The sequence below is a fragment of the Lissotriton helveticus genome, chromosome 6 (assembly GCF_964261635.1).
Source record: "Lissotriton helveticus chromosome 6, aLisHel1.1, whole genome shotgun sequence".
NCBI lineage: Eukaryota > Metazoa > Chordata > Amphibia > Caudata > Salamandridae > Lissotriton > Lissotriton helveticus.
In genome coordinates, this window is record NC_136067.1 from 1,731,129,354 (window position 1) to 1,731,417,711 (window position 288,358).

Genomic DNA, 288,358 nt, shown 5'->3' on the forward strand with positions numbered 1-288,358 from the left:
TGTGTGGATCAACAAATTTCCACCTACCCAGCGTGCCCCCAGGTCTCCCCAAAAAAATGGTACCTCACTTGCGTGGGTAGGCATAGTGGCTGCGACATGAAACAGCGCAAAACGCAGCATGGTCGCACCTCAATTTCCCAGTGAAATTTAGCACGTTTTGGACAAAAAGACTACCTTTTCTTTTTGTGCCGTAGCTCTGCCAGCACCTAGGGAAACCTAGCAAACCTATACATTTTTGAAAACTAGACACCCAGGGGAATTCAGGATGGGGTGACTCGTCTGCCTACCCCCAGGTTTTGTTACCCAGAATCCCTTGCAAATATAAAAATTTGACTAAAAAAACACATTTTCCTCACATTTCTGTGGTGGAAAGTTCTGGAATCTGCGTGGATCAACACATTTCCACCCACCCAGCGTGCCCCTAGGTCTCCCGAAAAAAATGGTACCTCACTTGCGTGAGTAGGCATAGTGGCTGCGACATGAAACAGCGCAAAACGCAGCATGGTCGCACCTCAATTTCCCAGTGAAATTTAGCACGTTTTAGACAAAAAGACTACCTTTTGTTTTTGCGCCGTAGCTTTGCCAGCACCTAGGGAAACCTAGCAAACCTATACATTTTTGAAAACTAGACACCCAGGGGAATTCAGGATGGGATGACTCGTCTGCCTACCCCCAGGTTTTGTTACCCAGAATCCCTTGCAAACATAAAAGTTTGATAAAAAACACATTTTCCTCACATTTCTGTGGTGGAAAGTTCTGGAATCTGCGTGGATCCACAAAATTCCACCCACCCAGCGTGCCGCCAGGTCTCCTGAAAAAATGGTACCTCACTTGCGTGGATAGACATAGTGGCTGCAACAGGAAACGGTTCAAATCTTACGGTGGTGAATTTACATTACCTTATTGCAAAACTACCTTGATTTTGGGGGGGGCATCTGAGTTTGTGGCCCGGGGCTCGGTGGTATTCTTTGCAAAGTAGCAAACCCAAACAGTTCAGAAAACTAGACACCCGGATGAGTCCAGGGAGGTATGGCATGCGTGGGTCCCCCATTGTTTTCTTACCCAGAACTCCTTGCAAACCTTAAAATTAGGTAAAAATAGCACTTTTCCAAACTTTTTGGCGTGGGATCGCCGTGCCGGCAAAAAAGTCTTACCACCCTGCGTTTCCCTTGTTCTCCCGAGTAAAAGGATACCTCACTTGTGTGGGTGCCCCAAAGCAGAACACGCCAAAAATGAATTTTGAAAAAAGTAGTTTTTAGTCATATTTAAGTTTTACAAATTAAGCCCCCCAGCCTGAGTTACATGCCTTTGGCCCACCCACACAAGTGAGGTATCATTTTACTCGGGAGAACAAGGGAAACGCTGGGTGGTAGGACATTTGTGCCGGCAGCGAGATCCCACCCAAAAAAGTACGGAAAAGTGGGTTTTTTGACCAAAATTTAAGGTTTGCAGGGGTTTCTGGGTAGGAAAACATTGGGGAACCCACGCATGCCATACCTCCCTGGACTCCCCCGGGTGTCTAGTTTTCAGAACTGTTTGGGTTTGGTAGTTTCCAAAGATGCCTGCCAAGCCCCGGGCCAAAAGCTCAGGTGACCCCCTCAAAAAATTAAGATTATTTGGCTAAAGGTAATTTTTTGGTCTCCACAGTATGAATTGGGCCTTTTCCTAAAGCAGCCACTATGCCTACCCACGCAAGTGAGGTACCATTTTTATCGGGAGACCTTGGGGAACGCTGGGTGGGTGGTAATTTGTGTGAGCCCAGTGATGCCACGCTTTCCCACACTAAATCGTGTGAAAAAACTGATTTTTTCCAATCAAAAAATGAGGTTTGCAAGGGATTCTGGGTGAAGGAACGTTGGAGGATCCACGCAAGCCATACCTCCTTGGAAGCCCCCGGGTGTCTACTTTTCAGAAATGTGTGGGTTTGGTAGGTTTCCCTAGATGGCTGTCTCGCACGGGGCCAAAAACCCAGGTAACCCCTCTTGCAAAAGCTGGTGGACTTGACATTGTCACCATTGTTAAAGGAGGTATGGCTTGCGTGGATCCTCCAACGTTCCTTTACCCAGAATCCCTTGCAAACCTCAATTTTAGCAGAAAAAAATCAATTTTTTCACACGTTGTAGTCTGGGAAAGCGTGGCATCACTGGGCTCACACAAATTACCTCCCACCTAGCGTTCCCCCAGGTCTCCCGATAAAAACGGTACCTCACTTGCGTGGGTAGCCATAGTGGCTGCAACAGGAAAAGGTCCAAATCGTACGGTGGGGAATTTAAAATACCCTGAAGCAATATAACTTTGATTTTGGGGGGGGCACCTGAGTTTTTGGCCCGGGGCTGGGTGGTATTCTTTGGAAAGTAGAAAACCCAAACAGTTCTGAAAACTAGACACCCGGGAGAGTTCAGGGAGGTATGGCATGCGTGGGTCCCCCAATGTTTTCCTACCCAGAACTCCTTGCAAACCTTAAAATTAGGTAAAAATAGCACTTTTCCAAACTTTTTGGCGTGGGATCGCCGTGCCGACAAAAATGTCCTACCACCCTGCGTTCCCCTTGTTCTCCCGAGTAAAAGGATACCACACCTTAACAGAGTTACTCAAAAGTCAAACATTCAAGCACGGCTATCTATTCCTCAAAGACACACACATACAGGTTGGATTTGGCACGAGGGCGAGTGATGGTTCAGTACATAAAATTTTATTAACAAGATATTTCAAAAAAATGAAATGCTCTGTCAATAAATAAATGCATAAAAACCGAACCAGTGACTCGCAACTCGTGAGCTGTAAAGCCACGACAAGGCACCAACCGTTTTACAGGCCATTCACGCACCTTTCATACCTGATACAAACCAGACCATTGACACCATCCGAATGGAAAAGCAACACATTACAACAATCACAATAAGGGACAAGGTACACCCTACTGCAGAAAGAAAAAAAAAACAATTATTACTGCACACCCATCTAATCCGCAAGCACACACACATACTGGTTGGATTTGGCACGAGGGTGAGTGATGATTCAGTACATACAATTGGATACGCAAGTAATTTCATCAAAAATGAAATACACTGCGTATATTGAAAGTATGATAAACAGAACCACTGACTCACAGCTCGTGAGCTGTAGAGCCACGTCAAGGCACCAACCTCTTTACAGGCCATTCATACACCTTTTGTACGCGTGACACATACAAAACATTCACACCGCCAGCCGCGGACCCATCACATTTCAACACTCACACCAGCAAACAGCGCCATTCAAGGGCCCATCACTTTCACACGCCCACATTTCTGACACTGCAACTACACAAAATGATGGACTGTGTGGAGTGTCACTCAACTAGCAGTGTGTGTAGTAACTACTCAAACACCGCCTGCCGAGCGCCAGTCCACCCACACCACCATCCAAGCACCAGACCATGCACACCGCCAGCCAAACACCACTCAGCGCACACCGACAGCCAAGTACCACTCCACACACACCACCAGCCAAGCATTACTCCACACACACCACCAGCCAAGCGCCACTCCACAAACACAACACCAGCCAAGCACCACTCCACACACACCGCCAGCCAAGCACCACTCCACACACACCGCCAGCCAAGCACCACTCCACTCACACCGCCAGCCAAGCACCTAACCATGCACTCCGCCAGCCAAGCAAAAATCCACTCACCCCCCCAGCACAACTCCAATTCATGCACTATGCCAGCCAAGCACCAGACCATGCACACCACCAGCCAAGCGCCAGTCCACGCATACCAACAATCCAAGCACAATCCTGCACACACCACCATTGAAATTAGAATTTTTTAAAGAAATACCACAAATCAAATGAAGAAACCTACAAATCTGCTAACACAAAATAAAAAACTAAATGCTTTGCACTAATGCAAACCTTAAAGCAGACTAAAAAATATTACAGAATACAGACCAGACAGTACACTTACAAGCTCAATGAAACTCCCAAAACTTCCTTTGTGTGTGGTACGATTTAAAACAAGCTGGCACACACAATCCAGGATTTGAAGGACAGTCAGGGCAGTACATACGAGACTCCCTCCGCACTTCTCTTCGCCAACAGACTCTACATCTTTTAGTGGGATGGTCTTTTGCAGTTGTGGGAGGAATGTATTCTGGAAAGTGGCGATCTTTCAGTCTAGCCACTTCCTCCACCACTCCAAATCTTGGCACACTTGCCTGTTCCACTAGTACAAGGCTGCCTATTATAGTCTCCTGAAACTTAACAAAAGGCATCTTTGACTCAGGGCAAGATTTCTGGAAAACAACAAAAGCATTAAAGGATGCCAAGTGGAAAAGATGGATAGCCAACTTCTTGTACCAAACGTAAGCCTTTCGAAGAGCAGCATAAGGTTCCAACCTCTGATCTACTCTGTCAACACCACCCATGTACTTATTGTACTGTAAAATGCACACAGGTTTACGCACTTCAGCACTCTCACCCCGAACAGGCAGAGCTTCAGTGCTTTCGTCATGGATAGTAGTCAGCAAGTACACATCTCTCCTGTAGGAAAACTTCACAGCTAGAAGCTTCCCACATCGCAATGCAGTAGACTGTCCCCGCACAAGCCTTTTGCAAACAAGTTCTATTGGGAAACCTTTCCGGTTACTGCGCATCGTGCCACAAGCAACAGTGCCCACTTTGGCCAATTCCTTGAACAAACGCACATTAGTGTAGAAGTTATCTACATATAAATGGTGGCCTTTATTAAATAATCGTCTACCTAGTTCCCACACACTTTTTCTCAGTCACTCCAAAAGTGGACGGACAAGCAGAAGTGTTAATGCTGGAATCCTTACCGGTGTACACTCTGAAATTATAAACATATCCAGTATCACTGTCACACAGCATATACAGTTTGATTCCATAGCGTGCCCTCTTACTAGGAATGTATTGCCTAAAAACCAAGCGGCCCTTGAACAATACCAAAGACTCGTTCCCAGCTATTTCTTTTCCAGGAGCAAAGATCTCAGGAAAACGATCAACAAAGTGATCAAGGACAGGCCGAATCTTAAAAAGACGGTCACAATCAGGGTGATCCCGTGGCATCGCTAAATCATTATCAACAAAATGCATCATGCGAAGAAGAAGCATATATCGATCACGAGACATAACTGCTGAAAATATAGATGTTGCCATCAAGGGACTAGTGGACCAATAAGAAGACATTGATGGCTTCCTTAGCAAGCCCATCAAAAAAGTTAATCCCAAAAACTTCTTCATCTCTTCAACATATGTGGGAGACCAATGGGTAGCTCTAGAATGGGGCTTAAGGCTGGCACTGTGGTCCCTCAAATACTGCTCTGCATACAAATTAGTTTGCTCCACAATCTCTTGCAAAAACTCATCGTCAAAAAACAACTGAAAAAATTGAATTGGCAAAAAATTATCAGTATTCACTCTACACCCTGGAACACCAGTGAAGTCTGGCAATTCCGGCTGCACCATGCCAGGGGCAACCCAGACGTCATCACTAACATCGGGAGAAGAAGCCACCCTAGCCTGCAGCCCAGATGCCTCTTGCTGCACTACATCAACGGGAACACTAGCATCCCCAGATGCCTCTTGCATCACTACACCAACAGGAATACTAGCATCCCCAGATACATTTTGCATCTCTACACCAACAGGAGAACTCACATCCCCAGCTGCCTCTTGCATCTCAACATCAACAGAAAAACTCGCATCCCCAGATGCCACTTGCTGCTCAACAACAACAGAAAGACTAGCAGCACCAGATGCCTCATGCTGCTCTACAACAGGAAGACTAGCAGCACCAGATAACCCTTGGCGCACCACAGCAATGTGAAACCTTTTGGGCGCAGCCTTTACCACACTTGCCTCTTCCCAACGAGAAAAAAAGGGAAACCTTGAGGACCTAGGCTGCCGCTCAGATGGCTCTTGCCTCTCTACCGGCACAGCAATGTCCCTCTCTACCCCAGGCACTTCATCAGCACCAGAAGAAGAATCATCATCCGATGATACCATGCGAAGAGAAAACTCACTGCCTGAATCTTCTGCACCTACCTCATGCTCCGAATCGGAGTCTGTGTCTGGACCATGGTCAGAGGAAGACTCAAAAAGCAAACTAACAACCTGCTTAGCAGTCATCCTGCGAGCAGCCATTATCCTTACAAAGCAAGAAGACTGCACACACAAGTGAACAACAACCTACACTGTGCAAAGTAAGAAGTAAACAAGGTAGAGTCTTCACACAAAAATCAATACACTCAAAAACAATTCAAATCTAACCAAATATAAGAACACTCACCAGCACCTACTCTGCTGAAACACAGCAAAAAGAAAGGAAATCCCACTAGAAAGAAAAAAAGTATAGATTAGACAAAGTACACATCAAGCAGCAATACAAAAAAAAGTTAACAATCAAGAAACACAAAGCCACACAAACAGCAATAACTACACTTTTCATAAAAACACATTCATCTAGGGAAAGTAGTACAAAAAACATTTACTTACCAAGCACATGCAACTACACAAGCAGCAAAACCAGCATTAACTGAACCACAACCTACACCAATACAAACAGCAAAAGCCTGGATCAAAAACAAAGAAGAAAAAAAAATTTAATACTACATTTCACAAACAACATAACAAATAAATAAACAACACACAAATTTACCCCCAAAATCACATCCACACAGATGGGCCATCAAAAAGGGCAAAACGGACAAAAGTACGGGTTGATTTGCCCACCGGGGGGGCAGAAAATCTAAATTTAAAATCCGACCCACCTGGAAGCAACCCTTGCCCAAGGGCTCACTTCCTACAATCTAAAATAAAATCCCTGGTGCTAGTGGGGGCATTTCCACCGCACAATCGCAATGCTGTGCGCGGCCGTGAGGCAGAAATGCCCTGCAAAGAGACATCAGGAGAGAGGAAATTCACTTGCCTCTCCCCTGATGCCTCTTTGCAGCCCCAAACCCCCCCCAAAAATCTCAAAACCAACCTAACACCTCCAGGCGCAGGAAGCAAATGGCTTCCCGACCGCCTGGGAATCCCTGAAGATGTTGGCGCGTGCTGTGCGCGCTGACGTCATCAGGGATTCTCATGGGGAGGGGGGCAGCAGAATTACTGTGGTTAACTGTGATGCTGGACAGAGGCACTTGCATCCTTGATTTTCACAAGCGCAATCCAAAAACAGTTCCTATGACCAGGAGCTTCTTTCCCCCCATCTGCTGCTCTCATCAGTCTCTGACCATTTATACACATAAGAGGCATGTGAACTCACACAGAAGACCCCCGTTTGGCCACGCCCACCAACTAGCGGAGTGCACCATCTTTCCTAAATTTACCCACTATGATGGACAGCTCACTCAAGGGACCTGTGCACACATCGGTGCGATGGCATAGTAACACACACGGTCACTGGAGACAAAGCAAGCGCTGGAGTTGCAGCACAAATTCAGGAAAACATTCATCAGCCCAAAAACATTTGTGACCTTCCCACTATGATGGACAGCTCACACAAGGGACCCCTGCGCACATCTGTGCGATTGCATAGTAACGCACACATGGACACTGGAGACAAAGATGGCGCTTGAGTTGCAGCACAAATTCAGGAAAACAATCATCAGCCCAAAAACATTTGTGAGCTTCCCACTATGATGGACAGCTCACTCAAGGGACCCCTGCGCACATCGGTGCAATGGCATAATAACACACACAAAGGTCACTACAGACAAAGCAGGTGATCGAGTTGCAGCACAAATTCAGGAAAACATTCATCAGCCCAAAAACATTTGTGACCTTTCCACTATGATGGACAGCTCACACAAGGGACCCCTGCGCACATCTGTGCGATTGCATAGTAACGCACACATGGTCACTGGAGACAAAGATGGCGCTCGAGTTGCAGCACAAATTCAGGAAAACAATCATCAGCCCAAAAACATTTGTGAGCTTCCCACTATGATGGACAGCTCACTCAAGGGACCCCTTCGCTCATTGCTGCGATGGCATAGTAACACACACATGGTCACTGGAGACAAAGCATGTGTTCGAATTGCAGCACAAATACAAAAAAACATTCATCAGCCCAAAAACACTAGTGAGCTTTGCCTAGGCAGGACAGGTGTGTTTTTTAGCCACTTCAGATAAACACAAAGTAAAAGTAATGAAGGACAGAGGCACTTGCATCCTTGATTAAAATGAGCACTATAATTATAATTTCAAAATGACCCCCATCAGCATTTTTTTTTTAAAAACGGCCATTTATAAACATAAGAGGCACGAAAACACTTCAAAGTTACTGTTCCCCCAAAAAGGGGAGCGACCCTTCCCCAAGGGGCCGCTCCCCGAACAACGAAATTGGAAAATAAAAAAAATAAAATTTAAATCCCTAGCATTCCAGCTGCACGATCGCACGATCGTGCAGCAGGAATGCTCTAAAGTTGCATCGAGGGAAAGGAAAAGCCTTTCCTTTCCCTCGATGCAAGTTTCAAAACAATCCCCCCCGCCCCAGCCGCAAAACGAACCTCTTTCTCCAACGACGCGCAGGAAGCAAATGGCTTCCCTGCGCGTCGGTAAACAAAGGGAACCTCCAGTGACGTCAGCACGCCTCGCGCGCTGACGTCATTGATGACGCAGGCGGGGAGGGCGGGGGGAGGCAGGGGAAGGTCCTCCCCTGCCATCCCCGCAGAAAAGAAGAAAATAGGGCAGACTCGGGGGGAGCGCTGGCGCTTCCCCCCGAGGGTGGGGCTCATGACGAGCTGGGCTCGTCATCAGCGTGCGAGCGCCCTCCTTCATGACGAGCCCAGCTCGTCATCAGCCCCGAAGGGGTTAAAATCTAAAGGTGATGGGACAGCCTGTCATGTTCTTATTACTTCTTGTTTTTCGTTATGCTTGAACATATGTATTATCTGTTATTTGTAGAGTTCCCCTGATGAAAGGACTTCCTGAAATGCATTGGGAACACAGCATTGGACATTCTAAGATGGTCATTTGATTGTAATGCAATGTGACCAGAAGAATGTAACACGATCATTATATTAGACATATTTATGATATTGATGATCAGTTGTTTCTTGTAAATAATTTAAGATAATTATTGCGAACAAAAAATGAAATAATTGCAACAAAATTGTACAATTAATTGGCTATAATAAGTTTACTTTATTATTGAACCATAGGGGCATGAGTTGTGCACCTTGATGTGTGTGACAGGGTTTGTACACACCATTTAAGAGTTAGTCATCCTGACAGGAGCAGGTCAGGTTTTAGGGTCAACAGGCAGAATGTGTTAACTTATTGATTAATTGGATTAAACAGACTATACACGCAGGTGTGCAGGCTTTATCCATTGTTAAAAAAACTCTCAGAGCTATCAATACATTTGCATGGGTATGCCCATTCTTCCACCCCCTTGAATAGGAGTTACAAGTGCTGAGTCCTGTACACAAATAAATCTTCTTACGTGGCAATCCCTTTGTGAATTTGTAGCATGCTTCATTAAGGTACATTGGGTCATAAATGTATATCTACAACCACATTTACCTTTGTGAGTAGCGCTCTAAGGGGCAGATTTACAAAACCCTCGCAACACTTTTGCGCCACCGTTACGTCACTTTTGTGACACAGCTGCAGCATAAAAAATGCGGCCAATTTACAATGTGACGCCTCTAGGGCGATGTGTCACATTGTAAAGCCCTGCTTCACATTATACCTGTGTCAAATATAATGTATGCAGGGTGGCGCGTTCCTACACTGGAAAGCCTCGTAAAAGTGACACAGTGAAAACTACAAGATTTCACTGCGTCACTTTAGGACACCACTGCGTCAAATCCTCACGCCTGCTTGAGGCATAAGAAGTGATGCAGTGTAGTGGGAATAGGCCTCAAAATGCATTGCTGGAATTGCGTCGTGCTTGCAACACGACTCCAAAAATGCGTGAACATTGTCCCAACGGATGCATCAGAATTTCTGATGTATCTGTCAGTTCTTGCGCCGTGGTGCACCGTATTGTAAATACGGTGCATCCGTGGTGGCACAAGGGTTTCTCAGGGTGGCGCAGGGAAAGTGACTTATCTCTTTAGTCTTGTAAATCTGCCCCAATATATATATATATGCATCAGCACCCCTCTAGGATAATGCAACAACTGGAGAAGATCATATATTGAACTGCTCTCATAGTAAGAAATGACACGTAACTTTTGGGAAGAAACTTCTTCTCAAGTAACTCATTCACTCATTTGGTCTTGTTAGCTCTATATAAAACTACAAAATAAATCAATAAATACAACATATACGTCCGTCACATACATTTCCTACAGGTTTTCCTGCCATGTGAATCAATCCTTATTGCAAAGCGCTCTGACTCTCTAGTGCTCTACAAACACTATATAATAAAACCCACAACAAGCATGATCTATGCATACTACTAACAGTCCGCAAAATACATTATTCCCATGCATGAAAAGTCGTTGTGAGAGAGAATCCTTTCACCGGTGTAAAACCATCTTTTGTATTCATTTTAAAGTGGTTTCAGCTAAAAAAAAAAAAAAAAAAAAAGGCTACTTGCTGGCGTAATGCAAAGCTAGATGTACAAATAGCTTTGTGAAATGGGCTCATAAACCAAGGTAATTGTTCTTATAAATTGACTTTGCATGTTAAAATGGTTTAATAGGTGACACCCAAAGGATCTTTCTTATAAGTTGAGCTTGCATGTTAAAATGGCATAATACGTCACAACCAAAGGGTCTGCATTTTTAATCAGTGTGCGTGGCCACAATTATGAATAACTTGAATAGTAGAGATTTGGCTTTGTTTGGCTTCCCTTGAAAGGTTACTAGGTAGCATGTGAGAAAATTAATTTTCATGTCTACAAGAATAATACGCTGCTTTTGGAACAAATTCAGTTACACTCGCATTTAAGCTCCTTTACATGAGCTAGATTCCTCATTGTCACACAACATCTGCGTGACACATCAAAGAACATCATGTTCTCTAAATTGATGCTGTAATTCACACATTTTTGTCCAAGAATAGAAGGACTCCAAAGGCTAGCAATTCATGCTTTACTAAATTAACAGAATTCTGGAGTGCTGTAAACATTCGCTGGTTTATTTCCATATTAGGTCAGAAAAAATATTCTAATAATTGCAAGTTCATGTAAAATATCCTGTATTAAACTTTATCGGATTGTATTTTCTCCGTGAAATGTTCGTTTCCTAGTACATTCTAAACAAGGAAGGTTAGCATTTAAATGTAATTGGTATGCACGCTTGAACCACATATATATATATATTCTAACAGCAGTTTAAGGGTTTGTGTGTGGTCGTTGATTAGAGCTTAGATGGCATGTTGGAAAAGTATAATTTTCTGTTGGATATGCGCATAACTACCATTTTAACAAAAACCTTTAATTAAGCCTGGTAAGTGACACTACAAAATACATTTTTAGATTCCAGCCATCTTCAACGAATTTTAATCAACCTCTGTGTTCCTGAACTCACTATACACGGCCTTTGGTAATGGGAATCTGGCTCTAGGACGAAAGCATGCGTTGTGGTCTGTTCTGTGGCAACCATGGGTCTTGAATTGATAGATGCATAGTTGTGTTAAAGAAACAGGTACAAATTCCCTTTTTGACAAGTGACAGCAAATCTGAGCAATCTGTCAAACGTCTGGCCCACACAGATCTGGCCACCGCAGTTGAGGGCACAGCTCATATTTGGATCACATCCTACCTGCATAATATACATACCTCCCCATTCTCTTCTAAACCATAAAACATTAAAGAAGGAGCCCTGCTAGGGTCAATTATTTCACCCAAGCTTTTCAATATCTGCATAAAATCATTACCAGATCTGATCAATGGGTTTAATATCACCTGCTATAAGAACACAGATGACACACAGATACTTCTGAAATTGTAATCCCCAAATTATATTAAAACTTCTAAACTGTTCGATTGCCTCCAGGCAGTTGACCACTAGATGTCATGGAACCATCTCTAATTGAATGTCTCCAAAATACATATACTCACTTATGGCGCCTGGAAAATCTTCGACCCTCTGTGTGTCTGCCCGATGATCTAAGACCACCTTCAAAAATATTTAAGAAGGTAAAAAAAACTTGAACCATGGACGCCAAACTGTTATTGAATCCACAAGTAGATGAAGCAGACAAATCAAGCTTTCTCACAATGAAAAGCCAGCAACACATTATCCTGCACCTAGGGTTCCCACACAAGTTTAAAACTACCATCTTTCTTGTCCTATCAGAACTGGACTGCACTTCGAAAAAATTGCATTCAACAAACACGTGTCAGCTGTATTCATCTTTGATCTTGCTCATCTGTGGACTACTATCCTGATAGCTCATCCTTGAAAATTAAAAGCATTTGCAAATTCAGACAAAGGACTTTCTGTTGCTTGGACTGTGATGATCTTTTGCATAATTCTTGTTGTCTGTGTGTGTCAGCTGCCACATGGACCTTTTTTTTCCAACAGACTAAGACTGTGAAATTGTAGTGGTGCTTTGGGATAAACTAATATGTATTAAGTATTGGATTTTGCTATTCCTGTTCGACTGGTGTAGTGTGACTAATCCCTGTACAGCGCACATGTTCCTTTAACTGATTTTGTTGTTCACTACCACCCAATCTTGATTACTCATATATGTATTACCTACTGGCGGTCGCCAGTATGTATATATAGTTAGGATTTTTTCCCTATGGGATTTTTGAAAATTCTATGTCTAATAACTTTGGTGTTTGTGGACGGAATTGGCTGAAATTTTCTGGAAAATGGAACATTTTGTTTCTGAGCAGCCCTTGAAAATTTGGGGGGGGTTCGTCAAGGGGGGGCCGAGAAAAAAGGGGGGTCCCAAAACGTGTTTTTAACATTGAGTTTTCCATAGGGCGGTTGGCCTCACTTTTAGCCCGAACGGCTGAATGGATTTGCACGAAACTTGGCAAAATTGTAGGGACTGGTAGCCCGATGTGCCTTTTGTAGGTCTCAATATATGTGCTCCAGTGGATTTTGAGAAATTAACGTTTAAAAAAAGATATATATCTGTAAGCGCGCTCCGGTCCGCGCCCCGGTTCGCGGACCGGGGCGCGTACCGGAACTTCGCGTAGCGAAGCTGATTGGCTCTCCGGTGTCTGTCAACATTCTAAACAGTCCGTAGCGGCCGCCATCTTGTCTCTCGGTAGGATTGAGAGACAAGAGGAGGCCAAAACAAAGGGGGAAATGACCATAAGGGGGCATAGTAGATCCTCCCTGACCCCCTAGGTTTAATGTGGAGGCTTTAAAAGGGCCCCGCGGGGCAAAAAAAAAAAAAAAAAATTTTGTTTTTTCTGCGTGGGTAGCACCCGGTACGCGAACCGGGAAGCGTTCTGGGCAGCGTACTACAATGAAAAAAGAATGAGAGACTTTTCAAATGCAGTATGTTAATTGATTGTTGGTTTTGTTGATTATTTTTTATTTTCTTTATTTTTTAAGCATTTTTTTTTTATTGTGATTGTGTTTCATAATTTATTAAACTTTCTAACATTTCATTGTCAGAAATTTCATAATTATCATGGAATATACATTGTAGTCTCTGAGGGTGTAAAATGTCCTCATTTGCAAGGAGGTTATCTACTGCTTGTACACATTGCAGTAGTTCATTGTCCCAAGTTTCATCGAAAAATTCAATGTCAATTTGATCAATTGTATCAATCAATTCTTGGCTGCTCTCTTGCAGGTCCATTTCAAAAGAAACTTGGTTTTCGCCTTCCATTTTGCCTGAAATTTGGATTAAAAAAATATATATTAGTAGAGATAGGGCAATGTTGGGAATAATTTTAGATAGGCATTTTTTATCAGTGAATTTATCTTTGGGCAGTGTATAGTATCAGAGTGGAAGTAGGAATTTAAAAAAGTGTATGTGATTTAACGTAAGTAAATTCATAATTATACAAGAGAAGCCTAACTCCATCCATAACTATAACAGAGAAGTCTCTCTAAATCTATAACTACTACAGAGGGATAGTATATATCTATCAGAACAAGTTTACCATATTAACTTATAGTGCACAATATACTTCAGTTTTAAAAATAAAAACTTACCTTTAGAAAGAAGTTGAAGGAATTAGTGAAAATACTATTGAAATGTACAGCAAGAAGTAGTAGTCAAAATGGCTGTGTTTTCTTCTCTTCCTTTATATATATTCAGGTATATAACCAATGAAATGTCAGGTAAAAAAAGTAGAAAATGAAAGTAACATTTTAATTGGTTGTCAATTCCAACACTTCAGATGTGTTTTGTGAAGTAATTTACCTCAGGGTATTTAGAGAGGTCTACAGGCTAAATGACTAAATGGAATTCCAATCAATTTTGTGAAAATGGTAGGGATTGGTATGCAGTATGAGCTAATCTATATTTGGTGAAATTGTCTCCAGTGGCTTTTCTGTGAACTACTTTCCCACCTTTTTTGATGGTGCGCTTCCCAGGGAGCGACCCGGTACGCGAACCGTTGAGCGCCCCGGTACGCGAACCTTAAGCGTTACGGGATTCCACCATTTTGTGTTTCGGTCGAATTAAGATACAAAATGGAGGGCAAATAATGTTCAGAATGGGTAGAAGGGGGCACGGTAGACTTATCTTGACACCCTAGGTTTTGTGAGGGTGGCTGAGGAGGCTTATATGTGCGGAAAAAACCCATTTTTTAAAAACATTTCGCGAGGTTAGCTCCCGGTTCGCGTACCGGGTAGCGCCCCGGGGAGCGTACTTTGTTGAAAATTAGTGAAAAATGTTAGAGTAAAATAATAATTGTGAGTGATTAGATGTAGGGTAGCTCTGAGAAGAGCTTTTGGGTTTATGGTACATTTAGGTACTTATAAGTAGGTACCAATGCACATTCTTAAATTCAGAGTGAAAACTCTGTTGCCCTCATCTGAGAAGTGAACTCCATCTCCTCTGTAGATATCTTGCATGTAGTAACGCAAGTTATTGTTGTACAGGGAGCCCATTCCATGGTCTCTCATGTAAGCTGAAACAGATTTGTTTACATGCTTCCTCGACTTCTCAATTTGTGGACAAAATTGGTTTGACCACCTCCATTTCTGTCTTTGGCATATATTTGAATATACCAAGGCAGTCTGAGGAAAAAGTGCCATCAATTGCTCAAAGGTGTCCTTTAAAAGCATTTCCAGACCTACCCCAGTCAAAGTGCCCAAGTCATTACCTCCACAGTGCACAATTAACAGGTCAGGTTTGGGCAAATGCATAAAGGTTTTCACCAATGGTATCAATTGGTGACATTTTAATCCTCTGTGGCCAAACCACTTAATTTCCACATCTTGTAAATTGAGGTTAGGTAAATTCCTGTTTTCAACGTACCTTTGAGCCCAGTGAATATAACTATGTCCAACAATCCAGACAGAAAACATGGTGAGAGAAGGTTCTCCTGCAGTCAGATGAAGTGTGGCAATGAAATGGCAGTTGAAAAAATGAGAGTTTAAAATGAAAAAAACTGTGGAGTTTCTGTGTTCATGAAGCAGTAACAGTGATTGGTGGATTTTGATTGCTGAAAACAGAAAGTTAGGGTGCACGGATGTGTTCTTTGAAAGATGTATTTTGAATGGTCAATAAAAAATCATTAAATGAAAGAATGCACTGGATATGCAGGTGCACTGAGAGTTCAGAGTTCAATTGCAACAAAGTTGTGTGAACTTGCAAACACCAGAAGTCTTCCAATGAGGTGGTTGCCATGCAGAAAAGGCATGAAATGGCAGAGGGGGGAAGGGTTTTCATTTGAAAAAAAGTGAGGGAAGAGTTTTGATTGGGTGACATGAGAGATATGTGTGAAGATTTACAGCATTTCTGTGCTTTTGATAGCTGCAGACTCTGAAGTGCATACCTTTTGCTCTGCTGAAGACAAATTGGTGTGTTTCTGAGACTGTTTTCAAACTCAAAGTATTTGCTAAGGTGAGAAAATATTTCTTTAATTTAGATAGAGAATAGTGTGCTTTAAGGAGAAAATTATGAATTATGTGGCGCAAATTGCTTGTAAATATGATCCCACATGTGCATGGAAAATTTAGATTTTGAATGTTTGTGTTACATAGCCATGTTAAAAGTGATACAAACATGCTGCAAAGGCAATCAAAAAACGCTTTTATGTGTCTTAAGGACATTTTAAGTAATTTTCTCATGTGCAGTGTTTTGAAATTATGATTTGAAAATCGTTTTTGGGGAAAAGGAATTGTTTTTAAATTTATGACAAGGACATAATGGTGTATGCTTCTTTATACGGCAATTGACTGTCCCTGATGTTATTTTTCCCATTTTAATGTAAGACCTTTCTCTGTGGCGCAAGTTGCTTGTAAATATGCTCCGACCTGTGCATGGGAAATTTAGATTTTAAATGTTTGTGTTACATAGCCATGTTAAAAGTGACCCAACCATGCTGGAAAGGCAATAAAAAAACACTTTCATGTGTCTTAAGGACATTTTAAGTAATTTCCCTGTGGGCAGTGTTTTCAAATTATGAATTGAAAATCGTTTTTGAGGTAAAGGAATGTTGTTAAAATTTATGTGCGCCATATGCCCACAAATTTCGTTTTCAGGGGTGCAGCAGGGTGTTCTTGAGACACCCCTGCACCTTTGGAAAAATTCCTAATTTGCGATGAGCTAATTGCTAATCGCAAATTGCACCTTCATTCCTATGGGCCTCCTGCTCCATGGAAATGAATGGGTAATTTGCAATTAGCAATTTGCTCATCGCACATTAGGAATGGTAAAGAATCGCTATTTATTCCTTAAAATTCGCTATTTTGGAAATGCAAAATAGTTATATGATACATATGGCGGTTGATGTCTAACAAGATAAGAAGCTTAGGGATACATTTATGATGACTGGCGCAATGAAGTGGACATCACTTACTTCATTGGTAGAGCTTTACATGTATTATGTCCTCTGTATTCTTCATCAAGCGTAACTTTAATCTGCAATCCTGAGTAGGCCTCACCTTAAACAAACCTCTGGATAGGCCACACCTTATCGTCATCCTGAATTAATCATTTAAAATGCTAGGGACAGATTTATGATAGGTGTATGCCTCTTTTGCGCCACTTACAAAACACTGTCCACGGGGAAATGACTTAAAATGTCCTTAAGACACATGAATGTGTTTTTTTAAAGCGTTTGCAATTTTTTGGGGTGACTTTTAACATGGCTATGTGACTCAAACAGTCAAAATCTAAATTCACCATGCACAGGTGGGAGCATATTTACAAGGAATGTGCTCTATGGGGAAAGGTCTTATAATGTAATATGGGAAAAATGACATCAGAGACACTGAAATGCCTTATAGAGAAGCATACACCATTATGTCCTTGTCATAAATTGCAAACCATTACTTTTCCCCAAAAACGATTTTCAAATTATAATTTGAAAACACTGCACATGTGGAAATTACTTAAAATGTCCTTAATTCTTAAATTTGCTATTCCTTATTTTGCGATTGCACTGAAGGATTTGCAAATTTTGCGATTCCTTAAATGCAATGTATCAAACAAAAAATATGTAAAAAATGATATTAAGGATTTGGAAACTACCACCAACTTCTAGTTTGTGGTAATTTGCGAATTCTTTTCAAAAAGCATTTTTTTTCCAAAAAACAAAAGGTGCCATATGACGCCTATACATGTCCTTAGGGCATGTATGTGTGCCATATGCCCCCAAATTTCTTTTTCAGGGGTGTAGCAGGGTGTTCTTGAGATACCCCTGCACGCTTGAAAAAATTCCTATTTTGTGATGAGCTAATTGCTAATCGCAAATTGCAACCTTCATTCCTATGAGCCTCCTAGCCCATGGAAGTGAATGGGTAACTTGCAATTAGCAATTTGCTCATTGCAAATTAGGAATGGTAAAGAATTGCTATTTATTCCTTAAAATTCGCTATTTAGGAAATGCAAAATAGTTTGATGGTACATATGGTGGTTCATCTGTAACAAGATAAGAAGCTTAGGGATACATTTATGATGACTGGCGCAATAAAGTGGACATTACTTACTTCATTGGTAGGCCTTTACATGTATTATCTCCTCTGTATTCTTCATCAAGCGTAACTTTAATCTGCAATCCTGAGTAGGCCTCACCTTAAACAAACCTTTGGATAGGCCACACCTTATTGTCATCCTGGATTAATCATTTAAGATGCTAGGGACAGATTTATGATAGGTGTATGCCTCTTTTGTGCCACTGTGCGTCACTTTTATGATGCAGCGGCGGTGCTAATTTGCAATTAGCAATTTGCTCATTGCAAATTAGAAATGGTAAAGAATTGCTATTTATTCCTTAAAATTTGCTATTTAGGAAATGCAAAATAGTTTGATGGTACATATGGTGGTTCATCTGTAACAAGATAAGAAGCTTAGGGATACATTTATGATGACTGGCGCAATAAAGTGCACATTACTTACTTCATTGGTAGGCCTTTACATGTATTATCTCCTCTGTATTCTTCATCAAGCGTAACTTTAATCTGCAATCCTGAGTAGGCCTCACCTTAAACAAACCTTTGGATAGGCCACACCTTATTGTCATCCTGGATTAATCATTTAAAATGCTAGGGACAGATTTATGATAGGTGTATGCCTCTTTTGTGCCACTGTGCGTCACTTTTATGATGCAGCGGCGGTGCTAATTTGCAATTAGCAATTTGCTCATTGCAAATTAGGAATGGTAAAGAATTGCTATTTATTCCTTAAAATTCGCTATTTAGGAAATGCAAAATAGTTTCATGCTACATATGGCGGTTCATCTGTAACAAGATAAGAAGCTTAGGGATAGATTTATGATGACTGGTGCATCACCAGGGATGTGTCAGTCATCCTGCGCCGCTGTTCCGCCACCCATGGTGTGCTGCATTTAGAATGCGGGGCACCATGGGGCAAAAATGGCACAGATGCGTGACGTATCTGTGCTGTAAAGGTAGTGATTGCTGGAGTTGTATCGCAAGTGCGATGCAGCTCAAGCAAGGCTCAGGGGTGCCCCATCTCCACAATGTTGCGTCAAGACCTATGACTGCTTAAAGCAGGCGAAGGGTTTTGACGAAGCTTTCTCCTATCTGATTGTAAATACGGCACACCATGGGTGGCAGAGTAGTGGTGCACGTTAACTGGTGCATGCCTGGGGATGTGCCATTTAACATAAATCTGCCCCTTTACATTTAAGTATGTGCAGGACACACAGAGTCGGTGAGGCTTATCCAAGGTTAAGAAGAGATGAGTCCTGTTCACTGAAAATTTAGACATAGTCTTCACCTGCTCAGCATTGCTGGACATGGCTAAATAATAGCTGCAAAATATTACTCTTGTTAAACAATTTTACTATTATAATCTCTGAGATTTGTCTCTTACTCTGCAACATCTCATTGTTGTTATCTTTCTTTAAAGATAAAGACAACCTCAACATGAGCGACAATCTGCAATCAGTTGATTTTGACCTCATCATTGAACTTGTAATTGAAACATCAGTGGATGTTGATCCCTTGGATGATTTAAATCCTGAGTATGAAGAAGAGCGTGATGAGGATGCAGATTTGTCCGAATTATATGACATAGGATGGGAAGCTGACCTGCTTGAGTCTATGGAAATATAAACATTTATTTTTAAAATTTATAATTAATAAAAAGTAAAAAGGTAAACCGTTTAATTTAAAAATAAAGACACCTTCAAAAGCAGGTTATGTGTAGTGTCTTCAATAAAATATTAAAATATGCTCATAAAATTAGATCAGATTCACATATAAAATAGCACAGGTAACATAAATATAAATGTCATTTCTTTTCTGCTATTTCTGTATTGTAAATTTGCAAGGACTAAAAAATCTTCTATTTAAAATGTCAAGTAGTGTGTTAAGTTTTTGATTACTGTTATTGTTTTACTGTTTGGTAATAATGGTTAATAACATTTTTTATTATATTTTACCACAGATTCAACTGCAGATCATTTCAAGATTTCACCATGCCAACAATAGAAAGACAGAGAAAGGCTGCAAAACGTCAAAGACAGCAGGTGAAACAAAATAAGCAGCAGTCCTCTAACAAAAAGATTTGTCAAGTCACGAAGAATGCACCGGGTAAGAGCACAAAATATTTCATAAGAAATATGTGTAGTAAAAAAAATATTACTACAGAAAATGTTTCAGTCCATAAAACGAGAAGGAATTCAAATGGAAAGGAAAGGCCAATGAAAAATGTTACTGCTAGAGCAAGAGATAACTCTGTGCATGATAGTAGAAGGAAACAACAGTTTAGGGAGATTCGTAAACGAATGTTCCGCAACAGGATAATTGGCAATTTGTTAAAAAATATTAAGAAAGGTCAACAGAAACTGGTTTTTTATAAGAGAAAAAAAAAGTTGAGAAAGTTATTGATCAGGCATTTGAAATTAAACGTAAGTTATTTATTTTGATAATCAATAGAATTAGGAAGCTAAACAAGGCAATTTATGATTTCAAAAGAAATAGTAGATGGAAGAGAATAGTTAATCGTAGTAATTTTTGTGAAGTTTTTTCTGGAGAATGGATGCATAGTTCAAGCTGTGAGGCATTTTTTAATGAGGAGAGTTATTTCCAGGATAATGATTTGGTGCATGCAGTTGACACCAGTGGTCGTGCTTATGAAGTGAAAGATGGTTGTCCAGTTGAAAAAGAAAAACTTGTGACAACAGAGGCAGAAGAGGTGTTAGGTAATGAGGTTTTAGGAAGACGTGCTAAGGGTCCTGTGTACACCTGGAAGTGTAGTAGTATTTGCAGTGTGCGACAGGATTCCATCAATTTGCTTTGTGATTTTGTACGGTCATTTAATAAGAAAAGTTTGAAGCAGAAAATGATGTTGTTGCAAGAATTAGATCCTTGCAGAATGAGAGAAGTGACAGGTTTGCATGGTCATTCACTGGCTTGTCTTTCCAGGAGAGTATGCCAGAGTGTTTTTCATCATTTCAGGATGCTAGCAGTGCATCATAATAAAGTGAGGAAAATAGTTAGAATGTTGTATTATGCTAAGAGTCCAGCAATTATGCTTAAACAATTATGCGCTGCTCTTTTGCATGGTTCTGAAATAGATGTGAAGAATATATGTGAAGAAATTGAGTTTTGTTACTTTGGAAGTAAAGAGGAGAATGTTGAAATTGACCAAGAAGAAGCGGGTAATGTGGAAGATAGTGTAGAGGTTTCCAGTACAGATAATTTTCAGAGGGAAATTGCGACGTTTCAGGTCAAATCAAGTGGGAGGCCAAATTTCACTTGTGTGTGTTGTCGACGCACTTATTATAAGAATCAGACTAAGTTAGTGGATTTATATGCAAAAAGTGAAAGGGAAAATAATAGTGAATGGAAGGATTTCGCAACATACTTGATGGTAGAAAATTGTTTTGATTTGGGATTGGATCAACGTGTGTGTACTTATTGTTGTAACAAATTAAATCAAAACCAGATGCCTGCTAGAGCAGTACATAATAATCTGGAATTGATTGAGATTCCTTCTGAATTGAAGGATTTAAATACTTATTAATCTATTTTGATTCAAAGTATCCATCCCTTTCAGGGTATTGTAAGAATGGAGCCAAAGACAGGGAAATTGCCTCCATCAGATTTACAGAGAGGATTAAAGGGAAGAGTTGTTTATTTGCCTCTAGATTTGAAGAAAAACATTAACACAATTGGAGTAGAAAAAGTGGAAGAGGAACCTCTGGTTATCTTAGTTAATGGGGTTCCGACAAAGAATAAGAAAATATGGCAAGATTTAGTAGATGTTAGGAAAGTTAAAAAGGCAACATTGTATTTGAAAAAAAATAATAAATACTATAAGAATGTATATGTTGCAGAAGAGGAAGTAAGTGAGGAAGAGGATAGCGATTTGTGTGCTGGTCAAATTGAGAAAGTAGAACCCTCTACTAGTGAAGAAATATATGAACATTATAGTGTTCATCCTTTGCATTCCAAGGAAGTCATGGGGAATGCTATTGAGTTGTTTCAAATGAAACAAGCCAAAGGGAGTCCCATTAGTGTTTGGGAGGAAAGTTTGGAAGCTCGGTGTTTCCCACAGCTTTTTCCAACAGGTCAGGGAGGAAGATATGATGAGCGACCTCATCAAATTCCTGCTTCTGAATACCGGACTTTGCGATTGTATGCAGGAGATGCTAGGTTTCGACAATGCATTCCCTATTTGTTTCATCTCCTGTTTGAAAGCGATCTGTCTGGACTGTCATATGCAGTGAACCACATCTTGAAAAGTGGTATACACATGCAAAACATCTCGGCAAGTGACTTTATGGATAAAGTCAATTTCCAAGACAGTATTTTGGATTCTCACCTGATTAATCTCATGGCGTGTCAGCGTGGTACTAATGAGTACTGGTACCGTCGTCATGGTGATTTAAAATGTATGTTGAGGAACTTAGGTACTCCCACATGGTTCCTCACTCTGAGCTGTGCCGAGTATGGCTGGGAAGACTTACTTGAATTTCTACGAGAGGCAAATGCTAACGTAGATAACATCGAATTCAAGACACCCGGAGAACTGTGCTCTTTGGATCCAGTCAATGTATGTAGGTACTTCAATCATAGATTTGAAGCTATGATGTCTTTCATCATGAATAAGAAGAATCCACCTCTTGGAGAGGTGTTGGATTTCTTCTGGAGAAAGGAGTACCAAGCAAGAGGTGCTCCTCATATACATATGTTGCTGTGGATCAAGGATGCACCTAAATTTGGAACGGATCCAGAAGACTCAGTGATGAGTTTCATCCAACAGTATTCTACGTGTGCTGTTCCAAACGCAAAGGAGAAGAAAAGCCTAAGAGAAAAAGTTCTGCGTTTCCAAAGCCATCGATGTGGAAAGTACTGCCGTCGTAAATTCCGAAACAAGGACAAGTTCTACACTAAATGTCGTTTCGGCTTTCCACGACCGGTGATTTCTAAAGGAAGAGTAAACAGTTTGATGTCTTCGCTGCGACACAATGTCATGAAGAAATCACCTAAAAACACTTACAATTTGAAGAGGAACGAAGAGTCCAAGTACATCAACGACTACAACCCGGTGATTTTGTCCATGTGGAATGCTAACATGGATATACAGTTTGTGGCTGATAACTGTATGGCTGTGGCTCGGTATGTGACGTCTTACATCACCAAAAAAGAGAAGACAGAATTGAAGGATATGTGGGAGGACATTTCCCATGAAAAGAGCCTCAGCAAGAAGTTGTACAGTTTCAGTCTGAAGATGTTGTCGCATCGAGAAATCGGAGCGTACGAATGTTCTGACCGGTTGTCTTCAGCAAGTCTCTATGCCAAGTCCAGGAGTATCGTTTGGGCGAGTCTTGGTCTTGCAGCAACGCGTAATCGAGTTCTCAAACCTGTGCGGGAAATTGAGTATTTGGCGGAAAAGGAGCCAAACAGTACCGACATTTTGAAGACAAACATGTTGGATACATATTATCCAAATCGAAGCAGTCACCTCGAGAATGTTTGTCTGTATGAGGTTCTGCAAAATTACATATTCAAGAGGAACATCAAAGAAGATACTGAGAAAAGAGTGTATGCTGTAATAGGATGTGAGGGATGTCTGGTCAAGCAAAGAAAATGCCACTTGGTAAACCATCGAAAATTGAGTGGCGAATCTCCTGAAAAAAAGGAGTTTTTCTATTTAGCACTTTTGCAACTTTTCAAGCCTTGGCGTGCAGAAGAGGAACTGCTTGGAGATTTCCTCTGTTACGAAGACTCTTTCAATGCCGCCAAGGAGACCATAGAATGTCCTGCTTTTCCCAAATATGTAGAAATGTTGAATGCGGAAATTGAGCAGGAAGCAACGATTGCAGCCGAGATTGCCAGAGACAGTTCTCAGGACAGTCAGAGTTCTGCTTCATTGAGTCAGGATCCACTAGGAGGACCTGTTATTGAAAATGAAGCTGCCACTGCTATGAATGAAGTGGAAAGAGCCATGGCACATGCTCAAGAGGATGCGGTTAACTTAGAAGAGTTGGAAAGACAACTCAACGTTGAGCAGAGGAAAATATATGACGAAGTTACCATGCAAATTGATCATGGATTAAGTCATGATAAGAAAGAGTGCTCATGTACGTCGTTGAAGCCTGTCCGACTGTACGTGAGTGGAGAAGCGGGAACTGGAAAAAGTTTCCTCATTAAAGCAATTTCATGCTATTTGCAGGAAAGGACAGAGTCATCGCTGTCTTGTGTTGTCACTGCTCCAACTGGACTGGCAGCACATAATATTAAAGGGATTACTTTACATCGTTTACTGATGCTGCCAGTGGAGCATGACAACAAATTACAATATCACAAGCTATCTGGAGATGCTTGTTTTGAAGTTTCAAGAATCTTGAGGAAAATGAAACTTCTTATCATTGACGAAGTAAGCATGGTTTCCAATGTCATGCTTGCCTTTGTGCATTTGAGGATGCAAGAAGTTCTCAAAACAGAGTATGATGTGTTATTTGGTGGCAAACACATCATTGTTTTCGGAGATCTTCTGCAGCTGACACCAGTGAAAGGGCAACCTGTGTTCAAAATGCTCACGCATGAAGATACCAGGAAGTGCCTAGGCAGCATTGGCAACGTCAATATATGGTTAAACTTCAATTATGCTGAACTGCATGAAAATATGCGTCAGGCGAAGGATGAAGTTTACAAGACTATTCTACAAGATGTTAGAATTGGAAAAGTGACCGAGCATGGGAAAGAAGCTTTACATGCACGATTACTGTCAAATTTTTGTCCAGAACAAGATGTTGTGCCTGAGAATATTTTTCAGAAAATTACTGAGAAGAAATCTGGAATATGTTTGATGCCAACTCTTGCAGAATGTGCCAAATTTAACAACAAAATGTTGCATTTAGAAAAGCAAGAGATTGTGAAACTGGAAGCTATTGATAGAGTAGAGCATATGGGATCAACAATTATTTTGTCTGAGAATCTGAAAACAAAATTGGATTCATTAGAGAAGAGTATATCTAAAACTGCAGGTTTTGAAAAGACTCTGAATGTGTGCTTGAACTGCCGTATAATTTTAAGAAGGAATTTACATGTTGAAAGAGGTCTGGTAAATGGATCAATGGGTAATGTTGTTGATTTTGTGAAATACAGAAATAGAGATGGAATTGAATTTTTAAAAATTAAATTTGATGGCATTGAGGAAGTACAGCTAATTGCTCGTTGTTCTGCTAGATTTTTGCTTGTAAAAGACTTATATGTTCGCCGTAAGCAGTTTCCTGTTTGCTTGGCATATGCGGTGACAATTCATAAATCGCAAGGTTTAAGTGTAGACAGTGCATTGGTGAATATTGGCAGTTCTGTGTTCAAGGAGGGTATGGCATATGTGGCATTGTCACGAGTTAGAACTTTATCGGGATTGTACTTGATTGAGTGTGATGTCACAAACATTTGTGCGGATCTAGATTGTGTTAAGGAATACAATAGGTTAAGAAGAGAGTATGCGCCACATTTGCCTCAGTATCCTTTGTTTGAGAAACGTGTGGTAGGCCGGAAACGAAGAAATGAGAACAATACTGGGGAGGTTGTAGCAAAAAGACAAAAAGTCAATGAACCTAAAATTACAAGCAGAAACAAAAAGGATTCTGTTGAAGATGTTGTTGGTTTTCAGTTTGAAAACAGTTCTGGTGTCAACTGCTATGCTAATGTAGTGGTTAATGTTTTGTTTTCTCTAAAAAATGTAAAAGAAGAGATTGTGGTCAATTCTGATCAAAGATTTTGCAGTTTGTTAAATTCTGTGTTAGAGAAATGTACCACTGATAGAAGAAACATAGAAAGTGTGTCTGAAATTCGAAATCTGTTAGACAGATGTTCAGGCCAAACACAATTCTCTCAAAATATTCAGCAAGATTGTCAGGAGTTTTTAATGTATATGCTTGATGTATTACATGCTGAAGGTGTAGATGTAGATCAGCTGTTTGGGCTTTCTTATCAATGGCAGCATGACTGCGAGAACTGTATGGTATCAAGTACTACTAGTGTAGACTCAGAAAGATTTATATATTTAACTTTGCCAGACAGTAAATCAGTTTCCTTTAATAAGCTAGTAAAAGCAGCTGATCACAACATGGAGTGTAGCCAATGTAAATCTGAAATGATGTCCACATTATTTATACGAACATATGGCCAGTATGTCATTTTAATGTTCCAACGATGTAGGCCTGATGGAACAAAATTGACAACTTTAATTAAAAATTTTGTAGCTTCGCAGTTGTCAATATCAGGAAGGACTTTTGTAACTGCAGCAATTATATATCATGATGGCCCTTCAATAACATCAGGACATTACACAGCTTATTTAAAGTCTAGAAATGGCTGGTCATTCTGCAATGATTCTGTTTTAATTTTCAAAAAAAAATTGCCGTATGACCTTAAAAACTCTTACCTGGTGTTTTTAAAACCAACATTTTAGGGAAATAATCTCGGGATGTGCTCTGTGGAATTTCAAGAAGTTCTAATGGCTCCTACACAATTTGGCCTTGAGGATAAGTGTATTTCAGAGACATAACTTCTAACCATAGGACTGGACATCATGGAGAAATATGTGCACTTTGAATGAGTTCAGAAAAACTGTTTCTTTTTATAAGCTAATTGAAGCAGCCAATCAAAACATGGAGTAGAGGGAATGTAAGTCTGCAATGCTGTCTACTGTTTTACATTGCTTTGTGATTAAAAGTGATGTAGAGAATTAAATAATTGTAGTAGTCATAGAGGTAGTGTAAGTCTGCTTCATAGTAAGCAGTATCAGTGTCATAGGAAATGTAGAACATGACTGAGCAAGAAGGGGAAGATATTACTATTCCAGGATTGTGAAAATGATCTTCAACATTTTAATTCTGAAAGTTGCGGAAATGCCAAATGACGGGATTGGCTTACAAGAAATCCAAGAGTTATAAATGGCTCTGACCAGATTTGGCCTTGTGGAAAATTGTGGTAGAGAGCAAGAACTCATTTATTGCATGTAACGTGTTTTTAAAAACGATGGAGATTTTCTTTCAGAAAGTGGCGGGCTGAAAGTAATAACAGCACAAAAGAGTGTAAGCGTTCATAGGACATCCTTGGATGTCATGGAAAGTAAGTTAACTTTAAGGAGTTCTGAATTTTGATTTCTGATGTTGTATGGGTTTTTTAAACACAATCATTTTGATTGTGTTTTTTTTCCCCGCTGTTACATGATGAATACCTTCAAGTCACTGTTTTTAGTGAAATTTGATACATTCTGAGAACAGCAAAAATAAACCATTTAACATGTATAATTAATTCTGTACTGTTTGCATTTATGATGTACATGTAGAACTGTGTAGGAGGCATGGAGAAGGTGAGGCTTCTGTAAGTGTCAAAGGTGTTGCATACAGTGCTGCACTTCTGCGTATTCTTTCATATGCTAGACTACATCTGCACAATGAGATACCTAAGCAAAGGAAACACAAGTGATGTGATTGTGAAATGAGCAAAATAAATTGCACGTATTTCAATTACATCACCTGTGTTTCCTATCATTACGAATCACATTGTGCAGATCAAGTTTAGGTCTGTCCAGGGAAACATAGGAGGTTTGTACTTTGTTGAAGAGTGCAGTGGACATGACTCACTTCATTGGTAGACTTTCACAGATATGATCTCCTCTGTACACTTCAACAAGTGTAAATCTCATCTTGAACTCTGAGTAGGCCTCACCTCAAACAAACCTCTGGATAGGAGACATGTTATTGGCATCCTGAAGCGACACTTTTCTGAAACAAGAGCAATGCAAAAGATGCACCATGTTTTAAGATAGGCCTCACTTCATCTGCATCAAGATACTGTTAGTTTAAAATGTATATCTTTAGGACTGTGTAGGGGGCCTGGAGAACCAGAAGCTTCTGTCAGTGTCAAAGTTGTTGAAAAACTATTTGTCCTTCAATCTTTTCCCTTGTCTTTTGTAATTTTTAAATACATGTTTTAATATTTTTCAAATGTTGGTTCTCTCTTTCACAGATTGAAAGTATAAAAACAAAAAGTGAGTAATTTAAAGGCAATTATAAGGTAAATATTTTGTACTCTTTTCGTTACATTTCTATCACATTCACCTACTATTAGTTCCACTGCTTCATTTCTTTAACCCTCAGTTTCCTGCCTTTGCTACTTTCCTCATTCCTTTCTCTATTACCTACTTACTCAACTCCTTCCACTCTTTTTCTCAGTCCCTCTCTTCTCATAGTTCCTCAGTCTTGTTCACTCACTCCGTCTCTATTACTCTTAGTGTCTGTGAATTACTTTCCCACCTTTTTTTTTGGACCGCTTCCCGGGAAGCGGCCCGGTTCGCAAACCAGCAGCGTTACGGGAGTCCACCATTTTGTGTTTCGGTCGAATCAAGATACAAGATGGAGGGCAAATAATGTTCAGAATGGGTAGAAGGGGGCACGGTAGATGTATCTTGACCCCCTTGGTTTTCTGAGGGTGGCTGAGGAGGACCATAGTTCTTCACTCTTGTTCACTCTCTCTGTTTCTATTAATGTCACTGTTTCTGACTGATCAAAAAAAAATTTAAAAAAAAGAACAGTAACTATAAGGGAAGGAAACAGACAGTTATGTTAAAAGAAAGACAGCTATAGGGAGTAAACTAAGGATACTGTTACCCGCAATCCACTGCTGATGATGTTACTGACCATGTCATGAATGATGTAATATGTGACATCATCAGCAGTGGATTGTGGGTAACAGTATCTCTTGTTTACTCCCTAGAGCTGTCTTTCTTTTCACATAACTGTCTGTTTCCTTCCCTTATACTTACTGTTCTTTTTTAAAAAAATAATTTTTTTGGTTAGCTTCCGGTTCGCGTACCGGGTAGCGCTCCGGGGAGCGAACTAAAAGAAATAGAGGTTGGCAGAGTTCCAAATATTCTACCAATTTTTTTATAACGGGGAGGTAGTTCTGAAAAGAACTTTTTTTAAATTTTTTTTGTTGTTTTATATTTTTTTTAGTATTTTTTTAACATGTTTTTTACTTTTTTTGTATTTTCTGAACGTTTTTATATTTTTTTTGGTTTTTTTTTGGGGGGGGGAAACGAAAACGATCCATTGTAAAGGGCTCAACAGGAGCAACAAAAAAAAAAGAATTTATTTTTTGGGGCGTTTCGGGCAAACAGGATTTTCAATAGCTCTCATAATCAAAATGATGCTACTTTCCCTGTAGCAAATGAATTGGTTGCAGTGCACGCACACTTGCTTCACTTCCCCAAACAACATTTGAATGTTTGGGATCATCTCCCTCGCCTCTGGTCCCGACACTTCTGGAACAACCGATCTTCTTGCCATCGCAGGGGGATTTTGTTGCTCATCACGTAGCTGGGCAGCACTATAATTATTAGGATGCCACCTACTCATATGCCGATGCATAGTGAAATTGCCGTAACTGTATTTTTTTTCAGTCCCCCTTGACAGTCTATCACCGCATATACGGCAAAACACGTAGCGTGCATTTACTTTTTTTTGCCCCTCAGGAAATTTAAAGAATTGCCAAATGTAGTTCTCTTTTCGATTAAACCTCCTGGGCTCCTCTGGCAAAAACCTTGGCTCTTCCTCCTCTTCCTCCTCTTCCTGTTCTTCCTCTTCTTGTTGTAAAATTACTTCAGCAGGTGGTCCTCTCTTCTTTGGATTTGGTGGAGGTGGTGGGTTAGAACCAGCTGAAGCTAATAATGAAGCCATGTCACAATGTAAATAAAGGGTCTTTCTCTCACCAAGATGAAAGTCAGAGTGAGGAAAGAAGGAGGGGTTTTCATCATTTGGGAGAAGCAAAAGTTCTAAACCAATGAAAAGTGTTAATTTTAGATCACATGACCTAGTATTACATCATTAGGATACCAAAAGTGAAATGAACCAATGAAAAGTGTTATTACCGAGTCACATGACCTGCTGTGTTTACATTACGCGGTCCGCGCCGCGCCGCGGATCGCTTCCGGTTCGCGTACCGGTGCGCTTCCGGGTACGCTAACGTAGCACGTCATATGACGTATCACGCGAAAACGCGAAACGTCATGCTGACGCGACGCGTCACGATGTTGTTTTCTAACGCGACAGTTGCGCAAACGGAACGTTTACCGGTTCGCGGACCGGGTCGCGGCTCCGAATTGAGCTAACGGGAAGCTAACCGGTTCGCGTACCGGGAGCGAAACAATAAAAATAATAAAAAAAAATTGTATTAAAAACATGTAAAAAATATTTTTCGATTTAAAGAAGAATACATTGTAAAGGATTTGATATTTGCTATTAAAAAACCATTGAAATTCACTGAAAAAACCATAGGTTATAGACCATATATAGTTAGGAATTAGCATTTACAAAACCTTGAAAATTCACTGAAAAAACCATAGGTTATAGACCATATATAGTTAGGGATTAGCATTTACAAAACCTTATTTTACTCACACAAAACCATTGAAATTCCATATATAGTTAGTTGTACTAACTATATATCGCACACCCGCAATCCACTGCTGATCATGTCACATATTACATCATTCATGACATGGTCAGTGACATCACTGATGACATCACTGATGACATCTCAAATGACATCACTGATGACATCACTGATGACATCTCAATGACATGACTGATGACATCACTGATGACATCTCAAATGACATCACTGATGACATCTCAAATGACATGACTGATGACATCACTGATGACATCTCATTTGACATTACTGATGACATCACTGATGACATCTCAAATGACATCACTGATGACATCACTGATGACATCTCAAATGACATCACTGATGACATCACTGATGACATCTCAATGACATCACTGATGACATCACTGATGACATCTCAAATGACATCACTGATGACATCTCAAATGACATGACTGATGACATCACTGATGACATCTCATTTGACATTACTGATGACATCACTGATGACATCATTCATGTGATAATACGATGAACTTCTTCAGACTCTAAAATAACCTTAGATACACTCAGTGTAAACAGACACTCACAGACTGTCACTCATCCATGGAGTTACTCACACACCTACTCAGTCATGCAAAGAATCAATTACACCTCCATTTCCTCAACTATACAGTTATACATACCTTACTTATTCAAACATATACTAACACATATTTACTCTCTTTTACAATCCCTGATACAAGTTCACAATGATCAATACAGCCACTCACACATTCACTGGCTCTTATGCACAGTTATTTATATATGTCAACTCTCACATGTACTGTGTTTTACATATGTTCTTACTTTGACATGTAGCACTCAGATATCCATTCACTCACCAATGCACTCAGTCAACCGCCCATACACCTGTTTCCACATGCACTTTTGAATCCATATATCTAGTGAATCAACTGCTTACACATCTATGCACAGAGTCATACACCTCCCAGCCACCCACACACACACTCAGTCTCCCATACAAATACTTGGGCAACCAATCAATAACCCATATACTTACTCATATAGCTACTGATCAACACATGCAGCAGTTTACAGAACAACAGACATAATGATGCACAAATTAAGACAGTTTACTCACTAACCCATGCACTCAGTGACACACATTTAATCACTCACTCATACAGTCAGTCACGCACCTACTAAATCCTTCATCCAGACACTTATACATCCACTCATTCTTCAATATGTAAGACATTTGAGATGTCATCAGTGATGTCATTTGAGATGTCATCAGTGATGTCATCAGTCATGTCATTGAGATGACATCAGTGATGTCATCAGTGATGTCATTTGAGATGTCATCAGTGATGTCATCAGTGATGTCACTGACCATGTCATGAATGATGTAATATGTGACATGATCAGCAGTGGATTGCGGGTGCGCGATATATAGTTAGTACAACTAACTATATATGGAATTTCAATGGTTTTGTGTGAGTAAAATAAGGTTTTGTAAATGCTAATCCCTAACTATATATGGTCTATAACCTATGGTTTTTTCAGTGAATATATATATATATATATATATATATATATATATATATATATATATATATATATATATATTACCTACTGGCGGTCGCCAGTAGGTATATATAGTTAGGATTTTTTCTCTATGGGTTTTTTGAAAATTCTATGTCTAATAACTTTGGCGTTTGTGGACGGAATCGGCTGAAATTTTCAGGAAAATGGCACATTTTGTTTCTGAGCAGCCCTTGAAAATTTGGGGGGGGTTCGTCCAGTGGGGGCCGAGAAAAAAGGGGGGTCCCAAAACGTGTTTTTAACATTGAGTTTTCCATAGGGCGGTTGGCCTCACTTTTAGCCCGAACGGCTGAATGGATTTGCACGAAACTTGGCAAAATTGTAGGGACTGGTAGCCCGATGTGCCTTTTGTAGGTCTCAATATATGTGCTCCAGTGGATTTTGAGAAATTAACGTTTAAAAAAAGATATATATCTGTAACAGCGGACCGGTTAGCGCTCTGGTTCGCGGACTTTTCGCGCAACGGAGCTTTGTGAAGCGAAGCTGATTGGTTCTCCGGCGTCTGTCAACATTCCAAACAGTCCGTAGCGGCCGCCATCTTGTCTCTCGGTAGGATCGAGAGACAAGAGGAGGTCAAAACAAAGGGGGAAATAACTATAAGGGGGCATAGTAGATCCTCGCTGACCCCCTAGGTTTGATGTGGAGGTTTTAAAAGGGCCCCGCGGGGCAAAAAAAAAACAAAATAATAATAATCGAACGGCTGAATGGATTTGCACGAAACTTGGCAAAATATTAGGGACTGGTAGCCCGATGTGCCTTTGCTAGGTCTCAATATATGTGCTCCAGTGGATTTTGAGAAATTAACGTTGAAAAAAAGATATATATCTGTAACAGCGCTCCGCTTCGCGTACTTTTCGCGTTACGGAGCTTTGCGAAGCTGATTGGTTCTCCGGCGTCTGTCAACATTCCAAACAGTCCGTAGCGGCCGCCATCTTGTCCCTCGGTAGGATTGAGAGACAAGAGGAGGCCAAAGCGAAGGGGGAAATGACCATAAGGGGGCATAGTAGATCCTTCCTGACCTCTTAGGTTTGATGTACCATTTTGCCAAGTTTGGTGTAATTCCGTTCAGCCATTCAGGCTGTAGACGTATGTAAATGTCCTATGGAAAATTGCATGGGGAAAACACATTTGAAAGTGTTGAAATTTAGAACCAATTAAAATGTTACTTTGGTTTTGTATTTGTGTGTGATGAAAGTTAATTGGTTATGTATATATGTCAAATGAGAGGAAACCACAGCCATTTTGTGATACTACTGTCTGAGGTACATTTGTGAGGAATTTTTGGTGGTGAATTTCTGGTGTTTGATTTACACAGTACTAACACTTCTGCTACTTTTAAAAAGGTGAGTTGTTAATTTGTAAGGGGAACTATGTTGTACACTTGAAGATAATTTGAAAAATGTTTTCTGTTATTTATTTGCAGTCCTTCTCTTATACTAAATACTTGATGAAGTTAGTTTTATATTATGTATTACTAAAAACGATAAATGAAAGTGATTATTTTTTTCTGCAATTTACAGCAAGCAATTTCAAAATAAAATGGCTCACAATGAAGAGACCGTGGCAATTTCTTTTGAATTGTCCACTACATTGATTGAAATTGAGAGCACCAATAATGAAATATTGTCACAAGGAGGACATGACTTGTATGATTCCATTAGATTGATTGAAATGGACAGCACCAAGAATGAAATATTGTCACAAGGAGATGACTTGAATGATTCCACTACATTGATTGAAATTGAGAGCACCAATAATGAAATATTGTCACAAGGAGGAGATGGCTTGTATGATTCCATTAGATTGATTGAAATGGACAGCACCAATAATGAAATATTGTCACAAGGAGGAGATGACTTGAATGATTCCACTACATTGATTGAAATTGAGAGCACCAATAATGAAATATTGTCACGAGGAGATGACTTGAATGATTCCACTACATTGATTGAAATGGACAGCACCAATAATGAAATATTGTCAGAAGGAGGAGATGACTTGAATGATTTTTTTGATCAATCTCTTGATGGCGAATTTATCGAGTGTTTGGAGACCATAGAGTTACAAGAATCATCATTGCAGACTTTTAATGAGGAGATTCCAGATGAGATGATTGAAGAGGAAATTACTGATGAGGACATGTTACTAGTTGTTTCAAATTTAGAAAATTCTGAAGAATAAATTTATATTTAGAAATCAAAAATTGTTTGAGACATTATTTATTTTTATTTTTAATTTATGAGGTTGTAGCGAAGTGATTGTAGTATAAAATGAGACTTATAGTATAGAGTGCAACATTTTTATGTTACATGGTAAGTTTACTCATATTTACTTCCCTTCTGCCACTATATTATCTCCAATGTGTATTTGACATGTCTTCTTCATCTCCGGCCTCCTTTCTCTCACTGTGTGTCTCCGATGCATCTTATCGCTGGTATTTTGTGTAATTACAGAAGAGAGTAAAATAAAATAGTTCGGAACGTGAAAAGGGGGCAAAGTAGAGTACTCCTCACCCCCTAGGCCTTTTTAGGCGGTCCCAAAAGGATCAGTTTCTGCTTTCCTGAGAGATTATGGTATGAGTTCCATATACCACAATAACTTGCATTACAACATGCAAGATATCTATCTCCTATTACCAACTTTTGGAGATATTCGCGCTAAGCGCGAATATCTCCAAAAAGTAACACCTGCCCTGAGCAGTTCTTAGCCATGTTATCCAATGGGAGGTGGATAACATGGCTAAGAGTATTAGCTCGGTAATGCATGAATATCGCTGAGTTTTTAGCGATATTCATGCATTGCGGCCGTTTATTATCGCATTTGCGATAAACCTTGATAATAGTAAGGTTTATCTTCGATAATTTCTGACGATGCTTAGTGGTAAAAAATTGGTTGGTAAGCATCGTTAGCGATAAATATCGCTTAACTTTGGTAATATGCCCCAACGTCTGTTAACGTTCGATTCGAAGGAAATGAGGAAGTGTTGAAAAACATTGTCTGCGCCATCTTGCCTTTTTTGAAATGCCACACTTTTGTCGTGCACGGCAGCCATTTTAGATGTCTTGACCAGACCCACTCTCTGCACGCTGTCGATTCGTAGCATGGCTCCTCACCCTCGTAAGCAGCTCCCCCAGGCACTGGTCACCACCGCTCTCTGTCTTATGCATGGGCAATAAACCTTCCCCCATCTGCGCTGCTCTTCCCTGAGAATCACACTCTGTGCCCGCCCGACACCTCCCTTTCGCCCTATTCACTACCGCACCCTCTGACACTCCTCTTCCTCTGTGTCCGAATGTCCAGGCCGGTCCTAGGCTATCAGCTAGCCCTGCAGATGTAGTTTATGGCCCCAGCTGTAAAGAATCACCCCTCTTCAAAGGAGTTATAGTAGATCAAGGCCCACACCCGATGTGATCCGTCACAGCACACGCGTTCCTACTATCTGAAAACCATCCTGTATTGTGATTGGGGAGGGGACCGAGCCTGAAGCGGAAGATTCCAGGAATGACTCTTTGTACATCAAAGTTTTTACAATTATGTGTCACATTAAAAATATATAGCACTCCAACAAAGTAGTAGGAATATAAAACTTTAATAACATATAAATATATACAACAAAACAAAAACAGTAAAAACATTTAAACAACGAAGAGACCGTGGCAATTTCTTTTTAATTATCCAATAGATTTATTGAAATTGACAGCACCAATAATGAAATATTCTTGTCAGTAGCGGTCTGTTGTGCGAATAGTTCCAAGGCAGCAGAACGCGCTGAAATCTAGATGGCACGAAAGTGATGTCTAGTAAGTTGCCGCCCAGCAAAAAACGGCGTGGGGCGCCGCGGGGGTGAGTGAGTCCAGTAGGCACCACAGCTATTCTTACCGGCATTGCAGAATTACTGCTGGGGACAATGCCTGTGCTGTAGCAGGGTCACAGCAGAAACAAAAAGGATTCTGTTGAAGATGTTGTTGGTTTTCAATTTGAAAACAGTTCTGGTGTCAACTGCTATGCTAATGTAGTGGTTAATGTTTTGTTTTCTCTAGAAAATGTAAAAGAGGGGGAGGCAGTCCAAAGTTCCGTTAAAAGGGCAAAGGAAAGGATCGGTGGTTTGAACTATCAGTCAAAAAGGGGAGGGGGTGCAATAATTTTTCCTACCGGGTCACACTGTGCTTTCACCGGAAGTGAGGTCTGCAGGATTGTAGTAATTCAAAGTGAGGCTGGCGCCAGCATGGGAGCGCCGACGTCCCGCGGATACAGTTTCGTCACTCCACGGGCGATCATGGCAGTCATTCCCCATCGGGGGTCGGAGACTCCCGCGGCTCCTCTAGAATCTTCAAGGTCGTGGAGGACTACGGTGGTGGAGTCAACCAGTGACCGGGCCATTTCTTTATGTTGGGCCCGCTCTTGCCAGGTCGACCGCCATTTTGAGAGTTCGGCAGCTACCGGCGATCGCGGGGTCACATGAGCGGACGGGCTCCACCCTGCCGGGCGAGACGTTGCAGCATGGCCACAGTGGAAGAACCGTTATCTAGGTCGTTCCGAAACTGTGCAGCACTGTAGTTGTTAGGATGCCACCGCCTGGAGCGCTGAGGGTGCAGCTGGGAAGCCTCCACCTGGGGAGGCGGGAGAGGCCTGTTCGCACCGTCTCTCCCTCCCAGTGCACCCCACGGCGTCTCGCTTGAGATTTGTTATGGCCGGACCAGGCGATGAGGACGAGGGGGGGGTCGGAGGCATGTGCAAGACATCCCCCTCCAGTGTTGTCGCAGCCATTATAAAAGAAAGAAGTGTCCCGTCCGTCTTCGGGCCGGGCTTCCGGTGGATGTCGGCCGGACGCCCCTGGCTCTGGCCCCATGAACGGGTTTCTTGGTTTATCGGCTGCAGCCGGATCCCGTCGGCCTCGGCCCCCCGACCGTTGGTGGTCGGACCGGAAGAGCATGTGGCGGGACTACCTGCAACTCTCAAGGGCCACCGCGGCCGGACTGGGAGAGAGAGGGGAGGGTCGAGGAGACATTCCCCCCCCCTGCAACTGTTCAGCGTTGTAAAGGCAATCCCCTGGCCGGGTCCCGCTGGTCTCGGCCTCTCCTCCGGCTACACCCTACGTTAGGATCTCCTGGCCGAGGCGTGGCAGCAGGACCTGCCTTATATGGGCTGCTCCCGGCTGGGCGTAGCCGGAACCCTGCCCCACCTTGGAAGTTTCCAGAGTGGGGGTGGATGTTCTACTGACTTGCATTTTCCCTAGTCTATCGATTTTTTTGGCGTGGCAGGCGGTGGGACAGCGAGGGGTGATTTGGTTTCTCTTACTGTTTTTCTGGTCTCTCACCACTGGCATATTTTAACGTTTTCTTGTTTCTAGGACATTAATAGGTTTTATCATTACGTTATGTTATCGTTTCTTTGTTCGTTGTTTAATAAAAGTTCATGTTCATCAGTGGCCTACTGATTTTCGTTTTCCTATTTTTTTCTTTCCAGGTTGTTTCATGGTAAAGTTTCTGTTAACAGGATACAGTGATCACTTCGTTATTATTGCATATGTCCTTTTCACTAGGGGTGCTCTCTGGTCGGGCCAGATGACGTATCTCTAGTAAATGGTCCGGGTGAAAAAGGTGCATCAATCAGTGGGGAGTAGATAGGCATGACAGATTACAACGGGGGAGAACGGTCCGCATTACGTACCCTTTCACTACTTGCAAAGATTTTCCTACGTTTATTTGCAAACAGGGAATACCTCCAAAAAGAACTAATTCCCAAACAGTCAATGTTCGGACAATCAATCAATCAATGAGGAATGAAATAGGTACGACGTGTTAAAGGCTTGCGTTACCTACCCTTCACTATCTGCAAAGGGAGATAGAATATTCCTATTCTTCCTCGTTTGCAGGTAGAGAAGATCGTTAAGAGAATTAACTTCGAACAATTCAATGCTCGATTGAAACAATCAACAAGGGGTACTGTGAACACAAATGAACGCCGCTTATATACATACGCATTGCTATTTTCAACAGGTTGTTCCTAATGTTTCTATTTTAGCGAGGTCAAAAGAGATCCCATTAGTGGCCTACTGATTTTGCTCGATTCCTTTTGTTTTTTTACACGATTTTTCGCTATCTGCAAAGACTAAACAGAGTATTGCGACTCTGTGCTTGTTTGTAAATAGAGAATGAACCAAAGAGAACAATCAATCAAATGGAGAGAGAAGCAGGCACGACGGATTACAAAGGGGGAAAGGGCTGCGTTAACTACCCTTCACTATCTGCAAAGAGAGAGTACTCCTAATAGAAATGAGGGGTGGGGGGCAGCAATCAAAGCAGATCAGTGTGCATAAACACGAAAAAAAAAATTCTTACCACGTACTTGACATTCGACAGCTTATGATATTTGCTATTAAAAAACCATTGAAATTCACTGAAAAAACCATAGGTTATAGACCATATATAGTTAGGAATTAGCATTTACAAAACCTTGAAAATTCACTGAAAAAACCATAGGTTATAGACCATATATAGTTAGGAATTAGCATTTAAAAAACCTTATTTTACTCACACAAAACCATTGAAATTCCATATATAGTTAGTTGCACTAACTATATATTGCGCACCCGCAATCCACTGCTGATGATGTCACATATTACATCATTCATGACATGGTCAGTGACATCACTGATGACATCACTGATGACATCTCAAATGACATCACTGATGACATCTCACTTGACATCAATGATCACATCACTGATGATATCATTCATGTGACAATACAATGCATCTCCTCACATTTTAATATAACCTCTGTTTCACCCAGTGTTAAAAACAGAGTATAATTTTGGAAACCATTGACACACCAATACTAGTTACTACATACGTACTCACTGATTCCTACGTCTACACACACATTCACTCATTCACCCATACAATCATTCATACATACAATCACTCATGTTTACAACACAATCATATGCACTCATACACCTATACAGACACTCACACTCTGCCACTCATCCATGGAGTTACTCACACACCTAGTCAGTCCTGTAAAGAATCAATCACACTTCCATTTTCTACTCTATACAGTTAAACATAGAGCACCTTACGTTTTCAACCATATACTAACACATACTTACTCTCTTATACAATCATTGATACAAGTACACATTGATCTGTACAGAGTCACACACCTCCCATCCAGCCACACACACACTCAGTCTCCCATGCAAATACTTGGGCAATCAATCAATAACCCATATAGTTACTCATATAGCTACTGATCAACACATGCAGCAGTTTACAGAACAACAGACATAATGATGCACAAATTAAGACAGTTTAGTCACTAACCCATGCACTCAGTGAGACACATTTAATCACTCACTCATACATTCAGTCATGCACCTACTAAATCCTTCGTCCAGACACTTATACATCCACTCATTCTTCAATATGTAAGACATATTTTAACTTTACAGAAACATAGTCACTGGATGTTGTCATCAGTGATGTCATCAGTGATGTCATTTGAGATGTCATCAGTGATGTCATCAGTGATGTCACTGACCATGTCATGAATGATGTAATATGTGACACCATCAGCAGTGGATTGCGGGTGCGCAATATATAGTTAGTGCAACTAACTATATATGGAATTTCAATGGTTTTGTGTGAGTAAAATAAGGTTTTTTAAATGCTAATTCCTAACTATATATGGTCTATAACCTATGGTTTTTTCAGTGAATTTTCAAGGTTTTGTAAATGCTAATTCCTAACTATATATGGTCTATAACCTATGGTTTTTTCAGTGAATATATATATATATATTCAAAAATATACACACACACACATATATATGAGAAGAAGTGAAGCTGAGTCTTTCATTAGACAATTAAATGCCAACACAGTCAATTTGCACTTCAGTGGCAATATAAGTGATACCGAGGTAGAATTTTTAGATCTAAAAGTCTTCATCATGGAAGGCAAAATCTGCACTTCCCTATACCGAAAAATCACTGCAGGGAATTTGATCTTGGAAGCTAGCAGTTGTCACCCTAAATCCTTAAAGAATAGCATTCCGTATGGGGAGTTGCTACATCTTAAACGAAACTGCACATTAGCCAATGATTTTGAAACCGCAGCCTATGAGTCAATGTCAAGGTTTAGAGTAAGGGGATACTCTGACCAGATTTTAGAACAAGCATATGAAAAAGTCCAAAAAATCCCTAGAATCAATCTCCTTAGAGATAAGGGAAGACAAAGCAGTGAGGATGAAAAGACACCACGCTTTATAACAACCTTCTCTAATGATTCTATGGAAATCCACCAAACTGGAACACGTAATTGGCATATCCTTAAGGCAGACAGCATTATTGGAAAAGATATTTCGAATTACCCCAAATAACATATAGAAAGAACCAATCACTGAGAGACCTCTTAGTACACAGCCACTATGACTCAATCCCACGGACACCAAGACTAGGCAATTTGACTGGATTTTTTCCATGTAAAAATTGTAAAGCATGTAAGGCAAGCACTAAGCAATTGAACTAAGAAATTCCGGGGACATCGGTGATAAGGAAAATTAACAAATTCCTCACATGTACAACCCCCTTCAGGGTATACTGCCTAGTGTGTCCTTGTAAATTGTATTACATCGGGAGCACGATCCACCCATCAAAAAAGAGGATACTTGAACAAGCTAGAGCTATCCTGCATAATGACCCAAACTATCACTTTGCTAAAGAACACAAGAGTGATCGCAATCTCTTGCGTTTTTGTTTGCTTAGACAATGTGCCCATCAAGGAAAGGGGAGGAGACCGAGAACTTCTGTTACGTCGTTTGGAGTCGAGATTTATTATCGATCTCAAAACGAGAAACCCATCTGGTCTGAATACAGAGGAGGAATTAGCCATTTATTTGGGCAAGTAGTTCTCTGATACCCTGTACCCCCGAGATTATGGAAAGTAGTTGCAACACTGAGCACACTTAACATTTTGTATTTAATTTATATATTGGGGAATTGTTTAATTTGTCAACAATTGAGTAAGACACATGGCGCCCATTCAGGGCTTAATGTTTGCTTTATAATTACTATGATGACCAATCTCACAATCAATGTGCAATTTTGAATTGATTACTTTGATTTGTCTGATCATGTGCCCATACAGGGCTTAATTCATTTATTTATTTTTGGGTTGCGAGAGCCATAGGTCTTAGATGTATTATTGGTTACATTTAACATATTCTAAGATGGCCGCACCTTAAGACATGAATTGTGAGTGCATCGTCTATTGTAATGAAATGGTGGAAATGACGTAATTTCCGGCTCCTACGTGAAACTGTATTTAAAAAACAAATTAACTGTTGTGCGGTAACAGCTGGAGGAAGGCGCGAAGCCGAAACGCGTCCTGTTATGCTGCAATTTGATTAATAAAGAACCTGTGATAACGTGAGCTACCGAGTGCGGTCCGTTCCTTTGCTTTGCGGAGGTAAACTGAGCATTGATATATATGTATATAAATATATGTATATATATATATATATATATATATATATATATATATATATATTCACTGAAAAAACCATAGGTTATAGACCATATATAGTTAGGAATTAGCATTTAAAAAACCTTATTTTACTCACACAAAACCATTGAAATTCCATATATAGTTAGTTGCACTAACTATATATTGCGCACCCGCAATCCACTGCTGATGATGTCACATATTACATCATTCATGACATGGTCAGTGACATCACTGATGACATCACTGATGACATCTCAAATGACATCACTGATGACATCTCACTTGACATCAATGATCACATCACTGATGATATCATTCATGTGACAATACAATGCATCTCCTCACATTTTAATATAACCTCTGTTTCACCCAGTGTTAAAAACAGAGTATAATTTTTGAAACCATTGACACACCAATACTAGTTACTACATACGTACTCACTGATTCCTACGTCTACACACACATTCACTCATTCACCCATACAATCATTCATACATACAATCACTCATGTTTACAACACAATCATATGCACTCATACACCTATACAGACACTCACACTCTGCCACTCATCCATGGAGTTACTCACACACCTAGTCAGTCCTGTAAAGAATCAATCACACTTCCATTTTCTACTCTATACAGTTAAACATACAGCACCTTACGTTTTCAACCATATACTAACACATACTTACTCTCTTATACAATCATTGATACAAGTACACATTGATCTGTACAGAGTCACACACCTCCCATCCAGCCACACACACACTCAGTCTCCCATGCAAATACTTGGGCAATCAATCAATAACCCATATAGTTACTCATATAACTACTGATCAACACATGCAGCAGTTTACAGAACAACAGACATAATGATGCACAAATTAAGACAGTTTAGTCACTAACCCATGCACTCAGTGAGACACATTTAATCACTCACTCATACATTCAGTCATGCACCTACTAAATCCTTCGTCCAGACACTTATACATCCACTCATTCTTCAATATGTAAGACATATTTTAACTTTACAGAAACATAGTCACTGGATGTTGTCATCAGTGATGTCACTGACCATGTCATGAATGATGTAATATGTGACATCATCAGCAGTGGATTGCGGGTGCGCAATATATAGTTAGTGCAACTAACTATATATGGAATTTCAATGGTTTTGTGTGAGTAAAATAAGGTTTTTTAAATGCTAATTCCTAACTATATATGGTCTATAACCTATGGTTTTTTCAGTGAATTTCATTGGTTTTTTAATAGCTAATATCAAAACCTTTACAATGTATTATTCTTTAAAAAGAAAAATATTTTTTACATGTTTTTTATACAATTTTTTTTTTATTTTTTTTTGTTTCGCTCCCAGTACGCGTACCGGTTAGCTTCCCGTTAGCTCAATCCGGAGGCGCGACCCGGTACGCGAACTGGTAAACGTTCCTTTAGCGCACCTCTCGCGTTACAAAACAACATCGTGACGCGTCGCGTCAGCATGACGTTTCGCGTTCTCGCGTAATACGTCATATTACGTGCTACGTTAGCGTACCCGGAAGCGCACCGGTACGCGAACCGGAAGCGATCCGCGGCGCGGCGCCGACCGCGTAATGTAAACATAGCAGGTCATGTGACTCGATAATAACACTTTTCATTGGTTCATTTCACTTTTGGTTTCCTAATGATGTAATACAAGGTCATGTGATCTAAAATGGACACTTGTCATTGGTTTAGAACTTTTGTTTTTCCCAAATGATGAAAACCCCTCCTTCTTTCATCACTCTGACTTTCATCTTGGTGAGAGAAAGACCCTTTATTGAGACTTTGTGATGGCTTCATTAGTAGCTTCAGCTGGTGCTAGCCCACCACCTCCACCAAATCCAAGAAAGAGAGGACCACCTGCAGAAGTAATTCTGCAAGAAGAGGAAGAACAGGAAGAGGAGGAAGAGGAGGAAGAGCATGAGTTTTTGCCAGAGGAGCCCAGGAGGTACAATCGACAGGAGAATTATATCTGGCAATTCTACAGAATTCCTGAGGGGCAAAAGAAAGTGAATGCTCGTTACGTGTTTTGCCGCATATGCGGTGACAGATTGTCAAGGGGCACCGATAAAAAATATAGTTATGGGAATCATACTATGCATCGGCATATGAGTAGGTGGCACCCAAATAACTATAGTGCTGCCCAGCTACGTGACCAACAACAACATCCCCTCCAAATGGCAAGAAGATCGGTGGTTCCAGAGGTGTCGGGACCAGAGGCGAGGGAGGTGATTGCAAACATCCAAATGTTGTTTGGTCACGTAAAACAAGTGTGCGTGGAATGTGGCGCTTTCATCTGCTACAGAGAAAGTAGCATCACTTTGATTTTGCGAGCAATTCAAAATCATATTAATGTTTGCACAAAACGCACCAAAAAATAAATTCATTTTTTTTTTTTGCTCCTGTTGAGCCCTTTATAATGGATCGTTTTTGTTTCCCCCCCCCCCAAAAAAACCAAAAAAATTTTAAAAACGTTCAGAAAATACAAAAAAAGTAAAAAAATGTTCAAAAAATACTAAAAAAAATATAAAACAACAAAAACATAAAAAAAAAAGTTCTTTTCAGAACTAACTCCCCATTATAAAAAAATTGGTAGAAAATTTGGAACTCTGCCAACCTGTATTTCTCTTAGTTCGCTCCCGGAGCGCTACCCGGTACGCGTACCGGAAGCTAACCAAAAAAATATTTTTTAAAAAAGAACAGTAACTATAAGGGAAGGAAATACACAGTTATGTTAAAAGAAAGACAGCTCTAGGGAGTAAAATAAGGATACTGTTACCTACAATCCACTGTTGATGATTTCACATATTACATCATTCATGACATGGTCAGTAACATCAACAGCAGTGGATTGTAGGTAACAGTATCGTTAGTTTACTCCCTTTAGCTGTCTTTCTTTTAACATAACTGTCTATTTCCTTCCCTTATAGTTACTGTTCTTTTTTAAAAAACATTTTTTTGATCAGTCATAAACAGTGACATTAATAGAAACAGAGAGAGTGAACAAGAGTGAAGAACTATGGTCCTCCTGAGCCACCCTCAGAAAACCAAGGGGGTCAAGATACATCTACCGTGCCCCCTTCTACCTATTCTGAACATTATTTGCCCTCCATCTTGTATCTTGATTCGAACGAAACACAAAATGGTGGACTGCCATAACGCTGCTGGTTTGCGAACCGGGCAACTTCCCAGGAAGCGGTCCCCAAAAAAAAAAAGTTGGGAAAGTAATTCACAGACACTAAGAGTAATAGAGATGGAGTGAGTGAACAAGACTGAGGAACTATGAGAACAGAGGGACTGAGAAAAAGAGTGGAAGGAGTTGAGTAAATAGGTAATAGAGAAAGGAATGAGGAAAGTAGCAAAGGCAGGAAACTGAGGATTAAAGAAGTGAAGCAGTGGATCTAATAGTAGGTGAATGTGATAGAAATGTAACGAAAAGAGTACAACTATTTACCTTGTAATTGCCGTTAAATTAATCACATTTTATTTCTATACTTTCAATCTGTGAAAGAGAGAACCAACATTTAAAAAAAAATTAAAATATGTATTTAAAAATTACAAAAGACAAGGGAAAATATTGAAGGACAAATAGTTTTTCAACAACTTTGACACTGACAGAAGCTTCTGCTTCTCCAGGTCCTCTACACAATGCTAAAGATATACATTTTAAACTAACAGTATCTTGATGCAGATGAAGTGAGGACTATCTTAAAACATGGTGCATCTTTTGCATTGCTCTTGTTTCAGAAAAGTGTCGCTTCAGTATGCCAATAACATGTCTCCTATCCAGAGATTTGTTTGAGGTGAGGCCTACTCAGAGTTCAAGATGAGATTTACACTTGTTGAAGTGTACAGAGGAGATAATATCTGTGAAAGTCTACTAATGAAGTGAGTCATGTCCACTGCACTCTTCAACAAAGTAGAAACCTCCTATGTTTCCCTGGACAGACCTAAACTTGATCTGCACAATGTGATTCGTAATGATAGGAAACTCAAGTGATGTAATTGAAATATGTGCAATTTATTTTGCTCATTTCACAATCACATCACTTGTGTTTCCTTTGCTTAGGTATCTCATTGTGCAGATGTAGTCCAGCATATGAAAGATTACGTAGAAGTGCAGCACTGCATACAATAAATTTAACACTTACAGAAAACTCACCTTCTCCATGCCTCCTACACAGTTCTACATATACATCATAAATGCAAACAGTACAGAATTAATTATACATGTTAAATGGTTTATTTTTGCTGTTCTCAGAATGTATCAAAATTCACTAAAAACAGTGACTTGAAGGTATTCATCATGTAACAGCGGGGAAAAAAAAACACAATCAAAATGATTGTGTTTAAAAAACCCATACAACATCAGAAAATAAAATTCAGAACTCCTTAAAGTTAACTTACTTTCCATGACGTCCAAGGATGTCCTATGAACAGCTTACACTCTTTTGTGCTGTTATTACTTTCAGCCCGCCACTTTCTGAAAGAAAACCTCCATCGTTTTTAAAAACATGTTACATGCAATAAATGACTTCTTGCTCTCTACCACTATTTTCCACAAGGCCAAATCTAGTCAGAGATATTTATAACTCTTGGATTTCTTGTAAGCCAATCCCATCATTTGGCATTTCCGCAACTTTCAGAATTAAAATGTTGAAGATCATTTTCACAATCCTGGAATAGTAATATCTTCCCCTTCTTGGTCAGTCATGTTCTACATTTCCTATGACACTGATACTGCTTAATATGAAGCAGACTTACACTACCTCTATGAGTACTACAATTATTTAATTCTCTACATCACTTTTAATCACAAAGCAATGTAAAACAGTAGACAGCATTGCAGACTTACATTCCCTCTACTCCATGTTTTGATTGGCTGCTTCAATTAGCTTATGAAAAGAAACAATTTTTCTGAACTCATTTAAAGTGCACATACATCTCCATGATGTCCAATCCTTTGATTAGAAGTTATGTCTCTGAACTACACTTATCCTCAAGGCCAAATTGTGTAGGAGCCATTAGAACTTCTTGAAATTCCACAGATCATATCCCGAGATTATTTTCCTAAAATTTTGGTTTTAAAAACACCAGGTAAGAGTTTTTAAGGTCATACGGCAATTTTTTTTTGAAAATTAAAACAGAATCATTGCAGAATGACCAGCCATTTCTAGACTTTAAATAAGCTGTGTAATGTCCTGATGATATTGAAGGGCCGTCATGATATATAATTGCTGTAGTTACAAAAGTCCTTCCTGATATTGACAACTGCGAAGCTACAAAATTTTTTATTAAAGTTGTCAATTTTGTTCCATCAGGCCTACATCGTTGGAACATTAAAATGACGTACTGGCCATATTTTCGTATAAATAATGTGGACATCATTTCAGATTTACATTGGCTACACTCCATGCTGTGATTAGCAGCTTTTACTAGCTTATTAAAGGAGACTGATTTACTGTCTGGCAAAGTTAAATATATAAATCTTTCTGAGTCTACACTAGTAGTACTTGATACCATACAGTTCTCGCAGTCATGCTGCCATTGATAAGAAAGCCCAAACAGCTGATCTACATCTACACCTTCAGCATGTAATACATCAAGCATATACATTAAAAACTCCTGACAATCTTGCTGAATATTTTGAGAGAATTGTATTTGCCCTGAACATCTGTCTAACAGGTTTCGAATTTCAGACACACTTTCTATTTTTGTTCTATCTGTGCTACATTTCTCTAACACAGAATTCAACAAACTGCAAAATCTTTGATCAGAATTGACCACAATCTCTTCTTTTACATTTTTTAGAGAAAACAAAACATTCATTACTACATTAGCATAGCAGTTGACACCAGAACTGTTTTCAAACTGAAAACCAACAACATCTTCAACAGAATCCTCTTTGTTTCTGCTTGTAATTTTAGGTTCATTCACTTTTTGTCTTTTTGCTACAACCTCCCCAGTATTGTTCTCATTTCTTCGTTTCCGGCCTACCAGACGTTTCTCAAACAAAGGAAACTGAGGCAAATGTGGCGCATACTCTCTTCTTAACCTATTGTATTCCTTAACACAATCTAGATCTGCACATATGTTTCTGACATCACACTCAATCAAGTACAATCCCGATAAAGTTCTAACTCGTGACAATGCCACATATGCCATACCCTCCTTGAACACAGAACTGCCAATATTCACCAATGCAGTGTCTACACTTGAACCTTGCGATTTATGAATTGTCACCGCATATGCCAAGCAAACAGGGAACTGCTTACGGCGAACATATAAGTCTTTTACAAGCAAAAATCTAGCAGAACAACGAGCAATTAGCTGTACTTCCTCAATGCCATCAAATTTAATTTTTAAAAATTCAATTCCATCTCTATTTCTGTATTTCACAAAATCAACAACATTACCCATTGATCCATTTACCAGACCTCTTTCAACATGTAAATTCCTTCTTAAAATTATACGGCAGTTCAAGCACACATTCAGAGTCTTTTCAAAACCTGCAGTTTTAGATATAGTCTTCTCTAATGAATCCAATTTTGATTTCAGATTCTCAGACAAAATAATTGTTGATCCCATATGCTCTACTCTATCAATAGCTTCCACTTTCACAATCTCTTGCTTTTCTAAATGCAACATTTTGTTGTTAAATTTGGCACATTCTGCAAGAGTTGGCATCAAACATATTCCAGATTTCTTATCAGTAATTTTCTGAAAAATATTCTCAGGCACAACATCTTGTTCTGGATATAAATTTGACAGTAATCGTGCATGTAAAGCTTCTTTTCCATGCTCGGTCACTTTTCCAATTCTAACATCTTGTAGAATAGTCTTGTAAACTTCATCCTTTGCCTGACGCATATTTTCATGCAGTTCAGCATAATTGAAGTTTAACCATATATTGACGTTGCCAATGCTGCCTAGGCACTTCCTGGTATCTTCATGCGTGAGCATTTTGAACACAGGTTGCCCTTTCACTGGTGTCAGCTGCAGAAGATCTCCGAAAACAATGATGTGTTTGCCACCAAATAACACATCATACTCTGTTTTGAGAACTTCTTGCATCCTCAAATGCACAAAGGCAAGCATGACATTGGAAACCATGCTTACTTCGTCAATGATAAGAAGTTTCATTTTCCTCAAGATTCTTGAAACTTCAAAACAAGCATCTCCAGATAGCTTGTGATATTCTAATTTGTTGTCATGCTCCACTGGCAGCATCAGTAAACGATGTAAAGTAATCCCTTTAATATTATGTGCTGCCAGTCCAGTTGGAGCAGTGACAACACAAGACAGCGATGACTCTGTCCTTTCCTGCAAATAGCATGAAATTGCTTTAATGAGGAAACTTTTTCCAGTTCCCGCTTCTCCACTCACGTACAGTCGGACAGGCTTCAACGACGTACATGAGCACTCTTTCTTATCATGACTTAATCCATGATCAATTTGCATGGTAACTTCGTCATATATTTTCCTCTGCTCAACGTTGAGTTGCCTTTCCAACTCTTCTAAGTTAACCACATCCTCTTGAGCATGTGCCATGGCTCTTTCCACCTCATTCATAGCAGTGGCAGCTTCATTTTCAATAAGAGGTCCTCCTAGTGGATCCTGACTCAATGAAGCAGAACTCTGACTGTCCTGAGAACTGTCTCTGGCAATCTCGGCTGCAATTGTTGCTTCCTGCTCAATTTCCGCATTCAACATTTCTACATATTTGGGAAAAGCAGGACATTCTATGGTCTCCTTGGCGGCATTGAAAGAGTCTTCATAACAGAGGAAATCTCCAAGCAGTTCCTCTTCTGCACGCCAAGGCTTGAAAAGTTGCAAAAGTGCTAAATAGAAAAACTCCTTTTTTTCAGGAGATTCGCCACTCAATTTTCGATGGTTTATCAAGTGGCATTTTCTTTGCTTCACCAGACATCCCTCACTTCCTATTACAGCATACACTCCTTTCTCAGTATCTTCTTTGATGTTCCTCTTGAACATGTAATTTTGCAGAACCTCATACAGACAAACATTCTCTAGGTGACTGCTTCGATTTGGATAATATGTATCCAACATGTTTGTCTTCAAAATGTCGGTACTGTTTGGCTCCTTTTCCGCCAAATACTCAATTTCCCGCACAGGTTTGAGAACTCGATTACGCGTTGCAGCAAGACCAAGACTCGCCCAAACGATACTCCTGGACTTGGCATAGAGACTTGCTGAAGACAACCGGTCAGAACATTCGTACGCTCCGATTTCTCGATGCGACAACATCTTCAGACTGAAACTGTACAACTTCTTGCTGAGGCTCTTTTCATGGGAAATGTCCTCCCACATATCCTTCAATTCTGTCTTCTCTTTTTTGGTGATGTAAGACGTCACATACCGAGCCACAGCCATACAGTTATCAGCCACAAACTGTATATCCATGTTAGCATTCCACATGGACAAAATCACCGGGTTGTAGTCGTTGATGTACTTGGACTCTTCGTTCCTCTTCAAATTGTAAGTGTTTTTAGGTGATTTCTTCATGACATTGTGTCGCAGCGAAGACATCAAACTGTTTACTCTTCCTTTAGAAATCACCGGTCGTGGATAGCCGAAACGACATTTAGTGTAGAACTTGTCCTTGTTTCGGAATTTACGACGGCAGTACTTTCCACATCGATGGCTTTGGAAACGCAGAACTTTTTCTCTTAGGCTTTTCTTCTCCTTTGCGTTTGGAACAGCACACGTAGAATACTGTTGGATGAAACTCATCACTGAGTCATCTGGATCCGTTCCAAATTTAGGTGCATCCTTGATCCACAGCAACATATGTATATGAGGAGCACCTCTTGCTTGGTACTCCTTTCTCCAGAAGAAATCCAACACCTCTCCAAGAGGTGGATTCTTCTTATTCATGATGAAAGACATCATAGCTTCAAATCTATGATTGAAGTACCTACATACATTGACTGGATCCAAAGAGCACAGTTCTCCGGGTGTCTTGAATTCGATGTTTTCTACGTTAGCATTTGCCTCTCGTAGAAATTCAAGTAAGTCTTCCCAGCCATACTCGGCACAGCTCAGAGTGAGGAACCATGTGGGAGTACCTAAGTTCCTCAGCATACATTTTAAATCACCATGACGACGGTACCAGTACTCATTAGTACCACGCTGACACGCCATGAGATTAATCAGGTGAGAATCCAAAATACTATCTTGGACATTCACTTTATCCATAAAATCACTTGCCGAGATGTTTTGCATGTGTATACCACTTTTCAAGATGTGGTTCACTGCATATGACAGTCCAGACAGATCGCTTTCAAACAGGAGATGAAACAAATATGGAATGCATTGTCGAAACCTAGCATCTCCTGCATACAATCGCAAAGTCCGGTATTCAGAAGCAGGAATTTGATGAGGTCGCTCATCATATCTTCCTCCCTGACCTGTTGGAAAAAGCTGTGGGAAACACCGAGCTTCCAAACTTTGCTCCCAAACACTAATGGGACTCCCTTTGGCTTGTTTCATTTGAAACAACTCAATAGCATTCCCCATGACTTCCTTTGAATGCAAAGGATGAACACTATAATGTTCATATATTTCCTCACTAGTAGAGGGTTCTACTTTCTCAATTTGACCAGCACACAAATCGCTATCCTCTTCCTCACTTACTTCCTCTTCTTCAACATATACATTCTTATAGTATTTATTATTTTTTTTCAAATACAATGTTGCCTTTTTAACTTTCCTAACATCTACTAAATCTTGCCATATTTTCTTATTCTTTGTCGGAACCCCATTAACTAAGATAACCAGAGGTTCCTCTTCCACTTTTTCTACTCCAATTGTGTTAATGTTTTTCTTCAAATCTAGAGGCAAATAAACAACTCTTCCCTTTAATCCTCTCTGTAAATCTGATGGAGGCAATTTCCCTGTCTTTGGCTCCATTCTTACAATAGCCTGAAAGGGATGGATACTTTGAATCAAAATAGATTCATAAGTATTTAAATCCTTCAATTCAGAAGGAATCTCAACCAATTCCAGATTATTATGAACTGCTCTAGCAGGCATCTGGTTTTGTTTTAATTTGTTACAACAATAAGTACACACACGTTGATCCAATCCCAAATCAAAACAATTTTCTACCATCAAGTATGTTGCAAAATCCTTCCATTCACTATTATTTTCCCTTTCACTTTTTGCATATAAATCCACTAACTTAGTCTGATTCTTATAATAAGTGCGTCGACAACACACACAAGTGAAATTAGGCCTCTCACTTGATTTCATGTCAAACGTCGCAATTTCCCTCTGGAAATTATCTGTACTGGAAACATGTACAGTATCTTCCAAATGACCCTCTATTTCTTGCTCAATTTCAACATTCTCCTCTTTACTTCCAAAGTAACAAAACTCAATTTCTTCACATATATTCCTCACATCTATTTCAGAACCATGCAGAAGAGCAGCACATAATTGTTTCAGCATAATTGCTGGACTCTTAGCATAATACAACAGTCTAACTAACTTCCTCACTTTGTTATGATGCACTGCTAGCATCCTGAAATGATGAAAAACACTCTGGCATACTCTCCTGGAAAGACAAGCCAGTGAATGACCATGCAAACCTGTCACTTCTCTCACTCTGCAAGGATCTAATTCTTGCAACAACCTCATTTTCTGCTTCAAACTTTTCTTGTTAAATGACCGTACAAAATCACAAAGCAAATTGATAGAATCCTGTCGCACACTGCAAATACTACTACACTTCCAGGTGTACACAGGACCCTTAGCACGTCTTCCTAAAACCTCATTACCTAACAACTCTTCTGCCTCTGTTGTCACAAGTTTTTCTTTTTCAACTGGACAACCATCTTTCACTTCATAAGCACGACCACTGATGTCAACTGCATGCACCAAATCATTATCCTGGAAATAACTCTCTTCATTAAAAAATGCCTCACAGCTTGAACTATGTATCCATTCTCCAGAAAAAACTTCACAAAAATTACTACGATTAACTATTCTCTTCCATCTACTATTTCTTTTGAAATCAAAAATTGCCTTGTTTAGCTTCCTAATTCTATTGATTATCAAAATAAATAACTTACGTTTAATTTCAAAAGCCTGATCAATAACTTTCTCAACTTTTTTTTTTCTCCTATAAAAAACTAATTTCTGTTGACCTTTCTTAATATTTTTTAACAAATTGCCAATTATCCTGTTACGGAACATTCGTTTACGAATCTCCGTAAACTGTTGTTTCCTTCTACTATCATGCACAGATTTATCTCTTGCTCTAGCAGTAACATTTTCATTTGTCCTTTTCTTTCCATTTGATTTACTTGTGTTGTTATGGATTGAAACATTTTCTGTACTAATATTTTTTTTATTTGAAATATTTTTTATGAAATATTTAGAGCTCTTACCCGGTGCTTTCTTCATCGCTTGAGAAATCTTTTTGTTAGAGGACTGCTGCATTTTTTTTTTCTCCTGCTGTCTTTGACGTTTTGCAGCCTTCATCTCTCTTATTTTTGTAGGCATAGTTGAATCTGAGGAAAAATATAATAAAAATGTTAATAAAAAAATATTATCAAACAGTAAATCAGTAATAGTGATCAAAAACATAACACACTACTTGACATTTTAAATAGAAGATTTTTTAGTCCTTGCAAATTTACAATACAGAAGTAGCAGAAAAGAAATGAGATTTATATTTATGTTACCTATGCTATTTTATATGTGAATCTGATCTAATTTTATGAGCATATTTTAATATTTTATTGAAGACACTACACATAACCTGTTTTTGAAGGTGTCTTTATTTTTAAATTAAACGGTTTACCTTTTTACTTTTTATTGATTATAAATTTTAAAAATAAATGTTTATAATTCCAAAGGCTCAAGCAGGTCATCTTCCCATCCTATATCATATAATTCGGACAAATCTGCATCCTCATCACGCTCTTCTTCATCCTCAGGATTTAAATCATCCAATGGATCAACATCCACTGATGTTTCAATTACAAGTTCAATGATGAAGTCAAAATCAACTGATTGCAGATTGTCGCTCATGTTGAGGTTGTCTTTATCTTTAAAGAAAGACAACAACAATGAGATGTTGCAGAGTAAGAGACAAATCTCACAGATTATAATAGTAAAATTATTTAACAAGAGTAACATTTTGCAGCTATTATTTAGCCATGTCCAGCGATGCTGAGCAGGTGAAGCCTATGTCTAATTTTTCACTGGACAGGACTCATCTGTTCTTAACCTTGGATAAGCCTCAACGACTCTGTGTCCCCTGCACATACTCAAATGTTAAAGTGCAGATTTATATTAAATGGCACATCCCCAGGCATGCACCAGTTAATGTGCACCACTGCTTTACCACCCATGGTGTGCCGCATTTACAATCAGATAGGAGAAAGCTGCTTCAAAACCCTGCACCTGCTTGAAGCTGGCATAGGTCTTGACGCAGCATTGTATAGATGGGGCACCCCTGATCCTTGCTGGAGCTGCATCGCACTTACGATACAACTCCAGCAATGCGCCACCTTTACAGCACAGATGCGTCACACATCTGTGCCTTTTTTGCCCCATGCTGCGCCGCATTGTAAATGCAGCACACCATGGGTGGCGGAACAGTGGCGCAGGATGACTGTCACATCCCTGGGGATGCGCCACTCATCATAAATCTATCCCTAAGCTTCTTATCTTGTTACAGATGAACTGCCATATGTATCATCAAAATATTTTACATATTATAAATAGCAAATTTTAAGGAATAAATAGCGATTCTTTACTATTCCTAATTTGCAATGAGCAAATTGCTAATTGCAAATTACCCATTCATTTCCATAGGCTAGGAGGCTCATAGGAATTAATGTTGCAAGTTGTGATTAGCAATTAGCTCATCACAAAATAGGATTTTTTTCAAGCGTGCAGGGGTATCTCAAGAACAACCTGCTGCACCCCTGAAAAAGAAATTTGGGAGCACATGGCACACCTACATGCCCTAATGGCATGTATGGGCGTCATATGGGACCTTTTTTTTTTTAAAAAAAAAATTCTTTTTGAAAAGAATTCGCAAATTACCACAAACTACAAGTTGGTGGTAGTTTCCAAATCCTTAATATCATTTTTTACATATTTTTTTTTATACATTGCATTTAAGGAATCACAATTTTTGAATTATTGACATTTTAAGTAATTTCCACATGTGCACTGTTTTCTAAATATAATTTGAAAATCGTTTTTGGGGAAAAGTAATGGTTTGCAAATTTATGACAAGGACATAATGGTGTATGCTTCTCTATAAGGCATTTCAGTATCTCTAATGTCATTTTTCCCATATTACATTATAAGACCTTTCCCCATGAAGCACATTCCTTGTAAATATGCTCCCACCAGTGCATTGCAAATTTAGATTTTGACTGTTTCAGACACATAGCCATGTTGAAAGTGACCCAAAAAAATTGCAAACGTTTCAAAAAAACACATTCATGTGTCTTAATGACATTTTAATTCATTTCCCCATGGACAATGTTTTCTAAGTGGCACAAAAGAGGTATACACCTATCATAAATCTGTCCCTAGAATTATAAATGATTAAATCAGGATGACAATAAGATGTGGCCTATCCAGAGGTTTGTTTAAGGTGAGGCCTACTCAGGATTGCAGATTAAAGTTATGCTTGATGAAGAATACAGAGGAGATAATTTATTGTAAAGGCCTACCAATGAAGTAAGTGATTTCTACTTCATTGCACCAGTCATCATAAATGTATCCATAAGCTTCTTATCTTGTTAGACATCAACCGCCATATGTATCATATAACTATTTTGCATTTCCAAAAAAGCGAATTTTAAGGAATAAATAGCGATTCTTTACCATTCCAAATTTGCGATGAGAAAATTGCTAATTGCAAATTACCCATTCATTTCCATGGGCTAGGAGGCTCATATAAATGAAGGTGCAATTTGCGATTAACAATTTGCTCATCACAAATTAGGAATTTATTCCAAAAGTGCAGGGGTGTCTCAAGAGCACCCTGCTGCAACCCTGAGAAAGAAATTTGGGGGCATATGGCGAACATAAATTTTAACAACATTCCTTTACCTCAAAAACGATTTTCAAATCATAACTTCAAAACACTACACATGGGAAAATTACTTAAATTGTCCTTAAGACACATAAAAGCGTATTTTGATTGGCTTTCCTGCATGGTAGGGTCACTTTAAACATGGCTATGTAACATAAACATTCAAAATCAAAATTTTCAATGTACAGGTGGGAGCATATTTACAAGCAATTTGCGCCACAAAGAAAGGTCTGACATTAAAATGGGAAAAATAACATCAGGGACAGTCAATTGCCTTATAAAGAACCATACACCATTATGTCCTTCTCTTGAATTTAAAAACAATTCCTTTTTCCCAAAAACGATTTTCAGATCATAATTTCAAAAAACTGCACATGAGAAAATGACTTAAAATGTCATTGAAACACATGAAAGCGTTTTTTTATTGGCTTTCCTGCATGGTTGGTTCACTTTTATCATGGCTATGTAACACAAACATTGATAATTAAAATTTTCATGCACATGTAAGAGCATATTTACAAGCAATTTGCGCCACAGAGAAAGGTCTTACAATAAAATGAGAAAAATAACATCAAGGACAGTCAATTGCCTTATAAATAACCATACACCATTATTTCCTTGTCATGATTTTAAAAACAATTCCTTTTCCACAAAAACGATTTTCAAATCATAATTTCTAAACACTGCACATCAGAAAATGACTTAAAATGTCATTAAAATACATGAAATCATTTTTTGATTGACTTTCCAGCATGGTTGAGTCACTTTTAACATGGCTATATAACAGAAACATTCAAAATCAAAAATTTCCATGCACATGTGAGAGCATATTTACTAGCAAATTGCGCCACATAAATCATAATTTTCTCCTTAAAGCACACTATTCTCTATCTAAAGTAAAGAAATATTTTCTCACCTTAGCAAATACTTTGAGTTTGAAAACAGTCTCAGAAACACACCAATTTGTCTTCAGCAGAGCAAAAGGTATGCACTCCAGAGTCTGCAGCTATCAAAAGCACAGAAATGGTGTAATTCTTCACACATATTTCTCATGTCACCCAATCAAAACTCTTCCCTCACTTTTTTTCAAATGAAAACCCTTCCCCCTCTGCCCTTTCTGCCTATTTTCCATAGCAACCACCTCTTGGAGAAACTCTGGTGTTTGCAAATTCACACAACAATGTTGCAATTGAACTCTGAACTCTCAGTGCACCTGCATATCCAGTGCTTTCTTTCATTTAATGATTTTTTATTGACCACTCAAAATACATCTTTCAAAGAACACATCTCTACACCCTAACTTTCTGTTTTCATCAATCAAAATCCACCAATCACTGTTACTACTTCATGAACACAGAAACTCCACAGTTTTTTTCATTTCAAACTCACATTTTTTCAACTGCCATTTCATTGCCACACTTCATCTGACTGCAGGAGAACCTTCTCTCACCATGTTTTCTGTCTGGATTGTTGGTCATAGTTATATTCACTGGGCTCAAAGGTACGTTGAAAGCAGGAATTTACCTAACCTCAATTTACAAGATGTGGAAATTAAGTGGTTTGGCCAGAGAGGATTAAAATGTCACCAATTGATACCATTGGTGAAAACCTTTATGCATTTGCCAAAACCTGACCTCTTAATTGTGCACTGTGGAGGTAATGACTTGGGCACTTTGACTGGTGTAGGTCTGGAAATGCTTTTAAAGGACACCTTTGAGCAATTAATGGCACTTTTTCCTCAGACTGCCTTGGTATATTCAAATATATGCCAAAGACAGAAATGGAGGTGGTCAAACCAATTTTGTCCACAAATTGAGAAGTCGAGGAAGCATGTAAACAAATCTGTTTCAGCTTACATGAGAGACCATGGAATGGGCTCCCTGTACAACAATAACTTGCGTTACTACATGCAAGATATCTACAGAGGAGATGGAGTTCACTTCTCAGATGAGGGCAACAGAGTTTTCACTCTGAATTTAAAAATGTGCATTGGTACCTACTTATAAGTACCTAAATGTACCATAAACCCAAAAGCTCTTCTCAGAGCTACCCTACATCTAATCACTCACAATTATTTTTTTACTCTAACTATTTTCACTAATTTTCAACAAAATACGCTCCCTGGTGCGCTACCCGGTACGCGTACCGGGAGCTAACCTCGCGAAATTTTTAAAAAAAATGTTTTTTTTTCCGCACATATGGGCCTCCTCAGCCACCCTCACAAAACCTAGTGGGTCAAGATAAGTCTACCGTGCCCCCTTCTACCCATTCTGAACATTATTTGCCCTCCATCTTGTATCTTAATTCGACCGAAACACAAAATGGTGGACTCCCGGAACGCTTAAGGTACGCGAACCGGGGCGCTCAACGGTTCGCGTACCGGGTCGCTCCCTGGGAAGCGCACCATCAAAAAAGGTGGGAAAGTAGTTCACAGAAAAGCCACTGGAGACAATTTCACCAAATATAGAATAGCTCATACTACATACCAATCCCTACCATTTTCACAAATTTGATTGGAATTCCATTTAGCCATTTAGCCTGTAGTCCTCTCTAAATACCGTGAGGTAAATTACTTCACAAAACACATCTGAAGTGTTGGAATTGACAACCAATTAAAATGTTACTTTCATTTTCTACTTTTTTTACATGATATTTGATTGGTTATGTACCCGAATATATATAAAGGAAGAGAAGGAAACACAGCCATTTTGACTACTACTTCCTGGTGTACATTTCATTTGGATTTTCATTAATAACTTCAACTTCTTTTTAAAGGTAAGTTGTTATTTTTAAAACTGAAGTATATTGTGCACTTTAAGTTAATATGGCAAACTTTTTCTGTTAGTTATATACTATCCCTCTGTAGTACTTATAAATTTAGATACACTTTTTTATATTCCTACTTCCACTCTGATACTATACACTGCCCAAAGATAAATTCTCTGATAAAAACTGCCTATCTAAAATTAATCCCAACAGTGCCCTACCTCTACTAATATATATTTTTTTTATGCAAATTTCAGGAAAAATGGAAAGTGAACAAAACATTTCATTTGAAATTGTCCTTCCAGAGTCCAACACAGAAATCATTGATCCAAATGAGATTGAATTTATGGATGAAACATGGGACCAAGAACTACTGCAATGTGTGCAAGCAGTAGATAACCTCCTTGCAAATGAGGACATTTTACAACCTCAGAGACTACAATCTATATTCCATGATTATGAAATTTCTGACAATGAAATGTTAGAAAGTTTAATGAATTATGAAACACAATAAAAAAAGTTTAAAAAAAAAAAAATAATCAACAAAACCAACAATCAATTAACATACAGCATTTGAAAAGTCTATCATTCATTTTTTATTGTGATACGCTCCCCAGAACGCTTCCCGGTTCGCGTACCGGGCGCTAACCACGAAAAAAAACAAAAAAATTTTTTTTTTTTTTTTGCTTAGCGGGGCCCCTTTAAAGCCTCCACATCAAACCTAGGGGGTCAGGGAGTATCTACTATGCCCCCTTAAGGTCATTTGCCCCTTCGCTTTTGACCTCCTCTTGTCTCTCGATCCTACCGAGAGACAAGATGGCGGCCGCTCCGGACTGTTTAGAATGTTGACAGACACCGGAGAGCCAATCAACTTCGCTACGCGAAGTTCCGTTACGCGTCAAGTACGCGTACCGGGGCGCTGCCTGGTCCGCGCTTACAGATATATATCTTTTTTTGAACGTTATTTTCTCAAAATCCACTGCAGCACATATATTGAGACCTACAAAAGGCACATCGGGCTACCAGTCCCTACAAATTTGCCAAGTTTCGTGCAAATCCATTCAGCCGTTCGGGCTAAAAGTGAGGCTAACCGCCCTATGGAAAACTCAATGTTAAAAACACGTTTTGGGACCCCCCTTTTTTCTCGGCCCCCCCTGGACCAACTCCCCCCAAATTTCCAGTGGCTGCTCAGAAACAAAATGTTCCATTTTCCAGAAAATTTCAGCCAATTCCGTCCACAAACGCCAAAGTTATTAGACATAGAATTTTCAAAAAACCCATAGAGAAAAAATCCTAACTATATATACCTACTGGCGACCGCCAGTAGGTAATATATATATATATATATATATATATATATATATATATATATATATATATATATATTCTCACAACAATTCCGTATACCTCCAACGAAATCAGACAGCACTCCGGTCGTATTTCAAAGTTCGTCTACTGGCAGACCCCCTGCCCCCTTCAAAAAAAAAAAAAATATATATATATATATATAAAGATATATATATATATATATATATTCACTGAAAAACCATAGGTTTCAGGCCTTATATAGTTAGGAATTAGCATTTAAAAAACCTTTAAAATTCACTCAAAAAACTATAAGTTTTAGGGGTGTTATAGTTAGCTGGACATTTCATTCATACAAAACCATTGAAATTGCTCCTATATAGTTAGTTGTACTAACTATATTTCACGCACCCGCAATTCACTGCTGATGATGTCACATATTACATCATTCATGACATGGTCAGTGACATCACTGATGACATCTCAAATGACATCACTGATGATATCATCCAGTGAATGTGGTTTGCTTTGTTATTTAAATATGCTTTATATATATAGCAATTTGCATTGAAGAATGGGTGGATATATAAAAATAAATATTTGGATGGAGGATTTAGTAGCAGTGTAATTGACTGTTTACTTGACCAATTTATAGTGTCTCACTAAATATAGTGGATAGTGACTAAACTGTTTGAATATCTGTATCACTTTGTCAGTTGTTGTGTAAACTGGTTCTCAAGTTGGTTACTAGCTATGTGAAAGTCTGTATTAGTTATTGATTAGTTAACTGAGTATTTGTATGGGAGAGTGAATGTGTGTGTGGTTCGGTGGGGGGTGTGTGACTGCCCAAAGATGTGTGAATTGTTGATTCACTAGATATATGAAGTTAAAACTACATGTTCTAACAGTTGTTTGGGTGAGTGAATATCTTTATGGGTGTGGTGATGAGCAAATATATTTCTCAATGGTACATGTCCAACAAACTAGAAAAATAAAAGGCAGTGTATGTGTCAGTTGTTGTATATTAATAAGTATACATAAGACTCAATGATTGTGTGAGTGACTGTATGGATAACTTTATACTTGTAATAATGATTTTATAATTCACTAAGTATGACTTACTATCTAAATGAATAGATGAAGTTGTGTTTGTATAAGTGTGTAGCTAAGTAAATATGTAAGTATGATCCATTGTTTGCATAAGTGAGTAGGATGACTTCATATGTGAATATGATGTGTGCTGGTGTGTAATGTCGATTTAGGTGTATAAGTATTTTTAATAGTGTTCTATTGTTCATTGACAGCATGTATGAGTGAATCTACAGGTAAGTGATTAGATGTGTGTATACATCTAAAATCACTGAGTGGGTTTTTAGATACTTGTATTGCTGTAACAATGGATTCAAATATGATGCTCTTTATTTTACAAAGAGTGATGAAAGATTTTACTAGTGTATGAAAAGGTGTATGTGATTGTCACGTGGATGATGTCATCAGTGATGTCATCAGTGATGTCATTTGAGATGTCATCAGTGATGTCACTGACCATGTCATGAATGATGTAATATGTGACATCATCAGCAGTGGATTGCGGGTGCGCGAAATATAGTTAGTACAACTAACTATATAGGAGCAATTTCAATGGTTTTGTATGAGTGAAATGTCCAGCTAACTATAACACCCCTAAAACTTATAGTTTTTTGAGTGAATTTTAAAGGTTTTTTAAATGCTAATTCCTAACTATATCAGGCCTGAAACCTATGGTTTTTTCAGTGAATTTCAAAGGTTTTTTAAATGCTAATTCCTAACTATATAAGGCCTGAAACCTATGTTTTTTTCAGTGAATTTGCAAGGTTTTTTAAATACTAATTCCTAACTATATAAGGCCTGAAGCCTATGTTTTTTTCAGCGAATTTCAAAGGTTTTTTTAATGATATTTCCTAACTATATAAGACCTGAAAGCCCACCAGGAATCTCCAGTATGCGCCTGGGGACTGCATTGCAGAGAGGTGTAATGAAGCCACGCCCCTTTTTACACCTCTCTGCAAAGCAGCCCCCGTGCATGTTTGAAGAGGGGGAACTAATTCCCCTTGCATACATACTGGGGGCCCCTGGGGGCCAACTAGCCCACCTTGAACCTCCAGTATGCGCCAGGGGGCTGCATTGCAGAGGTGTAATGAGGCTATGACCCTTGTTACACCTCTCTGCAACGCAGCCCCCTGGCGCGTTTGCAGAGGGGGAACTGATTCCCCTTGCATACTGGGGGTCCCTCGGGGCCAACTAGCCCACCAGGAGCCTCCAGTATGTGCCAGGGAGCTGCATTGCATAGAGGTGTAATGAAGCTATGCCTCTTTTTACACCTCTCTTCAATGCAGACCACTGGCCCGTTTGCAGAGGGGGACTAATTCCCCTTGTATACTGGGGATCCCTGGGTCATATCTGCCCAAATTCCGAACGATTGAAAACGACTTTTCTTGAGAAACATTTGGATTTGGATTATCATGTCCTATACTTTGGAATTTTTGAAAGACTGACTTTGAGGATGCTATAAATTACTCAAGTCTGCCCGAATAGTGTGGGTAAAATTGATACCTAGTCACTTTGAATAAGAATGTACTTACGTCTCGTCTAACATTTGGAAGAAATATCTAGTTATATGACAACAGGATACTGACATAACTTGAAGGAAATAAGAACGCCCTAAAGAAGTTCTGTTGTACAGAACGAAACGCGTCAGCTGGCTGTGGTACATACACTTAAGGAAAATAAAAGCATTTGAATATACACCAAGATTCAGCCCTTCAATAAGGACTCTAAGTGATATGATTTGATTGGACTTATTGTGCAAGTGGTGCTGTGCCAAACGTTGGAATATTCTCCACTACTCTCTACTACTCCACTACTCTCTAATACTTACTCTCTACTACTCATTCTCTACTACTCTACTACTCTCTAATACTCTCTCTCTACTACTCACTCCCTACTTCTCACTATCTACTACTCTCTACTACTCACTCTCTACTACTCTCTACTCTCTACTACTCACTCTCTACTACTCACTCTCTACTACTCACTCTCTACTACTCTCTACTACTCACTCTCTACTACTCTCTACTACTCACTCTCTACTACTCTCTCTCTACTACTCTCTACTACTCACTCTACTACTCACTCTCTACTACTCTCTACTATTCTCTCTCTCTGCTACTCACTCTCTACTACTCTCTACTACTCACTCTTTACTACTCTCTACTACTCACTCTCTACTGCTCCCTACTACTCACTCTACTACTTACTCTCTACTACTCTCTACTACTCACTCTCTACTACTCACTCTCTACTACTCTCTACTACTCACTTTACTATTCACTCTACTACTCTCTACTACTCACTCTCTGCTACTCTCTCTACTGCTCTCTACTACTCTCTACTACTCACTCTCTACTCTATTACTCACTCTCTTCTCTCTACCTCTCTACCTCTCTCTACTTCTCTCTCTACTAGTCTCTACCTATCTACCTCTACCTCCCTACCTCTACACCTCTACCCCTCTACCTCTCTCTACACGCACACATATACACATATATATATATGCATATATATGCATATGCATTTATGTATGTGTATATATATATATATATATACATACATATATAAACATATATAATCTGCATATCTATATAAATACAAATATAAATGCATGCATACATATACATATATGCATACATATGCATGTTATTTACATGAAAGTTTTAAAAACACTAATAAAAGCAAAGCTGAAAAGCCACCTCATTACAAACAGAATGGCTTTAACTTAAACGAGGGCGAGATCTATTGCATTTTCAATGCTTATTTACTTTGGTTCTATCAAGAAGTCATTCAGATGTGTCACACATTTGCCATAAATTCTGAATGTTAGCACTCTAGTTGCTCATTAGATCACTGTAGTAAAGCTACTGCTCACCAGGAAAGTCTGCTGCTAATCATACTTTCTATGGCAAAATGAACCCCCTCATTTTGTTCCATTTCAAATTAAATGTTTTCAGACTTACCACTTCATTCCAATCAAGATGGCTTCTGGTGAGGGGGGCGGAGCTAGCCGCGCTTGTAAATGGGCGCGCCGTAGGCGAGCTCTCCCAATCAAGCCACAATCCTGCAGTAAATCCTGGGGTTCATCGTGCCACATCCACCCAAAAACGCCTGCCTGCCGAGCGGACTGTCTCTGCTGCCGTTTGCTGCCACCCTTGTGAAAAACTGCCGACATTGACGCGACGGCACCGACGCGACCCGGGAGTGCAGAGGCGCCCTCCCTGACTGTACGTGACCACGTTCGGGCTACGCGAGCCCGCGGCTGCACTGGTGTGCTGTAGGCCGCGTCGGCCCGAGAAAGCGGCGGCGGCTTGCAGCCGGCCTACACCTGGCGCCACCTGATGGGTCGGTCTACGATCCTGTGATGCTCCCGCGAGGCGTGGGTTTATGCTGACGGCACCAAGACTGAGGTGAGGGTGCGCTACAGCACCTGCCATCCCTACCTCTACCGTCTCTCCCTGATAATACGGGTGGCGGCTGGAATCCGCTTCTGCTACATCCTTGGCTATCCTGCATCTCCTCTTGCCGTGGGGCCACGTTGGGGACTACGTACCCCCCTTCCACAGAGAGGGTCATCTGCTTTGCCCACTGCCTACCAGCGTGTTCTTCTGTGCAGGCCTTGCCGATCTGGCTGCAGCTGGTTGAGGTCCTTTCCCGGATTTGCCCTTCATTTCTGACGCCGGGGCCTTGCTGTGGGGGCGCTCCGTTCCCTGCCCACGCCAACGTTGGTTACTGACCGAGGCACGTCGACCCGAGGCATATCCACCTAGGGCTATCCCCCCTAGCAGGCCGCGGCCTTGCTTTTGGAACACGTGGATCTGGGCTGGAAGGTTGAAACCAGCGCTATCACCATGGGCAAACCGGAGAAGACACAAACAAAAATTCAGTTTGAGAACCAGCGGAAACTGCCCATGCCATCCACAGACCGCCAAATGCCACCCCGTGATTCTTCACCCTCTTCCACGGCTCAGACAACACTGGACGTGCAAGCTATGTTCACCGCCATTCAATCTACCCTGACCAACATAGATGGAAGGATTGATACGCTCACTTATCGGGTGGACCGCATATCGGAGCGTCTAGATAAGCAGACGGAACGCATGGACATGGCGGAACGCCAAATATCGGACACCGAGGACGCCACACAACAGCTTGAACTGAAACAAAAGAAGGCGGACACTCTCCTGCAAAGCCTTGCGGCTAAGACGGAAGATTTAGAAGCACGCTCGCGCCGCTGCAACCTGCGAATTTTGGGCATCGCAGAGACGACTCATATCAATAACATGGAAGCGTATGTCCAGACTCTCCTAATTACCATTTTGGGTAAGGACACTTTCTCAGCGGTATTCATCGTGGAGCGGGCACATCGCACATTGGCGCAAAAAACGGCGGTTGGAGCTAAACCGCGCCCTATCATCGCCAAACTGCTGAACTATAGGGATAGGGACGCCGCGCTCCGGAAAGCCTGCGAGCTTGGGTCTCTCACACATGAGGGCATGCAAATCTCAATCTACCCGGTCTTCACCTCTCAAGTGCAGGAGGCCAGGAAGCAATATATGGACATCAAACGGAAGCTGAGAGAAAACAATGTTCGATATGCAATGCTCTACCCGGCGCGTCTGAAGGTAACTCTAGATGGAAAAGGCGTTATATGCAACACACCACGTGAGGTAGTTAAATATTTGCAAGCCAACCATCCGCATGTACTGAAACGTAAATCACCACGTGGTCAACAACACGACCAGGACCATCCTTCGGATGTGGAATAACTGATATGCGACACGCCTGCTATGCGGAGAAGCACCTCCTAATATACAGTTGGTAGATTGGCTATGCGTAATACCTTTGCTGCAGCGTTTACAGGACCCTTTTTGAGATGTTAATTCTTTCTGATTGTAGATGTTGGCTCGAAATCATGACTTAACTGCACGAGGTAAGCACTGGAACCCAACGGTCACTGACTCTCGCTACTGCGAGTGGCTTGATCACCCGGCATATGCATGCTGGGCTACTGGTGGGCTGCGACCCTTCCCCCCTGTGTAATCCACACTATCTGCCCTGTTTAGGTGTCTAAGTTCGAGGGCACCCTGATGTTATGGATGCCTATTTGCTGTTGTTTTTGTTCCGGGCTGATTACTTTGGGTATAGGCTTTGTCATGATTGGGATGGCGAAGTGGGTGGTGGGTGGTGGGGGGGGGTTCGATGATGGATAATGTTGTCACAATTAGCTTCTGTCACAACGGTGTTCCTGGTTCCTGGAACGCTTACTTCAGGTTAAATGACACAGTACACTTGCATGTAAAGTGGAAATGCTCGAATGGCTATGGGTAGACACTTAAAGTTGTTAACGTGGAATGTCAGGGGCCTCAACAGCCCTAAGAAAATCAGGCAGATCTTTGCGTACTTAGACCGTCACGCTATAGATTTGGCACTCCTACAAGAAACCCACCTCCTCCCCGGTAAGGCTAAGACACTGGGCTACCGCTGGGCTGAACACTCTATCTCTGCCACGTACTCCTCTTATGCCCGTGGGGTGTCGGTCTTGGTGCGTCGTGGGGTTCAGTTCCGCTTAGAGCGCACAGATATAGACCTCAATGGTAGATTTGTCATTGTTACAGGTACATTGTGTGGCACTAGAGTGGGTATTGTTAATATATATGGACCAAATGTTGATGACCCTGATTTCTATTTCTCTCTATTTACCAAATTGCGCGACTATCCCCCGTTAGACTGGATCTGGGGTGGTGGTCTCAATGTTGCACTTGATTCTGCTCTGGATAGATCACAAGATACTTCTGAACACCATAAACGCGCAGCGGAAGCTCTCCTCCATGGCATTGGCAAATTTAGTCTGCGTGACGTATGGAGAGACCGTCACCCTGCCCAGTGCGAAAGCACGCATTCCTCTGCAGCACACGCCAGCTGGTCACAACTTGATTATTGGCTGCTTTCAGAGTGGGCTTCTACTTGGGCCACTGATGTCACACATCTCCCTAAAACATTATCAGACCACAACCCGGTGGTCCTGTCCCTGGCTGTCCCCACATACACCCCCCCCCCATTTACTTGGCGCTTCAATGCCATAGCACTCCTCGACCCCTTATATAAAGAAACACTGCACAAGGCGATAGAGGAATTCTTTGCGGTCAATAGCAAATATGTAGATAGTGCTGGCATGCTCTGGGAGGCTTTTAAGGTGACACTTCGTGGGGTGTCACAGAAGACCTGTATCATTTTCTTTAGGGTTGTCCTATCCTGTATATATAATTATTTTCTGTAACCCGCTATGACCGAATGATCCGTTTCAACATTTTTCAGTAGAATCCGCTTTTTTGAAATTACATCTGTTTTCCTCGCCCTGAGGTTATTTCCTTTGCTGTTTAATTCTTTATATTTTTTGTCTTTCACTCTAATTATTTTTCATTTTTGGACTTAAAGTGAGTGTAGATAGTAAATTCATCACTAGTCTACATTCAGAAAAAATGTATAAATAAAAACTTTTTTTATCTCATTTATTAATATAGATGTTGGGGTCACATATAGAAAAATGGAGATCAAGTACCAGATGTAGGCTATATTTTTTGAGATCAGAGGGGTTGCCATCATGTTTAGATGTCCCCTTAGTATCATCACCAGTAGGGGTTGCCATCAATTGTAGATGTCCCCACAAGATTGTAAATAACATATATGGTTTTAAATATACAGTATTTATTGGCATTTTTTGCACACAATATAATGTTTACATTGCATAGGATTGCACATTTATACAGGTTAAGTGTTTAGAGTAATAATCCTTTTGATATATCAAGTGTTTTTAAGTATTTATTGCATACTTTTTAACCGAATTGTTTTTGTGCATGAAATTCAATATTTACGAACTGTGATGATTGTTATTTTGACAACATTTTAAGCGTATATTACTGTATTTTGAACCATATCTTAAGCATTTATGCAGCAACAATCTTGTTATTATACATGAATTTATTCAGTTAACAATTGGTGTTTGGGAGACATAACCATTGAAATTTGATTTACACCCATCTGTATTCTCGAATATGCCATTGGTACGTAGTAGTACTTTCTCCATGTCTATTGTAATCACATGGTGTGCACTAGCATTTTAAAAGTTCAGGCATGATGGGTAAAACATTTGACTGTGATAAAGGGCATCCGCCCGAAACACGTCAGTTTTCGCTTTTGCTGTTCAGTTTTGCCAATTAATTCTTAAACTGCCTTATATCGGAGTCGTTTAGTCTTCTGTGTGTCCTGGGGGTCTGGGGCCACAGTTTGGCTTCTGTTTCGAGCATCACTCATCACTCTCATCACTGACGAAGGCCGAGTGCCGAAAGCGCTTTGTGAGAGAATAAACTTATTTTGTGTAACCTGCCTTTGGAGTGCTGCCTCCTGGTTCCCGTGGATTGCGGGGAGGGATTGTTGGAGCAGATATTTGAGTCGGGTGCACCCCCGACTGGCAGGCACCCGCCTTTGTGTGCGACAGGCTGGTGCGAGTGGAGCTGCAATATATATATATATATATATATATATATATATATATATATATATATATATACATATACATATATATATATCATCCAAAAAGCTCAGAGCTTTAAGGCAGCACTCCACAAGGGTAAGTTTAGCAAAACCTTTTATTTTTGAAAGCGGCGTGGATGACCCAATCGATCTTTCTCCCTGACGCGTTTCAATGCTACAAGCATCTTAATCATAGGGTGGCAGTTAGTAAAACATGGAACGGACCTCCACATTTTTTTCCCGTTTGGCACTCACTTTCCAGTAAGTAATGTGCCGGGAGTAGAAGTCCAGATTCTTCTGTTCAGGTACAGCCAATAGTTTACCAACGTTGTTTTTCTGCCGATTTCAGTTAATTATTTCACAGCCCTTCAGTGGGCCTCAGGTTATGCCCTCCGCTTTCCATTTTATCTCGCCCTCGTGCTGAAAAGGCAGCAGTTAGATAACCAGCCTTGCAGACCTTGTCCAATTTAAATGGTGGCACTTGATGTCATTTTTATAAGCAATTAGTTGGATCTTTATTTTGACCCTGAGATTGTCGATTTTTCTTTATCTTCAAAGGCCATTATCTGTGCCTCAATATCATTAAATTCAGTTAGTAATATGGCTCTATCACTTTTGGCATATCTCACCAAGATTTCTACCACGCCTTTGGCTGAGGCCGTGGTGAAATCATCCCCTTCCTTCAATAGGTGCAGGTTTTCATAGGAGTGGACAGTATAAATCCTAAGATCCCTCGGTATTCTATCCACGTCCAAGTACCGCTGTAAGGAAGTGGCCCCCCACCACTTCCTTATTTCTTTCTCGTAGGTCCGTTCTAGTTTCACAAACCACCCTTTCAGACTGTCGGGTCCTTTGCTGGTGGCCCCTCCATCCGTTTTTGAATCGGTTGTAATGCCGTTAAACACCTAGTCTGCAACCTCCATTCTTTTAGCATCGCTGAACATTGTAAATTCCTGAAGTGGCACTTGCCGTACTATTAATTAATGTCACTAGTTTGAGTCGATCTTGAAACACAACGTGCTTGCTGTCAATTACACCCAAATGTTAACGAGGCGCCACAGTGGGAAAGACTCAACGGGGCAGTCGTTGCACCAGCATGGTGCTGGCTTCTGCACTCGCCTCTGCTTCGGCTGCGTCTCAGCATGTCTCCTCCTCCGCTCTGGATCCTCTCAGTCCCGCTTTGGACTGCAAATCAACAGTGGCAGCGGAGCGAGCAAAAATCCAAATCATCCAAAAACGTGAACTGCCCAGTGATTTGCCACTCTCATCAGCACAGCTGCAGCAGCTCGCGGAGGTGGCTCCATGCCATGTTTCTAGAAACTATTGTCCAAGGACACATAAGGCTGCGCACTCGGGTTCATACAAGGAAATTGACTTGATTCCACCGTGCTCCAGGAAAAAGAGGTAACACAAACGCGTTTTGGCCAATTGGCCTTAGTCAATATTAGCTACCATGATTGTAAGTCACTCTTAAATAACAAAGCATTTCATTTGTTACTTAGATTTCATCATAAAGATAAACAAAGGACTTAACCAAGAGTGGTTGTTTTGAACTTTTCTGTGTCGGCCATCTTAGCCTTTTCGAGCAGCAGGATAGGTCAAATTATAACATACTGACTTTTCACTAGTTAATACAAATTCTGCCATTTCCTCATTTTCCACAATAATATAAACCATCAGGTATAATTATCCGAATGGTACAATGGATCAACTATTGTCATACAAATATTGTGCTCTGAATGGGGTACCCAAAAAGTTATATATATATATATATATATATATATATATATATATATATATATATATATATATATATATTCACTGAAAAAACCATAGGTTATAGACCATATATAGTTAGGGATTAGCATTTACAAAACCTTATTTTACTCACACAAAACCATTGAAATTCCATATATAGTTAGTTGTACTAACTATATATCGCGCACCCGCAATCCACTGCTGATCATGTCACATATTACATCATTCATGACATGGTCAGTGACATCACTGATGACATCACTGATGACATCTCAAATGACATCACTGATGACATCACTGATGACAACATCCAGTGACTGTATTTTTCTGTAAAGTTAAAATATGTCTTGAGTGGATGTATAAGTGTCTGGATGAAGGATTTAGTAGGTGCATGACTGACTGTATGAGTGAGTGATTAAATGTGTCTCACTGAGTGCATGGGTTAGTGACTAAACTGTCTTAATTTGTGCATCATTATGTCTGTTGTTCTGTAAACTGCTGCATGTGTTGATCAGTAGCTATATTAGTAACTATATGGGTTATTGATTGGTTGCCTAAGTATTTGTATGGGCGACTGAGTGTGTGTGTGGGTGGCTGGGAGGTGTATGACTCTGTGCATAGATATGTAAGCAGTTGATTCACTAGATGTATGGGTTCAAAAGTGCATGTGGAAACAGCTGTATGAGCGGTTGACTGTGTGCATGAGTGTATTGGTGAGTGAATGGATGGCTCAGGGGTTAGAGGCAGCAGACCCGGAAGCTGAGATCGGTCCTGGACCAGGGTTCAATTCCCCGCCTCGGCGGGTCTTGGGCTAAAAATTCCACGGACTCGATAATTCTCGCCCCGGTGCCTCCTCGACTCACGGGTTCACACTCTGCGACTCTGGGCAATAGCTTGCTTAATCTCCACAACGGCCCCTCGCGGCGGGGTGGCCTGACTTTCACCTTGTGGATACCCTGCTATCTCACAGGGGAATACCAGGACGGGTTCCCTAAGCAAGCGCCGGGAAACCCACTGCGGGTAGCTGTGCGCTATATAAGCTCAACTACATTTACATTTACATTTTATGGATATCTCAGTGTTACATGTTAAAGTAAGTACATATGTAAAACACTGTACATGTGAGAGTTGACATATATAAATAACTGTGCATAAGAGCCAGTGAATGTGTGAGTGGCTGTATGGATCATTGTGAACTTGTATCAGGGATTGTATAAGAGAGTAAATATGTTTTAGTATATATTTGAATAAGTAAGGTGTGTATAACTGTATAGTTGAGAAAATGGAGGTATGATTGATTTTTGCATAAATGACTAGGTGTGTGAGTAACTCCATGGATGAGTGACAGTCTGTGAGTGTCTGTTTACACTGAGTGTATCTAAGGTTATATTAGAGTCTGAAGAGGTTAATTGTATTATCACATGAATGATGTCATCAGTGATGTGATCAGTAATGTCAAATGAGATGTCATCAGTGATGTCATCAGTGATGTCATTTGAGATGTCATCAGTGATGTCATTAGTGATGTCATTTGAGATGTCATCAGTGATGTCATCAGTGATGTCACTGACCATGTCATGAATGATGTAATATGTGACATGATCAGCAGTGGATTGCGGGTGCGCGATATATAGTTAGTACAACTAACTATATATGGAATTTCAATGGTTTTGTGTGAGTAAAATAAGGTTTTGTAAATGCTAATCCCTAACTATATATGGTCTATAACCTATGGTTTTTTCAGTGAATTTTCAAGGTTTTGTAAATGCTAATTCCTAACTATATATGGTCTATAACCTATGGTTTTTTCAGTGAATTTCATTGGTTTTTTAACAGCTAATATCAAAACCTTTACAATGTATTCTTCTTTAAATAGAAAAATATTTTTTACATGTTTTTAATACAATTTTTTTTAAATTATTTTTATTGTTTCGCTCCCGGTACGCGAACCGGTTAGCTTCCCGTTAGCTCAATTCGGAGGCGCGACCCGGTCCGCGAACCGGTAAACGTTCCTTTTGCGCACCTCTCGCATTAGAAAACAACATCGTGACGCGTCGCGTCAGCATGACGTTTCGCGTTCTCGCGTAATACGTCATATTACGTGTTACGTTAGCGTACCCGGAAGCGTAGCGGTACGCGAACCGGAAGCGATCCGCGGCGCGGCGCCGACCGCGTAACGTAAACACAGCAGGTCATGTGACTCGGTAATAACACTTTTCATTGGTTCATTTCACTTTTGGTTTCCTAATGATGTAATACTAGGTCATGTGATCTAAAATGAACACTTTTCATTGGTTTAGAACTTTTGCTTTTCCCAAATGATGAAAACCCCTCCTTCTTTCCTCACTCTGACTTTCATCTTGGTGAGAGAAAGACCCTTTATTTACACTTTGACATGGCTTCATTAGTAGCTTCAGCTGGTGCTAACCCACCACCTCCACCAAATCCAAGAAAGAGAGGACCACCTGCTGAAGTAATTTTGCAAGAAGAGGAAGAACAGGAAGAGGAGGAAGAGGAGGAAGAGCCAAGGTTTTTGCCAGAGGAGCCCAGGAGGTACAATCGAAAAGAGAATTACATTTGGCAATTCTATAGAATTCCTGAGGGGCAAAAAAAAGTGAATGCACGCTACGTGTTTTGCCGTATATGCGGTGATAGATTGTCAAGGGGAACTGAAAAAAAATACAGTTACGGCAATCACACTATGCATCGGCATATGAGTAGGTGGCACCCAAATAATTATAGTGCTGCCCAGCTACGTGATGAGCAACAAAATCCCCTCCCAAAGGCAAGAAGATCGGTTGTTCCAGAGGTGTCGGGACCAGAGGCGAGGGAGATGATCCCAAACATTCAAATGTTGTTTGGGCACGTGAAGCAAGTGTGCGTGCACTGCGGTGATTTCATCTGCTACAGGGAAAGTAGCATCATTTTGATTATGAGAGCTATTCAGAATCATGTTAATGTTTGTCCGAGACGCCCCAAAGAATAAATTATTTTTTTTTTGTTGCTCCTGTTGAGCCCTTTCCAATGGATCGTTTTTGTTTCCCCCCCAAAAAAAAACCCCAAAAAAATATAAAAACGTTCAGAAAATACAAAAAAAGTAAAAAAATGTTTAAAAAATACTAAAAAAAATATAAAACAACAAAAACATTAAAAAAAAGTTATTTTCAGAACTACCTCCCCATTATAAAAAAATTGGTAGAATATTTGGAACTCTGCCAACCTCTATTTCTCTTAGTTCGCTCCCAGAGCGCTACCCGGTACGCGTACCGGAAGCTAACCAAAAAAAATATTTTTTTTAAAAAAGAACAGTAAGTATAAGGTAAGCAAACAGACAGTTATGTGAAAAGAAAGACAGCTGTAGGGAGTAAACAAGAGATACTGTTACCTACAATCCACTGCTGATGATGTCACATATTACATCATGCATGACATGGTCAGTAACATCAACAGCAGTGGATTGCGGGTAACAGTAACCTTAGTTTACTCCCTATAGCTGTCTTTCTTTTAACATAACTGTCTGTTTCCTTCCCTCATACTTACTGTTCTTTTTTTAAAAAATTTTTTTTGATCAGTCATAAACAGTGACATTAATAGAAACAGAGAGAGTGAACAAGAGTGAAGAACTATGGTCCTCCTCAGCCACCCTCAGAAAACCAAGGGGGTCAAGATACATCTACCGTGCCCCCTTCTACCCATTCTGAACATTATTTGCCCTCCATCTTGTATCTTGATTCGACCGAAACACAAAATGGTGGACTCCCGTAACGCTGCAGGTTTGCGAACCGGGCCACTTCCCGGGAAGCGGTCCAAAAAAAAAGGTGGGAAAGTAATTCACAGACACTAAGAGTAATAGAGACGGAGTGAGTGAACAAGACTGAGGAACTATGAGAACAGAGGGACTGAGAAAAAGAGTGGAAGGAGTTGAGTAAGTAAGAAATAGAGAAAGGAATGAGAAAAGTAGCAAAGGCAGGAAACTGAGGGTTAAAGAAGTGAAGCAGTGGATCTAATAGTAGGTGAATGTGATAGAAATGTAACGAAAAGAGTACAACTATTTACCTTATAATTGCCGTTAAATTAATCACTTTTTATTTTTATACTTTCAATCTGTGAAAGAGAGAACCAACATTTGAAAAATATTAAAACATGTATTTAAAAATTACAAAAGACAAGGGAAAAGATTGAAGGACAAATAGTTTTTCAACAACTTTGACACTGACAGAAGCTTCTGCTTCTCCAGGTCCCCTACACAGTCCTAAAGATATACATTTTAAACTAATAGTATCTTGATGCAGATGAAGTGAGGCCTATCTTAAAACATGGTGCATCTTTTGCATTGCTCTTGTTTCAGAAAAGTGTCGCTTCAGGATGCCAATAACATGTCTCCTATCCAGAGATTTGTTTGAGGTGAGGCCTACTCAGAGTTCAAGATGAGATTTACACTTGTTGAAGTGTACAGAGGAGATAATATCTGTGAAAGTCTACCAATGAAGTGAGTCATGTCCACTGCACTCTTCAACAAAGTAGAAACCTCCTATGTTTCCCTGGACAGACCTAAACTTGATCTGCACAATGTGATTCATAATGATAGGAAACACAGGTGATGTAATTGAAATATGTGCAATTTATTTTGCTCATTTCACAATCACATCACTTGTGTTTCCTTTGCTTAGGTATCTCATTGTGCAGATGTAGTTCAGCATATGAAAGAATACGTAGAAGTGCAGCACTGCATGCAACAACTTTGACACTTACAGAAGCCTCACCTTCTCCATGCCTCCTACACAGTTCTACATATACATCATAAATGCAAACAGTACAGAATTAATTATACATGTTAAATGGTTTATTTTTGCTGTTCTCAGAATGTATCAAAATTCACTAAAAACAGTGACTTGAAGGTATTCATCATGTAACAGCGGGGAAAAAAAAACACAATCAAAATGATTGTGTTTAAAAAACCCATACAACATCAGAAATCAAAATTCAGAACTCCTTAAAGTTAACTTACTTTCCATGACGTCCAAGGATGTCCTATGAACAGCTTACACTCTTTTGTGCTGTTATTACTTTCAGCCCGACACTTTCTGAAAGAAAACCTCCATCGTTTTTAAAAACACGTTACATGCAATAAATGACTTCTTGCTCTCTACCACTATTTTCCACAAGGCCAAATCTAGTCAGAGCCATTTATAACTCTTGGATTTCTTGTAAGCCAATCCCATCATTTGGCATTTCCGCAACTTTCAGAATTAAAATATTGAAGATCATTTTCACAATCCTGGAATAGTAATATCTTCCCCTTCTTGCTCAGTCATGTTCTACATTTCCTATGACACTGATACTGCTTAATATGAAGCAGACTTACACTACCTCTATGACTACTACAATTATTTAATTCTCTACATCACTTTTAATCACAAAGCAATGTAAAACAGTAGACAGCGTTGCAGACTTACATTCCCTCTACTCCATGTTTTGATTGGCTGCTTCAATTAGCTTATAAAAAGAAACAGTTTTTCTGAACTCATTCACAGTGCACATATATCTCCATGATGTCCAGTCCTATGATTAGAAGTTATGTCTCTGAACTACACTTATCCTCAAGGCCAAATTGTGTAGGAGCCATTAGAACTTCTTGAAATTCCACAGAGCACATCCCAAGATTATTTCCCTAAAATTTTGGTTTTAAAAACACCAGGTAAGAGTTTTTAAGGTCATACGGCAATTTTTTTTTGAAAATTAAAACAGAATCATTGCAGAATGACCAGCCATTTCTAGACTTTAAATAAGCTGTGTAATGTCCTGATGTTATTGAAGGGCCGTCATGATATATAATTGCTGTAGTTACAAAAGTCCTTCCTGATATTGACAACTGCGAAGCTACACATTTTTTTATTAAAGTTGTCAATTTTGTTCCATCAGGCCTACATCGTTGGAACATTAAAATGACGTACTGGCCATATGTTCGTATAAATAATGTGGACATCATTTCAGATTTACATTGGCTACACTCCATGTTGTGATTAGCAGCTTTTACTAGCTTATTAAAGGAGACTGATTTACTGTCTGGCAAAGTTAAATATATAAATCTTTCTGAGTCTACACTAGTAGTACTTGATACCATACAGTTCTCGCAGTCATGCTGCCATTGATAAGAAAGCCCAAACAGCTGATCTACATCTACACCTTCAGCATGTAATACATCAAGCATATACATTAAAAACTCCTGACAATCTTGCTGAATATTTTGAGAGAATTGTGTTTGGCCTGAACATCTGTCTAACAGATTTCGAATTTCAGACACACTTTCTATGTTTCTTCTATCAGTGGTACATTTCTCTAACACAGAATTTAACAAACTGCAAAATCTTTGATCAGAATTGACCACAATCTCTTCTTTTACATTTTTTAGAGAAAACAAAACATTAATTACTACATTAGCATAGCAGTTGACACCAGAACTGTTTTCAAACTGAAAACCAACAACATCTTCAACAGAATCCTTTTTGTTTCTGCTTGTAATTTTAGGTTCATTGACTTTTTGTCTTTTTGCTACAACCTCCCCAGTATTGTTCTCATTTCTTCGTTTCCGGCCTACCACACGTTTCTCAAACAAAGTAAACTGAGGCAAATGTGGCGCATACTCTCTTCTTAACCTATTGTATTCCTTAACACAATCTAGATCTGCACAAATGTTTGTGACATCACACTCAATCAAGTACAATCCCGATAAAGTTCTAACTCGTGACAATGCCACATATGCCATACCCTCCTTGAACACAGAACTGCCAATATTCACCAATGCACTGTCTACACTTAAACCTTGCGATTTATGGATTGTCACCGCATATGCCAAGCAAACAGGAAACTGCTTACGGCGAACATATAAGTCTTTTACAAGCAAAAATCTAGCAGAACAACGACCAATTAGCTGTACTTCCTCAATGCCATCAAATTTAATTTTTAAAAATTCAATTCCATCTCTATTTCTGTATTTTACAAAATCAACAACATTACCCATTGATCCATTTACCAGACCTCTTTCAACATGTAAATTCCTTCTTAAAATTATACGGCAGTTCAAGCACACATTCAGAGTCTTTTCAAAACCTGCAGTTTTAGATATACTCTTCTCTAATGAATCCAATTTTGTTTTCAGATTCTCAGACAAAATAATTGTTGATCCCATATGCTCTACTCTATCAATAGCTTCCAGTTTCACAATCTCTTGCTTTTCTAAATGCAACATTTTGTTGTTAAATTTGGCACATTCTGCAAGAGTTGGCATCAAACATATTCCAGATTTCTTATCAGTAATTTTCTGAAAAATATTCTCAGGCACAACATCTTGTTCTGGATATAAATTTGACAGTAATCGTGCATGTAAAACTTCTTTCCCATGCTCGGTCACTTTTCCAATTCTAACATCTTGTAGAATAGTCTTGTAAACTTCATCCTTCGCCTGACGCATATTTTCATGCAGTTCAGCATAATTGAAGTTTAACCATATATTGACATTGCCAATGCTGCCTAGGCACTTCCTGGTATCTTCATGCGTGAGCATTTTGAACACAGGTTGCCCTTTCACTGGTGTCAGCTGCAGAAGATCTCCGAAAACAATGATGTGTTTGCCACCAAATAACACATCATACTCTGTTTTGAGAACTTCTTGCATCCTCAAATGCACAAAGGCAAGCATGACATTGGAAACCATGCTTACTTCGTCAATGATAAGAAGTTTCATTTTCCTCAAGATTCTTGAAACTTCAAAACAAGCATCTCCAGATAGCTTGTGATATTGTAATTTGTTGTCATGCTCCACTGGCAGCATCAGTAAACGATGTAAAGTAATCCCTTTAATATTATGTGCTGCCAGTCCAGTTGGAGCAGTGACAACACAAGACAGCGATGACTCTGTCCTTTCCTGCAAATAGCATGAAATTGCTTTAATGAGGAAACTTTTTCCAGTTCCCGCTTCTCCACTCACGTACAGTCGGACAGGCTTCAACGACGTACATGAGCACTCTTTCTTGTCATGACTTAATCCATGATCAATTTGCATGGTAACTTCGTCATATATTTTCCTCTGCTCAACGTTGAGTTGCCTTTCCAACTCTTCTAAGTTAACCGCATCCTCTTGAGCATGTGCCATGGCTCTTTCCACTTCATTCATAGCAGTGGCAGCTTCATTTTCGATAACAGGTCCTCCTAGTGGATCCTGACTCAATGAAGCAGAACTCTGACTGTCCTGAGAACTGTCTCTGGCAATCTCGGCTGCAATCGTTGCTTCCTGCTCAATTTCCGCATTCAACATTTCTACATATTTGGGAAAAGCAGGACATTCTATGGTCTCCTTGGCGGCATTGAAAGAGTCTTCGTAACAGAGAAAATCTCCAAGCAGTTCCTCTTCTGCACGCCAAGGCTTGAAAAGTTGCAAAAGTGCTAAATAGAAAAACTCCTTTTTTTCAGGAGATTCGCCACTCAATTTTCGATGGTTTACCAAGTGGCATTTTCTTTGCTTGACCAGACATCCCTCACTTCCTATTACAGCATACACTCCTTTCTCAGTATCTTCTTTGATGTTCCTCTTGAATATGTAATTTTGCCGAACCTCATACAGACAAACATTCTCGAGGTGACTGCTTCGATTTGGATAATATGTATCCAACATGTTTGTCTTCAAAATGTCGGTACTGTTTGGCTCCTTTTCCGCCAAATACTCAATTTCCCGCACAGGTTTGAGAACTCGATTACGCGTTGCTGCAAGACCAAGACTCGCCCAAACGATACTCCTGGACTTGGCATAGAGACTTGCTGAAGACAACCGGTCAGAACATTCGTACGCTCCGATTTCTCGATGCGACAACATCTTCAGACTGAAACTGTACAACTTCTTGCTGAGGCTCTTTTCATGGGAAATGTCCTCCCACATATCCTTCAATTCTGTCTTCTCTTTTTTGGTGATGTAAGACGTCACATACCGAGCCACAGCCATACAGTTATCAGCCACAAACTGTATATCCATGTTAGCATTCCACATGGACAAAATCACCGGGTTGTAGTCGTTGATGTACTTGGACTCTTCGTTCCTCTTCAAATTGTAAGTGTTTTTAGGTGATTTCTTCATGACATTGTGTCGCAGCGAAGACATCAAACTGTTTACTCTTCCTTTAGAAATCACCGGTCGTGGAAAGCCGAAACAACATTTAGTGTAGAACTTGTCCTTGTTTCGGAATTTACGACGGCAGTACTTTCCACATCGATGGCTTTGGAAACGCAGAACTTTTTCTCTTAGGCTTTTCTTCTCCTTTGCGTTTGGAACAGCACACGTAGAATACTGTTGGATGAAACTCATCACTGAGTCTTCTGGATCCGTTCCAAATTTAGGTGCATCCTTGATCCACAGCAACATATGTATATGAGGAGCACCTCTTGCTTGGTACTCCTTTCTCCAGAAGAAATCCAACACCTCTCCAAGAGGTGGATTCTTCTTATTCATAATGAAAGACATCATAGCTTCAAATCTATGATTGAAGTACCTACATACATTGACTGGATCCAAAGAGCACAGTTCTCCGGGTGTCTTGAATTCGATGTTATCTACGTTAGCATTTGCCTCTCGTAGAAATTCAAGTAAGTCTTCCCAGCCATACTCGGCACAGCTCAGAGTGAGGAACCATGTGGGAGTACCTAAGTTCCTCAGCATACATTTTAAATCACCATGACGACGGTACCAGTACACATTAGTACCACGCTGACACGCCATGAGATTAATCAGGTGAGAATCCAAAATACTGTCTTGGACATTGACTTTATCCATAAAGTCACTTGCCGAGATGTTTTGCATGTGTATACCACTTTTCAAGATGTGGTTCACTGCATATGACATTCCAGACAGATCGCTTTCAAACAGGAGATGAAACAAATAAGGAATGCATTGTCGAAACCTAGCATCTCCTGCATACAATCGCAAAGTCCGGTATTCAGAAGCAGGAATTTGATGAGGTCGCTCATCATATCTTCCTCCCTGACCTGTTGGAAAAAGCTGTGGGAAACACCGAGCTTCCAAACTTTCCTCCCAAACACTAATGGGACTCCCTTTGGCTTGTTTCATTTGAAACAACTCAATAGCATTCCCCATGACTTCCTTGGAATGCAAAGGATGAACACTATAATGTTCATATATTTCTTCACTAGTAGAGGGTTCTACTTTCTCAATTTGACCAGCACACAAATCGCTATCCTCTTCCTCACTTACTTCCTCTTCTGCAACATATACATTCTTATAGTATTTATTATTTTTTTTCAAATACAATGTTGCCTTTTTAACTTTCCTAACATCTACTAAATCTTGCCATATTTTCTTATTCTTTGTCGGAACCCCATTAACTAAGATAACCAGAGGTTCCTCTTCCACTTTTTCTACTCCAATTGTGTTAATGTTTTTCTTGAAATCTAGAGGCAAATAAACAACTCTTCCCTTTAATCCTCTCTGTAAATCTGATGGAGGCAATTTCCCTGTCTTTGGCTCCATTCTTACAATAGCCTGAAAGGGATGGATACTTTGAATCAAAATAGATTCATAAGTATTTAAGTCCTTCAATTCAGAAGGAATCTCAACCAATTCCAGATTATTATGAACTGCTCTAGCAGGCATCTGGTTTTGTTTTAATTTGTTACAACAATAAGTACACACACGTTGATCCAATCCCAAATCAAAACAATTTTCTACCATCAAGTATGTTGCAAAATCCTTCCATTCACTATTATTTTCCCTTTCACTTTTTGCATATAAATCCACTAACTTAGTCTGATTCTTATAATAAGTGCGTCGACAACACACACAAGTGAAATTAGGCCTCTCACTTGATTTCACGTCAAACGTCGCAATTTCCCTCTGGAAATTATCTGTACTGGAAACCTGTACACTATCTTCCACATGACCCTCTACTTCTTGCTCAATTTCAACATTCTCCTCTTTACTTCCAAAGTAACAAAACTCAATTTCTTCACATATATTCTTCACATCTATTTCAGAACCATGCAAAAGAGCAGCGCATAATTGTTTCAGCATAATTGCTGGACTCTTAGCATAATACAACATTCTAACTAATTTCCTCACTTTGTTATGATGCACTGCTAGCATCCTGAAATGATGAAAAACACTCTGGCATACTCTCCTGGAAAGACAAGCCAGTGAATGACCATGCAAACCTGTCACTTCTCTTACTCTGCAAGGATCTAATTCTTGCAACAACATCATTTTCTGCTTCAAACTTTTTTTGTTAAATGACCGTACAAAATCACAAAGCAAATTGATGGAATCCTGTCGCACACTGCAAATACTACTACACTTCCAGGTGTACACAGGACCCTTAGCACGTCTTCCTAAAACCTCATTAACTAACACCTCTTCTGCCTCTGTTGTCACAAGTTTTTCTTTTTCAACTGGACAACCATCTTTCACTTCATAAGCACGACCACTGGTGTCAACTGCATGCACCAAATCATTATCCTGGAAATAACTCTCCTCATTAAAAAAAGCCTCACAGCTTGAACTATGCATCCATTCTCCAGAAAAAACTTCACAAAAATTACTACGATTAACTATTCTCTTCCATCTACTATTTCTTTTGAAATCAAATATTGCCTTGTTTAGCTTCCTAATTCTATTGATTATCAAAATAAATAACTTACGTTTAATTTCAAATGCCTGATCAATAACTTTCTCAACTTTTATTTTTCTCTTATAAAAAACTAGTTTCTGTTGACCTTTCTTAATATTTTTTAACAAATTGCCAATTATCCTGTTGCGGAACATTCGTTTACGAATCTCCCTAAACTGTTGTTTCCTTCTACTATCATGCACAGATTTATCTCTTGCTCTAGCAGTAACATTTTTCATTGTCCTTTTCTTTCCATTTGATTTCCTTCTCGTTTTATGGACTGAAACATTTTCTGTAGTAATATTTTTTTTATTACAAATATTTCTTATGAAATATTTAGAGCTCTTACCCGGTGCTTTCTTCGTGGCTTGAGAAATCTTTTTGTTAGAGGACTGCTGCGTTTTTTTTTCACCTGCTGTCTTTGACGTTTTGCAGCCTTTATCTGTCTTTCTATTGTAGGCATGCTGAAATCTTGAAATGATCTGCAGTTGAATCTGTGGAAAAATATAATAAAAAATGTTATTAAACATTATTACCAAACAGTAAATCAGTAACAGTGATCAAAAACTTAACACACTACTTGACATTTTAAATAGAAGATTTTTTAGTCCTTGCAAATTTACAATACAGAAATACCAGAAAAGAAATGACATTTATATTTATGTTACCTATGCTATTTTATATGTGAATCTGATCTAATTTTATGAGCATATTTTAATAATTTATTGAAGACACTACACATAACCTGTTTTTGAAGGTGTCTTTATTTTTAAATTAAACGGTTTACCTTTTTACTTTTTATTAATTATAAATTTTAAAAATAAATGTTTATATTTCCAAAGGCTCAAGCAGGTCAGCTTCCCATCCTATATCATATAATTCGGACAAATCTGCATCCTCATCACGCTCTTCTTCATCCTCAGGATTTAAATCATCCAATGGATCAACATCCACTGATGTTTCAATTACAAGTTCAATGATGAGGTCAAAATCAACTGATTGCAGATTGTCGCTCATGTTGAGGTTGTCTTTATCTTTAAAGAAAGATAACAACAATGAGATGTTGCAGAGTAAGAGACAAATCTCAGAGATTATAATAGTAAAATTGTTTAACAAGATTAACATTTTGCAGCTATTATTTAGCCATGTCCAGCAATGCTGAGCAGGTGAAGCCTATGTCTAATTTTTCACTAAACAGGACTCATCTCTTCTTAACCTTGGATAAGCCTCACCGACTTTGTGTCCCCTGCACATACTTAAATGTAAAGGGGCAGATTTATATTAAATGGCACATCCCCAAGCATGCACCAGTTAACGTGCACCACTGCTCTGCCACCCATGGTGTGCCGCATTTATAATCAGATAGGAGAAAGCTGCGTCAAAACCCTGCACCTGCTTGAAGCTGGCATAGGTCTTGACGCAGCATTGTGGAGATGGGGCATCCCTGAGCCTTGCTGGAGCTGCATCGCACTTGTGATACAACTCCAGCAATGCGCCACCTTTACGACACAGATACGTCACGCATCTGTGCCATTTTTGCCCCATGCTGCGCCGCATTGTAAATGCAGCACACCATGGGTGGCGGAACAGCGGCGCAGGATGACTGGCACATCCCTGGTGATGCGCCAGTCATCATAAATCTATCCCTAAGCTTCTTATCTTGTTACAGATGAACCGCCATATGTACCATCAAACTATTTTGCATTTCCAAAATAGCGAATTTTAAGGAATAAATAGCAATTTAGGAATTTTTTCAAGGGTGCAGGGGTGTCTCAAGAACACCCTGCTGCACCCCTGAAAAAGAAATTTGGGGGCATATGGCGCACATACATGCCCTAAGGGCATGTATTGGCGTCATATGGCACCTTTTGTTTTTTGGAAAAAAAGCTTTTTGAAAAGAATTCGCAAATTACCACAAACTAGAAGTTGGTGGTAGTTTCCAAATCCTTAATGTAATTTTTTACATATTTTTTGTTTGATACATTGCATTTAAGGAATCGCAAAATTTGCAAATCCTTCAGTGCAATCGCAAAATAAGGAATAGCAAATATTGCTATTCCTTATTTTGCATCAAACTTGTTTGATACATACCATTTGTCTAATTAGCATTCGCAAAGGCTGAAATTCACAGAATTTTGGCCTTTGCGAATGCTAATTAGCTTGATACATATGGCCCCAAGTGAGGCCTGTCTTGCGACATGGTGCATCTTTTGCATCACTGCTGCTTGGGTTTTATGTGGTACGTTTTTTTTACACCATGACACATCTGCCTAAATGCATCAATTTGTAATTTTGTCGCCTCATAGCAAATCTTTTGCACCGCCACTGCATCAGAAAAGTGACGCACAGTGGCGCAAGAGAGGCATACACCTATCATAAATCTGTCCCTAGCATTTTAAATGATTAATTCAGGATGACAATAAAGTGTGTCCTATCCAGAGGTTTGTTTAAGGTGAGGCCTACTCAGGATTGCAGATTAAAGTTACGCTTGATGAAGAATACAGAGGAGATAATACATGTAAAGGCCTACCAATGAAGTAAGTAATGTGCACTTTATTGCGCCAGTCATCATAAATGTATCCCTAAGCTTCTTATCTTGTTACAGATGAACCACCATATGTACCATCAAACTATTTTGCATTTCCTAAATAGCAAATTTTAAGGAATAAATAGCAATTCTTTACTATTCCTAATTTGCAATGAGCAAATTGCTAATTGCAAATTACCCATTCATTTCCATGGGCTAGGAGGCTCATAGGAATAAAGGTTGCAATTTGTGATTAGCAATTAGCTCATCACAAAATAGGATTTTTTTCAAGCGTGCAGGGGTATCTCAAGAACACCCCGCTGCACCCCTGAAAAAGAAATTTGGGAGCATATGGCACACCTACATGCCCTAAGGGCATGTATGGGCGTCATATGGGACCTTTTGTTTTTTAGAAAAAAATGCTTTTTGAAAAGAATTCGCAAATTACCACAAACTAGAAGTTGGTGGTAGTTTCCAAATCCTTAATATCATTTTTTACAAATTTTTTGTTTGATACATTGCATTTAAGGAATCGCAAATTTTGAATTATTGACATTTTAAGTCATTTCCACATGTGCAGTGTTTTCAAAAAATGATTTGAAAATCGTTTTTGGGGAAACTTTATGACAAGGACATAATGGTGTATGCTTCTCTATAAGGCATTTCAGTGTCTCTGATGTCATTTTTCCCATATTACATTATAAGACCTTTCCCCATGGAGCACATTCCTTGTAAATATGCTCCCACCTGTGCATTGCGAATTTAGATTTTGACTATTTGAGTCACATAGCCATGTTAAAAGTGACCCAAAAAAATTGCAAACGTTTTAAAATAACACATTCATGTGTCTTAAGGACATTTTAAGTCATTTCCCCATGGACAATGTTTTGTAAGTGGCGCAAAAGAGGCATACACCTATCATAAATCTGTCCCTAGCATTTTAAATGATTAATACAGGATAACAATAAGATGTAGCCTATCCAGAGGTTTGTTTAAAGTGAGGCCTACTCAGGATTGCAGATTAAAGTTACGCTTGATGAAGAATACAGAGGAGATAATACATGTAAAGCTCTACCAATGAAGTAACTGATGTCTACTTCATTGAGCCAGTCAGCATAAATGAATCCATAAGCTTCTTATCTTGTTAGACATCAACCGCCATATGTATCATATAACTATTTTGCATTTCCAAAAAAGCGAATTTTAAGGAATAAATAGCGATTCTTTACCATTCCAAATTTGCGATGAGAAAATTGCTAATTGCTATTTCACCCATTCATTTCCATGGGCTAGGAGGCTCATATAAATGAAGGTGCAATTTGCGATTAACAATTTGCTCATCACAAATTAAGAATTTATTCCAAAGGTGCAGGGGTGTCTCAAGAACACCCTGCTGCACCCCTAAAAAAGAAATTTGAGGGCATATGACGCACATAAATTTAAACAACATTCCTTTACCTCAACAACGATTTTCAAATCATAACTTCAAAACACTACACATGAGAAAATTACTTAAATTGTCCTTAAGACACATAAATGCCTTTTTTGATTGGCTTTCCTGCATGGTAGGGTCACTTTTAACATGGCTATGTAACACAAACATTCAAAATCTAAATTTTCCATGCACATGTGGAAGCATATTTACAAGCAATTTGCGCCACAGAGAAAGGTCTTACACTAAAATGAGAAAAATAACATCAGGGACAGTCAATTGCCTTATAAAGAAGCATACACCATTATGTCCTTGTCATGAATTTAAAAACAATTCCTTTTCCCCAAAAACGATTTCCAAATCATAATTTCTAAACACTGCACATGGGAAAATGACTTAAAATGTCATTAAAACACATGAAAGCATTTTTTGATTGCCTTTCCACCATGTTTGGGTCACTTTTAACATGGCTATGTAACACAAACATTCAAAATCAAAATTTTCCATACACATGTGAGAGCATATTTACAAGCAATTTGCGCCACATAAATCATAAATTTCTCCTTAAAGCACACTATTCTCTATCTAAATTAAAGAAATATTTTCAAACCTTAGCAAATACTTTTAGTTTGAAAACAGTCTCAGAAACACACCAATTTGTCTTCAGCAGAGCAAAAGGTATGCACTCCAGAGTCTGCAGCTATCAAAAGCACAGAAATGCTGTAAATCTTCACACATATTTCTCATGTCACCCAATCAAAACTCTTCCCTCACTTTTTTTCAAATGAAAACCCTTCCCCCCTCTGCCCTTTCTGTCTTTTCTGCATGGCAACCACCTCTTGGAAGACTTCTGGTGTTTGCAAGTTCACACAACTTTGTTGCAATTGAACTCTGAACTCTCAGAGCACCTGCATATCCAGTGTATTCTTTCATTTAATGATTTTTTATTGACCACTCAAAATACATCTTTCAAAGAACACATCTGTGCACCCTAACTTTCTGTTTTCATCAATCAAAATCCACCAATCACTGTTACTGCTTCATGAACACAGAAACTCCACAGTTTTTTTTTCATTTTACACTCTCATTTTTTCAACTGCCATTTCATTGCCACACTTCATCTGACTGCAGGAGAACCTTCTCTCACCATGTTTTCTGTCTGGATTGTTGGTCATAGTTATATTCACTGGGCTCAAAGGTACGTTGAAAGCAGGAATTTACCTAACCTCAATTTACAAGATGTGGAAATTAAGTGGTTTGGCCACAGAGGATTAAAATGTCACCAATTGATACCATTGGTGAAAACCTTTATGCATTTGCCAAAACCTGACCTGTTAATTGTGCACTGTGGAGGTAATGACTTGGGCACTTTGACTGGTGTAGGTCTGGAAATGCTTTTAAAGGACACCTTTGAGCAATTAATGGCACTTTTTCCTCAGACTGCCTTGGTATATTCAAATATATGCCAAAGACAGAAATGGAGGTGGTCAAACCAATTTTGTCCACAAATTGAGAAGTCGAGGAAGCATGTAAACAAATCTGTTTCAGCTTACATGAGAGACCATGGAATGGGCTCCCTGTACAACAATAACTTGCGTTACTACATGCAAGATATCTACAGAGGAGATGGAGTTCACTTCTCAGATGAGGGCAACAGAGTTTTCACTCTGAATTTAAAAATGTGCATTGGTACCTACTTATAAGTACCTAAATGTACCATAAACCCAAAAGCTCTTCTCAGAGCTACCCTACATCTGATCACTCACAATTATTATTTTACTCTAACTTTTTTCACTAATTTTCAACAAAGTACGCTCAGGGGCTGCTCAGAAACAAAATGTTCCATTTTCCAGAAAATTTCAGCCAATTCCGTCCACAAACGCCAAAGTTATTAGACATAGAATTTTCAAAAAACCCATAGGGAAAAAATCCTAACTATATATACCTACTGGCGACCGCCAGTAGGTAATATATATATATATATATTACCTACTGGCGGTCGCCAGTAGGTATATATAGTTAGGATTTTTTCTCTATGGGATTTTTGAAAATTCTATGTCTAATAACTTTGGCGTTTGTGGACGGAATTGGCTGAAATTTTCAGGAAAATGGCACATTTTGTTTCTGAGCAGCCCTTGAAAATTTGGGGGGGGTTCGTCAAGGGGGGGCCGAGAAAAAAGGGGGGTCCCAAAACGTGTTTTTAACATTGAGTTTTCCATAGGGCGGTTGGCCTCACTTTTAGCCCGAACGGCTGAATGGATTTGCACGAAACTTGGCAAAATTGTAGGGACTGGTAGCCCGATGTGCCTTTTGTAGGTCTCAATATATGTGCTCCAGTGGATTTTGAGAAATTAACGTTTAAAAAAAGATATATATCTGTAACAGCGGACCTGGCAGCGTCCCAGGACGCGTACTTTTCGCGCAACGGAGCTTTGTGAAGCGAAGCTGATTGGTTCTCCGGCGTCTGTCAACATTCCAAAAAGTCCGTAGCGGCCGCCATCTTGTCTCTCGGTAGGATCGAGAGACAAGAGGAGGTCAAAACAAAGGGGGAAATAACTATAAGGGGGCATAGTAGATCCTCGCTGACCCCCTAGGTTTGATGTGGAGGTTTTAAAAGGGCCCCGCGGGGCAAAAAAAAATAATAATAATAATAATCGAACGGCTGAATGGATTTGCACGAAACTTGGCAAAATATTAGGGACTGGTAGCCCGATGTGCCTTTGCTAGGTCTCAATATATGTGCTCCAGTGGATTTTGAGAAATTAACGTTCAAAAAAAGATATATATCTGTAACAGCGCTCCGCTTCGCGTAACGGAGGTTTGCGAAGCTGATTGGTCATTCTGTCACTGGGCTATAGTTGGGCTACATCTGGCTGATATTTGGGCTACATTTGTTTTTTTGTGTGTCTGGCGGCCAACTTTGGGCTACATTGGGCTACATTGGGCTTCATTGGGCTACATTGGGCTACATTTGGGCTCCAACATATATATAGGCCAATGTAGCCCAATATATATTTTTCAAAGTTAATTTTCGTAAAAACCACTGGAGCATATATCTTGAGACATAGCAAAGGCACATCGGGCTACCAGTCCCTACAATTTTGCCAAGTTTCGTGGAAATCCATTCAGCCGTTCGAGCTAAAAGTGAGTCCAACCGCCCTATGGAAATGAAGGAAATGAATGGGTAATTTGTAATTAGCAAATAGCTAATCGCAAACTAGGAATGGTAAAGAATCGCTATTTATTCCTTAAAGTTCGCTATTTAGGAAATGCAAAAAACTTTGATGATACATATGGCGGTTCATCTCTAACAAGATAAGAAGCATAGGGATACATTTATGATGACTGGCGCATCACCAGGGATGTGTTAGTCATTCTGTGCCGCTGTTCCGTCACCTATGGTGTGCTGCATTTACAATGCGGCGCATCATGGGGCAAAAACAGCACAGATGCGTGATGTATCTGTGCCGTAAAGGTGGCGCATTGCTGGAGTTGTATCGCAAGTGTGATGAAGCTCCAGCAAGGGTCGGGGGTGCCCCTGTCGCAGGGTTTCTGTTCTCACACAGAACTGTGGACAGAGGATTGGAACCTCGGCGAATTAGGGTGTCCCAAAACTCACGTTAGTAATCAAAAACTCCTTAGCAAGCTAGGTACAGTGTCACATTGGATATAACAAACTCTCAATGTTTAGACAATCCAGAATATGAACTTATAGTACCTCAGGATACGTGGAACTCATGAACAGTCGGTCGTTATATATTTCTTAGAAACCAGAACATGGAGTTAAGAAGAACACATGTGTATTTGAAATGTTTATTTACTAATGCCGTCTTCTCAGGCGTAGTATCTTAGATAATACAAGTACACATATTATCAGTAGCAAAATTACCAGCATAGTTACTAGTACATAAAAAGCGAATGGTGATAGTATGTTAACATGCTGTAAATGAATAAGAGTTAGCAACACTTATAAGCAGCCGCGGGCCGTGGAGGGAGTTACGGTGAGGCAGGGAGGCGGGGAGGGGGAGAAGCAGGGTGGAGAATACAAGTACACATATTATCAGTAGCAAAATTACCAGCATAGTTACTAGTACATAAAAAGCGAATGGTGACAGTATGTTAACATGCTGTAAATGAATAAGAGTTAGCAACACTTATAAGCAGCCGCGGGCCGTGGAGGGAGTTACGGTGGGGCAGGGAGGCGGGGAGGGGGAGGGGCAGGGTAGAGAGGGCTCCACCCTGCTTCTCCCCCTCCCCGCCTCCCTGCCTCACCGTAACTCCCTCCACGGCCCGCGGCTGCTTATATCTCACCCTCCCTAATACACATATTATATTATTTGCTAAGAAGGTCTCTTTGTGTTGGTTTAGGGCGTGCCCATACTTTAGTGTCTTAGATTTGAAGGAATCACATCAGCATACACCAGCTCTCTCTTCATGTGAACCGCATCAACTGTTGTGTACGTGTGTTCGGCAAAGCAATATAAAACCCGCCTCATGCCCAGAATTGGCAGAAGTTGCACTTATGTTATGAGTATGAAGTCGTGGAGATCAGACCTCATAACAATTCTGTATCGTGTTGTTCTTGAAACTTTAGCACTCGCTGTACAGATATAGTTTAACAAGCAAAGCAGATAGTAGAGCAATAACATATTATTCTCATGTAAACCACGATGAACTACTAGGTGGAAAGCTAAAGCAACAACTAAGTGTCGTGTGCAGAAGTTGCAAAAAAGGAAAAATGGCGTTTAAACCGGTAATGAGCCCATGCTAACTTAACACGGTGTAAAGATATCCAGGACCTAGATGACACCTCCCCATGATCCGGAAACGAACTGAATAAGATAATAGAAGTGCCATCTCATGAGAGCAGATTGCAAGTTTATATGTGGACGGTTCGCAAGGTAAAGCATTAAAAACTAGGAAAATTTAATGCTAAAGAAAAATAAAACAGCCAAGTACTTTATCGAGTCTTAAGCCAATAGGCAAGGTAAATAATAAAAACTTGACAAATAAGTCAATGAATTGTCAATGAAATGCTAGTACTCAGCATATCAAACATGAAAAAGGTCTATGACATAACTGTGTATGCAAAATAAGCTGCAACAGCCTCCAATAGGAAGTCACCGTTTTCATCCGAAAACAGTTCAGCCATCCAATTTAAAAGCGGAAAAGAACATACGTGCTCTCCCAGCACCGAATCCTCTATCACCATCAGAGGACAGCTCGGTGGGTTTTCAAGAAAGCTCTGTTCCAAGAAAGACTGTGCTGCCGCCAATAAATTCCAGGGACCAATTAGTCCATGCATCAATGCCACAGCCATAATCCTTTCGCCAGGACAAACCAACTCGTGAGAAATGATAGGAGTCATCAGCTGATTAAAGTCGACGTCAGGAGAAACCGGTCCGCAGAGACACAAATCAATGGCCCAATCGAAATCACAGGTCAGGCAGTGAAATACAGGCTGGACACAGGTGAAGTAGGAGAATCGAAAAGATAATCCATATGCCGTGCTTAATATCGCCAACGGCATTGTGCCATAATATTCTAGCATGCGATTGCGGAACAGTGTCAGCAGCTGCAGGGTGGGAGGTTGCATAGGAGGGACATCCATATTTAAAAATGTAAAAAAGCACAAGAGCGTCCGCTGGTAATGCAAGTAAAAATGCCAATCCACGAAGCAGAGTGGAGAAAATAGAATGAAAGAAAGCAGGGATGACTCCAAAGATTTTCTCAAATGAAGTCACGAGACCACTGGTAACAACTTTAAAAAAGTGCGCCAGGGTCTTTGTGGAGGATGCGTTAAAGATAGTCCGAACCATCTTGCTGAAATTGAAAGGCAAATCTGAATTGAAAAGGGTCTGCACCTCTGTACGGGTGTTCGCTATGTGAAGCACAAAAGTTTCACGGGCCGAACTCAAGGCCACCTCTCTCTGAGACAAAAGAGCTCTTATTCTTGCCATGCCGTTGAAATCTCTCCCAAGGTTGGTATTTGTGGCCAGATTGAAAACTCCCTATGTTCATGTGTGGGAGAAAATAGAACATTTCTGCAGCAAATAACCCGTTCACTTACTGTTACGATAAAAGGAATACTTTTAATTAACTCAGAACAATCTTCATTATTGAGCATCAAATAACTACCATTTTCCAACAACTTGAACGTGGGGATGATAGCAGGAACTGGCGTGCCTTGCAACACGCAAGCCATATTTGGTCGGTGTTTGTTGCATGAACCGTGTAACTGTATGTGCCTACACATTAGTGAATGATCTGGCGTCTCAGTGCATTCCTCTCCATTCAGATAAACTTCTTGATCATCTTTGAAACATCTGTATGTGTATGGAAGCGACCAGACCTCATGAAGAAAAGCACTACCTAAAGGTTCATAACGACCTATTGGTATATATTTCATACAATTTGAAAACTTATATAAAGCAAAAGGCAGCGTTATTAAACCGTGGATAAGGCACGTTGCCAAAAAACCCGCAATCCTCTGCTGATGATGTCACTGAGCATGTCATGAATGATGTAATATGTGACATCATCAGCAGTGGATTACGGGTAATAGTATCTCTAGTTTACTCCCCTATAGCTGTCTTTCTTTTAACATAAGTGTCTGTTTCCTTCCCTTATACTTACTGTTTTTGGTTCGCTTCTGGTTCGCGTACCGGCGAGCGAACTGGGAAGCGAACTAAGAGAAATAGAGGTTGGCACAGTTCCAAATATTGTACCAATTTTTTAATAACGGGGAGGTAGTTCTGAAAAGAACTTTTTTTTTTATTGTTTTTGTTGTTTTATATTTTTTTTATTATTTTTCGGAACTTTTTTTACTTTTTTTGAATTTTTCTGAACAGTTTTATATTTTTTTGGGTTTTTCTTGGAGGGGGCAATGAAAACGATTCATTGTAAAGGGCTCAACAGGAGCAACAAAACAAAAAAAGAAGTATTTATTATTTTGGGCGTTTCGTACAAACTTGCATATGATAGTCAATAGCTCTGTTGATCAGAGTGATGCTTCTTTCTCCGTAGGAAATGAATCCATCGCAAAATACGCAGATGTGTTTTACTTCACCAAATTTCATTTGTATATTTGGCACCATCTCCCTGCCCTCTGGTCCCGTTACTTCCGGTACAACAGATCTTCTGGCCATAATAGGGAGATTATCTAGGTCGTTCCGAAACTGTGCAGCACTGTAGTTGTTAGGATGCCACCTAGTCATATGGCGATGCATTGTGTAGTTTCCGAAACTGTATTTTTTCTCGGTTCCTCTGGACAGTCTATCTTGACATATAAGGCAAGTTACGTATCTTGCATTTACTTTTTTCTGACCTTTGGGAATTTTAAAAAATTGCCAAATGAAGTTTTCTTTCCGGTGAGACGTCCTGGGTTGCTCAGGCAAAAACTGCCTCTCTTCGTGCTCGTCGTCCTGTTCCTCTTCTTCCTCTTCTTGTTGAATTATAACTTGAGCAGGTGGTCCACTCTTCCTTGGATGTGGTGGAGGTGGTGGGGAAGCACCAGCTGAAGCTACTAAAGAAGCCATTGCTCAGTGATCACAAAGGGTCTTTCTCTCACAATGATGAAAGTCAGAGTGAGGAAAGAAGGAGGGATTTTCATCATTTGGGAAAAACAAGAGTTCTCAACCAATCAAAAGTGTTCATTTTAGATTATATGACCTAGTCTTACATCATTAGGAAACCAAAAGTGAAATGAACCAATGAAAAGTGTTATTACCAAGTCACATGACTTGCTGTGTTTACGTTAAGCGCTTTGCAGGGCCTCCCGGTTTGCTTTCAGAAACCTGCGCTTTGCGACTCGCTTCGCGTACCAGTTCGCTAACGTAGCACATCATATGACGTATCACGCGACAACGTGAAACGTCATGCGGACGGGAGGCATCACGATGTTGTTTTCTAACGCGGCACTTGCGGTAAAGAAACGTTTACCGGCTCACGGTCTATTTCGCGGCATCAAGGTCAGCTAACGGGAAGCTTCCCGATTCGCGAAGCGGGAACGAAGAAAAAAAAATATAAAAAAAAAAAATTCTTCATAAACATATAAAATATATTTTTGGATTTAAAGAAGAATACATTTTACAGCTACAGATATTAGCTGTTAAAAAACCAATGAAATTCACTGAAAAAACCATAGGTTATAGACCATATATAGTTAGGAATTAGCATTTACAAAACCTTGAAAATTCACTGAAAAAACCATAGGTTATAGACCATATATAGTTAGGAATTAGCATTTAGAAAACCTTATTTTACTCACACAAAACCATTGAAATTCCATATATAGTTAGTTGCACTAACTATATATCGCACACCCGCAATCCACTGCTGATGATGTCACATATTACATCATTCATGACATGGTCAGTGACATCACTGATGACATCACTGATGACATCTCAAATGACATCACTGATGACATCATCTAGTGTCTGTGTGTTTTTGTAAAGTTTAAATACGTTTTACATATTGAAGAATGACTGGATGTATGGAAGACTGAGTGTGTGTGTGGCTGGCTGGGAGGTGTGTGACTCTGTGCATATCAATGTGTACTTGTATCAGTGATTGTATAAGAGAGTAAGTATGTGTTAGTATATGTGTGAAAAGTATGGTGTTCTGTGTTTAACTATAGATGAGGAAATCGAAGTGTGATTGATTCTTCACAGGACTGACTAGGTGTATGAGTGCATATGATAGTGTTCTAATAATAACTGACTGTATGTATGAGTAATTGTATGGGTGAATGAGTGAATGTGTGTGTAGACGTACGAATCAGTGAGTGCGTATGTAGTAACTGGTATTGGTGTGTCATGATGTCATCAGTGATGTCATTTGAGATGTCATCAGTGATGTCATTTCAGATGTCATTAGTGATGTCATCAGTGATGTCACTGAAGTATGGTGTTCTGTGTTTAACTGTATAGATGAAGAAATGGAAGTGTGATTGATTCTTTACAGGACTGACTTGGTGTGTGAGTAACTCCATGGATGAGTGGCAGTGTGTGACTGTCTGCATAGGTGTATGAGTGCATATGATAGTGTTGTAATAATAAGTGACTGTATGTATGAGTTATTGTATGGGTGAATGAGTGAATGTGTGTGTAGACGTAGGAATCAGTGAGTGCGTATGTAGTAACTGGTATTGGTGTGTCATGATGTCATCAGTGATGTCATTTGAGATGTCATCAGTGATGTCATCAGTGATGTCATTTGAGATGTCATCAGTGATGTCATCAGTGATGTCACTGACCATGTCATGAATGATGTAATATGTGACATCATCAGCAGTGGATTGCGGGTGCGCGATATATAGTTAGTGCAACTAACTATATATGGAATTTCAATGGTTTTGTGTGAGTAAAATTAGGTTTTCTAAATGCTAATTCCTAACTATATATGGTCTATAACCTATGGTTTTTTCAGTGAATTTTCAAGGTTTTGTAAATGCTAATTCCTAACTATATATGGTCTATAACCTATGGTTTTTTCAGTGAATATATATATATATATATATATATATATATATATATATATATATATATATTTCAAAGCACAAACGATCCAAGGTGCACTCCTTCTGCAGGGAATCTTTATTTAATGCAGTTAAAACAACTCTGATTATTCACATAAATATTTAAATACCAATACACGTTTGGTTCTTAATCACTGGCCATTTGCTCAAAAACATCACAAACTTACACTAGTGGAAATGTTGCCCCTATAAGGCCTCAAGTGAGCAATGTATGTTGGTATATGAGGTTCAGAAATTACACCCAAGTGAGCTGACAGTATCAAGCATGTTGAATCTCCTTTCACTCAATCCCTTCAGTAGGGCTTGGTAACTGACCGGGGGCATATGTATCAAATACTCTATTTACGATTCTGAAATAGCGATTTTTTGAGAATCACTATTTGAGAATTGCAAACGAGATTTATTTAAAAATTCGCAAATAGTTAGCAATTTCTTGCCATTCCTTAATTGCGATTAGCAAATTGCAAATCACAATCAAGGAATACCTACCCATTCATTCCTATGGGCCAGGCGAAGGCAGTTCGCTCAGATTCCAAGGCATGGAGCAATCAAGGAACCATGACCTAAAATACCTGAGACAGAAAAAATCTGTCCAATGCATGATAACATCATGGGAGAATGTAGCTTGGTACCCATATTTAGAAACTCTGTCAAATCATGGGCTTCGGTGCAAAATCCTGAAGATACGAATTGGTACTAACCCATGGCTAATGGTGGGAAAAATAAAGGCAGAAATGCTATATACCGATGGAACATGCAAATGTGGGCTTGGGACTTAGGGCCAGATGTAGGAGAGGAAATACCGGTTGGTAACGGCCGATTTCGGCCGTTACCGACCGGTATTTAGGATTTGGCATATAGGGGCCATCATTTTACAGAATCGGTAAATTTACCGATTCGGTAAATTTACCGATTCTGTTAAATACCGAATCGGTATTTTTACCAGTTCGGTAAATCCACATGTAGGTGACACTCCTAAGAGTGTCACCGGCCCTTAAGAATCGGTATTTTACCACCCAATCCAATTAGGTGGTAAAATACCGAATTCAGTTGTGCATGCACATCTGTGCATGCACACCTGTGCCATGTGGCACACAGACATGCCCTTAGGGCATGTCTGTGTGCCACATGGCACACATGGCTGTATTTGGGGTGCTAGAGGGTGTCAAAGTGACACCCCCTGCACCCTTGCAGGATTCGGGCTTCAAGGCCCATAGGAATCAATGGGCAATACCGATTCGGTATTTACGGAATCGGTAAATACCGATTCTTACCGATTCGGTAAATTGAAAAATAAATTTACCTACATCTCACTACTTCTATTTTACCGATTCATAAATACCGAATCGGTTAAATGCGGTATTTATGAATCGGTAAAATAGAATTACCTACATCTGGCCCTAAGTCTCAAACCTTGCAAAATATTGTTAGATTGCCTTATAGTTTTAGACTTGAGAAAACTGTTTTTACGCCCAGTATTCTTAAAATACGGAAAAAGGTCACAAGCCCAAGCTATTGTGCTATTGACAGAAATGACAAGTCTTGATATTGCTATTGCACTAGGAAACTATATGAAAGGCATAAATTGTTTAGTAAGGGAAATACAGTGATTTATTTACCCTTAAAATCACCCTACTCTGTGTATATAAACATCTAAGCCCAAAGATAGCTATAGATGAAAGGGTTTTAAACTACTGCTAAGGAGGAATGACGTGGATAAACTACCCCTTTTAAGTTAGGGTCTAATGGTACCATTGTTTAATTATGTTTTTATGCTATTTGAAATTATTTAACTGTGTTTATAAAATTGGAAACATAGCGGCTGCTAGGTGTGAAGGTGGATACGGATTTATTACATATGCATCAAGCTAAGCTGGCCGCAAGGAAATTGCGTGGTTTTATATGCTAATGTGTTTTTTGTATAGTTTTATGTATTTATGAGATCCTTGGAGTTTAAAGACTTTGGTCTAAATAAACAAAGTTCTATCTCTCTCTCGGAACCTGTATCCTCAAGGAATCACCTTGAGACTACCTAAGCACTCTTTCAATCCTCGAGGGAGTATTGATATATTCAGCCACAAATCCATGCATTTAAACATTTTACTGAGGTATATGTAGTCTTTTAGAAGCATCTGGGGAATTATGTATGCAACCTGTCACACACCCTTTGCAAGTACTTGGAAAAATTAGTAAGCTGTATGCTCAGATAGAGATTGAAGTGAAGCTTTTTATATGCACCCCTTCCCAAAATTTCGATCTGATACATTTATAAAGAAAAGTATTAAGATACTAAATACACCAGTGACACAGTGTTAGAGAGGTACACAAGTAGCTCTTATGTTGTGTTTTCTGATCTCCAGTGTTGAGACATTGTATGTACTTCCACACTTGGGGCAAAATTATTAACAAAGTAGTGCAGCCCGGAGCTCCAAGCCATTTCACTGTGCTGCGCTACTCTACATTCAAAGCACAGGGATGTGTAATATTTACAACAATATGACATATCTCTGTGCTCTCCCCTGCGCTGGCGTGCAAAGGGATGCCATGCACCAATGGAGGCACCCTTCTACCATGGTGCCAGTGTTGCAGGGTTGATTATTTTTGGGCATGAAGAGACAACTTCCTGTACAAAAACAATCACAAGAGGTGTTTTCATCATTCTATGCATGCTGCAGATTGCATTACGCATAGAAATAGGAAAAATAGGGGAGAAATAAAAGTATTTCTCCTTGTCTGGCTCCATGCATCACCTCTGGTGAGGTGTAGGATATTGACCCATTCCTAGGTTTACGGAACATTGTAAATCTGGGAAGGTGACAGAATCAATGGGTGTTGCGCTGGAACACCCACAGCAACACCCATGGCATGCTCCTTTCACACAAAGTGCTGCATGAAAAGGGCACATTTTTCCAAGGCCATGAAAAGTCCCGCAGAGTGGCTTTACGTGGCCTTGTAAATATGAATCACCAAATTGCGCCACCGGTGTGTTAAGAAATGCATTGGGCTTGTAAATACGCCCCCTTGGCTTCATGTTCATTTTAAATTAACTACAGAAGGGATACACTGTCCTATCACCATGCGTACGTGAGATGTGGTGCAGCTGTGTTGTAGGACAGGGTGCTAAAATGCCTAAAGGTAATTGATAAATAACTTTTTTTGTTTTGCTTTGGGTTTGGTCTATTGAAGTAAGCAAATGTATTCATATAGCTAGGTACATCTGTAGATTTAAAACTGCAACATAACCTAAATCTGTTATTGTATTATGTGTTAGTCAATAGTAATGTAATTGGTATGTTGACTAGGGTAAAAATGTAAATATAATTGTTTGTTTTTTACAGACCCATATTTACATAAATACACACATTTAAAATGCCTACAAAAGCTCAGAGGAAAAAGCAACAAAAGCAAGTACCTCTTCAGAAATGAGTTACAAAAGAGGCAAAATGCAGAAAAAGTGGTGAAAGAAAAAAGAGCTACTGGTAAGAGGACAAAGTTATTTCTTGAAAATATATGTGGACATTTGTAAAGATTACAAAATAAAGATATTAAAATGATGACTAGGAGAAATGTGTAAGAGTGGACAAAGTGTACATTGCACGAACAGAAAAGATTGTAAAAAAGACGGGCACACCTTAACCAGGAAACAGAAGCAGTTAAAGGACAACAGATCCAGGATGTTTTTGTAGTATAATGGTTGAAAATCTACTGTGAAATTTAAAAAGTATAGAAGAAGAAGAGATGCACTGAAACAGAAAGAACTAGTTGAAAGAGTAGTTGATAATGCCTTTGCTTTGAAGAAGAAGCTTTTCATTTTGATTCTAAATAGAATGAAGACTCTTGGCAAAATGGTGATGGGCATGAGGAGAAAAATCTGAAGAAATGATGAGTGAATAGAAGTAACTTTTGTACAGTTTTTAGTGGAGCGATCATACTGATGTCTAGTACTGATCTTTTCTTTAATAAAAAAATCTATCTCCAGGATAACATATTAGTTCATTCTATTGATGAAACAGGACGATGTTAAGAAATTAAGATTGACAGTCCTATAGCGAATGAGATGAACTATTAAAAACTTAAATAAAATACATCTGTGTAAATACTGGAAGATAAGAAAGTACATTAGAAAGTTTTATTATAAAAAAGGGAAAGAGATGGGGAAATATGAGGACGATAGGGGTAAAAATAGAAAGAGGAAAAAAAAGAAAAAAGAAAAAAGGAGAAATTGAATATTAAGAGGCAATTATGGAGAAGGTGATTTCGATGACAGATAAGTTGTCAATGGTAGCCACAATAAATCTGATTTGATTTGTAGGTGGGTTGAGACATGAGAAATTGAAGCAATTCTACGTTCATCACATATCAAATTCCACCAATGCAAAAGGATAATTTAGAATTGTCTTTTCAGCAAGTTATTATAACCTTAGAAGCAACAATTAATATTTTGGTCAACGTCAGGAGACAGAGTACCTAAAAATACATTGTGGATGTTAAATTGAAGCTTATAAGAAAAAATCAGTAAACATTTTGACCAAATATTTTTCCAAAAAGCAAGAACATTGAAACAGTATAGCAACACCACCATGATGATCAATAGCAGGTGAAAAAAAAATTGATTAACCTATTGGCGTTTGAGTTTCAAAGATTCAACATTATTATAGTGGGTTTCCTGTAAAAAAGCAACTTGAGCTTTAAGATTACATAAATGAGACAATACCTTTTGACGTTTGACAGGATGACCTAGGCCACGTACGTTACACGAGACGACATTAACCATGTAGTTGGTTTAGGGAATATATGAGGAAACAGGAACACAAAACTGAATATTCAGCACAAATGAAACTGTGGAACCAATAAAAAAGAAAAGAAAGACACCACTTAATATGTGATGAAAAAAGGACAAAACAAAAGACAAGACCTGTAATGAACAGTAGAACTCCCAAAAAGGAAGAACAATAGAAATAGGAAAGAAAAAGAAAGGAAGAAGGACAGAAAGATAGGAGAAAGAAACAAGTAGACAGATTAAAGAAAGAAAACAGATCAAGAGGTAGAATCCAGATCAGTAGATCAAGAAATAACTGAAGTTGGAGGAGCATAGTGACGTTGAAGGACATGGACAGCGATAATATTAAAACATAGGAAAGGAGAGCCTCATATATAAGAAAACAGCAATGACTAATTATAGAATTTTAACAAAGTGTAACTTGTAAAAACATGTTAACAGGCATTGAATTAAATGAGCAGTCAAATATTGGCATCCATTTTACGAGAAGTGATATTTTGTAGATAAAGTTTAAGTTTCTCAGGATCATCAAATGAACGTGATCGTCCTTCATGTGTGATTTTGCAAAGGCATGGATGGAGAATCCCATATTGAAAATTAAGCTGTCTTATCTGAGGACGTATGGCAAAAAATGATTTGCGTCGAGCATTTGTTGCGTTGGAGATATCCTGGGATATGAAGATATTATGTCCTGACCAAATGAGCCGATGTTTAAGTCTTACAGCCTTTAGGACATGCAAAAGTTCTGTAAATTCCAAGAAAAGCATTATGATTCCACATGGTTTATTGGAAGTAGGATAGAGACCACCAAGACAATGTGTTCTCTGTATGTTGAGGGGAGAAGCGGCTGGTTGAAGATCCAATATTTCAGGTAGGAGCTTCTGTAGGAAGGAAACCATATCAGAACCTTCAATAGTTTCTGGAAGTCCGTAAAGGCGTAGGTTATTCCTTCGATTAAGATTTTCAAGGTCCTCTGCGTGTAGTTTTAACTTGTGGATTTCTTGTTCCAATATTGGACTTTTTGAAGAAGCATCATGTAAATCACTTACTCTTTGTTCTAGTTCCATAACCTTTCCCTCCATGACAATCCATCTCTCCTGAATTTGTTTTAGCTTTTCGTTGGTAGTGGACATAAAAGGTTGAAGGCCACGTACTTCATCTAATATCGAGTCCAGGATTGGATTTTGTGAAGAGAGAATTGGAGAAGGTGGATAATTTGTATGCCTTTTTGGTTTAGTGCTAGTGTAAGAAGGTCTTACATTATGAAGATTGTTTGCCATGGTGAAACACTGAAAAGAGCGATTTATAAAGCACAGCTTTGGATGAATAAGTCTAAAAAAAATAGTGGAGTAGGATCCGCTCTTGTATAGAAGAGGATGTTATATCAGAGATCCCAACATGTTAAATATTTTATAATAAGAGTAATGAGCAGTAATAGTGAAAGAACCTGAAGTATGAAACATTGAATATCAAAGTAGGTTCCTATTTAGAGATGAATATTTTCTCCCTGCCTCAGAAAATATTGGAATAATGTTCATAGAAGCACTTTTGTAAAAAAGTCGCTTCTCAATCATTCTCAGATATGAATGAAAGAGAGGGAACATTATCTGCAAGCATATAGAACTTAAAGTTAGCAAAGGAGAAAAATATGTATGGCTCAATACAAAATGGTGGGAGCGCTGAGTGATGTTGTTCTCTCTGAGGGGGTGGTGTCCAAGAATTTAAGCTCCGCTTATTTATAGTTGCATCAAATGCCAGGGGTTAATAATGGCGCAGCTTTAATTTGTTCTAAAGGGTACAAAAATAGCATAGTTCTTAACTGAATAAATGTTGGCAGTTGAACATGCTGGGTATTAGAGAAAGAATTGCTCATAAACCTTTGTTTCTAGAGCAAAAAGGGCCCCTCTGCATGCTGTTAACATTTCGCCTATGAGGAAGAAACGGGCCACTATGAGGAAAAAAACGTGAGGCTCGCTCAAAAACAAAATGGCGGGCGTCTGCGATTATATGCGCAGAAACTCCCCACCATGGTAAAAGGGGCTCGAAACTGGTGCTTGATGTATAAAAGTTTGTGGGAATGCTCATCACACCCTCACAGAGCCATTCCTGCGGTCCGCGTTCATGAGTGCAGTCCGACGAGGCTTCAAATCTTCAGTAGAGTCCCGCTTCGGAGCGGAGCTCAAGCAGGCAGTGCCATATTCTTTTGGTGCGTAAGCCACGCCCCCCTACGGATAATAGTTTCGAAGTAGAGATTACAAGATTTAGGACAGTATTTTTTTAAAAGGTTTAGAAGCTCAGTGTTTGTCAGATTGTTTTCCTACAGGAGTAGGTGGCAGGTGTGATGAGCGACCTGTGCAAATACCTTCAGCTAGATGTAGTAAACCCTAGATTTTATCAGTGTATTCTATATATATTTCACCTATTATTTGAGAGTGACTTGTATGGCCTCTCATATGCTGTCAATCATATTCTAAAAACAGGAGTTAGTTTGTAGAATGTATAAGGAAGAGAATTTTTGGAGAAAGTTCAAGGAAAAGATGAGTACTTGGAATACCATTTAATAAATCTAATGGAATGTCAGTGTGGGACTAAAATTAAATTGGTGTCGGCGTCATGGTGAACTCAAGCACATGTTGCTAAACCTTGCAGCATCTACGTCATTCCTGACGTTGAGTTGTGCTGAGTATGGATGGGATGACCTGTTAGTATTCTTGCAGGGGGCAACTTCAAATATAAAAGATATTCACCTGAAGATGCCAGGAGAACTGTGCTCGCTAGGCCCCGAAAATGTTTGCAGATATTTTTCAAGCAATGATGTATTTCATCCTAAACAATACTAAACCTCCTCTAGGTGAAGTGATTGACTTCTTTTGGTGTAAAGAGTACCATGCCAGAGGTGCTGCCCATGTTCACATGCTGTTGTGGATAAAAGATACCCAAAAGTTTGGAAGAGACAATGATGAGTCAGTGTTGTCCTTTATTGATCAGTATGTAACTTGCTCCATCCCAAAGGAGAGTAATGACATCATTTTGAGAAAACAAGTTCCATGATTACACAATACTGGATGTGGAATATACTGTCAGCAAAATTACAGAGTAAAAGGTACATTTTATACAAAGTGTCATTTCGGATTCTCACAACCTGTCTTCTCAGAAGGAAGTATCAACGGATTTTTGTCTGCAGTCAGACATGCATTTACAAGAAAATCACAAAAAATGCATACGATCTAAGAAGAACAGAGGCCTCATTTACATTAATGACTACAACCCTGTGATTCTGAAGATATGGAATACAAACATGGATGTACAGTTTGTTGCAGACAACTCAATTGCTGTTGCTAGGTACTTACATCTTATATGACAAAGTCAGGTAAAACTGAGAAGAAGTAGATGTGGGAGGATAGTTCAGCAGAAAAGAGGCTAATGAAGAAATTGTACAGTTTTAGTTTGAAAAAGGTTTCTCACAGAGAGATAGGCTTCTATGATTGTGTAGATCGGTTCAGCTCAGCTAGTTTGTTTTCTAAATCTATGGGTGAGTTTAGGGCTTACTAATTCTCGTAACACAGTACTGAATTATTTTAGTGAAATTCAATATATTGCAGAATTTGAGCAACACAGTACTGATATTCTGGAGAGTAACATGCTGGCTACGTACTATCCAAGAAGAAGTCCTCACCTGGAAGGGATGTGTTTCTATGAAATACTTCAACATTATATTTTCAGAAGTAATATCAGTAAAAACATAGATGAAGGTAAATTTGCAGTGGCTGGGTATGAAAGATGTTTGGTGTGACATAACAAAGTACATTAATCAATAATGGAAAGTTCAGTTGCTAAAATGCAGACAAAAATGAGTTTTTTTATTTAGCCTTGTTACAGTTGTTTAAGCCATGGCGAAATGGAAGTGAACTACTTGGAGCATTCAACTCTTATGAAGACTCTTTCAACGCTGTGAAAGACAGCATTGAGTGGTCTGTGTTTCCAGTGTATCTTCACATGTTGAGAGATGACATTGAACAAGAAGAAACAAATGCTGCTGACATAGCAAGAAAGAATTCGCAGAGCAATCAAAGTTCAGCACCTGGAAGTCAAGATTCTTTTGGACAGCCAATCATTCAAAGTAAAGCAGTAATAGCCATGAATGAGGTGAAAAATTGAATGGAGCAAGTAAGACAGGAAACCTTGGATTTACAACAATTACTACAGCAATTGAAAACAGATCAGAAAAAACTTTTTGAAGACGTGAAAGGTAAAGTACATGGATTTATGCATGGGAAAATAGAGTGTGCATGTTATAGATATAAACCTGTTCTATTGTACATGCGTGGTCAAGATGGAACTGGAAAAAGTTTCTTTATTAAAGTACTGAAAACATTTCTACAGAAGACAGCAGGTTCCAGTTTGTTGTGTGCAGTTACTGCACATAATGATGAAGGAGTTACCCTTCATCGATTATTATTGCTGCCTGTTGAAAATGACAACTAATTACAATACAACAAATTATCTGGTGATGCTTGTCATGAAGTGGCGAGAGTATTAAAGAAATTAAAGCTGCTAATTATTGATGATATCAGCGTGGTGTCTAATACAATGCTAGCTTTTATACATTTAAGAATGCATTTAATATTAAAAATGTCTACAATGTACTTTTTGGAGGAAAACACTTAATAGTCTTTGGGGACCTGCTACAACTAACTCCCATAAAAGGACAACCTGTTTTTACGAAACTACTACATAATGAAGCAAGGAATTCACTAGGAAGTATTGGAAATGTAAACATTTGGGAAAACGTTCAATACAAAATATGTGCTAAGCATCAGGTACGCATTATGGAGATAAACTAAACGACATAAGAGTGGGAGTCTTCACAAAAGAGGGAAAGAGAGTATTACAAACCTTTCTCAACTAAAGTGTGTTTCCACATAATGTTTTGGCTGTTGTAGTGATGTATTGTTTTGTTATGGAAGAGAAGTCTATTGTTTGTTTGATATAGCAAAAAATGGGGGACCCCCTCTTGTGATGCTTGGGGCCAGGGAAAAGAGGGGAATTACAATCTAAACAATATTGAATATTTCCCTCGTAGCCTATAAATCCTTTTACTTAAACATTGTGTATACTCATTTGAACAGACATCATAATACAACAGTGAAACATGTAATCATATCATTATTCTTTTTATTTATCAAAAGTTATATTTTTTATCTTCTTTTTTTTCAAAAAAGGTTCTTTTCAAAGACATATTGACATAAACATTTCTTATTTTTTCATGGTTATGAATCCATCTTCATTAATAACAATTCAAATAAAAAACAAATACTTTTCTTAAATGCATACAATAACATTACAAAACAAATAATTTTGGAAAAAAGGAAAAACATACACTCACCTTGGTTAGAATTTAATAAATACACCCATACTACAGTCACTCAAATTCAACCACTTTCATACCAGTCACAAACATACAATATCTGTACACAGTTGAGTATAGTGTGTGGCCAGGAAGCTTCCTGCCACCACTAGGGACCACAGTAAACAATACAGGGTTCCATGCAAGGTCGACGCGCGTTTCGGTGTGATAAGGATGTAAAAGACCACCTTCCTCAGGACCTATCCAGATATTTGCTCCAAACTTTCATTGACCAGGGAATCTATAAATACACAAAAAGAACACTGTTGTATCTATACAAAGAAACATGATTGCTTTAGAAAACTAACTTCTTGTTCTATCAGTTTTAAACCGCATTGGACCCACCATAAACCTACATGCCGTGCCATAGGAGGTGTGCACCTAAGCGCTTGGAATTATTCCATAATTCAAAAATAACCTCCTTAAATAATGTCTATAGAATACCCTTACGGATGAACAGGTAGTGTGCCAGTATGAAAGAAGGATGACCAGCACCCCCACATCACAAGAAAAAACACCAAATGTGTGCAAAAGAGGATTGATTTAAGAAAAAAAAAATGGATAAAAGATTGAGTACACATTAGGTGAGGAAAAATAAACAGAAGAGAGGAAGAGACAGAATTTAACATATCCTCATTATGTCAAATTCTACTAACGAGATCAGTAATTTGTATAAAATCCCAACAAAAAGGAGAGATGCATATGTCATGTCCAGTACTGGAGTCCAGCCGGAATACCAGTTATGAATGTTTCAAAATGTCCTGCATATGAAACGTACTGTTAGTGAGGCTAGTATTTATGCACTTCTCGCTAGATACTTGTGTTACTAAAAGCTCACTGTTTCTTACCACCAATATTAGCTGTTATAAGATATAGTATTCAGTAATCATCCATGTATAATTACGATAGCATCATCTCAAAAGTGTGGTGGGGGCAGGCGTACTGGTATTCATCCTGTTATATAACCAAATAAGAGTCCTTACCCATAAAGCAATGCTCTAGAAAAATGGAGTGCTCCAAGAATCTACATAGGATATATAATGTTAAATACTGACCTAAAGGCGATAAAAGGTCTAGTTGTGAAGATCTATTGATTATACTTCGTTTTCATCAGTCCAAAGATCTCAGGAATAAGGTCATTTATTTCATATCTATCCTGCGGGAGACCAAAGGAGACCATATTAAGAAAACGGATATACCTGCTAAGCTTCAAAATCAATAGTAGATCCTAAGTGGGCTTGCCTCTCTCTTGGTTAAATCTGAGAATTGTTTTCCTAAAATAAACGGACATAGAGATTACAAGAAGCAATCATCAAGATAGGGTTGAGTCGAAAAACCTAATCATTTCAAAATGGGTCTGATATACATAATGGAACCCACATACGTTTGCTGACAGCGTACATAATGTATCCTCAAAAACGAGCAAGGTGTATGCATATTGTGCAGTAACTCCCACTCTTATAAGCCAGTATAACAAACTCTGTGACGCTCCAACATAATACAGTCACCAAACCCTGTGTACGAACCTACGACCCACTACTCCCACTGGTCTCTCTGCGAGGGCCACCCCTACTAACAAGAAAGCACAACCTCTATTCTGCACGAAAAATGTGTGTGTCGGAAAATACCTCCCTACTCTCTCTGGAAGGCTACTTACCTTCGTGAGGACATCGCGATATCCCTCTAACAGACTCCGCACGTTACCCCCAGCACAAGGGAGATGTGTTCAATTGCTGACAATAAATAGTCGGTGAAACTAGATACACCTGATCCTAAGGTGTCACGTGAGGCCCCTCAGAAGCGTGTATAGAGAGAGGACTATGTTCCTCACAGAATGATTGTACGCCATATTAGAATTCTCAGTAGATAATAACGAGCAAAAGTAAACGTTTGTCATAATTTCTAAAGATAAGAGAACATCAGTGGCCCCTCAAATTAAATGTACTGTACTATTTAGACAATATCGGCAAATAGGGAATAGTATATATATTTATTCCAGATGTCGGATTTAATCAAAATAGGGTATATAAAGACCACAGCTTATCCTATTTTCTTTCTGTTATCTAATGGGAAGATTGTAAGTAACCAACATTAGTTACATACTTATTGGGATTTAGTGACATACCAGGCTATATCATCATTAAGGTCTTTTCGGATACAATCAAGATAAAAGATCCAAAAGGTCTCACGTTTTGTACGTGTAGTCTCAACTAATTGGCCCATTTTGATTTGAATTTTCTCTATTATGCACCACTTCAGTTCTTTTTCTAGATGTTGTTTGTCAATGAAGTGTTGTACCAGGGGTGCAGAGACTTTTTTAGTCCTAATAGCGGACTTGTGTTCGCTAAATCTCAGCCGAAATTCGCGACCCGTCTCCCCCACATATGCCAATCCACACGAGCAGAAAAGTATGTAAATTATGTTGTTACTCCTACAATTGATAAGGTGTCTCAGTTTTACATTAATGCTATTGTAGCTAAAGGAGTCTGTCACCAAAGCTGCCTCACAGGCATGGCAGGAACCACATCTGTCGTTCCCTAATATCAACGGAAGGCCAGTGACGGTCCTTTGAATTTCAAGGTTTTTATATTTATTCCTAGTATGAACCAACAGATCCCTGAGGTTCCGATTCCTTCGGCAAGCTACCAACAGTAGGGGAAGCTTAGTGTCCTTTTCATCTGTATTCAAAATTCTCCAGTTATTATTAATCACATTTTTGATCTTAATATTAAGTGCTGAATGATTGATGACACAAGTAATTTGAGTTCGCGGTTCACGTTTAGTACCTTGTAATAGAATTGAATGTAATTGAATTGAATGTGTTACTCCTGAGGCGAAAAGCCGGGAGCTGGGACACTGAAATCTTTCTTTTTTAACCATCGTATCTTGTGTTTTTAAAACTGTTTTGTACTTTGCACTGACCCCTGGCACCTTTCCATTCCCGCCGAGCAGCAGATTATAGTGCTGTCTTTGGCTAAAATGCTCGTTTTCTGCCGCCATTGCCTTGCTCGAGGGAGCCACGAGACACGCCCACCTCGTTGGCCACGCCTCCCCCTCACAGGTATAAACAGAGCGCGCTGACTGCTAGCGCTGCTCTTTGAATGTGTTACTCCTGAGGCGAAAAGCCGGGAGCTGGGACACTGAAATCTTTCTTTTTTAACCATCGTATCTTGTGTTTTTAAAACTGTTTTGTACTTTGCACTGACCCCTGGCACCTTTCCATTCCCGCCGAGCAGCAGATTATAGTGCTGTCTTTGGCTAAAACGCTCGTTTTCTGCCGCCATTGCCTTGCTCGAGGGAGCCACGAGACACGCCCACCTCGTTGGCCACACCCCCCCCTCACAGGTATAAACAGAGCGCGCTGACTGCTAGCGCTGCTCTTTGAATGTGTTACTCCTGAGGCGAAAAGCCGGGAGCTGGGACACTGAAATCTTTCTTTTTTAACCATCATATCTTGTGTTTTTTAAACTGTTTTGTACTTTGCACTGACCCCTGGCACCTTTCCATTCCCGCCGAGCAGCAGATTATAGTGCTGTCTTTGGCTAAAACGCTCGTTTTCTGCCGCCATTGCCTTGCTCGAGGGAGCCACGAGACACGCCCACCTCGTTGGCCAGGCCCCCCCTCACAGGTATAAACAGAGCGCGCTGACTGCTAGCGCTGCTCTTTGAATGTGTTACTCCTGAGGGGAAAAGCCGGGAGCTGGGACACTGAAATCTTTCTTTTTTAACCATCGTATCTTGTGTTTTTAAAACTGTTTTGTACTTTGCACTGACCCCTGGCACCTTTCCATTCCCGCCGAGCAGCAGATTATAGTGCTGTCTTTGGCTAAAACGCTCGTTTTCTGCCGCCATTGCCTTGCTCGAGGGAGCCACGAGACACGCCCACCTCGTTGGCCACGCCCCCCCTCTGACGCCCAGAGCATCCACGATAAAGCATGAGCCCATGCCGGAAGCGCAGCGGGCGCGCCGATGGCGCGCCGAAGGCAAGCTCGTCTGCGCTCGTCCGCGACGAGGACGCGCCTAGCGCAGATAACTCTGCTCAAATTGTATCATTGCCCCAGCGCTATACACGTGAAACCCTGCTCAACCTTCGAGAATTTACACACGAAGGTCAGACCACCTTTGTTGACACCGCCTTTCCACTGCATGACTTTGTACATAAAGGTATGCTCTTGGGAGGCCTACTGAATGTCAGGTCTCTACCAAAACATGCTAATGAAATACATCTACTTATCGAAGCCCATCATCTGGATGTCCTTTTCTTAACCGAAACGTGGACCCATGCAGATTGTGATATTGATTTAGCAGGGGCATGCCCTCAGGATTTTAAAATTTTGCACCTTCCCAGACCCAAAGGCCGTGGTGGTGGAGTAGGTATTATTTACAGAGCCTCCTGGCACGTTAACACCATAGACATGGACTCAGTCGCCGGCACGAGATCCTTGGCCTCTCTATAAATTGCCACTCTGGAGGAATATTTACGGCAATTGTTTGCTACCGTCCTCCAGGGACTTTCACTTCCCAACAACAGCAAGCACTACTCACTACCTTCACGAACATGGCAACCTCCCACAATAAACTAATCATTTTAGGAGACTTTAACCTTTGGCCAAACGGTAATCTTGACACTGGTCTAGAAAACCTCCTGCTCTCTTGCGAAAGTGTGGGACTCTACCAACTGGTTAAGCAACCCACCCACTCAGCAGGCCATCTTTTTGACCTCATATTTTCCAGTACTCAACTAGTACATCTGAATGCCGTTCTGCCCATGAGCTGGACGGATCATTCTCTTCTTGAATTCTACATTACTAGCACAAAAACTAGATTAATGAATCACACTGCTCCATCAGAATTTATGTATAGAGACTGGAAAGCTCTGGAAAAATTGAGCTCTACCACCACCGTATTTAACGTGGTAGACAGCTTCTCTCCTACCAACTCGGTCGAAGACAACTACAAAACCTTCTGCACGAGGATATTATCCACTACGGAATCTCTTGCTCCATTAAAAAGATGCAAACCTAATGGCAGAGCATCTGCCCCATGGTTTAATGACTCCCTGAAAACCCTCAAATTAGCATGTAAACAGGCGGAGAGGAAGTGGAGACATGGCTATTGCGACACAAACAAAATTATCTGGAAAAATAAGCTTCTAGAATATAAATCTGCCATCACTGAGAGCAAAGCCACCCACTACTGCTCCACCTCCAGATCCTTGATAACCTCATTCATCCCGATTGTGCCAAAATAACCATCCCCCCTACACAGGCACTCTGTGATAATCTCGCACGTTTTTTTAAGGAAAAAATTGAGACTATCATCAACAAACTAAACACTACCCTCCCGCAAAACAATTCCTATGCTTCCAGGTGTCTGCCGAGTCCAGTACACCTACCTAGGGACTGTTTGCAAGTCTTCCCCTCTATCTCAGAAGCAGACTTTGAGAGAATGGCACATGGAATCACCTCCGGGTCTCCCCTTGACCCGTTGCCTCCAAAAACTTGGAAAGCGTGCAAAACTGAACTCTTTCACACCCTCCGCAGGATCTGCAACCAATCCTTGTGTTGCGGATTCGTCCCTACCCCCTGGAAGCAAGCACTTATCACCCCATTGTTGAAAAAACCTTCACTGAACCCTGAGTGTCTATCCAACTTTCGGCCCATATCGCTCCTACCCTTTCCGGCGTAAGTTGTGGAACGCTGGGTTAGCTCCTGTCTATCGATACATTTGGAACAGAATCACATTCTGGACGATTTCCAGTTTGGATTTCGCCCAGCCCATGGCACCGAGACAGCGGTGCTTACAGCCATGGAAGGACTTCGTATGCGGGCAGACAGGGGCCACGCTGTGGCCTTGATCCTATTGGACCTGTCTGCCGCATTCGATACGGTCAACCATGCGATTCTGTTAAAAAGACTCAAAGAGGCAGGGGTTGACGGCACCGCGTTGCTTTGGTTCCACTCATACCTGCGAGATAGCAAACAGGCGGTGTCCCTCCCCCCTTTTCAATCCGCTTTTTCCCCGGTGCCCCAGGGCTCGTCCATCATCCCGATCCTTTTTAATGTTTATTTGAAACCATTAGTTATTTTGATTAAATCCCACAGTCTAAGAACTGTAAATTATGCGGACGATACCCAGCTCATCCTTTCCTGGGAGGGGGAAGACTCAATCCCCATGGAATCGTTTCACGACTGCCTGAGAGACACAGCCAGCTGGCTGCACAAAAATTCTTTGCAATTCAACTCATCAAAGACTGAGGTACTGTTCTGTGCCGGGAGCTGGATTCCTCATCTATTTCCCACGGAATTCTGGCCCCCGGAAACCTCAGAAAAACCACAGCCGATGACTAGTGTCCGGAATTCGGGCGTCATGCTAAACGACAAACTCAGCATGGAAACGCAAGTAATCAAAACAGTTTCTACCTGCTCGGCCCTACTGCGTTCTCTACGCAAAATTATGCCACTACTTCCCTCACAGGCACGAGCATTAATAGTCAGGTGTACTATTCTTAGTTGCCTTGACTACTGCAATGCACTTCTGCTAGAGTCCCCAGCCGTTCTACTGGACAGACTCCAAAGAGTCCAGTCGGCCGCAGCCAAACTTGCTCTTGGATGGGCCAGAAGATCCTCGGCTACAGCAGCCTTAGCCGAGTTACACTGGCTCCCACTGAAGCAGCGAATAGCTTTTAAAGCACTTTGTCTTGTTTTTAAAGCGCTACACGGAACTGGCCCTAGATCCCTACAAAAAATGTTCTCCTGGTGCACCCCCACCAGAGCGCTCCGATCCGCCTCAGCCTGCCTTGTTGTGGTACCCAGATTCAATAAGGTAAGGATGGGGGGAAGATCCTTCCGAGTGGCGGCCGCTAAGCTCTGGAACAGTCTGCCGGCCGACATCCGCCAAGTTCCACAACTCCTTCCTTTTAGAAAGCGGATTAAAACCTGGCTCTTCCCCTAAAACTCCCTCACCGGTATTCGTTCTAGCACCCCCGTTCATTTCTCATCTCAGGAGTAATCTCTCAGCGCCAGGATACCTGCCAGGTGACAGATGCGCTATATAAATGTTTTAAATTAAATAAAATAAAAATAAATAGTACATCCCTATCATAATATTTCACCCTTTTGAAGGCCTGACGTACTAAGCGATGTGGATAACCACGACTTAAAAGCCTTTTCTTAAGTGCATCTCCATGATAGTGGAATTCATTCATGTTCGTACAATTTCGTCTAATACGAAGAAATTCCCCAAAGGGTATAGAGTCTTTCTGACAGTTCGGATGGAAGCTTCCGAATTCCAATATTGTATTTTTAGCTGTGGGTTTTCTGTAGAGACTAACCTCCAGGTTCCCACTGGTACCATTAATCATGATGTCCAAAAACTCCACATTACTACGGCTGTAGTTTGCTGTAAACTTTAAGTTTTTATCACTGGCATTAAGCCAAAGTATGTATTCCCGCAATTGTTCCAAGCTTGATGCCAACTCTTGTGGAGTGTAGTAAATTCAGTGAACAATTATTGCAAGTGGAAAAATAAGAGATCATCGAAATGAGGTAATGATAAATGGTACATCAAGGAGCTACTGTGCTACTAACAGAAAATCTGAAATTTAATTGGAGTTTAGAAAAGTCTGTGCCGAAAACTGCAGGATTAGAAAAACAGTCATGTATCTGTAAAAATTGTTGTGTAATCTTACGTCATAAAATAAATATTGAAGACGGGATAGCGAATGGTGCAATGAGTAAAGTAGTGACATTTATTAATTATCCAAACATAAATTATGTGGAATACATAGACATAAAATTTGATGAAATTGCTGAAGTTATGCAGATTGGTAGATGTGTTGTACTTTTCCAACTTGTGAAAGATTTGTATGACCATCAAAAGAAATTCCCAGTGTCTTCAGAGTATGCAGATAATATTCACAAATTGTAGTGTAGTTCCTATATTCCCAATAGGCTCTGCGCATTGGAATAACATAAAATATAGTTTAGACGTAGGACTTAGGTCGACTAGGTCCCTATTGAATATGTTAGACTTAATTATGAGTGCCAGCTAGCTCAGAGGTCACTAGAAACTTTCTCGAATTCACAAGAAGGGATTAGTTTCTGACAACTGCATAAACATGACAACTTTGCTCCCCTAGAACAAGGAGTATATCTCCAGAGTCGCGGAAACAATAGATAGCTATTTTACTCAGTCAATCGTGCATGCTTAGTTTCACCAGAAGTGCAGAGAAACAGAGAGACGGGCGTTTTCAATAAAAGTGGTTATTTATTGAGCAGTCTTCTTTCTCATGCAAGAGAAGTGAATTGCTACAAGTGCAATACTTGTCATAAAGTAAAGTGCGTACAGTAACAGGAGTATTATGAAATAATACTGTAAAAGCATTTACATGGTATCTAAGCCATAAGATTTTTAAAACGGATAAAATACATAAAATGATAAAAGTTGATTAAACGTACTCAACTGGTGCTTCTAAAATACGCCTACCCCGGTGTCCCTAACCTAAGCCTAGTACATGGGAAGGAGTAAGTGAGATGTAGTTTGAGTTTAGTTTCTGCCAAGAATCTAAATCAAGAATTCTCTAAGGGTCTAATCAGCTCCGTACCTTGGTTATAGAATGAAGGAGGTCTTGTATCTCTCTCTCAGGACTCGATCTCCCAGCAACCCGCAAGGGTGACAGGGAAACACTGGAGCTGGATTTCTCAGCAGGAAAAAAGACAGCGTCTCTCTCAGTGCGTCAATGGGAGGGTCGGCTTCCTTCGGCACTCGCTACAGCAGGGCATCGGGCAAGTAGATAGCCGATCTGCTCCAAACCACTGTGTGTTTTGCTAGGGCAGATGCTGGTATATTTATACCTGGAAGGTGCCGAGTTTGATGTAAGGTTGGACATAAGACGTCACTAACAACTCGCAGTTCTTTCAGGACTCCAGGAGTTCTAGGACAAATCAATACAGAAGCAGGGGGAATTCCCGGGCTGCTGGAGGCTTGGTTTGTTTAAGAACATGTTGTGCTTTCTAGGAGTCTATGGGAGTAGCCTTGCCGTATTTTGACTGCATTGGCTATGACTTAATATGGGTATGATTCTTATGCCTTTATAAGGATATGATTTGATATAACCACATAAGGGCATAAATCGGGAATATTTAAATAGGGTCCTAGATTTGTCTACAACACCCACTCCACGTATAATGTCCATCATTACTAAATACTAAGCAATTTTAAACATATCTATGCATGTGTTTTCCATCCCACCCCAAAATACATAAAATGTATTTGACATGGTATATACACGAAAAATGAGTATTATACTGTACGTTTTCAAGCAGTGGTATCATTCAGATAATGCATATATTGTACATTGGAATGTTGACTGAATGAATCACGAAAATGACATTTATGAAATGGCTCTTAATACAGAAGAGAAGGTCGAGACCATTTCATCACATATTTATACAAGACTGTACATGTGCTAGAGGCTAAGTCAAACTATTGTCTCTATAGTTTCAAAAATAGAAATCTTGTTCTCTAAGAATAGTTCTACTTTAAGCAGAGTATCGTGTGCCAAAAAGGTAAATATTTTGGGAACGGGGAAAAATAATTTCGTTTTCAGAGAAAAAAAATATTTCCAATTGTCTTTCAGAAGTTCTCTTTATCAAAACTGAAGGCCGAATTCAGAGTTCAGGGAACGCTGTGTGCTCGTGTTTTCAAAATGTATTCTTGTTGTTAGGAGAGAACATTAACTCAGATAGGCTGGCAAAGAATTTGTCTACAACAGTAGGTTGAAAGTAGGACCATGTCCGAAAAAGTAGAAATAGTGCATATGTGAGAAGCGTTGCTGTCATCGGTGTCTAGATCAGCAATGGTCACAGAAGGTTGTACCTGTGTGCCGCTTTCATCTCGTACCTCACCGCCACCTAATCGTAATGGTGAGGTCTCAACGAATGCCGTCATCAGAATAGGTAGCCGCTGGGGACAACACGTTGCATGAGCCGTTACCGAACCAAGCAAAGTATCGATATCCATAGGTACTGCTGATGGGAGTGTGAGACAGACGTCCAACACGCATTCTTCTCCGCAGAGCAGGCATCGTATAACAGGTAGGATGCAATCTTGCCAGATTGGTCTGAATGAAAGAAACCAGGTGGTATTCAGATCTCTTAGCTGAGCCAAGCCGAGGACTTTAGTAATCCAATCTCGGTATCGCATCGCTAGAATCGTTTCTGCCATTGTAGCCTGAGTTTTGTCTGTGACCGGACTTGCCATATCGGAGCAGGAGGAACAAAAATAAAATTCCTGCTATGAGTACCAAAATGAGAGGCAGGTCGCCGAACACAGAGTGCACGAAATTCGGGAAGATGCTCAGGACTGCTTCAAAGGGTGCAAACAGTCCCGAAAAAATTGTCTTAAATACATGTGCGATTCCACTGGTATCTGACATGTTTAAGATTTGACTTAACATTTCTACGAAATGCACGGGCAATTTGTCGATAATAATGCATGTATCTCCGCTGCGGTACTTGCGACTTGCAGATTATACCTTTCTCTGGACGAGGTTAAAGGCACAGTTGTTTGTAAAAGAGTGGACTTCATTCTGCTTAATGTATCAATTCGAATTGAAGAGATATTCAATGAAGGCCATATTGCTGCCTCCTTGTCTGGTTTGCTGTTTGGATACAATACTTGCATACAGCAAGTGACCCTGGATGTAACACTCACGAGATAGGCCGTCCCTGGCACCATGCCACAACAGCTGCAGTCACTTATTATAACGTAACTGCCGTTGGAAAGTTGTCTGAAAAAAGGCTCTATCTTTGTAGCAGGGGTGCCGTGCAGGATGCATGAAAGGTTATTTGATGAACCTTCGCAGGCTCCATGCAAGTTAATGCCTTGACACAGAAGTGTACCGCTTAGAGAATTTTTACAGTTGTTACCACTCAGAAATACCTCTTTTTTCCCCCACTGTAACATCTATGTGTGTAAGGTAAATTCCAGGTTGACTTGATGTACCCTTTACCCAACCTTTCATATACGCCGGCTTGTATGTGCTTTTGGCAATATTGAACTGAAAAGTCGTTATCGGAATTGTAATTGTGCCATTTATTATCCATTCAATAACAGGTCTTTCGGAGATTGTCAATGGTAATCTTTCTAATTTTTCAATGCTCAGCACCGTATAGTCTGCTCCTTTTTGTGCCAAAGAGATTTGTTTATCTGTAAGGTTAAAGATAGAAAAATAATGACGTTGTGTTAATTAGACGACATGGCACGTAGCCTGAACGGAGAGTTTGTAACGTCCAGCCTAACTGGACAATAGAACGTAATTGAGACTGGCCATGTTGTAACATTAGCATATCCTGTTCTATTATATCAATAGCAGATGATAAAATGCTTTCCAGTGAATAAATTCTGGAGGACAGAGTCGTTAACCCATTGTCCACTACAGACAGTGTTTTTACCAAATTGATACGATCAATTTCTCGTATTTTTTCAGCAGTTTCAATTTACGTTACTTTCCAAGCTTCGTTGTAAGCAGCGTATATATCGGCATATATGAAACGTTTTTGACGCTGCTTGCGAGGTCCCAATAAGAAATCTCGCAAGTCAGCACCTTCTTTAAGTAAAGTCAAGTGTTGCTTAATTTCAGATAGTGTGGATTTCTGTAGCCATTCGAGGCATAGTTTTCCTACACTGTATGCTGTTATTATCCCTGGATGTTGTCTCTGGGAATATCTTGGGTCTGGCCTGTTCTATTTGAACCCCTGTGTTTTGTTCAGGAATCTATCTTGACAGTTATTAGTGTCTGTGGGCCAGATCAACCATTTTTTCCAATCAGGATTTGTTCTGTTTTGGTGTAAAATATGGGATACGTCTATTTCCACATCTGATGTTGCTATTACTATCAGGTATGGGCTTTGGTATAGACAGTTTGTTTAAGTCCTTTTTCTTGGCTAGGCCAAGACAGGTTGTTTGTTGAATGGTGTCATTCAGGAACATTATTTGTTCTGGGATCATTCAGGCTCTGAATAATGATTCTTAACCTTGTACCTGCCAGTCTTTTGTACCCCAGACAGTTTTTGTCTCAATGTTGTTTTTCCAAAATTCAAAATCAAATGTAGACATTTTTTCATAAAATTTTGCAGAATAAATCAGTTTAGTATTTGTCAACATGTTTTTCATTCCTGTCTTATTTACAGTTTTAAAATAAAACGTTTCTGGATCAGTGTTATTAAACCCTGGGAAGTATGGGAATTTCTCATAAAATGTTTTCGAGCTGCCTTTTGGCGGTGTCTGACAATGTTCCAATTGATTATAAGAAAAAACATTTCTAGGATCAGCAGATTTATGCAAATAGTAAAGCCCATAATGATTAAAGCAATACATTTCTTCATAATCTGATGAACCTTCTAAATAATCATGTTCTGTAAATGTTGCTGACATTTCTAAATCTGACACCATATCAAAGTCCCAATCATCAGAGAAAGTACTAGGTGATACAAAGTCACTTAAAGAAACCTTGAACTGACGTGGATATTTCAATAGTTCAACCGGGCCATAGATGTCGTAATCAGTTGCGTCCCATGCTACACCACCAGGTATAGGAATGGCTGTGATGTTCACTGATGATAGTTCTCTTTTTTCACTGTGAGAAGAACTGTGAGGCTTTAGAACCAAGTTGATGTTCTGACTTGCTGATTGTACTGTATTTTCCATCAATCATTCTTCCCAAGCTTAAAACCAAAATGAGCCAGAGTAGGAGGAAAAGTACACCTAACACAATCCACAATTCAATCCATGGTGAAATCAGATATGTTTCTCCAAGTTGATGAAAGAGTTCAGTTATTTTTTCTTTGAAAGTTTTATTTGCTGGTTTTTCTTCATGTTCAATTGGATCCTCAGAAAAGTCATTGAAATTGATGAAGTAGCCAGATGCAGTTCTGTCAATTGTTGGAATTGCTTCAGGATTTTCATTAATCTTTGGATTTGTATGGTCAGAGGCTACATCATTGTAGACATGTATTTCTTGACGAACTGTTGCAATTTGGGTTTCAAGAGGCACAAGTTCCATGGCTTTGTTGCAGAGTCCTTCTTTATTCACTGCAGGTTTATCAAATGTGATTAGTCTCTCAGTTTGAACCTCTTCAATTGTAGCAAGGTTTGGTCTTCTGCTACATCTTGGGAGTCCACTGGGCCTACTACTTATTATTGGGCACATGATTGTGGTTTTACCAGGTCGATTGATACAACTCTGTTCTCCTTTTTACCAGCAAGGGGTGGTAGTACTACTGATCTTGTTCCGCTGATTGCCAAGACAGGTACAGCTTTTCTGTATGAAGGCCCAAATTCTTTCTTCACCGCGATCTTTTCTCTGACCAGATCTCCAATCTTTGGAATCCAGACAGGTCTTGCTGGGACAGGTGGTTTTTCTTCAGTGGCCGTTGGCTTTAGCTTTGTGTTACTTAGACTTCTTCTTGTTTCATTTAACTCCTGTAAAACAGCCAAACGATCTTTGATATCAAAGGCTTTTTGCTCCACCACTGAAGTCTGACTATCGAGATCTTCGATTATCATTCTTGTACCAAACAAAAGTTCATACGGAGTGATTCCACCTAGAGAATGTCTTGGCAGATTATTAAGACTACGTTGGACACTTATTAGATGTTTGACCCACCCATCAGCCGAACCTAATACCCTAGCTGTTATAGATTGCTTTATATCACGGTTTTTTCTCTCCACTACCGCATTTCCCTCAGGATGGAATGGACTAGAGTACCGCAATGCAATGCCCAAACTGGCCATGTCCTCCTTGTAAGCTCGAGAGCTAAACGCAGGACCCTGGTCAGAATGTAGCATGCCAATTGCATATGTGCCGATAAAGACTCGCAAATCTTTTATAACAGTTCTGGCGTCAGCCGAGCGCTGGGGCCACATCCAAATGAATCTCGTGCAGGAATCCACTGCGACCATGATATATTTATAGTTGCCATCCCTTTGTAAGGGACCACAGTGGTCCAGGTAAACACATGCTAATGGTTTATGTGAGATTAGAAGGGGCGTCTGTGCAGGTCGTTTCACTGTTGATACCATCATTTTTTGGCATGTTTCACATTCTAGAACATAGTTTCTACTCTGTTTTCTCATGCGTGGCCACCAATATCTCTGTTTTAATAATAATACTGTGGCAGAAACACCAGCATGTGCAGAAGCGAGCCCTTCATGTGCCGCTAAAATTAGTCCTAACCTGTGTTCCATGTTTGGAATTGCCCTATCCTTCACTCCAGGGATTACAGCAAAAGGAACATTATTCGCATCAGTTTTGTATGAGTACTTTACTGGAAAGCCTTTCAGGAGTGTCTTACCACAGTCTTTTACTGAAGCACTGACAGCATGCATTATCTCGCTGTCTATTTTTGTTTTTGACCGGGTAATGGCAGCTACGGAAACCGTTTGCTCAGCTGCCTTTGCGGCCACATCAGCCAATGAATTCCCTGCAACGTGAACGCCATCACATTGATGACTCAGTGTATGTATCACGTGAGTCTTTTGTAGTTCTTTCTGTAAAAGAACTACTTGTTCCCAAAGCATTTTATGCTTGTTTGTGCCACCTTTTGCATCTTTGAAACTGTTTTGAACCCAGTTCTGCAAGTATTCATTGTAAGACTGGACGCAATAATACGAATCGCACACTATTAGTGTGGGGAATTCGCGATCGGTATTTTCAAGTGCCATCTTAAAGTAAAGTAAAGTAAAGTAAAGTACATCTTAAAAGCCTGTAGTTCAGCTCGCTGAGCTGTACAGTCTCCGAGTGATTGAGTTTTAGTGACCAGGTGTCTAAATTTTCCTTCGTGCCACCGACCTTTAACAATCGTGCCCGCAGCACTATATGCTTGTTTACCCCCAACTGCGGGTTGTCCTGAACCGTCTGTATATATTATACAGCCGTAATGTTCCAGAAGCAGGATCTCAGTCGGCAGAGGACATTCATATTTGTATTGGAGAAAATCTTGCATTTTTAAGTTAGGATCAAAGTCGTATACTACGTCTGATGCAGCAAGAGAATTAATCCATTGTATCCATCTCGGATGTAAGGCTTTAGCATTCAGAATGCTGGCTCTTGTTACTGCCTCTAGGGCAGGTACTGGTGTGACGATTAATATACGTTTACCTTGTGCGAGGGCTCTTTCTTTTGCTACAGCAGTTTGGACCGCAGTCAGAATTTTTTCTGTTGAACTGAATTTCATTTCAGCTTGTGTGTACTGTGGTAAATAAATAATTAATTACCGGATCTATTTTTGACTAGATATAATATAAACAGATAGCTCAATAAATAAGAGTCAAAATTCGAGGTAGCTGGAGTTTACAGGATTTAATCAGGCATAAAGGACAGGAACATGACAGCCTGTACGGGAATGGGATGGCAGCTGCCGGGGGCAGGATCTGGGCATAAGTGGGATAACTTTTAATAACAGTGCACAAGTATATATACTTAAAACAAACACATTGCATTCAATACAGTAGGCGTAGCAGTAGGCGGGGTTTGTAGCAGTCGCGAAAGATAAGGCATAAAGTGGGTGTAACAAGAGGTGTGAACAGGGCGTATACATAGACATGTGATGCAAATGTAACAGAATATGTCATAAATGGGGCGGAAACATGGGGGGGGCTACCTGAGGAGCCGGGACCCTTGACCTAGTGGTGCGCGCAAATGGCAATGACGTGTTACCAGGGAGAACTGGGGGCTATGACTTCTGCACTAGAAGAGGAGACTAAAGTCTGGAGGGTCAGAGCGACATGTACCTAGGCATATCTAGTATCTGGTGTTTATAGTACATGTTGATAGAATCCAAAAGTTATCAGGGCAAAGGCTAACAGACTAAGACCGGTGCATGCATAATTCCATATGTATTGTGTGTGCGAGGAATATTCTATGAATATAAATACAGTGTTTCTCTTATATGGAGACATAAAGGCTAGACCATGACGGAAACTATTGATGCGATTCAGTAGCTTAGGAATGCAGAGAAGGAGGGCTGGACTGATAACTAGAATCATAACATACTCTTGGCAGACTGGGAGGCAGAGCCAGGCCGAGCCGGGCACTGCGAGGCATGAAGTAAGTGAAGGGTCAGGGATGCAGGTGGGGGCTGTATCGCTCCTCGGAGAGGGTTCAGGAGACAGGAGCTGAATCTGGTGTCCGGGCCCTTTGAGGCCTAGAAACGAGGACTTTATTCTGAATTAACGTGCACACTGTAAAACGTGGCAACATAGGTTTACATAGGCCTAATACTCGTAGCTTTCACGAGAACTGGAAACTGGCATATTAGAGTTGGACACAACTAGGATTGCGTCTTTAATCGATCATAAGGGAATACATATGCATATTGATCATGCACATATAACATAGGATGGGGAACACGTAGGGACACAGAACATGGCAAAATTTACTTTTCCACATTCCCTCCTTGTCACTACGTTTCCATCAGGAAACATCAATATTCATGATACCATCTATCATTTCATATAGCATCATTTGCTCGTCTCGAATTGTCTTGGTACGGGACTTAGGACTAGGAATACAGGATGTAGCACAAATGCCGCAAATCACAGGGCCACATTGTAAACAGAGGCAGCAACTGAATATGATCATTACTGCTATACCTAGGAATGACAATACTTTCCATCCCCATGCAGAAATTATACTCCAGAGCCAACCGGACCATGTCCAGGTGCCTGGATTCTGGTGTAACTGATGGGCAATTTTATGAAGTCTGGTTATAGCTGAATAAACAGACGGCGCGTTATTAGGAATGAAAATGCAGCAACTAGATCCGATGACTCTACATGCTCCTCCTCTATCGGCCAGTATGACGTCAAGAACGAGACGATTTTGGAGCACAACAAATCTCATAGCAGATTGCTCTTCGGTTAAGTTACCTAGAGCAGAAGTAGTCTCATTCACTACTGCTTCAAGGGTTCTGGTTAACCTACGTATTAACTTACTATTCTGGACAGGGCCTATAAAGAAGAAGAAACCTTTATTGAAGTCTTGATACTGTTCTAGAGTAGTTTCAGTTTGATCGACAATCGGGGACTCGATCTCCCTTCTATGTCTAATGTGTACTAGATGTGTGTTTCTATGATAATCAGATGGGGCTAGAAAAACTGGTGGCAGTAGGAAGGCAATATAACATGTTCCATCCCAGTCGAGGGGCAGACGAACATATGCGGTCTAACCACAAACAAAATAAGAATGACGTGAGGCTTTGAAAATAGATTTCCCACTGCCATTCTTTCTGACACATAATTCGCCTTTGACTGGTAGTACTGAAATAGCAGGCAAATCTGGGGTAGCATCGGACTGAACATTCAGGACCATGAAATTCGAGGAATAATTACCTAAATCATATACTTCATTTTCTAGATCTAACCCTGTTCTATGGGCGAGACCTTGCTTGTCTGGGAAACATGTGCTATTCAGAAGGGACATATCAGTTGAGGATGACGTTAACGTGTACCATGCGCCACACGAACCATTATGTGAAAACGGATAAGGAAAGAGTGGCAGAACTCCCTTCGGTGTCTGAAAAGGGGGGAGTCGACCACACACCCAACAATTAGTGGCATTGCTGGTCTGGTGTGAATAATGTAGCATTCTGATAAAGGTATTATTTCGCATAGCAAGACGATAGGATAACTCGTGAGGAGGCAGATCACTAAATGTGTGCTCTACTGTAGCGTTGGAAAACATATGTACATGTGAAATTGGAAAACATAAATGGAGAGCATAACTTGTGCAGGAAACCATAAGACTCAAAAATAACAGAAAACATAAAATGACGATACATCTTTTAGAGTTTTGACTAACTCTCTCACTGTGTGGGTCTATCTCATACATGTCAGGAACCTGTCTAACCGTTTCACCCGAGAGGGACTTAGACAATTAAACTGGCTGACTTATTTTACTAGACCGGAGCTTCTCTTTATACTCCTGCTGCGGAGTTTTCTCTAACAGGGGAACTTTGAGTTCAGAGTCTGTTTTTAGACACTCTTTCGGAATAAGGCAGTCCTTAGCAAATGTTTTTTCTCGTACTCTATGGAACTTCTTTATATGGCTCAGATGGATCCATCTTTTCTTCCCTCTAGTTTCGCTGCAGTCCTTGTTGTAAGTAAGACCATCCGGGGCTCCTTCCAACGGGGCTCCAGCGGACTTGAACGATCAAAATTTCGGACCAATACCAGGGTTCCTGGAACGATTTCATGCGGTTTCACCTCGGTATTGTCTGGAAATGCAGCAGCAACCTGTGAACGACAAGAGTGTAGGGCAGACATCAAGGAAGCTAGGTAATCTGTCAGCATATTACTGGAAACATCGGTAATCTTTCGGGGTCTAGGTGTACCCCACATATTAGGGGGGCGGCCGAATACGACCTCATACGGGGACAGACCTGATCTGGAATGTGCGACCATGCGCATATAGAATAGAGCAACTGGCAGGGCTACGAGCCAGTCTACACCTTTCTCTTTACATATTTTGGCAATGCGGATTTTCAGGGTCTGATTATGTCTCTCTACGAGACCGGCTGCTTCTGGATGGCGCACACAATGGAACTTCCACTGGTACCCTAACAAAAGGGAAACATGCTTCATTAACTCAGATGAGAATGGTTGGCCGTTATCAGAATACACGACCCTAGGGAGTCCATAGCGGGGGAAGAATTCACGAACCAACTGCTTGGCAGTGGTCGCGGCTGTGTAATCTGGGACTGGATATGCTTCTGTCCACCTGGACAAAGCACATACAACTACGAGGACATACTTGAAACCTCGACATCGCTCCATCTGAATGTAATCCATCTGGAGGACTTCAAAAGGGTGGTCAGGAGGCTGGAATCCCCCTTGTTCCACCGGGACACTTTTACCTGGATTGAACTGGCAACATATCATACAAGTACGGACTTTCTGCTTGGCTGCAGCTCGTAAGTGCTTGTTGAACCAAAGGTTCTGTATACTGTCTAACATAGCTTTTTCTCCTAGATGTGCTGGACTATGTGCGGTATTAATAATGACTTGAACCATGGAGTCGGGGAGAAACCATGTGGCTTTTCCCTTCGTCAACCATCCCTGATCTGTCTGGACCCCTCCTTGTTCAGACCATTTCTTGATTTCTTCGGGAGTAGCATGTAACTGTATGTCTATGACATCTTGTGTAGGGTCCTTAACTGTCATACAAGTAGTCTGTTCTGGAATGGATGTCTGTGTCTTGTTAACTGGAATGTCTGGTGTCTGAGCTGTAAGCTTGGCTGTTCGATCTGCTAGATCGTTACCTTGGGAAATGATATCAGTAACTTTCGTATGTGCCTTGCACTTCATGATAGCGATAGCTGTCGGTAAATGTATTGCATCTAACAGAGCTTGAATGAGGAGACCATGCTGAATCTTGGTTCCATGAGAAGTCATGAAACCTCTCTCCTGCCAGAGCACTCCGAAGTCGTGTACAACTCCGAATGCGTAACGTGAATCTGTATATATGTTTACTTTCAGGCTCTTGGCACGTATGCATGCTTGGGTCAGAGCGACTAGCTCTGCTGCTTGAGCGGACAGGGTGTCAATACGATGTGTTTCTATAACTTCAGTTTCAGTTGTCACTGCATACGCGGCTACTAGTTCTCCTGTACTAGTTCTCATACATGAACCATCCACATAAAGTGTCAGGTCGGGATTAGGTAATGCAATATCTGTCAGGTCTTGTCTTGGCTTAGTCATAGTGTTAACAACTTCCACACAGTCATGTGTGGCAGGATTTGAAGTAACTGACGGTAACAGTGTAGCTGGATTTAGAATGTTGCAGCGTCTGATTTCTATGTGTGGCTGGAACAGTGTCAGTTCATAACCTGTTAAACGTGCAATTGTCAAGTGCTGAGTCTGTGTTCGGTTTAAAAGAACTTCCACGGAGTGTGGAACTTGTACTGTCAGGGAGTGTCCTAATACTATGGAATCACTTTGTCTGATAGCTAGAGCTGTGGCTGCAACTGACTTGAGGCACGCAGGCAGAGCCTGGGCTACTGGATCTAATGTGCTCGAAAAATAAGCACAGGGCTTATACTGTCCTGCTTGATCTTGTGTGAGAACAGATAATGCAGTACCATCACGTTCTGTGACAAAAAGTGTAAAAGGCTTACTGTAGTTCGGTGTAGCTAGAACAGGTGCTTGGCATAAGGCTTTCTTTAATTCATTGAAAACAAGTGTATGTTCCTGGGTCCAAGGGAGGACAGTCGATACGGCTGCCTCCTGTGTCGTTAACTGTATCAGTGGCTTAGCTAGAAATGCATACTGAGGAATCCATTGTCTGCAGTAAGAAGTGAGGCCAATAAAAGCTCGTACCTCCTTCTGTGTCTTGGGCTGTGGAAGACTCGCTATCAACTGGATACGGTCTGGTGTCAACTGCCTACCCCACTTGGACAGTAAGTGGCCTAAGTAGATCACTTGCTGGACACAGAATTGTAATTTGGAAGGGGACACCTTGTGCCCCTGCTCGGCCAGAATATACAGGACTGTAAGTGACGCTCGCTCGCAGTCACGTTCAGAACGGGCTGTGATCAGTAGATCATCAACATACTGGAGCAGGGCAGTGTCAGTTGGCATGTGAATGTTGTCTAGTTGTCTTTTAAGTGCTTGACTGTAAATACTAGGACTTTCTGTGAAACCTTGAGGAGCTCGTGTGAATTTATAGCTCCTTCCATTTAAACAAAAACCAAAAAGGTACTGGCTGTCTGGATGAATGGGAACACTGAAAAATGCATTTTTGAGGTCGATAACAGTGAAAAATGTAGCTTCAGAATCAATAGCTGTTAATAGGGATGAAATATCTGGGACTACTGGATACTGGGGTATGATACATTTATTAAGCTCTCGAAGGTCAATCACTAATCGATATACTGGAGGTGCATTTGGATCAGTACGTTTCATGACTGGAATGATAGGAGAATTACATACATTGGAGTCAGTTTCTACAACCACTCCTTGAGCAATAAGCTCGTCAATAATTTTGGATAAGGCTGCTACAGCCTCAGGTGGCAATCTGTACTGTCTGATTCGTGGCAGGACTATACCTTGCTTGAGAGTCACACGATGGGGTGTGATTTGCATATAACCTACATCAGTTGGACCTTGCGCCCATAAATGCTGTGGTACATTCAATAATCTTGGATCAAAATCACGTAATACATAATGACCTTTAAAATCTCTAAGGAACAAACGAACTCCCTCTGGGGAGCAGCATATAATTGCACCTAATTCTTTTAATGTCTTGATGCCTAATAGATTTTCTGGACATGACTTCGTGAGTAACAAATCTGTAGTTCGGGACAATGGACCTACTTCTAGAGTAACTGGTTTCGAAATTTCATTAACAATTGGTTTTCCTGAAAATCCAAGGGAAACATTTCTAGAGCCTGAGAGCGGAGCCCCTGGAACCTCGTCATGACTGATAGTAGTCCTACTTGCCCCTGTATCAATCAGAAACTTTCTATCTTTCCCTAATACTTGACTGTGTACATAGGGACCCTCTTGATCTACAGGTATCTCGATGAGAGGCAAGCCCACCTCCCTCTCTAGGCTGTTTCATGAATACTGCTGGTACTCTGGATACTCGGACTGTGCATACTGGTACATCTGCTGTGTAACATGCTGTGTTGCAGCTATAGGCTGCGGTACTGTAACTGTCTGTTGTGCATTCTGTGGTGACTGAGAAGTCTGTGAAACTTGTTCTTGTCTAGGCGGACGTGGTCTTTCTTTAGTCTTACCAGTAGCTATGTTGTGTTTCAGAACTGCACACTCGTTTATAAAATGACCTGGCTGTTTACAATAATTGCAGGTCCCTTTAACGGGAACTGCAGGATGACTGGCTTGATTCGTACCCCTCTTCTGACTGTCTTGAGGAACAGATTGTGCAACTAATACTTTCATTTTCGTGTCTTTCATACGTCTCCTTTCGTGTTCTTGCTCTTCCCTGATTCTATTCTGGTGATACTGGAGCATCTGTAACATTTGTGACGGAGTATTAGCTTGCCAGGTACTTTCGACTTTCAGAACTCGATTTTTAACTTGTGGACTTGAATTCTCGACTAGTTTAGTAACAAAAAGATGAGGGTATGACTCGCTACTTGTTTTCAGACCACTGTTAATAATGAAACATTTTTCAAATCTAGAATAGAAATCACTAGTATCTTCGTCTTGTTTCTGTTTACAGGCTGAGATGGCATCCCAGTCTTCCTTTTTCGTGGCTAGTAATCTTGGCAAAACTTGTATCAATAACTCGGGCAATTCTTTACATTTATCTCCAAGACCGGTACCTGGTACTCGGGTATTATCTTCAGCTTCTAGAGCTGTCCAATCTATCTTTTTCTCTCCCACCTCCCATTCTTTTTCTTTGAGTTTTTCATATATGCCCGCAGGCAACAGGACCTTTAACATTTTAATGATATCAGGATATGTGTATTCTCCCATACGGAGCATGTCTTTTAATTCTCGGTGGAACCCTGCTGGATCTTTATCGTGACAGGGAATTAACTTGTTCATCTCTAAGAGTTCCATCTTTGTAATGGGGGTGTAAACAAATACTCGTTCTAGATCACCACCCGTTGTCCTAACTGGGTGTACTTCTCGTAACGGATGCTGTCTGTCTATGTAGAATGATTTACTCTCTGGGGGTGAGACGTGAACAAAATGCGGGTTCAGGAACGTTCGGTATTTGTGGCGCTGTTCTAGAATGACACTAATTAAATCGGTACCTAGACCTTTCCATCTGTACTGGAGTAACTCGTTCAGAACATCATGTAACGGACCTGGATCAGAATGCTGACCCTCATACAGTGTGATGAGGTGCTGGATCATATACATACCCACCAGTCGCTGCTCGGCTGGGGGCAGTTTCAGAAACGATTGTGCCACTATTTCGTCTGGAAAAGTGGTAGAATCAGTAGTCCATCGGACTGCTGATCGGGCTAGTTCTTGTTCATGCATTGTACTGAGCTCACTATAACCTATTCGTGATTTCAGAATGTGATCGGTAGCTTGGAAAACTTGTTCGAGGGAACACTGTTCTGGTACTGGAGTGGGAACAGTTTTCTTGTAGTCTGGACGTGTATGTCTGTCGGGAAGTCTAGTTCTACCTACATACGCTATTCTGGTAGGATTCTCGCTGTCTACCTCTTCCGTAGAAGAGTCATTTTCTTTCTCGGTTGCTTGTATTGCTTCTCGTTTCTCATGTAACTTTATTATTTCCTTACGTATTTTCTTGTACATACTCTCTATACAGTTCTGTGTCTTGTGTCTTCCCTCGGCTATATGGTCACTCCACCTAGTCAGGACTTTCATTTCTTCTGGATCTTTTCCTGGATAATCTTGTTCTCTTATTAAACAATTAATTAGAAACTTTAAAATCATGAGCTGAATCTCGACTTTTCTTTGGACCATGGTGTCGCCAATACTTTCTGGATCTACTCCTGTACGGATGAAACGATATATTCTGTCTAAATATTCCTTCATATTCGGTAGGGTGTCCAAATACTCGGTCACCCGTCTTACACGCAATGAATATATGACCATATTATCATCGCCTGGGACTGGATCATAACGGCATTCGGTAAGAGCTCGTTTGATATCTGCAACGGACTGCTGTTTGGGCGTACGCTGTAACGCACGTTCATGTAACTCAAGTAGTGTCACACGTTTGTGTTGGGGCGGGGTACGAGGAGGATCTCCCCCCGCGGCTCCTAAACTGGAATCGTCGACGGGTACTATTCGTGCTGGGAGAGTGACTGATGTAGCGGGTACTTGTACTGTGGGCTGGACCGGGGGTACCGTAACAGGTGCTGTAACAGGTGCCCCGGTGGCTGGAGGAACAGGAATTACATTATTTACAGGAGCTGGCGGAGCAGGATTTGCATATTCTGGGACTGTGTCGTCCAAATAGGACGAGAGAAAAATATCAGCTGCGGTCGGTTTGTGACGTAGCTTAATCGGAACTAATGGCGGCGGAAAATTACTCGGTGCTTCCGGGGTTGCTTTCGGCAAGCCCTCGGCAAGAAGAGGATACATACCCTTAATAAGGGCATTTCTCTGTCTGTCTGACTGTTCGGCTTTAACTCGTTCACCTATTTCGATTAATTCCCTTTCTTGGGCTCTTTCTGAGGATTCTCTACTTAATTCTGATTTTCTGATTTCTTTTTCGGTTCTTTTATGAGATTCTTTGCGCCATAGCTCGATGGCATCTTTCTGGGACTGTCTGGCTTTCTTTTTCCATAATACTTCTTCTACTCGCATGATGCACTCGGCATCCCACGTACTTGATACGGGCCATCTATATTTCTCTTCTAATTCCTTGGTGTACTCCACCCATAAGTCTAGATATAATATGGCACTTATGCCATGCTTATGATACATAAAATGACCTGGACTGTCCCTAGGCGGGACAGGAACTGTTTCCTCGAGCAGACCTTTTCTAGTTCTTAACTGACGTAATTTCGAGAACAGAGGCATAACTTAAGCTGGACTCTGGACACAATACAATACACGATAAACACAATAATAACTTGAAAGAACAAATCATTCATACCACGACATTGAAAACACATTAAATAACATTTAGAATAACAGTTCAGACAGGATATTACCTGGAATACTGAAAACAGAACACATGAATTTCTCGAGAACAGAACTGACTAGAATGACTAGATGCACTGCTAAAACAGCACGAAACTTACCGGTCCCATAAAGAGACACGTCAGGACCCGCATCCACCTAGGTGGACACTTCGTGTTGGATCTGTGTACCCAAACCCACGGACCAGAGACAAATTAATTGACCCTGTCTAGATACTACCCCAGCAACGGTACTCACCGGGCAGCAAGAACGGAAGGCCTCGGACTGGACTGGACTGCTACGACGACGGACGGACGAACTTCGGACTTCAGTTACAGGTGGGCCTCCGGATACCTCGGACCTTGGACTCTCGGCTTGGGCTCTGGTCGGGACTCGCCGCGTTCCTCCACCGCCTCGTCTGGACGCTGGACCGCAACCTCCGTCTCCTCCGTGGACCTGAGGGATACTTGAAGCAGAAATATCTGCCGGTGCGCAGTAGAGTTCCGTCACGGCTGCAGAGGGTCAGGGGGCTTGCGTGGCTTCACCGGCACGTGGGGAAAGGGCAAGTCCCTATTCGGGCGCCATTATGTGGTAAATAAATAATTAATTACCGGATCTCTTTTTGACTAGATATAATATAAACAGATAGCTCAATAAATAAGAGTCAAAATTCGAGGTAGCTGGAGTTTACAGGCTTTAATCAGGCATAAAGGACAGGAACAGGACAGCCTGTACGGGAATGGGATGGCAGCTGCCGGGGGCAGGATCTGGGCATAAGTGGGATAACTTTTAATAACAGTGCACAAGTATATATACTTAAAACAAACACATTGCATTCAATACAGTAGGCGTAGCAGTAGGCGGGGTTTGTAGCAGTCGCGAAAGATAAGGCATAAAGTGGGTGTAACAAGAGGTGTGAACAGGGCGTATACATAGACATGTGATGCAAACGTAACAGAATATGTCATAAATGGGGCGGAAACATGGGGGGGGCTACCTGAGGAGCCGGGACCCTTGACCTAGTGGTACGCGCAAATGGCAATGACGTGTTACCAGGGAGAACTGGGGGCTATGACTTCTGCACTAGAAGAGGAGACTAAAGTCTGGAGGGTCAGAGCGACATGTACCTAGGCATATCTAGTATCTGGTGTTTATAGTACATGTTGATAGAATCCAAAAGTTATCAGGGCAAAGGCTAACAGACTAAGACCGGTGCATGCATAATTCCATATGTATTGTGTGTGCGAGGAATATTCTATGAATATAAATACAGTGTTTCTCTTATATGGAGACATAAAGGCTAGACCATGACGGAAACTATTGATGCGATTCAGTAGCTTAGGAATGCAGAGAAGGAGGGCTGGACTGATAACTAGAATCATAACATACTCTTGGCAGACTGGGAGGCAGAGCCAGGCCGAGCCGGGCACTGCGAGGCATGAAGTAAGTGAAGGGTCAGGGATGCAGGTGGGGGCTGTATCGCTCCTCGGAGAGGGTTCAGGAGACAGGAGCTGAATCTGGTGTCCGGGCCCTTTTGAGGCCTAGAAACGAGGACTTTATTCTGAATTAACGTGCACACTGTAAAACGTGGCAACATAGGTTTACATAGGCCTAATACTCGTAGCTTTCACGAGAACTGGAAACTGGCATATTAGAGTTGGACACAACTAGGATTGCGTCTTTAATCGATCATAAGGGAATACATATGCATATTGATCATGCACATATAACATAGGATGGGGAACACGTAGGGACACAGAACATGGCAAAATTTACTTTTCCACAGTACAAGTGTGATTTATAAGCTATTGGTATCGTTTCTCCCTCATTAGAGGTCAGGTAGGTAAATCCGCATCTTCCCGGGATGACTCAGATTACAAGGTTGCGTTTGTTTGCGCGTGTTTGCAGTTTTGTTTTAGTTAACATGTCTGTTTGTAATGATTGTACAATTTTGTGTGTTTCTGAGTCCAATTAATTAGTTTGAAATCAGGTTTTATTAATTCAGAGAGAGGTTTAACCGTCTCTGCGTAGTTTAGAATGTAAGTTCTTCCGAAATTCAGGAAACCTAGAATTGATTGTAAGTCCTTCAGCGTTTTTGGAGCTTGGAGTACTGCACACATCTCTAAGAAGTTGTCTGCTAGGCTTTTGCCTTCACTTGATAACTCATATCCTAAAAATAGGACAGTGAGGTGGGCAATTCTTGATTTTTTAAAGTTGAATTTGTACCCTTTAGATGCGAACCCAAGTATAATGGTGTTCACTATTTTCAAGTGTGTCTTCAGGTCATCGCCTGTAAGATAGATATCATCGACATAAGATAATGCCTCATCATCATACATTTGTAGTAACTCTGTTACCCTGGCTGAAAATAATCCTGGGCTGTTCTTGAATCCCTGGGGGAGACAACAAAATGGCCTTTGACCCCCATACTGGAGATAGCGGTCAAATACCTGCTTACTGGTCCAATGTTTGGACAGAAGTAACCATTTGAAATATCTAATGTCCTTTTATATTTTTTGCGCACGATGTTATTCATTAGTGCTGCACTGTGTGAGTTTTGTACTGCAATTGTTTTGCAACAAGAGTTTAGGCGTCTGTAATCCAAAACTAGACGATATGAATCGTCTGGTTTGGAGACAGGAAACAAAGGATTGTTTATTTGTGAGGTGCATGTTTCAATCACCCCCTGGTATTCAAGTTGATCTAAGATCTCACTGACTTGTTTTTTAGCTTCTTGCTTAACAGGATACTGCCTCTGTGCAGTAGAAGGCTGATTTTTTAACTGGATTTTATGGTGAAGAGAATCCTCATCCCATCCTACATGATTTTTATATAATGCAGGGGCTTGGGCCACTGCCCATTTTCTAGCATATGCGTTTTTTTAATGAATTGGAATGTGATTTGAGAAGGCAGGCATAATCATTTCTTCGCCATTTGGGCACTCCCTGACAAACTCTGGTGGTCAGTCTTTTTCTGCTAGCAGGATATCATAGACTCTAGATAGATTCTCCCAAAGTAGGCCTCTTATTTTCATAGTTTTGTCCCCCTCTATACGTAATGTTATTTCATATAATTTATGGGGTATACTAACTCTGGTGTCTGCAGTTTCCACCTGAATGTATTCATTCGTGTCCACTGTCTCCAGAAGATTCATCAGGATCTTGCGAGCTATGGTCACTTCTGCTGCGCTGTCTAGCATTGTCTGGGCCCATTCTCCATTCTTGAGTTGTGTCCTCAGAATCCTCGGCATGTTTTATTTTAATACTAGCTACCTTCTTTTTGGGACTTTTGTAATTTTTTACTTTGATGAGCAGGTTCCTTGTCTTTGGACTTGATGCACTCTTCTTTATCTTCTGACCGTCCTCTTCTTTCCGATTTCTGTGAGGAAGTCTGAAAAGATCGAGAGGGACGTGTATCATTATCTTGATATATGTCAGGTTTTCTCAAATTGTCCCTATTTCTAAGGTTGTATCTTTTTTCAGAGGGCTCCCTTTGTGGAGACCTGTCCCCCCGTCCTGAAGATCTATTTCTCCGTTGGGGAGACCTTCCTCTTGACTGAAACTGTTTTTCTCTGGGAGTGGTTTGTTTATTACCCTCCCACTTCTTTTTTGGAGTAATGATATTATTCTTAAAGAAGTTTTTTTCAGGATTTTCAGTTAGTTGTGGTTTTAGTGGTTTCCCACCCAAACTATCTCTACCTAATTCTTCATAGGATTTTTCAATTATTCTGGCAAGTTCAAAAGGTTGTTCTGCTATATCTGTTTCTTTTACTTTTTGGCGGATTGCCACAGATGCTGCTTCTCCTTTTATGTTGGCTAATAGTATAGCCGAGACTTGCTTAAAGTCTTTCAGTAATTTCATACCTAGATTTAAAGCAGGCTCCGGACCGTATTCATTTTGAATCTGTCTTAGTACGTTTGGTATAACCGCCATAGACGGAACACCATGTGTTTTTGTGTATATTGAAGCAAAGACTGTTCCCCAAGTGTCACAGTCCTCCACATGTGGTGCGATCCCCATTGGTAGACAGATTGTCAGAATTTTGGGTTTTTCAGTAGGTGTACTATCAGGAAATACAGCCTCTATTTGAGTAATTTTCTGAGCTAACCAGAGCGGAATTTGTACCCGTTTTGCGGGTAATTTGCCAATGACTGATTGTATAGTCTGTGGTTTAATTTTATTTGTGTTCCCCTGGTGAGGGGTGTGCTGTGGAATTTTTATTGCTGGTTGGACTGTTAAAGTCCGCATGACATATTGGACTAACTGTCTATGTATTTTAATTAATTGTTTTAGCTGAACTAATAGTTCTCCGCTTGACATTCCTTCAATGTCAGGATGTGGTGTATAGCTGGCTAGAAAAGGCCATGTGGCTCCTGGTCTACCTATTGGACCGAGCCTGGTAATGTGATTTTGATGTTTTAGGGTGCCATTAAACCAGAGCTCATGCTCCTGGTAAGTTAGTGGAATTTCAATGTCCTCGAAAGGAACGTATTCCGTTGGAGGTTCCTCTATTTTGTAGTAGTGGAACTCGCGTGTCACAGCAATTGCTGCTGGAAAATGTATCCATGAATAGAATACCTCTGTCTGCCGATATTCATGTGCCTCTACCACAAATATGACTGTACCGCCTCTTGGTGATACTCCATTTTCTATAAGTTTTATAGTTATGGTTTTTCTTACATTTACCGGGAGAAGTATTGCCTCAGGGTCATTTTGTTGGAGACTAGTGTCTTCCGCTAAAAGTTGAGTTGCCAAAGCATCTCTTTCATCTTCACTTCCCGTCATTTTTGCCAACAGAAAGTTTGCAGAGCAAGTTTCAAGGAAACAAAGATTAGGTGCACAATATTTTGGAACACTGTATCCTTCAACGTTGACTAAACCGAAAACTAATACATAGGAATCTCCTTCTACTAAGTTTTGGCGGATATTACCCTTTTACCCACTCCATACGTTTATTGGAGTTTTTAAGGGGAAAAGGGGTCTCTGTGAAAAGCACGACTGAGTTACTCTAGTATCTAGCGTTAAATTATCGCCTTACCAAACGTTGGGCGCCATGTAGTGTAGTTCCTATATTCCCAATAGGCTCTGCGCATTGGAATTACATAAACGATAGTTTAGACGTAGGACTTAGGTCGACTAGGTCTCTATTGAATATGTTAGACTTAATTAGGAGTGCCAGCTAGCTCAGAGGTCACTAGAAACTTTCTCGAATTCACAAGAAGGGATTAGTTTCTGACAACCGCATAAACATGACAACTTTGCTCCCCTAGAACAAGGAGTATATCTCCAGAGTCGCGGAAACAATAGATAGCTATTTTACTCAGTCAATCGTGCATGCTTAGTTTTACCAGAAGTGCAGAGAAACAGAGAGACAGGCGTTTTCAATAAAAGTGGTTATTTATTGAGCAGTCTTCTTTCTCATGCAAGAGAAGTGAATTGCTACAATTGCAATACTTGTCATAAAGTAAAGTGCGTACAGTAACAGGAGTATTATGAAATAATATTGTAAAAGCATGTATATGGTTTCTAAGCCATAAGATACTTAAAACGGATAAAATACATAAAATGATAAAAGTTGATTAAACGTACTCAACTGGTGCTTCTAAGATACGCCTACCCCGGTGTCCCTAACCTAAGCCTAGTACATGGGAAGGAGTAAGTGAGATGTAGTTTGAGTTTAGATAGATTCTGCCAAGAATCGAAATCAAGAATTCTCTAAGGGTCTAATCAGCTCCGTACGTACCTTGGGTGTAGAATGAAGGAGGTTTTGTATCCCTCTCTCAGGACTCGATCTCCCAGCAACCCGCAAAGGTGTCAGGGAAACACTGGAGCTGGATTTCTCGGCAGGAGAAAAGACAGCGTCTCTCTCAGTGCGTCAATGGGAGGGTCGGCTTCCTTCGGCACTCGCTACAGCAGGGCGTCGGGCAAGTAGATAGCAGATCTGCTCCAAACCACCGTGTTTTTTGCTAGGGCAGATGCTGGTATATTTATACCTAGAAGGTGCCGAGCTTGACATAAGCTTGGACATAAGACGTCACTAAGAACTTGCAAGTCTTTCAGGACCCAGGAGTTCTAGGACATATATGGGAATAAATCGGAAATATTTAAATAGGGTCCTAGATTCGTCTACAACAAAATCACAAGGTTTAAGTGTAGATACAGATCTTGTTAATATTAATAGTAATGTATTCAAAGAAGAATGTCATGTTGCTTTGTCACGAATTAGAACATTGTCTGGGGTATTTTGATGAGAAGAAAGTACGTGCTGATGTGACCTGTGTAATGGAGAATAATCATTTATTATTTGAATATGCTCCTCATTCAGGCCAGTATCCTGTGGCACAAAAAGCAATATTGTGTCTAAAGAGGAAAATATCAAAGGTCTCTACAAGACTTGAAAAGAAAGATAAACAAGAAGAAAACCAAGAAGGAGAAAAGAAAAAAAATTACAGCACAATGAGGAAATATAAGAGAATCATTTTGATAATAAATCTGAAGTGAACTGTTATGCTCATGTAGTGTTAAATGCAGTATACCAATTGCCTCATTTTACAAATTCTATTTAAAAAATGGCTATTAAAAGAATGTCTTCACAACGGAGTAGTTTACTTTAAGAATCAACAAGTGACAGACGTATTATACATTCTGCAACTTGAATAAGAAAACTCACCAATGACTGTATTGGATCAGTAATCTTCTCTCAAAATCTTCAGCAGGATGCTCAAGAATTTCTAATGGTAATGCTAGGACTATTAGACATAAAAGATGTGAATATCAATTAATTATTTGGTTTAACTTACAAAAGGACCCATAACTGTGAAACTGTGAATAAATGTCTAGCACTGAAATCAATTGAGAATGATTCCTTTACTTGACATTGCCAGATTGTAAAGCTGTGCCTAATAATGCCCATCAAGATATGGCCTGTCCAAACTGCAGATCAGAACTTAGGTCAACATTGTTTTTACAAAGGTATGGAAATATGTCATAGTTATGCTACAACAAAGCAGAGTGGGTGGTTCTAAATTGGGAACTGGAATTACAACTTTAAAGATGGACACATTACCATCTCAAAAAGAACTTTCACAACTATAGCAATCATATTTTATGAAGGAATTAATAAAACCTCTGGACACAATGCAATATATTTAAGATGTTAACCAGGATGGACAGAGAACAATGACATACATGTGATATTCAAATCAAGACTACCTAAAAAGTTACAAACTCATATCTGCTATTTCTAGACCCAAAGTTCTAGGGGAATTTAGAATAAGAAGGTATGGTTTTGTGTTGACATATATATGGATGATGTGTTTCTGAGATATTATTTGGCCTATCAGGGTTATTATTTATAACAAGCTGTTAGAAATGAAAGATGGTCGGAAAGGAATTTATAAAAACATTTGATGACTACATTTTGTTACTACAGATGGTGGTACTATAATTCCAGTAGCCTTAAGATGCACGTGAAAAGTCTCTTCACCACTAAGAAAAGTCCCCTTTTGTTTCTCCTACAGCAATTTCTACATAGTACTATGTGTTATGTTTTCCGTACATTGACATAGAACATTTTAGACATCTTTTGGCTTAACAGGATGATGTTCACAAAAGGATATCAAAACATAAAGACGGCTTTATAATTGTTGGGAAGTTTGTACCACATTTGAAATGATCAGAAACAGTTTTAGCATATAGTTGTTTGCATTAGGGTAGTAACCTATCAGCAAGCCAGCATTAAAAAACGTGTAGTGAGAGTAGTGCACAGTGTGACATATTTGAAATGATGTACTGAGCACATTTTCTTTTCTTTACAATCCATTGATTGATTTTTCCCACTGTGTGATGCTTCAGACACAGCACAAGTTTAGGTGAAAAACGTTTGTATGTTGTTTGGTTGAATATTTTTCAAAGTTAAATTCTAACACATTTTTTTCTGTTTATATTCTTTCACAGTGTTTGGAGATCGGGATATATTACGTGTGTCGAATTACTAATCTTATAATGGATCAAGTGACTTCTCATTTACCCATTTCCCAGGTACTACAGTTGCACCCATACAATCAGCCAGTAACTAACAAGACAGTTACCTAATCACTCAAATACTGTACTTTCATTCATTCAAACTCCCAGCCACTACTCAGGCACTCATACAATCACCCAGGTGGTACATATAGAGTCATGTGCTCACTCAGCTACTACTAACAGCATTTCATTCATGCTGGCACTCTACTTGCACTCATGCCTTAATCAAGGCAGTACACTTGCAGTCATCCAATAAACCCAGGCACTACTCGTGCACTAATCCAATCACTCAGTTACTACCCATGCCTTCATCCATTCACTCAGGCACTACTCATACACTCATACATTCACTCAGGCACTACACATGCACTTATCCAATGACTCAGGCACTATCCTTACACTAATCTATTTACTCAGGCACTACTCATTTACTCATCCATTCAGTCAGGCCCTACCCATGTTCTCATCCATTCACTCAGGCACTACTCATGCACCAATCCATTCACTCAGGTACCACCATGCACTGATTCATTTACTCAGGCACTACCCATAAACGTAGCCAATGACCCAAGAAGAAACCCTGCACTAATCCATTCACTCAGGCACTACTCATGCACTCATCAATTCACTCAGGCACTACCCATGTACTCTTAAAATTCACTTATGCACTACTCATGCACTCTTCCAATCACCCAACCGCTACCCATACACTCTCCCAATCACCCAGTCACTACCCATGGACTAATACTTTCTCTCAGACACTGATGATGCATTTATACAATAACCCAAAAAGTACAGTCACACTCCTCCACTCACTCAGGCTCTGGCCACACACTTATCCAATAATGCTGGCAGTACTGTAGCACTAATACATTCCCTCAGGTACTACCCATTATCTCATCCATTCACTCAGGCACTATTATTGCACTAATCTATTTACTAAGGGACTACCCAGGCACTCATCTATTTACTCATGCACTACCCATGCATTCATCTATTCACTCAGGTACCACTCATGCACTTATCCAATAACCCAGGCTCCACAAATGTACTTATCCAATGACCCAGGCACTATCCTTGCCCTCACCTATTCACTCAGGTACTACTCATGTGCTCATTCATTCTCTCAGGCACTACCCATGCGCTCATTCAATCACCCAGGCACTACCCACACACTCATCCAACTGCCCAGCCACTACTCATACACTCATCCAATCACCCAACTATTACCCTTACACTTCTACATTCACTCAGCCACTACTGATGCAATGATCCATTCACTTAGGCACTACGCATGCACTTATCTAATAACACAGGCAGTACCCTTGCACTCATTCAGTCAAGGCACAACTCATGCACTCATCCATTTACTTAGGTCATCCATTCACTCAGGGACTACCCATGCACTCATCCATTCACTCAGGCACTACTCATGCACTAATCTATTCACTCAGGCACTACCCATTCATTCATCCATTCACTCAAGCACTAACCATGCACTTATCCAATGACCCAGGCACTACCCTTGCACTCATCCATTCACTCAAGCACTACTGATACAGTTGTTGAATCATGCAGGCACAACACAGCCAATCATCCAATCACCCAGGCACAACCTATTCAGTCATCCAACAGCCAGCTACTACTCATGTAATCACCCAGCCACTGCCCATACCCTCATCTATTCACTCAGGGACTACACATGCATCCATCCATTTACTCATGCACTACTCATGCACTAATCCATTCACTCAGGCACTACCCTGGTATTCATCCATTCACTCAGGTGCTACCCATGCATTTATCCAATTACCTTAAGCACTACCAATGTACTCATTCACTCACTCAGGCACTACACATACAGGCATCCACCCAACTAGCCCCTACTCATGCACTTATCCCATTGACCCAGGCAGTACACATACACTCATCCATTCACTGATACACTGCTGATGCACTCATCTAATCAACAAGCCACTACCCATGCACTCATCCATTCACTCAGGCACTACTCATACAGTGATCCCTTCAATCAGGAATTATCCGTGTACTTAGCCAATAACCCAGGCATTACCATTGCACTCATACTCTCACTGAGGCAATACTCATGCACTCATACATTTACTCAGGCACTACCCATGCAGGTATCCAATGACCCAGTCAGTACCCTTGCACTAATCCATTCACTGATACACTACCCATGCTCTCATCCACTCACCCAGGCACTACTCATGCACTAATCCATTCACTCAGGCACTACCCATACACTAAACCATTCACTGAGGCACTACTCATCTATGCGTCCAGTCACCCAGCCACCCAACCACTACCCATACACTCATCCATTCACTTAAGCACCACTCATGTAGTGATCCTTCCAGTCAGGCACTATCCATGCACTTCTCCAATAACCCAGGCACTACACATGCACTCATACATTCACTCAGGCACTGCTCATAATAACATCCATTAACTCAGGCAGTACTCATGTAGTCATCCATTCACTGAGGAACTACTCATGCACTCATATAATCACCCAGGCACTACTTATGCACGAATCTGTTCATTCAGGCACCGCACTCACAGTGATTAAATCACTCAGGCACTGTCAATGCACATATCCAATAATCCAGGTAGTACTGTTGCACCCATTCACTCAAGTCAAGTCAAGTCTCACTCACTCAGGCTACCCTACCTGCACCCATACATTCACTCAGGCACTAACCATACACTCATCTAATCACCCAGGCATTACTCCTGCACAAATCCATTCAATCAGCTACTACCCATATACTCGTCCATTCACTCAGGCCCTACTCATATACTCATCTAATCATCCCACTATAACCCAGTAATCTGATCTCCCAGACACTACGCATGCACTCAAACTTAGGCCCTACTCACAGAACTCATTCAATCACCCAGACCCTGCCCTTGCGCTCATCCATTCACCCGGGCATTCATCCATTCACTCAGCCACTATCCATACACAAATTCAATCACCTAGGCATTACTCATGCACTCATCCAATCACCCAGGCACTACCCTTGAACTCATCTATTCATTGATACACTACCATACACTAATCCAATCACCAAGGCACTACTCATGCACTAATCCATTCACTCAGGCACTAGCCATGTATGTATCAATTCACTTAGGTACTACTCATGCAGTCCCCCATTCACTCTGGCACTGCTCATGGACTCATCTATTCACACAGGCACTACTCATGCACTCATTCCATTATCCATGCACCACTCTTGCATTCATTCAATACGCCACGCATCCAGTCATTCACTATTGCACACATTACAGACAAACGTATACACTCATTAGTTCATTCATTAAGTTATTTCTATAGCTGTAAAATAGTTTCTTTTTGGTGAGGTTTTGGGTTTTGTTCGTGATTTTTCAACTTATTATTTTTTTTCTTTTTTGAAGCAAAAAGTAACTGCAACTGGCAGTGGAAAAACTTGAAGGAGCTTTCAAAAACATGAGAATATTGAAAGGACCCAAAGACAAAGTCAAAATTTGTGAGTCTTGCAACAGTTGCGGAACTCTGTTATGCTCTGCTCAGCAGCGCTAATCACAACTGCACATTGCATACAATAAGTTGCCATCCTGCTACATTTAGGTGCAATATATTGAGGCTGGTGTTGTACTCCAGAAGGCACTCTCTTTCCAGGTGTTAATGTACTTGTTAAATATGTAGATGGACGTTCTGCCTCTAGTTGTCTCTTCCCAGCTTTCAATCAGTTGCTGTGGAATGTTTTCAGATGGCAGAGCATTGAAGTTCTACCACGTTCCACAATAATATTTTTTACTTGTACCTCTCAAAAACGTCTCATCACAAATTGTGCTTTCCACAATTTTTGCCTCCGTTTTCGATTTTACAGAAGAAATTGTAAAGAACTCCCATGCGATGCTGCTTTTTTTTCTGTGGAGGCCACTCATCTTCAGAGTTTTCAGAATGTACTTCTTGGACCTCCTGTTCTTCCTGTTGTTGCAGTTCTTCCCCCTCTTGTTGTTCTGTTGTCTGCTTGGCTATTTGTTTAATAAATTTGTCAAAATTACACCATAACATTGCGGACACCTCCTCTCACTGACGTGCTCTCGGAGAATGAAAGGTGTATGGGTATAGTCTTCCCAATGTTATAGTTGAAAAGTGTATCATGCAAATCATATTTCTTTGTATCTAGGTCACATGATCTTCGTCACCATTGGCGTCATCGCAAAGACCAAAAAACAAACAGAATAATATTTTGTTTGAAAATAAGTAGTCAAACATAAATGTTGATTGACAAATATTACACCCCAAATGTACATCATACAATGTAATATATATAAATATGTTTTAAACACTTTACCAAAAACACAAGTACATCATGCTTATCAAAGCCGTTGCAGCTTCCACACAAAATGACAAGGAGAAGGCTTTTACTTGAAAAAGTCTTCCAAAGGTTAGGTTTAAAGAGTAAATCAAAAAACAACTTGTGTCAAATTGTAATAAAAATATGTCTGTGTATGTGTCTCCGAGTTTTAAAAAAACACGTGCACTTAGCAATTACTGATGACACAGTAGTCCACAGAGTTACTGTTAATATAGAAAACACCACATTGAAGAGGTTTTTTCACAAAGCCATCTCACAAACTCAAATATAAACTCTACATTATTAGACAACTAGTGTCTGCTATTAGGTACAATCTGTCTATATACATGTTTAGGACTTCCTCAAATGCATGCACCTTTCGCTACGTCACCACGGGTATAAAGCCATTGTTGCACATAATAAAAATGTAAAGGAATAAAACACAACACTTATTAATAATAATATACTTTTTTAAGTCAAGAGACCATACAAATGCAATTGCAATTTATACAATATAATAAATAAGCATGAAAATAAAACTATAAAAAAACATTGTGATAAACAATAATTAATGGGATGAGTATTGTAGGGGACCTCTGGGCTAGCAAATACCACTATCAACATAAAGTTCCATGATAGCCTACAAATGAGCTAAAATGTGGTCTGCCATGTTGGATAGACGGCCCTCCCTTATCTAGAAAGAATTGCCCCATTCATAAGGTCCATTCATAAAAAGAGCCCTGGTCTTCTATTAAATAGTTTTAAAAAATCACATAAAAAGACAAAGTTAAACTCAATTCATAAGAACAATTTAGACTAATAATAGTGATTGTGAGATGCATAATTTACACAAGCATAGCTGCAATAATGATTACAAGTTCACAGATGTAGAGCTATTCTTACGTATTGGCCAAGCCCCCCATAAAAACCGTGAGACCGCAAATACTAATAACTCATTTGTGTACGTTTTCAATAATTGCAATGCCTCCCAATGACATCTAATGCCCTTCAATTTACATTATGCAATTATCAATCTTTTACCGTAATATAGAGTATCCGCTACAAAAGAGCAGAGAGAGGCACTCTTTTTCAATGGGCAAATAATGGCAATTCTCCAGATCACAATCGATATTACACCATTTCGAGGTGATGGATCTTAAGGGTAGGGTACCAAATCTAAACTGAATGTACACTTGTTTCGCCCCTGCAGGATAAATCATGTCTATATGGGACTCAAAACTTGGCGAACATTTATAGAGCAGAAATTGGCCTATTAGTGAGCCCTCCCTATAATCAACCCAAATTCTGGTCCAATCCAATTCCCAATGGATTTGATTTAGGAGCAATTTATCAGCTTTGATGACTTCATCAGGGATAGCCTACAATTACCTTGGTTAAGCAGTTCAAGCTGCTTTTTGACATGCTTCAACCATGGTGACATACAGCTTTATCACAGTTAATCAGATCCCTAAGTGACTCTCTCTAAATTGTTAGTTCTGGAGTACACCATACCCTCACCCAGTTTAGCAATGGTTTAACGTGGGATACCAAGTCAGTAGGATTAAGGGCTAAGTGGTGATTTGTAGCAGATTGTGGCAGATTGTGAAGTCCTTTAATGCATTTATTTTCCTCAATGGTTAATATAGATGCATCAATATAGCCCCAAATCTCTGCCCCGTAGAGGGCAGTCAACTCTGTAGTGGCTTGATACATTTTAGGGCCCCAGCTCCTCCAACCATAGGCTTATGTTTCCTATTCGTTAAGAGTATGCGCTAATGTAGTCTGACCTTGCTTTTATCTACTTGCAACCCCCATCTTAGAGAGTCTGACATCCTTATGTTCAGATAATCAAATTGAGCGGTCTGCTCTATCAGGGTACTTTCAATTCAACATTTTCCTCTAAAAGACCTATGGAGATTAAGCCCTATAAATTTAGACTGAATAATGAACATGTCCACTAACACTGGCCAGAGAGCCTGATTCATGGAAATGTAGTGAATATGGCAGGATGAAATACCTCTGTTAGTTTGGCATGGGGAACTCAGAACAGGTGTTACCATTAACAATTGTCAGGCCCAATTCAAATACCAGTTCTTCTAGTTGCAGGCAACAGCCACCTGTTTCAGTGCTACTTGATCCCAGAGATCCTCTGAGGTATCTGGGTCCTCAAGCTCTATAAGTCTTGCCATATTCAGCACATCCTGAGAAAGTATAATTTTGAAATCTCCTGCAATTATTTTTAAGGTGCCTAGATTGAATTTGGACAGCATATTCTTGAGCTGTTCTACTATTGGGGATACCAAATTAGGAGGGACTTATCTAATATGTATGCTTGCTATACAAAGTTGTCACTCTCCCTGTGGCTTGTTCACTGGTATTTTCAGACCTAATAGATCCTTACTGTTACTCAGAACCAGTTTGTCTCTTGGAAAGAGTTCCAACCTGAACCAAATTAGCAAGCCCTCTGACGCCCTACCAGATAGCGATGGAACCACATTAACTGAGTAGGTACAACATCTGCTTCTTTATAATGGGTCCACTGTCCAAGTCTCCTGTAGGAGGACAATATGGTGCTGGCCTATAAATGATCCCCATTCAGATTCAGAGAGTTTGGCTGTAATGCCTGCAATATTCCAAGATCAAAAACAAAGAGACGTGTCCCTCTTCTCATCCCCTCCAATAGACCCTGTGGCAGGAATGTGCCAAAGGCTTTGTCAGAGGTGTGTATGAAATGGGCCAAAGGCCTCATCCCCTCTCTGCTAGAGCTCACTACTGTTTTAGGCTTGTTTATGTGGCTGAATTTAAGTGGCTTACTTGAATTTACCATTCTCTGAGGGCAGCCCCCCTTGGGGTGTTTGACATCTATCTGTGAGAGATTAGAAGGCTCAACTGTTGGTGCTAGAGCATGGGGGTACTTTGGTCTTTCACATGGTGTTGGAAATGGGAATGCTGATCGACTATGGGGGATATTACATTTGAGATGTATTAGTGGGTTAGTCTGTGGCCTGAACCTTAGCTCCAATGATTTTGGTTCATCAGCTAAAGTGCTGTACTAAAGTATGAGAACTATACTATCCTACGTTGATTTTTGAGATAGAGGATCCATAAGCACCTTTCAAAAAGTTGGGCACATTGATTGAATAGATGTCAAAAGGCTTAGTAATGGTAGGAGGAGTGATAATCTGTGTTCTTCCAGTAGGGGGTGTTATGTGGAACATCATGCATATGGCCTGGTGCTGTAACTTTGTCAAATAGCGCACTCCTATCGGCCTTACAAGTATCACCATATGCCACCCTAGTCTCCCTAAAGTTACCAAGTAAATTTTGTGTCCTCAAGTGTGGGGTCTTAGGATGAGTATTTGGCGTATCTCTAGAATACATTAAACTACTACTGGGGGCCTATTGCTTGGTTTGTGTCTGAGCTGTTTCTATTTTAATTGCAGTAGCAGCATTCGTTAACCTGGTGACAATATCTGTTAATTTATCAATTTTCTCAACAAGAACCTTAGACAACGTTCCCAACATCCCCCTTAGTATATCAATTTTTCCCCTAAATGAGTGGATTTCATTTAAAGGCACTGCTTTGTACTTATCATTCAACAGTGAGGGATGGGGACATAGTTGGCCAGGGCCCGGCTCTGTTTCCAAATCCATCCAAAACTGCAAATCTGTTTTAGCAGTCAACATTCACTACCGGTGTTGGCACACTGTGTATTTGACTTAAGGAGGGTGCCTGGATTGGTGGTGCAGAATTATTGACTGCTGGCTGCTCCATGTGAGGGGACAGGATGCCACTGGTTTCCCCTTATCTCCTTGGTCTACAGGCACTTGGGTTTCCTAAAGTATAAACCAATGCTCCTTTGGACTTGCCCCTTCTTCCTTTTCCTTGTGTTAACAATTGGGTCAGTTGGGTCAACGCTAATTAATCCACTGAAGAAAATACAAGTTTATGAAAATACACCCTATAGAGCCATTTCAGATAGAAAATACAATTTTAGAAACCTTAAAAATGTTACTAAAAAATCATAGGTTACGTTAACATTATAGTTGGGAAATACAATTTGAAAAACCTTAGAACATCACTGATGATAACAAAGGTTAGAGGGATTATATAGTTAGAAAATAGACTTTAAAAACCATGGAAATTCACTGAAAAAACTAATGTAACAGGTAAAGTTATAGTTAGAAATTAGCATTTAGAAAATCTATTAAATTCACTTGAAAATAACAAAGGTTACAGGGATGTTGTAGTTAGAAATTAGCATTTAAAAAAACCTTAGAACTTCACTTAAAAAAACAAAGGTTACAGACATGTTATAGTTAGACTCAAGTTTCAAACCAGAGAAATTACACTGTTATAGTTAGCAGAGCAATGCACTGCTTATGACCTCACATGTCACATCCCTCATGACATGGTCAGTGACATCACTGATGACATCACTGATGGCATCAACAGTATGGAGAACTACCAAGGGCCAGAAGGATTTGCAGTTCATGTATATATTTCAAACAGACAGAAGGGATGACTAGAAGACTGAGCAACCGAGCTTACAACGAGACAACTCTTAAGCAAGCTAGAACAGAGGTTGCCACACAAGTAACAGTAGATTTGCTTTTTAAAAAACCTGAACAGAAAATTCAAATGGACAATGAGTATGGATTTATCATGACTTACGACAAGTTGCACAGTAAAGTAAGACAAGCTATATGGAGACATTGGCATCTGCTGATGCACAGGCACGTAGAAGGATATGGAGTAAATGTATGGAGCTATCTGATTTGTGGGACCGGTCTTTAGTATGCACCGCAGTTGGATGTGAGGATCTTTAGAGGGTGTCGCCATAGGCCTTTCTGCCTGCTACACTATACATATTCTTAAATTTGTTGAAACTATTTGGCAGTGTGGGTAATAAAGTACTTTTCCTTTTTAGTATTAAATCTTTTTATTGACAAGTCAATTTTCCTTTTTATAAGAAAAGGCACTGATTGGACATCAATTTATCAAGTGCCTTGTATTGTGCTTCTGCATGTTGAGGCTCTAGCCCACAGCACCTCTCCTGTGTAAACCTTAAAATACTCTGCCTCACTACCCCGAGATTGAAGTGCCAAAAAGTAGTGTTTGATTAAAAAAAAGGGTGTCACGGTAATGGAGCCCTAGAACAACACTGTTTTTACAAAAAGGCCCTGTATGTAATGGGCACCTTCAATCTGGATTCCTAAACAAATATATAAAAAAATACACACGTACTAATCTCGTTTCAGTTTTCATTTTCAAGAACAGCAATTTTCATATCATAAAACAGAAAGCTACTAACACATCATGTCACTGCTCTGAATAGATACAAGACTTTAATGGCAGGTTTCTAAGATATCTCCTATAGATTTTAGATTAAAAAAACAGAACTCCCCAGGACCTCTTGACACCGAATTCCCTCTACTCAGTGAGCAGACAGCTCCTCACATCAGCCTAAGACAAATACTACACCAACACCATCAATAAAGCAAACAACATAATTAGAATATTGTTCATGACAATCAAGCACTGTGTCAACTACCTGTCAGAACCACCTGTTTGTCTCTCCACAGAAAAGTGCAATGCTATCAACCTCTTTTTCCATGAAAAAATGCAGAAAATCTGACCGTGCATCAACAAATCTGAGCCTGCTTCAATTCTCATGCCTCTCTTCTATAGAACCCTGCAATGATCAGCCTACAAAGCCATATTTCAACGAAATCTCTCAGACATACTGAACGCAGTCAAAGCCACTTATTATGAAGATCATATCTTACAATTATCCTTCATCAAAGCTCTCCTAGTAGATACTCTTAGCCTCTACTTACCATTGTCAATGCCTCTCTCACTCAAGGCATCTTCCCAGAAGCTCTTAGACAGACCATGTACTTCCACTCCAACTCCTAAAAGAGACTTCACTAGACCCTACTGACCTCAGCAAAAACTGCCCCTCACTCACCTAGCATTCATTGGCAAGATCATTGAAAAAACAGGCAATATTCACCTCCAGGACAACATGAATGCTAACTATCTCCATAATTAATACTAGTCTAGCATCAGATTACTTTTCTTCTCAAAACCTCTACCTTGCTCTTACATGGGGTTTCTAGTTGGCTAGGGTATGCATCTAAGCCAGTCAGAACCAACCACCTTAGTCAGGCAAAGGAGTTACACATCCAAGTTAACCCCTGATCACTCCCTTGGTAGCTTGGCTGAGGCAATGGGTCAAGCATGTGTGCAACAGACACACACACACACCAGTGACACACGAAAAGAGACTCCACAAAAGGTTTTATAAAAGAAATATCCTTTGAATTGTTCAAAACACACTTTAGACCATAATCACATACATTACTGTGCCACTAGGCACTTGCCATGATGTTACGTCGACCATACAATTACTTTGCCAAAGGGCAATTGCCATTACATTACAAGGTAGTGCAATCTCGTAAATACTTGCAGATTGCAGACATCACAAAAACATCATCACACTACACATAAAGGCAGCTTCTTGGAGTAATACTAAGTATCCTGATACTGTAAGGCAAAAGCATCACGTTACATTAGACAGGAATAAGAAACAGTTAGAGTGAGGCACAACACATAAGAAATTCTCCTGTATGTCCACTTTACAATGCACAACAATAAACAACACCCAGCGCAGTACCTGAGCTCCTATTATAGACTACACAATAAATCTGTTCCTTTCCTGTTAGGCTTCTTTGCCACCCGCCTGCCCGCCTATCACACGGAATGTGGTACTTTCTGGGGATTCTTTCCCATTCAGGAATTGGGGGCCCCAAATTGCCAAGTTCCCACAAATGCACCCCAAGGATACGTGCTCACTGGTGGTGCCGCTGCAGCACTTCCCTGTTGCTAAGCTGCATTTTGGAAAGACCAGCATAGGCAGGGTGCCTCAAGTGAGTGCGGTTGTCACTGGTGCACTCCAGCAGTACACCACGTTCTCCCACCGAGCAGAGTACCGGCCTTGTAGAACACGGACAGAAACATACCTTCAACACCATAGGAGATCAGACCTAGGGGCGCACTTCTGTTGGGTTCTCCCCAGAGGCTGGGCCTCACCCACCAGTTGCATCTTTGTTGCTTGGCAAAACATGGGCCGATGGCTCAGGGCTTCCTTCTTTCTTTGGCTCCTTCTGCAGCTTCTGATCACGGCCTCCTGCCCTGCGCTTCCTTGAGGGAGTCAACCAATGCTGGGGTGCTCGCAACACGACTCCCATTGCACGGGCCACAGCTGCAAGATGGCTGAGAGGGGTGGGTGCAGCTTTCTTCGCTGGGCTCCTCCCACTGTAGGATACGAGCATGGATCCTCAGCTCTTCCTGGAGTCGAGCTTCCCTCCCTGTTATAAGAAGAGTTCACCACGCGCTGGTCAATATCAGGAGCTTTTCTCTAGTGCTTTCACTTTTAGACTCTAAAAATGACGAGGGAAGCACTCCACATGTGTTGTCAACATAAACAGGGGGAAATACCCAAAGGAATAAAGCGCTCTCCAGTCGCCCAACGGTTTTGGATTGGTTGACTAATCATTGCTCTCGGATTATCATCCAAAAGCAGAATTTGCATGAAAATACATGTAGTCTTGGGACGTTGAATATGTTTTCTGTTTAAAATTTGTAGTGCAAAATCCATTTCAGCTCACCATGCTGGGTACTGACAAATACAAATTTGACTTATTATTATTAGACATTCATATATGGCTGAACAATCTATAATTAGTTGTCACATTTAGTTACGTTCATGAACAATCTTTAAATGTGTCACAGTAGTAAGAGTGTGCATTAACGTGTCTACAGCAGTGTATCAACGGTTTCTCTAATACTTGGACTTTTTTGGTTTTAATTCTAAGCTTGCTGTTGAATGGATTCTTGTTAATGCTGTTGTGTAATACATCTAAATGGCATGTAATTAATTAAAATCGCATAAGAAATAAAAACATAATGACATTTTTATTAATACTTCAATTTGAAATGGTGTTCTGTAAATAGAATTTCAATGGAACTTAACAAAACTGCAAAAATAAATTAATGGCTTGGGATTAACAGTTAAACCCTTAATTGGTACTTATTAGCCAGCAGCAACACAATTACGGCATGTCTGTTTTGTACCAAAAACCTACTTAATGAATGTTGTCCAAAACAGCAGAGGTACATTTATTCTGAAACTAACAGCAAGTAATTGAAGGGTTGAAGCCTTCTACGTTACCTAGGAAATTCGTATTGCTTTCATTCCATGTATCTATATTACTGACAATTACAACTTTCGGAAATAGAATATCACCTGTACGTGGTCACATTCGAGTTCAGTCAGCAATATTAAATTCCGTGTCACTATGTATCTTGCACGTATCTCATGAAATCAGAATTCTGATGTAACTTAAGTTATATAAGGTCAAATAATGATTTTCTGAAACATATCTCGCAGATTTGGTGAAATGATTAGGCCAAGTCAGGCATTTGAAACTCAGAGGAAACGCACGTCTTGAGGCTGCAAGTACAGCATAATACATTTAATAGAACGAAGTATCTTTCTACATAAATTAAGAATGTGCTTTTTATAAACTTAAATGATGTTCTTTAATAGCATGTCATTGGCTTCTTCTGAAGGTGTTAACCACTGTTAATTGTTCTCCTCACATTTACTGGGCTGAATAGGAGGAAAATCATAAGGAGGAAAAGGGCAATTAATAGGTATTAAATGATAATACATAAGCATGTCATTGCACTTGAATAAATGTGCCATTCGTTTTTAAATGTGTACATTATCAAAATGTTACAGGTTAGTATGCATGTATGTAAAAAGTTGTGCTCTTGTCGTAGAAATTTCAGCTATTCTGTGTTGACACTAATTCAAATTGTTCAAAACACGAGTAACGAGTACCTGACAAAAGTACTTCAGAAGACCAGGGGCTGCTTATATCCATCCACCAATGAAACCTATTGCAGCACAACTAATTCAAGACTTCTTTTAAGTATTCATATCATAATATGCTCAGCTGAAGAAACAAAATCTTGTTCGCTCATTGCTTTTCTGATATCTTTCTTACATTGAGCTAAGCACTACAGTGGTATTTTCTAGTTCAATAAATGAATGTATTTCCAACCGTTAAAACTGAAATTCTTGGCAGAGTAAAATACTAGTATGCTTTGAAGCATTAGGCTGTTTCAAGAAATTGGGGTGCAGATTTACAAGGAACAGACGCATCTGCATAAATGCGTCAGTTTCCTTGCGCCAGTGCCAAATGTCCGTGCGTCACCATGGATGCGCTGTATTTACAATACAGTGCTCCATGGCGCAAGGATTAACAGATGTGTCAGAAATACTGACGCATCTTTTGGCACAAAAGTGAAGCATTGCGGAAGTTTCTCATGCAAGTGACGCAACTCCAGCAATGTGCCACAACAGATAGTTGAGTCCCATACAAAAAGCCCTTCGCATTCCTTACGCCTGGTCTGAGCAGGCATAGGGATTTTGACATGGTGAAGGCGCAGAGTGACACAGGGAACTTTTGTAAATTTCACTGACAGTTCTACAAGGCTTTTAGCGTGGGAACCCCCACCCTGCATACATTATACCTGGCGCAGGTATGATGTAAAGCAGGTCTGTAAAATGTGACGCATCTCCCTAGATGCGTTACATTGTAAATTGGCTGCATTTTTGCATTACTGATTTGTCAGAAAAAGTGACACAGTGGTGGCACAAGGGGCTTTTAAATCTGCCCCTGGATTTTTAAGTTGGGAGGAGGGAAGTCACCCATTCAAAGTAATCCATCAGTGAGTTTCTAGGCATGTTGCGCTATCTGACTGCAAATAACTAACATGGCTTCCTTGAGGTATACTGGGAGCAGCCCTACCTGCCGGAACTGCTGCTTCTCCTGCACCAAAGACGCCGGACCTCCGACCGCGACCACCAAAGACGCCGAACCTCCCACCACGACGGAACCCAACTAGCTCCGCTGCATCCTGCTCCACACCCGCTCCGCACGCAAGCAAGCCGTCAAGCTCTGGGACCTGCTCGACTCCACATCACCTGACATCGCCTTCCTGACCGAGACCTGGATGACCGAAGCCTCCGCCCCAGACATCGCAGTGGCCCTCCCCGACGGATACAAAATCACCCGCAGAGACCGCGCCAACGGAGTCGGCGGGGGGATCGCAATCATCCACAAAAGCACCATCACAATCTCCAGAAGCACCACAGACACCCTCAGCACCGCTGAACACATGCACTTCCAAATTCACACGGACCCCAAGACCACCCTAAGAGGCACCCTCGTCTACAGACCACCGGGACCCCGTCCCCAATTCTGCAACTCCATCGCCGACTTTATCAGCACCCATGCCCTGACCTCCTCCAACTACATCCTCCTCGGCGACCTGAACTACCACCTGGAAAACAACAATGACAGCAACTCATCCACCCTGATCGGCAACCTTACCACCCTGGGACTGACACAGATCATCACGACATCCACCCACATCGCCGGCCACACGCTAGATGCCATCTTCACCCCCAGCCCCCACGTTGCCTTCAGCCACGCCTCCGAACACACCTGGACCGACCACCATTGCGTCCACTTCAGCTTCCAGGAACCCGTCACATCACCGCACCCTACAGATCCCCCGACGTCGCTGGGGCAAGGCCACCAAGGAATTACTACAGGCCCACCTCGCACTCAACCCACCGACCAACCCCACCGACCCCGAGGAGGGGGCCCATGCCCTCAGACACTGGATGGAAGACTGCGCCAACACCTTAGCCCCATTGAGACAACACACCGGCAGGGACACCAGCCAGAGAGCCAGCTGGTTCACCCCAGAGCTCCTAGCCTCCAAGCGTGCCTGTCGGAGACTGGAAAACACCTAGCACAACGACAAAATGCCTGATAGCCGCGCAGCCCTCAAGGACGCCATCCGCAACCACCACCACCTCATCAGAGCCACCAAGAAAGCCTCCTTCAAAGACCACCTCGACAACAACACACACAACAGCAAGGAGCTCTTCAACATTGTGAAGGAACTCTCAAACCCGGGCTCCTGCACCAACGACATCCCACCATCGCAAGCCCTCTGCGCCGCCCTCGCGGCCTTCTTCCACCGCAAGATCACCGACATCCACAACAGCCTCAACCCCCAGACGCCACAATCACCCACCGACCACGACCACCTCACTGCATGGACCAGCGTAACCACCGAAGATACCATCACAACCATGAGCACCATCCACTCCGGTGCCACATCCGACCCTCTTCCCCACCACATCACCAACAAGGCCGACAGCTCCATCGCACCGCACCTGCGGAACATCATCAACCTCTCATTCAAGACCACAAACTTCCCTGCGTGCTGAAAACACGCAGATATCAACGCCCTACTGAAGAAACCCAAGGCGGACCTGAGCGACCTCAAGAACTTCCGGCCCATCTCCCTGCTCCCGTTCCCGGCGAAGGTCATCGAAAGGATCGTCAACACCCAGCTCACCCGGTACCTGAAAGAGAACAAGATTCTCAACCCCTCCCAGTCAGGCTTCCTCAAGAACCACAGCACCGAGACCGCCCTCATCGCCGCCACAGACGACATCAGAGTCCTTCTCGACAACGGCGAGACAGCCGCCCTCATCCTCCTGGACCTCTCCGCTGCCTTCGACACCGTCTGTCATCGCACACTACGCACACGCCTCCACGACGCAGGGATCCGCGAAAGGCCCTGGAATGGATCACCTTCTTCCTCTCCGACAGAACCCAAAGAGTCCGCCTCCCCCGTTCCACTCAGGAATCACCAAGACCATCTGCGGTGTCCCGCAAGGATCATCCCTCAGCCCGACACTCTTCAACATCTACATGGCTCCACTCGCACGCATCGTCAGACTCCACGACCTCAACTTGATCTTGTTTGCCGACGACACCCAGCTGATCCTCTCCCTCACCAAAGACCCCCTCACCGCCAAAGCCAACCTCCACCGGGGTATGAGGGCTGTCGCCAACTGGATGCAAGACAGCCAGCTCAAACTGAATACGGACAAGTCAGAGATCCTCCTCCTTGGAACCAATGCCTCCGCCTGGGATGACTCCTGGTGGCCCATCTCCCTGGGCGCCGCCCCAACACCAACCAACCACCCACACAATCTGGGAGTCATCCTCGACTCGAAACTAACCATGGCCACCAAATCAACGCAGTCTCCTCAACCTGCATTTACACCCTCCGCATGCTCTGAAAGATCTTCAGATGGATCCCTACAGGCACACGGAAAACCGTCACCCACACCCTCATCAGCAGCAGACTCGACTATGGCAACGCCCTCTACGCCGGAGCCCCAGCCAAGTTCATCAGCAGACTTCAAAGAATCCAGAACGCCTCGGCACGCCTGGTCCTCGACGTCCCCTGCTGAGACCACATCACCCCCCACCTGAGAGACCTGCACTGGCTCCCCGTCAACAAAAGAATCACCTTCAAACTCCTGACCCACGCACACAAAGCACTCCACAACACCGGCCCTGAATACCTCAAAAGCCGACTGTCATTCTATGTACCCAACAGAGAACTTCGCTCAGCCGACCTCTCACTGGCCACCGTCCCACGCATCCACAGAACTTCCTCCGGGGAAGATCCTTCTCCCACCTAGCCTCCAAGACATGGATCGCCCTCCCTCTACACCTACGGCAGACAGAGGACCCACAGACCTTCAGGAGACTACTCAAGACCTGGCTCTTCGACCGCTAGCTACAGCCACCCTCCCTAGCGCCTTGAGACCCTCACAGGTATGTAGTGCGCTCTATAAATCCTTGATTGATTGATTGATACTGCTACTTCCTTACTACTACATAAATTAAGCAATAAGGGAATTCAAATGTGATGATGTTTTAAAGGATGCAGTACACATAGATAAAGGTATACTTTGTAACTGACTCGCAATAGGATAAAATTCGTAAACGTTGGTGTAAAATCCCTGTTAAACGATTACTTTCCTAGTGGTTGAAACCATCAGAGGGGCAAGGATTGAAACTGAAGCCTAGATGGAATTCGAAGGTTGAATATTACTTTTTCATTCTCTGCGGTATCATGGAGCTCAAAGTACACAGCTCAGAGGATGAAACGTAGCAACAATTTGTACAGCGGCTTGGCACTTCCTGGCTCCTCATTATTGACTTTCATTTTTTACAAAAAAGTCAGTAAATTTCCAGAAAATAATCTTTTGAAATAGGCTCTATATAATTCCAAATCATGTCCAGGTTAAGAATGTCTATCTAAAATCTGTTTCTGGGATCCCAGTGGGGCAGCACCAACTGCCTGTGTGTGAATTGCCTTCTTCACTCCCAGACACAGCGGATAAGTTTCAAAATGAAATGCAGTGGAACCCTCCAGTTTCAGCTTGCCATTTTTTTCTTCTCTTCCTGGAGGAAATAGCATTGAATAAATCCTGTAATATTTGAACTCTCCAGCTGTAAGAGAGAAGTTCCACGTGGCAAGAAGCCTTCTCGAGCAAGATCTGGATCACCAAAAGCCAAGAATGTGTAGCCCCCAGCTCTGCATTTCAGTCCAGTCAATTCAAGTTAGATCGAAACAAATCTTTCAAAGATGAATGCCAGGTATCAACAAATTCAATGTAGCAATGGAAGCACTTTTCTGTCTTTGGTTCTAGCCAGCTCCACACAGAGGAGAAATCAAACAGAACTTTAAAGAGAAAAAATAAAGAAAGAAGAAGGAGAAATTAGAGAGGATCTAATCAGGGACTAGCCTGAAGTGTACTGAGAATGGAATAAAATAAAGGTAGGGGTATGGAGGGCCGATGGTATAAACTAAATGGGTTTGGAGAGCCAAAAGAACCGCAAATCATTGTCTTGTAAGGAGGACCGTGCATAGTGTGGATAAGTATGATCTACAATAATGCCCAGAAATGAACTACTGATCTTGGAAATGTTCACCCATTTGGCTGATAGCAATCTAATCTTCCCCAATTTCCTCTCCCCAGTTTTCCAGAAATTCCAATTCCTTTCCTATTCGTACTGGATGATCCTGAGATTTATGTGGGGGGTATCAAAGCCATTACCTGACTATTTAGGAGGGGATTAGACTGATCACAACTTAAGCAGATGCTCCAATGACTAGTTCCCTCTTGGACTGAAATCCGGACAAAAGTCCTTTTGCAGCCATATAATTTATGATTTCTACTTTATATCCCTTCTCTCCAGCATCACATATCAGAAAAGGGTTTGACTGTTGACATTGTTTGCTCACAAATTCAGATGACTTACTAAGGTGTCATTTATACACTTAATATTAGAGCAGACCACATACTGTTGTCCATTGTTCAGCAGGGACTAGCTGTTACTGAGGCCTCAATATAAAAAAATTGGGAACATAGCAGAATAATATATTCTCAAAGAGAGCACATAGTATCATGATGACAAATAATTACTCGGCTATTTAGTAAATGCAGAAAAAGGTTTGTGTGTGTGTGTGTGTGAGTGTTTGTGTTTTGAATGGATGTTGTGATGAGGGCCAGTGGAAAGATTTAAGTGGACAACCATAGCTTTACCCATGCAAACACATGAGCATTTATTTGTTGAATTCGGACATGATCTATCGTCTGGTGCATAATTTGCACCTTTAAACAAAATTAACACTTTGTATTTTTCATATGGATAAAAATTTATTACAATTGTTACAAGAAGTGCAGTGCCATTCCAGACACTTCTCAAATTTCAAGTGCTAAACTTCGACTGCTTTAATTAGCCGTTTTTGAAATCTAACTATTTTGCTCAGATAGTGGCTAATTGATTTTGTCTGCAGCAGGAAACACATACCTAAAATGCTGCACTGCAATCCAGAGCGAAAACAATCATTCATACATGGGCCCCATCATGAATCCTTTGGGAATAGTGCATCAGTACCACGAAATCCCACATTTGCCCCAACGGTTCCCTGAGAAATGAGGAGTTACAGGGAGATACAGGAATACCACATCCAAAGTCTGCAGTAATGCTCTTTTTCGATCAAGTCACAATGAGTAGTCTTACCTCTTCTGTTCCGTAGTAGATTACTAAGAAAACCCCTAATTCGTTCAGAAACACCATTCCCATACGAATCTGAAATTACATAGAAATTATGTGACGCATAAAGTCTCAACTTAACTATTTACTACATTCACTCAAAGTCACTTTCACTTCAGACACTGTTCTCAATGGACCAGTTCTTAAAACGGTGCGCTGTGAGTTTAAAAGATTCTCGAACATGTTGTATTTGTTTTTCAGTTGACATGTCTTGAATCCTTAAGCATGTCCCGATCTGTAAGATGTATAATAAATATATAATGGGACAGAAAATTCTACAGACCTTTTAGTGTAATAGAAAGTAGTGTTTCCAAGAGCCCTCTAGGGTAAACCCTAACGAAAGGCCAAATTTAGAACACAAATGGAAGTACTGAACAAATAAGGAACGCTTTTTATTACAAAAGGTAAGCAATGTTGGCTTGTGTTCTATTTAGTGAAATGATCCTTATGTTTTACATAATCCATGGCTGAAGGCTGAAGGAAACTGTGGTGATCTGCAGTTGAGGATGGATTCCATCCTCCCCTGCAGATCACCACAGTGTCCTTCAGCCACCGTCGAGCACGTGCAGCCAGCTGCTAGGTTGCATCTTTTGAGTACAAGGCAGTAGTGTATTAGTTTGATGGTTGAAATGTTTGTGATACAAAACTGTGGGTTTTTGGCTGTTTACATTTTCAGTAGTCCGTCACTACTCTGCCCCCTGAATTCTTCATGCCCTCTAAAATGCTCAACTTGTGATCGAGGAAAATGCAGCCCATTCACAGATTTGGTGACAGAGTAAGTGCACGATTAAAGTGCAGTTATCTTGTTTCTTTCAAACATGACCTGGAATTTTGCAGTATAAACGCCTAACTTGATGTTTGTCAGGGATGTTATACCAGTTATCAGGCTAGTAGCTGGAAAAATGCTCAGACAGACAGAGATTTTCAACATTATGAGTCTGGGTTCTGCTGTGACATTAAGTCAATACTCGTCGTATGCATCTCTTTCTTCTTACTGGTCTAAATGCATCATGTCTAGGTTTTGCTTGGTCCATTGAAACATTAATGGAGCCTGATTGAAGTAGGTATTGCGGTTTTATTTTTCTTCAGTCCAAATATGTTAGACCAGTCAGCACTAGGGGAGTCTTCCCCCAAACATTTTGCCTGCTTATCTCCTCTTTTTGCTGATTGTTTTTGTTGGCCATAGAACTCTGAGCACTTTACTGCTGATGACCAGTGCTAAAATACATCTGCTTCTCCCCTAAACATGGTTACGTTGGTTACATTGGTTTAGACTATCTTTCCACTCTTCCTCATAGTTTGAAAACAGAACCTTTTCTCAAAATAACCCTTACTCACCCAGATTTCCCATGGTGGCATGCTTCCCGTCCCGCTGCTGGACAAGGTGTGCTGCGACCAACGAAGACGTGGGAGCACTTGTAGTCAAATGCTATAAAGAGATGGGTGGCAAAAGAATGGGAGGGTCAAATCTATGGTTAAAAATACCTGGCTAAGTAGGAACAAATATTGTATTCAATCCTCTTGATGGTATCGTTAAAAAGGGGCAAATGAAAGACACTCTTTTATGTGTGTGTATCTCTAGGTCAACATATTTCAAGCCATGACCCCAAGGCTTTTCGTCAGGATGACACCAAAGATCCCTAGTACCAGTCCTGGTTGTGTGCAACACCAAGTAGGTCTCCTTAATAAAAATCAAGGCAAAATATACATTACAATATCCAATCAGTTTTTTTTCTTTTGATATTTGTTATGCCATAATATGCCCTCATGAGCTCAACGGGGGAAGGGGTGCTTGTAGTCAAACATTCATCAAATCTACTCCCTTGCCAATGTAAAGAAGCCAGCCCGCGGCTCCGACGGTTACCTTACCCCGTTGAGCTGACGAGGCCATAATATGGCATAACTAATATCAAAAGAAAAACAAAGATTGGGTATTGCATTTGTTGGTGAGGGTTATTTTTTAAGAAAACTTAAATCAAAGAGGGCAGAGGGACTCTTCTTGGTTGTTACATTAAGCAGAGGAGTCTGAGTCCTCTGTATCCTGGCCTCTATCTCCCCACTTTTTCGTATTTACTTTGGTTTATCTGCAATTGGTATATTTTGTTTATATGTAAGTCCCTAGTAGAATGTACTAACTGTGCCCAGAGCCTGTAAATTAAATGCTACTAGTGGGCCTGCAGCACAAAAGTAGCCCTTTAAATATGTCTCTGGCCGCCACGGCAGAGCCTTTATGTGCAGGTTCCTGCCATGTTGATATGGCATTTAAAACCCCTTGCCAAGTCATACATTCACTTTTATTACACCTCAGTCACCCATGTGGTAGCCGCTTGGTAGCCCATAGGGCAGGGTGCTCTGTAAATAAAAGGTAGGGCATATACTTTTAAGTTTTGCATATCCTGGTAGTGAAAAGCACCAAAGCTCAGTTTTATCCACTGTGAGGCCTACTCTTCTAATAGGTTAGCATTGGACATTCCTTACTACACTTTTAAGCTGTAATTCCTGATTGATAAGTTTTAACGGGGTTAACCCTAAAAACTATCTGACCTGGGTCAGTTAATCAGGTACGTATAAAGGGGTCAGCGTATATTTCTTTTCAAGGCATCAAATGTCACATATAAACATAACGTATCTCAAATCATAGCCAGTCCATTGATATAGTGCATATTTTATTTTAGCACATAGTAGAACGGAAACTTAGCATCAATCAATAAGTTCCGGAAATCCTTAGTCAGAAAAGTTTGTAAAAAACATATAGATCAATTCAATGAATCAAAAAAAACTTGTAGATAAATATCTAGATCAATTAATTGGAAACAAATCATATGTATAACTTGTATCAGTCATGGATTATAACATATTATTTACATAGTTGTATATCAACGCGCTCTCGGTGAAAAAGGAAAGGAGGTAGTTAGGTGGGATAGGTGTGATGGGATAAGTGTGGGGACTGGGTAAAGGTGTTGTGACCATAACACAATCACAGTAATATTCAGTAAAACCTTTACAGTCTGATTTAGATCAGTAGTTCCAAATTGCTCCTTTACATAGGATTAGTTTTATTCCATATATTTTCTCCTATGCGTAGAGAAAAGGTGTGGTCTTGTCTACGTTTCGACCCCTTCTGGTGTAAGGGTTAGTTGAAACCTCATTCTGGGGTCTTCATCAGGACATAGAACAGGAGCGCCTATAAATAATACAATTGAAATGAATGTATTGGTCCATTCTAAAAGATCTACAGTACATATGGACTGGACTGGGATTGAAAACATACTTTACGTCTGGCCATCCAGTGGCCGTTAAGGTAGGACCATCCTAGGTTCCTATGGTAGGGGGTATAACCTGCAATTAATTAAAAGGACTGTTGTTACACAGGGGTACATGGGGAATGATCCCCTGTCTAAAGTTCGATAGACGAGAGTTAACAAGGGGGAAACTTACTGGGACGTAGTAACCATCCAGTCGCGGTTTTTAGTTGTTTTCAAATCTCTTTCTTGTGTGCAAAGACAGCCGTCCGGGTGCACAGGAGGTCACACTACCCCGGTGTTTCTATGGAAATGGGATGGATCAGTACATTAGAAGTCTCCGGTTGGACTTTAGAAGGGGACCCTATCTATCGCTGCGTTCTTTTCGGAAAAATCATCATGCTCCCCTCTCTGCCCTATTGTTGCAGTTGAGGGGCACCCTGTTGGGGCATATGATTGTCTATATTGAGATTAGTCAAAAGCGGCACCACGTGGGTGGAAGCAGTGGGCCCATCGCGTCACCAGCAAAGTTATAGGGATGGCAAGAGCCTGCCGAGTGTTTCTGCAAAAATTGGTCGATCTGGAAAAGTATTCCTTTAACTTAGAGTTAGTTCTAAAACATGCCACGTGTGTTATTTAAATTAATAGTATCGGTGAAGAAGTACTTTCTCGCTGCGGGGGTAAAGCCCTGTGAGACAATTAGACTGCTATGGGCTTGAAGTATGTTGACAGGGTCAGGTCGCTCATATCTTACCTATTTGTCACCAAGTAATGCAGGCAAACATCTCACATGATCAGCTCACTGGCAGTGAATGAGCCGCCTCGCGGTGCAGCCGCTAGGTACTGCTCGGGGGCTCGTCGGCACCCAACCAATCAGGAGACAGTTCTCGGTCTAATCCTAGGGACTGTGGTAAAAGTTCCCTTATTGATAGCCTTGCTGCAGACTCAGGGAGTCTATATTTCATTATGCCCCTATTTTTATTTTTAACGGTGGTTGTGACATGGGGATTGGGGAATGTATTTGTTTGTTCCGCGTATATAGAGAAACCTCGTGTGCGATATTGCGGGTGTCCGCGGTTCCCTCCTGTATGCACACAGTCCCTGGAAGGGCAAAATAACATGCATCACTTATAAGAGCACAGATATTGGTAACAGTTAATCGGAGCGCTCAGCACAATCAAGGTACATGTAATATTTGCAAAGTAAATGTGGTGCTCAGGAAGACAAGAGGGTTGGTTACCACAGCCCCCGAAGATTAACCACAAAGGTACTAAATGATATATGTTCCTCCGAGCACTCATTCAATAGTACAAAGTCTTTGTGTGGTTTTCACTGATCCATTTAATGTCCAAATCTTCACTTGTATTCAAATTATAAATCCACAAATTGATAAGACGCAGCCAACACGTGTTTCGTCAAGTCAGTATGACAAATGACTTCTTCAGGGCTGCAACCCAAAGTATTTACAATAAGTAACAATTTCTGTACATAATCCACAAAGCATATCAAACTCTCCATTTCATTCTCTAAGAGAGAAAAAAGGGATACACCCTCAAACCATCTTCGATATTAAAATATTCTGAAATAAGTGTTGTAAGAAGGAACAAATATACCAAGTTCGTGCTCGTATCAAGAAGTGGCCTGTACATGTCCATAAATTAAAAATATAAAGAACTATCGTTCTGTAATAATCTCAGGTCATGGCTATGGATTACCGGTGATACCACAGACACTCGGCTCACGCTCAACAAGATTAAATTGTGTCACATCTTAACATAATAGCTCACCAATATGATATACATTGGTGTCCTCATAGTTTCTCTAATCCGGTAATTACAAATCTAAAAGTAAAAAAGACCCCCTATGTTGTAAAACACTGTAATTAACCATCATCAACTTATGTATTTGAACCACATAGCCCTCACCTCTAGATGTCCAGATATCCAAAACCGGACTCCAGTCCGTGTCTAAGTACTAGAACTTGTAGTTACCTGTAAATATTAAGCAATAATGTCATGGTATGTATTAAAAACACATGACAGCAAGAATTGGTTGCCTCTCTACATATTAATTGACGATCTCAGGTTAACCACGATATACTCATAGTAATATATCCTCACCTCGTAAGTCGTCTGTAATAATCAGGAATTCGTCGCTCCCAGTATCTAGTCTATATAGTTCTTCTGTATTACACGTGTGCGTGTCTGTAACCCAAGCAAACAATAGTAAAGCGTCTAGCTACTAGTTAATTCTAAAGTAAAGCTCTATTAACTTTCTCACGCTTACCGTTAACATGGTACTCTCGAGGGTAGAGTGGCGTTCAGCGCCAGCGCCATCTTGTAGTGGCTTTTTATAGAGCGCTGGGAGTTACGTTACTCTAACCAAGCGAACAGCTATAATCAAATAATATATAGCTCAGACGCTGTCCAAACATGATCAAAATCGAGATACTCGTTTGGAGAAGGGTATAGGAAATTAAAAGCCCTAGTCTAATAATGCGTCATTTGCGATCGATCTAAAAAGATCACGTAATTGTCAATATTCACGAGTAAATATCATATATCTTGATTTTTTCTCACTATTGTCATCCTACAGGTTTTTAATAATATAGTATCGTATACGAGGTTTAGATATTGTTCGAAATATAAAACTAAAAAAAGTAGTGTCATAACCCGCGCCATCTTAGAACAGTCAAGACGTGTGATTCAGCATAAGTATATATTCATACTTAGTCCACATTAACTAGGTATAACATTATCTTATGTTATAATAAATCAAGGTCCAAACAAATTCTATTCTATCGTCAGTCATGTCCTTATAGTAACAATTAGTCCATTAACTAAAATTCACTAACACTCACTATGCGTGAGAACGGGCATCCGCGGCATCCCCAATCACCCAACCACCAAAACCAATGCTGACAAGTTTTTCAATTACAAAAGGATGTTGACAGGGTCGGCGGTAGGCAAAATCTAATTACAATATTAACCCAAATATTGTTCAAATGGATAGTTCCCAAAAGGTCAGTAAATCCTGATAGGGGAATGAGAGCATAACATACATTCACTAGAGCTGTCTATATTCTGAGGCAAAATAATTATAAATCCTGATACATTATCTTTCCTAAAAAAGGGGGGGGGTGCACAATATACATACATGTCAACATAATCAAACATTTCTGATTGTTGATTTGTTCTTCTAACATATACATATTTCTACTGTCCTAGATAAAACTCAAATTCATGATCAACATTAAGACCACATTCAACGGCTTTCAATTTGATTAGCCATAACACTTCTCTTCTTCTTAGTGTCAAAAATATTTTGGGTTGCAGCCCTGAAGAAGTCATTTGTCATACTGACTTGATGAAACACGTGTTGGCTGCGTCTTATCAATTTGTGGATTTATAATTTGAATACAAGTGAAGATTTGGACATTAAATGGATCAGTGAAAACCACACAAAGACTTTGTACTATTGAATGAGTGCTCGGAGGAACATATATCATCACTTATAAGAGCCCACATTCAAGGAAGCATTAGAAGGCAATTAATATCGCTAAGCATATTCATTTGGCGATGGTACAAGCACATTCAAATTGGCACAATCCTCCTAAAGGGAAGCAAGTAGTGTCGCTAAGCATATTCTTTGGACAATGATCCCTGCACACTCAGATGAACACAAAGGTCCTGCAGGGTTCACATGCATTAATACGTGGGAGCATTGTTAAGCATACAGATTGGGCGAAAATGACAATACATTCAAATGGGAATTATATTCTCAGAGGGTTATCATGCATTTCCCTTATATGGCCAATTGGTCAAGAATGAACACGTGTCATTAGGGCTATAGTTCATTCAGGGTTAATCAAAGCCATCTGGGCAAATGTTGCGTCCAATTCGTTAAGTCCATTCTGGACAGAGTCAAAGGACTGCATCCACTTACATTCTCTTAAATTCATGATGGAATTCATGTCTCCCCCCCGTGGTCCCAAATTAACTTTCTCAATAACTACCCACTAATTGTGATGGTACTGCCCTTGGCAGCACTGATTGAGCAGGAGTAATCCTTTCATGTTGTATATCATTCAGATGGTAATTATAATTCTTCTTTACTGGTAAGGTTGGACTTAACATGACTATTTTAGAATTACCACATTTAGAAAGTTGACATGTCTTTGCTTTTAAAGCTCTGGTGACGTGCGTGGAGAAATCTAGAGCATTGTCTCCATAACCAACGCCTCTCGGCTAGGTGCATCATATTCGGAAGCAGCGAATCATCATCATTCCATGAAGAAAATGTACGCATCACCTGTACTACGGAATCGGAACTAATGGATCGCTCAGGTGCACCCCGCATCTTGCTGTTGCAACTAGGATAAATTAACTTTGTTCAGCGGGCCTTACATGGCTCCTGTATCTGGCCTGCGCTTGATTTCAGTTGGCTTGAACGCTTGACTTTTCCCAAGTGCAGTGTGACCAGATAACGTGCATATGCACTTTTTACATCTAAGTACTATTTTTATGTTAAATCTTTAAAAATTCATATCTCAACTTCTACTTACTGGATGTTTACGTCCTTGCGTCTAACAAATGATTAGTAAGATTTGGCAGTAATATACACATTTCTTGGTGAGTAAACTCTTACGCATATTGACATTACCTTGGGCATTAACGTTAAGACGTTGAATTTCATTTTAATGCCTTTAATTACCTATGATATGAATTCATGTTATTCAGCATTGCATGTAGGCAGTTTGTAAATCTTCAGGGAAAGAGTTAGTGACAATACGTAGAAACCTAAAATACAAAGAACATCTGACTACTTCAGTATTACAGATGGTTATATATATGTTGTTTATGCCTCCATATGGCTCCTTCAAAAACAAACTATTTCAAAATATGAAATTGGAACAATCGTGCAAACGTGTGCATAACAATGCATGTCCACACAGACGGAGAACATTGCACTTGTAGCCTGAAATAAACATGCACTAAATTTAAGCAGAACATTTGATTAGAAAAACAATCCCACATGAACATTTCTCCAAGTCAAATTTAACATCGAAGCTGTTAATGTTTATAATTCCCCAATAATGAATATGCATGTTAGAATTAATTGACAAATCAACACTATGCGAAGCCTATTATCTTGGAAAAGCAAGCATTGGTTGGAAAATAACATTCTCAGTTTAAAGAAAAATACTCAACTGCAGAAACTCATAGAAACAATATGTATAGAGTAAGTAACATCACACATAAAATAACATTATTTTGCAGTTTCAAAAACTTTAGACTTGAAACTTGCATTTGCAGCAGGGTCTAAAGTTTGGTAACACCACACCACCGTCCCACTCCCAACCTACGTTACCACAGTGCACTAGCTTACCTATTTGAATTCAACATTGCACAAAGGAATATTAATTTATCAGTGTATAATATTGTGCTACTTTATGTCTTAAAGCACAAACAGATTATGTCTAGGAATCACTTTCCTTTCTAATGAATTAACCCTATGATGGGACATATTAAAGCTAGAACGGGCACCACCTTGTCAATTGAAAGCATTTCTTTGTAGTCTTAAACCAATCTTTAGTTGAGGTTCATCCAGACATCAACTTGAATTTTTTTTTATAACACAGCATGGCCAGCAATGGAGCAATTTACAACAAGGGGTGGTGATCGACAGAGTCTCTGAATTAAGCAGAGTACTCTCACCCAGTCAAGAGATCAGGGCTAGATCCAACACCGTTTTTTAGCTCATTGCACCATCCCAGTTTCAGAACCTGGCTGTATGCAAATTAGTCTGTCCCTGGCCCAGTGCATCATGGGAACAGGGCAGACCAGACTACAAAAGCCAATTCTTACACTGGGAAGGAAACAAGCTTCCGGGGACCGGTTTCTGCCATTTCAGGCGTCTTCGGCCCGGCTTGCTTGAATCCTGATGGTGCAATGAGCAAGGGACTCACATCTGAGTATGCCCTTCCACGCTTAGGGTGGACAAAATAATTTACAACAAGGGGTGGTGATGGACAGAGTCTCTGAATTAAGCAGAGTACCCTCACCCAGTCAAGAGATCAGGGCTAGATCCAACACCGTTTTTTAGCTCATTGCACCATCCCAGTTTCAGAACCTGGCTGTATGCAAATTAGTCTGTCCCTGGCCCAGTGCATCATGGGAACAGGGCAGACCAGACTACAAAAGCCGATTCTTACACTGGGAAGGAAACAAGCTTCCGGGGACCGGTTTCTGCCATTTCAGGCGTCTTCGGCCCGGCTTGCTTGAATCCTGATGGTGCAATGAGCAAGGGACTCACATCTGGGTATGCCCTTCCACGCTTAGGGTGGACAAAATAATTTACAACAAGGGGTGGTGATGGACAGAGTCTCTGAATTAAGCAGAGTACTCTCACCCAGTCAAGAGATCAGGGCTAGATCCAACACCGTTTTTTAGCTCATTGCACCATCCCAGTTTCAGAACCTGGCTGTATGCAAATTAGTCTGTCCCTGGCCCAGTGCATCATGGGAACAGGGCAGACCAGACTACAAAAGCCAATTCTTACACTGGGAAGGAAACAAGCTTCCGGGGACCGGTTTCTGCCATTCAGGCAACTTCGGCCCGGCTTGCTTGAATCCTGATGGTGCAATGAGCAAGGGACTCAAATCTGAGTATGCCCTTCCACGCTTAGGGTGGACAAAATAATTTACAACAAGGGGTGGTGATGGACAGAGTCTCTGAATTAAGCAGAGTACTCTCACCCAGTCAAGAGATCAGGGCTAGATCCAACACCGTTTTTTAGCTCATTGCACCATCCCAGTTTCAGAACCTGGCTGTATGCAAATTAGTCTATCCCTGGCCCAGTGCATCATGGGAACAGGGCAGACCAGACTACAAAAGCCAATTCTTACACTGGGAAGGAAACAAGCTTCCGGGGACCGGTTTCTGCCATTTCAGGCGTCTTCGGCCCGGCTTGCTTGAATCCTGATGGTGCAATGAGCAAGGGACTCACATCTGAGTATGCCCTTCCACGCTTAGGGTGGACAAAATAATTTACAACAAGGGGTGGTGATGGACAGAGTCTCTGAATTAAGCAGAGTACTCTCACCCAGTCAAGAGATCAGGGCTAGATCCAACACCGTTTTTTAGCTCATTGCACCATCCCAGTTTCAGAACCTGGCTGTATGCAAATTAGTCTGTCCCTGGCCCAGTGCATCATGGGAACAGGGCAGACCAGACTACAAAAGCCAATTCTTACACTGGGAAGGAAACAAGCTTCCGGGGACCGGTTTCTGCCATTTCAGGCGTCTTCGGCCCGGCTTGCTTGAATCCTGATGGTGCAATGAGCAAGGGACTCACATCTGAGTATGCCCTTCCACGCTTAGGGTGAACAAAATAATTTACAACAAGGGGTGGTGATGGACAGAGTCTCTGAATTAAGCAGAGTACTCTCACCCAGTCAAGAGATCAGGGCTAGATCCAACACCGTTTTTTAGCTCATTGCACCATCCCAGTTTCAGAACCTGGCTGTATGCAAATTAGTCTGTCCCTGGCCCAGTGCATCATGGGAACAGGGCAGACCAGACTACAAAAGCCAATTCTTACACTGGGAAGGAAACAAGCTTCCGGGGACCGGTTTCTGCCATTTCAGGCGTCTTCGGCCCGGCTTGCTTGAATCCTGATGGTGCAATGAGCAAGGGACTCACATCTGAGTATGCCCTTCCACGCTTAGGGTGGACAAAATAATTTACAACAAGGGGTGGTGATGGACAGAGTCTCTGAATTAAGCAGAGTACTCTCACCCAGTCAAGAGATCAGGGCTAGATCCAACACCGTTTTTTAGCTCATTGCACCATCCCAGTTTCAGAACCTGGCTGTATGCAAATTAGTCTGTCCCTGGCCCAGTGCATCATGGGAACAGGGCAGACCAGACTACAAAAGCCAATTCTTACACTGGGAAGGAAACAAGCTTCCGGGGACCGGTTTCTGCCATTTCAGGCGTCTTCGGCCCGGCTTGCTTGAATCCTGATGGTGCAATGAGCAAGGGACTCACATCTGAGTATGCCCTTCCACGCTTAGGGTGGACAAAACTCTGTCCCTCGCCACCCCTTGTTGTAAATATTTTTGTCCACCCTAAGCGTGGAAGGGTATACTCAGACATGAGTCCCTTGCTCATTGCACCATCAGGATTCAAGCAAGCCGGGCCGAAGACGGCTGTAATGCCAGAAACCGGTCCCCGGAAGCTTGTTTCCTTCCCAGTGTAAGAATTGGCTTTTGTAGTTTGGTTTGCCCTGTTCCCATCATGCACTGGGACAGGAACAGACTAATTTGCATACAGCCAGGTTCTGAAACTGGGATGGTGCAGTGAGCTAAAAAACGGTGTTGGATCTAGCCCTGATCTCTTGACTGGGTGAGAGTATTCTGCTTAATTCAGAGACTCTGTCCCTCACCACCCCTTGTTGTAAATATTTTTGTCCACCCTAAGCGTGGAAGGGTATACTCAGACATGTGTCCCTTGCTCATTGCACCATCAGGATTCAAGCAAGCCGGGCCGAAGACGGCTGTAATGCCAGAAACCGATCCCCGGAAGCTTGTTTCCTTCCCAGTGTAAGAATTGGCTTTTGTAGTTTGGTTTGCCCTGTTCCCATCATGCACTGGGACAGGAACAGACTAATTTGCATACAGCCAGGTTCTGAAACTGGGATGGTGCAGTGAGCTAAAAAACGGTGTTGGATCTAGCCCTGATCTCTTGACTGGGAGAGAGTATTCTGCTTAATTCAGAGACTCTGTCCCTCACCACCCCTTGTTGTAAATACAGCAATGGAGCAAGCCTCTTTCACATGCCATGAACAAATGTAGGATGTAAAAAAGCCTGCAAATTAATAGGTGTTTTTGACACACTCTAATCTTTTGAGCCAATTCACAAGCTACATTTTGTCGCACCTTTAGTATTACTACAATAGTACTCAGATCCTAAAAAATCCTATTTACAAAACTACTTACAGAGGAGTCTACCAGCACTTAATTTGATTTGGTGATTTCCGGTGTTCGGCACTGGCATTTAATTGTCAAAACTGCGATTTGTAACAGTCTGCCATATGTGGGTGCTGTCTGTATAATTTAAAGAGGAGCACAAAAACAAGTGTTTATTGATTCAAAATACATTAAAAATAATGAATGACTGCCACCCCAGCTTTTCTTATAGTTTTGGGGGCCCGAAATAGACTAAATTGTCATACTTGTTGGTAAGTGATGAATAGTAATTGTGTTGGTACTGCCCTTGGCAGCACTGAGAGCAGCAATGTGTGGTGCAAGCTTCAATGGGCCCCTGACGAGGCCCCTGGCACAAATTAAGCTATGTGTCTACCTCCAACTGGCCTATCTTTTCTGTGCAGAGAGCTCTGTTCTGTCTGTGGAGATCAGCAGACACTTATGGGTGCATTTTTGTAGCAAATGTGGAAGGGATGGGGGCACTGGCTGGAAAATGGGAAATACTTAATCCAAAATGGGAAACGATTTTAGCTGGGGTATATTAAAGGACAAAGACCTATCCAAAAAAGTATAAGATCATCACTATTCATAAACAGCACTTCTAAAGTTATTACTGGCCAAAAGGACATAAAACGTTAGTAAATTTACACCCGTTCAGCCGTAGAGTTAGTCCAGCACCCCACATGGACTCTGGTACTACAAAACACTTCGATAGAACATATTTTAGTTAACATTTAACTTGAGAAATATATTGCAAATGAAAGGTTAATTCTTGTTTCGCATTTTCAAAGGTGTTTATTACCAAAACTTTGTATGAAATCCTGTACAGTTCCTATTTCATCACACAATCTTTTCGTATTTTTCAAAGCAATTACTGTTGAATTGTATAGCAAACTTATTTTTTAGATAATTCTTTATTTAAAAGAAACTCCTGTTGAATATTAATAGAACAATGCTCTTGTTTTCTTTTTTCCTTAAAAGCAAATGCTTAGATGTTGTTGAATTGCATAGCAAGACCTACAACACTTGCAGCACATCCGTTAATAAAAGGAGCAATTATTTCAAACATATCTCCAGCCGAAAGACATTTCAACATGAACTAATCTCTTCTAGGTTGACCACAAAAGAGATAATAAGCTCACGCTCCAAACAACGTTTACTGCCTTCTTTACGAGCATGCTTGTTGTTTTGCCTCTCATTTTAATGGTCAGTTATGTGAGGAAAACAGAAGAGTGCTCTAGATTATCACTATGCCACAGTCACCGGTGGACATGCAATGAGTGGGAAGGGAATGTTATGCCTTTGCTCACTCCCCTCGTGAGGTTGTATTACGAACGGATCTCACAACCTGCTACTATAGTTTCTTCGGTACACCTTTATCAAATTATGACAGTCTGTGCGATGCAAAACCTTCACCCCTCGTTCTGCAGTCGTCCAATGAATGCAATGCAACCCTCTCTTAACCTATTCAATAAGCCCTGGGCATTCAGGTTTCAACGAAACAGCCTTCTAAACAGTTATTGCAATTTACTAACAACCCCCCGTAATTATGCACTGACGTAGCTGATTTCACGTCTAAAGAAGCTACTGCGAGGCTTTCCGCTGTGGTCTCCCATCCAGGTACTAACCTGGGCCGACCCTGCTTCACCTTCTTTTTGAACTACAGTTCAGCACTGACCTACGGCAAAGGCACACCACGCTTATCTAATGTCTAATGCACACACCAGGACGCGCAGCTACCCCGGATTGAACCCAGGACCCTTTGACCTTGTCGGCACCTTTGCAAGCCCTGGACCCCGCTGCCGTGCTGTGTGGCCGTTAAACTGCTTCAGCGGTCTCCCATCCGCCTACCGCCTGGCCCGACCCTGCTTCACCACCTTACTTCTGCACAAATGACCGGAGCTGTATCCTGTGCTCCGCTCCACGATTTATCTCCCCCGCGACTCCGGGCGCCTACTGATGGCCGACTTCACCACGAAATGCAGAAAACTCGATGTCCCCATGTTCGCTCCTGCATGCAACCACGCCGTTAGGGAGATCCACGATCCGCTGGATATCCCGTGTTCTAACGCCGCTCTTATAACCTGTAAAAGAAACAGAAAAAGTTATCGGCCCCACACCGGGGTGAGGAGCGAGCCCGGGCAGCGCGGGTACAAGAGGGCCCTTCCGGAGCTCTGTCTTGTTTTTGTCTGTCAGATTCCTTCTGACAGTGGTGAGTTTTTGGATACCGAGGCAGCAGCCTCATTACTCCACATTCATTTAGAATTTTTTTTTGTCGCTGTTTAGGTTGTCCTATTGATGTGTTACGCTTTGTCACAGTTGAGGTTGTTTCACATGGTCAGCTCAGTGATGGGCCGCGGGTAGCGGTCAATTGAGTTTGCAGAATTGTCAGCATGTTTCCTCAGAGAGTCTTGTCTTTGTCTATCAAGTACCTTCTGATAGTTTTGAGTTTTGGGTGCCTGCCGCGGCGATAATGCCATCAGACAGTGAAAGGGTTTTGGTTGCTTGCCGAGGCGATTATGCCATCAGGCAGCGGTGAGCTTTGCGTATCTGCCGGCGGTTGCCTTCAGGCAGTGATGAGATTTTGGATGCTGCGTTGCTGTTTCAGTTTCGCAATTTTAGAGCTTCAATGGGACGCGGGTATCGGTCAAATGGGTTTGTAGAGATGTCTGCGAGTTTCCTGATCAGTGGGTTTTCCTTTTGATCTAATCCTTTGTAGAATTTCCTGTTGAGTTTGAGGAGATGGTCGTCGAACATCTCAATGCCCAGGTCTCTGTGGAGGTCTGCTGTTCGTGTGAACATAGGTGCACCTGCTGCAATCCGTAAGGCCTTGCTCTGTAGTCTCTGTAGGTCTTCCCGAAGCTGCGGGCGGCAGCCACTCCAAACTGGTGAAGCGTATGTCATAGTTGGTCAAATTATCCCGCGCCCCACAGGTCTTTTAAACCCTCATGGTCCCGCCCCTTGACCCGGAAGCACTCACATCGCTTCCGGGTCAACGGCGAGACCCATCAATCAAAGGGGTAGGGAAGGGGCCGGGCCCAGCCATGCGTGCTTGGGGGCCGAGCGGCCCCCCCTTTCCTTATGCCACAGTCACTGGTGGACATGCAATGAGTGGGAAGGGAATGTTATGCCTTTGCTCACTCCCCTCGTGAGGTAGGAGCTATTGACTGCACACACATGGCATTTCAGGCACCTCACAACGCAGCATATATTTTTCTGCAAGAGAGCCCACTGTCACCATATTAACATGTAAGATGTCTATGATGTCAGGGGCTGATTCATTAGTGCCAACTGTACCTTTTCCCTAGCACATAACTTGGTTTCTGGGGATTTCAGTGACATGTGGCTTATTGGTAAGTAACACAACCTCACACAGGGGTAGATGTGCATCTTAGGGTGGTATTTCATATACTCATTAATCACTTTTGAAAAATACACACACTTTACTCTGTGTGTTGAAATGATGTTTTACAATTCGAGGCACCTTTTTAAAAACTGTATACATCTTTGTTGCAGATGATGTCGGAATGCTCTCTTTTCCCATTTCCTCACACCTTACAGATGTTGGACCACGTTTCTCCAAGAGGAGTACAATAGGGCATACATGCCTCCACAAGCCATTATAGAACACATCTTTGATAGGGTCTCCGTCCTGCATTTGGAGGTATCTCCTCTGCATGCATAGTGTGCTCTCCTGCATGTGGGGAGCAGACTTCACAGTCAGAGAGCTGACCTCCACCTGCTGCAACAAACAGAAAATGATATACAGAAAGAGTAAGTCAACTTGGTGTGGTCATTCTGAGCCACCCCTAATTGCCACACCACCATCCACCAGCACCTTGCTTTAAACTCACCCTCAACATGGCTGAGAGATTAGATAAATTATGTGAAAGAGTCTTCCAAAAGTAATAATGCCCAAATCTGTTTATCACTACATGCTACAGTCCTGTGGTGTCCACAGCCAGCAAGGGATGTTCTGCCACAAGCACCAGGAGAACCTTCAATGCTAGGCCATAATCAAGGGCCATGACATTTTGGACTTTTTCTCCAAGCAAAACATTCCCCTCCCACCCCCCCAACATGACACCACTGCGCAAGAAGGTCCTTAGAGCACCCTGGCCAACCATGTATTTTTAGCTGTAAGATCTGGAGCAGCAGAGAGACCATAAGTGTCTTTAAAGTTTGACCTTTGTTCAAACATTCCATGTTCTATTCAACCTGTGCTATTTTTGTGTTTTGAAAGGGTTTAAAGTTTAAAATTACTAATAATCATGTAAAATTGTGGTTTTGTTTTGATTTGACTAGATATCTATGCTTGCCATCATGGAAACATTTTTAAAGTGAAAAAATGCTCAAAACACAACCTGCACAGTTGTGAAGTTTTGCAGTTCCATTTTGTCACACTTAGTTTATATGATGCCAGCAGTGTGCACCATTACCCTCATTTGTAAGTGCCATATGTGTTTTACTCATTACATGCATAATTCATGCAATCATTACTATTTTTGCAAAAATATTACACCACAATCACAAATAAGACATAATCCTTTAGAATGCGTGGTTGCCTTCTGCAAATACTCTCTAACGTCAGAATGTTGTATTATATGTTTTACACAGCATTAGTCAAAATTAAGCTCTTATCACAAGCCTTTCTCCTTTTTAAATACAATTTGGACCGTTTACGTAGTGCAGTAATATTTGCACTAAAGCATTGGATATCTACAAGTTTGTTAAAGACTTGCCTTGTCAGCTCTTGTATTTAGGGACAAAATACATCTTTCAAATAAAGTTATGTTGATATGCACTAGTAATCATTCTCTCTTTTATGTTCACATTGCTTTTCGACAGACTGGGCTGTCCATGGTTCATTCCAACAGGACCCTGCAAAAGGAAGAAGCTCCCGGACTCTGAGGCAGGCATCACCATTCAACACAACCAGCAAGGAGGAGGAAGCCACCGCCAGCAAGCGTAGTGCACCTACCTGGAGACAGTCAAAAAACTCACTAAATAGGTCCAGGCAGAGATCAAAGAGGCAACTAAGAGGCAGGGGATAGGAACACCACCAGAGAACAAGAGGCAGATATATGGCATCCTCATGCTCTTGAACAACAAGACTTGTGATATCCAAAGAGCAAGAGCAAGCCTCTAGGGACCTTATGATCCTGATTATTTCCACCTCGAAGGAGTTAGCTTCGGATATTAAAAAAGAAATAGAAGAACTAGAAAATAAAATTAAAACTTCCACGGTAATCACAGATGCTGAGAAGCAACTTGAATCCCTAAATATCCCTAAATAAAGATATCCTATCGTTTGCTGAATATCTCACTAAGAGAAAACAGGAGAAATTCACAAAGGATAAGAGATTCTACACTTTGGAACGAGCATATCCATATTTAGGAGATAGCTTTTATAAACAAGATGATCAGCAAGGGGAAGGACATTACAATCAACCGAGAATAAATAATTTCTCTGATTCCTCGGACCCGGAAACTGAAAATGAACAGAATTATCAGGAGGATGGTCATTATAATCCACAGAATGGCCGTAGAAACTTACGCCAGCCTTTTTTAGGGTACCGAGGAGCGAAACGGGGACGGCAGAGAGTGCGCTTTCAACCGTCATCCCGTGGACACCAAACATACCAACACCCCATGGAAGCTCAGCCACAGCATTATCTGGAAACCCGCAGCAGGCAATACCAGAGACAGTGGATGTGATACCGATCTTTAACCTTTCCAAATATGACTTGGGAGTTTCAGACATGTCTTTACTCTCAAAGGGTTTAACCTTTGTCCCACATGCAAATGTAAATTTATTCGAACTATACCAAGATATACACTCGTTTTTCAGGAAAATTAGACTTAAAAAATTCTTTATGGACAGAATAGAATTAGAACATGACAATACTACCAACAGCATCGTAGCCCTGCCTTCAACATTCACACCATCACTTGACCAACTTGGCCCAGAGATGGCGATGTTTGAAAAAGTTGTCTTAGCAAAGTTAGACCAAGCCCTTAGATATGTTCCCAAATCAAAATATAACATCTCCAAAGAGGAGCATGATTCGTTACTTAGTCTAAAGAACAATAAATCTTTAATAATAAAAAGCAGCGATAAGGGAGGTGGCATTGTCCTCATTGATTCCACTGCATATGAGGAAAATATGCTAAACATGCTGAATGATCCCCTGTTCTATAAAGAAGTCAGAGCTAACCCGACAGATAAGGTAGTTAGGAAGATCCAGCAAACAACAAAGAGAGCTCTTGATGACAAAATAATAAACAAAAAAGAATATGAACTTTTAAACAAATCGCAAGGGAAACTAGCATGCATTTATGGTCTCCCCAAGATGCATAAAGATCAGCTGAATCCACCTTATAGACCCATAGTCTCCACTATAGGCACCCCAACGGAAGCCCTCTCCAAATATGTAGACAATATACTGAGACCCTACATATCATTATCCCCATCCTATATCAAAGATACAGGAGAAATGATTGCAAAGGTAGAAAACCTTAAATTCAATGACAACAGGGACCTACTAGTAACGCTTGATGTAGAAGCACTATATAGTAACATCCCACAGAAAGGAGCATTGGATGCCACGATGTGGTTTATAGATCTACATCAGATACCTTGTAACAAACAGTTTGTGTATGAATGTCTTTCCATAGTACTGCAGGAAAATGTCTTCCAATTCGGAGAACATATGTATCAGCAAACAAAGGGAGTAAGTATGGGGCCAGCCATGTCTCCCTCCATAGCCAATATATATATGGCCCTGTTTGAGGCACGCAACATATATAACGAGATGGCCCCCTTTTATGAGTCTGTTTCCCATTGGTTCAGGTTTATTGATGACATTTTTTTCATCTGGACCAGTGGGGAACAGACTCTAGGAGAATTCCTTGAGTGGGTCAATCTTGCTGACGAAAATCTTCACTTCACTGCCCATGTCAACACCACTAAGGTTGAGTTCTTGGATATATATATCCAGAACAATAACAATGTATTGGAAGTGGACCTATACTCTAAGCCCACATCAAGAAACACCTTGCTCCACTTCTCGAGTTATCACCCTAGGAGCCAGAAGGATGGAATTCCCTTTTCTCAGTTCCTTAGGGTGAGACGTAATTGTACGAACATCAAAGACTATGACAGGCAATCCGAAAATATGAAGCGAAAATTCCTTGACAGAGGACACCCCCATCGCCTAGTACGTGAGGCATATAAGAGGGCCCGATATTATGACCGGGATGTGCTTTTAAGACCAAAAAATGAAACCCAGGAATCTAAATTAGTGTGTGTCACACGACACTCGACACTAAACTCAACTATTAGGCAAATAGTAAATGCCAATTGGCATTTACTAAATCTAGAATCATCTGTACCAAAACTTGAGAAACCAATGTATGCACATCGGAGAAACAAGAATTTAAAAGATCTTGTAGTTAGATCAAGATATTCCGGCACCTCTGAAAGACCCCCATTTGTACAGAAATCGATACAAGGTACAAACCCTATAAAGGGTACTTCGAGATGTGGCTCCTGCCAGTCTTGTGATGGCATCATATTAGGTCAAACTTACCAACTAAACGGATACAATATTATAGCAAATGATCTGTGGACATGCAATACGAACAATGTAATCTATTTGCTCTCATGCCCCTGCAATTTAGGATATGTGGGCGAAACAGCAAGAACCATTAAAATCCGGTTAACTGAGCACAGGTCAGCGATAAAAACTAAGAAACTGGCTGCCCCTCTTGTTGCACATTTTTCAGATTTCAAGCATGCCCCATCTGAAATACGGTGGCGCATACTGGAAAAAATCCATACACCTAGCACAAAGGGAGGAGAAAAAATAAGAAGAAAATGAGAAGTCTTCTGGATTTTCTCCCTCAAGACCTTTAGCCATGGCCTTAATAATGAATTGCCTTGGCATAATGCAATCGTATGACATCTGCTACAGAGCATTTGAGAAATCTGTTTCATGTAAATCAGGCCTTCCCCTTTAAAAATTCAGGTAGGACTTAAACCAATGACAGTCGCGCTTATAAAAGAACATCTTAACTACCAACCAGGGCTGTTCTTCCTGGATTACCTGACCGACCGGCAGTGTATCCGGAAATTTTTCTGTGCCCTCGTGGAGCTTTGCCGGGTAAGAGATCGATCATGCGGTGTAGCTTAAAATTGCATTTAATCTAGACTCGGTTAATAATATTTTTGATGGATGCTAAGAGGTTATACTTTAATTATCAGGAGTAACGTGCGCTTGGCATCACAAAGAATAAATACCAGGACGCCATCGCCGTATACTTATAAACCACGGACCACGAGGGAACAACGGTTATATTTGTGAACACCGCTCTATTAGATTTAGGTAAGCGGTATCACTAAAATTGGAAAGTATGTGCATCTTTGACTTATGAACATTCGCCTTATATGCGATTAGTCCCACGAACTATTGGGGGCTTATCATGTCGAGGTGGACTTAATAATGCGTAAAGTGAACCTGCTCATATGAATAATAAAAGAGGGAAACTAATAGGTTGCCCTTTCCTTCACTATTAGGTGCTTTGCGTGATTGGCGGTTCAATAAAACTAGAAGCAAGACGCCGACGCCGAACATATCTTTTAACAATACCCAGAGATAGGATTGTCACCACGATTGTTTATCGCTCTGTGATAACTTAGGTAAGTGGCAATGTTAAAACCAACCGAAGTTAGGGGGTGAAGAGCAGCAACGTAATAGCATGACCGCTGACTGCACTTTTATATTGTTAGGACCGTATCTACTACAACAGTCCTCAGTCGTGGTACGATATTGATAAAAAGGACCCCAGATGAAGAACGTCCCATAACTTTCTAGGGGTAAGGTAACTATAAGCATTTCTCCCTACTAAATAAACATGAATTATTACTGTTAAAAACTAAAACAACTGTTCTCATTTGTAGGTTAAGATTACCTGCTAAGATTTTATAAATTCAGGCTATATATGCTTCAATGGAACCACTAACATACGTGCAAGGTGAGCGGCTATGTATATCCATATAGTTTTAAAATAAGGAACTAAGACCGCGTACCTATGGCTTATCCCGACTTTAATTTGTCTTTTTAGAAAACTGCTAATTAAGATATCAAACCTGGAACTTGATGATACAGCCTTTAACCAGCCGTTAATACTATCTGAATAACAAAGAATAGATTTGCCTTTGTACATGAGTACAACTTTAGGTAAGAGAATGGGACGTACTTAAATAAATAATTTTTGTCTTAGGAAGCCAGTAAGTAGGAAATGCCTAGGGGCATTAAATAAAGAACTGTATAGATCATCCTTACCTCCTTTTCCTTCCTTTCTTCTATCCTTTGACTTTTTATGAATCCAATATCTAGTAGGGGCTAATTAAGAGTGAAAATCACATGCAAATAATGGCAATCGAAATGATGGTAAATAATGGTAATTGAAATGATGGAAAATAACCAATAATGAAATCATCCGATCTAAGAGCATGAGATTAGGTCTCTTTGACGTAAATAATTCTAAAAATGATGAGTGTATTTGAAACGTGTCAATCTGGTATTTAGCAAATGCATTAATTTTGCTGTACTGTATTTATGTGCCTGCATGTATGGAACACTATGAGTGACTCTGCATAACCCGCATGTGCGTAGGTGTAAAACATTTGTAAATAAAAAGCGGTATATCAGAAATGTGAAAATAATGTTCTACCAATAGAAAGTTGTAAACAAATCCAAACTAGTTCAGTTATATTATTCTACGATAGGAGGCCAAATAAGTAAAATATTGTTGTGATCTTTTTTACAGAAACTGGATGGTATATGTCCTGATGAAGACATATTCTTATGTTGAAACGCGTCGACCGGATGCCATCTAATCTCTTTTTTAATTAGAATTCCTTTGTAAATACAGATGTACAAGTATAGGATTCTTTTATTAATTGTGATCAATGCACTAATTTTTAGTGTTGTCTCTTTTTTAATCCAATTAAAAATGTATTTTTTCTAAACTGTACTAGTTTGTTTGTTTAATCTATTGTGTAATTGGTATATGCCTGGGAGTATTACTCTACATATATTGTTTTCCCTGTCCCAGGATATTGATCCGTATCAGGGGGTCCTTGTTGTTAACACAGTATTACCCACGGTTATCCGTGTGGGACCGTTTAGCTTACCTTTGTATGAGTCTACCGCTGTTATACACCTATACATCTTTGATCTGTCCTCTCTTATCCTTTTGTCCTTATCTTTCCTATTAATCTTGTTACTACCTTCGCCTTTAGATTCCAAATGGCTCAAATGGAAACATTTGGTTTCTCGGACGAGGATTTTGCCTTTTTGGTCGGTACTACTGTACCTACTGGTTCAAACCTTTTGTCAAAACCACAAAATAATAGTGACCTAGTAAAGCTCTCTAATTTGAAAAAGAAATTAATAAGGATTGAAGCACATGGAGAATTCATGTTGAATTATTTAAAAGCTGCTATCATCCCGTTAGGTTTACGGGTTAGAAATATCCCGGGCCTATTTGTTGATATAAAATCATTTCTACAAAAGTGGAGCATGATAGCTAGTAGGTGCTCCAGGGACCTTATGATCCTGATTATTTCCACCTCGAAGGAGTTAGCTTCGGATATTAAAAAAGAAATAGAAGAACTAGAAAATAAAATTAAAACTTCCACGGTAATCACAGATGCTGAGAAGCAACTTGAATCCCTAAATAAAGATATCCTATCGTTTGCTGAATATCTCACTAAGAGAAAACAGGAGAAATTCACAAAGGATAAGAGATTCTACACATTGGAACGAGCATATCCATATTTAGGAGATAGCTTTTATAAACAAGATAATCAGCAAGGGGAAGGACATTACAATCAACCGAGAATAAATAATTTCTCTGACTCCTCGGACCCGGAATCTGAAAATGAACAGAATTATCAGGAGGATGGTCATTATAATCCACAGAATGGCCGTAGAAACTTACGCCAGCCTTTTTTAGGGTACCAAGGAGCGAAACGGGGACGGCAGAGAGTGCGCTTTCAACCGTCATCCCGTGGACACCAAACATACCAACACCCCATGGAAGCTCAGCCACAGCATTATCTGGAAACCCGCAGCAGGCAATACCAGAGACAGTGGATGTGATACCGATCTTTAACCTTTCCAAATATGACTTGGGAGTTTCAGACATGTCTTTACTCTCAAAGGGTTTAACCTTTGTCCCACATGCAAATGTAAATTTATTCGAACTATACCAAGATATACACTCGTTTTTCAGGAAAATTAGACTTAAAAAATTCTTTATGGACAGAATAGAATTAGAACATGACAATACTACCAACAGCATCGTAGCCCTGCCTTCAACATTCACACCATCACTTGACCAACTTGGCCCAGAGATGGCGATGTTTGAAAAAGTTGTCTTAGCAAAGTTAGACCAAGCCCTTAGATATGTTCCCAAATCAAAATATAACATCTCCAAAGAGGAGCATGATTCGTTACTTAGTCTAAAGAACAATAAATCTTTAATAATAAAAAGCAGCGATAAGGGAGGTGGCATTGTCCTCATTGATTCCACTGCATATGAGGAAAATATGCTAAACATGCTGAATGATCCCCTGTTCTATAAAGAAGTCAGAGCTAACCCGACAGATAAGGTAGTTAGGAAGATCCAGCAAACAACAAAGAGAGCTCTTGATGACAAAATAATAAACAAAAAAGAATATGAATTTTTAAACAAATCGCAAGGGAAACTAGCATGCATTTATGGTCTCCCCAAGATGCATAAAGATCAGCTGAATCCACCTTATAGACCCATAGTCTCCACTATAGGCACCCCAACGGAAGCCCTCTCCAAATATGTAGACAATATACTGAGACCCTACATATCATTATCCCCATCCTATATCAAAGATACAGGAGAAATGATTGCAAAGGTAGAAAACCTTAAATTCAATGACAACAGGGACCTACTAGTAACGCTTGATGTAGAAGCACTATATAGTAACATCCCACAGAAAGGAGCATTGGATGCCACGATGTGGTTTATAGATCTACATCAGATACCTTGTAACAAACAGTTTGTGTATGAATGTCTTTCCATAGTACTGCAGGAAAATGTCTTCCAATTCGGAGAACATATGTATCAGCAAACAAAGGGAGTAAGTATGGGGGCAGCCATGTCTCCCTCCATAGCCAATATATATATGGCCCTGTTTGAGGCACGCAACATATATAACGAGATGGCCCCCTTTTATGAGTCTGTTTCCCATTGGTTCAGGTTTATTGATGACATTTTTTTCATCTGGACCAGTGGGGAACAGACTCTAGGAGAATTCCTTGAGTGGGTCAATCTTGCTGACGAAAATCTTCACTTCACTGCCCATGTCAACACCACTAAGGTTGAGTTCTTGGATATATATATCCAGAACAATAACAATGTATTGGAAGTGGACCTATACTCTAAGCCCACATCAAGAAACACCTTGCTCCACTTCTCGAGTTATCACCCTAGGAGCCAGAAGGATGGAATTCCCTTTTCTCAGTTCCTTAGGGTGAGACGTAATTGTACGAACATCAAAGACTATGACAGGCAATCCGAAAATATGAAGCGAAAATTCCTTGACAGAGGATACCCCCATCGCCTAGTACGTGAGGCATATAAGAGGGCCCGATATTATGACCGGGATGTGCTTTTAAGACCAAAAAATGAAACCCAGGAATCTAAATTAGTGTGTGTCACACGACACTCGACACTAAACTCAACTATTAGGCAAATAGTAAATGCCAATTGGCATTTACTAAATCTAGAATCATCTGCACCAAAACTTGAGAAACCAATGTATGCACATCGGAGAAACAAGAATTTAAAAGATCTTGTAGTTAGATCAAGATATTCCGGCACCTCTGAAAGACCCCCATTTGTACAGAAATCGATACAAGGTACAAACCCTATAAAGGGTACTTCGAGATGTGGCTCCTGCCAGTCTTGTGATGGCATCATATTAGGTCAAACTTACCAACTAAACGGATACAATATTATAGCAAATGATCTGTGGACATGCAATACGAACAATGTAATCTATTTGCTCTTATGCCCCTGCAATTTAGGATATGTGGGCGAAACAGCAAGAACCATTAAAATCCGGTTAACTGAGCACAGGTCAGCGATAAAAACTAAGAAACTGGCTGCCCCTCTTGTTGCACATTTTTCAGATTTCAAGCATGCCCCATCTGAAATACGGTGGCGCATACTGGAAAAAATCCATACACCTAGCACAAAGGGAGGAGAAAAAATAAGAAGAAAACGAGAAGTCTTCTGGATTTTCTCCCTCAAGACCTTTAGCCATGGCCTTAATAATGAATTGCCTTGGCATAATGCAATCGTATGACATCTGCTACAGAGCATTTGAGAAATCTGTTTCATGTAAATCAGGCCTTCCCCTTTAAAAATTCAGGTAGGACTTAAACCAATGACAGTCGCGCTTATAAAAGAACATCTTAACTACCAACCAGGGCTGTTCTTCCTGGATTACCTGACCGACCGGCAGTGTATCCGGAAATTTTTCTGTGCCCTCGTGGAGCTTTGCCGGGTAAGAGATCGATCATGCGGTGTAGCTTAAAATTGCATTTAATCTAGACTCGGTTAATAATATTTTTGATGGATGCTAAGAGGTTATACTTTAATTATCAGGAGTAACGTGCGCTTGGCATCACAAAGAATAAATACCAGGACGCCATCGCCGTATACTTATAAACCACGGACCACGAGGGAACAACGGTTATATTTGTGAACACCGCTCTATTAGATTTAGGTAAGCGGTATCACTAAAATTGGAAAGTATGTGCATCTTTGACTTATGAACATTCGCCTTATATGCGATTAGTCCCACGAACAATTGGGGGCTTATCATGTCGAGGTGGACTTAATAATGCGTAAAGTGAACCTGCTCATATGAATAATAAAAGAGGGAAACTAATAGGTTGCCCTTTCCTTCACTATTAGGTGCTTTGCGTGATTGGCGGTTCAATAAAACTAGAAGCAAGACGCCGACGCCGAACATATCTTTTAACAATACCCAGAGATAGGATTGTCACCACGATTGTTTATCGCTCTGTGATAACTTAGGTAAGTGGCAATGTTAAAACCAACCGAAGTTAGGGGGTGAAGAGCAGCAACGTAATAGCATGACCGCTGACTGCACTTTTATATTGTTAGGACCGTATCTACTACAACAGTCCTCAGTCGTGGTACGATATTGATAAAAAGGACCCCAGATGAAGAACGTCCCATAACTTTCTAGGGGTAAGGTAACTATAAGCATTTCTCCCTACTAAATAAACATGAATTATTACTGTTAAAAACTAAAACAACTGTTCTCATTTGTAGGTTAAGATTACCTGCTAAGATTTTATAAATTCAGGCTATATATGCTTCAATGGAACCACTAACATACGTGCAAGGTGAGCGGCTATGTATATCCATATAGTTTTAAAATAAGGAACTAAGACCGCGTACCTATGGCTTATCCCGACTTTAATTTGTCTTTTTAGAAAACTGCTAATTAAGATATCAAACCTGGAACTTGATGATACAGCCTTTAACCAGCCGTTAATACTATCTGAATAACAAAGAATAGATTTGCCTTTGTACATGAGTACAACTTTAGGTAAGAGAATGGGACGTACTTAAATAAATAATTTTTGTCTTAGGAAGCCAGTAAGTAGGAAATGCCTAGGGGCATTAAATAAAGAACTGTATAGATCATCCTTACCTCCTTTTCCTTCCTTTCTTCTATCCTTTGACTTTTTATGAATCCAATATCTAGTAGGCGCTAATTAAGAGTGAAAATCACATGCAAATAATGGCAATCGAAATGATGGTAAATAATGGTAATTGAAATGATGGAAAATAACCAATAATGAAATCATCCGATCTAAGAGCATGAGATTAGGTCTCTTTGACGTAAATAATTCTAAAAATGATGAGTGTATTTGAAACGTGTCAATCTGGTATTTAGCAAATGCATTAATTTTGCTGTACTGTATTTATGTGCCTGCATGTATGGAACACTATGAGTGACTCTGCATAACCCGCATCTGCGTAGGTGTAAAACATTTGTAAATAAAAAGCGGTATATCAGAAATGTGAAAATAATGTTCTACCAATAGAAAGTTGTAAACAAATCCAAACTAGTTCAGTTATATTATTCTACGATAGGAGGCCAAATAAGTAAAATATTGTTGTGATCTTTTTTACAGAAACTCTATGGTATATGTCCTGATGAAGACATATTCTTATGTTGAAACGCGTCGACCGGATGCCATCTAATCTCTTTTTTAATTAGAATTCCTTTGTAAATACAGATGTACAAGTATAGGATTCTTTTATTAATTGTGATCAATGCACTGATTTTTAGTGTTGTCTCTTTTTTAATCCAATTAAAAATGTATTTTTACTAAACTGTACTAGTTTGTTTGTTTAATCTATTGTGTAATTGGTATATGCCTGGGAGTATTACTCTACACAAAGAGCAAGCCCCACCACCATTGGTACACAGCACCTCATTATCTCCAGAGACCTCCATTTAATTTGGACCTCCAGCTGCACACCCTAAGGAATACACGGTGAGTGTTGCCACCCCCTATTTTCACCCAGCGGCCCCCTATGAATCACTGTGTGATCGGCACTTGTTCCCGGTACCGGTCATATCTAACTGGACTAATTCCTTGGGTAACTCGTCTCGATTATGTTTAACTTTACCCGCACTATGCCGCGCGGCTTTCATCTCACCTCAGCAAATAATGCTCCTGTATGCGATGCTCTCCTAACTCTACCATTCACAGTGCATCGGGTTACTGCCGTTTTCACGAAACACTTAAAGAGTTCCTTCCGGTTAATTTTTTCCTTGCCTGATACCGCTCGCACAATAATGCGTGTTTATTCCTTTGGTCGGAAAACTGAGCCGCTCTTTCTTTTTTACCAATTGTGAACATCACCACACTTAGGGGGTTATTATGATGGCGGATTTTCCGCATACTCCGGGCCGGCGGAAGCCACCGCCGGCCCGGAGTATGCGGGAAATCCGCCGAGGAGGCCTGAAAGACCCACCGCCAAATCAGGATGGCTGGTGGGTCTCACAATCTGTCCGCCGCTTTTTTCCGCCCCGGTCGGAAGGCGACCACGGCGGAAAAGCACTAACATGGCTGGCGGTGTTCAGCAGACACCGCCAGGCATATTAGGATGTCTGCAATTCTATGCTTTTCCACGGCGGAAAAGCCGCCGTGAAAAAGCATACGGACCATCACTTCGGGGGCCCGTTGCGGGCCCCCTGGGTGAAGGAGTGGTGGGGGGTGCACATGGGGGGTACCTATGGTACCCCCCTGCATTTGCGTGCACAATGCAGCAGGCACCGCGCGGTGCCTGCCGCTTTGTGCACGCAAATGCTGTGCATGCATTTTTTACATTGGGGCGGGTGCAGCTTGAAGCTGCACCCGCCGCAATGTTAGAGATAGAGGATGTGACCGCCACCCTGGCGGTCACATCCTAATCAGATCGGAGGGAACGCCGCAGCCCATGCGGACGTTCCCTCCTCCTCAGGGGTCGCGGACGGACTCAAGTCCGTCCGCGATCCTAATCGACCCCAATGTTTTTAATCAGTGTGTATCGGGCTTATGTTTATGCACACGCATAGGTGACCCCTTAAACAGCTCGCACACATGTAGCTTGAAGTAGACTAGACGCCAGTTTTCTAACTGCAAGCATCCATTGGCAATTTGTAACAATGCATGCTCAGTTGCACACTCCAAGGTCTTTCGTTTAACAGATCGTACACATGTATCACAAAGAGGATTCTAAGTCTCTTCACGGTGCTGCTCTCGGGACATTGTAAACCCTTATTCAGCACAACTAGTATTAATGTCACTTGGCTAATGGTACTTCTCATTACGAGAGCATGCACAGTTCCATACCGAATCCCTTAGTCACCAGGGGCACAACATACATGACCCTCCTCTGTTATATAAGCTGCCATCACCTACCCTTCGGGTCCTGACTTTTCTTTCTATCCTCTGCCTGATCAGAGCTGCAGGCTCCTTTGATTCATTCGGATCCCAGTTGTACAGAGCAATTCGGATTCATTCCTACTCAACCTTCGGATCTAGGCCTCACCTGGACCAAACCTACTAGAATTCAATGAGTAAGTGACTTCTCCCTAGGGCAATCTGCCTAATTACCATTTGCCATCCCATCTAGATATCTCAGCTGGATGACAGACACCCCATTTTTTGCAAGTGTTTACTCACTTCTTCCATATCACGTCTGGAAACCACTGAGCCCCTTGTTCCTCCACCAGCAAATTGTGAGAGGCCCCACATGACCCATTCACGGTAATTAAACTGATCAGGACCTTTGCGGTCACTGACTTTATCTTGCTTTTAACCTGGATTATGGTCCTGATGCACCATCTTTTATCCCTGTGAGGGGCCCCCTGCACTCCCCACTTTCGTCCTGAGGAATACCCCGCTTGTAAGGGCCTGAAGAACTTACTCACACACAGGGGTTGAAACTTCGACACTTCGCTATTGCCAGTTTCTTTTAACAGTACTTACTTTACTGTGGTCTTGTATGCTACATGGCTAAATAAGCACTGATGTTCTAAAAATGTGATTAACATCCAATTGTTTCTTGGGTTTGTGAATATTATATGCCCCATATGTTTGACTGTGATATTCATATCACCACCTATATTTTTCTTATTTCACCACCTTACACAAGTCACTTTCTCTCCCGCTACCCCTCCCCTTCGGGCACTGTAATGATGATGTATTTTACAAAAATGTATGTCCTCTAGCAGACAAACAAATTTGATTAAAGAAAATAGAGAGAAGCTACCCCTCGGATAAGCATAGCTATAGGAGAGTTATGATGCAGTAAAATGAAAGTTAACAGTAAAACTGGGTTAGGGTTGTTAAATGTAAAAGTGCTTTATCTTAGGTGCCAGAGATGAAGACTAGTGTTTCCAATTCACCAACATTTGAGAACATCCGAGGCAGTCTCTCTTTCTCTATCTACTTCCCCTTTCCACCCTGCTGGTGCATGTTAGACACTTTTGGGCTGTTCAGGTAATAGTAGAGAGGACTGAGGGCTAGTCATCTGCTCCTGAGGAAATCGGCCCACAGGTTTTCTGGCAAAAGGCAGTAAGCATAGTTGCTGCGCTGTGTTTTGTGAAAGGGAGACAGAAGAAATGTGCCATATTGACTAAGATATGGTGCATTTCTATTGTCTCCTCTCACAAGCGCATTTTGTGCTGCCTAGCACTAGAGGTGTAACTGCAAACACAACAATGATGGACAGAATGTAGATCAATGTCACACATTCACCCCAGTCCAAAGATCTGGGCCCAAATCCATCGTTTTTCCACTCCACACCACCCTGGGTTAGACAATGGCGATATGCAAATCAGCGCTGACCCTGTGCCCCATGGGAACAGTCCAGTCCGAACTACAAAAGCCATGTCCTTCCCAGAACGGAAACAAGCATCCGAGGACCGGCCCGGTTTTGAGGTAACACCTCTCTTCAGCCCGGCTAGCTTGATTCCAGTGGTGTGGAGTGCCTGGGACTCACGTCTGAGCATCCCCAGTACACTTAGAGCGGTAACTGCAAACACAACAATGATGGACAGAATGTGGATCAATGTCACACATTCACCCCAGTCCAAAGATCTGGGCCCAAATCCATCGTTTTTCCACTCCACACCACCCTGGGTTAGACAATGGCGATATGCAAATCAGCGCTGACCCTGTGCCCCATGGGAACAGTCCAGTCCGAACTACAAAAGCCATGTCCTTCCCAGAACAGAAACAAGAATCCGAGGACCGGCCCGGTTTCGAGGTAACACCTCTCTTCAGCCCGGCTAGCTTGATTCCAGTGGTGTGGAGTGCCTGGGACTCACGTCTGAGCTTTCCCAGTACACTTAGAGCGGTAACTGCAAACACAACAATGATGGACAGAATGCGGATCAATGTCACACATTCACCCCAGTCCAAAGATCTGGGCCCAAATCCATCGTTTTTCCACTCCACACCACCCTGGGTTAGACAATGGCGATATGCAAATCAGCGCTGACCCTGTGCCCCATGGGAACGGTCCAGTCCGAACTACAAAAGCCATGTCCTTCCCAGAACGGAAACAAGCATCCAAGGACCGGCCCGGTTTCGAGGTAACACCTCTCTTCAGCCCGTCTAGCTTGATTCCAGTGGTGTGGAGTGCCTGGGAATCACGTCTGAGCATCCCCAGTACACTTAGAGCTGTAACTGCAAACACAACAATGATGGACAGAATGTGGATCAATGTCACACGTTCACCCCAGTCCAAAGATCTGGGCCCAAATCCATCGTTTTTCCACTCCACACCACCCTGGGTTAGACAATGGCGATATGCAAATCAGCGCTGACCCTGTGCCCCATGGGAACAGTCCCGTCCGGACTACAAAAGCCATGTCCTTCCCAGAACGGAAACAAGCATCCGAGGACCGGCCCGGTTTCGAGATAACACCTCTCTTCAGCCCGGCTAGCTTGATTCCAGTGGTGTGGAGTGCCTGGGACTCACGTCTGAGCATCCCCAGTACACTTAGAGCGGTAACTGCAAACACAACAATGATGGACAGAATGTGGATCAATGTCACACATTCACCCCAGTCCAAAGATCTGGGCCCAAATCCATCGTTTTTCCACTCCACACCACCCTGGGTTAGACAATGGCGATATGCAAATCAGCGCTGACCCTGTGCCCCATGGGACCAGTCCAGTCCGAACTACAAAAGCCATGTCCTTCCCAGAACGGAAACAAGCATCCGAGGACCGGCCCGGTTTCGAGGTAACACCTCTCTTCTGCCCGGCTAGCTTGATTCCAGTGGTGTGGAGTGCCTGGGACTCACGTCTGAGCATCCCCAGTACACTTAGAGCGGTAACTGCAAACACAACAATGATGGACAGAATGTGGATCAATGTCACACATTCACCCCAGTCCAAAGATCTGGGCCCAAATCCATCATTTTTCCACTCCACACCACCCTGGGTTAGACAATGGCGATATGCAAATCAGCGCTGACCCTGTGCCCCATGGGAACAGTCCAGTCCGAACTACGAAAGCCATGTCCTTCCCAGAACGGAAACAAGCATCCGAGGACCGGCCCGGTTTCGAGGTAACACCTCTCTTCAGCCCGGCTAGCTTGATTCCAGTGGTGTGGAGTGCCTGGGACTCACGTCTGAGCATCCCCAGTACACTTAGAGCGGTAACTGCAAACACAACAATGATGGACAGAATGTGGATCAATGTCACACATTCACCCCAGTCCAAAGATCTGGGCCCAAATCCATCGTTTTTCCACTCCACACCACCCTGGGTTAGACAATGGCAATATGCAAATCAGCGCTGACCCTGTGCCCCATGGGAACAGTCCAGTCCGAACTACAAAAGCCATGTCCTTCCCAGAACAGAAACAAGCATCCGAGGACCGGCCCGGTTTCGAGGTAACACCTCTCTTCAGCGCCCGGCTAGCTTGATTCCAGCGGTGTGGAGTGCCTGGGACTCATGTCTGAGCATCCCCAGTACACTTAGAGCGGTAACTGCAAACACAACAATGATGGACAGAATGTGGATCAATGTCACACATTCACCCCAGTCCAAAGATCTGGGCCCAAATCCATCGTTTTTCCACTCCACACCACCCTGGGTTAGACAATGGCGATATGCAAATCAGCGCTGACCCTGTGCCCCATGGGAACAGTCCAGTCCGAACTACAAAAGCCATGTCCTTCCCAGAACGGAAACAAGCATCCGAGGACCGGCCCGGTTTCGAGGTAACACCTCTCTTCAGCCCGGCTAGCTTGATTCCAGGCTCTCCACATCACTGGAGTCAAGCTATCCAGGCTGAATGAAGGCTGATAGCCAGAAACCGGTCCTTGGATGCTTGATTCCGGTCTGGGAAAGACATGGCTTGGTAGTTCGGACTGGACTGTTCCCATGGGGCACAGGGTCAGAGCTGATTTGCATATAGCCAGTGTCTAACCCAGGGTTATGTGGAGTGCAAAAAAACGATGGATTTAGGCCCAGATCCTTGTACTGGGGTGAATGTATGACATTGTTCTACATTCTGTCCATCAACTGTGTTTTTTGCAATTTTCACCCCGATTGGGCTGGGGATGCTCAGACGTGAGTCCCAGGCTCTCCACATCACTGGAGTCAAGCTGTCCAGGCTGAATGAAGGCTGATAGCAGAAACCGGTCCTTGGATGCTTGATTCCGGTCTGGGAAAGACATGGCTTGGTAGTTCGGACTGGACTGTTCCCATGGGGCACAGGGTCAGGACTGATTTGCATATAGCCAGTGTCTAACCCAGGGAGATGTGGAGTGCAAAAAAACGATGGATTTAGGCCCAGATCCTTGTACTGGGGTGAATGTATGACATTGTTCTACATTCTGTCCATCAACTGTGTTTTTTGCAATTTTCACCCCGAGTGGGCTGGGGATGCTCAGACGTGAGTCCCAGGCTCTCCAAATCACTGGAGTCAAGCTATCCAGGCTGAATGAAGGCTGATAGCCAGAAACCGGTCCTTGGATGCTTGATTCCGGTCTGGGAAAGACATGGCTTGGTAGTTCGGACTGGACTGTTCCCATGGGGCACAGGGTCAGAGCTGATTTGCATATAGCCAGTGTCTAACCCAGGGTGATGTGGAGTGCAACAAAACGATGGATTTAGGCCCAGATCCTTGTACTGGGGTGAATGTATGACATTGTTCTACATTCTGTCCATCAACTGTGTTTTTTGCAATTTTCACCCCGAGTGGGCTGGGGATGCTCAGACGTGAGTCCCAGGCTCTCCACATCACTGGAGTCAAGCTATCCAGGCTGAATGAAGGCTGATAGCCAGAAACCGGTCCTTGGATGCTTGATTCCAGTCTGGGAAAGACATGGCTTGGTAGTTCGGACTGGACTGTTCCCATGGGGCACAGGGTCAGGACTGATTTGCATATAGCCAGTGTCTAACCCAGGGAGATGTGGAGTGCAAAAAAACGATGGATTTAGGCCCAGATCCTTGTACTGGGGTGAATGTATGACATTGTTCTACATTCTGTCCATCAACTGTGTTTTTTGCAATTTTCACCCCGAGTGGGCTGGGGATGCTCAGACGTGAGTCCCAGGCTCTCCACATCACTGGAGTCAAGCTATCCAGGCTGAATGAAGGCTGATAGCCAGAAACCGGTCCTTGGATGCTTGATTCCGGTCTGGGAAAGACATGGCTTGGTAGTTCGAACTGGACTGTTCCCATGGGGCACAGGGTCAGAGCTGATTTGCATATAGCCAGTGTCTAACCCAGGGTGATGTGGAGTGCAAAAAAACGATGGATTTAGGCCCAGATCCTTGTACTGGGGTGAATGTATGACATTGTTCTACATTCTGTCCATCAACTGTGTTTTTTGCAATTTTCACCCCGAGTGGGCTGGGGATGCTCAGACGTGAGTCCCAGGCTCTCCACATCACTGGAGTCAAGCTATCCAGGCTGAATGAAGGCTGATAGCCAGAAACCGGTCCTTGGATGCTTGATTCCGGTCTGGGAAAGACATGGCTTGGTAGTTCGGACTGGACTGTTCCCATGGGGCACAGGGTCAGAGCTGATTTGCATATAGCCAGTGTCTAACCCAGGGTGATGTGGAGTGCAAAAAAACGATGGATTTAGGCCCAGATCCTTGTACTGGGGTGAATGTATGACATTGTTCTACATTCTGTCCATCAACTGTGTTTTTTGCAATTTTCACCCCGAGTTGGCTGGGGATGCTCAGACGTGAGTCCCAGGCTCTCCACATCACTGGAGTCAAGCTATCCAGGCTGAATGAAGGCTGATAGCCAGAAACCGGTCCTTGGATGCTTGATTCCGGTCTGGGAAAGACATGGCTTGGTAGTTCGGACTGGACTGTTCCCATGGGGCACAGGGTCAGAGCTGATTTGCATATAGCCAGTGTCTAACCCAGGGTGAGGTGGAGTGCAAAAAAACGATGGATTTAGGCCCAGATCCTTGTACTGGGGTGAATGTATGACATTGTTCTACATTCTGTCCATCAACTGTGTTTTTTGCAATTTACACCCCGAGTGGGCTGGGGATGCTCAGACGTGAGTCCCAGGCTCTTCACATCACTGGAGTCAAGCTATCCAGGCTGAATGAAGGCTGATAGCCAGAAACCGGTCCTTGGATGCTTGATTCCGGTCTGGGAAAAACATGGCTTGGTAGTTCGGACTGGACTGTTCCCATGGGGCACAGGGTCAGAGCTGATTTGCATATAGCCAGTGTCTAACCCAGGGTGATGTGGAGTGCAAAAAAACGATGGATTTAGGCCCAGATACTTGCACTGGGGTGAATGTATGACATTGTTCTACATTCTGTCCATCAACTGTGTTTTTTGCAATTTTCACCCCGAGTGGGCTGGGGATGCTCAGACGTGAGTCCCAGGCTCTCCACATCACTGGAGTCAAGCTATCCAAGCTGAATGAAGGCTGATAGCCAGAAACCGGTCCTTGGATGCTTGATTCCGGTCTGGGAAAGACATGGCTTGGTAGTTCGGACTGGACTGTTCCCATGGGGCACAGGGTCAGGACTGATTTGCATATAGCCAGTGTCTAACCCAGGGAGATGTGGAGTGCAAAAAAACGATGGATTTAGGCCCAGATCCTTGTACTGGGGTGAATGTATGACATTGTTCTACATTCTGTCCATCAACTGTGTTTTTTGCAATTTTCACCCCGAGTGGGCTGGGGATGCTCAGACGTGAGTCCCAGGCTCTCCACATCACTGGAGTCAAGCTATCCAGGCTGAATGAAGGGTGATAGCCAGAAACCGGTCCTTGGATGCTTGATTCCGGTCTGGGAAAGACATGGCTTGGTAGTTCGGACTGGACTGTTCCCATGGGGCACAGGGTCAGAGCTGATTTGCATATAGCCAGTGTCTAACCCAGGGTGGTGTGGAGTGCAAAAAAACGATGGATTTAGGCCCAGATCCTTGTACTGGGGTGAATGTATGACATTGTTCTACATTCTGTCCATCAACTGTGTTTTTTGCAATTTTCACCCCGAGTGGGCTGGGGATGCTCAGACGTGAGTCCCAGGCTCTCCACATCACTGGAGTCAAGCTATCCAGGCTGAATGAAGGCTGATAGCCAGAAACCGGTCCTTGGATGCTTGATTCCGGTCTGGGAAAGACATGGCTTGGTAGTTTGGACTGGACTGTTCCCATGGGGCACAGGGTCAGAGCTGATTTGCATATAGCCAGTGTCTAACCCAGGGTGATGTGGAGTGCAAAAAAATGATGGATTTAGGCCCAGATCCTTGTACTGGGGTGAATGTATGACATTGTTCTACATTCTGTCCATCAACTGTGTTTTTTGCAATTTTCACCCCGAGTGGGCTGGGGATGCTCAGACGTGAGTCCCAGGCTCTCCACATCACTGGAGTCAAGCTATCCAGGCTGAATGAAGGCTGATAGCCAGAAACCGGTCCTTGGATGCTTGATTCCGATCTGGGAAAGACATGGCTTGGTAGTTCGGACTGGACTGTTCCCATGGGGCACAGGGTCAGAGCTGATTTGCATATAGCCAGTGTCTAACCCAGGGTGATGTGGAGTGCAAAAAACGATGGATTTAGGCCCCGATCCTTGTACTGGGGTGAATGTATGACATTGTTCTACATTCTGTCCATCAACTGTGTTTTTTGCAATTTTCACCCCGAGTTCGCTGGGGATGCTCAGACGTGAGTCCCAGGCTCTCCGCATCACTGGAGTCAAGCTATCCAGGCTGAATGAAGGCTGATAGCCAGAAACCGGTCCTTGGATGCTTGATTCCGGTCTGGGAAAGACATGGCTTGGTAGTTCGGACTGGACTGTTCCCATGGGGCACAGGGTCAGAGCTGATTTGCATATAGCCAGTGTCTAACCCAGGGTGATGTGGAGTGCAAAAAAACGATGGATTTAGGCCCAGATCCTTTTACTGGGGTGAATGTATGACATTGTTCTACATTCTGTCCATCAACTGTGTTTTTTGCAATTTTCACCCCGAGTGGGCTGGGGATGCTCAGACGTGAGTCCCAGGCGCTCCACATAACTGGAGTCAAGCTATCCAGGCTGAATGAAGGCTGATAGCCAGAAACCGGTCCTTGGATGCTTGATTCCGGTCTGGGAAAGACATGGCTTGGTAGTTCGGACTGGACTGTTCCCATGGGGCACAGGGTCAGAGCTGATTTGCATATAGCCAGTGTCTAACCCAGGGTGATGTGGAGTGCAAAAAAACGATGGATTTAGGCCCAGATCCTTGTACTGGGGTGAATGTATGACATTGTTCTACATTCTGTCCATCAACTGTGTTTTTTGCAATTTTCACCCCGAGTGGGCTGGGGATGCTCAGAGGTGAGTCCCAGGCTCTCCACATCACTGGAGTCAAGCTATCCAGGCTGAATGAAGGCTGATAGCCAGAAACCGGTCCTTGGATGCTTGATTCCGGTCTGGGAAAGACATGACTTGGTAGTTCGGACTGGACTGTTCCCATGGGGCACAGGGTCAGAGCTGATTTGCATATAGCCAGTGTCTAACCCAGGGTAATGTGGAGTGCAAAAAAACGATGGATTTAGGCCCAGATCCTTGTACTGGGGTGAATGTATGACATTGTTCTACATTCTGTCCATCAACTGTGTTTTTTGCAATTAGCACTAGAGGTGGGCAGAAACTTCCGGCTCTGCAGGAGGATTTTGTGGAGTTTTGCCCGCTCAGCACTACAAAGGTGTGGTGGATTTCCAGCAAAATTGGCTACGTGCCACGTGGGGAATTGTTTCTCATGTGTGGCTTGTCAACATTAGGTTGGCATGTGTGAACAAGTTTTGCTTCCCCTACCATGATTTTCAAGCACTAGAACACCTTCTGGCAAGAGTTCTCAACATGGGTGGTCACAGCAGGTCACAAAAATTGGGTTGAGCAAGCTGCCGCTTGAGTAGAAAACCTACTCGAGTGGGAGAAAGAAGCAACACCCTCTTGTGTACCAAGTGGTGCACTTCACACTGATTTTACAATGTGGAACAAGCTCCTTGCACTAAAAGTTAGCGCAAGCAGCAAGACATGCTGAATTTCACCCGCTCGTGAAACTCCATGGAATCTCGCTGAGTTTTTATGTAACTCCACGAAATTTGGTGGAATAAAATTCTATGAGCCCCGCCCACCTCTACCTAGCATGAATACAGACACCCTTGCAGCATGGTACAAGGGTGCCACCATTACAGACAAGATTGTTTTTGTGCAAGAAGCAATACCTTGCTACAAAAAAACAATCAAAAGAGAAAGCAATGACAAGAAATAGAAATTTCTACCCGTACGCCGGCAACAGGGAGACATAACATTCTGACTCATTCCCAGGTATACTAGATTCAGTAAATCTGGGAATGTGCCAAAATCTATTGGTGGATACATGGTAACGCACATACTCCACCCATGGTACACCTTCCTAACGCAAAGTAACAAAAGGCAGTGCTACGCACCCCATGCAAAGCCATGCAAATCTAATTTGCACAGCTTTGTAAAGCACAAACTACATTTTTCTTTGTGGCTGTGCCCAAAAAGTGATGCATCCATGATGTAAAATGTTAATAATCTAAATGTTTGTAAATCCGCTCCACTGTTCCTATCTAATTAGTTGCAGCCCAAACCGACAAACAACCCTAACCATTACACAAAGACAATTGTCTTTACATAGTGATTCTGGAATCTAGTATATTTATTTGCTTCAAAACTCGAGCAGATAATCTTAGGGGACACAAACAGTAGAAGTAAAAACCCTTACATCCGATGCAAAGAAAGAGCCAGACTGTTTATCCATTGAGGCAGAAGACCAGTTACTAGGCTGAATTTATTTGTTCCATTTTCTAATCTGTTTCCTAAGTAGCATCATGTACAAATTCTCCCCCTAACACTTTTTGTAGATTTTGAGGGGTGCAGTCACTGGGTGTTTTATTGAGGCAATAGGATCTCTGTTTATAATGGAATGCTACATATTTGATTTGTAGCAGGCTTTCTTATCTTGTCCAAGAAAACATTTAAAATTGTGGCGTCAGTAATATCTACTTGAAGTGGTGCCACCTAAGCTCATGAAAATGTTTTATTACTCTGGCATAATGTTGCTTAACATCTAGGATTATGCGTTATTGGGGGCTCTAGGTGGCTCACGACCAAGATGGTTGCACGCCTGTGAGGCTCTGGCTGCTTGGCGGCATAGTTTGTCATTTATCCTCCCACTACATGCGTTGCTCCTGCTAAAAGTGCCTGCCGTGACTACAAGTACTGGTAGCTTCACCCCGGGGCCGAGATCTGACCTCACAGGCCCCACTGGTGGTTGCTGAGCTGTGCACCGATCCGCGCTCAGAGCGGGTGTGTGGTGTCTGCCAGAGGACCTTGTCGGCCGGAGAAAGTAGGCGAATGCCGGGAAACCCACGTGGCTTGTGAGCGCCAGTAGATTAGCACGGACTGCACCCTACCTACCAGCACCACCGAATCAGCGAAACAAGGACACCGTCTCGCCGCCTTCTGGTGACTACTTCTGCGGCCCAAGCGTTGTGCGCCATATGCACTTAGTGCCCCGGCAGGGCGAATCCCCTGGCGGCTCGCTTCTGCTGACTTGTTGACCTTGAGTTGCGTCCTGGGGGAGCTCATCTTGATGGCGGAAGGTGCACAGGCATCAGTACACTTCTCCCTCTGGCTCTTCACCCCCTATGTTCCACACTTCTAACGCCATGGGGAAACCTGACGGTGGCCATTCCAAGCTTCTCTTTGACACAAAAAAGGTGGCCACACGCTCCAACTCAGACGATCCAGAGCCACCCATAGGCAAGCAGACGCAGGCTCCTCCTCCTTCCCAAGTTGACAAAGTCAAAACTCTCATCTTAGCCATGCGATACAGCTTTGCAGACATCTCCAACAAAATGGACTCCATGAATAGCTGCATGGAATTTATAGTTCTTAAAGTGGATAAACACGGTGAACAGGTCAAGGAGGCGTAGAAATGGATTTCCGACAATGAAGATGCTACGACTCAAGTGGCACAGCAAGTGGTACAAATGGACAAGCTCCTCAAGGTAATTGTGGACAAAAATGAGGATTTGGTGGCGTGCAGTAGGCGCAACAACATTCGCGTCATTGGGATTCCCAAGAGTACCAACACCGGGTGTATAGAGCAATTCATTGAATGCCTGCGGCGCACCACCTTTGGCGCTGAGGCCTTTTCCACCCAGCTGATTATGGAATAAGCACATCATTCTTTAGGCCCCAGACCTCCTCCGTGAAGCAACCCGTGCCCAATAGTTCCTAGTCTTCTTAACTATCATGATCATGACGCCGCTCTGAAACTACCCGGTGACAAGAAAACTCTACACTTCGAAGGCAACAAATTCACTATTTACCCCAAGTTCACGGCAGCAGTCCAGGAGACAAGGCACAAGTTCCTACCACCCAAGCATACACTCCACAAGGCCCAAATCAAATACGCTTTACTGTACCCGGCACATCTAAGAGTCACACACCAGGGTAACCAACATTTCTTCACCAATGGGCAACAGGCTGACAACTTCCTCAGGGCTGTCAGAAAAGACTCACCACAATGAGAATCCCTGGAGCGCCTCACGAGATCTCCATCATTAGGCTCTGACTGACACTCAGGGTCCTCCATCTCCCTTTTTTTCTACTTTTTTGATGTGGCGCATTGTGGATGCCCATGGTCTCCCTTTCATGCTGTGCTTGGTGGAAACTGAGCAGTTTATCTCATGGATCTTTCTGTTATGCATGACCTCTCTGTCTCACAGATGAATGAACCTGATGCACTGCTACTTACAGAGAGATAAGTGATATGGAACTTAAACATACAAATACATTTAGATGGCGGGCACGTTCTTTCGTGCTCCTCTTTGCTAACAATCTAAACTATGCCAAACAACTCCCCTTTTTTCCCCCTGTCATTTGGGAACTGGCTTAACAGCTATGGGAGAGGAGAGGATCTTGTTGCTCATCAGTGTTACCCCACACAGGGGTTCCCCTAGTCTTATTGGTGTAACTGTTTTAACTATGTAATGTTTGGTTGGGTACTGGGTAGGCAAACTAATACCAACACAATTGGGGTGCTGTTGTGGGAGGGGGTGGGTTGGAACTCATTCACAATTGTTTTCATTATAACTTTTTTCCACAGGTAGACTTGAGACTGCACATTCAGAGGCAGATTTCCACACTTCTTGTCAGAGCACACTGCGACACTACCATATTACTCGGCTATGCACACACGTACTGAGCCACTACAAATAAATCTCACAGGGAACGTCAGGAGAGTAGGAGACCACCAGAAATGAAGACAAATACTCACATACTTAGATAGGCATCATGTTCATATCGTAATGTTGCAAGAAACCTATCTCGATCCATTTTGCACTCCCACTTTTGCCAGTAAGTGGGCGTAATACGCCTTTTCTTCTCATACTCTACTTGCTCCAGAGGTACAGTGATCCTTGTATTAAAGAATACTCCTTTCATATTATGCGGTACACACCAGCACTCTTTGGGGAATAGCTGCATGCTATGCGGCACACTAGGAACACAATCTGTCACACTGGTGTGCTGTTACGGGCAAAACATAGACGACCCAGACTATTTCACAACACTTTGGGGGCATATACTCCAAGTAGGCTCCAGTCATATCATCTGGGGAGGAGACATCAATGCTGCACTCCAACCTGCCTGTCGGACATTTTGCTGTTTTATATATCTATATATATATCTATATATATATCTATATTACCTACTGGCGGTCGCCAGTAGGTATATATAGTTAGGATTTTTTCTCTATGGGATTTTTGAAAATTCTATGTCTAATAACTTTGGCGTTTGTGGACGGAATTGGCTGAAATTTTCAGGAAAATGGCACATTTTGTTTCTGAGCAGCCCTTGAAAATTTGGGGGGGGTTCGTCAAGGGGGGGCCGAGAAAAAAGGGGGGTCCCAAAACGTGTTTTTAACATTGAGTTTTCCATAGGGCGGTTGGCCTCACTTTTAGCCCGAACGGCTGAATGGATTTGCACGAAACTTGGCAAAATTGTAGGGACTGGTAGCCCGATGTGCCTTTTGTAGGTCTCAATATATGTGCTCCAGTGGATTTTGAGAAATTAACGTTTAAAAAAAGATATATATCTGTAACAGCGGACCTGGCAGCGTCCCAGGACGCGTACTTTACGCGCAACGGAGCTTTGTGAAGCGAAGCTGATTGGTTCTCCGGCGTCTGTCAACATTCCAAAAAGTCCGTAGCGGCCGCCATCTTGTCTCTCGGTAGGATCGAGAGACAAGAGGAGGTCAAAACAAAGGGGGAAATAACTATAAGGGGGCATAGTAGATCCTCGCTGACCCCCTAGGTTTGATGTGGAGGTTTTAAAAGGGCCCCGCGGGGCAAAAAAAAATAATAATAATAATAATCGAACGGCTGAATGGATTTGCACGAAACTTGGCAAAATATTAGGGACTGGTAGCCCGATGTGCCTTTGCTAGGTCTCAATATATGTGCTCCAGTGGATTTTGAGAAATTAACGTTCAAAAAAAGATATATATCTGTAACAGCGCTCCGCTTCGCGTAACGGAGGTTTGCGAAGCTGATTGGTCATTCTGTCACTGGGCTATAGTTGGGCTACATCTGGCTGATATTTGGGCTACATTTGTTTTTTTGTGTGTCTGGCGGCCATCTTTGGGCTACATTGGGCTACATTGGGCTTCATTGGGCTACATTGGGCTACATTTGGGCTCCAACATATATATAGGCCAATGTAGCCCAATATATATTTTTCAAAGTTAATTTTCGTAAAAACCACTGGAGCATATATCTTGAGACATAGCAAAGGCACATCGGGCTACCAGTCCCTACAATTTTGCCAAGTTTCGTGGAAATCCATTCAGCCGTTCGAGCTAAAAGTGAGTCCAACCGCCCTATGGAAATGAAGGAAATGAATGGGTAATTTGTAATTAGCAAATAGCTAATCGCAAACTAGGAATGGTAAAGAATCGCTATTTATTCCTTAAAGTTCGCTATTTAGGAAATGCAAAAAACTTTGATGATACATATGGCGGTTCATCTCTAACAAGATAAGAAGCATAGGGATACATTTATGATGACTGGCGCATCACCAGGGATGTGTTAGTCATTCTGTGCCGCTGTTCCGTCACCTATGGTGTGCTGCATTTACAATGCGGCGCATCATGGGGCAAAAACAGCACAGATGCGTGATGTATCTGTGCCGTAAAGGTGGCGCATTGCTGGAGTTGTATCGCAAGTGTGATGAAGCTCCAGCAAGGGTCAGGGGTGCCCCTGTCGCAGGGTTTCTGTTCTCACACAGAACTGTGGACAGAGGATTGGAACCTCGGCGAATTAGGGTGTCCCAAAACTCACGTTAGTAATCAAAAACTCCTTAGCAAGCTAGGTACAGTGTCACATTGGATATAACAAACTCTCAATGTTTAGACAATCCAGAATATGAACTTATAGTACCTGAGGATACGTGGAACTCATGAACAGTCGGTCGTTATATATTTCTTAGAAACCAGAACATGGAGTTAAGAAGAACACATGTGTATTTGAAATGTTTATTTACTAATGCCGTCTTCTCAGGCGTAGTATCTTAGATAATACAAGTACACATATTATCAGTAGCAAAATTACCAGCATAGTTACTAGTACATAAAAAGCGAATGGTGATAGTATGTTAACATGCTGTAAATGAATAAGAGTTAGCAACACTTATAAGCAGCCGCGGGCCGTGGAGGGAGTTACGGGGAGGCGGGGAGGGGGAGAAGCAGGGTGGAGAATACAAGTACACATATTATCAGTAGCAAAATTACCAGCATAGTTACTAGTACATAAAAAGCGAATGGTGACAGTATGTTAACATGCTGTAAATGAATAAGAGTTAGCAACACTTATAAGCAGCCGCGGGCCGTGGAGGGAGTTACGGTGGGGCAGGGAGGCGGGGAGGGGGAGGGGCAAGGTAGAGAGGGCTCCACCCTGCTTCTCCCCCTCCCCGCCTCCCTGCCTCACCGTAACTCCCTCCACGGCCCGCGGCTGCTTATATCTCACCCTCCCTAATACACATATTATATTATTTGCTAAGAAGGTCTCTTTGTGTTGGTTTAGGGCGTGCCCATACTTTAGTGTCTTAGATTTGAAGGAATCACATCAGCATACACCAGCTCTCTCTTCATGTGAACCGCATCAACTGTTGTGTATGTGTGTTCGGCAAAGCAATATAAAACCCGCCTCATGCCCAGAATTGGCAGAAGTTGCACTTATGTTATGAGTATGAAGTCGTGGAGATCAGACCTCATAACAATTCTGTATCGTGTTGTTCTTGAAACTTTAGCACTCGCTGTACAGATATAGTTTAACAAGCAAAGCAGATAGTAGAGCAATAACATATTATTCTCATGTAAACCACGATGAACTACTAGGTGGAAAGCTAAAGCAACAACTAAGTGTCGTGTGCAGAAGTTGCAAAAAAGGAAAAATGGCGTTTAAACCGGTAATGAGCCCATGCTAACTTAACACGGTGTAAAGATATCCAGGACCTAGATGACACCTCCCCATGATCCGGAAACGAACTGAATAAGATAATAGAAGTGCCATCTCATGAGAGCAGATTGCAAGTTTATATGTGGACGGTCCGCAAGGTAAAGCATTAAACACTAGGAAAATTTAATGCTAAAGAAAAATAAAACAGCCAAGTACTTTATCGAGTCTTAAGCCAATAGGCAAGGTAAATAATAAAAACTTGACAAATAAGTCAATGAATTGTCAATGAAATGCTAGTACTCAGCATATCAAACATGAAAAAGGTCTATGACATAACTGTGTATGCAAAATAAGCTGCAACAGCCTCCAATAGGAAGTCACCGTCTTCATCCGAAAACAGTTCAGCCATCCAATTTAAAAGCGGAAAAGAACATACGTGCTCTCCCAGCACCGGATCCTCTATCACCATCAGAGGACAGCTCGGTGGGTTTTCAAGAAAGCTCTGTTCCAAGAAAGACTGTGCTGCCGCCAGTAAATTCCAGGGACCAAGTAGTCCATGCATCAATGCCACAGCCATAATCCTTTCGCCAGGACAAACCAACTCGTGAGTAATGATAGGAGTCATCAGCTGATTAAAGTCGACGTCAGGAGAAACCGGTCCACAGAGACACAAATCAATGGCCCAATCGAAATCACAGGTCAGGCAGTGAAATACAGGCTGGACACAGGTGAAGTAGGAGAATCGAAAAGATAATCCATATGCCGTGCTTAATATCGCCAACGGCATTGTGCCATAATATTCTAGCATGCGATTGCGGAACAGTGTCATCAGCTGCAGGGTGGGAGGTTGCATAGGAGGGACATCCATATTTAAAAATGTAAAAAAGCACAAGAGCGTCCGCTGGTAATGCAAGTAAAAATGCCAATCCACGAACCAGAGTGGAGAAAATAGAATGAAAGGAAGCAGGGATGACTCCAAAGATTTTCTCAAATGAAGTCACGAGACCACTGGTAACAACTTTAAAAAAGTGCGCCAGGGTCTTTGTGGAGGATGCGTTAAAGATAGTCGGAACCATCTTGCTGAAATTGAAAGGCAAATCTGAATTGAAAAGGGTCTGCACCTCTGTACGGGTGTTCGCTATGTGAAGCACGAAAGTTTCACGGGCCGAACTCAAGGCCACCTCTCTCTGAGACAAAAGAGCTCTTATTCTTGCCATGCCGTTGAAATCTGTCCCAAGGTTGGTATTTGTGGCCAGATTGAAAACTCCCTATGTTCATGTGTGGGAGGAAATAGAACATTTCTGCAGCAAATAACCCGTTCACTTACTGTTACGATAAAAGGAATACTTTTAATTAACTCAGAACAATCTTCATTATTGAGCATCAAATAACTACCATTTTCCAACAACTTGAACGTGGGGATGATAGCAGGAACTGGCGTGCCTTGCAACACGCAAGCCATATTTGGTCGGTGTTTGTTGCATGAACCGTGTAACTGTATGTGCCTACACATTAGTGAATGATCTGGCGTCTCAGTGCATTCCTCTCCATTCAGATAAACTTCTTGATCATCTTTGAAACATCTGTATGTGTATGGAAGCGACCAGACCTCATGAAGAAAAGCACTACCTAAAGGTTCATAACGACCTATTGGTATATATTTCATACAATTTGAAAACTTATATAAAGCAAAAGGCAGCGTTATTAAACCGTGGATAAGGCACGTTGCCAAAAAACCCGCAATCCTCTGCTGATGATGTCACTGAGCATGTCATGAATAATGTAATATGTGACATCATCAGCAGTGGATTACGGGTAATAGTATCTCTAGTTTACTCCCCTATAGCTGTCTTTCTTTTAACATAAGTGTCTGTTTCCTTCCCTTATACTTACTGTTTTTGGTTCGCTTCTGGTTCGCGTACCGGCGAGCGAACTGGGAAGCGAACTAAGAGAAATAGAGGTTGGCACAGTTCCAAATATTGTACCAATTTTTTTATAACGGGGAGGTAGTTCTGAAAAGAACTTTTTTTTTTATTGTTTTTGTTGTTTTATATTTTTTTTATTATTTTTCGGAACATTTTTTTACTTTTTTTGAATTTTTCTGAACAGTTTTATATTTTTTTGGGTTTTTCTTGGAGGGGGCAATGAAAACGATTCATTGTAAAGGGCTCAACAGGAGCAACAAAACAAAAAAAGAAGTATTTATTATTTTGGGCGTTTCGTACAAACTTGCATATGATAGTCAATAGCTCTGTTGATCAGAGTGATGCTTTTTTTCTCCGTAGGAAATGAATCCATCGCAAAATACGCAGATGTGTTTTACTTCACCAAATTTCATTTGTATATTTGGCACCATCTCCCTGCCCTCTGGACCCGTTACTTCCGGTACAACAGATCTTCTGGCCATAATAGGGAGATTATCTAGGTCGTTCCGAAACTGTGCAGCACTGTAGTTGTTAGGATGCCACCTAGTCATATGGCGATGCATTGTGTAGTTTCCGAAACTGTATTTTTTCTCGGTTCCTCTGGAAAGTCTATCTTGACATATAAGGCAAGTTACGTATCTTGCATTTACTTTTTTCTGACCTTTGGGAATTTTAAAAAATTGCCAAATGAAGTTTTCTTTCCGGTGAGACGTCCTGGGCTGCTCAGGCAAAAACTGCCTCTCTTCGTGCTCGTCGTCCTGTTCCTCTTCTTCCTCTTCTTGTTGAATTATAACTTGAGCAGGTGGTCCACTCTTCCTTGGATGTGGTGGAGGTGGTGGGGAAGCACCAGCTGAAGCTACTAAAGAAGCCATTGCTCAGTGATCACAAAGGGTCTTTCTCTCACAATGATGAAAGTCAGAGTGAGGAAAGAAGGAGGGATTTTCATCATTTGGGAAAAACAAGAGTTCTCAACCAATCAAAAGTGTTCATTTTAGATTATATGACCTAGTCTTACATCATCAGGAAACCAAAAGTGAAATGAACCAATGAAAAGTGTTATTACCAAGTCACATGACTTGCTGTGTTTACGTTAAGCGCTTTGCAGGGCCTCCCGGTTTGCTTCCAGAAACCTGCGCTTTGCGACTCGCTTCGCGTACCAGTTCGCTAACGTAGCACGTCATATGACGTATCACGCGACAACGTGAAACGTCATGCGGACGGGAGGCGTCACGATGTTGTTTTCTAACGCGGCACTTGCGGTAAAGAAACGTTTACCGGCTCGCGGTCTATTTCGCGGCATCAAGGTCAGCTAACGGGAAGCTTCCCGATTCGCGAAGCGGGAACGAAGAAAAAAAAATATTTTAAAAAAAAATTATTCATAAACATATAAAATATATTTTTGGATTTAAAGAAGAATACATTTTACAGCTACAGATATTAGCTGTTAAAAAACCAATGAAATTCACAGAAAAAACCATAGGTTATAGACCATATATAGTTAGGAATTAGCATTTACAAAACCTTGAAAATTCACTGAAAAAACCATAGGTTATAGACCATATATAGTTAGGAATTAGCATTTAGAAAACCTTATTTTACTCACACAAAACCATTGAAATTCCATATATAGTTAGTTGCACTAACTATATATCGCGCACCCGCAATCCACTGCTGATGATGTCACATATTACATCATTCATGACATGGTCAGTGACATCACTGATGACATCACTGATGACATCTCAAATGACATCACTGATGACATCATCTAGTGTCTGTGTGTTTTTGTAAAGTTTAAATACGTTTTACATATTGAAGAATGAGTGGATGTATGGAAGACTGAGTGTGTGTGTGGCTGGCTGGGAGGTGTGTGACTCTGTGCATATCAATGTGTATTTGTATCAGTGATTGTATAAGAGAGTAAGTATGTGTTAGTATATGTGTGAAAAGTATGGTGTTCTGTGTTTAACTATAGATGAGGAAATCGAAGTGTGATTGATTCTTCACAGGACTGACTAGGTGTATGAGTGCATATGATAGTGTTCTAATAATAACTGACTGTATGTATGAGTAATTGTATGGGTGAATGAGTGAATGTGTGTGTAGACGTACGAATCAGTGAGTGCGTATGTAGTAACTGGTATTGGTGTGTCATGATGTCATCAGTGATGTCATTTGAGATGTCATCAGTGATGTCATTTCAGATGTCATTAGTGATGTCATCAGTGATGTCACTGAAGTATGGTGTTCTGTGTTTAACTGTATAGATGAAGAAATGGAAGTGTGATTGATTCTTTACAGGACTGACTTGGTGTGTGAGTAACTCCATGGATGAGTGGCAGTGTGTGACTGTCTGCATAGGTGTATGAGTGCATATGATAGTGTTGTAATAATGAGTGACTGTATGTATGAGTGATTGTATGGGTGAATGAGTGAATGTGTGTGTAGACGTAGGAATCAGTGAGTGCGTATGTAGTAACTGGTATTGGTGTGTCATGATGTCATCAGTGATGTCATTTGAGATGTCATCAGTGATGTCATCAGTGATGTCATTTGAGATGTCATCAGTGATGTCATCAGTGATGTCACTGACCATGTCATGAATGATGTAATATGTGACATCATCAGCAGTGGATTGCGGGTGCGCGATATATAGTTAGTGCAACTAACTATATATGGAATTTCAATGGTTTTGTGTGAGTAAAATAAGGTTTTCTAAATGCTAATTCCTAACTATATATGGTCTATAACCTATGGTTTTTTCAGTGAATATATATATATATATATATATATATATATATATATATATATATATATATATATATTACCTACTGGCGGTCGCCAGTAGGTATATATAGTTAGGATTTTTTCTCTATGGGTTTTTTGAAAATTCTATGTCTAATAACTTTGGCGTTTGTGGACGGAATTGGCTGAAATTTTCAGGAAAATGGCACATTTTGTTTCTGAGCAGCCCCTGAAAATTGGGGGGGGTTTCGTCCAGGGGGGGTCGAGAAAAAAGGGGGGTCCCAAAACGTGTTTTTAACATTGAGTTTTCCATAGGGCGGTTGGCCTCACTTTTAGCCCGAACGGCTGAATGGATTTGCACGAAACTTGGCAAAATTGTAGGGACTGGTAGCCCGATGTGCCTTTTGTAGGTCTCAATATATGTGCTCCAGTGGATTTTGAGAAATTAACGTTTAAAAAAAGATATATATCTGTAACAGCGGACTGGGCAGCGGCCCAGGACGCGTACTTTTCGCGCAACGGAGCTTTGTGAAGCGAAGCTGATTGGTTCTCCGGCGTCTGTCAACATTCCAAACAGTCCGTAGCGGCCGCCATCTTGTCTCTCGGTAGGATCGAGAGACAAGAGGAGGTCAAAACAAAGGGGGAAATAACTATAAGGGGGCATAGTAGATCCTCGCTGACCCCCTAGGTTTGATGTGGAGGTTTTAAAAGGGCCCCGCGGGGCAAAAAAAAATAATAATAATAATAATCGAACGGCTGAATGGATTTGCACGAAACTTGGCAAAATTGTAGGGACTGGTAGCCCGATGTGCCTTTGCTAGGTCTCAATATATGTGCTTCAGTGGATTTTGAGAAATTAACGTTCAAAAAAAGATTTATATCTGTAACAGCGCACCGCTTCGCGTACTTTTTGCGTTACGGAGCTTTGCGAAGCGAAGCTGATTGGCTCTCCGGTGTCTGTAAACATTCCAAACAGTACGTAGCGGCCGCCATCTTGTCTCTCGGTAGGATCGAGAGACAAGAGGAGGCCAAAGCGAAGGGGCAAATGACCATAAGGGGGCATAGTAGATCCTCGCTGACCCCCTAGGTTTGATGTGGAGGTTTTAAAAGGGCCCCGCGGGGCAAAAAAAAAAATAATAATAATAATCGAACGGCTGATGACCATAAGGGGGCATAGTAGATCCTCGCTGACCCCCTAGGTTTGATGTGGAGGTTTTAAAAGGGCCCCGCGGGGCAAAAAAAAATAATAATAATAATAATCGAACGGCTGAATGGATTTGCACGAAACTTGGTAAAATATTAGGGACTGGTAGCCCGATGTGCCTTTGCTATGTCTCAATATATGTGCTTCAGTGCATTTTGAGAAATTAACGTTCAAAAACAAGATATATATCTGTAACAGCGCTCCGCTTCGCGGAGATAAAATTATATGTGTATTACCTAGCTGTTGCTAACACCAGTTAGCGACGGCTAGTAGGAGATAGCGACCATCTTGGGTCCCACTTTGCATGTGAGTGATATTTATCACTAATGACATGCAAAGTGGGCATGCCAAGATGTTAGCGACTGGAAACAGTCGCTAACATCGCTATCTCCTATTATCAACTTTTGGAAATATTCGAGATAAGCGCGAATATCTCCAAAAAGTAACAGCTGCCCTGAGCAGTTCTTAGCCATGTTATCCAATGGGAGGTGGATAACATGGCTAAGAGCATTAGCTCGGTAATGCATGAATATCGCGGAGTTTTCAGCGACATTAATGCATTGCGCTCGTTTTTTATCGTATTTGCGATAAACCTTGATAATAGCAAGGTTTATCTGCGATAATTTCTGACGGTAAAAAAATCTTTGCAATGCATCGTTAGGGATAAATATCGCTTAACTTTGGTAATATGCCCCAACGTCTGTTAACGTTCGATTCGAAGGAAATCAGGAATTGTTGAAAAACATTGTGTGCGCCATCTTGTCTTTTTTCAAATGCCACACTTTTGTCGTGCACGGCAGCCATTTTAGATGCCTTGACCAGATCCACTCTGTGAACGCTGTCGATCCTTACCATGGCTCCCCACCCTCGCAAGCATCTCCCCCAGGCAGTGGTCACCCCCGCTCTCTGTTTTATGCATGGGTAATAAACCTCCCCCCATCTGCGCTGTTCTTCCCTGAGAATCACACCCTGTGCCCGCCCGACACCTCCCTTTCGCCCTATTCACTACCGCACCCTCTGACACTCCTTTTCCTCTGTGTCCGATTGTCCAGGCCGGTCCTAGGCTATCAGCTAGCCCTGCAGATGTAGTTTATGGCCACAGCTGTAAAGAATCACCCGTCTTCAAAGGAGTTATAGTAGATCAAGGCCCACACTCGATGAGATCCGTCACAGCAGAAGCGTTGCTATTATCTGAAAACCATCCTGTATTGTGATTGGGGAGGGGACCGAGCGTGAAGCGGAAGATTCCAGGGATGACTCTTTGTACATCAAAGTTTTTACAATTATGTGTCACATTAAAAATATATAGCACTCCGACAAAGTAGTAAGATTATAAAACTTTAATAATTTATAAATATATACAAGAAAACAAAAATAGTAATAACATATAAACATTTTTAGAGAAAAACAACGAAGTAGCGGTCGGCTGTGCGAATAGTCCCAACGCAGCACAACGTCCAGATTTCCGGCGTGGGGCGTCGCGGGGGGTGGGTGATCAGTAGCAAACTGTTGTGCGAATAGTTCCAAGGCAGCAGAACGCGCCGAAATCTAGATGACACAAAAGTGATGTCTAGTAAGTTGCCACCCAGCAAATAACGGCGTGGGGCGTCGCGGGGGGTGGGTCATCAGTAGCAAACTGTTGTGCGAATAGTTCCAAGGCAGCAGAACGATGGCACCAAGGTGATGTCCAGTAAGTTGCCGCACTGGTTTTGGTATCCTACAATGCTGCTCCGAATAACGGCGTGGGGCGCCCCGGGGGAGGCGGCGTGAACGGGCCTCTCCAGGTGGAGTGTCATCTGTTGTAGTGGGGCGCCCCTTTACCGTTTCAGTTGCCATTCCGTCCGCTTTTGGTCCACTGTGTCAAAATCCGCCATTCAGCTGAGTTGCGCCCACTCTTGCGGTGCAGCGATAGGCGGCTGCCACAGGACTCTCAAAATGGCGGCAGGCTGTTTCCTTTTTGGGCCTGGTCCACTGAAATGGCCCTGGGACACCTTGGAAATCGGACGCTTGTCTGCTAGGTCTTGGACCCCATTCTCGAAAGCGTCCCCTCCGCCTTGAGAATTCATCAAAAGTTTTGGGGGCCCCGACTCCTGCAGGCTTCTGGTGGGGAGCGGCTGCCATGATTGCTCGCGGAATGACCACGACGGAGCTACGAGATGGTGGTGCTCTCATGGTGACGCCAGCTTCAGTCTGAAACATCCAGAAACAAGGTGGGGCTTTCATCGTTTGGGGGGAAAAAAAAGTTTTCATCCAATGAAAAGTGTTGTTTTTAGGTCATATGATCAAGCCTTCCATCATTAGGAAACCAAAAGTAAAATGAACCAATGAAAAGTTTTATAAAGAAGTCACATGACCTGTTATGCGGCATAGGGTATAAAATGTGGAGAAAATACGTTGGCACGTGAGGCGGTGTCAGTAGCGGACCGATGTGCGAATAGGCCGAAGGCAACACAACGCGCCAAGATCCGGATGGCATCGAGGTGGTGTCATAGTTGAGAGTTCTGAGCAGCGGTTGTAACACTGTCTGAAGCTTATTTGCAGCTGCTGCAGCTTCACTACGCGCGAAGATCCGGATGGCACCGAGGTGGTGTGTAGGAAGTTGCCGCACTGGTGTGGCCATCCTACAATGCTGAAAGTCGGCGTGGGGCGCCCCGTTGGCCTGTGAGTTTGCGTCAGTAGCGGACCGATGTGCGAATAGGCCGAAGGCAGCACAACGCGCCAAGATCCGGATGGCACCGAGGTGGTGTCTAGTAAGTTGTCGCACTTCTGTGGCCATCCTACAATGTTGAAAGTCGGCGTGGGGCGCCCCGTTGGCCTGTGAGATGGTGTCAGTAGCGGACTGATGTGTGAATGGGGCTAAAGGCAGCGCAACAATATTTTCTACTATATTTCCGGTGTAGAAGAGACCACAAGGCGCTGAGATGCCAAGATCCGGATGGCACCGAGGTGGTGTCTTGCAAGTTGTGGTACTGGTGTGGCCATCCTACAATGCTGAAAGTCGGCGTGGGGCGCCCCGTTGGCCTGTGAGATGGCGTCAGTAGCGGACCGATGTGCGAATAGGCCGAAGGCAGCACAACAATATTTTCTGACTGACACCACAAGGCGCTGAGATGCCAAGATCCGGATGGCACCGAGGTGATGTCTAAGTTGCGGACTGGTGTGCGAATGGGGCCAAAGGCAGCGTAACAATATTTTTTGTATGGAAGATACCACTAGGCGTTGAGATGCCAAGATTCGGATGGCACTGAGGTGATGTCTAGCAAGTTGGTGTGGTCATCCTACAATGCTGAAACTCGGCGTGGGTCACCCCATTAGCTTGTGAGATGGCGTCAGTAGCGGACCGATGTGCGAATAGGCCGAAGGCAGCACAACGCGCCAAGATCCGGATGTCACCGTGGTGGTTTCATAGTTGAGAGGCACTTCATCTGCAGTGGGGCGCCGAGATCCGGATGGCACCGAGGTGATGTCTAGCAAGTTGCTGTACTTGTGTGGTCATCCTACAATGCTGAAACTCGGCGTGGGTCGCCCCATTAGCCTGTGAGATAGCAGTTCTTTGGATTTGCGAATAGGCCGAAGGCAGCACAACAATATTTTCTGACTGACACCACAAGGCGCTGAGATGCCAAGATCCGGATGGCACCGAGGTGATGTCTAAGTTGCGGACTGGTGTGCGAATGGGGCCAAAGGCAGCGTAACAATATTTTTTGTATGGAAGATACCACTAGGCGTTGAGATGCCAAGATTCGGATGGCACTGAGGTGATGTCTAGCAAGTTGGTGTGGTCATCCTACAATGCTGAAACTCGGCGTGGGTCACCCCATTAGCCTGTGAGATGGCGTCAGTAGCGGACCGATGTGCGAATAGGCCGAAGGCAGCACAACGCGCCAAGATCCGGATGTCACCGTGGTGGTTTCATAGTTGAGAGGCACTTCATCTGCAGTGGGGCGCCGAGATCCGGATGGCACCGAGGTGATGTCTAGCAAGTTGCTGTACTTGTGTGGTCATCCTACAATGCTGAAACTCGGCGTGGGTCGCCCCATTAGCCTGTGAGATAGCAGTTCTTTGGATTTGCGAATAGGCCGAAGGCAGCACAACAATATTTTCTGACTGACACCACAAGGCGCTGAGATGCCAAGATCCGGATGGCACCGAGGTGATGTCTAAGTTGCGGACTGGTGTGCGAATGGGGCCAAAGGCAGCGTAACAATATTTTTTGTATGGAAGATACCACTAGGCGTTGAGATGCCAAGATTCGGATGGTACTGAGGTGATGTCTAGCAAGTTGCTGTGGTCATCCTACAATGCTGAAACTCGGCGTGGGTCACCCCATTAGCCTGTGAGATGGCGTCAGTAGCGGACCGATGTGCGAATAGGCCGAAGGCAGCACAACGCGCCAAGATCCGGATGTCACCGTGGTGGTTTCATAGTTGAGAGGCACTTCATCTGCAGTGGGGCGCCGAGATCCGGATGGCACCGAGGTGATGTCTAGCAAGTTGCTGTACTTGTGTGGTCATCCTACAATGCTGAAACTCGGCGTGGGTCGCCCCATTAGCCTGTGAGATAGCAGTTCTTTGGATTTGGGCCTGGCTCGTCTGCTGTAGTGGGGCGCCCCTTTACCGTTTCAGTTGCCATTCAGCTGAGTTTCGGCTGCTCTTGATGCTACAGCGACAGGCGGCTGCAACAGGACTCTCAAAATGGCGGCCTGTTCTTTGGATTTGGGCCTGGTCCACTAAAATGGCCCTGGGACACCTTAGAACTCGGACGTTCGATTTTTTTTTCCTTTCCTGTACATGCAAAAAAAGGTAAATGCCCGGTACGTTACACGCTTCATCTGCCACGATGAACTCTCTAGAGGAACCGAAAAAAAATATAGTTGTGGTAACTATACCATGCATCGTCATATGGAGAGGTGGCAACAATTAATTATAGTGCTGCATAAAAGAGAGATTTGGAGGAGAACCCCTGACCTGCTAGTACATTCATCAAAGAAGTGGCACTGAGAGCTTCAGAGGCAAGGGAAACGGTCCCAAATATTTAGAAGAACTTTGGAAAGATTAAAATGACATGTTTAGATTGTGGCAAATTTATTTCATGTGGACATCTGAGTGTTACTCTAATAAATACAGCATATGAACATCATCATAGTCGATGGTTGGTAGAGACATTTTGACTATATCCTGGACCTGCCCGTCCTCGCCCAAAATGGCGCCAGAATAAATGGGACTCGTAACTCCTTGTTGTGTACTGGTTGCAGAACCTTGAAATCACGAGATACGTATGCAGTTTTGAAGCACATGGCGGGCGGGGACGAGAATTGATTGAATATTTCGACATCCCTATTGATATTAAGTTCTGATGTGTTATTGATTACTGTACTGTTGAAAGTTCGAATTAACGTCACCCATGGTACTTGCCCGCAAATGTATATCTAGATAATTTTATTGTAACTGGCCCTGTCGTATTTTAATTATAAAATGTACGTCCACCGATTCCGTAACTGTTAGACACCTTAGTTCTTGCAACCTAATGGCCCGCCCGTTACGTTCCTCTACAGTGTAAATGTCTATTCATCATATACGATTACAGTTTGCTCCGTGGCCGGCCCACGTGGTTATAGGCTCGTATTTGTATAATGAAATTTTCACAATAAAGGTTTTTAAAAGAAAACATGGTAGTAGTATATACATTGGTAAAGTTTTTAATAATAGTCACTGTTTTAGAATCATTAAAAGGCAAGTGAAATAAAGCAGACCAATTACATGAAGGGTAAAAGGTATAATACGAAGGAACGCAGTAAAGATAAATGGTCAAGGGCTGTTGTGTTTTCTATTCCTGCAATATAAAGTGATCGATAAGAATCTCATATTCAGGCGTATCGGCGACTAAGACAGCAGGTCGACCCTCTTTTGCTCAACGGCTCCGTCATGGGACGAAGAAACGCTCTTTTTCTCGAAAAAAGAATATATTTTACTTGCAGGACAGTTGTAAAATTTCCGGGAAAGTACATTAGCCTGGAACATTATAACATATATTTAAGAAAAAATAATGTTCGGAAGTAATGAAAAGCGTAATTTTTAGGTCATATGATCAAGCCTTTCATCATTACAATAAGAAAAGTAAAATGAACCAATGAAAAGTTTTATTAACAAGTCACATGACTTGTTATGCTTACGTTACGCGCTGCGCGCCCCGGATGACTTCCGGATGCGCTAACGCGGCGCGTCATATGACGCATTACGCGACAACGCAGGTACAGAATATAGTCAAAATGTCTCCACCAACCAGCGGTCGGAACACAACCCCTTTCAGCAGGCTAAATAGTTCTGTTAAATGACAACAGAAGGGACAGGCAACAAGAACCATCAGTCAAAGAGGGGAGGGCTAGTTCTTCTCTACCGGGTTACATTGGGGCGCTACCGGAACTGATCGAATTGGTAGTCTACAGTGTTTCTGGATGTTTCAGACTGAAGCTGGGGTTAGCATGAGAGCAGCACCATTTCGTAGCTCCGTCGTGGTCATTCCGCAACCAATCATGGCAGCCGTTCTTTATCGTTATTTTGGGCGGGGTGGGTGGCGGAGCCGAGCTGTTTTGCAGCCATCATTGTGTGGAGTTCAGTTCATCTCACTAGTTTTGTATTTGTCATGAGGGGTTGTTCCTAATGTTTCTATTTTTGCGAGGTCAAAAAGAGATCCCATTAGTGGCCTACTGATTTTGCTCGATTCTTTTTCTTTTTTTTTACACGATTTTTCGTTATCTGCAAAGACTAAACAGAGTATTGCGACTCTGTGTTTGTTTGTAAATAGAGAATGAACCAAAGAGAACTAATTCTAAAACAGTAAATACTTGGATAACAATGAATCAAATGGAGAGAGAAGCAGGCACGACGGATTACAATGGGGGCAAAGACCTGCGTTAACTACCTTTCACTATCTGCAAAGAGAGAGTACTCCTAATAGAAATGAGGGGGGGGGGCACCATTCAAAGCAGATCAGTGTGCATAAACACGAAAATGTTTTCACTTACCACGTACTTGACATTCGACAGCTTATGATATTTGCTATTAAAAAACCATTGAAATTCACTGAAAAAACCATAGGTTATAGACCATATATAGTTAGGAATTAGCATTTACAAAACCTTGAAAATTCACTGAAAAAACCATAGGTTATAGACCATATATAGTTAGGAATTAGCATTTAAAAAACCTTATTTTACTCACACAAAACCATTGAAATTCCATATATAGTTAGTTGCACTAACTATATATCGCGCACCTGCAATCCACTGCTGATGATGTCACATATTACATCATTCATGACATGGTCAGTGACATCACTGATGACATCACTGATGACATCTCAAATGACATCACTGATGACATCACTGATGACAACATCCAGTGACTGTATGTTTCTGTAAAGTTAAAATATGTCTTACATATTGAAGAATGAGTGGATGTATAAGTGTCTGGATGAAGGATTTAGTAGGTGCGTGACTGACTGTATGAGTGAGTGATTAAATGTGTCTCACTGAATGCATGGGTTAGTGACTAAACTGTTTTAATTTGTGCATCATTATGTCTGTTGTGATGTAAACTGCTGCATGTGTTGATCATTAGGTATACGAGAGGCTATATGTGTTATTGATTGGTTGCCCAAGTATTTGTATGGGAGATTGAGTTTGTGTGGGGGTGGCTGGGAGGTGTGTGACTCTGTGCATAGATGTGTGAGCAGTTGATTCACTAGGTGTATGAGTTCAAGAGTGCATGTGGAAACAGCTACATGGGCAGTTGACTGTGTGCATGAGTGTATTGATGAGTGAATGGATATCTCAATGCTACATGTCATAGTAAGTACATATGTAAAACACAGTACATGTGAGAGTTGGCATATATAAATAACTGTGCATGAGAGCCACTGAATGTGTGAGTGGTTGTATGGATCATTGTGAACTTGTATCAGGGATTGTATAAGAGAGTAAATATGTGTTAGTATATGTTTGAATAAGTAAGGTGTGTATAACTGTATAGTTGAAGAAATGGAGGTGAGATTGTTTCTTTGCATGACTGACTAGGTGTGTGAGTAACTCCATGGATGAGTGACAGTGTGTGAGTGTCTGTATACACTGAGTGCATCTAAGGTTATATTAGAGTCTGAAGAGGTTTATCGTATTAGCACAAGAATGATGTCAAATGAGATGTCATCAGTGATGTCATCAGTGATGTCATTTGAGATGTCATCAGTGATGTCATCAGTGATGTCACTGACCATGTCATGAATGATGTAATATGTGACATCATCAGCAGTGGATTGCAGGTGCGCGATATATAGTTAGTGCAACTAACTATATATGGAATTTCAATGGTTTTGTGTGAGTAAAATAAGGTTTTTTAAATGCTAATTCCTAACTATATATGGTCTATAACCTATGGTTTTTTCAGTGAATATATATATATATATATATATATATATATATATATATATATATATATATATATATATATATATATATATATTACTCACCGCAGCACCCCACCTAATTACATCCGGCTTCACCAATAGGCACAACCGCTCACCTCACACTTCCCCTCTGTTCCCACTACCTTTCACCCTTCTCCCTTTCAAGTCTCCTCTCTCCATATTATGGTACTTAACTTTTCGCATCCCTAACCTCACAAGACCAGCCCCTTCTCTAGACTCATCACACGACCCCTTATTAGCCATCCCTTACGCCACACATCACCCTTCCACCATTAGTGCACTCCCTCCACCTGTCTACCCCTCCTTCTAGCGCCATTAGCACAATGGAGCGCGCAGGTCCACATACCTACATCAAATACCCTCCTATCCTCTCAAAAAAAGGAGCTAAACATTTCAAACATTCGCTGCTAAAAACACACTCCGAAACCCCAATATCAGACCCCTACTATTCTACTAATAAGGGCACTCTATCCAATGACATTATTTTTTACACAAAGAGGAGAGCTCAATGGAGGAAAGTTTTTTACGCCCTGCTCTCTGTTTCCTCATCCAGGAAAACAGCAAACAGTGTCAAGATCGCGATCAGCCCCTCCCCACTTTCCAATGCATCAGCTACAATCACCATTTATCATAATGGGATCATCCTCATGCAATCATCTGACCGAAACCTAGTCCTACTCGATAACATCTTCCCTCTCATCAAAGATAAAGTCCTTAATCCCTTTCCTCCGCCACAGCCACCACTATTTCCATAACGCCCCCATGTCTATGCCGATCACGCACCCCATGGCCACTCCGACTACTCCCCAAGGACATTTTCCTATGAACTTATCCTTTCAAACCCCCACCTCAACGCCAGGAGACATCCTAGTTTTTGAGAATCAGACACAACTCCTATCCTAGTATCCAATCAATTAACATCCCTTACAATCAACCCCCGTATTTTAGGAACACGACCATGCACCTTATATTGACGCACACCCCCCTGTTAGATACCTCTCCCCCTTTGGCTATTCCGCTCTCCTCTTCCCAGGACAGCCTTACAGTTAGATCACTCTACGAAGACCTGGGCCAATGCGACCCCCCATCTACAACCCAAACCCATCCACGCCCCTAATCTCAACACACACCCCTGCAACACATACCACCCCCCTCCCTCTTTGGCTATTCCTCCCTCCTCCTCCCGGAGAGCCTTACTTATAGACCTCGCCATGCAGACTCAGATCTCTGCCCCCCTCCAATCTACACCACAAACCCATCCACCCCTATCCTACCCCCTGACCAAACCCTTAACATGTCTCCCACACTAGACCCTAGACGCGATTAAATCCTTCTCTCATTACAATTTATTAAAGATGACCTCCAAAAGCTACGGAACCTGATATGGCAGTAACACAAGATTAGTCGACATGCCGATGATAAGAACTGGAACCCTCACAGCAAGAGCCCCAAACTCGAGCATCAGAGGCATTTACAATCCCCTAAGCATCCACCTCCAAGTTGGAGAACAGTACTGAACCGCAATTCCACAACCCGACCGTTCCGTGGGTAAAATACTCTAACGGCCAATGATTTACACTCCCTACTCCTCTCCTAGGATCCCTCCACACCGAGCCAACCACAGCTGAACCGTTCAGTCCTAATAAACCCTCCCAAATCGAAACCATCCATCACATCACTCACAGAGGCCCTATTCACAACAATAGAGGTATAACCCTGGAGAATCTGAAGCAAGTCCCATTAACTCTGTAACCTCCTAATACCACGAAGCCACGTCTCAAATGCATTCTACTTAGTTGTAGATCAGCCTCAAAACATGCAGTTGACATAGCTGACCTAATTCTCACCCATGATCTTGACCTCCTATTTCTAACCGAAAAATGACTAAATGAGTTTTCCACGCCGATCCTAGACATTCTGGTTCCCCCCGATCATGAAATCACCAGACTAGCTAGACCTGATAGACTAGGAGGCGGTATTGCCTGCATTCACTGGAACAGTCTTTTAGTGAACAGCTCACCTTCACCGGATCTATCCTCTTGTGAATACCTTTATTTGGATATCACAAGTAATAACAAACCAATCTGCTCATTGCACATATTCTACCACCCGCCAGGCAATAACATCACCTTCATCGAGCAATTTATGGATATCGTGACCACTCACACTGGTCAACATAATACCCAAATATTCCTTGGCGATTTCAATCTGCACTCGAACAACCCCAACGACCCGGAAGTAAATAGCCTCAAAACATTCCTTTCCGACCTTGACCTCACCCAAATCTGCAATAGCCCCACACATGTCAAAGGTTCAACCCTTGACCTGGTTATTGCCAATCCAGAATCTATCCAGCTTAGTACAATCCTCCCATGTGATTGGTCCGATCATCAGGCCATCACCTTCTTCATCAAGGAATCAGTTAAACTACGCTCAGTACAACCTTCGAGACCTAAAATATGGAAGAGGATTCTAAAAAAAACCAAACAGACCTATCCACATCCGCCGGTGTCAACCTACTGCTCCCCCGAAAGACCTAACTGATGTTCATGCTTTCACACAACACTACTTTAATTCCATGTCCTCGATCTTAGACACAACCGCGCCTCCACAATTGAAGAGGATCTCCACAAAAGATTCTAAACCCTGGTATGACGGCAGACTCAACGAGGACAGACGATCCCTTAGATTAACTGAAAGGCGCTGGAGGTCATCACCTTCCACGGAACATCTCAATCTGCTCCAATCCATCAGAAACTCGCACTATAGAAAGATCAGACATTCTAAAGCAAACATTTTCAAAAAATAACTAGATCAAGCAAAGAACTGACCCCAAAAACAATTTGAACTAGTCAAATATCAATCTAGGGCGCAGCTTGCCCTCCCCAGGTTGGTCAAGGTACGCCACCCAGCTGTGAAGAATTTTCCTCCTTTTTCACGAAAAAAACGGAACTCCTGAAAATGGACCTCCTCAAGGCCTCACAGGACCAGTCTAACACTCTGAAGGACTCGTCATCCCACTTGCTAGCAACCCCAATCACCGGCTCATCTAAACTCGCCCTCAAAAATAACGCCTCCTGGGCTACCTTCACAACCTATAGTGAAGATTCTATTCAAAAAGCACTCACCTCCTTGAATCCTTCCAACCACTTCTCTGACCCCCTTCCTGCAAACTACCTTAAAGATCTCATACCAGGGCTAATACCACTTTGGACAAAGATTATCAATGTCTCCTTAGTCCAAGGAACTATTCCTGAAATTCTCAAATCAGGACAAGTCTCCCCCATCCGAAAGAAAACAACAGCTGACCCCACGGACCTAAATAACTACCGACCAATTTCCAACATCCCAACTCTGGCTAAACTACTAGAAAAATGTGTTCTCAGCCAGTTAGATAAATTCCAATCTGGTTCCCGGGCAGGACATAGTACCGAATCGGCTATGACCCACATAGTAGATGATGCTCTTAGAATCCTAGACCAGAAGGACACCTACCTACTTATCCTGCTTGACTTATCTTTGGCCTTTGACACCATCAAACATGATAATCTTCTAGATCTCCTGCAACAGAGAATGGGCCTTTCGGGGTCAGTTCTAAATTGGTTTACCTCTTTCCTTCTGAATAGATCCCAAAGGTTCAAGGTCAACCAATCTCTGTCCACAACCGTCCCTGTCACATTAGGAGTTCCGCAGGGATCCTCCCTTTCACCTACACTTTTCAATCTATTCATGGAGCCGCTCACTGAGATTCTTGACTCATCAAATATCCACTTTCACATGTACACAGACGACACACAACTTTACCTAAAGATAAATTCTCCAGATGACATCAAATCTCTCAATCTAACTTTACAAAATACTCAGGCATAGTTGACTGAAAACCACCTCAAACTAAATGCCCTGAAAACTGAATTCTTACTAATCACCCCACCCAATCAGCCATCAGCCATACACGAATGGCTTAAACAACTTACAGCGTTCAACTGCCAACCTCCTATAGTTGATTCAGCAAAATCTCTGGGAGTAACTCTAGACAGTAACCTAAACATGCAACAACACATCAGTGCTGCAGTAAAAGGAGCAAACTTTCAGATGAGCCCTCTGAGAAAATTAAAACCCTTCCTCCCAGTAAACGAGATCAAGCTGGCAGTCCAAGCACTAGTAATTCCCAGACTAGAATATGGTAGTGCAACTTTCTGTGGACTCCCTCGATCTACAACTGTCCTGCTAAGAGCATCACTCAACTCAACGGCCAGGCTCATCACAGGCTCCAAAAGAAATAGCCACAACTCTCCGGACCTCAAAGGGCTCAAAGGGCTACATTTCGAAATAAGAATTCCATAAAACATTTCTTGCATGACGCATAGAGCCATCCATAACAACACACCCAGTTATCTGGCAAAGAAACTGGAGCTCTCATGTGGAAACAGATCGTCCAGGAGTGCCAGCAAACGTCTTCTAAAGCCTCAAAGCTTTGCCAAGAAGAAAATATATAAACGTGCTTTCTCTGGTATGGCTCCAAGGATTTGGAATGCACTACCTCCAGAAACCAGCCTTGATCCCTCAACTGCCTACTTCAAAAAAGAAGACAAATCTCTTTCTGTGTCGAAATTTACTTAAATATTGATGATGACTCTTAGAACAACCAGCTAGAAAATAAGACTTTATATCTAAAGTACTATGTTTCTTTTGTACATTGTCTCCTTTGGTTTTTTTCTACCTCTCCTGTAAAGCGCTCTGATACCCGCAATGGTCATGTTCGAGCTATAGAAAACCTTCAAAATAAAAATATATAAATAAATAAAAATAAACCCTCTGCCCTTGTACTACACCAAGACACAAGGACCACTAGCTGACATGTTCTCAGTTCATGGGCTCACAGATGCATGGTAGCACCTGCATCCAGATAGTAGGGAGGGTGTTCATTACACTGTAGCACATTCATCCTGGGCTCACTTGGACTACCCGGTGGTCTCCCGGGGTGTTTTCCCGTGGATCTCTCAAACCAAACATCTTGCCAGGACATACTCTGATCACGCCCCAGTTTTCATGACGATTGCCCCACTCAATTTCATCGCTACCCTTAGGTTTTGGAAATAAATGCCAGAAGACCTGCTAGATACCGTCTTCTGGGCCGAGCTGGGTACAGAAATCATTGAGTTCTTCCAGCAAAACATAGATTCTGTCTCACGTGTGGGAATGGGCTAGGAGGCCTTCAAAGTTACGATCAGGGGGTCCTGCATTGCTAAATGTTTCTCAGTCCTGAGGGATGTCCTCCGCAATCTGCAATCTAGGCACGCTTGAGGGGGAACTTAAGCAACTGGAGGAGACTCTCTGGAGGGACTCCTCTGGGAATCAACTAGCAACATTCAGAGATAAGCTCTCAGACTTCAGACACACGGCTGACCAGGAGGCTCGCTTTCGAGGAAAGTATTTCACTGCGCGCAAATATGGGGACAACTTAGATATTCTAAAAGTATTTACCAAATTTTATGCTGATTTATGTTAGGGGTGGGCGGAACTTGCGTAGTGGCGCTACGTAATGCTCCGCAAAACTCTAAAAAATCTCTGTGAGCACGCAAAAGTTCAGCGAACATGCGGGATTACTTGTTTCGCCCGTTTGCAATGCTTTTTTCCTGTTTGCGAACACTGTTTGCGTGCTCGGGGAGAAATATCTTTCTAACACGCATATTGAAATCGCGAACAAGCAAAAAATTCCACAAAGCAGCAGATCTTAAAATTTTTGGAAATTCCGCCTTCTCCACAGAACGCGAAAATACACAAATTCTGCACATTCTCTGAGCAGAATGGAATTTACCACACAGGCCTAATTTATATAGTACCCGTAGGACCATGCATTCAGACTTTACACCATACCTACAAGATATAACTCTCGGTTGGCTGGGAGATTCTTGCCGCATCTCTTGAAAATGACGAGATATGTGAGGCAATCATGAAAATGTAGTCCGGGAAGGGCCCTGGCTCAGGCGTTCTCCCCATCGATTTTTATAAAACATACCTTCATCAGCTGCTTCCTATTCTCAAACAGGTCTTAGTTGAGGCACAGGAGCTGGGATCCTTCCTCTTGCAACTCTTACCGCCGCCTCTCCCTGACCAATACAGATGAAAAAACCCTTGCCAAAATATTAGCCAATCGCCTGAGCTTGCTCATGGAGAAGCTAATTCTCCCACACCAGGCTAGGCAACATCACATAACTTACGCGTGCTCTTCTCGATTCTACAGTCAGTCGACCGTCAATTGCCCTTGGTGGCAGATTTTTGGGACGCCATGAAGGCTTTTGATTCCGGTAAATGGGACTATTTATTCCTTATCCTTCAAAATATGGGAATGCCTTAAGGGTTTTTGGCATGGATCCATCTTTTATAAACTGGCCCAGAGGCTATAGTTTTATTCATAAGGCACTCTCCCCTGCTTTTTGCCCTGGCTGTCTAGCCTCTAGCAGCCAGAGTTAAACAATGCCGTCACGACAAGGCGCTCAGTTGCTTTCTCCGGCCACTAGTCATCTCGCTCAATGCTGAAGACATCACTTTATATGTCCGACAGCCACACTCCAATCGTAATCCATTACTTATGGAATTCATTCACTTTGGAGGGCTCTCTAGTATTCACATCAACTGGGCGAAGTCCCAGATTTTCCCCCTCACCTCGTCCATGGCGGCATTTACATCGGACTTCCCAATTGAGTGGTGCGCTAATGAGGTGAAATACTTGGGGGTGTACGTCACCACTGATCGGGAAGAGCTGATGTGGCTCAACTACGGTCGGACCCTGGAAGAGATCAAAAATATCGTCAAAAGATGGATGAATCTCCCTCTCTCTCGCAGGGCAGGGCACACCTCCCTCATAAAAATGGTCATCCTTCTAAGCTCTTTTACCTTTTTTAAAATATTCTGTACAACGCAGGCTGGAACTTCTCCTCTGCACTTTGCTCAGAGCTGATTCGGCTGACCTGGGGAGGTAAACAGCCCCGACTACCATGGGACACAATTACCAAGCCCTATTCCCAGGAAGGGTTCGATGTATCCAACTTCGAGCTATAATACTTATGCGCGCAAGCTCACTATGCCCGTTATTGGTTTCACCCCCCCAAATAAATGCCAACAGTGACGGCTGAGCACTGGTTATCAGACCCCATACCGCTTGAGGGTGCCATATTGACCGCCACTACGCTGCGAGTGTTGGACCCATTGCCAATTGTTTGCATACTGAAGGCATGGCAGGGCATCGTCAAATGTTCCCAGGTCCACATGCTGTACTCACCACTACTCCCCTTGGTTTATCACCTGAAGATGCTGAGGTACTGGGTTTTTCAGAAACGGTACCGAACCGGTAACCCAGTGGTGTCAGGGTACACACCCAAAGACCTCGAGTACTTTCCTGATTTAGACCACAGAAACTCAGAGTCTTCTAGGTGAAGTCAAGGATCGATTTTATTGGCTGCAACCAAGTAACAGGTCCTAGAAGTACAACAACACGGGATGTATATTCTCAGGAAACTGCTCAGTCTTACAAAGCCAGGCTTCTCTTTTTATACAAAATATTGTGCTTCAGGCAAACATTCTCCACATTTCAGTATACTATTCACATGTTTCCACTACAAAGAAAAAGCAGAGTCATGATGGCAAGCCCACATTTCAGGTTGTCCAGCCCACAACAAATTACCCGGCAAGGCCCAACATTTCTATCAGATATCGGTGGACCCCCAATAAAAACGGGCACCTCCTCCTCGTAAAGCAAGTCAGAGAGAAAGGAACAGGGACAGGTGGGAGCAAGATTAGGCAGGGTGTGTGTGCGATGAAAAGGGCTTATGACATGTTGTGCCTTGATGCTATCTCGTTCGGCCACTGGGAGAGGAACTGACCAAACAGGTTTGGCCTGAGGCAAAGGTTTCAGCTTGCCCAGGTCAGAGAAAAGTCAATCAAGGTGTACGTGTCCTTTGATATCGAATTTAGCTGTATCATAAGCCTATGTCAGGGCAACCCACAAAATGGCTGCCGTAGACAAAATGGAAGCCAAGGGTTCAAGACGAAAATGATGATTTCGAGGTGAAATCGTCACTCGAATATGACGAAAATGCTTGTACATAGTGTACTAGCCATTTTCGGTCTTTTGATATAAAAATCGTCATGCTACCACAAAGTTTTATTCACGAGTTCAGAATTTTCAGAACTGCAAACCCTCCTTTTGCCCTTACATAGGCAATTAACCTATCCTCATGCTAATCTGAGTCCAGGTCTATATTCCTAAAGTCATTGAGATGTTGCTGTAACATAATTCTAGTACTTAGCTCGCCTCTTGATACAGGTTTCCTTACACATGATGTAGCACAGAGGCCACATATTGCAGGAGCACACTGCACGCACAGACACACCAGGAAAAGAATGGCTAAGACCATCCCAATGACCATCAGAATGTTCCATCCCCAGGCGGATATCAGTTCCCAGAACCATCCGGTTAAAGACCAATCTCCTTTATCCACATGAATAGATTCGGAAATCTTATGCAGTTTAGAGATGGCCTGGTACACTGTTGGAGCGTTATCTGGAATGAAAACACAGCAACTCGATTGGATCAATCTACATACCCCACCTCGGTCTGCAAGTATGACATCTAATGCGACCCTGTCCTGAAGGGTCATAAGACGATCCGACTGGAGCTCAGCAGTCAAGTTACTAAGGGCACCAGCAGTTTCAATTACGGTGGACTCAACCACCCTTGTCAATTGCCTTATGTTCCTGCTGTTAACCATGGGTCCCCAGAACGGCAGAAAACCCTTTGCGAAGTCCCCAAATTCTTGTCCTGCAGTGTCCTCTTTACTCAAGACACCTCTAACTATCCTTGCCTTGTGGTAATCTGCCGCTGCTGTGTAGGTGGGAGGCAACAGGAACGAAACAAAACATGTGCCCGAAAAGTCAGGGGGCAACCATGTATAGGCTCTATCATGGCAGATGAAATAGGTACCCTTAGCTGCTAAAAACGAAGGGGAAGTTTGGGCTGCAAAAACATACGTTTAGTGCAGATACTCTTCCCTAACTGAGCTCTGGGATTCTTGCCATTACCTTGCAGACACAGGTGACCCTGATGGGGTACAATCCAAATCGGGGAAGATCTCTTAGCTTGCTGTTTCTCACTCAGAGTAGCTCCATATCCGGTCACGTTCCATCCTATGTATAGTAGTGTCTCATCTCTAGGGATAGCCTCGTAGGAAATATCTTCCTTAATCATGTCTACTATACCCTTGACTAGAGCACTATTCTTAGGGTTGTCTTCCACAGAACGTAGGGGGTAGACTTCATGTGCATAGATGAACATTGTTCTGTATGCCCACACAGAACCATTGTGGCTGAAAGGCAGGACCAGATAAGGGATACCTTTATCCGTTGTGTGAGACATAAGACCACACACCCAACAGTTAGTTGTGTTCATTACTAGTTGGTGTTGGTGCAAAAGCTGAACAAAGGAGTTATTAATAAACTCTAATCTCCTAGCAGATTCGTGTTCAGGAAAGGGTTGAAAAGAGTGTGGGGAAACAGTAGAAGGAGGAGGTATAGGCGATGTAGTGGGTGCAAATGTTACTCGAAAAGGGAATAACACATAACTGTGCTTGTATTTCATAGTTCTGCCCGTGTTAGCGTGTTTTTTGATTCTCATTTGTGCCTGTTTTCCTCGTAGTCGCTGCCCGCTCTCCTTCGTGTTTCCCGCCTTCCTCGCCGCCCCCGCTTCCCGCCACTACCGCCGACCCCGCCCCTTTTTTCCTTCTGTTCCCTCCCCGCTCCCGCCTCCCAGCTGCTCCGCCCACCCGCGCACTTCGCCTTAAATGGCGACCGTGCGAACGCGCAGCGTTGACGCGCAGCGTTGACGCGCAGCGGGCGCGCCGATTGTGCGCCGAAGGCGCGCCAAAGGTAAGCCCGTCTGCGCCCGTCCGCGACCGGATCACGACCAGCGCCAGGACCCCTGGCCCCCACCGACGGAAGCCGACCCGACGAACCTACAACGCCGCCGATCTCATCGCACTCAACACCGGCCGCATCCCAGGATGTCATCGAGCCGCCCCGAAGCACACCCACGGACCCTTCAGCTGCCACACCTGCAAGTTCACCTGCATCCGGACTCACCCTGCACCAGCACTCGCCAAGCCGAACTTCAGCAGCAACCACCTCAAGTGCATCCTGCTCAACACCCGCTCCGTCCACAGACACGCCGTAGAACTCTGGAACCTCCTCGACACCACCGCCCCTGACGTTACCTTCCTCACCGAGACCTGGATGAACGCCTCCTCAGCTCCAGACATCGCCATCGCCATCCCGGAGGGCTACAAGATCATCCGGAGGGACCGCACCGCCAACCTGACGGGAGGAGGCATTGCCATCATCCACAGAGACACCATCCGCATCACGACCAACACCGACGACACCCTAACCACCGCTGAACACCTGCACTTCCAGATCCACACCAACCCGAAGACCACCCTCAGAGGCACCCTGATCTACCGACCCCCGGGTCCACGCACACGATTCAGCGAGGACATCGCCGACTTCGTCAGCCCGCATGCCCTCCCCTCCGCCGACTACATCCTCCTGGGGGACCTCAACTTCCACCTGGAGAACAACAGCGACCGCAACACCATCAGCCTGCTCGACAACCTCGCCAACCTCGGACTCAAGCAACTGGTGACCACCCCCACCCACCTCGCCGGACACACACTCGACGCCGTCTTCTCATCCAGCAAAGACGTCACCTTCAGCCACGCAACAGGACTCCACTAGACGGACCAAAGCTGCGTCCACTTCAGCTTCAAAAGAACGACGATCCACCACCACCAGCAACAGGTTGCCCGAAGAAGCTGGAACAAGATCACAGCCGACCAGCTCACCGCTTCCCTGAGCCAGCACCCCCCCGCCAGCTCAGCGAACCCCAGCCAGGCCGCCGACAACCTCACGAAGTGGATCAACAACGGCGCGGACGAACTCGCCCCTCTGAGAACCCCGCCCAGCAGACCCTGCAGCAGAAAAACACCATGGTTCACCGACGAACTCAAGAGCTCCAAGAAGAACTGTCGAGCCCTCGAGAAAGTCTGGAGAAGGGAACCAACGACGGACAACATGACCACCCTCAAGCTCGCCACCCGGAAACACCACCAACTGATCCGCGCCACCAAGAAAAATACATACAAGGACCGGCTGGACAACAACGCACACAACTGCAAGGAACTCTTCAACATCGTGAAAGAGCTCTCCAACCCCAACGCCGGAAACAATGACATCACCCCGTCGCAAGACCTCTGCAACTCCCTCGCGTCCTACTTCCACAACAAGATCGCGGACATACACAACAGCTTCAGCAACCAACCAACGCAAGCCACAACCGCAACAACGCCACCCACCACCACCCTCCGCACCTGGACTCCGATCAGCACCGAAGACACCATCCGCACAATGAACTCCATCCATTCCGGATCTCCGACTGACCCCTGCCCTCACCACGTCTTCAACAAGGCCGACGCTGTCATCGCACCCCACCTGCGGGACATCATCAACACCTCCTTCGACACCGCCACCTTCCCTGAGAGCTGGAAGCACGCCGAACTCAGCGCTCTTCTCAAGAAACCCACAGCAGACCCCACCGACCTCAAGAACTACCGTCCCATCTCGCTCCTCCCGTTCCCGGCCAAAGTCATCGAGAAGACCGTCAACAAACAGCTGGCCGCCTTCCTCGAGACGAATGGATCCCTCGACCCCTCACAGTCTGGCTTCCGAGCGAACCACAGCACCGAGACCGCCCTCATCGCTGCCACCGATGACATACGAACTCTGATGGACAACGGAGAAACAGCGGCCCTCATCCTCCTGGACCTCTCCGCGGCTTTCGACACTGTCTGCCACCGCACCCTAGTACAGCGCCTCGGCAACATCGGAATCCAGGACAAGGCACTGGAATGGATCACCTCCTTCCTCGACGGAAGAACACAGAGAGTCCGCCTACCACCGTACAAGTCAGAGGCCACCAAAGTCATCTGCGGCGTCCCTCAAGGATCCTCACTGAGCCCCACCCTCTTCAACATCTACATGAGCCCCCTCGCGGCCATCGCACGCCAACACAACCTCAACATAATCTCCTACGCCGACGACACCCAGCTGATCCTCTCCCTGACCAACGACCCCGCCACCGCCAGAGCCAACCTACACGAAGGGATGAGAGAGGTAGCCGAATGGATGACGACCAGCCGCCTGAAACTGAACTCGGACAAGACGGAGGTCCTCATCCTGGGCTCCTCGCCCTCCGCCTGGGACGACTCCTGGTGGCCCTGGGCACCGCACCCAAACCGACGGACCACGCACGCAACCTGGGCTTCATCCTGGACTCCTCCCTCTCCATGACCAGACAAGTAAACGCCGTCTCCTCGTCTTGCTTCAACCTCCTGCGCATGCTACGTAAGATCTTCCGGTGGATCCCCACCGAGACGAGGAAGACGGTCACCCAGGCCCTCGTCACCAGCCGACTGGACTACGGCAACACCCTCTACGCCGGAACCACCGCCAAGCTCCAGAAGAGACTCCAGCGGATCCAGAACGCCTCGGCTAGACTCATCCTCGACATCCCCAGACGCAGCCACATCTCCGGACACCTGAGAGATCTGCATTGGCTCCCGGTCAACAAGAGAATCACCTTCCGTCTCCTCACCCACGCGCACAAAGCCCTACACGACCAAGGCCCGAGCTACCTCAACAACCGGATCAACTTCTACACTCCCAAGCGCCTCCTCAGATCAACCAGCCACGCCCTCGCTGCCGTCCCCCGCATCCGAAGAGCGACAACAGGAGGAATGTCCTTCTCCTACCTGGCCGCCAAGACCTGGAACTCACTCCCAACCGACCTGCCCCTGACCCAAGACCACCTCTCCTTCAGGAAGAAGCTCAAGACCTGGCTGTTCGAGCAGTAACGGCACCCCCCCCCCCCAACCCAGCGCCTTGAGACCCTACGGGTGAGTAGTGCGCTCTATAAATGACCTGATTGATTGATTGATTGATAACTTATTAAAAATATCATCACACTGAATAACATGAAAATGCACAATATCAAAAAGCTTTTCTTTGTCATTATTTTACGTATCCTGTTTTTAAAGTTCACAGTTTTGGCAGGTCTCTCCATCTCGAAAAACTCCATCCTCTCTAAAGTGCTGCCCACGATGGGAGGTTGTTTCTGCTAAGGAATGCTTCCACTGAGCCTCTACCGGCCTGGTCGCCCCCACGCTCTTCCTGCCTCCCGCTCCAGCACCTACCTGATCCTGTGCCTACCTGCTGCCGCCGCCGACGCCGCCTGCTCCCTCCTCCCTCCTCCAGCGCCCAAGCCGCCGCAGGGCCGCCCGCACCCGTTTTTCCCGCCCCTGCCAGCCCGCGGCCCCGCCCCCCCGCCAGCCGATTGGCTAACCCGCTCCCGCCTCCCCGCAGACCCTCCCTACGGCACCCTTCTTATGACGCCCCCAGAGCGACCGCGCAGCGGACGCGCGCAGCGGGAGCACCGGTTGAGCGCCGAAGGTGCGCCAAAGGTAAGCCCGTCTGCGCCCGTCCGCGCCTGGACCGCGCCCAGTGCCAGGACCCCTGGCCCCCGCAGCCACCAGCCCTCCCGCCGGACCTACGCCGCCACCGACCTCTACGCACTCAACGCCGGCAGACTCCCGGGCTGCTACCGAGCCACCCCGAGACGTACCCGCGGACCCTTCTGCTGCAACGCCTGCAAGTTCGCCTGCATCCGGACCTGCACCACTCCAGCAGTGCCCAAGACCTCGACGAACATCAGCAACAGCCACCTGAATTGCATCCTGCTCAATACCCGCTCGGTCCACAGACACGCCGTCGAGCTCTGGAACCTGCTCGACACCACAGCCCCAGACGTTGCCTTCCTCACGGAAACCTGGATGAACGCCTCCTCAGCGCCCGATATAGCCATCGCCATCCCGGACGGCTACAAGATCATCCGGAGGGACCGCGTCAACCAGACCGGAGGAGGCATTGCCATCATCCACGGGAACTCCATCCGCATCACGACCAACACCGACGACACCCTCGCACCTGCCGAGCACCTGCACTTCCAGATCCACATCAACCCCAGGACCACCCTCAGAGGCACCCTCATCTACAGACCCCCGGGACCACGCACACAATTCAGCGAGGACATCGCCTACTTCGTCAGCCCGCACGCCCTCCCCTCCGCTGACTACATCCTCCTCGGGGACCTCAACTTCCACCTGGAGAACAACAACGACCGCAACACCACCACCCTGCTGGACAACCTCGCCAACCTCGGACTCAAGCAACTGGTGACCACCCCCACCCACTACGCCGGACACACTCTCGACCCCGTCTTCTCCTCCAGCAAGGACATCGCCTTCAGCCACGCCACCGGACTCCACTGGACGGACCACAGCTGCGTCCACTTCAGCTTCAAAAGGACCACGATCCACCACCACCAGCAACAGGTTGCACGCAGAAGCTGGAACAAGATCACAGCCGATCAACTCGCAACTTCCCTGAGCAGGAACCCACCCACCAGCGCAGCGAACCCCAGCCAAGCGGCCACCAACCTCACGATGTGGATCAGCGACTGCGCAGACGACCTCGCCCCTCTGAGGACCCCGCCTAACAGACCCGGCAGCAAAAAATCCCCATGGTTCACCGACGAACTCAAGAACTCGAAGAAGAACTGCAGAGCCCTTGAGAAAGCCAGGCGCAGAGAACCAACATCGGACAACATGACTACCCTCAAGCTTGCCACCCGAAAACACCACCAACTGATCCACACCACCAAGAAAACTGCATTCAAGGAACGACTGGACAACAACGCACACAACAGCAAGGAACTCTTCAACATCGTCAAAGAGCTCTCCAACCCCAACGCCGGAAACAACGACATCACCCCTTCGCAAGACCTCTGCCACTCCCTCGCCTCATACTTCCACGACAAGATCACGGACATACACAACAGCTTCAGCACTCAACCGACGCTCGCCATGACCGAACCACCGCCCCCCACCACCACCCTCCGCGCCTGGACCCCGATCAGCACCGAAGACACCATGCGCACGATGAACACCATCCACTCCGGATCTCCAACAGACCCCTGCCCTCACCACGTCTTCAACAAGGCCGACGCTGTCATCGCACCCCACCTGCGGGACATCATCAACACCTCCTTCGACACCGCTACCCTCCCGGAGAGCTGGAAGCACGCCGAACTCAGCGCCCTACTAAAGAAGCCATCAGCCGACCCCTCCTACCTCAAGAACTACCGACCCATCTCGCTGCTCCCGTTCCCCGCAAAAGTCATCGAGAAGACCGTCAACAAGCAGCTGGCCGCCTTCCTCGAGACGAATGGATCCCTCGACCTCTCGCAGTCTGGCTTCAGGACCAACCACAGCACCGAGACCGCCCTGATTGCAGCCACCGATGACATCCGAGCCCTGCTCGACAACGGAGAAACAGCGGCCCTCATCCTCCTAGACCTCTCCGCGGCCTTCGACACCGTCTGCCACCGTACCCTAGTACAGCGCCTCAGCAACGTCGGAATCCGGGAGAAGGCGCTGCAGTGGACCATCTCCTTCCTCGCCGGAAGGACACAGAGAGTCCGCCTCCCACCGTTCAGATCAGAAGCCACCGAAGTCATCTGCGGCGTTCCTCAAGGCTCCTCGCTCAGCCCAACCCTCTTCAACGTCTACATGAGTCCCCTCGCAGCCATCGCACGACAGCACAACCTCAACATCATCTCCTACGCCGACGACACCCAGCTGATCCTCTCCCTCACCAACGACCCCGCCACCGCCAGAGCCATCCTACACGAAGGGATGAAGGAGGTAGCCGAATGGATGAAGAACAGCCGCCTGAAACTGAACTCGGACAAGACGGAAGTCCTCATCCTGGGATCCTCACCCTCCGCCTGGGATGACTCCTGGTGGCCCCCCGCCCTGGGCAGCGCACCCAAACCAACAGACCACGCACGCAACCTGGGCTTCATCCTGGACTCATCCCTCTCCATGACCAGACAAGTCAACGCCGTCTCCTCGTCATGCTTCAACATCCTACGCATGCTACGCAAGATCTTCCGGTGGATCCCCACCGAGACCAGGAAGACGATCACCCAGGCCCTCGTCACCAGCCGACTGGACTACGGCAACGCCCTCTACGCCGGAACCACCGCCAAACTCCAGAAGAGACTCCAGCGGATCCAGAACGCCTCAGCAAGGCTCATCCTGGACATCCCCCGTCTCAACCACATCTCCGGACACCTGCGAGACCTGCACTGGCTCCCGGTCAACAAGAGAATCACCTTCCGTCTCCTCACCCACGCACACAAAGCCCTGCACAACCAAGGACCAGGATACCTCAACAGCCGCCTCAATTTCTACGCTCCCAAACGCCAGCTCCGATCGACCGGCCACGCTCTCGCCGCCGTCCCCCGCATCCGAAGAGTCACCACAGGGGGAAGGTCCTTCTCCTACCTCGCCGCCAAGACCTGGAACTCCCTCCTGACCCACCTCCGCCTGACCCAGGACCACCTCGCCTTCAGGAAGCAGCTCAAGACCTGGCTGTTCGAGCAGTAGCGGACTCCCCCTCCCCAAGCGCCTTGAGACCCTCCGGGTGAGTAGCGCGCTATACAAATGCTTTGATTGTTTGATTGATTGATTGTCAGTCTAGGGCAACTCCCTTGGACCAACCAGAACTGTCGACCTAACGTCGTCAGCTACACCCCAAAGACTTTGGGCAATCACGGCCCTAGCAGCGGAACCCGGATGGCGGTTCGAAAAACAAAAATAAGCAAGTTTCTCAGATGGGAGAGCTGCGCTTTCAAAAATAGTACTTGGAGGAAAAAAAAACTTTTATTAGTTCGTATTTCTCGGCCTCAGATTATACCGTTGTTTTCCTGGTATTGTATTATCTTGGAAAAGGAGTTCAGGTTCTGTAGTGTCCAATCGAACTGATGGTGATACAGCTGGTTGCAAAATGTTATCACTCTCTTGTTCAGTAAGTGTTCCTTTTACTCGTGTATCACTGAAAGGCAGAAAACGTGGCACAGTTTCAGTCTCTGAGTCGGCGACACCCTTCTGGACCCACTGATCGTACGGCAGGGGTAAAGGTACCTTCTTGCAGTGGACTCCGTGGTTCCAGTGCTTCTTCCCTTCCACTCGAACAGCTGATCTCGTGGAAAGAAAGACGATGTGCGGTCCGGTCCACCTGGGCTGGTCGTTCTTGGTTCGCTGGAAATTCTTCACGAGAACCCAGGTTCCAGGGTCGATGGGATGACCTGCAGTTTCAGAGACCGGAGGCAGGGTGTCATGGACCTGTTGATGCAAAACACGCAATTTAGCCGTCAATTCGTACAAATAATCAAGCAAAACAGGGTGTTCAATTTCACTGAACTTTGTGGGCCTTGGCACTCCCCATATGTTGGCCGGGCGGCCAAAAACTATTTCGTAGGGACTAAGTCCCACTCGCGAATGCACAGTCATTCTGGTGGATAGGAGTGCTAAGGGTAGAGCGTCAGGCCATTTAAGACCAGAGCTCGCTTGGATTTTGGCCAGTTTAAGTTTTAAAGTGCCGTTGTAGCATTCTACTAATCCAGCTGATTGGGGGTGATTTGCAGCGTGGAACTTTTGCTGAATGCCTAGCCCTTCACATACTCTCTCCATCACACGGCCCACAAATTCACTCCCATTGTCACTCCAGACCATTCTAGGCATTCTGAATCTGGGGAAGAACTCTTTCACAAGGGCTTTAGCTGTGGATAAGGCAGTGTTGTCTTTTAGGGGGTAGGCTTCCACCCATCTTGAGAAGGCACAAACAACAACGAGCACGTATTTTAAATTGTTGCACCTCTCCATGTGGATGAAATCTAGCTGCAAAACCTCGAACGGATACGTAGGAGGTGCAAAATGACCAGCTGGAGTTGGGGTTCCCCTACCAGGATTGTGTTTCAGACACACCATGCAATTCTTGACCACATTCTCTGCACACTTAGGAATTCCTGCATTTTGCCATACTGGAGCCAACAACTTACAAATCCCTTTCACACTGATGTGAGCCATTCCATGAGCCATTGTAACCACCGCAAGCACATATGCATCGGGTAACAACCATCTCTGATGTTCTGACAATTCAATCCAACAACCATTTGCATCCATTCTACCCGTACTTTCTCTCCACATGTTCAACTCTTTCTCTGTAGCCTCAGCTTGAACAGACTTCACACTCTCTATCGTGTCTTCACACATTCCAACATCACCAACCCATCTTGCAGGGCCTGTAACATACATTCGGCTCATTACATTCCTTGCAGTTTCTTTCGCGATTTCGTCAGCAAATGCATTGACACGACCAACATCATCAGTCACCTTCTTGTGAGCACTACATTTCACAATCGCCACTTGCAGAGGCAAGGTCATTGATTCAAGAAGCTCATTCACCAACTGACCATGCTGAATCTTAGTTCCATGCGAAGTCAGGAACCTACGTTCTTTCCACAATCGTCCAAAACTATGAGCCACACCAAATGCATACTGACTATCGGTGTAGATGGTCACTTTCATTCCTTTTGACAACATACATGCTCTTGTAAGTGCAATCAATTCTGCTGCTTGAGCTGAATTATGTGGAATACGTGCAGCTTCAACAATTGTATGCATAGTCGTGACAGCATATGCTGCAGTCGTATCACCATTCGGAAGCTTGAAGCATGAACCATCCACCCATAATGTACCATCACATTCAGCAAGAGGAGTATCCTGGAGGTCTATTCTCCCTTTTGTTTATTCTTCTGTTCTAAGAAAACAATCATGCTGTTCTGAATCATCTAACTCTGTTACAATTGGCAACAACGTAGCAGGGTTAAGTGTGTTGCATCTTTTTATGTGCACTTGACTCGCTAACAATGTCAACTCGTAACCTGACAATCGAGCACTAGTTAAGTGCTGTGTCTTGGTTCTGTTTAACAATGTGTCCACTGCATGTGGAACCATCACAATTAACGTGTTATTCATCACTAAACCAGTAGACTGTCAAATAGAAACAGCTGCTGCCGCTGTTGCTCTTAAACAACTCGGCAATGCTTTAGCTACCAGATCCAAAGTGGAAGAAAAATATGCACATGGACGCTGCTTGTCTCCAAACAACTGTGTCAACACTGACAATGCACAACCTTCTTTCTCATGGACATACAATGTAAAGGGCTTACTGTAGTCAGGGGTACCCAACACAGGAGCCGAACATAATGCTGTGCGCAATTCAGAAAAACTTTTCTGACACTCTTCATACCATGGGACGGGATTCGGTGTATCTTTACAAGTTAATTCCACCAAAGGCTTGGCCAATAGCGAAAAATTCGGTATCCATTGTCTGCAATATGATGTAATGCCCAAGAAAGCACGCACTTCTCTCTGTGTTCTTGGCACACTCAATTTCGCTATTGCCTGAATTCTTTCTGGGGTCAGTTTCCTTCCCTCCTTCGATAAGAGATGACTTAAGTAGGTCACTTCTTGTCGACAATATTGCAATTTTGAAAGAGACACTTTGTGATGCAAATCACACAAATGACGCAACAATGACAACGTGGCTTCTTTACAGATTTCCTCAATATCTGCAGCAACAAGCAAATCATCAACATACTGAATGAGGGTAGCGCCATCAGGTAAAACAATCGTATCAAGCTGTGTTTTTAGAGCTTGACTATATATCGATAGACTTTCACAGTAGCCCTGTGAAGCGCGTTTAAAGCGGAAGCTTCGACCTCCTAAACTGAAGCTGAAAATATCCCTACTCTCCTCTGCAATCGGGATGCTGAAGAAAGCATTCTTCAAGTCAATCACCGAAAACCATGTTGCAGAAGCTGGAATCATGGTCAATAGGGCAGTTATATCAGGGACAACTGGAAATTGTGGCACAACTATTTTATTCACCTCTCTAAGATCAATCACAAATCTGTAAACAGGTGGCTGGGAAGGGTCAGTTCGTTTCAAAACAGGCAGAACAGGACTATTGCAAACGTTGCCTCTTGTCTCTTCAATCACATCTTTTTCAATCAAATCGTAAATGATTTCTAGCAAAGCTTTTTCACCTTCACTAGAAATTTTGTATTGGGGAATTCGTGGCATTTTAACATTGGCTTTCAATGTCACAACATATGGTGGTATTTCCAAAAGACCCACATCATTAGGACCAGTAGCCCAAAGAATATTAGGGAGAGATGACAATTCTGTTGGAAGTTTATCCCTTGACAAATACATTGGAGAAATCACTTTCTTATCCAGTGTAAGTTGTACTCCTGAAGGAGAACAATATAAAGTCGCATATAATCTTTTCAACAGATCCAATCCTAGCAAGTTTTCACCACAACCTGTTGTTAAAATAAGGGGTGCTTCCAATTCACAAGGTCCAACAGAAAGGGACAAAGGGTCAGAAATCGGGTTTCGAACTGGGGCGCCAGAAAAACCTACTGATACATTCGTTTCGCCAGACAAAGGTGCGCCAGGGAGTTTGGAGTGCATAATAGAACTCTTTGTAGCACCAGTATCCAACAGAAAAGGCTCTGACACACCTGATGTAATCACCTCAACATAAGGTCCACTCTGATCTACTGGAACTGAAACAACTCCCTCTCTTTGTCTATGGCTGTCCTAGCAATCATTACCGTCCATATGCTCATCTTCTGCATAGTAATCATCAGCATAGTACTGAGCCGTCCTACCAGATGCGTTATTCTGCTGATCGAATCTATTCATCGAATTTTGAGGTGGAAGAGACTGTGTGTTCTGGGGGAAATTTCCACGTCCTCTACCTCTAGATGCTTGTTGAACACCTCAACCTCTTACACCAGAAGCACCATTTGCACGCTGTAATAAAATAGGACAACTATACTTGAAATGACCCTCTTCCTTACAATATGAACACTGATTGGGGCCTACAGGGACACGTGGTTGAGTATACTCGACTCTTTGCGAGTTCCTCTGATACTGTTGAGGCTGCTGATAATTATTCTGATAGTTACTCTGAGCACCACTATTTTGACCACCACGTGGCGGATATGCTTGCTGTAACAAAACCTTAATTTGTAACTCTTTAGTTTTCTTCTCTGCTCTATCTTTCTCATCTTTATCTCGATTTTCGTAATATTGTGCAGTAGCCAATATCTGTGCTGAAGAGGAAACTGCCCAAGAACTCACTGAATCTTTTAACTTTTCACACAACTCGGGAAGCAGATTGTGCACAAATTTATCGACGAACAGTCGCTGACCACCTGCTGTGCTCATATCTTGACCACTGTGGTCGACAAAAGTCTCTTCAAACCTGGTGAAGAAATCAGACACAGTTTCATCTTTCTTCTGCTTACATGCAGACAATTTATCCCAATTTACTCGCATGGCAGGCATTAAAGTCTTCATGTAATTAATAATCCTACCAGGGAGGTCTGCTACTAAAGGCTCGGGTTTAGCACCACCAACTTGTCGGTCATCTGCAGCAGCAATATTAGCCCATGTGTCACCTAACTCCTGATCATGATCTGCATGATGAATCTTTCCCCACAAAGGCTGTGGAACAACATTCCCAAACAACATGTCTATATCCGCTAAATTCATGATACATGACCCAGCAGTCTGTGACAACTCCTTGTAATACCCTGCAGGATTTTTACGGGGATCAGGCAATGTCTGTTTAAGAGCCAAAACTTCAGCTCGCTTCCAAGGAACATGTACCCACACACGCTGTAAATGTGCTGGTATAGCTGGGGGAATATTATTATAACCAGCTGCTACTTCTTCCTTCCATACTGGAGGAACTTCTCTCATGGGATATTGTCTTCCCTTCTTTTTACCAGAATAATAAAATTCAAACAACGACTTAGAAACACCTTCAGTCCTAAGTGACAACAATGTCGCAACTGCTTTCCTAACATCTGAACCCACAATTGCGCCTTTTGAAAACTCAAAATGTACATGGCTCAACTCGGGCGGATTAGAGTCCAAATCATTTTCCTCTAAATCTTCACATAGAAAAACACACATTTTCTCAAAAACGTATCTCTGCTTTGATGCTTCCCACTGGGTGAAGACATCCATAACACATTCTAAATCATATTTGTCCGGGTCAGCAACCCATTTATGTGCCAAATAATTCAACGTTTCTTTCTCCCTAGAATCAGGCTGTTGACTACGCAACTGTTTGCGCTCTGTGTCAGGAGTTACACTCGTTGCACCAAAGAGAGGATGCAAAAAATTAGCGACAGTACTAGCCACTCTCTGACGAACTGAAGGAGAAGTCGATGAAAAGACAAGAGGGAAAGCAGGGTGAGATGAGGCAGATGCAGAGGCAGTGTCAGGAGAAGTACCAGGAGTGGTAGTCGATATAGTAGTCAAAGTTGCAGGAAGTAAAGGAGGAGCAGATGTAAAAGTCGGTGGCCCTTGAGGAGGCTGCACCGGAGGAGCAGGAGCCAGCTGAAGAGTAGCTGGTGGGTGCTGTGGAGGAGCAGGAGGCAATGCAATCACAGGTTGCGCAACTAAAGGTTGCGGAGGTGCCGTAGCATTTTGCGCATAGGGGGGTGGCGAACTTAACAAATGCGACATTAAGGGATATTTTTCAAGCTCTTTTGCTGCATCTTGCTGAAGAGGCGGCAAAACTGGATAGCATTTATCCATTACCATTTTACGTTGCCTGTGAAACTGCTCACTCATCTGTTCCTCTTCATTGTCTTTAAACTGCATAGCAGCTTGCATTATCGAAATACCCCTTTTTCTCTTATTTTTCTTCGCTAATTTAATTTCCTTCTGTTTGGCTTCCTTACGCCATAGGCGTAAAGAGTCAAACATCGCCGGCCGGGCTTTCTTCTTAAAAAGTTTAACTTCAAGATTGTCTAGGATTTCTGTGTCAAAGCTACCATATTGGGGCCATTTTAAAACACCATCTTTTCTGGTGTATTTGATCCACACTTTATTATATGTGATGGGGCCTACTCCATGTTTCACATATAATTCATAAGTTGGAGTTCCAATCGGAGGAACCGGACACGAGTCCTCCAATCGGGAATACCTATTACTACAACCAAGACAAAACAATGTTCCAAGTCTGCTAAGACCAGGCATCTTCGCTCTCTAGTCTAGCTTCAAACTTCAAAGGATTATCGATTACGATATTCTCGTGAATACACGAGTCCTTTGGCTTTTGCACTTGCAAGTTCCAAACAAAGTGATCCCAAGGGGATACCCAAACTAAGACCAACTAAGGACTGGGAGACGCTCCACTTATACTTAACTGAGATATCGATGACGTCACCAGAAGACTCGTCTTATCGTTTCGCTCTACCAAACTTCAAGGGTCCAAATCAGGGCGATAGCCAGGGCAGCTGTCCTTTGTAGCCGTCGGAAAGCGGGGAACCTCGCAGCAAAGACTTTCGGACCACGTCGACATGCAGGGGTCGATGAAGTGGTTGGCCTTCCTCCAGAATTTTCACACGAAGCTCCTCACGAACCTCTGGCTGGACCGGTACCGCTGGTATCGCCCCATGTTGGACGCCAACTGAGGTACTGGGTTTTTCAGAACCGGTACCGAACCGGTAACCCAGTGGTGTCAGGGTACACACCCAAAGACCTCGAGTACTTTCCTGATTTAGACCACAGAAACTCAGAGTCTTCTAGGTGAAGTCAAGGATCGATTTTATTGGCTGCAACCAAGTAACAGGTCCTAGAAGTACAACAACACGGGATGTATATTCTCAGGAGACTGCTCAGTCTTACAAAGCCAGGCTTTTCTTTTTATACAAAATATTGTGCTTCAGGCAAACATTCTCCACATTTCAGTATACTATTCACATGTTTCCACTACAAAGAAAAAGCAGAGTCATGATGACAAGCCCACATTTCAGTTTGTCCAGCCCACAACAAATTACCCGGGAAGGCCCAACATTTCCATCAGATATCGGTGGACCCCCAATAAAAACGGGCACCTCCTCCTTGTAAAGCAAGTCAGAGAGAAAGGAACAGGGACAGGTGGGAGCAAGATTAGGAAGGGTGTGTGTGCGATGAAAAGGGTTTATGACATGTAGTGCCTTGATGCTATCTCATTCGGCCACTGGGAGAGGAACTGACCAAACAGGTTCGGCCTGAGGCAAAGGTTTCAGCTTGCCCAGGTCAGAGAAAAGTCAATCAAGGTGTACGTATCCTTTGATATCGAATTTAGCTGTATCATAAGCCTATGTCAGGGCAACCCACAAAATGGCTGCCGTACACAAAATGGAAGCCAAGGGTTCAAGACGAAAATGACGATTTCGAGGTGAAATCGTCACTCGAATATGACAAAAATGCTTGTACATAGTGTACTAGCCATTTTCGGTATTTTGATATAAAAATCGTCATGCTACGACGAAGTTTTATTCACGAGTTCAGAATTCTCAGAACTACAATGCCAGTCCTACAGGAAGGTGTCTTAAAAAAAAACAAATGCGAAATAAGGGATTACATGCTGGGGGATCTTGACTTCAATGGTAAGTTTCATACATCACAACATTTATTTTCTAAACAGCTGCCCTCTTTCATGGGCATTTTTCTCTATTTTCGTCTGAGACATGGCATCAAAAAGCACATACCTAAATTCCCACTCGAGCTGCCAGAGGTTGCTCCATTGCACATGATACTGCGTAACAATGCTGTGTCACACTTGGTCTCTACACTATATCATAGCCTTTATACTAACTTGGGCCCAACACAACGCGCAGCCAGAGTTAAATGGGCCATCCAGATGGGACATGCCATTACGGATGGGCAATTGGCTTACTGTTGCTGTCAGACAGAAAAAAGTTCATTCAGTAGCCGGCTCCGCATCCTCCATTATAAATTCTTACATCGCACCTATTATACCCCAGCCAAAATGTATAGATATAAGTTACATGATGGTGACAATTGTGATCGCTGCGCTATTGCGGGGGCAGAATTGCTGCATCTTGCCTGGGATTGTGATGCTGTACGTGCCTACTTGTATCAAGTCCTTACAGCACTAGAACAAATGACATCACTGCAGCTCCCGCTTTCCCCTCTGCTTGCCTTATTGGGTTACACTGAGAAATTGGCTCTGGCACATCGGAAAGGTGTGTCCTTTAGTCTACTCTTGGCTAAAAGAAGAGTAGCATGTAGATGGGGTCGAGGTAGGGCACCCAAATTCAAGGACTGGATCCGGACATGGTATTCTGGCAGGAACAAACATACACCTTTGCAGAACTCTTCCCCCTCGCCTCCCACCCCCCTGATATCTGGGGCCCCTTAACGGCATACTTGCTCACACACCCAATTATTAACAACAACCCTACCTACGCCTTCAGTGCTGTCGCATGCTGAATGATTACTACTCATCCATATGCATCGCCTGCATCTTACAAGTTATAATTGTAGCTTCCACCTATAAGTATATGTCTCTCTCTGTTAGCGGTGACCTTTCATGTATGAATCCTGGTACAATGATAACTGCTGTGACTGTAACATTACGCTCTGTACATTTCCGTTATTGTGCTCATTTTGATTTTCTCCTTTCAGGATCTGGCAATCATGTCTCTACCTGTGCATTGCATATGCTGTATTGGTTCTATCTGTTTGCAAAATCTAAAAATATAAATAAAAATAGAAAAATAATTTTGCGTTATTCCTGTGATGGTTTATGCCTACCTGTGCACCAGAGAGAGGTACTGAGACCACAGAGAATTGTAGCAGCTTTTCAGCAACAGCAAATACATTTTGTTTTTTTAATCTCGACTGATGCAGGATAATTTCCAAAAAAACCCATGTCTAGGGATTCAAAGCACTAACCTGCAACAACCTTGGTGAAACACTTCCTCAAAAAATAAAGTAAGCAATCAAAGCGAACTGCATTTACCATAATGCTAAGGGGTGAACAGGCTGGGAGATGGATCTCCCAGCCCACTTCTGTTTGAAAAGGCTTCCTTGAGCTACTGAGCTGACAAGCTTTTGGAGATACCCATATGCGCCAGAGAGAGGTACCGAGACCTGAGAGGATTGTGGCAGCCTTCTCAGCAACACCACATGAATTTTGTTTTTTTTATCTCTACTGATGAGGATAATATCCAGAAACACATGTGTCTATAGAGTCACAGCACTAACCTGCACCAACCTTGTAGCATTCAAAGTGCACTGCATTCACCATAATGCCAAGGGGTGAACTGGCTGGGAGGTGAAGCAGTGTACTCTCATCCCCCTTCTAGATGCCCACTGCTTGCCATTATATATTTCAATTTGAGTGCATTCATGTTCTCGGTGTGCAAGCAACTTTTTGAGTGTTAAATACAATTATTACAGAGGAAACACCATATAAATTGCATGTAAAGGAAGATGGGCAACCCAATAACCCAGTAAAGCCTGGATTTTATATAAGTAAAAATGGCAAGAAATGGGATTATTCCATAGAATATTTAAAACAAAATGACTTAAATGAAAAGAACAGTAAAAACAGAAGTACAAAGAAATATATATGTGTAACTCATATATTTGGAGAGTAAACAAAGGAGTGAGATCAAGTGTATATAGAAACACATACAAAAGCTTACAGACATTAATCTAGCAACACTAATAAAAAAAAGTCACAAGGCATCCCTTCAATTGTATCTGTAGCAGCAGTTGTGCCACAGATGAATGAAGCGCATTGATATACCATGTGCTTAATAAAAAAATAAATGCACTTAGCTAGGGGTTTTTAAATGGAATTACAGCCTGAAAGTAGGTTGTCCTGGTGGATCATTTGGGTTTTTATGAAATTGAAGTAGAATATAAACAGCAGAGACAATGTGATCAGACTTATTAAGAAAAGAATATTCTTTTGGACTCAGCCAACTACCATCAAGTCAATTGTTTGTGAAAAAAGCAATAGAATTTGCCTGAAAGGGGTGAATAGGTGAAAGGATGGTTAGAAGAAAGATTGGGTAATTGAATGGATGAATAATAGATTGGAAGCTTTGGTGAATGACTGAATGAGAGAAAGTAAAACTTGATCATGGTGGTTATGGGTGAATGCGAATGAAAGCATTGTTTGGATGAAAAAGCAAAGCAGCTCTTCTCACGAGGAGCGTGCTGCTCACCTACTTTACATAGTTTGTTTATGAAGAGTTAGCAAAGTTTTTTTTTTTCGGTCTTCTCTCATGACATGCTATATCTGTTAAGTGAGTCAGATTTATCCCACCTATCATTCATCTCCTCACCTTCCTTGCCTATGACATATTTTTGCCACCTGTGATCAGAATGCAGTAAGGGTCAACTCATGACTGCAGTGTTGGCTGTGCAATGTGCATCTGCTTCAGTAAACGCTGCATTTACAATGTTTTCATTCCACTGCAAACCGAACACACAAGGGGGCATATTACCAAGCAATAGCGATAATTATCGCTATTGCTTGGTTAGAGACAAAAATTTACCGCTGAGCTGCGGCGATTTTTATCGCAAATAAACCTTGGTATTACCAAGGTTTATCGCAAATGTGATAAAAATCGGCCGTAATGCATGCATATCGCTGAAAAGTCAGCGATATTCATGCATTACCGAACTAATGCTTATAGCCATGTTATCCACCACCCATTGGATAACATGGCTAAGAACTGCTCAGGGCAGGTGTTAGCTTTTGGAGATATTCGCGCTTTGCGCGAATATCTCCATAAGTTGGTAATAGGAGATAGCGATGTTAGCGACTGTTTCCAGTCGCTAACATCTTGGCACGCCCACTTTGCATGTCATTAGTGATAAATATCACTGACATGCAAAGTGGGGCCCAAGATAGTCGCTATCTCCTACTAGCTGTCGCTAACTGGTGTTAGCGACAGCTAGGTAATAGGGAGATAATTTTATCTCCGCTTTCTTGGCTTTTAAAGCCCAAAAAACTGAGATAAACCCCCTTGATAATATGCCCCAAGGTTTGTTATTTCCCTTCGCCCACTCACCAAATTGGAAAATTCATTCTTGGTATGTGCCACATTTCATTTTATACACATGAGAAGTGAAGTGATTCCATAATATAAACATGTCATAGTTTCCCATAACAGATTTATTTTACACCTATTCTGATTATTCCCTTTTGATTTGCACAGTACTTAATAAGCCAAAGATAGCAAATTGAGGGTAAGTATAGTAGCCCCTTTATTCTATGTCAAAAAAGCTCTAACCTACCTATCTAATTGCCCTACTTGTAGTAGAGTAAGTACAGTTTTCTTAATTAATTTGTTGGAAATAATATGTGGTGGTGGGGCGAGGCCACAGAGTAAAGTGTGAGTAACTGTTTGATTTGATGTCAAGTTTGGAGTATACGATACACAGTGATTAATGTGGCAAACAGAATCTATATAGCCTACTCCTTTCTTTGTAGTGCAATCCATCATTTTCCCCAATGTGTACCTATGGCCTACACGATAATCTGAATATCAGTATTTCATGTATGAGGTATGAGACGTACTACCCTAGTTATTATTCATCTGCCTCTTTGGAATCAGGGTAGAAATAGAGAAGAGCAGGGCCATTGGAATTAAAAATAGAAAAGTGTCAACTGTCACGACCACCACTCACCTGTACTCTTGAATCTTCTCTTGAGAGATGAACAAATCCAAATCCCCCTGGAAGCCATTCAAAACACAGAGATTAGGAAATAACTCTGCTGCTTTAAAAGATTTCCAAAGGCAAGGGGGAATGGGAAACAAAGAGACAAGAGAAAATCTTGATTGAACGATCACTGTCTATCAATCTTATTTTCTTGTACTATCACTCAGTGCCTTTTATCTGGCAGCATTCATGAGTGTCTAAACAAAACAATCAGAGAGCATAGGTTTAGAAAATAAATATTACAGCTAACCTCTGAAACATTACAACTATCTCCTAAATGCTCCTTCACATTCTTTACCTATATATATAGTACTGTTGTGCATCCACAGTAAGTATTCTTTACTTTTGGGTAAGGATTTATCTTTTGCTTGAAATATCTTGGTCTAACTTATCTTTTTTCTTTTATGCTTTATCCCATATCTTGTATCCTTATCTTTTATCCTAATTCTAATTACCTGAGAACTGTTTATTTTGTTTTCTAAGATTTGTAATCTATCTCACCATGATATTCCAAGGTTGAAATGTTTGTTTTCCTTTTATGAACTTACGGATCTACTGTATTGTACCAGGTAAAATGAAAATAAAAAAATATTTAAAAAGAAAATAATAAAATTTCTTGTCCTGTGAGTAAACAGAAAACTTAGTAAAGCATGAACTATTACTTGACAACAAATAAATATGTCTCTTTTACGTCTTCAAGTTTACCTTTATTGTGTGGTAATTCTTCTAACCACTAGTGTTTTGTTTTTAGCATCTGTAATTTCTACCAACATCATTTAAAAGCGAAAGTCAGAGTTCAAATTCTTTACAAGTCTGAAAACCAAGTTCCAAAAACTCTTTAAAAGTTCAAAGAACTGTTCCTTAACGTGTCCTGAAAATAAATCCTTTTGTTGCTTGCTAAGGATTAAACAGCTCACTCAAAATCACTTATCTGTATTTGTTTTCTTTCTTCTTTCCGTTGTCTAGGCAACTCGAGGTGTGGGAATCAAAAGCGTCGCTCCGGAAGTCAAGGAGGGCCTCTCTATGACCCCATAGTGATGAAGGAGTCAAGATCCTATCCGGAGGAATTCAAGAAACCAGCAGGAAATGGAACGCGGAGACCGGGACCCGCAGGAGTGCAGGTAAGGGTTTTCCTCGACGAGACTAAGCATTAAAAGCCAGGTGCGAGCATTTTAAATAGAAGTTTCTGTCCGCGTGAGCCGCGTGAGCTGAGTTTTCAGTTAGACACGTGCAATCCAGAAAGGTGCCGTTTCTTGTATAGCGCATGCCGTTTCTTGTATAGCGCATGAAAGAAAAGATTTTGTGTGTGCTTATGACTGTCAGCTCAACACGTGCAAACTAAGTTTTCTGGTTAACACACAGTTCTAGTTGAATGAATAGCACATGGTTTTTATCAAGAAAGATACCATCATTTGTATAATATCAGTGCTCAAATTATATCACAGGAATTGTTATCAGACTCTCTATTCAACAACAGCCTCTATGAATATTTGACATGATTGGAATTTGAAATTACCGTGACATCAACTACTGCTACCCCAGCTGCAGACAGTAGCAAAATACCCAACACTTGGCTTGCAATGAGCATGGCTCTATTATTTTTGCATAACTTGTAGTCCATAGAGAATATTGCTGTACTCAATAATGAGAGGCAATTTTGTTTCCACTCAAAGTGTTAGGTTATAGTTATTTGGAAAGGCTTTTAAAGAATAAATGAATCAAACCACTATTTGTCTGGTGTTATTCTGCCTTAATACTGTTCTGCCACACAGTCAGTGCTTTTTATGAAAGGCATGTGTGTGTAAAACAAACCGGCCTTTTGACTTTCCTAATCATAACAACATTCATTTGACCCTTGAGGACCAGCAATGTACTGCTACTGTGCCACCCTCTATTTTAAAACGATTGTTTGCACGGAGCATTCTTTACAATTTGTATTTTTTCTTATTGTTTATTTTAATATAGCTAATCCTTCTGGTCCACCCATAGGACTAAGCATGGGCGGATTTTGCGAATTGGCAATCCGCAAAATCCGCACATTTTTTTTTTTGTGTTCGCAAGGGTTTCTGCTAGTTCGCGAGGGTTTTGTACCAGTTCGCAATTGCGAACTTACTTGTCGGCTCGCAGCGGCCGCGATTATGTTCTTTCTACGTCTGGTTCATCATCACAGGTTCACAGCACCCTCTGTTTCACCACTGCCACCCTCTGGTACACCCATGCCTTCCTCTGGTACATCACTGCCACCCTCTGGTTGGTTTATCACTGTAGATTATGGGGGTGAAAAAAAGCAAGCACACCTGCCCTGCTTCAACTGACATGAATTAATTTGGGGTTGATTAATGTGTCACTGAACTTAAACTTCCAGTCTGGCTGGCACCTGCTTCCTTATCTGTAATTTGCTTTCTGTTGCAGTGCAATTTTTTTTCACAGGACCTTTGTGGCCTATAGTTGCAAGTAGGCAACTGAACTCTGAAGGGGCCCCTCAGGAAGCACTACAGGGAATGGTTACTAATGATAAGATTGAACTTTTGCACCTGCTGAGTGCTTTCAGTTTTGTCTGTAATTGCTTTCTGTTGCAGTGTAATTTTTTTAACAGGACCTTTGTTGTATACTTGTAGCTATTCTCTGAGCCTGCTGTGAGGGTCAGCGCAGGGTCATAGAATAGTTGCAAGTAGGCCAATGAACTCTGAAGGGGCCCCTCAGGAAGCACTACAGGGAATGGTTACTAATGATAAGATTGAACTTTTGCACCTGCTGAGTGCTTTCAGTTTTGCAAAAATCCATATATCCAGCAGCATCCACAAAAAGTAATCCTTCCAGGTCAAGATCCAAATCAAAGTGACCAGCACATGAAGAAAGCACTGGGAGGAGCCTGCTGGACAGGAACAGGAAGTTGGAGACTGTGGGGCACTTCCTTCCCCCCCACCCCCAAAATGGACTCCTTGCAAAGAAAAAGTGCAGGCAAATGTCAACCTGAGGAGTTATTCTGATAAAAATCATAATTTTCAAGGTTTATGCTGCCTGCTGGTGGATTTCTTGGGCGAATATGCAAATTTTGCAATCTCGCAATTGCGAGATTGTCGCTGCCCGCCGCATCTACGTGTTCGCAAGTGTTTACTCCCGCGAAAGTGTATAGTATTCTAGTTGGCAAGTGCGACCAAGCAAAAAATCCGCTTCGCACAGATTTTACGAATTTTCGGCAAGTTCGCGAGAGTTCGCGGATTGCGAATTTGCCGAAAATCCGCAAAATCCGCGAGCGGAACGGATTTTACGCCCATGCTTACATAGGACCCAACTGGCAGGAGATAATGGCTTGTACTTGGTGGCAGAGGCTGCAGCATATCCAGCTAGAATACTATGTACTGGTGGTCCTGAAGTAAGAGGAGGAAATAAATGCCTATCTGCCGGGCTCCAGTGCAGAGGTTTCTCCCATCAGCCAACTGCTGCCCCCTCTCCCATTGCTGCACTGCATCCTGCAGAGACTGGATACTATCAAGGGTTGGCTTAATGTGATGAAGCAGAGCATGGACCAGCTTCAGACCGATATCAATAATGCCCTCTTCTAGCTATTTTTTACATTTTTGTTTTTGTGTTAGGGACTTATTGCTATGGCAGAGTGGAGGGGGGGAGGAGTTAGGAATGGACCAGGTTTGACTTTCTTTGGACATTTGGGTTATCAAGGCTTGGGCCAGTTCAGTTTGTTTGGGGGAAGGATTGGGCATGTTTTGTGGGTAGAAATGGTGGGTATCTTTGAATAAATAAAGGGGAATTTATAGTGTATCTAAATATATGCCTGAAGTAGTTTGTTTTACCTTTTTGTTTTTTGAACTGCTAACTTCAGTTTTTTTGCAGCCTGTTTATGTGATTGTAAGGAAGAGTGTACCACTCAGTTATACATTTATACCTCTCTAACTATCTTGACCATCACGGGGGAAGGGGGATGCTGCCATGACCTAAATTTTCAATAACAACCAAGATAAACTATATTAGACGTTAGTTAGTTACTTACTAAGTTAACTAGTTCAGTAGTCTTACTTGAATATAGATGAAGCAATAACAGGGAAGGTATCACAACTTCACAAGGGGGATCCAACTTTCAGTTCCACCCAGGTGATCTCCAACTGTAGGATTAATCCACAGAAAGATTATCCATCATAGGCAACTAAATGGAAATAAAAAGACTGAGATAGGTGGTCCTATCTCAAAGCTTTACAAAGGATTGACACCAGAGTACTACACATAGATGAAGAAAGCAGAATTCTTGACAGTGATGCGATGATAAAACATCATTTGGCTAATGGGGAGCTAGTAGTAATTTAGTTATGAAATCCTCGAGTCATAAAAAATAGATTCAAAGTTTGGAATGGGCAAGCTTAGGCATTTATGGTTACACAACAGAAGGAGGCCTGAATGATGCTGATGATTGATGTTCTTCATTCTATATCTAAAATGTGAATCACTTTTTATGTGCATGTGGGTAATTGGGGCCAGTGTGTGTTGCTTAGAAGATCCTGGTGTTGCTTTGACCAGATCTGCCACACCAAGTGTGTGATCCATTGATAGTGTAAATTAAGCCACATCTCAATAAATCACCACACCCCGGAGGAAGAGGTCTAGGAGTTTGATAAATGGATGGGAAAAGGGATTTGGAGAAAGGTTTGACAAAGACAAACTCTACACAGGGACACGATGAATCTGGGCAATGAACAGCATTTAATTTATCATCAATCAGTTGTGGAAGGAAACAAAGGAATGAGTATGACAAACTAATGACAAATGCATTGCAAATAGTCCTTTTGCCCCCGAGAAACACGTTATCGGATATCTAAATGTTCTCTCCTACAGGTTGTGGAGTGAACCCACCGACCAACTTCTCCAAATAGGATTGTTGAAAGAAAAATTATACTGTATTTTCCTATAGTGGTCCGGTAGGCAAGCAGGAATGTTAAGCTCGGGTTTTGCCTTTTGTTTATACAGGAGACTGGAAGGCCTGTAGATTTTAAAACAGAACATGTATTTTAGAGTCAAAGAGAAGGACAGAGGGAAGGTAAGCTTTATAAAGAGTGTCTCAAGAAGCCACAATACCAACACACACACACACACACATGCTGTAGCAGGGTTTCTGTTCTCCCTCAGAACTGTGCACAGAGGATTGGAACCTCAGCGAATTAGGGTGACCCAAAACTCACCTTAGTACCCAACAAACCCCTTACCGAGCTAGCTACAGTGTCTCATAGGTCATAACAAACTCCCAATGTTTAGACAAACCAGAACATGAGCTTACAATACCTCAGGTTACGTGGAACACATGAGCACTCTTTCGTTATACAATCATTTCAAACCAGAACGTGGAGTAAATGAGGAAACGTGCACATTTGAAATATTTATTTACTAATGCCGTCTTCTCAGGCGCAGTATCTTAGATAATACAAGGAAACATATTATCAGAAGCAAAGTTATCAGCATAGTTACTAGTCCATAGAAAGCAAATGGTGACAGCATGTTAACATGCTGTAATGAATAAGGGTTAACAACACTTATTTCTCACCCTCCCTAACACACATATTATATTAATAGCTAAGAAGGTCTCTTTGGGTTTTAGCAGGGCGGCCCCATACCTCAGGATCCTAGAATGAAGAGATCACATCAGCATACACCAGCTCTCTCTGCATGCGAACAGCATCAAGTGTGTTTGTGTGCTTCAAGCAAAGCAATATAAAACCCGCCTAAAGCCCAAAGTTGGCAGAAGCTGCACTTATGTTATGTCTATGAAGGCGCGAAGATCAGACCTCATAACAATTCAGTATCGTGTTGTTCCTGAAGCTTCAGCACTCACTGTACAGACATAGTTTATTAAGCAAAGCTGATATCAGAGTAATAACATATTATTCTCATGTAAACCACAACGAACTACTAGGTTGAAAGCTAAATCAACAATTAAGTGTCGTGTGCAGAAGCAGCAAAAGGAAAAATGGCGTTTAAACATGTAATGAGCCTATGCTAACTTAACGCATTATAAAGATATACAGTAGCTATATGACAACCCCCCATGATCCGAGGACGGATAAGATAAGATAAGATAAGGGCAACTTCATGAAAGCAGAGTTCAAGAACTATGAACAACCTTATAATTATAAAAAACTACAGTAATCAAATTAAAATTCAAAAAATGTCAATTTCAAAATTCAACAGCACTCAAGCCAATAGGACTGGGAGGTGAAAAAATGCAAAAAATTGGGGCATCATCATAAACCAATAAGGGTCATCAAGGCAAGACCGAATATGCAAAATATGCAGCAACAGCTTCCAAAAGGAAATCACTGTCTTCATCCGAAAACAGTTCAGCCATCCAATTCAAAAGAGGAAAAGAACAAACGTGTCCTCCCAGGACCGGAGCCTCTATTACCATCAGAGGACAACTCGGTGGGTTTTCAAGAAAGCTCAGTGCCAAGAAATCTTGCGCTGCTGTAAGAACGTTCCAAGGACCCATTAGTCCATGCATCGCTGCTAAGGCCATAATCCTGTCGCCAGTACAAACCAACTCGTGAGTAACGATGGGACTCATCAGCTGATTAAAGTCGACTTCAGGAGAAACCGGTCCACAGAGACACAAATCAAGGGCCCAGTCAAAATCACAGCTTAGGCAATGAAACACAGGCTGGGCACAGGTGAAGTAGGAAAATCGAAACGATAATCCATATGCCGTGCTTAAAATCGCAAGCGGCAGCGTGCCATAATATTCAAGCATCTGGTTGCGAAACAGAGCCAGGAGGGGCTGGCGGCTCCTTCCACATGTGGGGCATCCATATTTAAGGAAGCAAACAACAACTAGAACGGCTGCCGCTAGTGCCAGTATAACTGGGAAGCCACCAAACAAACTTGAAAAAATGGAATGGAAGAAAGCAGGGATGACTCCAAAGATTTTTTCAAATGAAGTTACAAGACCACTGCTAACAGATTTAAAAAAATGCGCCAGCCCAGTTGTGGAGGACGCGTTAAAGATAGAATGTACCATCTCGCTGAAATGCAACGGTAAATCAGTATTTAAAAGGGCCTGAACCTCGGTACGGGTATTAGCTATGTGAAAAACGAAAGTTTCCCTAGCCGAACTCAAGGCCACTTCTTTCTGGGACAATAGAGCCCTTATTCTGCTCATGCCGCTGAACTCTGCTTTCAAGGTTGGGATGCGTGGCCAGATGGAAACATCCCTATTTTCATGCATGGGTGGGTACAGAACATTTCTGCAGCAAACTACACGTTCAGTAACGGTGACCACATAAGCTACACCTCTAATTAACCCGCAACAATCTTCATTATTTAAAAGTAAATAACTTCCGTTTCCCAGCAAGGTAAAAGTCGGGGTGATTGCAGGAACTGGAGTCCCTTTTAAAACACAGGCTAAGTTTGGCCGGTCTTGGTTACAAGAACCGTGCAATTGTATATGCCTACACATTAGCGAATGGTCTGGTGTTTCTGTACACTCCTCTCCATTCAGATAAACCTCCTGTCCGTCTTTCAAACATCTATAAGTGAAAGGGAGGGACCAGACTTCATGGAGAAACGCACTACCTAAGGGCTCATAGCGACCTATGGCAACATATCTCATACAATTTGTAAACTTATACAAAGCAAAAGGTAATGTTATCAAACCGTGGATAAGCCATGTTGCATCGTTGGCCTCTGCCACAGAACAAGGCAAGGACTCCAATCTCTCAATATGTAACATGGAAAACGACGCATCTCGCATGGAAAGCCAGCGCTGCTTGTCCGTCAAATTAAAGGGGGCAAAGAGAGAAGAAACATTAATGTAGGTCCATGGCACCTTGCCAGCTTTCAACGTCTGAAGGGTCCATGCAAATTGAATGATAGAACATAATTGATTCTGACCATGGTATAACACAGACACTTCATCATGCACAATATCCACTACAGAAGACACAATATTATCCAAAGTGTAAATGTGGGAAGAAAGCATGTTAATACTATTATCTACCACAGCAAGCACTTTTTCTAGATTTGCTTGATCTATAGCTCTAAGGCGTGTCGCAGCCTCAATCTGTGATGTCTTCCAGATGTCATTGTAAACAGCATATATCCATCTTTTTGATCTACCACTAGCCGGGCCCTTTATGAAATCATTTAAATCTACATCATCATTCAGCTTTGCAAGATGTAATTTAACTGCAGACAATTTAGAATGTTTCAACCAATTTTGACATAATTTGCCCACAGAGTAAGTCGTGACAGAATGCTCGATTTCAAAACGTGGATCAGGTCTGACCTGTGTAAAGCCATCAGATAAACCTAGAAAACGGTGCTGGCATGAATCAGCACTTCTGTGCGACATCAGCCAACTTTTTGGATCCATACTGGATATGTTAAAGGATGAATTTAACAATAGGGTTTGCAAGTCCCTAATCGAAAACTGAGTATAATTACTCCAGCCAGAATATTCCTCTAACTCAGGGATGGTCGGAGTATTCAATTTTTTAGAAGTAGCCAATCCAAAGCATGTTGTCTGTGAAATAGAAGAATTCAAAAACAACATTTGATTCGGGATGAGACAAGCACGGTGCAAAGCCTCTGTGCCTTGCACCTGCCAGCTTTTAGAACCCCAAACAGATTTTAAGTCAATAGTTTTGTTACGGCGGGATTTCTGATCTATTTTTATAGGTCTAGATCCCTACTCAGGTCGACTGAACCGTTGATACCTGTCATAGAGTAAAAGGCAATCCACTACTAGGTCTATCAATTAAGGACTTACACCACTCTAAAGAACCACCTACTACGAATAAGTTTTAAAAGTTTATTATAAAGCCAAAGTTAACTGGAGATACAAACATCTCAATATAAGGTTCAAAAGATATACTGGTATTAATACAAACATACATTTTCTAAATGCTCTTAGTCGGCAGAAGAATATCACCAAAACCAATTCAAAAATCATCAGAGTTGCAAGAATAGACACAAGCTGTAGCTTATGAGTCATTTACAGAAAGGAAGAAAATTCAGATTAGACTGTCCCTACACTAGACTAAGTGACATCCCTACTTAGCAAAATCTTAACCTAAAAAGGTGTCAGCCGTGGTGACTTCCAAAGAAGATCACTCACTTCCCTTAGTCTTCGTTGTAAATCGGTGTCTCGCAGTTAACCTATCTGCCTACCCATCCGCTCTCTTAGGTTCCTCAGACCATCTGCCCTAACTCCACCCAGGGGTGCTGTCCCTAATACAAAAATCACATTTACAATAGAAACGCCCTTTAGAGACGCCCCTCACGTGGTGTCAGTTCTGGCATTTTCCATGCTGATACTCCTCTGGGCCCATCGTTAGCGTTGACCTTGCTTCTTAGACTCTTCTCCGGCAGGACGGTACCCCCCAGGAAATTCCTGAAGCCTCCTCCAGGCCTGTGCCTGGCGCCCTGAACAAAACCCTATTCATCACTTCTCTTGATTGGAACCTCCTCGCACCTGCAAACAGACACTTCTACAGTGGGCCCCAAATTCCGGCCTCCACCATATCTTCTAAGTCGTAAACCATCGAGCAGGCTCCGCAATTTAAGCTTAACATGACATTCCGCTAACTAGCACATGCAGATCAAAAGAAATGAACTTATCTATTCAGGCCTATTAGAACTATATGAAACGGGCCTGTGCACTCTGTAAAACATTTAATTCTTAGTCTAAACAGTATTCTAACTTATTACACACAATGGTTATATGAAACACTTCTATAAAACATATATTTCAGTTCTATGATCAATAATACTTTGAATTACAATAATATTAAATCCATCTCACGTGTGTGTGTAACAACCCCTTTCATTCTCTGTAAACTGCCATGTGGCCTACACATTTCTTCGTTTATCAGCGTTACATTCTCCTCTACAACAGCCACATAACATGGTATTTCAACATTATTATAACATCTTTACACACTTCTACATTAGCCTTTCACACAGGTATATGCAGTCTATTCTAGTTAAACACTCTTATGTATTTTCACTCTATAAATTCGACACTCTTGTGCAATCTTTACTAAACTAATGCAATGTGCTTGTAAATATGGTGCACTTCTAATTTTTTTCTCGATTTGCGCTCTCTCAGTTTCCTTCCATAATTCATAGCCGCCAATAGCCAGCTGATCAATAAATGACTTCGAGTACAATAATTTGGTATCGGTAAGTCTAACCTTGGACATAGGCTTCTGTGTCATTTTGAAATAAAAGGACTCGGGATTAGACTGATTGAAGTCAGTGAAATAAGTGTACCTCTTTAAAAAAGTACTTGAACTGCCTTGTTTAGGAGCTGGGCAATGCTCCCAATGTGTATAATTTACAGAAATCCTTCTAGAAGTTGTTTTATGTAAGACGTGATTGCCAAAATGTTGAAAGCAAAACAAATCACCATAATTAGCAGATTCTAAGTATAAATCTTCAGCATCAATGGCAGCATAGTATTTCAAATCAGAAAACAAAGACTCTACGGCCTGAACATCCCAATCATCAGAACGTATGTTTTGTTTCACTACATCCCCCATGTTAACTCTAAGCACATTAGGGACATTAACAACCTCGGTAGGGCCATGAATTTGAAACCTAACGGCATCCCACACTATCCCATCAAGGACAGGCCAAGCAGTGATGTTAACAAATGTCAAGTCTCTTTTCAATCTGTGTGCAGAATGTGATGAGGAAAGGGGGGCCAAAGTTCCATTTAGATGTCGAATGCATGTTCTTTCCTCGACATAGTGTCCATTCATAATTCGAAAAAAATAAAAAATAAACCCAATTGACATAAAAAGGTAAATGGAAAAAAGCACCAGCCAAACATATGTCCAAGGTGGAATTAAAAAATGTTTTTTAAATAAGCTGGCATAAACTGCAAAACGTGAAGGTTTCTTCGAGGCATTGGAAACAGTGTCAAATGAAAATCTGGATTCTGTGGCCAAACGGGCTTGCAGGTCAGGCATGGACAAGTCAGTGGGGTAAGTATAGTCTATTTCAGCAAGGTCTGTACCGGGCAAAGTACTTAATAAAGGACTGGAAATAGCTGGCAACTCGATTGCCACTTCAGTTTCATGATAAGAAGCAGTGGGAAAAACTGAATTTCTCACAATGGAAGGACAGGAAACAGCCGGTGTCATGCTAAGAAGAATCGGCCACTCTGTGTATCTTGACATTGTCAATTGAGATAAACCTGTTTTCCTTACGACCAGGAAGCGGTCGTAAAATGACTGTTCCTGTGCCCTTCACTCCAAGCACTGGAACCGGAGCTCGATAGGAAGGACCAAATTCTTTCTTGTTATCGATCTTCTCTCGAACCAGTTCTCCAACTTGGGGTAGCCAGCCGACTACTGGGATCTGCAACGCAACATCCGACGTGGAGGGCAAATGTTCCTTGGCAAGACTGTCTCTGGTCTTTTGTAGATCCTGTAAAACATTACAATGTTCATCTACGTCAAAGGTTGTGGCGCGAGCCACGCAGTCTAGACCGTCAAGGTCAGGGACGTACATCTTGATGCCAAAGAGCATTTCGTATGGGGTCCGCCCACCCAGAGACCTTCTAGGGAGATTATTAAGAGCACGCTGCATGCCATAGAGGTGATCTAGCCAGTTTCTGCCAGTGCCTATAACTCGAGCTGTCAAAGATTGCTTTAAATCACGGTTCATTCGCTCCACTACACTATTACCCTCAGGTCTGTAGGGAGACGAAAACTTGACTTGGACCCCCATCGAAGTCATGGCATCCTTATACGCCTTAGAGGCGAAAGCCGGACCCTGATCCGAATGGAAGGTACCACAGGCAAAAATCCCTATAAAGATGCGCAAATCTCTAATGACAGTCCGTGAATCAGCGCTGCGATGGGGCCAGACCCACACAAAGCGTGTGCATGAATCAACTGCTACTAAGATGTACTTATACGCAGTATCAGAGGAAAAAGGACCGCAGTGATCTAACTAAACACAACCTAGCGGTTTATTAGAAATGTACAACTGTGTCTGTGGCGGACGCGCAGCAGTCGAAGGTTTAATCTGTTGACAAATGTCACAAAGAAGGACATAATCACGCGTCTGTTTGTACAGTCCCCGCCTCCAGAAACGTTGTTGTAATTGAGTTACAGTGGCCGAGACGCCCGCATGCGCAAACGCCACACCTTCATGAGCAGCTGTAATCAAGTCAGCCCAGCGATCCGAGTTGGGAATCAAACGTTCCCCAACATCAGGAATTTTCACAAAAGGAACCTTTTCGGACTTAAGTGGTATGTGTACTTCGAAGGGAACCCCGAAGGATGTTTACCTCCCTTCTCAGTGGCAGCAACAGCCGCCAAGATGTCACTATCAATCTTACTTTTGGACCGAGTAACTGCTGCAACTAAGTATGTAGACACCGCTGATTTCGCTGCTTCATCAGCAAGCGAGTTACCGACAGCGTGGACTCCAACACGCTGGTGGCCAAGAGTATGAATCACAAAAACGAGTGGCAATGTAGCCTTAAGCTCCGCCACTCAAACCCATATCATCTTATGTTTTATTGTGCTACCCTTGGAATCACGAAAATCATTCTGAAACCAAAAGAACAAGTTTTCATTGTACGACTGGACACAGTAGAATTAATCACTCACAATAAGAGTAGTAACACTAGGATCAGCGTACTCCAACGCTAGTAAGAGAGCACGAAGCTCTGCCAATTGCGCCGTGCAATCTCCCAGTGGCAGCGTGTGCACTTCCCTGGATATGAACTCATCGTTCAACATAGCACCGACCACAATGGCGCATGCCGAAACGTAGGCATGTTTAGAGCCATGCGCAACCTGCGCCGAACCATCAGTGTAAATGATGCAATGGAAGTCCTCCAAAGGTCGCATAGCTAGAGGAGCAGGATGAACAAACTCATACTGCAAGTACTCTTGCAACCGCAACGAGGCGTCAAAAATAAACGTGACATCCGTGGACGTCAAGGACGCAGCCCACAGAATCCACCGAGGGTGCCAAGCTTTTGAATTTGGTACACTGGCTTTCGTGACTGCCTCCAAATGAGGACAGGGTGTAACAACCAACATGCGTTTCCCCTGTGACAGAGCCCGTTCTTTAAGAATAGCCATCTGCACAGCTGTTAAAACCTTTTCCACAGTGGGAAACCGCATCTCAGCCGAAGTGTACAAGTGTGACTTGTAAGCAATAGGTACTGTGTCTCCTTCATTAAAAGTGAGGTACGTGAAACCCACTGTCCCCGGTATTATTCTTATCACCAGGTTGGTATGGTTATCACGAGTCAGTAAGAACTTAGAAGCGAGCAGATCAGCCTGCAAGAACTGAAAGATGGCTGAGTGCTCAGGCAGCCAGCATGATTTGGAAAAAGTTGGTTGTATCAAAGCATACAAAGGCTTGATACGCTGGGCATATTCCGAGATGTATGTCCTCCCGAAATTCAGAAAGCCCAGTAAAGACTGTAATTTTTTCAGTGTTGTAGGAGCGCGCAACTGTGCGCATTTATCCAAGAAGTGAGGTGCCAAACTTCTACCTTCATTGTTGAGCTCATAGCCCAGGAACAACACTGTGTACTCGGCAATGTGCGATTTTGCAAAGTTAAATTTGTAACCCATGTCTGCAAAGTTACAAATGATCGAATTCACACGACACAGATGCTCCCAAATTTAGTCGTCTGTGAGATATATGTCATCCACATACGAACAAGCATCTGGGTCGATCCTCTCCAAAAGAGAGACTATGCGAGCGATAAATATACCAGGACTATTCTTATAGACCATTGGGAGATGCCGGAATTGTTTTTGGACCCCAGCGCATGTAAAACTGGTCCATTGGGAGCTAAAGCTGTCCAAACTGTGGGCATAGAAACCGTTGGATATGTCAAGCGTTGTTTTAAAACGCTTACACACTAGACTATCCACTAGGGCAGAGCCGTGAGTATTCTTTACTGCACAGTTACGGCAATGCGAGTTCAAATGCTGGTAATCCAATACCAAACGATATGATCCGTCAGGCTTGGTCACAGTAAAAAGAGGATTATTCATTGGTGACACACATGTTTCAATTACTCCCTGATATTCTAATTGTTCAAGGATTTCCGCGACAGAAGCCTTTGCCTCACGCCGAATGGGATATTGAGGTTGAGGCTGCGGCTGAGACCGCAAGGGAATTTTGTGACAAGGGGACAATTTATCCCAACCACATTGGTTACGGTACAGAGCCGGTGCGAGAGCCCGAGCCCACTCTTCTGCAAAATGCTGCGCATGCTCTTTCGAGACTGTGTTCGCGAAACTGGGGAGGATTACCTCCTCCCCTCGCGGCGCCGCGAGCACAAAAGGTGGGGGCCAGTCAGCCTCCGAAAGCAAAATATCATATGTAGAAAAAAGATTTTCCCAAAATACCCCTTTGACTGTACGCTGTATGTTACCTTCAATTAACAGGACAATTTCATAAAGTCTTTCATGGGGAGAAAGTCTCGTATCGGCTGTTTCTATTACAACGTAGACATCAGTCGCTGTCACTCTCAGTAGTGGACGCAGCGCCTCTCTCACTATGGTAATCTCTGCCGCGCTGTCCAGCAAGGTCAGAGCCCACGTCAGATTCCGAAGCCGCGTTCTCACTATCTGTGGCATATCGATGCACTGTTAAGGCTGCAACTTTCTTTTTCGCAAACTGAGGTCTCTTTGGCGTAGAATCCTCCTGCTTCGCTGCGCCGTCTATCTGGCGGGACTGGCCACGTCCTTGTTGGCCACCACATCCTCTACCGCCTCCTCCTCCACCGGTCTTCGGAGCCGATGAGTCCTGAAAGGAACGAGGAGAGCGTTGATCAGAAACCTGAAATCGATCAGGTGATTTAATCATCGCGCGATCGCGCAAATCATAAACTCTCTCTGTCGGCGCAGGAACTTGTGGCGCAGGATAAGAATCCTGAGTCAGCTGTTGTTGCTTCCCCTGTTTCTGTTTCTGAGGCCAATTTTGTTTTTTGGACTTGGGCTGAACATCTGCTGTAGCAGGCTGCCCTTGTGGTTGTTTTTTCTCCTTGATAGGAAAATATTTCAGACCTTTACTTGTGCGACCTATAGTTTTATATGCGGCCACACAATCTTCGCTAACTGTCGGGGTTTTTCGGCATCGGGTAGAGCAGCCAAAGCATTCGACACCTGAAAGTTCACCGCATCTCCCTTTATATTGGAGAGGATGAGATCGCTAACAATCTCAAAAGAACCACACAGGCGCATACCCAATTCAACCGCTGCTTCCGGTCCGTGATCATCCTGAACACGTTTAACGATCGTAGGCAGTACGGACATTGACGGGGTGCCGAAACACCTCGTATAAACGGCCGCAAAAGTTTTCCCCCAACTTTCACAGTCAACGAGTTCAGGAGTTAAATCCTTAGGCAAAGTAATCGTCAACATTCTATGTTTATCAGCAGGAGTAGAATTCGGAAACACAGCCTCCAGTTGGTCAAATTTCTCGGCAAGCCAGAAAGGGAAATCATCTTTATCATCGGGTCGCTTACCAAAAACCGAATTGACCATAACCGGATTGAGTCTTAAACCGCCATGTTCCGTTTGAACGGCCGGACCCCCCGGGGGACCTCCCGGGAGATGACGACCTATGTATTGCACTAATGCACGAATCACGACAATCGAGACAACATGTAGTCTGCGAATATCTGCCAAGGAATAAGTGCCGTGATTCGGGTGCGGGGTGAATCCACCCAATGCAGGCCAATTTGTGCCTGGAATGGACAATGGACCCAACCTCGCAGCGGACAAAGAGTGGGGTAGGGCGCCATCAAACCAAACGCGATGCTGCCACTGATCAATAGGTATTTCCAGTGCCCTGTACGGTGTATATTCAGCCGGTACAGGTGAGGGTGTGTAGGTGTGGAACACACCAGAATTTGCGTCCACTCCCGGAAACGTTACCCACGAATAAAACAGTTCGAAAGGGTACGCCGGATCTGCACACACCACTAAAATCACAGCCAAGCCATCTAACAGGACTTGGAAAGCCTGTAAATGGTTGCGCACCGCAAAGCGACTATGCTGCGGGATGGCCACAGCCTGCGCCATGATTACACCGGAATTACCGAAAAAACTAAAGAAAATTTGTAGCACAACTGGGTAGTAATTCAAAGAAACCGTTTCATATAGATTCAAGCTTGAAAAGACCTATTTAAAAAAAATAGGCAGGTTTCACCGACACCACCGTTTTCCGGAAACGACAGTGAAGGGGTTAAGGTTTGAACGATATACTACTCGAGTGTCATGATATAAGTCCACCAACGTATGGGCGCCATGTAGCAGGGTTTCTGTTCTCCCACAGAACTGTGCACAGAGGATTGGAACCTCAGCGAATTAGGGTGACCCAAAACTCACCTTAGTACCCAACAAACCCCTTACCGAGCTAGCTACAGTGTCTCATTGGTCATAACAAACTCCCAATGTTTATACAAACCAGAACATGAGCTTACAATACCTCAGGTTACGTGGAACACATGAGCACTCTTTCGTTATACAATCATTTCAAACCAGAACGTGGAGTAAATGAGGAAACATGCACATTTGAAATATTTATTTACTAATGCCGTCTTCTCAGGCGCAGTATCTTAGATAATACAAGGAAACATATTATCAGAAGCAAAGTTATCAGCATAGTTACTAGTCCATAGAAAGCAAATGGTGACAGCATGTTCTCACTATCTGTGGCATATCGATGCACTGTTAAGGCTGCAACTTTCTTTTTCGCAAACTGAGGTCTCTTTGGCGTAGAATCCTCCTGCTTCGCTGCGCCGTCTGTCTGGCGGGACTGGCCACGTCCTTGTTGGCCACCACATCCTCTACCGCCTCCTCCTCCACCGGTCTTCGGAGCCGATGAGTCCTGAAAGGAACGAGGAGAGCGTTGATCAGAAACCTGAAATCGATCAAGTGATTTAATCATCGCGCGATCGCGCAAATCATAAACTCTCTCTGTCGGCGCAGGAACTTGTGGCGCAGGATAAGAATCCTGAGTCAGCTGTTGTTGCTTCCCCTGTTTCTGTTTCTGAGGCCAATTTTGTTTTTTGGACTTGGGCTGAACATCTGCTGTAGCAGGCTGCCCTTGTGGTTGTTTTTTCTCCTTGATAGGAAAATATTTCAGACCTTTACTTGTGCGACCTATAGTTTTATATGCGGCCACAACAATCTTCGCTAACTGTCGGGGTTTTTCGGCATCGGGTAGAGCAGCCAAAGCATTCGACACCTGAAAGTTCACCGCATCTCCCTTTATATTGGAGAGGATGAGATCGCTAACAATCTCAAAAGAACCACACAGGCGCATACCCAATTCAACCGCTGCTTCCGGTCCGTGATCATCCTGAACACGTTTAACGATCGTAGGCAGTACGGACATTGACGGGGTGCCGAAACACCTCGTATAAACGGCCGCAAAAGTTTTCCCCCAACTTTCACAGTCAACGAGTTCAGGAGTTAAATCCTTAGGCAAAGTAATCGTCAACATTCTATGTTTATCAGCAGGAGTAGAATTCGGAAACACAGCCTCCAGTTGGTCAAATTTCTCGGCAAGCCAGAAAGGGAAATCATCTTTATCATCGGGTCGCTTACCAAAAACCGAATTGACCATAACCGGATTGAGTCTTAAACCGCCATGTTCCGTTTGAACGGCCGGACCCCCCGGGGGACCTCCCGGGAGATGACGACCTATGTATTGCACTAATGCACGAATCACGACAATCGAGACAACATGTAGTCTGCGAATATCCGCCAAGGAATAAGTGCCGTGATTCGGGTGCGGGGTGAATCCACCCAATGCAGGCCAATTTGTGCCTGGAATGGACAATGGACCCAACCTCGCAGCGGACAAAGAGTGGGGTAGGGCGCCATCAAACCAAACGCGATGCTGCCACTGATCAATAGGTATTTCCAGTGCCCTGTACGGTGTATATTCAGCCGGTACAGGTGAGGGTGTGTAGGTGTGGAACACACCAGAATTTGCGTCCACTCCCGGAAACGTTACCCACGAATAAAACAGTTCGAAAGGGTACGCCGGATCTGCACACACCACTAAAATCACAGCCAAGCCATCTAACGGGACTTGGAAAGCCTGTAAATGGTTGCGCACCGCAAAGCGACTATGCTGCGGGATGGCCACAGCCTGCGCCATGATTACACCGGAATTACCGAAAAAACTAAAGAAAATTTGTAGCACAACTGGGTAGTAATTCAAAGAAACCGTTTCATATAGATTCAAGCTTGAAAAGACCTATTTAAAAAAAATAGGCAGGTTTCACCGACACCACCGTTTTCCGGAAACGACAGTGAAGGGGTTAAGGTTTGAACGATATACTACTCGAGTGTCATGATATAAGTCCACCAACGTATGGGCGCCATGTAGCAGGGTTTCTGTTCTCCCACAGAACTGTGCACAGAGGATTGGAACCTCAGCGAATTAGGGTGACCCAAAACTCACCTTAGTACCCAACAAACCCCTTACCGAGCTAGCTACAGTGTCTCATTGGTCATAACAAACTCCCAATGTTTATACAAACCAGAACATGAGCTTACAATACCTCAGGTTACGTGGAACACATGAGCACTCTTTCGTTATACAATCATTTCAAACCAGAACGTGGAGTAAATGAGGAAACATGCACATTTGAAATATTTATTTACTAATGCCGTCTTCTCAGGCGCAGTATCTTAGATAATACAAGGAAACATATTATCAGAAGCAAAGTTATCAGCATAGTTACTAGTCCATAGAAAGCAAATGGTGACAGCATGTTCACATGCTGTAATGAATAAGGGTTAACAACACTTATTTCTCACCCTCCCTAACACACATATTATATTAATAGCTAAGAAGGTCTCTTTGGGTTTTAGCAGGGCGGCCCCATACCTCAGGATCCTAGAATGAAGAGATCACATCAGCATACACCAGCTCTCTCTGCATGCGAACAGCATCAAGTGTGTTTGTGTGCTTCAAGCAAAGCAATATAAAACCCGCCTAAAGCCCAAAGTTGGCAGAAGCTGCACTTATGTTATGTCTATGAAGGCGCGAAGATCAGACCTCATAACAATTCCGTATTGTGTTGTTCCTGAAGCTTCAGCACTCACTGTACAGACATAGTTTATTAAGCAAAGCTGATATCAGAGTAATAACATATTATTCTCATGTAAACCACAACGAACTACTAGGTTGAAAGCTAAATCAACAATTAAGTGTCGTGTGCAGAAGCAGCAAAAGGAAAAATGGCGTTTAAACATGTAATGAGCCTATGCTAACTTAACGCATTATAAAGATATACAGTAGCTATATGACAATGCATATACACATACACACAGCATCATTTCACAAAGAAACATACTTCTCTCCATTCCACATAGCTGACTATGATGCCTCAGACTTGTGGTTTATTTTTTAACTGAAGTTGATAACTTCTTGCTTCTAGCTGTTGATGAGGTAGTCCCATAGCTCTCACCCTAAGTTCTTCTATCCTCCTCCTGACTCCGGGTAACTCTGTTCCAGACCAATCAGCATGACCAAGCAAGATATTTGTGTGGTGCACCACAAGGCGAGAAACAGAACTGCAGTATTTTGCATTGGCTTTTTTTTGTTATCTAAAATGATTGTTCTGGTCTCTGATGAAATAGAAAAAAGGAGAGGACCCTGAAATTAAATCTGGCTATGTGTGAAAGTAAAACCAAAGGGGATGATGGACAGAGTGTTGAACATTGCAAGCACTCATCCCCCTTTGGTTTTGCTTTGTTCACTTTAAGTTGGCAGGGTATGCCCAGACGTTGGTCCCTTGCTCATTTTGCCACTGGATTCACGCTAGCCTGGCTGATAACGGCTGATTAGCCAGAAACCGGTCCCAGAATGCTTGTTTCCAGTCCAGGGAAGACATGGCTTGGCAGTTTGGGCTGGACTGTTCCGATGAGACACAGGTTCAGACGGAATGAGCTAAAGAATGATCATGGATTAAACCCAGAGCAGTTGAATGGGGGTGAGTGCTTGCAATGTTTAACACTGCGTCCATCATCCCCTTTGGATTTGCTTTGTTCGACCTAAGTTGGCAGGGTATGCCCAGATATGGGTCCCTTGCTCACTTTGCCACTGGATTCAAGCTAGCCTAGGTCATGACGGCTGATTAGCCAGAAACCGGAACCAGGATGCTTGTTTCCGGTCCAGGGAAGACATAGCTTGGCAGTTTGGACTGGACTGTTCCCATGAGGCACAGGGTCAGACTGATTTGCATATGGCCATGTCTGAACTGGGGTGGTGGAGTGAGCTAAAGAATGATGATAGATTAAACTCAGATCCGTTGACTGGGGGTTGAGTGCTTGCAATGTTTAACACCCCGTCCATCATCCCCTTTGGTTTTGCTTTGTTCGCCCTAAGTTGGCAGGGTATGCCCAGACGTGGGTCCCTTGCTCAATTTGCCACTGGATTCAAGCTAGCTAGCCTGGCTAATGACGGCTGATTAGCCAGAAACCGGTCGCAGGATGCTTGTTTCCGGTCCAGGGGAGACATGGCTTGGCAGTTCAGGGTGGACTGTTCCCATGAGGCACAGGGTCAGACTGATTTACATATGGCCATGTCTGAACTGGGGTGGCGGAGGGAGCTAGGGAATAATGATGGATTAAACCCAGATCAGTTGACTGGGGGTGAGTTCTTGCAATGTTCAACACTCCGTCCATCATCCCCTTTGCTTTTGCTGAATGTGAAAGTGCCTATCAATTCCAGGGAAAAACTGATCGCCATCACTCAGGCTGTAAACATTGAAAATAAATAATCTCAGGCGTGTTTCCAAATCACAGTTCGACACCCTCCCTCACTGGTTGCCACCACATGGATCATTATTCATCATCATCACTCATATATTCACTCACTCACCATTGCAATGCTTGTAGTTTTACTTCTTCCAATCCAAGCATGGGTATTTTAGGTATCAGGTATTCATCTTTGTTGCAGGCAACACATTGTAATTTGGTATTGGCAGGCACTCTTGTAAATCAAATGATATTCTGAGGCAGACCTTCTAGTGCTAAGTGATGCAAAAAAGGATAGGCAATAGACATGCGAGGGGGCAGGCATAGTCTCCAATGTCATGTAGAAATTATGGAGGTTTCTTCAATGCGCACTGGTCCAACTGCAATCTGGGAATATATATTTTTAAGGGTCACTGGCATACTTAGCCCGGTAGGTAGAGTTTGTGCTTAAACTCGGGTGGTTCACCCAGAAGTTGATCAGCTAACACACTCTCCTCTTGTGCTGTTTTGGGAATGGTTTAATTGTGTGGTATAAGTTTTTGGTACATTTTCTTCATAGTCACTCTCTCCATGTTTTGAGGCAAGGGACTGGTCCTTCTCACTGTAACAACCACACCAGCTGCACTGTACACACACTCAGCAGACACACTGGTGACAGGACAATTCAGACACTTTACTGTAGCCTGTTGAGCTCTGACCATAAGTGCAACTTCCCATATCAATACAGCAATGGGTTTTGTTCCACATATACCTCTTTTGGATCATCCAAATACTTCTGGAACATCCTGTGGATGATCTTTGGTGCTTTCACTTGCTCAACCTATTTTGCCATCGCCTTTGCAGTGGACTTCAGCCCTGCTAATTGAAACCAAAACAATGGAAAGCTTGGGTCCGGTACTTTTTTTGCTGTTGTTGCCGATGTTCTGACTGATGATGTTGTTGGCTACTGTGAGACAAGACTGCCCTCTCTGGAAGGAGGCAGCCCTGAACTATGGGATGGGTCAGCCGCTCTTCTTCCACTGCTTTTGTTTGAAAACATCCCCTTCAGCAAATGGAATGAAAGTGGACACATTTTTTTTGTACCATGGATCAAGTAGTGTGGCACAGATGTACTCCTTGGACTCAATGATGTCATGTTTCAGCCTTGTATTATAAGCCAAGTGAAGGATTAAGGTCTCAACCAAGGCTTGCGCTTCTGTGTTTTCATTCATACCTCTGGGGGTGAACCTTTCAGGAACCTTCTTTATATGGTCACGTAGGAGATGCAACAACAGGATAGCTTGACCTATCGTACTGTCTTCCTTGCTAACGTCCCAGGTGAAAACCTCAAAAGGGAGTAGCATCAGTGTCGGGCATTTGACAAGGCCCCATTTGTCCACATCCATTGCCATAACTTTTCCAACTGCACCCCCTCTTCATTGAATGTCATAGTCATTAATCTGTTTGTACTCCTCAAACAGAAGTAGTAACATGTAAAAGTTTGATTTCCAACGTGTTGGCACCTCCTGTATCAGGGCTTTAATTTGGTGCTCTAATAATACGCTGAATAATCCTCAACTGCTTTAAAAGCATGGCTAAAATGAGTTCAGATTCTTCTGCAGGGGGTCATTATGTTGCTGACTACATCTTTTTTGAAGACATCTTGCACCATCAGATTGAGGCAATGGGCCAAACACAGGGCCCTGAAATAGCTTCCATCTGACATCACCTTGACTATGCTACTGACATTGTCCGTGGCAACAAATCCAATTGTGAGACCTCTGGGTTGCTGCCATTGATACACATTGCTGTTAAGTCCCTCTAATTTGTTTATAGCTGCATGTAATTTTTCCACGGAGAACATGGACACTGTTGCATGCTGCCAAACACTTTTAAGACTTTCTTCAGGGCCAAAACATATATATCTTTTGCTTTAACCCATCAAAAGAGATCCAGTGTTCAGTGATGCACATGGAATTATTCGCCTGATAACTGGTCCAATTTTCTGTCATCGGGTGGATGGTATGAACAACACTTTGCTGCAAAGCTTGTCCAACCAACTTCAGAACATTGTGATGCAAATCTGGAACAGCAACTTCTATTTCGGGCAGATGGCTGCAACAAAGTTTAAGAATCAGACTCCTTCCACAAAAGAAAAAGGTACGAGATTCAGCTCTAAAATTTTTGCCAGCTTTCCATAAATGTGAAGGTGGGTGTTTCTATTCACAACATCCATCCTTCCTAAAAGTGACTGTAATAGTAGCCTGGATTTTCTTCTTATCTGGCACCACTGACATAGCGTCTTTTGAGAAGTAGATGGTGGTGGTTGACTCTATGTGCATCATGGTGGGGCACTCACTGTATGCTGTGGTGTTTCCATTTCACTCTGAATCTTGTGCCTTTTTGAAGTCGCGGAGGTGAATCAATCTGCTGGCGTACTGCTGGGGACACGGCTGCTTTGCATGAAGATTTCATCCTCTTCTTCCTCATCATCACCTTCATCGTGATTGAACTTGTAGCTGATGATCCCTGGCTCTTCTCATCACCACAATCACGTTCAACAGATTATTTAAGGTGCTTCGCCTACTTGATTGTGTGCTGTTTTTACATATGGGTCATTTGGCATCAAGTACCTTAATGTGTACCAGGCTTACCTCAACGAACATTTGTAAGGCAAATGGTGCATACTGTAATGTGCTCCCTCTCTTTGCTAACTACAAAAAAGTCTCAAACTGGTGAGGAGTACTTTTTTACTGTGCGACTACCAATGTCTTAAGAAGAACTGGAGGTAGGTGGGCATGTTGTTGATTGCCTCCCTGCTTTTCCTGAGGTAGGGGCTGATGCAGGTCTCAGCTAGAAATGCGCAAATATGGAAGCTGGTGGCGGTTCTACTTGTGCCACATCTGTTGGAGCTGGTTGAATTTCAAATGTCAGAGTCCTTTGTGTCAAATTCCACCATGAGTGCCTCGTTGTTGTCATCCTCCTCATTATCCACTTCCATAACTCCAAGTCTTTCAGGAACTTTTCTTTTCCCTTGCCTCTCTTTTTGTCTTCTGGGCTCTGCCGGGGTCCACTCAATCTCTCTATCATCATCATCAGAAGTGGTGCTTGGAAAAAGTGGAGTAGTACCCTTCCTTTTCCTTGCTGGCGATTTGGGAGCCAATGATTGTAGAAGAGGATATTCTTGCTTGGAAGGTAGCACATCCTCCTGTCCTGCTCCAACATCATGTGAATGTACTATTGCTAGCTGTGGATGTGGTCAACTTTGCTGTTTTTACTGAAATAGTTGTGCACTAATTGTTGAGAGGGACAAATCCAATTCAACATCACTATTCCTCTGCATGATTGCAGTGGCTGCCTCACTGACAGACATGGTCCTGCGCTTAGGTTGAGCTAGCGCTGTTGATTTAGGAGTGCTTCTCTTAGCTTGCGCACAGGAGGCCGGTGCTTTAGGCACAAGTTTGCTGAAAAACTTCTGGTCAGCACACCAGTGGTGGAAATCCTCTTCTTCTCTAACTCAATTGCCACGTTTTTGGCAGTACCTTTATTTGGGGCATCTTGAAGTTGTTAATTGACAGTGGCACTAAATTTCACAAGCTGAAAAGATGTCCGTGTTACATAGTCTGTCATGCATCATGTTGTGCACAGGCCTTCTCTCTGGTATTAATGTTTGTGATATCTTGTCTCTTGTGTTCCTAAAAGCAAATAATCAAGTAGAACATCAATGAGATGTAGCATTGTTGCTGTTCAATTAGTAGTACAACCAACAGTATCATCTAGTGTGGTTACTTAAGTTATTATAAATAATTAACAATACAGTGTATTCATTCGTAAAACTACACCAACATTAACTTTCATGGGGTACACTCAAGAAGGATAAGAAAGAGTAACAACAACAACATACAGATGAAACTATTTGCTTTCTGTGCATCAATTTGGGATGTGGCACTCAGGGAGAAGCAGATGAAAGGAAATAATCCTTAAACAATGATTGCTGCCGTGCGCCAATAGCAGACATGGGCTTCATGCCGGATGTTAGGAAAATGGAAAACATATTTTTTTAAACAAATAAAAAAAAAATCAAAACCAAAAAAAATTAGGTTAACAAAATTAAATGTAAGTGAAATTATCCTCAAGCATGTAATTTATTAACCTGCTATCTCAACCGCCCATGCAAGCCTTTGGAAAAGGGGCACACTGGCTGGACTCACAAAATGGCTGCCAGCCAGTGTCACATGGTCAACAACAACACTGAGCAAGAAGGCATGGGGAACAAAGAAGATATGCTGGCCTATGGCAAAAGCACACTGGCTGCCTACACAAAATGGCCACCATTTATATGGTCAAACAGCAAGCAAGGAGGCATGTTCACACAAGGAAGACATGCAGGCCTATGGCATGAACACACTAGATGTCTACACAAAATGGTCACCAGCCATATGGTCACAACACCCAAGCAAGCAAGAAGGCATGTAGAACAAAGAAGAAATGCAAGCTTATGCCAAAATCACACTGGCTACTTACACAAAATGGCTACGGAACACATGGTCAAACACCAAGCAAGGAGGAACACATGCTGGACTGTATAAAATAGCCTGTGGAAACATGGCATGGGGAAAAAAGACAAATGGTGGTCTACGGCAAACACACTGACACTCTGGTCAGACAAATGAGGCATGGATTAGTAACAGAAAAAAAAGAAAATCAAACCAGCAATGCAGAAAACAAAAAGTAACTGGGCTAAGACATTTCAAAACAACACACATCCCCCAAAGTTATCAAATATCATTATCCCACCTATACACTGTGTGCAGAAAGAATTTTTTTTTTATACATTAAAAAAACTAATTTTGTAATTTATTCCAATGCAATCCACAGCCTAACTGATGTTTCAATTCAACAGACACCACAGAAACAGTTGTTCCCTGCACCCATTACTAGTACTTGGCCTACTGGCTGGAAGGCCCTTTGGATGACCAGGCCACATAGTGAATTAAATAAATGTTGCAAACTTATTACAAAACATGATGCGCAAAGTGCACTCAACTGTGCAACATTTTTCCTTTACAAAAGGAGAAATAATATATGCAAAAAATAACTAAACCCCTAGTAGAACTGTAGGCAACCCATCACAATACTTTTTCAAAACTTTAAAAAGGTGAGACAAATCCTGATGCATGCCTACAACCAAACAAACAGCACCCTTATATAACAGTTTTCCAACTTACTTGTGATATCTCAAATACAAAGTCCTTACATCCAATTATATATTTGAAGCAGACAAGGAGAGTGATCCTTCCAGCCCAAATCCCAATGAAAAGTGACCAGGAGATGGGCAAAGCACAGGCAGGAGCCTGCTGGACAGGAACGAAAAGTTGGAGTAACTGGGGCACTTCCTTCCTGTTATAAAAAAAGTTTAAAAAAAGGCTTCTCACACAAAAAAACTCCAAAGGGCAGTAGGAGAAGAAAATCAACTCCAAAAGTCTCTCAGCTGCATCCTGAGCACAAAAACTGTTAAAGCACTTCATTTACAATTGTGATCGGCACTGAATTGGTTCTGTCACAGCTGGAAGCACTGCAAGTGAGTGTGAAATCTTGCGGGAGCTCGCTAGTGGTGTGAAAAGTCTTACACATGCTCACATATGTCTCAAAACCTGAGTGTGTAAATGGAAAAAACTCTGCTTCATGCCTGAAAGGCAAAGCATGGAGTTCCTGAATTCCACAATCTTCATAAGTGAAGCATAGTTTTGTGTCACAGCCTACACAGGGTGTGGCAGTGGTTGGACCGCCACTGCTCGTAATCAGACACATAAAGTCCTACAACACTCTGATGAATGGAATACCATCAGCTAAACACTGGAGTTGAAGTCAGGTTCAACAAAGCGGAATACGGTAGCCATGAAAGTCAGCTGAGCTCTTATTTTGGGCAGCAAAAGGCTCTGATTGGGACCAAATGATTTTAATGTATTTTGCTGTTTACCTTGGGCAGATATCCTTGGGCAGTAAGTCCTAGTCTTCTGGAGGTTGTAAATTTTTTAAATCCCAATATTTTCTTTTTCTCGTAACAGTTCATTGTGACGAATTGTGGTGTATTATATGGTTTATTTTTGTGAACTCACCCTGGAATACACTCACAAAACTAACATTGGGTGCAGTAATTTGCTAAACCTTAGCTCAACCCTAGGTACTTGTGGCCTTTTGCAATAAGGCTTAAAAAATAAAATGAGAAAGTCAGACAACATGGAAGAAATCCAACACCAATTGGTACAGATAGATCTTAATTTCATTAACATTTAGTCACCAAAAAAACCAAAGTCCACTCAAGGGCTCCAGAGATAAAGATATTTACATAAACGTAAATCTCAACTTTTCACTCAAAGACACAAATAAGCATTTGTTAGCTCAAAGTTTGAAAAAGTAGTAAATCCTTTTTGTAAGGCTTGTGTTCAGCTACTCTGGCCCTCTGGTTGGCGAAATCTAAAAAGGGGTATATCAAAGGGGCCAATAAGGAGTAGTTATACAGTTAAATTTGCACCAAAGCAGTCTCCAGTCTAGTTCTAGGCACTATGTGCAAATTGCCATGAACTTCAGTGGAGTGGTCCTGATGAAAGAGATACAGGATGCCGAAGATATTGTAAGATGCCCAGGATGTTGTGCGGTTGAGAGGGGAGTTCCTGGGTCTGCTCCTTCGTCCAAGGTCCTGGTGGGGTAACTTGGGCCACAGGGGTAGATGTCCCTTGAAGCCCAGAAAATGTTCCACTGTAGTGCTGTCCTGGTGATAACAAAGCTAGTGGTTACCAAACAGCACTGTAACATAACTCCCAGATCCAGCAGACAAACCTGCAACTTTTGTGTGGTGAGACTCAGTCGACCAGGCAGGATGCATACCAGCAGTCAGTGGTGGTCAAACGGTTGTGACTACTAACTGGCCGGAACGGGCTACTTTAGATTTTTTGGCCCTGGTGCTGTAACAGGAAGTTAGTCAGCTGACTTGTAGAGTTCATATTTTCTGCCTAGAGCTCTGTATTGACTTTTCCATTAGCCTCTCTTTGCTAGCTCAAGCATAAGCAGTTGCAGTTAATCAGTTGGTTCATGCACAACTGCCAGTTAAAGTGAACAGGTGTGTTCTCAGATCTGGGTGCCAGGAGTATCATATGTATGCCCAGTAAATGTCCTTGGGGTGTGGTGGTGGTCACTAGTTAATGTGCTAGTAGGAGCTTTCCCGCCTGATGAAGGCTTGCTGCAAAGTATGGACTCTCAGAGTGCACTCTTCTGCCCACTCACAAGATGGAAGAACCCCTCTCTCATTGTCTGGAGCTTGGTGGAACATTGTAGAGAAGTGGCTACATGAGGGCTACATGCGCACTGAAAAACTTTTTGGCAACTAGTCACCCCTCTCTGTCCCTGATGGCAACCCATCTACCTTAACAAAGAGCAGCCCCTCTCATGTTTGTCCACCAGTTGCCCTTGAAAGGTTGCTTCTTCATTGAATCTCACCTTTTGGACTCGCACCCTAAGAAACTACAAACCAGGGAGAGGTGACACCTCTTTGAATGGCAAGCCTCTATTGTTCCTACACATGGGAGTTGTTCGCAATTCTACCCAGGAGGGCAGAAAGCAGTCATGTTTCCAGCATCTGTGTGTGGCCACTGGAAAATGTGGGCAACAAAGTGGGAACTTTCTAAAAGGTGCATTTACCCATAAAGTACCTTCAATTCGACTTGGGCCTCAAAATGGAGTTACTAAGACAGTTAATTTAATACCTTGAACTACCAGCTTTAGTAGTCCTGTTCAGAAGCCAGCATATCTGAGTGGTCAGCGTGCAACCCAGTACTCACCACTAGGAATGGAGTCAGAAGGACTATAGTGCACTCTGGCATCAAAAGACTCCTCATAACATATCACTCTTTACACTACACTATGAACAGGAAGCATCACATTGGTCCCTTTTAAATGAATGAAATTTCTGTACCCTCCAAAAAGGACATCATGAGATTATATGAAAAGCATGCCTCATACTAAGGCCATCCTGCCAAAGTGCCCAAACGATTTTTCTACTTTGGGTGCATCTTAGATATGCTTAGGTTCAGGCAAAGTCTAACTTTTTAGAAGTTTTTTTTCCTAAATAGTTATCTAAAATATGAATTCTGTGAACTGAATTTTAATAAATATTAAATACAGTGGTTTGTTTTCTGAGGCCTATCTCAATCCAGAGTTTGCAGACCATTGGCTATCTTTATCAACATTTCACTCAATGGAGTGCAACACCTTTCTGAGCCACTTGAAAGGGAAAATGCACAATATATATCAATATATGGCACCCTAAGATGTGACACAGCAGCACTCTACAAATCCTGATTGATTTATTGATGCAATAAGACATCCAGTGCAGTAATTAAGAGATCTATTTGTTGTGACAAGTCCACTGTCCCATGTCTCTCTTCCCATTTCTCTTTTCTTCAGATTCTGTTGCTAGCATCCTATATCAATCAGGAGATGGTGGCAGGATTTCAAGGGAGTGGATGACAAGCTTCAGGACATTTGTTGAGCTGTTGCATTGGAAAGCATGCACCAATACACCAGCTTCACAATTTGAAGAGTTATGCATTTGTCTTTAATGTGAAGTTTCAGGCTTCTAGGTTTTTAGCTTTCAATATATTTTGCTTGGGTGTTCCCCCTCTAAAAGTATCATCAGAAATTAAACACTGCAAACATATTTTTAATTGTTATGCTTTTTTTATGAAACAAAATGTCCAAATATTATCTTGTAGAGTACATATTGTCAATATACATAAAATACATTTTGGAAATAAATTAGGAACCCTAGTAAGAAATTATCTTTCTCTTTTTTTCTCTTTTTACTTCTTTCTCTCTCTTTTCCTAACCCTCTCTGTCAGGTATACAGGGTTGTGTACTCAAGGCAAAGTGGCAGAGGCACAAACCAAGCATGTATATACTTCCTTAAGTGAACATAGAAGCTCAAACACAATATGCTTCATTGTGAATACAGATTTCTTTGTGGAATGAGATCAGGCCTACAGCTGAAGGGGTACTAGTGTCACTATTAGGTTCCAAAACATAGTGGAAGCACATATATTCTTTTTTTCATTTGGAGTAGTTGTTACCAATCCTCTTTGTGTACAATTTTAAGCATATGTACCCAGTCAACATGAGTTTTGAAAACTCGTGTATTCTTATCTCAACAAAGCACTGATGAGGCTCACATTAAAAACATGATCAACTCCTTAATTAATGGGGCTTCCCCCCAGGAGCTGAGCACATTTTGGGGCTATATGGAGTAGTTTGAGCTTGAGCCTCCATACCTTTTGTTCCATATAAGGTATCCACAACGAACGTGTGTCCTTTTTTTCAATTTCCTTGGGATTCCAAAGGTCCCCAGCGTTTGTGGATTCCCTTGGAGGGGGACAGAGAAAATAAACAATATATAGCCACATTTTAGTTTATTGGGAAAATAGGGCATAAGTGCACCGATTAAAGAGTCACATATTTTCCAAAAATAGAATAAACAAATAATTTGTTGTGCTAAAATCATGGTCTTCTCAGCTTTCAGGAGCGTGCACAACTGAATCTTAAAACCACATTTTTTACCACAGTTTTGAAATTTTTGAAGAAGGTAGGCCATTTTCATATATTTATGCTTTCAAACTACTTACAGTTTTTTGTGAAACCCAGTGTGACACACATGGAGTGTGACACCCATGGGTGATCCTGAAATGCTATAGATTTCAGAAAAGTAGAAACAATTCCAGATTCAGCAAGTGGTCATACTTGAAGTTGCCTCTAGGTTTTCTTAAAGAAACTAACTATTAAAATAAGGAGATCATTAAAATCAGTAGGAAAAAATTGACATTTGTGACAACACTTTCATCTGTAACTTTTTATCACGATGGTCGATTTACAAAAGCAATATACTAAGCATGGGCGTAAAATCCGTTACGCTCGCGGATTTTTCGTATTTTCGGAGAATCCGCAATCCGCGAACTCACGCGGATGCGGCGAGAATACGCAAATCCGCGCGAAGCGGATTTTTGGTTTGTGTTCGCACTGCTCGCGCTGCTCGCGGTCCGCGGCGCGGGCAGGAACAATCTCGCACTAGCGAAAGTACAAAAATTAGTAAAGGAAGTGGCCCAGTCTCCAACTTCCTGTTCCTGTCCAGCAAGCTCCTCCCATAGGGGTGGGGTGAAGGAAGTGCCCCTGTCTCCAACTTCCTGTTCCTGTCCAGCAAGCTCCTCCATTTCCTGGCCACTTTGATTTCGATCTTGACTGGGAAGGATTACTTTTTGTGGTTGCTGCTGGATATTTGGATTTGAGGCCTTTTGGATTACTTTTGGATTCGAAATTTGATTTCACAAAGAACACAAAGAAGTAAGTTGATGTTGTTTGTTTGTGGTGATTTTTGTGTGTGTTGGTTTTTTTTCGACTTTTTGGGGGGGAAAATCTGCAAGTTCGCGAGCTGAGGATGTTTTTGCTTGTGTTCGCCCTGCTCGTGACCCGCGCAGCAACAATCACGCACTCGCGAAATTGTAAAAATTACAATTCTGCTGCACATGAATTGAAAACCACCAGGCTTATTTATGGGTGCATGCATGATACAACTGTTTTGTTGATTTTTTTTTTAACATGATTCTGGCCAGGGCATGGATGGCATTGGATTGTGCTGATTTTTGTGTGTTTTAGGACTTTTTGGGGTGGTGTTGGGGGCTTGCTATGTGGGTGGGGGCCATTTTATTGTCTGGTCCCGTGTGGGTGGGGGTCTAGGGGCCATTTGTAAGCCAGTTTGTGTGCTTTGTGCCATAGGCATGCACCCACTGTGCTCTGATGTCATCCATTATGCCCAGGGGGGCCCAGAATCGGTCTGTTTGCGGATTTTGCGGGTTTTTGCCACGTTCGCGCCGTGAAGCAACAATCTCGCACTCGCGAAATTGTAAAAATTGCAATTTTGCACCGGAAAACCACCAGCATGCAGCATAAGCCTTCTGAAAGTTGATGGATGGCATTGGATTGTGGTGATTTGATTTGTGTTGTGTGTTTTCACTTTTTGGAGTAGGGGTTGGGTGCTGGCTATGTTGGTGGTGGCCATTTTGAGGCATGGTCCTGGCCATGTGGATGGGGGGGTCAAGCGGCCATTTTGAAGGCAGGCAGTGAGCTTTGAGACATAGGCCTGCACCCATTGTGCCTTGCTTTCACCCATTGTGCCCAGGCGGAGTCAGGGGTACATGAAAGTACAACCCTCTGTGTGTGTGCTCTCTTGGATCAATGTTAAATTCCTGTTTCCCAAAAATTTAGCAAATCCTAATTTTGAAATTTCCATATTGTGTGGTGTGCACGTGTGTATTCATAAATGCCTACTTGCAAACTGTTTATTCAAGCGCTACATATGCAACATTTATATTTACTGATGTTCCTCTGTCTTCGTTTGCTTTTAGGTGCACAAAACTCTGCATCATCGTTGAGCATCAGTGCCAGGAAGAAGTGCTGCTGCGGCCTGTTGTTCCGACATCTGAAGAAGATGGCTCCAAAAAGAGGTGCCCGTAGGTCCTCTTGCAAGAAAGATGTCTCTACTAAAGAGAAGAAGAAGCAAGTGGCACCACTTACCAAGGAGACTGGTGGCTCGACCACTAAATTTTTTGGGGAAAAACAACAAAAAAAACAAAGGCCCACCATGAGTGCTGCACAGGTAGCCTGTTTAGTTGTTGAATCACCAACGACCAGTGATGTTGGATCATCGCAAGAAAGTAGCAGCACGCCATCAACACAGGTTTTAACTCATCTCACAAGTACTATTCAACAACCAAAGCCGCAACAACAACTGCATGGGCTACTAGTACAAGCAGAAGTACATGCGCAAGGAGCTGTCCAAGAAGGAGCTGTCCGAGAAGGAGCTGTCCGAGAAGGAGCTGTCCGAGAAGGAACTGTCCGAGAAGGAGCTGTCCGAGAAGGAGCTGTCCGAGAAGGAGCTGTCCGAGAAGGAGCTGTCCGAGAAGGAGAAGGCCGAGAAGGAGAAGGCCGAGAAGGAGAAGGCCGAGAAGGAGAAGGCCGAGAAGGAGAGGTCCATGGAGACTTGCAAGTAGAGGTCAGTGAAGATGCCCATGTAGCGGCGCATGGAGCGGTGCAAGTGCCCACAATGGTTGTTCTTCCAGAAGTAGGGGCACAGGAGGAAATTGACTTTGGAGCCGGGGTATCATGTCAGGAAGACGAAGCCACTCCTCCTGATGATTCATTTTCTCCCAGCTCCCCAGCAAGGAAAAGATCAAGGAGGGTGTGTAGAAGTTCCTCTTCAAGCCCCGCTCCATCAGATGATGATCTGGATCTAGATTGGCAACCATCTCTGACGTCTGAGAGGGAGGCACACCATGAGCTGCGAAAGGTATCACATGTTAAAAAGAAGGTCCCCGGAAAGCTCATACTTATGGATCCGAACGTCGGACTTGATGAAGTGGTGCATTCTGATGTTGTTGAACAGGATGACAGCAATGACCTAGTCATCACACATGTCAGTCCAGCCACACCGGCCATGCAGCAGACAGACATTTATACCCTATCCCGACGTCATGCAGAGCGTGACCCTGGCGACGTGGCACTGGTAGCACCACCAACGCAGTCAAGTAGTACCACAAGTTCAACAAAACCTACAGCTCCCATATTTTCTACCCAGAGGGGGACTCCATCCAGCTCGACTCCCTCAAGTAAGGTTGCTGCAATAATTGCACAACCCAGTAGATGTCTGCAAGGCTCATCCACCACTGCTTCATCTGGCATTGGCAGCAGTATCACCTCGTGCGGCAAAACCAGAAGTTTCCAGTCCCCAGTTTGGAACTTTTTTAGTGTCCATGAAAAGTATGATAACATAGCCGTTTGTTGCATTTGTAAGACTAGCGTTAGCCGTGGTAAGACTGGTACCAACTATGGAACCGGAGGCCAGATAGGTCATCTTGAAAGAAAGCACGCTGTCGAATGGTTTCCGCACCTAGCAAACGTCAAGGGAAAGCGATCCCAAAGGGAAAGTGGCCAAAATATACCCATAGTAGGTGTTTCATCTGAAGATGATGGGGAGGTAGAAGAAGCGTCAGACATGTGTCCGGTTGCACCCAGTACCCCTTGCAGCACCACACCCTCCGTAACACATAGCAGGCACACTGAGAGTCTGGGAGACACACCAATGCGGAAAATGTCAACACTGATCAGAAGTGGGTCGAAGAAGGCATCAGCATCATCCCGTAAATTTGTCCATCGCACCATTTCAGCCATGTTCTCCTCAGATGCGCAATTTCAACGCAACCACCCAACTGTACGCCTGTATAACACTAAGCTGGCAAAAATGCTAGCGGTGGACCTTCTCCCTTTTTCGTTTGTTGAAGGTGTGGGTTTCCTTGAACTCGTGGCAACATTGGCCCCTAAATGGAAGGTTCCTAGCCGGTACTATTTTGCCTGGGTTGCTGTTCCAGCACTACACAAAGAGGTGCTTGAGTTGGTGGGGGCAGCTTTGCAGAAGAGTGCTGTTCACACTATACACTTGACAACAGACATGTGGACCAGTTGCCAAGCCCTTGATTACATGTGCATCACTGCACACTGGGTCTCTTTTTCGGGGGTTATAAAACAGATAAATGCAGGTGGTGACTTGGTCGAGATTTTTAAGGGTGCTCGTAAACATGCAACATTAGCCATGTTTGGCATGGAGAAAAGTCACACTGCAGTCAACATTTTGGCTGACTTCAACAAAAAGGTCGTGCAATGGCTGCGCCCAAGACATTGCAAGGTTGGTTATGTTTCTACAGATAATGGCAGTAATGTAGTTAAGGCCATGGCGGACGGTTTCTATTTCAGAGTGCCGTGTTTGGCGCACTGTATCAACCTTGTTGTGCAAAATTTTTTGAAAAAAGAACTTGCAGTCGACAAAACACTGACCATCTGCAGAAGAATATGCACACATTTCAACCATTCTTTTAAGGCCCGGAAGGAGCTGAGGCGCAAGCAAAATGAACGTAGAATGCCAGTGAAAGCACTTATCCAGGAGGTGGCAACACGTTGGAACTCAACCTTCTACATGCTTGAGCGTCTGCATGAGCTGTTTCCAGTAGTCAATGAGTATTTCTACAACATGGGTGGTGATACGACAGAAATGATGCTAGCGGTGGAGCAATGGCAGCTAGTTAAAAGCCTGACAGACATGCTTCGGCCTTTTGAGGTCTTCACGCGTGACGTCAGCAGGGAGGACTGTTCTTTGAGCAAAGCTATCCCACTGTTGCTGAAGCTCGAGCACCAAGTCAAGGTGGTGTCTTCACAATTAAAGGACGTTGGAAAGAACGAAGCACATGAGTTGGCGCAGAGATTATTACAACGCCTAGTTAGCAATGAACGGCTTGTAAATATCAAGAAACAACAGCACTACATTTGTGCTACTATTCTGGATCCACGTTACAAAAAGCCATTGTTTGGCAAAGTAATAATTCCTTTTGAAACATCGGATGTTACAGAGTACAAAGGTTGGCTAGCTCAGTCAGCCATTCGTTTTGAAATAGAGCGGAAGGAAACTGTAGGAGAAGACAGTACTACTAGTGAATCAGCAGGCCATCAGGCGTCCCAAAAAAGCACTTCTGCATCTGTGCCTGTGGCAGAAGTGAGTGACTTTCCCTCTGAGCCGTTAACCACACCAGCAACCGTATCATCTGCACCAGGCGCAGGCGATATGTCTGAAGCGAGTTGGCTAACTCAGCTAGGGTTTCCTGGTCCTAGAAAGGACACAGAAGTGCAAAGTACAGGAATCCGGGAGGACATTCTTTCAATGGTGCAGGCCTATCTGGATGACTCAACAGAGGTCAATATTACTGAGGACCCATTGGCGTATTGGCATGGGAAAAGAAAAATATGGCGAGAGCTCACCAACCTGGCTATCAATTACTTGTCTTGCCCACTCGCAAGCGTGTCCTCAGAACGTGTTTTTAGTTCTGCTGGTGGCATTGTGACTTCCAAAAGGTCCCGCCTCTTGCCCGCAAATGTGGAGCGGCTCACCTTGATAAAGATGAACCAGCACTTCATACCACCAGATTACAGAGTACGAGAATGCACGCAGGAAGAAGAGGACACCGCCCTACCTGAGGAAAGTTCTCCTCAGTTACCAGAAGTAACCCCGACTGATGATTTAGCAGAGTATGAGGACGAGTTCTGCTTCCCTGACAGCAAGTTCTGAAAATGACTCAATCATTCATTAATTGTAATTAGTCCTCCTTATTCACTTTTATTCCTGTGTGTCTGTCTTTCTTTAGCAAGTGCTTCATCACATTCCCAACAAAACTGTAATCAACCAATAAAACAACAAGCCCATCAACAGAACTGTCTTGATTTTGATGCTGCAGCATTCCTCAGGTTCACAACAGTTAGTTGACAAGAACTCAGTCCTGGTCGTCTATCCTGAGTCCTCCTCCTCCAGACTCACCCTATCCATTACCCATAATGCTGATGCCTGGATTCTGCACAATGAAGAAACTTACTTAACGTTGACGAGTCCCCCACTGTGAATTCCAGGTGGAGCCAGCCCTCAAACACAAATTACAGGTAAGATAAGCGTTTGGATGGGAGGTAGTATAATGGAGTATTCGGAGAGGCGAGAGAGGGACAGTGGTACTAGCAGTAAAGTCCTAGGGCTCTTGTCTTGAATTAACAAACTCTGTGACAGGCATTAACTTTGGAAAACATTTGGCCTATTGCACGTGAACGTGTAGGCGTTATTATTGCTCGCTTGCCTGTCTCAGGGGTGCTGTCTCTGGGGCTTCTAGGTTTTTGGGTTGTGTGAGCACCGCTGCCACATTTCTAATGTTGATTGCTTTTGCTTTGCAGAAAATCCACGCCGGGAAACTCCAGTTGTGGCCCTGCTGCAGAACGCTTTACGACTCTGTGAATTCCAGGTGGAGCCAGCTCTCAAACACAAATTACAGGTAAGATAAGCGTTTGGATGGGAGGTAGTATAATGGAGTATTCGGAGAGGCGAGAGAGTGACAGTGGTACTAGCAGTAAAGTCCTAGGGCTCTTGAATTAACAAACTCTGTGACAGGCATTTACTTAGGAAAACATTTGGCCTATTACACGTGAACCAACACGATGAGAGTGTTCAGTAAAACGAACTTACTGCAAAACCACCACCCACCAGGCTCAAAAGTAGTAAAAAACAGGTATGCTCAGATAAAGTTTGAAAAAGTATATTTATATCCCTAACAAAATAATCTCCCGCAAGACCCTCCCTAACCCCAACAAATAAATAGTCCATCAAAAGTCCCCAAAAAACCCAACTCCCAATTCCCACCCCCCAAAAGTCTCTAAAAAAGGGGCAAGGGACACTCTACGGATGCAGGTTGTTCACTTTGGCCTCCAGGGCATCATGCCTTAGGGCCAGGGCATCGTACTCCTCCCGGAGCATGGCGTGATCTAAGCGGAGGCCCTCCATCACCTTTTTGTACTCCTCCCACTCCGCCTCCAGGTTGGACACTCTGCGGAGTGCACGGCACAAGCGCGCCTTTACAGTACTGTGAGGAGGTGCAGCCTTTGCTGCTCGGCGGTGGCGTCTTCCAGCACGGCTCTGGTTGGCTGGAGCACTGCGCTTACCGGCAGAACGTGGGGTCACGGAGGAGGATGCAGTAGATGTAACATTTGATGCACTTGAGTGCGTGTCGTCCCCCTCCATTTCCACCAGCCGGCGATATTGCGCAACAGTGGCATCCAGCCTCCGTTGCCGGGCCAGTACAGCCAGCATACTCCTGCTCGGTTTTGCAGTTTTAGTATTACCAACTATAGAAGAAAGAAAGACATAATCTGTAACGAATGCTCTTTAAAAATATGATTAACACAAAATGATTCAGCAGGAAGTTGTGTCACAGTACAACTAGCAACTAGCCAGCGCAGTACAAATCTATTCAGGCCAGTATCATGGGCGTCTGCATGGAGGGGCAAGGTGGGGCGCTTATGGTTTGGTGCTCTTTCATATGAAAGAGATCTGGCAGAAGTGAGTGACTTTTCCTCTGAGCTGTTAACCACACCAGCAACCGTATCATCTGCACCAGGCCCAGGCGATATGTCTGTTTCCCTCCCTCTCTCTCTCTCTCTGTCTCCCTCTTTCTGTCTCCCTGTGTCTCCCTCTACCTCGCTGTCTCTCTCTCTCTGTCTCCCTCCCTCACCCTCCCTCTGGCTCCCTCCCTCTCTCTCTCTCTCCTTCTGTCTTCTTCTCTCTCTGCCTCTATCTGTCTGTCGGTCCCAGCCTGCTGTAATTACCATATTGTAATTTGTCACTGGGCCAGCACTGGATACACATCATATGCTATCTAAGAGTCAGATAGTACCATGATCCAGCTTACCTGTACTCGCCACCACCACTGCCTGCTTCCTCACAGTCTGATTGTCCTCTGGCGCCGCCTCCTCCACAGAGTAGTCCTCAGACTCGGAGTCGATCACGATCACGTCCGAGCTGGCCCCGCCACCAGATGTTCCACCTAAAAAATATATTTAAGACTGTTAGATTACACCACTCACTAGTATTTGGTTTAGGAAGGAAGAAATTTGAAAACAACAGAAAAATTAATTGACTGTCTACTCTAGTCTAAAGTAAAAATGTCCCTCCTTCCAGGGAAGGCTGTTGTCTTGCTGCTTTTCTTTGTCACAATTGATGAATGCTTGCTTAATTTTAACACACACCATTTTTCTCTGAACAGGCAGACGCTGGACTTCTACGGACAAGAGCAACATCAACTAAACCAGGTGAAAGCTCGGCTCGACCACAAGAAATGTGTTCCAACTTCCATTACTCATCAACTCAGCAGCAAGCACTTTTCCTTTTCCAGCTAACTGTTTAATTTGATATATGTGTTTACTTTTACTTTTAATGAAGCTTTTAAACTTGAATAGACTCTGTGGTTTTTTGGTCCTCCAGACTAGAGTGACTGAGCGAAAGGTTTTGTAATTTTTGCAAGGAGGAGTCCGTGCCGCTGACACTACCAGGTTTATACAGTGTGCCAAACACACCACTCTGAAATATTATGACTCTGGTCTTTCGTGTCCATAGTTTGGTTTGTGGAGATTTCTCCCTGCAACAGTAGTATTATTGATTTTGCTCCTATCTAAACACTGTTTCGAAAAAATTAAATTAGGAACGCTTGGACAACAATAGGTCCTCTATATTTAAATGAAAACTTACTGGGGCCAGCAAAGGAGCACTCGCCGCCCTGGCCTGCATCCTCCTCCTTTGGAACCACTGCATCCACTGTTTCTGTCCGCTTGCCCCTGGGTGGACCTGACGTACAACATGAAAGAAAGAACAGAAAAAATTGATGATTGCTGCGTGTCGATGTCCTTGTCAACCAAATCAAACATTTAGAAAGAACAAGAACCAACTATTTCAGTCAAAAAGAGGGCTACAAAGGAAGGACTGCACCTGATCCTCTACTCTAGGGGCAGATTTACAAGCCCCTTGCAGCTCTTTTGCTCCGTTCTTGCGTCACTTTTGTGATGCAGCGCCACAACAAGAGAGGCGCCATGGTGTGGCGTATATTAACAACGTGACGCATATGGGAGATGCATCCCATTCTAAAGCCCTGCGCCATAAGGGAGCGTTCCAGCGCAAGGGAGGGCGTTCCTGCGCAGGAACGCATGCTAAAAGTGGCTATGGGGAATAGATAAAATTTCAATCAGTCATTTAGGACAATGATCCATCACTGAAACCCTGCGCCTGCATGAAACAGACTTACGGCTTGACGCAGCATTGCTGGAGCTGCGCCATCGTTGCAACGCAACTCCATCAATGAGCCGCCTTTACGGCACCGATGCGTAACGCTTCGGTGACGTTTTGGCACCATGGCGTGCCGCATTGAAAATACGGCGCACCATGGGTGGTGCTGGCGTGCCTCACACTTTGCAGGGATGCGCAGGTAATTGCTAATCTGACACTTAGGGGCATACTTACGAGTTCTGTGCTGGACACCTCCAGATGTGCACCAGAACAAATGCGTAACGCAAAACTAACCTTGCGTCACGGCAGATGCGCCGCAATTACAATGCGGCAAACCCTGGCGCAAGGGTAGGCAGATGCGTGACGCATCTCGTGACGAAAGAGGGGTGCATCTCTACAGTCGCATCGCAGGCGCGATGCAACTCTAGCAATGCTCAGGGCTGCCCAATACTCAACATACCGCATCAGTCCTTACGCCTGCTTCAAGCAAGCAGGCATAAAGAATTGACGTAGCAGCGTCGCGGAAGTGCCTGCGTTAAATCTTGTAGATTTCACGCAGGCACTTTTTTTGCGAGGCACACATCTGCCTGACCGCCACCCGCCCCCCTCCCCCTGCGTGGGAAAGCTCCCATTGTGGCGCAGGTCCAGGTCTTAACGTGGCGCATCTCCCTAGATGCATCACGTCGTACATGACTCGCAGGGATGCGCCACGTTTACGTCGCTGTGCGTCAGGTAAGGCAGCGTAAACGTGGCGCAAGGGGCTTGTATGTGTGTTTAACTTTATTTCGATACAGTACGTATCATAAAAGCAGTACAACATCAATTAAAACAGTACAGAATATACAAAGTAGTACTTTAAGATTTAAAAGATAAAAACAATAGGAACAAGTGTGCAGATAATAATATCCCTTTCCATATATACACCAACTTAAAATTCAGTTTTAACAAGGGACATTTTACTGGAGCAGCAACATCCTTGAAGTTCTTAAACGCCAAGCCCAACCTAAAAATTTCGCCATGCAACATGCAAAAAACGGGCGTGCATCTGAGCGCAATATACGTAGGGCTTCAACATGTGACCTTGTTCCCAAAGTCTTGCACAAGGGCTTTAGCCATTTCGATCTTGGTGCTACATAGATTTTGCACTCAAACAAAAAGTGGGCGACAGACTCAGCCTTTGTAACACAGAACGGGCAGTAAGGAGGCGTTTGGAGCGGGGGGTTCCAAGAGGAAGTAAGTAGTCCTAAAGGGAGCACACCCACCCTAAATTTAAAATACAGCGATCTGTCTCCAGACTTATGGATTTGGTCCAGACAGGGTTCCCTATAAGGTAGCTCCTTAACTAGCAAGAACTGGACGACAGATTTACAGTGGTTGGGATTGGACATTCGCTTGTTATCTACCCATAGCCAATATGCCTTCTTGAGTAGCTGTTTGGGAGGTGCAGTTTTGTTAACCCAGGCATCTCCCAAACCCAGCTCATAGAGCAGGAGTTTGACTTTCCTCAACCAGGGTACCTTATTACAACCTGGGAGCGACAGAAGATCTCTTAGGGCATCAGCATAGCTACAGAGTTCAGGGACATTCCATATCCGAGACCAGAGTAGCAAAGGGCGCAATTTTGCTTGCTCGCAGATTGGGCGTGTGCCTGTATCTAACAAGAGAGGGATTGTAGGGGTACTGTGGGGAAGCCTCATCAGGTCTTTATGAAAATTATTTTCGAGATGGGCCAAGGTATCAACTCTCTGCGAACCCCACAGTTCAGCCCCATACAGGGCTGCGCTCACAACCCTAGCTCTATAGATATCAATCAGTGCCCCAATTGGTTTTAGAGAAGAGGCTCGCTGTTCTTTAACCCCTTCAGTGCTAATGACAAGGGTAACTCGTCATGGAGTTTCCATTGATTTCAATGGAAAGTCAATGGATCCACCCGCACACCCCTTAGCAGCCAAGTGGTTAAGCAAGGCTCCAGTAGCCCTCTTGTGTGTCAGGAATACCTTCTGGTGGTGTGCTTTCCAGGACATGGTATCGCTGAGACGTATTCCTAAGTAGTCGAATTCTTTGACTCTTTCCAGAGGGATAGAGTCTAAGACAGGAGGAATAACAGATTTCTTGGGGGGGTTAAGGACAAGAAATTTTGTCTTGCCTATGTTTATTGCAAGTTCCTTGGAGTCGCAGAAGGATTTAAAAGAAGTGAGCAGTTTCTGGATGCCCGCTGGTGATTTAGATATCAGAAGGGTGTCATCCGCAAACAGGAGCGTGGGAACTTTAATGCCCGCCAGGGTAGGTGCATCTGCAGGATGTTGTAGCAGATGCTCCACCACTCCGTTGACATAAAGAGAGAACAGAGTGGGGGCAAGCACGCATCCCTGGCGGACGCCCCTGTCTACTGGGATTCGAGATGTTTTTTCTCCCTGGACACCCCATCTGATCTGGGCAAAGTTATCCTCATGGAATTTTCTGAGGAGGGACAGCAGGTAGGGGGGTAAGCCTAAACCGTCGAGGACATTCCAAAGTAGTGCCCGTGGGACCAGGTCGAAGGCAGTTCGCAAGTCAATAAAGACTAGGTACAAACTGCCCCCTCCCAGCACCACTACTTTCCAGTATAACATTAGGAGACGGAATGTCTGCTCGATGGTGCCTGTCCCTGATCTAAATCCTGCCTGAAAGTCAGACAGAATCTTTTCCTCATCGATCCACTGCAAAATCCTGCCCAGTACCACCTTTCCTGCCACCTTTTGGGTTGAATCCAGTAAACTGATGGGACGATAATTGGCTGGATCATCCCTACTGCCTTTCTTAAAGATTGGCACTACTTCAGCGCCTCTCCAAGAGTCAGGAAAGGAGCCTCCCAGTAGAACCTCATTTAAGAGTGTGGCAATCAATCTGCCCCATACTGCTGGATGGGACTTTAGCAGGTCACCAGGAATCCCGTCAGGACCCGGAGCCTTGTTAGAAACAATACCTCCAATGGCCCTTTCGACTTCCTGGGTGGTAAAGGGGTCGTTGATAACTATAGGAATAGTTGTTGGGCAGATCATGAAGCCTTGAGAAGGAGTTTCCCCCGGTGTACCAGAGTATAGATTGGAGAAATGGGCAAACCAGACATCGCCGGGAATGTTGCAGGTTAACTGCTGATCAATGGGCTTATTTCTTGCTCTCAAGAGATCCCAGAACCCCTTTGAGTCCTTCCTATTACTGGCCTCAGTTAGCTCCCGCCAAAAGTGATTTTCATGAGTCTCCTTCGCCTCAGTCACCGCTTTTTTATAAAATTTCCTTGCGGAACTGATAGTCGCCGGGTCCCTGTTTTTTACTGCACAGATGAGCTCCCTCTTCGTAGCTCTACATTTAGCAGAGTACCATTTATCTTTAGCCTTAGGGACACTATTAGCAGCGGACCTAACCT